This window comes from Euprymna scolopes, chromosome 17, assembly GCF_053919585.1.
Source record: "Euprymna scolopes isolate OS-2025 chromosome 17, ASM5391958v1, whole genome shotgun sequence".
Taxonomy (NCBI): domain Eukaryota; kingdom Metazoa; phylum Mollusca; class Cephalopoda; order Sepiida; family Sepiolidae; genus Euprymna; species Euprymna scolopes.
In genome coordinates this window covers 80,173,542-80,443,562 of record NC_136498.1, presented here as the reverse complement: position 1 = coordinate 80,443,562, position 270,021 = coordinate 80,173,542, and the positions used below count along the sequence as shown (strand labels likewise).

Below are 270,021 nucleotides of genomic sequence, written 5' to 3'. Positions count from 1 at the left end.
GGGATCATACCCCATTAAAACATTGTTTTGATGGGATGTGTCTCCTAGCGGCCTCGGCTGCAGGGAGACAGGGTAGTACAAGTCAAGGATTCGTCACTTGACACTCAGCCCAACAGGTGAGGGGCCGGGAACCGGCCCAGCACCTGTTGGACTGAGGTACACTGCCTGGGTAATACCTAGGAGGTCCACCCTCCCAGGCCTTGCTACCGGGCTTTCCGGTGGGGCAAGTTTATTGCTTGCTGCCTGAGGCGCCCCGACCGGGGAATGCCGATGGGGTTATTCAGGCAATTTTTAAAATTGCAGGAGTGCCCTTCCTTTAGGGGAGCCTGCGGGTATCCCACTTTCCAGGCCTTGTGCCAAATATTGCCGATGTGGGCGGCAATTAAATATATACCCCATTAACATGTCCAAAATATTGCAACATCCTCCCTATTTTTTATAATGGGGAAGTCTCTTGTGTTTGTTCTGCTCAAAAATAAATATATATTTTTATATTTACTTAGACATAACAAAAATTAGAAATCAATTATAGTACTTAATTAGAAAACAATTATAGTACTCAAAAAACTTCAACTTGAATTAGCGCCCATACTTACAAAACTGTTTAAACGTTGTCTTAAGGAGAATAGTTTCCCATCTCCCTGGAAAATCTCATCAGTATGCCCTGTATTTAAGAATTCAGGTGATCGCTCATCCCCCTCTCAGTACAGGCCAATAAGTCTCCTGTGCATCATGAGTAAGTTGCTAGAATCTGTGTTAAATACAGAAGTAATCAAACATCTCAACAAAAATAACCTTCTTAGTGACACTCAATATGGTTTCCGTTCTGCTAGATCTACAGCAGATGTCCTTACAGTTATATCGCATAGGATTAGCAAATCTCTCGACGGTGGCAATCTTTCTAGGGCAATTGCTCTTGACATATCTAAAGCCTTTGATAGGGTATGGCATAAAGGTTTACTTCATAAGATCGCTAGCTATGGTATAGCTGGAAAAGTCTTCTCAATTATTAAATCATTTCTTTCTGATAGGTTCATAAGAGTAGTAGTTGATGGGCAAAAATCAGAAGCTCACAGTATTAATGCCGGTGTCCCTCAGGGATCCATCCTGGGCCCAACTCTTTTCCTGATCTACATTAATGATCTTCCAAATCATATCCTTACATCATTTGTAGACATTTATGCTGACGACACTACCATTTATGGTAGCACATCTAAGACAGTAAACGACCAAGTTCTCTCCAATTCTCTCTCCTCTGATCTTGAGCACGTAGTACAATGGGGAAAGGAGTGGCTGGTTACTTTTAATGCATCTAAAACCAAGCTTCTCTCTTTACATCATCAACATTCTAATTCACATTTGTCATCAATTGAAATGAATGGCTCTCGTCTTCAGGAGGTCTCAAGTTTTGACAAGCTTCTGGGCTTGACCATTACTCCTGATCTTAAATGGAACACGTATATCAAATCTGTTGCCAAGGCCGCTGGAAAAATGGTGGGATCTTTCTATCGATCCAGTAGATATCTCACTGCTGATGCTATTCTCTACCTATATAAGAGCCAGGTACGTCCAAGGATGGAATACTGTTGCCACATCTGGGCAGGAGCTGCTAGAAAGGACTTGTCCTGCCTTGATAGAGTTCAAAATAGACTTCGTAGCCTCGTAGGAGATGTCCTTTTCTCCTCCTTGCAACCTCTATCTCACAGAAGAAATGTTGCGAGTTTGTCTCTGATGTATCGTTATTTTCATGGAAAGTGTTCAACTGAGCTTCATTCTATGGTCCCCCCTCGCCAAACTTTCACAAGAAACACTCGTCTAGCTGTAAACACTATCAATAATTTCCCCCACTCTTTATCTGTGCCTAAACCTAAACGTAGATTCCATGAACAAAGCTTCTTTCTTAGAACTGCACGCCTGTGGAATTGTCTTCCGTTTTCCTGCTTTCCGGCTGACTACAATATGGTTGTGTTCAAGTCTAAAGTAAATAAGTTCTTGATGAGCCGTTCCATATAAGTTATTAAATTTACCAAATTTTCATTACTAATGATTACTATATTGACCAATTTCTACTGTACACTCTTTAACCCTTATCCTTGAGTGGCCTCTGGGCCTTGATAATGTGGTGATGCCTTTGTAAAAAAAAAAAAAAAAAAAAAAAAATCATTTGGATCTTAGAATTTTAGCATTTAAAAAGACGCCATTTTTAATTGTGTTCAAATGTCAAAAAGGAAATTTAAAAAGACGCCATTTTTAATTGTGTTCAAATGTCAAAAAGGAAAATTACAAAGATTTTTTTTTTTTTTTAAGCAAAAGTATTAGTTACGCATTAGTAGGTTAAAGTGTTAATACAAATAAAATGGATACAGTTTAACGTCTTGTCCAGGACCATTTTTTTTTTTTTTTTTTTGATATATAGAAATCTATATACTCTGTGTCCGCCACGCACGTTCAGCAGTCCCGTTTTGGTGTGGCGATCTAGGAGCTGATGTTTCATGCCTGATATGATGGTTAATTAGTAAAAGTTCAAAGGGTTTTCCGCTGATATTCATGCAAAAAAAAAATAAGAGCCTTCTCATAAGTGGAACTTCTGTTCTTTAGTTCCTTTTAAATAACGTAGGACTTGTTTAGCTCTGTTTAAATCCTTCATTGTCGATCGTGATAATTTTTGTGACAGTTTTGTTACTGTATAGCATATGTCGGGCCTGGTTGCAGTCATTAAATATATAAGACTACCTATAATTTTGCGATATTAAATTGGCTGGACTGTTTTTATCGTATCCAAGAAATATACCTCTGTCGGCTTTAATATTCAATTTACTCTTTTTCTCTATATATGCGAAGCAAGTTGAACCAAATATATGCATTCTGCTTAAATTTGTTTTTTTGCCGCAGAAAGATTCATATGGACTTTTAGATAGTGTTTTGTTAAAACACCTGTCGCGTATATAGGCTGCCACCATAAGTGCCTACGTCCAGAGGTTTTTAGGGAGTTTTGATTCAATGAGTAGGCATCTTGCCATTTCAAAAAGTGTCCGCCACGCACGTTCAGCAGTCCCGTTTTGGTGTGGCGATCTAGGAGCTGATGTTTCATGCCTGATATGATGGTTAATTAGTAAAAGTTCAAAGTCTTTATTGGTAAATTCCGTACCGTTGTCAGAGCAAATACACTTGATTTCACCATAGGGGGCCATGTCGGCTAGATATTTCTTAGTTGCTAGCAGGATATCAGATTTGTTCTTTAAAAAGTAAACCATTATTAAACCTGAATGGTCATCTACGAAATTCAACACATATCTATAATGTTCTCTGGCCATCGGTTCTACGGGACCGTTCAAGTCACAATGCACCATTGATAGGATTTTTTTGGCCTTTTTGTCTGGTATCTTATTTTGATAGTTTGTCATTTTCCCTTGCGTACAGACGTCGCAGTTGAAGGTTTTTGATGTTTGTATTCGCATTCCATCAACTACAGTCGGCAACTTTTTGATATCAGGAATATTGCAGTGTCCAAGAATTTTATGCCATGTCTGTAGATCATGGCAGGCGGTTTTTGATGGGACTACGCTATTTAAATAATATAGTCTTCCATTTTCTTTAATGTCGAATACAGTTCCATTCGGGTATACCAGTTTTGATTTATTGGGGCTAAAGTTTATATTTGCACCTTGTTTTGTGGCAGCTTGTACAGAAAATATATTTTGTTTAAATTTTGGGATTAGAAGAGCGTTTTCTAGAATACAGAAACAATTCACCTTTATTGTTCTTTAGCGAGATTTTCGCATTGCCTCTTTTCAAAACGATATCATTGACTCGACTCCCGTCAGCTAGTTCTACAAAATGATTTTGTGGCTTAAAGTTGGGATCAAAATTGATAAAATCAGATTCCTTTGTAATCACATGTGCCATGGCCCCACAATCGACAAGAAAATTATTATTGCTTGTTGACGCATCAAATGTACACGAAAATAAAAATGTATGTTCACTAACAGAGCTCTCTACATTTTTAATGTAGTCGCCATTTTGAGTCCTGTATCTACATTGGAAACTCTTGTGATTAGGTCAGTTCAGTGTATAAAGAAATAATTTTGGGTTTTCCTTTCGATAAATAATGCTCTCTCAATATGTTTAATGCTTTGCAGCCGTCGTCTAGGGCTTCTCTCACTACCAGTGATAGACTTCAGTCATCTAAACACTGTATTAATTCTGCAAAGACAGTTGCGTTCTTTCAATGAAGTCGGGGTCGTTTCTGTTTTCAGGTTGTGTTTCTAGTACTTTGTATAGCTTTTGGATTCGTAGATATCCCAGAAATTTAACTTGCCAAAATTCGAATTTTGATTCGGATCCATCGAAATAAAGACGCACACTGGGCTCATAACCTCTAGAAGTGTAAGCCATTTTGAGTTTCAGAACAGTTTCAGATGGTTCGCTGTTACACACAAGTCCTGGTAGGTGACTTGTTTGTAGTAGACAGTTCCACAGAACAAAATATTCTTACCGTGTTGAAACCCGGGAAAGAACATGTGAAATTGCTCCAGAAAAGGTTTAATATTTATGAAGCAATTCTGGTTTCTGATTGGTTTGTAGCAGAACGTGAATTAATTTTATTCGTCAGTTCTTAGCAGCATCGTTTATAAATAGAATCGTCCGACTGTGTGGGATCATACCCCATTAACATGTCCAAAATATTGCAATATATATATATATATATATATATATATATATATATATATATATATATTAAAGTTCAATTCACAATTTTTGTAAACACATGTTCTTTTAGTTTCTCATAAAAATATATATTACAGATCTCTTTCGTTAGCAGTCTTCAACAAACAGTAAAAATATGTTATCACTGCATTTTTTTAATAGAGCAAACTCTTCAGACAGCTCTATAGAGAAAAAAAAACAACATTTAAACACAATCTTTACATGTCACAAACAGTCAAAATCATACCTCTTATGTCGAGGGTTTAATTTACGTTGTTGGTAAGGTCTCTATCTTTTTATTTATTTATTTATTTTTCCCCTTTAGCCGTACTTTCTTAGTTATAATTATTCCTTTTATTCATTTTATTTAATATAATTTACCCCCTTAAATTTATTTTCTCCATTTCTAGAAGGGTTGGGTTCGAGACTCCTAACAAACGGTTCCCCAATTCGATACAAAACATCTGATGAAGGCCGGAGGGCAAAACAGCCGAAATGTTGTGACTATAACAACCAGGATGAGGAAGTCAGTCCGGCAATCTCAATAAATGAAAACGCTTCATCTGAAAAATACAGACAACAAAACAGAATGTTTACTCGCAGACATAAACAAATACATTCTAAAGATATTTTAGTTTTTAATACAGAGCAATTTAAATTGATAATAATATAAAATAAGAAATACATGGAAAAAAAAAATTAGAGGGGGTAAATTAAATAAAATGAATAAAAGGAATTATTATAAATACAAAACTATGGCTGTTTCAGTACTGACAGACAAACAAGTGGAAAACACATTCTAATGATAGTGAATTATATATTTGGTTTATTTTGTTATTGAAAATGTTATGGCTAGATTTTCTCAAACGTTAAAACAGAAATTACTGAGAACAATTGGACTGCTGCATGACCTTAGACACAATAGGGCCTCCATTTTCTATAGAGAAGAGATAGAGTGTGTAAATAGCTACTACAGATAATTTCTCTGGTTTTTGTCTATGATATTAGTGTCATCGTTGCTGTTAGAATGTGTTTTCCACTTGTTTGTTTGTCAGGAAATACTCATTAGAAAAATGAAACAAAATAAAAATTAAAAAAAAAATTATCCTATTCTCCAAGTATCTTAAGTATCCGTCTCATCGAAAATGCCATAAAAAATATTTTTAAAACAAATCAATTATTATGATGAGATAAGGAATTTGTATTATTTGTTTGATTATTCGACCTACTGTTCTCATCTCGGATGTTGTTTTCACAATATTTTACTGATTTGGACCTCTGACTTTTTTCAGGTTTGTCTTGTTGAACTCGGAATTTTTTCTGTCAAACTCCGGAATTTGTACATAATTTCTAACAGGACCCTTTATTTAATCGATAGGAGTAGTAATGGATAAAAGTGCTAAGCATAATCAATTCTAAGTGAAAATTTTCCGGAGATTGAGGGTTCAATCCTCAGTAGAGGGCAGTACTAAGAATATGATTATGAATTACTTAAGACTTCTACTTGATTATGGCTGATGGAACGAGAAAAAGCTACCTCTGAGAATTACAGAAATGTCAAAGTTCGGCATTAAGATTCCCAAGTTCGACAAGATGCATCTGGAGAAGATCAGAAGTTACATCAGCCGAAACATTGTGAGAAAAACATCCCAAATGAGAACAATAGTCTGAGTAATCTTACAAATAATACAAATCAAGTTAAAATTTTTTTGAGATAATTTGTATTATTTATATGGCTATTAATCACCTGGTCTAAGTGACAATCTTCTGGTGGTTGACTGTTCAATCCTTACTATAGACGATAATAACTAAGAATAAGAAAATAATTAACACTTCTACTTTTGGCTGATAGAACAAGAACAATCTAACTTCATTTATTGAATGAAGGATTCTGTTCAAAATTCTGTTTAGGTTTCTGAATTCAAGATAAAGTTTCTAAAGTTTATGAATATGCACCTGAAGAAATTTGGAAGTAACATCAACTGAAACATAAAAATGACAACCAAGTAGTCCGAATAATAAAAATCAATATTTTATATCATAAAAGAATTCATTTAAATTTCAAACAATAAACTGTTTGCATCACTAGTTTCTTTTCAAGTAATGACATTTATCTTTCATGTGATCGAAGACAAAATGAAAATGTACTGCCCTATACAAGGATTGAACTCACAGTATCCAGAGGATAAAACTTTTCTGTTTGCTACATGTTCATCTATTCCTCTCAGCACTTCTCATCACGTTTATTCTTCATTGTCACCTGTTATCTGATATTCTGATTGGATGAAAAAAAAAAAACAGAAAAAAAGAGACGCACACATACTCATCTCATCATTATGGTTATTGATTTTTTTTTTCTTGTTTTGTTCTTATTTTTTATAGTAAACTGAATGATTGAAATTAAAAATTGTAACAAACGCAGATTGGAATAAAGAGAGGGAATATATATTCATAGTGTGTGTGTGTGTATATATATATATATATATATATATATATATATATATATATATATATATATATATATATATAACTACTTAATTTACTCACATAAAATTAATATACGAAAGTATAGATTTATGTGTAAACTTTAAGTATTTACTTCAAAAGTGCTCAATACGTAGGTAGAGCTAGTTAGTAATTTATGAAATATATATGGCGATTAAGCTACACTGAATATTCCGGATTTCATCCACTAAGGAGTCCTAGAGTGGATGAAATGCGGAATATTCAGTGTAGCTTAATCGCCATATATATTTTATAAATTACTATATATATATATATATATATATATATATATATATATAAATATACTTTATTTCCTTATAATATATACTAATCCTTATTTAAGAAGCTAAATGTACTTAAAGAGCAATATAATGAATGAGAAAAAGCTACAGTGCAGTGTCACACAACAGCAATTAATAAAAAATAGGTGGTATTACTATGTTGAAAATATTATATGTATATAATGAATGAATGACAAAAGTTTATATTCTAAAATTCATAATGTTGATCATCTTATAATTTATTCCTTTAATTCAGTTGATATTTACAATTCTTGACAGTATCTATTTCATAGCACAAAATCAATTACTTAATTATTATATCAATCAGTGAATCTATTTCGCCCTTAACTCATCAAAAGAAATAGCAACAATCAATCCATCGAAAGGAGATAAAGTGCGTTTTGACATGATTAAAAATCCGAAAATTGGAAGAGAAGCTGTAAATACCTTATACTATGTTTACATTATGCCATTTTGATTGATTTTGTGCTACGAAACAGATACTATCAAGAATTGTAAATGTCAACTGAATTAAAGGAATAAATTGTAAGATGGTCAACATCATGAACTTTGGAATATAGACTTTGGCCATTCATTCATTATATACATATATTTTCAACATAGTATTACCACTATTTTTTATTAATTGCTGTTGTGTGACACTGCACTAAAATGTAATCTATCACAAAATGTAAAACTATAACCTTGAACTCATGAAATAATTTGAACTCATTAACTACTTTTTAATCATGCATCTGCAAACATAAGTCAGTTATTTGTTCTATATTTAGGTGAATATGTTGAAACATAACCCAACTTGTCACAGCCAATTTGATTGGTTTTTAATAACAGGTTTTATAAAAGATTGATCATAAAAATGAATTCTGAAATATAAAAGCAATTGCCTCAGATGAAAGCTAAGAAAATACACTAGAACATTCAAGAAGTCTCGCAGTGCTCATTTCCACAAGTACTCTTGATTTGTTCAATGACTCGTATGATTCATGAACTATTGGAACTGATGAGTCATGACATTTTGACTGAGATAGGCTGGAAAATGAAACGGTCAATTACTGAGCTGTATTTGTCATTATTTTCTGGCTTCAGTAAATTGTGTCCAGATTCTGCAATTCTTGAGGGGTTGAAAGATGTTGGAGCAAGTGGCGTCCCACATGAGTAGCTTTCCAAAAGCAAAGAGTGTTGTGGTTGAATCGTGAAGTGATTTCTATGAACGCTAAAAAGCAAATAGCTATAATCGCTACACTCTTTCTTTTTCCATTTTGTTGGAATTTGCTTTCCTCCTTAACCCCCAAAACAAGGAAGTTTTCACAGAAACGTGAACTGAAAACATTTTTCAATCACTGAAAATCGTTTCAAGTTTAAAAATTAACACATACATGTGAAAATAGTAAGCCACGGCGAAGTTAGAAACTCCTATACAGAAAACAACTAAAAATTAGGCATACGAAGATGACATAAGCTGGCTACAGCTGAACGCACTCAAGAACATCACTTGACAACACCCCTTCATGCCCTTTAGGCTGAGGGAAGCAAGTCACAAAGGAAAAGGGCTCTATGACACATGTACCAGCTTTCACCAACTTGCACATATTTGTGCATGCCTTAACAAGAACAAGGCACCCCTCAGGGTCTGCCAGCAGCCACCTGATTGCACCAGGGAATCACCACGCTTTTCAGCACATCCAGGTACACTTTGATTATTCTTCTGATTTCTGTTCTCATCTTGAGTAATTTTCACAACGTTTCAGTCGATGTAACCTCCAACCAGTGCTGTGCGAGTAACAGTCAAATTACAATTGCAAATTGCTTAGGACATTTACCCAGTCATGGCTGGTGAAAAGAAAAAGCATGCTACCCCAGAGGATTAAATAAATGATTTCCATTTGAAATTCTGTGCAGATTCCTGAGTTTGACAGAAAGATTCTCAAATTTGACAAGATACACCTGAAAAAAAGGTCGGATTTTACATCGACCAAAATCAAGATGAGGACAGTAATCTGAAGAATCCAAACAAAAAGAATTTCTTCTGATGTTTATTTTTGAAACTGATGAAAGATAAGTGGGAAAAGAAGCTGTATTGGTTGCAATATCTGACTGGTTTCTGGTTAATGGTTGCAATATCTGACTGGTTTCTGGTTAATGGTTGAGCAGATTTGGCATGGTTATTCACTAGTGAGAAAGCAAGCCATTTTAAGAAGGAAAACACATCTTATCAGAATTATTAAATATATATTTCATATTCTTTCCAAAATTTCAAAAATAAAGTCGCTTTCAACGTAAGAATTGCCTCGTTTTTCTTTTATCCAGGTGCTTTGATAGAAACATGTGGTTGGAGTGTTTAGGAACTAACAATTTGATTTTTAAAATATTAAAAAGCTAAAAATAGCATAGTAAAAAAAAAAGGAAAAAAGATGTTCCATTTTTGCTGCTAATATGCGTTTTCAGAAACGCTTTTTGCCCACCAATTGAGAAAAAACTAAAATTTAAATTGCAGTTGCAGAACATGTCTATATGTACGCTCTTTTCTCTGTAATAATTTAAAAATAAAAATGAATGACAAAATACTTTATTACATTAGAACATTAGAAATTTATTGAAAATAAATAAAAAGGGATTGACAATACATATTTGCCCAAATGTCTTTAGAAAAAGGTAACAGAATACTCACAGTTGAAACTTTACAATTACATAGAATTTTTTAAAAGAAAATTGTCTAATGTGTGTGTGATCTTTTTTTATAAAATTTGTTCAAAAGTTCTTCTTGGTAGACAATAAGTCTTTTTTAAAGGAATTCTTTTGTTGGAAATCTTGCACGACTTAGGACAAATATTCAATGAACAGTTCATTCTTTTTTTTAGTGCCAGTATTGAATTATGACCGCATATCGTTCAAGGGAGATAAATCAGCATGACAGTGTTATTTTCAGTTATCGTCTGCCTCTTCCATTTTTGTGTTTACGTTTTCAGTTTTGTTTGGAATTTCATTGTGTACGCTCGAGAATAAAGTTTCTGCATGCCTTCAAAGGGTTTCATGTGCTATACCATATTTACTGGCATGGTGGCAGCAGTTTATTTACTCTCATTCGTTATTTCGAAGGAGTAAAAAAAAAAAAGAATTTTTTTTCTTTGAATAAGGATTATATTACCCTCTAAGTAATTGGCCGTCCGCCTGAAGGAATTATTGTAACGATTGAAGCGTCTCTTATCCACAAATACCAGGTGTTCAAGTATATCTCAGTCAGTCAGTCAGAGCACGCGCCCCTAAGCAGTGGTATTTGGGAAATAATAAGACTATTTCTTCCTTTGAGGTGGGGAGAAATAACCTTGTATATTATCCGTCTCTAGATAGCAACTATGCCCTATTCCTTGAGATGAACTAGGAAAAGAAGTCTCATGCTCATCCACACTGGGGCTTCACAAATGATGATATGGAAATACCTAATGAATAAAAATCAACCACTATCTTTCATGGATAATCTTATGTTGAATTCTGCCCTCGTGGGGAGACACGCACACTGCAACAAAAGGGGACATATTTTCTGCTCATATCTTTCAGACATACGGCAATTTTCAATTTTGAGTCGGTGTTTTAATTTTTAATGACGAAATCATTCGTTTCACGCCTCAGTGAGATAAGGAAAGTCGATTGCTTTTCTCCCCTCACAAGTGAGAACATTTTAATAGAAATAAAAATTCTCACCTTTATTTTTTACGCTTGTTGGTGGTCGGCCAGAATCTATGCTGTACTGTCCTCTCCTGTTAAAGCTTCTCAAGACTGATTGGAGGGTGTTTCGTTGCCATGCTGAAATTCTAAAAATACCTCAGACTGGCATGCCGCAAGTCTAGACATTGATGATCGTCGCCTGATTGTCGAGTCATATAGTGCGAGAGAAAAACGTCATCATGGTTAAGCACCAAAATCTCATCTAAAGAAAAAAGCCGCTGAAAACTTCCGATTGTTGCTTGCCAGTGTTTACAATTTGAAACTGTCACGTGATTAAATCAACCAATGAAACGATAGCACAAAGGCTATCATTAAAACATGAACAAAAAAAGATCGCCTGGTCATTATTTTCAAATAAAATTCAATAAATCATTAAATCCGTTAAAAAAAATTTTTTCAAACTTTATTTTATACTGAGCTTTTATTTTAAATTATATAAGGCCATTTAAAAATAAATTCTTAATTTCAATTTGGCAAATTAAGAGTAATGGTTTTCAGCAACAAACACACAACAAAACTTATTTAACCTTACCATTAACCCTAAGTTCTGGTGGTGAACTCTCTTTCTCTCTGTTTCTCTCTCTCTCTCTCTCAAAAAGTTCCTCCAATCTGCGACGATGTGTTTAGAGCCCACCCCACATTCTAACATGAGGTTTGGGGTGGGGGTGGGGGTAGCCATCTCGTGAACTCACAGGTGTATTATCTTGAAGATTGTTGCTACCTTCATTCTTGCTTATTTAAAAAAGTGCCAGTTCATAAAGACATCCATGAATTTGTGCACCTCTAGCCACATCCCTCTCTTATGGTGCCTCTTTTTGTAATTATGCATCTAACACCACATGTCATGCAATTCATTTGGTATACGATTAATTTCTTATTTTGACAAAAATTAACTACTACTTCCGGCACCTACAGATGTCTGTCCAGCATTGATAAATTCATAGTATCGTTAGTCTCTATAATTTCCATGTAACAATTAGTTTTTTTTCTGTTCCTATATTTATCCTAAAGTCGTCTGCTCGTTGGTATGTTGTGATTGGCTGATTGGCATCTTATGTCAGATTACAGGGAAACCCGAGCGGTTGATATCATGTTCCGGGCAAAGTCGAGTGGACGCTTAGATACGTCCTGTTCACACTCTACACAAGTACGTTTCCACATCGATTACAAGAGGAAGGAATTTTTCTTTCTGAAAATTCTTTTTAAATGTGTGCAGATATACATGACCATTTTTCCTAGCCTGTATTTTATTTGTAATGTTAAATGGGCTGGTAAACAAAATAAACAACACTGACAAAGGAAGCTATAAACATTGGTGTAAAAAAAGTGAATGCCTTTTCTGTTTGTCCACTTCAGAACAGTCAGAACTAAAAAAAAAAAAAGATATCAATTTTTGTGTCTTTTTCTTTGCTGTTAAATATTTCAGGATAATTCTGTTCCACGATGAACAATTCTGTTTCACGATGAACAATTCTGTTTCACGGAAAAAAAGGGGGGGGGAGACGATTGCTTTGGAGGAAGAAGTATAATTTCTAAGGAAGTACAAATTAAAACTGTAATTACAACGAAATACAACTTTTTTTTTTTAGTGCAAAACTAATGGTCATATGGCCTGAGATTGTTCGGGAAACGGGGTTGGCACAAGGTGCCAGTGTCGATCTCTTCCCCAAACAGAAATTAGACGAGGCGCTTCCAACCATTCAGGTCTATGTCAATGAGACATTGTGCTCAGCAGTCGTTGACTCTGGGTGCTCTCGCACCGTAGTGAGTGCGGGCCTCTGCCGCACTTGGAAGAAGAAGACTTCTAGATTAACCACCCTCAGTGGAGCGACGCGGACATGTTGTGGGGTGGGCACTGTGAACATTCGCACTAAAACTGGAAATTCAGCTAACATCGAAGTGCTGGTGGTATTCGAGAAACCGCTGAGCTTTGACCTGCTCCTAGGCTAGGTGGTGCTCACATAATGCAGAAGGTTCCAGTGTGTGCTGCTTTGAAGATTGATCAGCCAAACTTTATTGTCGAGTTTGACCAGCAGCAGAAGGCTTGGACATCCGCGTGGAAGTGGTCAGAAAATCAGGAACCAGCCAAACTGCAAAATGAGGTAACAGAGTACCATATGCCCGACCAAATGAGGCCTGCATATGAAGAAGATCTTCGTGATTGGATCAAGGATGGCTGGTTGATTCCCTACCCCTATGAGAAACTTGGACCTCCCAAAGGCCTGATTCCACTGATGGGGGTCGCTCAGCACAACAAAGCAAAGGTGAGGCCAGTGATGGACTATCGTGAACTGAACGCGCATGTTGATGCATTCACGGCAGATGCTGACGTTTGTGCCAGCAAGTTATGAGAGTGGCGCCAGCAGGGTTCTAATGTATCCCTGCTAGATCTAAGAAAAGCATATCTGCAGGTCCAAATCAGTGAAACAATGTGGCCATTTCAGACGGTAGTGTTTGCTGGCAGGAGGTACTACCTTACCAGACTAGGCTTTGGGCTGAACGTGGCACCCTAAATAATGAAGACCATTATTAACACTGTATTGTCAGAGGAAGAGACAATAAAAGATGGGATATCGGCGTACCTTGATGACATATATGTGAACGAAGACATTGTGTCATCATCACGTGTGCAGGCGAAACTGGCTGAGTTTGGTTTGACGTGCAAGGATCCAGAACGTTTGGTGAATGGCGTTTGTGTCTTGGGCCTGAACATTCAACAGGAGCGAGGGACTTTGAAATGGAGGCGCGGAACTGTAGTTCCTGAAGTGCCTGATGTCTTTATGAGGTGAGCAGTATTCTCCCTGTGTGGAAAACTTGTGAGGCACCTATCAGTGTGTGGATGGACTCGTGTGGCAATAGGCATCATAAAAAGGAGGGCAAGCGCAGTCACCAAAGGCTGGGATGATGGAACAGCTAACGGTCTGTTGGTTTGCATGGTGAAGGAGACCATCGCAAGGGTAAAGCAGGATGACCCCGCCAAAGGAGACTGGTGCATGCAGGGAGAAAAACTGAATGTGTGGGTGGATGCGAGCTCTCTGGCAATTGGTGTGCTGTTGGAGAAGAATGATGCTGCGATTGAAGACGCTTGCTAGTTGCAACCGGTGAGTGACACTGCTCATATCAACCTGCCAGAGCTTGATGCAGTGATAAAAGGTATCAACCTAGCACTCCAGCAGAAAGTCAGGAAATTATGCATACACACAGATTCACTATGCGTGTACCACTGGATATCAGACACACTGACAGGCAAGACTAGGGTGCACACTAAGGCAGCCAGCAAGATGCGTATCAGACGGAGGTTGGAGACCGTAAAAAAGCTGGTAATGGAGTACAACCTGTCTGTGGATGCGGTACTGGTCACTTCAAATTGCAACCTTGCTGATAGGCTCACTCGGGTGCCACAGAGATGTTATGACACCATGAAAAAGAAAGCCGAGCCAGTACCATTATGTACCGCCTCTATTGAGGTGGCGGATGGAATACAACACCTCAGTGGACACCCCAGAGTGAGATGGACATGTTATTTTGTGCAGTTGCCCAATCCATCGGTGTCCAAAAGTGTAGTGAAAGCGGTAGTCAAGGAATGCCAAACATGTCAGTCAATCGACCCCACCTCAGCCAGATGGCGGAAAGGTCAGCTGAGAGTAAGTGCGACTGAGCCAACTGGGTATGGACATAACCCACTACAGCAGCCAGCACTTCCTCAGCCTGATCGATTGTGGACCGACAAGGTTTGCAATCTGGCGCCCGTTAATAAGACAGGATTCCTCCAGTGTAATCCGTGAATTGGAGTCCATATTTTATGAAAGAGGGCCACCTGAAGAGATCCTCACAGACAATGACATGGCCTTCTGCAGTGGGGAGTTCAGACGTTTCGTAGAAGAGTAGGGGATCCAGCTCAGACACAGATGTGCGTATGTACCAAGTGGCAATGCATAGCAGAGCGGTGCCATCGAAGCGTGAAGAGGATCGCAGCAAGAAAACAATGCATGATCACAGAGGGAGGTGGTCTATAGATATAATGCAACTCCAAAAGATGGCATGACTGCTGCAAGCGCACCCACCAATGTGATCCATTGCTATCGAGTGCGCATCAAGGACATTGACGCCTATCTGCCTGATCGGTAGGAAACCCGAGGGCCATATGAGTTAAGGGACATTGTTTGGGTGAAGCCTCCCAATAATCGATGCACCAGCAGCTTTCAAAGAGGGTGAATCACTGGCATCATCAGTGAGCAAGCCGTGCTAGTCAATGGTACTCCACGCCATGTGAAGGATATCCGGCCTGCCCTGAATACGAACCAGTTGGCGAGTAGCAGTAATGGTGAATCATCCAACGATGACCTATGGATCCGTCCTATTCCCCGCGATGGTACAACTGTGAACCCCAACACTGATGCCGATAGTTCCAGCACTGCTTCTGAGAGCTCCTATGAAGATGAAGAAGTCCTGCCTGATGGTATGACTGTACGCTCTAATGCTAATGCTAATGGTTCCGACACATCTTCTGAGAGCTCCAATGAAGATGAAGTAGTCCAGCCAATCCCTCTTCGTAGGAGTGCCCACAACACACGACCGCGTCCACCATGCCAAATGTGTGGTCTGGAGAGCAGGGGGGAGTGTAGAGTTGAATGTAATAATCAAAGAGAAAAGCGCCCTCGTGTGTGTGTGTGTGTGTGTCATGTGGTCATACAACTTACCTTCGGATGGGATCTGAGAGAAAGAGAAATTAAAGATGGCAGCCATGGATTTATAAGGTGTAGTCTCGTGGAATCTCTCGAGATCTCATCTTCCACTGTACACACATATGCAAATGGAATGGGGTCAGTTTTCTAATAAAATGTCTGTTGGCAGAGGCAGTTGGGGAGACGTGCTGGAAGTTGAGAGAGAAAGTTGTCAGTGACAAATTCTAGCTGGACTTTTGCGTATTATATTTGGTTTATTTTTTGTTATACTTGCAAAAACGCTGTGTTTGAATCTCGTGCTGCATTTGTAATTAGCTTTTTCTTTTCTTGAATACAAAGATGTGATTTCATTATTTTTTTAAGTCGGTGTTTTAGACATTTAATTGGTTTTCTGTGAATTCTCGACTCCTTCTTCGCCAATGTTGTACGAAAACAGGGTTTATTTGAACTTGGGTATCCTTCGTGAGTTCGAATCCACATTCGCCAGTGTTATAACCCTGTTTAAAGCGTTACAAGGAAAACAGAACAGAGTAGCAAAATGTATTAAAAAGAACATACAAAAATGAGTTGCTCCTTTAGCTGACAAACAGCCTTAGTTGTTTCACCAGATATCGACTCCCATCTTATGACTTCTTCTTGTATTTATTGTGTATGGATCAGTTCATTCGTAGGTAGCACGGGTAGTATCACCATAACAATATATATATGTACATGGAAAAAGGAAGAAAAATCTGTAACCTTTTGAGAAAATTTTCAACATTTTGTCCCCATTTTTAAGGGACTTCTTCAGGAAATGATAGAGATGATAGAGGATATATATATATGTGTGTATGTATATGTGTATGTATATATATATATATATATATATATATATATATATATATATATATATATATGTTTATATATGTGTGTATATATATGTGTATATACATATATATGTGTATATGTATATACACTGCTGATTAAAAATTTAAGACCATTTAAAAATCTTTAAAAAAAAAAAAACTTTTTAAGGATAGATTTTAAACTCTTTCGGCTTAAGGTTACCAATACTACAATCAAAAGGTTATGGAAACAAAAAGCTGTATTCCAAAGATTTATTTTTAAAATTTACGTTTTTATTAAATTAGGCTTTTTACACATGATTAGAATTATAAGACCAGAGACAAAAATTCTATTAAATTGTACAAAAAGTGTATGAAAAGTGTATGAAAACATTCAATAACAAAACTTAATAATGAGTTCTACCTTCACTGCTTTTGATGATTTTCCATATTTTTGCTGTGGTTTTGATAGGCATCTGCGTTTACTTTAGCTTTTGCCCTATCAATTTTACATTTATCCATATAGATATTCTTTATATCTATATTAGGGATGAGAAGGCCCATGGCTCTCAAATCTAAGAGCAGGGCATTGCCAAGACTGGCTCCAAGATTAGAGGATATATCACCCCTGACTAATTCAAGAGCAAACCTTAAAATTTTTGTAAGGTTATAGGGCACTTTGAGAGGACTATCTGGCTGTATGTAATCTGCTTCATCACTTAGAGAAGATGAGTGACTTAAAGATATACTTGGAGAAACATGATCTTGAATAGATGATGTTGATGCTATGGGAGATGTTTTTTGTTGGATTACTCTTTCTCCTTTTCTTTTACTTTTTTTTATTGCGGTTTTACCTTTGGACTAAGTTGGAATGTGCCCTTGGGCCCTATTTTACTCCTTTCGTCTTTAAAATATTCTCGGTCTTCCATAGGAACCTGGAATATCAGATTAAAATGAAATTTACTAACATTGAAAATACAGTTTAATATATTAAATTAAAAATATTTTACATGTAAAATAAAATGAAAAAATTGATTTAAATATTTATTTTAACTGTGGAAATGTTTTTTTCTTAAAATTTACATAATTTATACATTAAGTTATCTCTTTCATAATAAATTCAAAAATAAAAATAGAAAATAACTTACTTTCCGCTTCAGAGGACAAGTGCAGATGATGTGCTTGGTCTGGCAATTTTCTTTGTTGCATTTGACATTAATATTGTCACGAACATAATGAAATATCAAACAATGTATCTATTTTTTCCTTCCAGAATTTTGGTTGGGCAGCAGGTAGATGTTTCCTATTTATTTGCTTTGCCTTCTGAAAGCATAGAATATTCACCTTGACGACAACACTATTTTCATTTAACAAAGGCAAACAAGGCTTGACAGCCTTCCAAATATTTATCACGTCATTTGCTATTAATTTCGAAATACCATAACAAGAAAGGTGAGGATAAGTGTTCATTAAAAAATAGCTATATTGAATTATTTGTCTAAAGATTGGTGGCTCTGTTTTATCCAAAGGTGATGGTAAACCTGAAAATTTAATTTAATTGCTCCTTTACTTCGAGTGGAAACTCCAGTGTTTTTTCCAGCCATTTTTTAAAATTAAAATATCTGTAAAAAGAAACACACACACACACACACACACACACACACACACACACACACACACACACACACACACACACACACACACACACACACACACACACACACACACACACACACACACACACACAATATTATCAGATAACACACGAAAATATTTTTTAAAAATTGGAAATAAATTTCAAAATTTATTTTAAAAAAATGTTTTACTTACCAATCAATACAGTTTAGTTCAAAAACTAATACGTAAACCAAAACCAGCCTTTAAAAAACACTGAATTTTTAAATATAAATAAATGGCAATAATTATAAAAAGTTTAAATATTTTAATAGTATGTTAAATTTATTAAATTAAATATTTTTGAAGCAAAATGTAGTAGGCAAAAAAAAAAAAAAAAAAAAAATCAGGAACACAGATAGGAAATAGTTAGTATCGCCCACCTCTAGAAGAGAGGGGGTTCTTGTCTGTAATAATCGTGGAGAAAGAAGCAGACAAAAAAACAGAAAGAAAAAAAACTTGCTTCTCGCAGACACGTGGTTCGTCACAAAGAACAATCCAATCGCCAGAACCACCGACACACAATCTGCAGGACGCCCCTGACTGCTTTCCAGTGACCTGCCTTTATAGCAGCCGGGAATTATGTATTTGCATAATCGCACAAGAGCAGACAGATTCTACGATAATTGCATGGGGTAAACGCTAATAAAAACCCATGGACGCCATCTTGGAACTCTCTCTTCTGCTCAGACCGAAACACAACAGACGTATCCGAGGTAAGCTCTCTATTTCCCCTCATTTCGGTTATTGCTAATTCTGCTACACTCCACCTAATCTCATGATCACAAACGGGGCAGGGGGGTAGTCGTCTTTGTCGGATACTTCTTCGAAGTACTGGAGGCAGCACTTCCTCCTTGCCATCTTCCTCATTACCACCGTTATTGCCACCAGTCTGTTCCATAGGCGATGTTTCACAATCAGGGCAGGAGGGCAGTATCAGTCTTTGTCGGGTACTCCTTCGTAAAGGCAAGACGGCGGTGTTTCACAATCAGGGCAGGAGGGCAGTATCTGTCTTTGTCGGGTACTCCTTCGTAAAGGTAAGACTGGGGGTCCCTCTTCCGCTTCTTCAGTATGTGCATTATATGGCTCAAAATCCTCTCCGTCGTCCTGCATCATACTCTGTCCTTTCAGAAGACATTGTACTGTCTGAGTATTCCTCTTCCTCCGATGTAACAACATAATGGCGAGGGCGTAGATCTTTCATGTGGCGATGCACACCGTCCACCAAAATCGATTGAGGGCTGATTACCTTGGTCACCTCACCCTTGCCGAACCTCGTGGTACATCGATTTTGTGGTCTTTTGACCCACACACGATCTCCAACCCGGTAAGAGCTGTCTTGGGTCCTGGGGACGCAGTTGCGAGATTGGTTTCCTTTACTCGAACTTTGTATCGATAAATCCTGTTGGCAGGCGGAGTGAAAGGAGATATGTCGTTTGTTAATGTGATGTTATACCAGTAAACAGCTTCCTGTATGGGACAGCGCATTCTAGCCGCTATTCATTTCACTATACGGTGACATCGCTCTGCTATACCATTCCCAGCTGGAGTGTATGCACAACAGAATCACAAGTGCACTCCCCATTTATGTGCAAATGCTTGGAACGCATTGCTGCAGAAAGCCGTGTCATTGTCTAAAAGGATTTCATGCGGCGAGCCACGCTCAAGGAACACTGCCTCCAACTGATGAATTACACTTGCTGAGTCCTGCCTTGCCAATTTCCTCCAAATGGAGAAACGTGATGGACCACAGTCTGTTAGAGTTAAAAAGTGGAATGTGCCATAATGCGTGATATCCATTCCAATTCTCTGCCAATTCTCGTTAACTTCCAGCTTTCCCTTTTCCCACCTGACTGGCGCTGGGTCAATGGACTGACATTCCTCACATTTCCGTATGACCGTTTTAACGGTTTCTTTTGTCGTGGTTGGCAACTTCTCCTGACAAAGTAGGTAGTGCGTCACACCCCCGGATGTCCACTACCTTTGTGAATAGCCATGATTTGACTCTCATCCAGCTCGTCTGTGTGAACCGCGCCCATCACCGGGTCAAGCCCGTTTTTCTTTTTCATTGCCTCAAACTACTGCTGTGGTACTCGTGTCAATCGGTCAGCGATGTTTCGTGCTGATGGAACCAGCGTCACGTCCACTGTCAGCCCATACTCTTTCATAAGCTCCTTGAGAGTTCTTAGTCGCCTCCTAATAAGCATCTCGCTTGCTGCTTTGGTGCGTACTTGCGCCTTTCCAGTTAGCATGCCCGAGACCCAATGGTATACGCAGACAGAATCTGTCTTTATGTGTAGCACCTTGCTCTGCCACTGAAGAGCCAAATTTATGCCTTTCAATATGGCATCCAGTTCGGCTAAGTTGATATGTTGAGAATCATCTTCAGGTCGCAGTGAACATGCATCTTCCAACATAGTTTCACGCATCTCTAAGGCTGCACCAATTGCTAGGGAGCTAGCATTGACCTATACATTCAGCTCTTTGCCATCCACACACCAATTTCTGTGGGCCGGATCGTTCTGGTATGGCCACAGTGTCTCATGGACCTGGACTTGTAGATATGCTCTCCTGAGGTCCAGTAGAGACACGTTAGCACCTTTTTGTCTCCATTCACACAGCTTAGCCGCACAAACATCTGCGTTGGCTGTAAACGCGTCTACGTAATGATTTAGCTCCCAGTAGTCCATCACTGGGTGCACTTTGGCTTTGTTCTGCTGTATCACAGCCATCAGGGGAATTAGGCCTTTGGGGGGTCCCAATTTATCCTCTGGGTATGGCACGAGCCAACCATTATCTATCCAGGTGCGGAGCTCCTGCGTGTACTCTTCACAGATTTCTGCCGGCATTGGGTATTCTGACACTCGATTGTGTAGCCTTTCAGGATGGTGGTGCTCAGACCACTTCTACGATGTTGTCCACATTCGGTTTTGATGGTCAAAGGAGGCAGTGAAATCCGGTTCATTAATAGAAATGGCTGCGCATTTAATATTTTTCCTGACGCCCAGCCGCACTGATCCTGTAGGCTTGACAACGACACCTCCCATAGCTTTTATGGCGTCGATCCCTAGAAGTAAGTCCCAGCGGTTTGCCATGCACCACCAATACATTTATTCTGGCAGACACACCTTCATCAGTGGACACAGAGATCGCTCCAACACAACAGCACGCATGAAACATTCCACCAATCATTTTGACATTCACCTTCGTCTTTCTCCAAGACCTACACTGGTCTGCATGTAAAATCGTCCTAGAGCATCCTGTATCAATAAGCGCCAAACATTGCGTCCCGTCAACATGGATGCTTATCACCGGGAGCATCGTGTTCGCATCTTGGTGGGGAAGGAGACTGGTGCTTATGCATCCTCCCCTTGCTTATTTCCCGAGCAGTTCAGAGCCCAGTGTCCAATCTCACCGCAACGGTAACACCATGTGCCACGTTTTTGACAGTCCTTGGCAAGGTGGCTTTTAACATTGCATTTGAAACAGGTCACACTAACAGGAATATTCTTGGCCCTGTTGTTGTTGGGTGAGCGTGTGGCCACAACCACGTCCTGATTTTGTTCCCCAGTCGTCGTCAAAATTCTCGCTCTCGACATTAGCTCCCCCATGGTCAGGGCTTTGATGTTCGGCACTTGTTGAAGAGCAATTGAGATGGCATCAGGGAACCCAGTGACTAAAGTCAATTTTGTGAGTCTCTCTAAGCTATCTCCTGTGAATCTGGCCAATCCAACCAACTGCCTGATTTTGTTGGCGTAAACATCCACATGTTCGCCAGCCCATCTGACCGTAGTTATTTTTCTGTATGCTGCAAACGCATCGTCGGTAAATGCCTCCTTTAATCAGGCCTCGATCTGATCTATCTTCTTTTGATTGTCCTCCTCCATTTCCATGTAGAGGGCCAGGGCATCACCTTCCAGATATAAAGGTAGAAGACTCGCTACATCATCCACCTGCTGAAGTTGTGCGACAAGTCTCACTTTTTTCAGCCACGCTACAACGTCTCCCTCGCCAGAGAACAGCTTGATAATATCACTGCTTATCCGCACCTTTGCCATAGTCGTGCTGAAATAGCTTGAAGCAAAATGTAAAACTAGTAGCGCGAACCATGTCAGTCCCCTTGAGTTCGCTGCTACTACAAATCAAAGCAAGATTAGGGACAACAATTTTACAATTTATAGTAGACACTGGTGCAAGCCTCTCAATAATACCGATGTCCGCGTTAAAAGGTGTGACGTTATACCCAACACCAGTATCACTCACTACTGGCAACGGAGAGAAAATAAAATGCCACGGCCAAGCTAACCTGGAGATTGCAATACCAAACTTAAGAAGGACCTTTTCATGGGCATTCGTGGTCGCTGATATCACCAATCCCCTCCTCGGAATTGACTTTCTAAATAACTTTGACCTCACTATCGACTGCAAAAACAGAAAAATTTATGACCCAACAACAACCACTAAAACGAAGTTGCTATTAAACACTACTGCTCCTGTAAATGTGGTCATAAACGAAGCAAATATACACACATTTATTAAAACAAGCTTAGATAAATACCCATAAATTATCTCTCCTCACACCAACAAAAACAATAACTACTGCGGTATTTATCACAGAATCGACACAGGTAGTCACTCACCAGTTTTTGCTAAATCCAGACAACTGTCTGCTGAAAAGCTGACTGCTACAAAAGAACAATTTAAGAGACTAATAAATGAAGGAATAATAACCCCTTCAGACAGCGAATGGTCAAGCCCACTACATCTAGTACCTAAACAGAGTGGAGGGTATCGCTGCTGTGGAGACTACCGCGCATTAAACAGTGATAGATACCCCATCCCTAATATTAATTCCTTTACTATTAAACTCGCTGATAAACAACGATTTTCAAAAATTGATTTAATTTCAGCCTATCATCAAATTAAAATGCACCCAGATGATATTCCAAAAACTGCAGTTATTTCGCCACTGGGACTATATCAATATGAATTTATGCCGTTTGGATTAAAGAATTCTTTGGCTACCTTTCAGAGATATATGGACAGAATCTTTCGAGATATCGACTTTGTCTTCGTATATATCGATGATATACTCATTTTCAGCCATGATGAACAATCCCATAAAAAAGATATCGACAGAGTTTTCCAAATCCTTCAAGAAAACAATCTCAAAGTATCACTCTCCAAATCGATTTTCAACGTAACTGCCCTTGACTTCTTAGGCTTTAAAATTAACTCAAAGGGAATTACACCAACTGCAAATAAGGTAAAAGAAATAGAATCCTTTCCATGCCCTAAAGATGCTAAAAGCCTACGCAGATTTCTTAGTATGGTAGGATTTTACAGAAAATTGATACCAGGATTTGCAAAGTTAGTTTTTCCTTTATCTGAGAGAATCCGACTGACACTGAAAGGATTAATCAGCTTGAATACATTAGAAAAAGAATCCTTCTCTACCATGACTAAAATATTGGGTAAGCTAACAGAATTACCCCATCCTCAACCAAGCTGCACACAGTATCAACTTGTCATGGACAGCAGCAAATATGCAGTAGGTGCTGCCTTACATCAAGTCGTGAATGGAAGCCCTATACCAATAGGATTTTTCTCAAAGAAACTGACAGCAACACAGACCAGATATTCTACTTTTGACCGTGAACTTTTAGCAGCTTATTTGACTGTATTACATTTTCGCCACCTCATTGAAAGTCACGAAGTACTACTTCTAACAGACCACAAGCCAATATGCGGCGCATTTCACAGCTTAAAACCAGCAAAATCGGCAACAAAGGAAACTATCCATAATCACAGAATTAATCTCAGATATTGCCCATGTGAAGGGTGATCAAAATGTTATAGCAGATTGTCTATCATGCCCAACGCTTGCTGTACAGATCGACATGTATGACCTCCCAGCACTTGCAGACACCTAAACAGCAGATACTGAAATACAGTCCTTCCCAGAATTAAAAAAATATACAATATCAGGAAAAGATCAATTTCTGTTGTGTGATATATCACACTACGGAAATCCATCTTCGATAGTTTGCATTCAGTGTCCCACCCAGGTATAAAATCGTCTATAAAAATGATTAAGGCTAGGTTTTACTGGCCTAACATGGATAAAACCATCAAAGAATTATATGCATTATGCACAGCTTGCCAACAGACAAAAATATATAGACACACAAAATTGCCAGTACAAACGTTGGGAATACCATCGTCAAGATTTCACACTGTACACATCGACATAATTGGACCTCTACCACCAGCAAAATGTTCAAACAGTCCTTACATCAATCCATGTCGATATATTTCAACATGCATAGATCGAACCAGTTGATGGATAGAAGCGCAACCCATATCAGATATTACAGCACAAACTGTTGCAGAAGCTTTTGTAAATATGTGGATTACTCGCTTTGGTGTCCCACTTCATGTCATAACAGACAGAGACACACAATTTGAAAGTGAATTATTCATGGAATTATCAAAAATTATCGGATTCTATAGGCTAAAAACAACATCGTATCACCCACAATGCAACAGACTTATAGAAAGAGCTCACAGAACTATCAAAGCAGCTATAATGGCCCCAAAATAATCTTGGATTTCAGCCCTACCAATTGTTCTTTTGGAAATTCGAAGTATGCCCAACTGCTCTAATTTTTCCCCTTTCTATGCAGTCACAGGTGCAAAAATGTTATTGCCACACCTAATGATAGATTCGGAAAATCCAGAAACACTCACACAAAATTTTACTAAAGAACTACATAAAACCATGGCAAAATTTGACTTGACTGACTTTTCAAACAGAGAAAAATCAACACAAAAATCTTACATACCAAATTAACTGCAAACCTGTAAAAAAGTTTGGATAAGGATTGACCGCGTTCGAAAACCGCTAGAAGCCCCTTATTCAGGTCCTTACACTGTACTCGACCGAACACCGAAATATTTCCTTATAGAAACTAACCCAAACACGCATACACGTTTCAATAGATCGTTTAAAACCTTACATTGAAAACAAGCAAAAATGTACACAAAATACAACTACCAACAAAAATGAAGAGCCCGATATTTTACCGCCTGAAAAAGTACAAGAACATAAAATAAAAACAACAAACTCTGGTAGGAGAGTCAAATGGAAAAAGAGATAATGAATATTTTTATTATTAAAAAACAAAAAAAAACAAAAACACTCCGTTATCTGGTAGGAGAGTATTGTAGGAGTGAACCTAAGTGACCTGAGGCCACATACTACTACCATGAAGAAAAGACATTGTTTCTTTAATCCTCTCTTTCTCTGAAAGAACTCAACTAACCAAGATACCCCAAAATCCATTCTCTTTTCTCTTCTGCTGTTGCTGCTCGCTCACCCCCCCCCACACACTCTCTCTCTCTCTTTGACCGATGATTGACCTAAAAAGGATTGGACAGTCAGTCTCCAGGCTTCTACGTTGTCACATGTGTCCTGCGAAGAGCAGACACAAAATTCTAAAAGTATGTAAAAACTAAGAAAATAAAATATACCTCTCCAGCTAATATTTGTATCCACTTTGTCAGTTATAACAACCAATAAACAAATATTACATATATATATATATATATATATATATATATATATATATATATATATATATATATATATATATGGGATTGGCTGTGGAATTTATTATATATATATATATATATATATATATATATATATCCACTTATCTAGTGTTTCCTTTTCAGATTAAATATGTTTTTAACTCATTTCAAAGTGTTTTTTAACATGTTTTATTAACTGTTTGCTCGTATTATAAGCTCTATCTCCTATTTGGTTTTATCGAGCTTTTACGTCTGGCTGAGATAACTTTATAAATATTAATTCTTTAATGTTTATAATATACTTTAATTTTACCATCTTGGATCATTTTGGTAAATTTAATTGTAATTTTTATTATATATATATATATATATATATATATATATATATATATATATATATATATATATCACTTTTGAAGAACACCGAACGTAGTGTCATAATTAATTGCTGAGGGTTTAGTTGTTGTTTTTTTTTTATCGTTTAAACATAAACCATTAAAAAGAAACTTTCGAAAAGACCAAAATACACTTCTAAAGCATATTTTTCTTTTCTAAAGTATATTTCTCCTAAGCATAAATTACATAAAGAGGATAAATAAGGAGTGGGACAGAAAAAAAAACCTATCAAGACGTCTTTCAGCCAACCCTAAATATACATTGTATATATACATGTATGTATGTATGTATGTATGTATGTATGTATGTATGTATGTATATGCATATACAGTAGCGTCCAAAAGTTAAAGAACGGTCGATCATTTTCTTTTAAATGACTTCTAACTTGATCTATGAAAAAAGGGAAAAAATGTTTGGTGAATTTTCTAATATTTAATAATAGTAGTTAAATAAAAAATATTTATTTTTATTTTTGATTTTGAATATTTATTAGTTTTTTTTACAAATAAATAAATTTAATTAAATTACAGGCGTTCAAAAGTTAAGGAACGAGGGAAATTATTAATAAAAAAACAAAGAATCTTTTCAGTATTTAATGAAAAACCACTTGTTTTCAATCACTCTATGCCATCTTTTGCTGCAAGACAGAACCAATCGTCCACATGTTATAGGTGATATATTATTCCAGGATTTTTTATACATTCCCATGAATCATCAAGATTTTGGGGGTTTTTTTATGTGATCTTATCACCAATAATTTTTCAAACATTTTCAATTGGATTACGGTCGAGTCTGTGAGTTGGCCAATCCATAACGCAAATATTGGATCTATTTAGCTCTTCTAAAACTATTTTTGCTTTATGGCACGGTGCGTTGTCTTGCATAAAGATATCAGAATCAGAAAAATTAGGAACCACATGTTCTCTAATCAATTCTCTGTACATTCGAGCATTAACTTCTCTATGAATTCTCACAAAGGGGCCAGTTCCTTTTGAAGATATCACGCCCCATACCATTATACTGCCCCCTCCAAATTTTACTGTACTTTTAACGTACTAAAGGTACAGTCTTTCTCCATTTTTTTCTTCTAACATTTGATCTTTTGTTTGATCCGAAAAGACTGAATTTAGATTCATCACTAAAATGAACCTTTTCCCATATTTTTTTCCCCCAAAACAAATGTTTTTCGGTGAATGAAAATCTGGCTTTTTATTTTAGTAGAAATTAAAGGCTTTGAGCATGGAGTTTTGGAAAATCCAACTTCGTTTAATTTTCGAGAGATCGTTTGTCAGGAAATCTTTTGTCCAGTTTCGGATGTAAAATCTCGGGATATCAAAGCCACAGTTTTAAAGCGATCAGAACGAGATTGAGTGATTTTTCTATCATCCCTCTTTGTTGTTATTCGGGATCGGCCCGATTTTTTTCTTTTCAGTCGATGGTAAACCTTTTTTTCTATTTTCAATAACTCGAAAAACAACGCTTTTAGACCTTTTCAATATTTTAGCAATCTCCTCAATGGACTTTTTTTTCGTCATAATGATCACAAATAAGCTGTTTTTCTTGTATAGATAGATTTTTTCGAATATTCGGAGTCGACATTTTGTTAAGTTGTTATTAAAATTGCTAAAGTTTCTGTTAATTTTCGGCGTTCCTTAACTTTTGAACGCCTGCAATTTAATTAAAATTATTTATATGTTAAAACTAATAAGTATTCAAAATCAAAAATCAAAAAATTATTTTTTATTTAACTACCATTATTAAACATTGGAAAATTTACCAAAAAAATGTTTCCCTTTTCATAGATAAAGTTAGAAGCCACTCAATAAAAATGATCGACCGTTCCTTAACTTTTGGACGCTACTGTATGTATGTATGTATGTATGTATGTATGTATGTATGTATGTATATAACCCAGTACTACCTGTCTCATGGTCGGGTCACCGGCGACTAAACTGGTTCCCCCACCAAACTTGTTTGGTGAGGAGGGTGGCTAGTCTCCCTGAAGGTTTAAAAACAAGACCTTCCAAAGGGCGAATGAACCCTTTTTCGGGGTCAACAGCCAACTAGCACCGTGTGTGTTTGTGTGTATGTGTGTGTTGGGGTGGATAGGGCTCCCGTAAGCCATGGTGAAGGCAACCTTTCTAGGAGAAGCAAAGCAAATCTCTGATTTAAAAAACCATAAAGCGGGAGACCAGTACCCGCATTAAGCTGATCTGCAGTTTAACTTGTTGCTGGCTATCTTGCTCTTGCTTGTTGCTGGATCTCAACATTTTGAACCGAGAGAAAGACTTAGCTGTCATACAAAGTTCAGACTCTGTAACATCATCTGTGTATAGATACTCCCTCAGCCATTTGTCTATAAAAATGGTCCTGTAGCGATGGAAAAGTTGTGACGTGTAGAGGCTTGAAATGCTGGAAGCATGTAATAATTGATCTCAACGACCATTTTCAGTGTCATGCCTGCTTGAGCGTGTGAATTCACTGGCAGGACTAAAAAAAAAAAAAAACGTCATTTTTGCGCTCATAGATTTTAGTGTCTGAGGGAGTGGCACTCGTCTGACAAGACGTTGCAATCATCATGTATGTATGTATGTATAAATATATATATATATATATATATACACACACACACATATTTAAACGGCTATTTGTCTGTTTGTTTGTTGATCTGTCTGTCTGTCTCCATATTTTCAAACTCTATCTCCTTTGAAACTAAAAGTCGCAGAGAGGTGCTAGGGGCCTCAAATTATTGGATTTATTACAGGCTGTTCTTTTAGGGGTCTTTAGCCAGTTATAATTGTTTTCAAGGGGTTAAAAATGGGTTAAAATTGAAAAAATCGTTAATATTTGTACATCCATCTTAGTTTATTTGTAATTTTTATTTTTTACCTACAAATTGTATGCACTTCTTTGGAGAAATATTCAACCACCACAGCAAAAATAACCTCCTTAGTGATATGCAATACGACTTCCATTTTGCTAGATGTACAGCAGATATGCTAACAAGCATATCACATAGGATTAGCGACTCTCGTGATAGAAGCTCCCTTTCTAGAGCAATTGCTCTTGACTTATCAAAGGCCTTTGATGGGGTATGGCATAAAGGTCTACTCCACAAAATCTCCAGATATGATATAGCTGAAAATGTTTTTTCAATTATTAAATAATTTCTCTCTGATAGGTTCTTTTTTTTTTTTTTACATAAGCGTCACCACTTATCAAGGCCGATCGGCCACTCAAGGATAAGGGTTAAAGAGTGTAGAGTAGTCAAAAGGACAATATAGTAATCAATAGTAATGGAAGTTCGGTAAATTTGTTAACTTAAGTGGAACGGCTCATCAGAAACTTGTTCACGTTGGACTTGAAGACAACCATATTATAGACAGCTGGAAAGCAGGAAAACGGAAGACAATTCCACAGGTGTGCAGTTCTCAGAAAGAAGCTTTGATCATGGAATCTATGTTTAGGTTTAGGCACAGATAAAGAGTGGGGAAAATTATTGATAATGTTTTCAGCTAGTCTAGTGTTTCTTGTGAAAGTTTGGCGAGGGGGGACCATAGATTGAAGCTCAGTCGAACACTTTCCATGAAAATAACGATAAAGCAGAGACAAACTTGCAACATCTCTTCTGTGAGATAGAGGTTGCAGGGAAGAGAAAAGGACATCTCCCACCAGGCCACGAAGTCTATTTTGAACCCTATCAAGGCAGGACAAGTCTTTTCTAGCAGCTCCTGCCCATATGTGGCAACATTATTCCATCCTTGGACGTATCTGGCTCTTATATAGATAGAGGTTCATAAGAGTAGTAGCTGATGGGTAGAAACCAGGAGCTCACAGTATTAATGCTGAAGTCCCTCAGGGGCCCAACTCTCTTCCTGATCTATATCAATGATCTCCCAAATCTTAAGATGTCCTAAGATTATTTATAAACATTTATACTGACGACACTACTATCTATGGCAATACTTCAAAGGCTGTAAACGACCAAGTTTTCTTTGATTCTGTCTCCTCTGATCCTAAGCACATAGTGCAATGGGGAAAATGGTGGCTGATTAATGCATCTAAAACCAAACTTCTATCTTTATGCCATCGACACTCTGATCCCCGTCTGATCCCTATCTAGTGCAAGGCCTTGAACTTACCTTGCTTCTTTGTTCTTGAAGCTCATCGGAAAATTGTCTTCCTTGCAGGAACTGTCTCATTTCGAAATTCTTGCAACAATAATTCAGCTAGATTCTTTCTGTCTGAATGTGAGACGTGTATTTAATGCTTGAATCGGTTCCTGCTTATCCTGCCAGAAATATAAAGTGTGCAGACATATATGAGCCTCATTCGGAACTTTCAGTACTCCTGATGTACGATTTAACCATATTAGGGTCCAAGTCGATGTAGACATGGTTAAATCAAAGTTTTAGACTAACCTTAGCAGGCCAACCAACCTGGCCTTAGATGGAATATATACATCAAATCCGTTGCTGGAAAAATAGCGGGATCGTTCTACTTTTCCAGTAGATATCTCACTGCTGATGCAATTCTCTACCTGTATAAGAGCCAAGTACGTCCGAGGATGGAATACTGTTGCCACATCTGGACAGGAGCTGCTAGAAGCATTCTTATCCTGCCTTGACAGAGTTTAAAATAGACTCTGTAGCCTAGTAAGGGATGCTCTTTTCTTTTCCCTGCAACCTCTTTCTCACAGAAAAGATGTTCCCTGTTTTAATCGTTATTTTCATGGCAAATCACTATCAATAATTTCCCCCATTCTTTATCTGTGCTTAAACCTAAATATAGATTCTATGAACAAAGCTTCTTTCTTAGAACTGCATGCCTGTGGAACTCTGTTCCGTTTTCCTGCTTTCCAACTGACTACAATTTCAAGTCCAATGTGAACAAATTCTTGATGAGCCATCCCCTTATGTAATTCAATTTACCAAATTTCTACTACTTATGATTACTGCGATATTTTTCCATTGACTACCATACACTCATTAACTCTTATCCCTGAGTGGCTTCCAGGCCTTGATAAGTGGTGACTCATGTGTAAAAAAAAAAGTAAGACTTAATTTTTCTTATTCCTTATCTCTGAAAGAAAAACGAAACCGTTTCTTTTTCTCACCAAGGATAACCATCTTTCTTTATCATTTTTCGAAGATAATGTTCTCAAGAATTAACATTATTGTAGAAAATTTTTGGGGGGATATATATTTCTTCTTCTTCTTCTCTTTTTCCTCTTCTTTCTTTTTTCATGATGATGATGTTTCTGTCTGTTGATTGATCTGCACATTCCGCGTTTTGTGATAAAATTCAAGCTGATAAAATTTAAGTTCAGACTTGGCACTTGAAATGTGGACATGCTTTTTTCTCTCCATCTAAACAGGACGTTAAAATCTTGGAGTGAACTCGTCTAAGTTACGTGGCCAAGTTTATAATGTTGAAGTGATTACGGCGGGAGAAGTAGGGTCACCCACCCAGAAAGGTTTTAACTATCAGCTCTCCTGCCTATAGGAAGCCAGGACTCCTAGGGTCAGAACTAAAACAATCAGGGTTGGTGAATCTCTTGATTTTTGGGGCCACCACCCGAGATCAGACACTAAACGCAGGTCCTGGCAACTGGGAATAGGCAATTTTTAATATCAGCACGGATTGGAACCTACAAGAAGACAAAAGGAGCAGCAGAGACAACAGCAATGGTGGTAGGAGTCCCGTGCCACTCCAGCAAGAAGCAGGGGGTTGCTCAACCTGAATAGACTGACTTCAATATTGAGAGCCACAACTTCAGCGCCAAAGTCAGCCGTTTCAACACCAAACACAAAGGTTCACTCGGTCATAAATTAGACAACTACATTCATCAAATTCAAAGCTTGAAAGGACACACCATAGTCTCAGCTCAGGAGATTTGCAAGTGATTTTGAGTGCACTTTGTGGATCACTTCACCCAACTGCCCAAGCTCCACATCCAGGTGTTTGGCAACCATTTGGTCAGTTCACTCTCCCTGAAGGCAGCTTGAGTGGCTAGTTGTGATGGTTAAGTTACAAAGTGTGAGATAATTACTGCATTGAAGTAAATCGGCTGCAACAGATTGCCAGGACTTGATGGTCTGCCCTATGAATTGTTATTGAGGCTGTCACACATATTTGTTCCCATTCTGATGGGTATATGTAACTTCTGCTTTGACATGAGTTCCATCCCGGGTCAGGTTAACAAAGTAGTAGTCACATTACTAAAGAAACAAGAGTATGTTGGGAGACTAGATGGGTTTAGGCCCATAACTTTGTTAAACACAGAGTTAAAACTTTTGGCGAGATTCATCTGTAGGTTGTTATCACTGTGAAAGAGGGATCAATTAAAAACAATTTACATCTGGTTCACCCAATCATAGAGGGTTTAGAAGATGATGCCAAAGCTGCGCTGATCAATTTAGATGAGTCCAAGGCTTTTGACAGGGTCAACCATTGTTTCCTGGGATCTGTTCTAGAATCTACCGGTTTTAATCTGGGCTTTTGCAGGTGGATCTCCATTTTGTATACCCGGCCAATGGCAATGGTACAGGTAAGCAGGTGTGTTCGGAACCTTTTGTCATCTCTGAATTGGTACGTCAGAGTTGTTCGCTGTCTTTCCCATTTTATGTCCTTGTGCTGGAACCCTTTCTGCACAAATTGAAGACTGGGAAGACTGGACTAGCCCTATGAAAAAATTGCATTTCCTGGCTGTGTATACGCCAGGGTTTCTACATATGCTGATGATGAGACAGTGTGCAGAGTTTTTGAGACATTTGTGCAATTGTTAAGGCACTCAAGCAGTATAAAGAGATTACAGGGGTCATAGTTAACCTTAGAAAACAAAATAATCAATGGTTGGCTACCTAAAGGGGCGTGGCTGCGCTGCCAGGCCATTTCAACTAGACTGACAACCTAGTTTGGATCTTTGGTGTGTGGTTCAGACTGGGTCTCCAGTTGGACAAACATTGGTCAAAAGTACAATTAAAGGTCAAAGTGTCTATAAGGATTTGGGTTTGAAGGGGGCTTTCCCATAAAGGTGGAGCAAAGGCATATGCCACATATGTTTTCCTGCTTGTACTATCCCTACCCATGAACCATTTGATGGTACTAACACCTTTTCTTTTCTCATTCTTGTGGGTCGAGGAAAAGCTGCTGGTCCGTAGACAGGTTTGCATTCAACATCTGGTTGATGGGGGCTCGGGAATGCTGAACTTGGTAAGTCACAGACATGGTGAGAGAATGGTGTTCTTGCATAGAACGTTGATAGAAGAATCTGTGTGAATCCCTGCAATTGAGAGCATATTTCTCAATCTCATTCCCGATCACTTGGCTGAATGCCGTCATAGACCAAGGTGTCAATCACTGTTTTTTAATGAATGTCCAGCTGTGCTTAGAGTGCTGCCAGGGTTTAGTGACATTACCCAGTCTAGGAAGGTACTATATCAGGATTTAGCTTTGGATTTATTTGGAGAGTGGTTGAGATTGCTGGAGGAAGAAATCCATTCACAGTGGAATTAGGTGCCAGGCTAGAACTATCTCAACAATTCTGGGTTTTCTCTAACTTGGCGATTGTTTTCTGCATTTTCTTTGACCTGCCACTATGTCTTAATGGCATGCACTTCAAAATTGGTTGTGATGACAACCCTTTTTTTCCATGTTGCAAGGAGGATGAGGTAGAAACAGTTGATCATGCATTCTTCAACTGCTCCAATCTGCGTGAATTCTGGACATATGTCAGTGAGGTAATGGCTTGTATCATCTCCGAGCAGGTGATGTGCCTGGATTTAGCATTCATTGCTTACAATCTGAATCTGTTGTGGTTCAAGGAAGAATGAATAGTGTTCCTAGTGATTTTAGCAGTAGCTAGTGTTGGTTTCACACATAGAGATAGGGTGTATGGGGATGCTGCCTTCTCATTATGATATGCTTTTGTATTTTAAACACCAGCTTAAAATCAAAATCAGATGTTATGAGGAGATTGGCTCTTGCAGTTTTCAAACGTATGTGGATTCACACCACTCTTTTATGCATATTTAGTCAAAGCAAGTTTGAGTACATGTCCTAAGTATGGCACATGCCAACTTTAGGTTCTATAAAAAGCAAAAAAGAAAAAAAGTCCTGCCTCTCAATTTTAACTTAGGTGTTAGAATGACTTCTGATAAAGTTATCTTTTTCTTTGGTTTTTCCTAATGGTACTTATTTTAGAGGTCAGTGGATACTCCCAAGATCCCGTTTTCTTTTACCCATTAAATGTTTCAACCTCCACCCCTCACCCCACCTCCGCTCTGGAAAACAACCAGCATTTCAGGAATTACATAGGTTGGGAAGGATCCCCATTTACACAACGTAGCTAGCATTTTATTTTGTGTGTTTTATGACTGAGTTATTTCCCCTTTTCCATCATTCGACAGCATCATACATATTTCATGTACTCTTTTTATTTTTTGTTCATTTATTTTGCTGTTCCTTTGGATTTTGTTTTTCATGTTTAATAAAAAATAAAAATATAATCAAAAAATTATTGTTGTTCTTTGGTTTGTAAATAAAAGTCATTAAACCGTTTGAGGATATTTTAAATAACTTAAGTCCACAGAGTGAATGTGGTATTATGGTGAATGAATCTAGCATAGGGGTATACAAAATGGATGACTCTCTCCTCTCAATAACTCTTTCCCTCCATACCTTTCTGGCCTTGTGAAATATTGATTTAAAAAGCTCTTGTTCTTATGGAAAAGTTTTTAATCAAATATTGTATAAAAATTATGGGGGAGGGGGGTAGCAATAAATAAAGTTAGCTCAACTAGAGGGGAGAGAGGAGGGAGGCCCTCACTTCTGACTATGTGGTCAGTTGTTGAGTCCAGGAGTGAAAGAAGACACCAGCAATAGCAGAAGCAGCAAACCAAATAACCCTTTTTAGGGCAGCCCTCAAGCGGCTAAAATGTGATTCAATCTTTTACATCTCTTGCTGCCTACTTCATTCACCCGATTCCAGTTCCTACTTTTTCGAGCTCACTCTTGCAGTTCCACCTCACTCCTTGCAGCTCCTCATTCCTGCAGCTTCCAGCTCACCCCTGCACTTCACCGATTCCTGCAACTCCAGCTTCAACTCACTATTGCAGCCCTAGTCCACTCTGTAGAGAATAGAAACGACCATTAAGACAGGACACACAAAAGAGTGACACCGTCGTCTGATTAGTAGTATATATAGAGCACGCACGCACCGGAAAAAGAACGACGACTACGACGATAGTCGACTCGGAAACCTTACATGGCGCTACGAACAGGATTTATTTTTCAACATAATTTCTTTTGCACGATTTTTGGAGTATAATGGCGTCAGGACAACACGAGGACAGCCAATACATGCAGTTGATTCAACAAATAATAAATCTGCAAAGAGAAAACAATGAGCTTCGCGGAGGGAGTGCCTCGAGTCGGTCTAACACCAAGAAACCAGACCGGCCACGTATCGAACATGGATTCACCGACGCGGACTGGGCGCTTTTCATCGACTCGTGGGCCCGATACAAACAAATGTGCGGCCTTACCGACCCCGTGGAAATCCGCAATGAACTAAGGACAGCCTGCTCAAATGAGGTAAATAAACTTTTATTTGACTTAGTTGGGCCTGAAACCCTCAATTCTGTCACAGAGGAACAACTCTTAAGGCATATACAGTTCATTGCGGTGAAAGGTCTACACCCGGAGGTGCATAGACATAAATTTCATAACATCAGACAACAGACGGGGGAGGGACCCGCACAGTTCTTGGCAAAGCTTCGGTCCCAGGCACGGTTTTGCAATTTCACAGTTCTGTGCCCCAACGAGAACTGCCGGCAAGCCGTAAACTATTCGGAGGACATGGTAGCTGGCCAACTCGTAGCCGGTCTGGCAAATGCGGAGTACCAGTGTAAATTGCTGGCCGAAGCAAATATTCTAACCACTGTAGAGCAGAAGCTTCACAGGCTGGTTAGTTTAGAAACTACAGAGACGTCTGCTCCTCAGTTGCAACGAGGCTCAGAGGGACACTCGACTTTTGGCCTACTAACAACCGAGAAAAAACCATCTCGGAAGGAGCAGCCGCTCAAAACCCCTCAGAATAGTCCTTGTGAAGGGTGTGGGAGGACCTCACACCCCAGTGGGTTAAAAGGGCGGAAGAACTGCCCGGCGAGGGGGCTGAAATGTTTTAATTGTGGCGTCACAGGCCACTTACAAAGAGTGTGCCGGAAACAGGAGAGGTCGACGGCGGAGTCAACAAACGATGCCACACGTCAATCGAATATTTTCAGCAGCAGAATGGAGGGGGCACCGGCATGTTACAATCAAAAAGGTAGAATAGCAGCAGTGCCACACCTCGCATGGAGCAGTGGTGGGTTCAGGAGAAGTCCCCCTGAGCCACCACCCTCATTAATGGTCGATGTGTCCCTGATACCAGAGTCCCAGGCTAAATTCGGGTGCGCTTTGGATAAGGGAGTAAGCCGTCGAAAACACCGCATCCAGGCCATTGCAGATACCGGTGCCCAGACGTGTTCGAGTGGCCCAGAAATATTGAAAATATTAGGGTGCACCAGCAGGATCCTGATACCTACCACCCACAGGATACGGGGAATCACAGACGAACCCCTAGATATCAAGGGGGTGGTCCTGACTCAGATTAAGCTCGGTCAGAAGGAAATGCAACAAGTGGTCTACGTTTCAGAAAACACGTCAGGATTCTACTTGTCAGAATCGGCCCTCAAAGACCTAGGAGTAATCAATCACAACTTCCCGTATCGAGTATCAAAGGCCGATTTATCGGCTTCAGAAAGTGGGACAGCACCGTGTGGATGTCCGAAAAGAGAATCCGTCCCGGACAAGCCAGCGAGGATCCCGTTTACCCCCACTGGAGATAATAGGGAACGGTTAGAGAAGTGGTTACGTGAACACTTTAAGTCCAGCGCATTCAACACCTGCCCCCTTCAACCGTTACAAGTCATGTTAGGGAGGCCGCTGGATATAACTTTTACCCCGGGGGCGAAACCATCGGCCATACACACACCCATTCCAATCCCTCATCACTGGAAGAAAAGGGTAAAGGATGATTTGGATCGAGATGTTGCGTTGGGTATTATCGAACCGGTACCAGCAGGCACACCTACGATCTGGTGTTCGAGGATGGTAGTCGCTCCAAAGAAAGACGGGTCACCAAGAAGGATGGTAGACCTACAAAAATTGAATGCAGCAACGATGAGAGAGACTCATCACACACCGTCCCCTTTTAATCAGGTGTCCGTGGTGCCTGCCCAAACCAAAAAGACTGTCTTGGACGCATGGAATGGGTACCATAGTCTGCCACTCTCCCCAAAAGCCCGGGACGCGACCACATTCATAACGGAATGGGGTCGTTATCGGTATCTCAGGGCTCCCCAGGGTTTTCACGCATCCGGGGACGGGTACACGCGCCAGTTCGATGACATCACAGTTGACATGCCTCAAAAGACCCGGTGTATAGACGACACACTCCTATGGGACAGGTCCTTAGAATTGGCTTTCTGGCATACTGTGGACTATATTACCCATTGTGGTAAAAGTGGGATAGTCTTTAACCCTGACAAATTTCAATTTGCTGACGATGAAGTTGAATTTGCCGGCTTTGTGATAACCTCGGACGGCGTGAAGCCAACTAAAAAAATGACGGAGGCTATTCTCAATTTCCCGACCCCAACGAGCATTACTGGTATCAGGTCCTGGTTTGGTTTAGTTAACCAGGTGTCGTATACATTTGCACAGGCCAATATAATGGCCCCTTTTCGAGAGTTGCTGCGGACAAAGAACCGTAAATTTTACTGGGATGACACATTGAATAGAATTTTTGAAGAGTCGAAGAGGAATATCGTTCAGAAAATCGAAGAAGGGATGAAAACCTTCGATATGAACAGAGCGATCTACCTTTCAACCGACTTCAGTAAGGTTGGCATTGGGTATTTTCTGTTCCAGAAGCATTGCCAATGCCCAACGGAATTAGGTCCCAACTGTGGTAAGGACCACTGGAAGATGATTTTGGCCAGGTCTCACTTCACGAAAGATGCAGAATCTCGTTATTACCCTATAGAGGGGGAGGCTCTAGCGCTGATTTATGGCTTGGAGTCTTGTAGGATGTTCATCCTGGGATCCCCAGACCTATTGGTCACCGCGGACCACCAGCCCCTAGTTAAAATTTTCTCGGATCAGATCCTTGAGAATATAAAAAATCCCCGCCTGTTCTCATTCAAGGAGCGGTCGTTGATGTACAGGTTCCAGATTAGGCATGTTCCTGGGAAACTCAACGCAGCACCGGACTGCACATCCCGATACCCGGCGCCGTCAAGACACAGCAGACTAAAGGGCACTGACACTTCCCAGCAAATTGAGGGGAGTATACAAGCATCCATCATAGCTGCATACGCACATGACCCCAAGTTCCGAGCGATCACCTGGGATAGGATAGTCGCAGCTGCAGCCACCGATGAGGAGTGCCGAACGTTGGCGTCATACATTCAAGACGGGTTCCCAAGGTCACGCCACGAACTACCACCAGAAATCCGGCAATTCTGGCTGATGGCAGACCAACTATATTGTCTGGAAGGGGTACCCATAAAAGGGGACAAAATTTTGATACCAAAACGGCTTAGAGCCGACATGCTAGAGGCATTACACTCCGCCCATCAAGGGGCGAATGGTATGTTGGCTAACGCCAGACAACGGTTATTTTGGCCTGGTTTAGACGCCAGCATCCGACAAACAAGGGCGCAATGTCGGAATTGCAATTCGATCGCCCCATCCCAGCCTAGGGAACCACTAATGCCATCCATAAACCCGGAATTCCCATTTCAAAAGACAGTCATTGACTTACTAGATATGCACGGGAAAAGTTACATGGTATACGCGGACCGATATACCGGTTGGATTGAGGTCGCACCACTACCATCAGGAAGGGCTGCAGCGGTGTGTAACGCCCTGAGGGTTTGGTTTTGCACGTATGGTGCACCGGAGGAAATATCATCCGATGGAGGGCCACCATTCGATTCACTAGAATACAAATCGTTCCTAGAAGACTGGGGCGTAAAAAGGCGCATATCATCTGCACATTACCCCCAGAGTAATGGCCGAGCTGAACTGGCCATAAAAACGGCCAAAAGAATGCTGATGGACTGCGTTGATGGCTACGGACACCTACATCATGATCGGGCAGCACGGGCGATGATGACTCATAGGAATACGCCCAGTCAGGACCTTGGATTGTCGCCGGCGGAAATACTATATTGTCGAACAGTAAGGGACCATCTCCCCGCACTTCGCAAAAAATACTGCATCCACAAGTGTTTGACGGAGACCAGAGATTTGAGAGAGAGGGCGATGGCGAAAAGGCACGTACTTAACAAAGAACAGTACGACATACACAGCCGCCCCCTCCAACAGCTCCGAGTGGGCGAGTATGTGCAGGTGCAGAATCAGGAGGGACCAAATCCACGACGATGGGCGAAAACTGGGAGAGTCGTCGAGACAATGGGTAACAGGCAGTACAGGATACGGTTGGATGGTAGCGGCAGGATCACATTACGCAATCGCCGTTTCCTCAGGAAAATCAAACCGGTCATGGATACGCCGGAGTATCCACCCACTCAACAACCCCATCAACCACCTCCCCAAACACCAAGAAGGGAGGACAGCAAACCACCGTGCAACATGCATGAGATGATGGAGGTGGAAGAAGCTGATTGTGACACATCAGAAACAGATATGGAGGTGGACCAAGATCCGATCAACCACAAGCCAATGCAGACGAGTCCGGTCCCACGACGCAGCATGAGGGTAACACGAGCACCAAGGCCACTTTCCCCTCAAATGCAAGGACCAACTCACTACTACACGAAATTCTCCAGTCACATGACTACAAAACGACGGTAGTGTGGTCACATGGTGGGGGGAGGGCATGTAGAGAATAGAAACGACCATTAAGACGGGACACACAAAAGAGTGACACCGTCGTCTGATGAGTAGTATATATAGAGCACGCACGCACGCACCGGAAAAAGAACGACGACTACGACGATAGTCGACTCGGAAACCTTACACACTCCCGCAGCTTTCAGTTCATTCCTGCAGCCTCCAACTCATTCTTGCAGTTTCAGCTCATTTTTGCTGCTCCAGTTCACTCCTGCACTTCCAGAACACTCTTACAGCTTCCTGCTCCAACTCATTTTTTTCGTTAGCTTCTTCCAGTGGTTCCTGCCTATAGCCTCCGGCACCCTGTTCCAGTGACTGTTGATGCCTGGTTCCAGGATTCTGCTTGCTCACTTTTATTCTGGCAACCTTAATTCTTGTCGATCCAGCCCTTGACCATGTTCCCACAGAATGGACTTACCTGAAGCATCTCATCACAACTAAGGAACAACCATACCAAGTTCGGTTAGACATTATCTCATGCTGTCCAGGATCCAGTTTACACATCTCCAACCTTTCCAGTTATCCAATGTTTGCATTCCTGTCCATCCTATGATGCTGGCCAGGTACAATATTTCCTGTTCTCCAATGTTCCTGCTTTCAGAATCTTCATCGATCAACTGTCTCCAGTTTCCTCTACATTTTCCTCATAAATTTATTGCAAAATACATACAACTTTTCCTTACAAATACTCATCTATATTTGTCCTCTCTTTACCATTTGTTGTTCTTGCCTGTGCCTACTTTTTAGCTGTATGGTCGATCGACACCCAGCCAATTCGGTCCGCTGCAACAACACTACCTAGAAGAGTCCAATAATTAATGGATTTTTAACTGTTATATATATATATTTTTTTCAGATCTTGTTCATTTCTGGAACGTTTCTGGAACAAATGAAATTCATTCTTATTTATGAACAAGTTTTCGAGTGATTCTTCTGCCATTGTGATCGCGCCTCTTACCATTACTGCAGAAGAATGCATCTTCCCTAACTGTGACTAAATAATTTTTACTGACTGATAATGGTCTGAGCAGAAGTACCAGCAGTATGTAACGAGTACGGTTACAATAACAAATTTTAGGCCTGATGAAAATTTGTTATTGTAACCGTACTCGTTACATACTGCTGGTACTTCTGCTCAGACCATCACCACCGAGAAAGTAAAATGGCTAACCAAGAGTGCTTCTGGCTCAAGCGAAGATTGGGCCTAGTTTCAATCATACAGATTGGATTATGTAACAGCCACAAAAGTTGTGGGAACATGATGAGAATTGGCAACCGGATGTGAACGCATCCACCATGAGAGACAAAATGAAAAATCGTCTTTTGCACATGGCTCCACGCATCGCTTCCGTTTGGAAAGAAAAAAATAAGATAACCACAAAATAATTATTGACCAATAGCAGAGCTCTGCGCCTAAAATAAACACCTCAAATATCACAGTCGCTGGGAGCCGGTTTGCCACTATAAAATGAGGGGACCAAAAGGAGGGAAGAGGAGATTCGCCCTGCTGCGTCAGTGAACGCACGGACAGATTCTCCCACCCGACCTAAAGAGATGAAGAGAAGAGAACTCGCCCCGCTGTGTCAGTGAACGTATGGACGGAATCTGTCACCAAACCTGAAGAGACATAATGAAGAAAAAAAAGAAATAAGGCACCAGTGAACTGAAGCCGATTACGCTCTCATGTTATGGGCCAAACGCCTTCAATTCTAAACACTGCCTAATTCATACACACCAAAGAAGAGAAGAGGAAAGGGAAGACGAAGACGCCGGGCTGCTAGCTGCTGATGAAAAGTCACTCGCTTTCCAGTTACAAGCCAGGAATGCATCACCGACAGCAGGATGACCGACCCCTACCCTAACCCTCTCCATCGTCCAAAAAGATAAGTTACATTTTACGAACATTCATTCCTTGTCAATTCATACATACCTACAAACAGTTTACGAACATTCATTCCTTGTCAATTCATACATATCTACAAACATTTTACGAACATTCATTCCTTGTCAATTCATACATATCTACAAACATTTTACGAACATTCATCTCCTTTGTTAAATCACATTCCATCCTACGAACACTTTGCCTCTCCTAATACAAATTGTTGGTAGTAAATAAAGTCGGTTCTCAACCTTCAATATTCGTCTGTCTTTAATTATATGGAGTCAGAATCTACACACTTCCAACGTTATTCATTTCATGTATTATTGGTTGTAGCCTCCATGGCATCCTTTTTCCTCCCCCTAATCCCTTTTATAAATACCGAGGCCATAAAGTATTGGGGCATGGCAAATCAACCAACTGCTCAAGTGCTGTGTGCTGTGACGCAGATATATCACCTGCACATCTGGTGGTAACTTAATACACAAAACCAAGTAGCATTACAATCTAACAAGTTGTCAAATAAAATAAATTAATTTTGTACGGATAGACTTTGTTATTCTTTATTTGATAATATCATGTCTTTTTCAGTATAAAGACTCCCGGGCAATGGCGAATCGGCACAGCTAAGTTTTAATGACACCTTAAGAATGCACGAGCCTTTTCTAGTCTCACACAAAAACATGCATTCACATCTCAAGCTATATTACTTGTCATATACATACACGCACACAAACATATGCGCCCAAGTCCACACACGCACATATATTCACGTTCGCGTACATACACTCACATTCACATGTATACACACACACGCTAACGTACGCACATATACACACAGATGGACGACGTCACTTCCCTTTCAAAGGAAATCCACACATGCGCAAAAGACCACTGAAAACAACTATAAAAGCAAGAGACAAGCTGTTTCCAACCCTTTTCAGACCAGCTTCCTAGCTGGGCGGTCTACGGATCGACAGCCACTTTCTACTATGTGGGACAAAAAGCCAACAGACAGTACGTACACTTTATATGCTTTCTCTCTCCATGAACTGGATTGACATTCTCACTCTTTCTCTCTCTATCTACTACTCGTGCCAGAGAACACCACCGCTTAGCTGATGGCTAACATGGCGCACAGTTTAACTGATGTCAACCCTCTATTTTTTTCTTTGTCTACACGCTGGACTATCATTCCCATTTTCCACTACATCACTCACTTCTCTTCTCACGCGCGAACAAACGATAGTGACCCGAACGTGAGATGAACACACATTTCCTTTTTCCTTCTATACTACCAATCCCGCAACAAACGATGGTTACACTCGTGCGGACATGAACACGGTTATATCTAAAACATTCATTCTTTCAACAGTAAATAAACGACACGTTTATCTTTTCCAGTTATTGTTTACTTCATTCCATTCGTTTCATTATTTTTCTTTTGTAACGGGATTAGGATTTATATATACTAGTCCTCTACAAGAATCTGCATTTTAGATGAGAAGGAAGGGGCGCCGCTGTGTATCAGCCATTTCCTTAATATGTAGAGGATAGTGTATTACATAATCATCTTAGATTTATCCAACAGATAGTTGGATTGTTATGTTGTACTTATGTTACCATAATATCATTGTATGTTTCAGACTTCCATCATTTTCGATGAATAAAGTTATTATCTGAAAATAGTATCGGCCTGGCCTACTTATCTAATATGCGCAAATTAAAGATAATACTATGATGTGAATTTTAAAAAATCGCATTAAAACTTGAAAAAACTTGCTTGAACTGTTATTAATTTTTGTTTTGTTTTGTTTTTATTTTGTTGTGAAGTTCCCAGCAGCCTTTGACCCAGAAAAAAATGCACACACACACACACACACACACACACACACACACACACACACACACACCCTCATAATTTATCAGAGATCGTAGAAAGCACACTGCTCTCTCAACCTACGCTTCTGGTGTGATCCTTAAAGAGAAACGAAACCAGTGATTTCATTTTTCAACTTTGGGCAAATAACAACGCGACTACGATGAGTGAGTAACGTGATTTATCTTAAATTCAAGTGAAGTTTTATTTTTAATTTGTGTGTTAGTCGATATATATATATATATATATATATATATATATATATATATATATATATATATATATATATATATATAATTGAAATAAATATCGACAATTATGTAATTTCCGTGTTATATTTTTATGTTATTGCTCTGTTTACCACATTGAGCTCTCATACCCGGATTTCCTCCTGGAATTATTCCATTATAACACTTAACAGACTTAAGTTAACGGAATAATATATATTATTTAAACAGAAACCTGTTGTTTAAGTTAACATTTTGTCGCACATGGACTTTTTTCCCCACAGTATACTTTTCCAGCAAGCATAAGTATCTAATAATAATTCAGAATTATTGTAACACCCTCCCCCTCCGCTAAGTCATAAGATTTTACAGTTTCTATGTGGGGACTCTGATAGTTAATACTTTGAAAAACTTAGTGGAAAGAAAAAAGAAAAAAGAAAAGGAAAAATAAATTAGAATCAATTCTGTATATATATATATATATATATATATATATATATATATATATATATATATATATATATATATATATATATATATATATATATATATATATATATATATATAAACGTAAAAGAATCACATTTTCAGATTATTCTAGCACTTTTAGAGCAGTGAACCTAACCTTTTTCCCCTTTTTCCTATAGGTAATAAATCTTGTGTTTTTTTTTTTGGGGGGGGGGGTCAGGAAATACGTTTTTAGGCGATTACATATCATTTTACGACCTGGCAACCAGGACTTATGGTCTGTAATACAAATTGGTTAACTGCCCTAAAAAGTTAGGATGGACCCCGTTTTACGTTAAATATATGGGCGAAACTGATCCCCCACTTTAAATTCTGAAATAATTTTTTTCTTCTTTCTGCAAAGTTTTTCAATGTATTCATATTTAATCGTCTTTAAAAGGACATATTACGTATTTAAATTTTTTTTTTTTTTACAGTATATTTTTTCGGCTTTTAGACTAAGATCGATGTGCAGTATGAGTTCTTTCCTTTGTCGCCGTTTCAAAAATCACCGTCTCCATTTTTTCTTCTTCTTCTTCTTTCTTTCTTCGTACCCGCTCCTTCTTTTACCGGCTAAACGCGAGTGAAACGTCAGCAGTGTCAGAAATCGTCAGTAAAAATTCGTGGTAAACATTGGAATAGACTTACTGTCTTTCGAACATGGAGCTGTGAAACTGCAGCGCGCAGCCGAATTTAGGAAAACTCGTCTCGGGAAAACTCGTCTTCGGAAAACTCGTTTCCGGAAAACTCGTCTCCGGAAAACTCGACCCCGGAAAAATCGTCCCTTTTCGCTAGGTAGGAAAACTAGTCCCTTATTGAATAAATATCGATTGAAAACACATTTTATGATGGTTCTTGAAGGAGATATTGTTTTTTTAAAATAGACTATAGCCCCCCATAATATTTTTTAAAAATATTTTTACTTGTTTAATGTTTTTTTTTTTTTAAATAAAAAATATATAACAAATAAATGTTATCAAAGGCAAGATAACTTACTTTTTTACGTAACTGGATATATTTTTCGTGTTTTTATTAAATGTAACATGTTTATTCAGCTCGAAAAACATACAATGTTTACCGATGTATTGTAAAATTCAAGATGGCGCCTCACCTCCTCTTTAACACGGTAAGTTATGGAAAAGATGTTATAAATAAAAAACTAGAAAAAATACTATTAAAAACCCGCCGAATATATGTCACGGCACGGTAACATATATTGAGCGAGTTTTTAACAGTATTTTATCCAGTTTTTTTATTTATAACACCTTTTCTCAAACTTACCGTGTTAAAGAGGGAGTCAGACGCCATCTTGAATTTTCCAATACATCGGTAAACACTGTATGGTTTTCGAGCTGAATAAACATGTTACATTGAATAAAAACACGAAAAATATATCCAGTTTGGTAGAAAAGTAACTTATCTTGCCTTTGATAACATTTATTTGTTATATATTTGTTTTTTTGACAACTTTTTCGAATCTATGTGTAGTAATACAAACCCGAAATTAGGGAGATTTGGTTTTAAAAAGAATTAAATTTTAATATTTTTTAAAATATAATTTAGAGAGAGGGGGGGGGGGTAAAAACTATATCTCCCTCCGAAAAACAGCCAACAAAAAATGAAATTAAAAAGATTCTTGATAAACGATAGCGGAGTTTTCAATAGAATTGATTAATAAATAAATTTATTTAGTGATTACTTTTTCTCTTAATGATTGATAGAATTTTGAAGTAAAAATTAAAAATGCGTTAACGAGAGATTGTTAGCACATGGTATCTCTCGCGCCAAAAAAATATTTCGCTTTTAATTTATTAGTTAATTTTTGCAAAATTTGACAGGACGACAATAAATGTTGATAATTGATAAAATTATAATTTTAAATAACGCATGAGTGCATAACAAAAACATAACAACAACAAAAAACTATCATAATTAAAAAACCAAAACAAAAAACGTAACGAAGAATCGAATGACGAATCGCTCCCTGTTTTTTAATTTTTTTATTTTGTTTTTTTTTATTATTGTTTTTATGACTCCAAAAAACATCGTTAAAATAAGAACAAAAAAATTTGTAATTAACTTTGTATGAACATAATAAACGCTTTAAAATAAGTGAAACCACTAAGAACTTAGCCAGTTAGGTAGAAAATGGACACTTAGAAAATCGATTTTATTTAAAAAAAAACAAAAAAACCATTAAACAAGTAAAAATATTTTTTTTTAAATATTATGGGGGCCTATAGTCTATTTTAAAAAACAATATCTCCTTCAAGAACGATCATAAAATGTGTTTTCAATCGATATTTATTCAATACGGGACCAGTTTTCCTACCTAGCGAAAGGGGACGAGTTTTCCGGGGTCGAGTTTTCCGGAGACGGGTTTTCCCGGGACGAGTTTTCTGGGCACCGCTCAGCCATCACCCCCAAGTTATTTCTACACAATTAATGATAAAATTAAAAATAATACGTTTGTTTGTTTTTTTTTTTTTCATTATTATTTTTTTTTTTCTATGTGTACATTATAAAATCATAAAGTTTATCTCCAAATTCATATAAAAATAAAAATAAAACTTGCTTGGAGCTGTGAAATTCACAGTTACACTTTCCTAATGAAATTCTCTTGTGCGCATGCGAGCTTTAAGGCAGCTGTTAAAGGCTGCTGAGGAACTGTCGCTTCTCGCAGCTCCCTGTCTCAGACGCTCGTGAAATTCGGTGTTTGCTTAGAGTGTGCGCCTGTGCTTATAGATATGATAACATTATGTTTTTGAAAAAAAAAAAAAAAAAAGAGGCTTATTTACAATTTTTTAAAAAAATTATTATTATTAAAATGTCAATATAACGTATTCTTGTACATAAAATATTGTGGTTAAAAAAAAATAAAAATAAAAAATTACGCACACTTTTAGCGTTGCGATTTAATTCGGTAGCAGACAGAAATATATAATATGCAGCACCTGTTTTTTATTAAAAGTATTCGGAGATTTAGCAGTGAAGCTAACACGCGACTAAGGGTAAAACTCAAATATACAATAAATAAATCTTACCATAAAAATAAAAGTTACTTTTCCATCTACCTGCCTTTTTGTTTGTTTGTTTTAAGTAGTTTTAAATGCTATTTATTTTGCAACAACTAAACTTTACAAAATAAAATTTAAAAAAAAACTGTTTACATTTTTTCCTAGAAGCAAACAAGCGAAAAAACATTTTATGTCGAAAATACATTTTAGTTAGAAATCTTTTTAACTTGTATTTCTTAGATATAAAAAAAAAAATTAGCATTTATTTGCCTCCAACGAGGACAATGTTAGAAGTTTTACACCTTGAAAAATGTTTTTTTTTACACAAGGTTTTTTAAAAATTAAAATGTGTTTGTAAGTAAAAAAACAAAAAAACAAACAGTTTTTTTATAATTATACATTTTTAAACTTTACATTGAATTTGTTAGTAGATGGAGCAGATAATACGCATTAAAAAAAAGTAATTAGAAATCCTTCTGGACTGAGACAATTTTAATTTTTTGTTTTATTTGGGGAAAAAGCTACATTAAAATTCGATGTTTTATAATGCTTATATATGACATCCTATTTTCTTATAATAAATCTCCACTTTATGTCGATCTTTACCGGCATGGGAAGGTTAGTAAATAGCCAAGTTTGTTTGTTCTTTTTATATAAAAAGCAAGTTGTTAAAAGATTTGTAAATAAAATTTTGTATCCTTGAATATTTTTGTTTGTTTACTCACTATATAAAAATGTAAACTTTTTTTATTTTGTATTTTATTTACAAATGCGTTTTGTTAAAATACATTTTTAAAAAGAAATTTTGTAAATAAAACTGTTATTAAATAAAACGCTATTTTCAAATAGTAAACTCCTAAATTAACCCTCGTGGGGAGACAAGTAAATTTCAAAGCTTTTCTTTTTTGTTTTTATAAAAATAATAAGTTATTAAAAAATTGTAAATAAAATGTATTTTTAAAAATGTTTTTCGTTTGTTTGCAAAAAACAAAAAAAAAAAAAACGCAAACTTTTACTTAATCTGAAAAGTTTAAAAGGAATAAATGTATATATTATTTTTTTTATTCTGTAAAGTGTACACAATTTAAAAAAACATTTTAATAAAAAAGTTTTTGCGTATTATCCATTTCTGATTGATTATTTGTCTTTGTTATATATTTGAATATTTATTTGAATGTTTGTTTATTATTTGATTAAATATTTATTTATATATTCGAATTGCTTTTACAAGATATTAAAACAATACGTAAAATTTTTGAAGCAATACCCCTACTAATGTCAGGCACGAGCCGCCACTGCTTTCATAGCTTATAACTTCTTGAAAAATGTAATTCACACCCTAATTTTTTTTAGTTAAAGAAGCAAAGACCAAAATTTAAAAAAATAACAGATTTAATAGCAAACTATGCAATATTTGTTTTTTAAATCGGTTTTCTTTAAAAAAAGATTTAAAGAAAATCAACGAAATTTTACTTCCTTCGATTATAAAAAATATATATAAATTCCCAAAAAATCACTTACCTATAAAAACTAGTATTCGATGAGTAGTTCAATAGTTCATTGTTAAGAATTTATCCATATTTATACTTATATTCCATGTGCTTTTTAAATAAAATACTTTTTTAAATAAGGATAAAAAAAATGCGAACTCACATTTTTTAACTGTTCAAATAAAGGGAGACAAGTCTGATTTTATCCACCTTTATATTCCGGTGCCTTAAAGGGACATAATTTAAATGTCTTTTTAATGTGTGCTGTAAACCAAAATTAGTATTTTGAAACTCTGTCGCTGAAAACTGAACGCATTCACTTATCTGGTTATGTAAATTATTTACAGTTAAAATGTTATAAAAAACAAAAAATTGAAGTTTTAAATATATTTCAAAGAAATGAATTACGCCCCGTGCTAAAATATTGATAATTCACCAATCGTAAAAAAACACACTGCCATGAAAAATGCTTACTTTAAAATATTTGAAAATACTCAGTTAAAAGTTTTATCTATTATTAAAAGAACGGACTGAAAAATATTATATAAAAATTGGGGTTTGTACACATAGATTCGAAAAAGTTGTCCAAAAACAAATATATAACAAATAAATGTTATCAAAGGCAAGATAAGTTACTTTTCTACCTAACTGGATAGGTTTTCAGTATTTTTATTTAATGTAACATGTTTATTCATCTCGAAAAACATACTGTGTTTACCGATGTATTGGAAAATTCAAAATGGCGCCCGACCCTCTCTTTAACACGGTAATTTTGGGAAAAGGAGCTATAAATATAAAACTAGACAAAATACTGTTAGAAATTCGCTCAATATATATTACCGTGACATAGGTTGACATATATTCGGTGGTTTTTAATAGTATTTTGTTTAGTTTATTATTTATAACACCTTTTCCCGAACTTAGCGTGTTAAAGAGAGAGTTGGGCGCCATTTTGAATTTTCCAATACATCGGTAAACAATGTATGTTTTTCGAGCTGAATAAACATGGAATAAAAACACGAAAAATATATCCAGTTTGGTAGAAAAGTAACTTATCTTGCTTTTGATAACATTTATTTGTTATATATTTGTTTTTGACAACTTTTTCGAATCTATGTGTACAGTAATACAAACCCAAAAATTGTTTGTTTTGCAGTAAAAAAAAAAAATATAAATAAAATGAAATATTCGACTTTCTCCAATAAAAATAAAAGTTCAAACACGAATTCACTTACGATATTTTGATTAAAATTATCCCAAATGTGCAATTATAATAATTATTTTCCGAATGGAGAATTGTTCTTTTTCTTTAGAACATACATGGACAATCAGTAACACATATTGGTAGCCATATTTTTTTATGCCTGTTAGCATAACCACGTGGTTGAATACCGGAAGCTGTCTATACCTACAACTTAATTAGGAAGTGACGTTACACTGTCATATGCTTGGCCTTCTTTCTCGGTAGCCACGTTGCGCGAGCCTTTTCTAGTCTCACACAAAAACACACATTCATATCGCAAGCCGTATTTCTTGTCATATACATACGCGCACACAAACATACGCGCACATGTACACACAAGTAGATATATTCACGTTTGCATACATACACTCACATTCACGTGTATACATACACACGCTAACGTACGCACATGTACGCACACAAGGACAACGTCACTTCCCCTTTCAAAGGAAATCCACATATGCACAAAAGACCACCGGAAACACCTATAAAAGAAAGAGCAATAAGCGGCTTCTTCCTTTTGAGGACCAGCTTTTGAGCTGTACGGTCTACGGACCGACAGCGTGCCTTTTCGGCATGAGCCGGCACGCGGGTGCCTCACACCACTTGCTTCTATGTGGGACAAAAAGCCAACAGAAAATAAACGACATGTATATTTTATCCCAGCATTTGAGTTCTTTGTTTCCTTCATTCAATTCGTTTCATTATTTCTTGTGGCGAATTAGGGTATTTATATCCTAGTCTTCTACAACGTCCAGACCCAGCGAGCAACCCTGAACCATGCTACATCTAGAGTACCTGTTCCAGACCTTAGCCTCTAGTGATATGTGGCCTTCCAGGCGATCAGCATCCAGATCCAACGATTTTTTTTTTGCTTCCTTTAAAAAAATAAAAGGCGAACCAAACAACCCGTGTCTGTCATTCTTCTTTGCCTTTTTTGCTGTTTACCTTTTGCCTGTGTCTACCTTGTTAGTTGTTGGGTTGATTGTCCCCAGACGACTGGCCCCGCAACACCTTTGTCAGAGGAGGAGAAACTATTAGATTCTACCCTTTGTCAAAAAGGAGGAATTTTTTTAGATTATGGCACTTTTATTTTTGTCTCAATTCAGAATAGTTCTTTTTGTTCTGTGATGAAAGAGTTTTTTGCATTTTTTTTTCTTTTTTAATCAAATTGAAGGGTCGGTTTTTTGATGCGAGAAGAACAGCTAATATTCAGTCATATTCTAAAAATTACGTAAACTGATCAAGTTTTTTTAATATATATAAAAACCATTTTTAACGACTTTAAGTGATTACTAGTATATTGTAGCCATTACAAAGTTGATTTTAAATTCTCGCTAGTTCAAATTGAGTTGTCTCCCTTTAATTGTTAAATATGACGGATCAAGACACATCGTTCTCTCTTCCTCATAAAATTTGATTTTCTTAGTTAAAAAAAAGTCAATGTCAAGTTTCTTTCCACCTCCCCCAAAAACTTTAAAATGACGACTTTCGAAGGTTTTCAGGGGTGCTGAAAACGAATATCACATTTAAATTTAGGGCAGATTAGTAGTTTTCATGATATGAAGAAATTACTTTTTCAAAAAGATGGTGATCACTTTGACAATTCTAGTTCTTAGATGTAAAATATTCCTTTTTTTTTAGTAGGGTAGGTACCTGAACTGAAGGTTTACGATAAATTGAAGTGAGGGACTTAAGGAGGGGTTTGTTGCCACATTGATTTAGGGTTTGTGATCGGGCTAATAGAGTTTTTTAAACACCCCCACCACCACCACCACCATCTGCCAAAAAAAAAATCATTTATCTCATTTAGCTAAAAGAAATTTTGGTACGAGTATATACTCTTAAATGCTATTTGGGTAATTAAACAATGGGAATTTGGATCGTGAGAAAGCAACGGTTATAAGCAAGCATACAGGTGCAGAGGCCAAGGGGTCATTTTGACAATCAATCAAACTGGGTGATCGGAAAATTGCACCAGAAGTAGATTAAGCAGGAGCTGGATCTGATGTGTCAAGGGTTTCGTTTTTGAGCAAGTTAGTGAGTTGGGGTCCTAAAAGCCAAGGAAGCAAGACAAGTTAAACAGGTCTCCCTATACGGAAGCAACAGTCTCAAATAGATGCAGAGAAATGCCACAAGTCTTAGATTGTTGATTTCATTCCATGTTGCAGAAGACAAAATGGCTAGGAGTGAAATAAACCAATATAAGGACATACATCGTCTTATATATTATTTCTTAATTGGAATTTATTTTTGAGATGAGCCGTATATATATATTAATTCATTTTTATTTTGGACTATTATTCTCATCTTTATTAGTTGTTGTTTTCATCTTTATTGGTTTGTTCAGACGGCAGTGATGGCTGAGAATGCAGTTAGGAGATTCGAAGTTCCTATCAACCAATAAAGATGAAAACAACATGTGCTTACGGCTAGTAGTCATCGAAATGGAGGAAGCCGATTAAAGGAGAAAGAAAGGGCAAAATCTTAAGTGTGTTCACGTGTTGTCGTGTGTGTGTGTGTATATATTCTTTAGCATGATAAAGAATGTTTGTTTGAGTACCGCGCATGGAAGCAAATGGGTGTTTGAAAAGAGCCATTGTTAACTCATGTTCAGCCTGGGGCTTTCACCCCAGGCTAATGTGTGCTGCCCGGCAGGGTCAGGGTGAAAGAGGAATAAAAGTTCGTGATTTCGACTTTTATATGCTCGATCACGTTATTTAGAGCTGGCTTGTGATTGGACAAGCCAGGAAGAAAATGGATTTCAAATCTCGGGTTGTAAAAAATAGCTCCTGCCTGTGATTGTAGCGAGTTTCGGCTGCTACACATTTTATATCAATCATATTTTGTTATTGTTGTTGTTTATGAATTATCGAGGGTTAATTATTAATAAATACTTATGGAAAAAAATTATTTCTCCTGTCTGTCTGTCTGTCTGTCTGTCTTGTTGCAAATATCGAATTCAAGGTCACTCATGTTAATGATAGGACACATGAAAAAATGCTTACAAAATAATTTATTTTTATTGACAACTGTATAAGACAATAAAAACAAATGAAGGGTTCATAAAGATTGACAGTTCAGAGTGTTCTAAGAATGTCCTAGATGGAAAAAAGTTTTGTATCTAAGAAAGCTTTGTAAAGACATGTTCATTTCAACTCTTGCCATGTATGTTAACATGTTATAGTGTGTGTAAATGGAATAGACACTATAAATGTGTATGTATATTAGTGTGTCTGCTTTTTTAGTGAGATAGCGTATGTACAAACTGTGTATATGAGTTCAATTAGCAGTGTGAATTTTCTGTTGCCATGTTAAGTAGTTTGTATATCTCTCTCATTGTGTCTGTTGAAGGTTTTGTGCCCCAATAAGTATAAGCGGAATATGTCATATGTACGTGTGTTATGCCTGAAAGAAAAAGCAAATAAAAAAAGGGAAAAATGTGTTAGAATCCTATATTATGAGCGAACTATCAAGAGTGAATATTATGATTGGTTGACAGAAACTGCTGATTTAAGCTTTTGTCCATTTGAGAGTCAATATTTAAAAACAACTTTTGCTGCCGCTACTGCTTCGAACATTATAAATAAATGTCACTTGCATTTTTCATGTTGAATTAAAATTAAAGCACATCACACACATCATTATTCAAAACTTGCAACTATCCAGTCATTTATGTCATTTATCAGCCTCTATTGTTTTCTATTGAAAATTGAAATTTCAACCTAATTCAAGGATTACATGCTATATCTGGTTTGATATTTCTTTAAATAACATACAGCTCAATACAAACACCGGTAACTTCCAATCGTTATTATTTATGTATTTTTATTTTTATTTTCTTCTCACCATATTGACATTTACTGCGTTATAACCATAAAACAACAACATTACCAGTTCACCCTAGTTTCAAGAGTTTTGAAACACCTACCATGAATAAAGAGGTTTTACCTAGAAATATATTATGGAACACAGTCACCCACATTTGATCACTGCGTACAAATTATGATTAAACAAGTAAGATTTCTGTAAAATCCCCCCAAAATATCACTTCATTTTTGTTTTCTTTTTCAACATCAACATTTCTTGTATTCCAAAAGCTTTTTTTTGATTCCTATATACATATTTCATGCAATAATTCGAACAAACTACATCTTATTAAGATAAATTACTTTTATTTTTCGTTTGAGTTTTAAATAAATTATTTATTTTGTTGTGGGGCCAAAGAAAAGCAAAGAAAACATTTTATTTTCTTTTATTTATAATTATAAAAAGTAAGAATGAAAATAATAATGTTGGATTTTTAAAAAAAAATTTTTTTTTTACATTTTCACCCCAAACAAGGCAAATTGCCACTTTGGTGTAGGGGGCTACTATCAGGGGCAACAACTACTGGGGTACTATGGGATTTGGGCAGCAAGATGTCGGTTCACGTTACACTTGAACTTCTGCACGTCAGTACTGTTGGGGAAGCAGGGACCTGGAATGGAATTCCAAAGTCTAGCGGTTCTGGGGAAGAAACTGTTGGAGTAGAAAGATCTTTTACATCTAGGGATCTCTACAGTGTGGGGGTGGGATTTAGCAGCCTGTCGGGTTTGTCGAGGGTGCTCACGTCGTGGGGGCACAAGTGATTGTAGTTCGTCAGAGCATTCACCACTAAAATACTTGTAGAACAGGCAGAGGGATGCAACATTTCGTCGATGGGACAGAGGCTGAAGCTTAGATGCCAGTTCAGGGCCTATCAGGTTTGCGACTCTCTTTTGAACCTTATCAAGGAGCGAGAGACTAGTAGCAGATGCACCAGCCCAAATGTGACAGCAATACTCCATACATTGGCGAATGGTGGCCTTATAGAGGTACAGGATACTTTCGGGTGTTAGTAGTTGTCTAGCACGGTAGAGAGAGTCCACCCTTCTTGCAGCGGCCTTGGCAATGCCTTCAATGTAATTGTTCCAACTCATGTTTCCTGTGAACGTTAGGCCAAGGAGCTTGAAAGATGTACTCTCAGATAAAGAGTCGTTGGCCATTGCTATAGGTGGTAGAGAGGGTTTCTTGTAATTATTGAATGAAACTAGTTTAGTCTTGGCAGCATTGAACGCGACCAACCACTTTTGTCCCCATTCCACCACAGGTTGGATGTCTTCCTCTAGTGTTTCTGCCATTTCTTTAGAAATGTGTTCATTCGTCTTCCTGCCATGCCTGCCATAGAGTGTAGTGTCATCAGCATATATACCCATCTCACAGGCAATTTTGTCGAGGAGGTCATTTATGAATATCAGGAACAATAGAGGTCCAAGGATAGAACCCTGGGGCACCCCCGCATTTATATCATATTGTTTAGATGTTCGACCGTCGAGGACAACCTGGATTTTTCTCTTATCTAAGAAGGATTTAATTATGTTAAGTATTCTACCAGTGATACCGTATGATCTAATTTTCCTGAGGAGACCCTCATGCCATACCCTGTCAAAAGCCTTAGATATATCTAGAGCTACCGCTCTGCCCTCCCCCACTTTGTCCAATGAATGGTATATACGTTCAGAGATTACAGTTGGGATGTCTGCTGTGGAACGGGCTTGTCTAAATCCATATTGTTGGTCAGTCAGAAGTTTAGCATATCTAAGGTGATGGACTAGAGCATGGTTAATTAAGGTCTCAAATATTTTGGCAAAAAGTGGGAGGAGACTAATGGGGTGATAATTTGATGGGTCAGTCCTATCGCCAGAATTCTTGAATACTGGTACAACAGAAGCAGTTTTCCAACAGCCCGGAAAGCAAGCTTCATTAAGGCATTTGTTGTAGAGTTTGGAGAGAACTGACCATTTTTTTAATAGCACAGCTGGGATGAGATCGGGTCCACGTGCTTTTGAAGTGTCAAGGTTTTTTATGATGGCATGCACCTTAGCAGGGGTGATTTTCAGATCGTCTAGCGTGGCGTCTGTCCGCATAGGAAAGTCAGGTAGGGGGTGGTTGGAAGGGTCCAGTGTGGAGTTTGAGGCAAACCGACTGGCAAGCATGTTAGCCTTGTCGGTTGCTGAGGAGACAACCTCGTGATTGTTGGTTAGTGGGGGAATTGTTGATTGCCCATTATTTACTACACTGTTGTAGATTTTCCAGAAGTCCTAGTTTTTGTGCTTCGATGCGTTTTTTTAGTGGTTTCCGTAAATTCTCTCTTAGCTGTCGCTATTTCTTTCTTAACATTATTTCTAGCTTCTCTATATACTTCAGTCTGTTTGAACTGGATTTATGTCGGTTAAATCTGTGGTATGCATGCTGCTTTTGAGCAATGGCAGTTGCGCAAGTCGAAGTAAACCATTGGGGAGAGTGGGGCTTACTATAAAATTTCCGCATGGGAACATGCGCTTCGATTGCAGTTTTGAACCAGTCAGTGGTCTCATTTGCACACTGTTCAGCAGGGAGAGAAAAAATATTTCCCCATGGGGCATCTCTGATTAGGTCCCTGACGGCTTCCCAGTCAGCCTTTTTATAATATCTCGTTGTTTTGAGCACTGGCTCTTCAGTTTTGGCTCTAGAGTTTAGAGCGATTTCAACCATTATCACTGTATGATCAGCGTTCGTTATGCAATCATCGGGAACTGTGGTCAAAAACAGATCTAGAAGTGATGCGTGTTGTTCTTAAAATAAATGAATTTAAGGTTACAATTCCAAGATGCGAAGGAATTAAAATGATGAAGTGAACTGCCACCATGACAACGACGGCGATGGCGATGCAACAGCGACGAGAAAGAAAAAAAAAAAACAGAAAAAACACTGGTTAGCTTAAAAATACAGAGAAATTTAATCAGCGTTCCCACCATTAAGAAATGAGATGTAAGTCAGTTGCCGAAGAGATTCCAAGCAGAGAACACGTCTAAGCAACTCTGCTGATAAAAAAAAAAAAAATATGAAGGAAAACATATTTGATGTCAATCAACGTAAAATGAAGGTCGGTTTGTCTTTTGCTCTTTTCATTTGTCAGTTATAAATAAATATATCGGACCACTTTAAGAGAACTATTAAATGTCGAAAACTCAGAAATCTTGCTAGAGTTTGATAAAAAAAAAAAATATCGCCCAAAAGAAAAAAAAAGAAACATAAAAGAGAAAAGGAGAAATAAAACAAGCAACATGAGACAGATAAAATAAACAAAAGGGAAAAGCAACAGAAGTAGTCTTCCTTGTTCTATTATAAAAAAAAGGGAAAGACTAATCTAAGGGGTGCAAATCCGTAAATATTTCTGTTGTAAATTTGTCTTTCTTTTTTTTTTCTTATAGAGAGTTTGGTATGCGAGAAATATATATATATATATATATATATATATATATATATATATATATATATATATATATATATATATATATATACACACACAAAAGAAAGAGAGAAAGGAAAAAGAGAAGAAAGACTTATGAATTTATGCATATATTATCATCTTTTGAAATTTGTATATATTACCTATTCATTCTTTGATTCTGTTCATTATATATAAAATAAAAAGATAAACACAAAAAGAACACACACACACACATATATATATATATATATATATATATATATATATATATATATATATATATATATATACAAATGTTGAATTGGTTGTCTTTTCATGTTAAAATATATACTGAAATTTCTCTGACCTATCATTTCTTACAGCGATAGAACAGCTGTTTGCTCAATACATCCATTCATTCATCTGACATCTATTTTATAAAACCACAAGCCTAGAGTCCGTGTTTCAAGTCGACAAGAGCAGATAATTGTTACTCCCATTTAAAATGCTCTTTTTGGCAGAGGAAGTCAACAAAATATGGGCTGGCGCATAGCTCCTCGCATCCTTCCACGCAATTTGAGGAAATTTTTTTTTAAAATTAATTTATCACGATCGGATAATAAACCTAACCTCAGAAGGGACACGTTGCACTATACTAGTATATAAATGTTACAATGTCCTTTTGTCTTGAACTCAAGTTCATCTTGACATCCCAAACATTTCACACAAATACTGTTTCATTTTTATGTACTAACAGAAAAAACAGTTATGAAATAACTAAAGAGAGAGGAGAGATAACACTTTAAAGGACAGATTATTTGAGAGAGAGAGGGAGGAGTTGTTTCATACTATCTTATGAGGACCAGTTTCTTTTTATTTATCTATTTGTTTGCAGACTATTATTCTCATTACTTTGCTTCATGACATCCTGACAAAGGCCAGAGGAGTAGTTGGCCAAAACGTCATGGAGCAACAACTATAAAGATGAGGATAATAGTCCGCAAATAAATAAATAAAATATACAAATTACTCATCTCAAAACAATTCCAATAATAAAAAAAATAGATCGGTTTCTTATTTTAAATAAAATATATGCCTCTAGACAAGCCGTAGAATGCTATCATAATGCAAGAAATTGAAATATGTTTAATTTTATTTTATTTCATAATTTTAATGCTGTTATTTTGATGTATTTAAAACTGAACTAGAAAGTTGCAGTGATAGGCAGTGATTGCTTGTAAAAAGTCAACATCATCCTTCAAATGAAAGGCAGTAATTAACCCTCTCTACCAAAAAATTAGCAGCAGTCAACAGTTAGAATTGTCTGATCTATAAGTCATCTGCTGATGACATAAACAATAAGAAAACCAGAGAACAAAATTTTATTCACTATTTGCAATAAAAAATAGTCGACATTGGCAGCTTAGGCAACTGGCAATTAACCAATGTCCTCTTCCCTGAATGAAAATAGCCTCTAAGACTAAACCAAACCATAAGACTAAAAGTCAAAATATGTTAAAGTTTACATTCGGTATTAAAATAGAGCTGTAAAATGTATCATTTTTGATGTAGAAATTATTTTATCCACCACGCGGGCAAAATACCAATTTTTTTTTTTTTATTACTTTTTTTTTGGTCTCTTCAATGGTCTCTACAGTTTAATTGATCATGAAAAAGGAACTTTATTAAATTCATATACTTTTTTCTTTTTCTTTTTTTTTTTGCAATATTTAAATATTTAAATTATTTAAAGATTTTTTTCTGAAATAGTCTTGCTTTTTCTTTTTTGTTTTGTCTCAAGCAGCTATCCTTCTTTTCGGGAGAGATGTGTTTATTGCCTGTCACCTCTGGTGTACTCATCTATAAAAAATCCTGACGGTATCGACTAAAATATTTAGCATTTTTTTTTTACTCTTGTAAATTACATATTGCCACTTGAACATAAGGGGCTACTATTTGGGATCACATGTGAGGAGAGAGATGTCTATTCACATTGCATTTAAACTTCTGCATGTTAGTAAAACCGGAGAAGCAGAAAATAAGGAGGGAATTCCAATGCCTGAGGAAAGAAGTTACTAGAATAGAAGCCTTCTGGCATCTACAGATCTCAACAATGAAAGCGTATGATTTTGCTGCTAGATGGGTTTGTTGGGGGTATGTACATTGAGGTAGTACAAGTCCAATGAGTTTGTCAGAGCACGTTCCATTAAAGTACTTGTAAAACATACACAGGGATGCAACATTATGGGCTGATAGTGCAGTACCCGTTAGATTAAAGACTCTTTTATGGATTCTGTCTAAGAGAGAGAGAGAGAGAGAGAGAGAGAGAGAGAGAGAGAGAGAGAGAGAGAGAGAGAGAGAGAGAGAGACTTGTTGTAGATGCACCACCCAGATATGGTAACACTACTTCATGTATGGGCGAATAGTAATTTTGTAGAGATACAGGTGTGAGTAGTTTCTAGCATGGTAGAGGGAATTTGCCTTCTTTTGCAGCAACCTTGGCAATGTCCTCAATGTATTTGTTCCAAGTTATGTTGCCCATGATGTTAAGCAAAGGAATTTGAACAATTAGTCATGGCTATCGGTGGTTGAGTTCAGAGTGGTCTCTTGTAGCAAACTGGATTCTCCACATAAAACTAACCTAAATAAATGCAGACTTTCTTACATACAGTATCGTAAGTAGATGTGAAAGAAATTGCAATTCAGGAAAGCTTTTGCTTTATAGAGCGTAAAAATTTATAACAAGTCAGAGAAAAGTTTTGTATTTTTTTTTTGTAGTTTAAGATAGTTCATGTGAATAGGTATGTTATTAATAAACAATTCTGGCTTTACTTATATTAAAATAAATTGTTCCAAAATCAAATGATGCTATCCCATTGACTAAAGCAGTAAAATTTTAAATATACATTTTAAAATGTGTTTTATTGACGTGAAGATAATTTAGCTGACAATTATTTTAAATTATTTTATGGTAAAAAGACAAAAAATATTTATTGTTTTAAAAAAGAATTATTAAATTGCTACAGTTTTAGATAAATAAAGAAGAAGCATTCGTTTTATTTATTTAACAAATAATTAGTTGACAATAACAATTATTTTTACAGATGAAGAAAGTCATTTTTCTTAATAATTTACTCCAAACAAGTCATATTGCCACTTGGATGTAAGCAGCTACTAATTGGAATCATGCCTATAGGGGCACTATGTAGGGAGTTAAGCAGCAAGAGAAATTTCAAAGCTAGCAGTTTGAAGGAAGAAACTATTAAAGTATAAAGCTCTCTGGCATCTAGGCATCTGTACAGTGAAGGGATTTTTTTTAATTTTTAGGAGTATTTATTTTAATTGTTAGGAGTATTCACATCGAGGGGGCATTAGTGCTACAAGTCTATTAGTGCACATTTCATTAAAGTAAAAAAAATAAAAAAATAAAAAGTACTTGTAAAACCGGCACAGGGATGCAACATTACAGTGATGGGACAGAAGTTAGAGTTTAGTTGACAATGTAGGAAATATTGACCTATTAGATAGCAGACTCTTTTTTGAACTCTTACTTAAAGGAGAAACTAGTGACAGATGCACCAGTCCAGATGTGGCAACAATACTCCATGCATAATAGAATGGTGGCTTTGTAAAGATACAGGATACTGTCAGTTGTAAGTAGTTTTCTAGCACAATAAAGTGACCCTACCTTTCTTGCAGCAGCCTTGACAATATTTTTTTGTTTAAAATAAAGCATATTGTTTTGTAAAGTTTGCATTTTTTTGTGTTTTGTTTTGTTGGTTCAAATACATTGTTAGATCGCAAGCAATTCTGTTGTTTCATGTGTATCAGTTGCCGGATCCTATTTCTGTTAAACCTGTGAGAAATTTAAAATGTGCAAGCGCATATGAGCTCCTCTTGGAATTTCCAATACTCCTGATGTACAATCTAACTATATCCACATTGCCCTAGTTGGATTTTGATTGGTCAGGCAAGACTACTCATACCTGTATATGGCTTCAGGTTGATGAGAAAAACAATCAACCTGTATTGATAGTTTTTCTCATCAACCTGAGCCCATGTGATTAAGTGATATTTCTGCTGAAACTGGTATGTGCCTTTATAGTGGGTTGAATGGTATGATCGGACACTTTCATCATTAATTGAAAACCACTTTACATACAGGTAATGATCCTCAACAAAAGATTAAGTATGTGCCTATTATTGTCTTTGATTGACATGTTGCTATCAAAGAGGATTTCGAATATTTCCCAGTAGAACTGGTTTATGAAATTCCATTGGCAATACCTAAGCAAATTTTCATTCACTCAGATTTTAAATATATAGATAGACTCAGATGCTATTTTAATTTCTGTTGATGAACTAAAGTATTAAATCAGCATTTCCTACAGACCTTGCTTCATGTTTATACAAAAAGACTCGGTGAAAGTCCCACTCACATCACCTTATACTGGCCCTTATCAAGTGCTTGCATAAGTCAGTAAATTTTTTGCTTTTAACGTTGGGATTACAAAAGAGACTGTACTGATAAATGAGTTAAAACAAGCCTTTTTGGACACTGATATTCAGGAACCCCATCACTCCCATCCCAATACACGCACTCAATGTTCTTGAGCCTACTGAGATGGAACCTCCAGACACACTGAAATCATGTCTTTAAACGTATATTGTTGCAATATTTTTGTCTTATGATGAGGTATGATCCTGCACAGTCGGGAGATTCTATTTATAAACAATGCTGCTAGGAACTGACGAATCGAATTAATTCATGTTCTGCTACCAACCAATCAGAAACCAGAATTGCTCCATAAATATTAAACCTTTCTGTAGCAACTTCACATATGTTTTCTTCGTGACAACACGGGAAGAATCTTTTGCGCTGTGGATTCCAACTCGAGAATTGTCTACTGAGAACCAGTCACCTCCAGGACTTGTGTAGAACAACTAACCATCGGAAACTGTTCTGAAACTAAACATGGCTTACACTTCTAGGGGTTATGGACCCAACGTGCGTCTTTATTTTGATGGATCCAAATCAAAATTCGAATTGTGGCAAGTGAAATTTTTAGGATATCTACGAAATCAAAAGCTACACAAAGTACTCCAGGCACAACCTGAAAACAGAAACGACCTCGACTTCATTGAAAAGAACGCAACTGTCTTTGCAGAATTAATACAGTGCTTAGATGACCGAAGTCTATCACTCATAATGAGAGAAGCCCTGGACGATGACAGCAAAGCATTGAACATATTGAGAGAGCATTATTTATCGAAAGGAAAACCTAAAATTATTTCTTTATATATTGAACTGACCTCTCTAAAATGAATAGAAGCCGAAGCCACTGCAAATTCTTTAAAAATGTCTGGTGAAGTTATTAGCAACAGTCTGTTAATTTCCATGGTCCTCAAGGGATTACCGAGTGATTTCAAGCCGTTTTACCACCATGATAACTCAGAAAGAAAAACCCATGACTTTTAATCAATTCAAGGTGGCACTCAGAAGTTATGAGGAAACTGGAAAAATGATCACAGAAAAAACGAATCTACAAATATCATGAAATTTAAAAAAGCAGACATAAAAACACCAAAATTAAATTATACCCATGCTGGGAATAAAAACTGCAACTTTGCCAAAAACAATTTTTCTCCTAAGAAAAGAACAAAAATTATTTGCTATAACTGTGAACGACCTAATCACAAGAGTTTCCAATGTAGATACAGGACTTTCAAAGGAGACTCCATTAAAAATGTGGAGAGTTCCGTTAGTAAACATACATTTTTATTTTCATGTACGTTTGACGCTTCAACAAACTCCTGATCTGAAATGGAACACGTACGTCAAGTCTGTTGCCAAGGTCGCTGGAAAGATGGTGGGATCCTTCTACCGCTCCAGAAGATATCTCACTACTGATGCAATTCTCTATCTACATAAAAGCCAAGTACGTCCAAGGATGGAATACTGTTGCCATATCTGGGCAGGAGCTGCTAAAAACAGCCTATCCTGCCTTGACAGAGTACAAAATAGACTTCGTGGCTTAGTGGGGGATGCCCTTTTCTCTACCCTGCAACCTCTCTCCCACAGAAGAGACGTTGCGAGCCTATCCTTGTTTTATCGTTATTTCCATGGCAGGTGCTCGTTTGAACTCCAATCTCTGGTCCCCCCTCGCCAATCTTTCACAAAAAACACCCGTCTAGCTGAATCCACTGTGAAAAATTTCCCCCACTCTATATCTGTGCCTAAATCAAAACGCGGATTCCATGAACAAAGCTTCTTTCTTAGAACTGCACGCCTGTGGAACTCTGTTCCGTCTGCCTGCTTCCCACCGGACTGCAACTTGGATGTCTTCAAGTCCAATGGTAACAAATTCCTAATGAACCGCCCCCTTAAGTAAACACTTCATCAAATCTCCGCACTAACGTAATGTACTTGCAATAACCCTTATCCCTGAGTGGCTTCTGGGCCTTGATAAGTGGTGATCACTGTGTAAAAAAAAAAAAAGTAATAATTTTCTTGTCAATTGTGGTGCAATGGCACATATGATTACAAAGGAACCTAATTTTATCAATTTTGATCCCAACTTTAAGCCTCAAAATCATTTTGTAGAAGAATTATATCGTTTTAAAAAGAGGTGATGCTAAAATCTCGCTAAGGAACAATAAAGGTGAACTATGTTTCTGTATTCTAGAAAATACTTTTCTAATCCCGAAATTTAAACAAAATATATTTTCTGTACAAGCTGCCATTAAACAAGGTGCAAATATAAACTTTAGCCCCAATATATTAAAACTGGTGTATCCGAATGGAACTGTATTCGACATTAAAAAAAATGGAAGACTATATTATTTAAATAGCGTAGTCCCATCGAAAACTGCCTGCCATGATTTACAGACATGGAAACTAAATATGGCTTACACTTCTAGACATATCACCACTACACATTCTGGTAGACATATCTATTAGTCAAAGAATATTATGCAAGACGGTCTATATCTGAGTTAACACATTTTCTATTTACAGTGGCATTTTTGGAATATGATATTTGGTACTTAATTTAAGGTCACCTACCGTTTTTCTTTTTTCTGCAAAAGAACACGCATTTTATCTCAAACTGAATATTTATTTTTCCCTCTTGTTGTAACTTGTATGTTAGTTTAAATTTATTCTCTTGCACAGCTACTGTCAATAAAGTATATTATGTTTTTATCGGCTATAAGCCTATGTAGGGGGTAACGTAGCAGTTTTATGATTACAATCTATTTTCTTTTGTGCAAATTTATTTTTACACCCAGAATGAATTATACATTATCCAATCAGAACACTTTTGCATGGTAGACACTTCTACTCAACTGTTTCATTGTATTTTCACACATTTTTGGCAGTCAGTGTTTTCATGTCATGGTAGCGAGATGGTTATGATCCGATCTCCTCCCAAAATTAAAACATGGTGAACACAAGATGAGTGACCTAGATTCCACCCACCAACTCAACATATTTAAATATTTCTGTCTGTGTAACTTTCAAGTCTCTACCTGTTTGTTGATGAAACTGTAGAAACTTGTAATGGAGGAGTTTGTTCTTATAATCAGTCTAACCTATTTTTCTATTCAACAAGGTCTACAAAATAGGCATCTATTCAACACCCCTTTCTCATCACAATTGGTTCTCCTGCCTTTTTCTTACAAATGACAAAATTCTCTTCTCTTTATATGTGTTTTTGTAGTGTGTGTTATAGAGAAGTACAATTGAGAAAAAGTTTCAGAGAATTTCAGACTGTAATATCTATATATATATAATTTGACTATCAATTGCCGCCAAAATATTACGAATGGAATGTCCTAGAAAAAAGTAATCAGTAAGAAAAGTAGAAATGACTGAACACCTTGTCGACTAAATTCTCATAAAATATCTTAAAACAGTAAAATAAAAATTATTATGCTAGGTTTCATCATCATCATCATCATCATCATCATCATCATCATCAGTTTAACATCTGTTTTACATGCTAGCATGTGTTGCATGGCTTTTAAGACTAAGCTATATCTGGCCAGGTCTTTATTTGTCCTTCTTTTTCTAAAGTCCACTTTTATCACTTCCTCCCATGTTTTCCTTAGTCTGAATTAAACCTGCTACTTTAACTGCTCTACATCTCCCCAACAACTTTCATTCATTCTTTCAACATGGCCACATCAAGGTTTCTTGCTTTACACATATCTCTCTATACTGTCCAGATTTCATTTTCCTCTGTGATCATCAGATCTCAGACACACATTAAACATATATTGTATCATCCTCATATTAGCTTTTTCCATACAATGCATGTCCTGAACTTTCACTGGCCAGGTTTCACTTCCATACATCACACTTCATACACATACCTGGTAGACTCTTCTATTGGTCAGCAGTAGTAACACCATGCTAATCAGTAATTACAGAAATTTCCTGAACTTATTCCATCTATTCATAACTCTTGGAATCATACTTGCATGTGCACCATTCTTTGCTCCAATTGTATAACTAAGGTATCAAACCTTTGTAGCTTTGCTATACAGATATATATTTCAAACAGAAACAGAAAAGGTTGGCTGTGAAAATTATATAAAAGAGGCCCTGAAACATTTATACTGATGAGACCACCCTCTATTGTGGTATTGCTTCTCACTCATCTTTTTCAGATCGGTTGACATATGCAGTTGATCTAGAAGCTGATTTGGGTCTATTGTGGGTACAAAATAGCTTGTTTCGTTTAACCCTGTAGAGACTCAGCTATTGTCTTTCAATTGTAGGCGTGTCCCTTTTCTTCCTGAGATTCTTATGGATGGCTCTGCTCTCAATGAGAAATCGACTCTAAAACTTCTTGATCTTTCTTTCTCATCAAATCTTTCTTGGAGTTCATATATTAAATCCATTGCTCTTTCTGCTTCTTGTGAAACTGGTTCTCTCTATCGCTCTAAACACTTTCCCATAGATGACGCTATTCTCTATCTCTACAAATCTACTATTAAATCATGTATGGAGTATTATTGTCATATTTGGGCTGGTGAATCTGTGTCCCATTTGAAGATGCTTAATAAATTGCAATTGATTGGCCCCACACTTTCTTCTTCATTGCAACACCTCTCTCACAGATGTGATGTTGCTAGTCTCATTCTTTTCTACAAATACTATTATGTTTTAATACCTCATTGTAATACAGCTTCCTATTCCAGTAACTTCTTTCCAAGGACTGCAAGGTTGTGGAACTCTCTTCCTGCTCATTGTTTTCCTTCTACCTACAGCCTTCGTCTTTTCAAGACTAGGGTCAATAGGCATCTCCTGTCTTTTCAATAATCATCTTTCATTCTTGTTAGCTCCTTACATCAAGTGGCTTCATGCCTGGTCTCAAGAGATTTCCATAAAAAACGTTGAATTAGCTAAGTCTCCTGAGATTGATGGGTTGCCTACAAACTGTATTTAAATCTTGTACCTTTGCTGACTGTTTTATTTAACTTGGTTTAGGAGCAAATCTACTCCTCATCACTTTACCAGGGGAATTATGAAAATACCCTGCAAGAGCAAAGATGGTGGGAATGGTATTGGTAATTTTCAGCCCATAATATGAAACACTGACTGAAAGATTTTGAGTAAGATTTCAGCAAATCATCAGACTTGTGCTGTGAAGGGTAAGATTATCCAAGATATACACGTGATACACTCATCACTGAGAAAGTTAGCACTGAAGCCGTGTTGATCAATTTGGATCAGTCTAAAGCATTTGATAGGGTTGATCATCAATACTTGGAGGCTGTCTTTTCAGCTGTGAACTGAATACCACAGTTTCAATCTTGGATTCGCTTTTTATTTTTGAACTCCAATGCTCTGATGGAAGTGAATAGTGTGAGATTGAAGCTTTTCAATATGCCCAGATTTATTTGTCAGTGATGTCTGCTTTACTGATGCTCTATCTGCTTGTGTCGGAATCCTTCCTTCAAAGGCTTAGAGTGAATTCTGTCCTATGACAGATGCTTGCACCTCATTAAAGTACTCTGCTTATGCCGATGCTATTACAGCATTTAGTGTAGAGATTAAACAGAAATCATATCGTATGAATCATGTGATAGAAAGAGCTCAAATCAACTTTAACGAATCTGTGGACGTGTGCATTAATGCTTAGAAGCATGTTTAGCTGGACGAATAGGCCATGCAAGCTACTCAATGTCTGATCTGCAATTAGAGAAAAATTGTTCAGAGGTATTGAAAGCGATTATGGTCTCTTAGGAATTTTTCATTAAGTGAAGGATAGAAGTGTGCAGTTCGTACATTTAACTGCTCATTCTATATCGTCTATCAGTTCTTTCACTCCTGTCGGATACACTGCTTGAATTACAGCTGGCTATTTATTAAGATTGTCGGACTGACTTCCTCATCTTGGTTGTTAGAGTCACAACGTTTCGGCCGTTTTGCTCTCTGGCCTTCATCAGGTGTTTTGTATCAAACTGTGGAACCGTTTGTTAGGAGTCTCAGACCCAACTCTTTATTATTATTACGGGGGTATCATGTTTGGACTCCAGCTAGGCTTTGGGACATAGTTGCTGATTCTCTGTTTTGAATGTTACTTTTCACTGCCTTCATTCAGGATTGAACTCAGCACCTTTGGGTAACTGTAAACTTTGATACAACGTCTAGGACCACTCTGCCATATGTCACAAGGACCTAGGATTGAAGAGTCACAATTTCCTCCATGGCTCTATTATTATACTGATGTTAATCAGGTTCATCCGCATCTTCATAGTTTGCATACTTAATGTGAGGGTGTTGAACTGGAACATATTCATGGCTGTAGCAATTCGACTTCAACAGTGGATAAAAACGTTATATTATTCTGAGCAAACTCATCGATATGAGAGAGGTGATATTGTTGATGAGTATGAAAGTAGTTTATGGGAGGAAGACCTTTACTTCTCTCACCCTTATTTTCATGTTTTTTACTCCTAGTGTTGTTTTTATAATACTCCCTTTCCGTTCCTCAATTAGGTGAGTGTTATATTACAAAACTGAGCATAGGGAAGCAAGAAAAGGTTGAGTTTAAAGATAAAATGATTGTGAAACGAACTGCTTGGTGAGTCAGGATGTTCTGGCAGTGGCAATGGTGGGAATGCTGGTCGGGTGTTTAATATGACTCGGCGACGATCTGATGTTAGGTCAGGCTGAGGCGGAGGCAGCAATGTCAGGAACGTGGCTTATGTGTTCTGGCATATGGAAAACATGTGCGGTGGCGGCAATGACAGGAATGTGGCTTAGTGTTCTGACGTCTGGGATACAGGTGTGGTGACGGCAAGAGAGGAGTAATCCTAATAGCAGGTGTCACTGTGGAGAGTTGGTGACAGTGGCTCCTGCTATTGGCGGGACAAACCTCGCTGTCTGGTGTGCTGTGGTGATCTGGCTATGGCAGCGGTGGCAGAAGAGAGGTAGTCTTCAAGGCTTGCTGTCCAGTATCACGAGTGAGATGGCGGCGATGTGGCATTGGTGGCGGTGGTGGCGCAGTAATTTTAGTAGCTGTTGTCGCTGGCGAGGGGTTAACGGCTGTTGGCTGGTAAGCTGTGGTGATCTGGTGGTGGTGGCAATGGAAGAAGGGTAGTCTTCAAGGCTTGCTGTCCAGTATCACAATTGAGATGGCGGCGGTGGCGCAGTAATTTTAATAGCTGTTGCCGTTGATGAGGGGTTAACTACTGCTGGCTGGTAATGGAGTGAGATTCATAACTTGACATGCTGGGCCGATCTGCTCACTTGTCGAAAAAGCTGTCATTTTTATACTCGCAATGCGGACATAGTTGTAGACAAAACGCGACTTTTATAGCTGGTCGGCGTTTTCGCTTTTTATTTGTGTTTGTTTTTTGTGTTTTAATGTATTGTAGCAAGTCGTCTGTTTGATGTTTGTATATATGTGTTATATCAATTTAAAGCTAAGAAAGTTGTGAATGTGTTCTAGTAGGTGTTGTACTGTTGCAGTGTTGTCGTGTGTGTTTAGCATGTTCATTTACGTTGTATCGACAAATGGGTTTTGTCTTAGTGTCGCCATTATTGTCACTGTTGCTGCTCCTGCTGGTTTCTCGTTTATTCATGTAAATATGGATATGCGATATAACAACAGACTGCTTGATTTGCCAGAGATGCAGGTCATCCTTTGAAATTTTGAAGTGTGATTGTAAATAAAATGTTGAGGCCTGTATCATCTTTTTGGACTGTAAATCTGCTGCACATCTAAAATATGCTTTTAAGCATTGTAAATATTTCAAAGTTTTTTGTAGATAAAATTTTTCCTTGTCGAAATTCTCCATTGCATATCTTGTATAGATTTGAGGCTATCCATAGTATAAATTATTATGGTGAATGTGAATATGATTGTCAAGTATAAAAAAGGTATTTTGGTGAATGATGGTTATAAATGAAACTAGCTAGATTTGGATAGTCAGTATTAATAGTAATTGACTGAACTTTCCCCTTCCCTCTTTTTGGCCTATGTGGTGCAGTTCTTAGATTATTTTACTTTTGGCATCGGTTACTCGATTAACAAGATTTGTATTTTGGAGAATTATTAATTACAATTCGAGAGTCAGACTTTTTGAGAATTGGCGCTGTTATGTTTTGGAGAATTTGACAGTCAGTTTTTTTGTTTTTTTTGTTTTTCGTTTTTTTTAACTTTTGCTACAATAGGTATTTTCTATTAAAATTTAATTTAAAAAATTTTTTTCTAAATATTTTTTTTTCCAAATCAAACAAGAATAAGGACAGTAAAACAAACGTATGAACAAGCATTTGATATTTTGTAGTAAACCATAGCAAAACAAAATGATATCTTATCAGCTTTAACTTATTTTCTGGGAGCTTTTTAAAATTTTTTTTTTTTTTTACATAGGCGTCCCCACTTATCAAGGCCGATAGGCCACTCAAGGATAAGTGTTAAAAAGTGTACAGCAGTCAAAAGGACAATATAGTAATCGATAGTAATGGAAGTTTGGTAAATTTGTTAACTTAAGCGGACTGGCTCATCAGAAACTTGTTTATGTTGGACTTGAAGACAACCATATTATAGACAGCTGGAAAGCAGGAAAACGGAAGACAATTCCACAGGCGTGCAGTTCTAAGAAAGAAGCTTTGATCATGGAATCTATGTTTAGGTTTAGGCACAGATAAAGAGTGGGGGGAATTATTGATAGTTTTCAGCTAGACGAGTATTTCTTGTGAAAGTTTGGTGAGGGGGGACCATAGATTGAAGCTCAGTTGAACACTTTCCATGAAAATAACGATAAAGCAGAGACAAACTCGCAACATCTCTTCTGTGAGATAGAGGTTGCAGGGAAGAGAAAAGGACATCTCCAACCAGGTCACGAAGTCTGTTTTGAACCCTATCAAGGCAGGACAAGTCTTTTCTAGCAGCTCCTGCCCATATGTGGCTACAGTATTCCATACTTGGACATACCTGGCTCTTATATAGATGGAGAATAGCATCAGCAGTGAGATATCTACTGGATCGATAGAAGGATCCCACCATTTTTCCAGCGGCCTTGGCAACAGATTTGATGTACGTATTCCATTTAAGATCAGGAGTAAAGGTCAAGCCCAAGAAGCCCATCAAAACTTGAGGCCTCCCCAAGACGAGAGCCATTCATTTTAATTGATGCCAGATAGGGATCAGAACGTTGATGATGTAAAGATAGAAGCTTTGTTTTAGATGCATTAAAAGTAACCAGCCACTCCTTTCCCCATTGTACAACATGATCAAGATCAGAGGAGAGAGAATCGGAGAGAACTTGGTCGTTTACTGTCTTAGATGTGCTACCATAGATGGTAGTGTCATCAGCAAAAATGTCTACGAATGATGTAAGGATGTGATTTGGAAGATCATTAATGTAGATCAGGAAAAGAGTTGGGCCCAGGATGGACCCCTGAGGGACTCCAGCATTAATACTGTGAGCTTCTAATTTTTGCCCATCAACTACTACTCTTATGAACCTATCAGAGAGAAATGATTTAATAATTGAGAAGACATTTCCAGCTATACCATAGCTGGAGATCTTGTGAAGTAAACCTTTATGCCATACCCTATCAAAGGCTTTTGATATGCCAAGAGCAATTGCCCTAGAAAGGTTGCCTCCGACGAGAGATTCGCTAATCCTATGAGATATAACTGTAAGCACATCTGCTGTAGATCTAGCAGAACGGAAACCATATTGAGTGTCACTAAGAAGGTTATTTTTGCTGAGATGGTTGATTACTTCTCTATTTAACACAGATTTCAGCAACTTACTCATGACGCACAGGAGACTTATTGACTTGTACTGAGAGGGAGATGAATGATCGCCTGAATTTTATAAATACAGGGCATACTGATGAGATTTTCCAGAGTGATAGGAAGCAATTCTCCTTAAGACAACGTTTAAACAGTTTTGTAAGATTGGGCGCTAGTTCTGATTGAAGTTTTTTGAGTACTATAATTGGAATACCGTCATGTACAGATATTTGTATATCACATAGCGTGTTTTCTGATACAGGAGAAAATATTGGGGGTTGGCGGCCTTGGTCGCAAAGGGTAGAATTAGCTGCAAAGTTTTTGGCAAAGAGTTTTGCTTTGTCTGATGCTGACGAGATTACCTCAGGTCCATTGATGATAGTTGGGATAGAGCACACACTTCTGTTCAGGATTCTGTTTGCCATTTGCCAAAACTGGTGGGAACCAAGCCGCTGCTCAGCTACTTTGGACTTAACAGATTGAGCATACAACTCTCTTGCGTTCTTTATTACTTTCTTACAATAGTTGCTGGCAGTCCTGAAAGCAGCTTTAGTTTCCATACATCTATTACGTTGGAAGCAGTGGAAAAAGTGATTTCTGTGCACAATGGCAGCAGCACATTCTGGAGAGAACTACGGCTGGCTGTTAGGTTTTTGCTGGAACTTTTTCAAGGGTATGAAACGGTCTATACCTACAATTAACTATTCCGTCAGGTCTGATACTATAGAGGACACATCCTTTTTAAACATGGAATGTAGAGGTAGATCCGATATAAATGTACGGAAGCTATCCCAGTCAGCCTTAGTGTATTGATATACTTTACGATGGAGAGGTATGTCTGGGGACATATTACATTTCATTTTTATCTTAATTGATACAACAGAGTGGTCGGAAGATCCAAGAGGAGACAGAACAGAAACTGAACATAGTTCAGGGCAAGTTGTGAGAAAAAGGTCTAGTAGGCTCGCATACTGGCCGTCATTGTCGGGCACACGGGTGGGTTCATGAACAATCTGAGTGAGGTCATAGGCAATGGAGAAATCATGACAGAACCTCCCCTCATCATCGGTCTTGTTTGAGTGGGTCAACCATTCGACGTTGTGAACATTGAAGTCTCCACATACATGAATGTTAACTGAAGGATAAGTAGAAAGGACTTGGTCAATTTTCTCAGATATGCTTTGAAAGATAGTAACTCCGCTGTTGTGGGGGTGATAGAGAGTAAATATAAATGCAGTAGTGTGAGCTAAAGCAACCCAGAAGCACATATGGGGTAAGTTAGGATCTTCCCTGGAGATGTCCCTACCACATGGAAAGCCATCTTTAATATAGGCACATATTCCATGCCCATGGCGATCTTGGGGGTCAGATTTAGAAGTTAAGTTAGAGTATCCTTTAATTGCAAACTCTTCTGGGGAAATAGCCTGTCCAATGCCAGTTTCGCTTAAAAATAAAAGGTCTGGTTTAGTCTCCTGTAATTGGGCTTCAACCTCTGGAACATAGACCCCTGATGTTGGAGAAGGAGGAGACATGGTAGTAGGGGTCTACGTTGGAAGTTGGAGAACCGGGTTTAATTGTGTTAGATATTGTAAAAAGAAATGATTGTTCATTCTTTTAGAAAACTGAATATTAAAAATGTCAGCTAAAGAATGAACAATACAAATTAAAAATATATTGTTAAAAAATAGGTTGGAATTATGTGTTGAGAATTTTTTGTTGTTAGAAGTGTGTTTGGAAAAACATGCATAGCTACATGAATTCGTCACATTTGGGAAACACATTTCTGACGTCATAGACAAAGGGGGATTCTCAATATAGGAGCTAGAGTTAGTCAGATCAGGGGAGTCAGCAGAAGAGTAGAGTCGAGAGCAGTTGAGTTGGAGTCAGTCCTTTGGAAGCAAAGGGAAGAACATTAAACTATGTAGATCCTAAATTTAAATTCCTGACGTCATCATCATTCGACCAGTCCAATGAATAAAGAATCATCATTGTGTTTTCGTAACTGTTGTCATGTGTTATCTTTCAACACTCAAAAGGTAATTTGTTAATCATCTTGTAATGAACATTGTGTAACCCTTACAGGATTGTGTATCTCCCCTCCTCTGTGTTAAGAACTTGTATACAAAACTAGTCAGTATATATATGAAGTCCCAAGCATCCAAGGACTGTAATATGTATAAAGGTCTTCTTTCTCATCACTATCGCTATATCCGTTATATGTATTGTCTCAATATGTTCCCCCCGTCATATCCCTTTAAAATGACCCCCGCACTACTATTCAACATTGGGTACAATATAATAATCAGTACAAATGCATGCAAAATGGTAGGGAAAAAGAAAAACTATAAAAAGGATGATCACGCAAGAGCCGTGGATGTCATCACACCCGTAGTGAGAAGTCACACGAGGTGGAACAATGAGGAAATAAATCTCGTTGTTACAAACGAAAAAGTTTGTTTTTGTCTCCTTTGCAACGTAGACTGCATACAACGTGTGGGTCCTGTACATAAGTGTGTGTATGTCGCAATAGTATTTATAAAAAAAAAAAGCAAAAAACTATTTAATGTTGTCAGTGATTTCTTTATATACATTAGGATAACGGATTTCATTTGAAGCCTTAATAATCTTTACTGACGATTGTATTAGGACTGTCTCTTGAATGTGTTAGCATAGAATTCAGGTTATGCCTCCAATCAATTACTCTTCTTTATACTCTTCAATATACTTACTGCTGAGTAAATTTTATTCATACCAACTAAGGATACATCTTCGACACTCAGTCTAATAGTAGTTTATGTTATTCAGCTAAAATATTACCGTCTCTCTGAGATGAGGTTACTTTATTGCTAATTATTTGAGGTTCCCATACCAGGCAATACCGGTAGAGCTGTCCAGACAATTTCTTGTAGGTCGAAATGCACTTCACTTACTATGCTGGCCTCCCCAAACCTCATCTAACCTTATGTATAACCTCCTACAGAGAAGGTAAATAAACATGTTTATAAGCACACATCATGATTCAACCTTAAGCCTTCAACCTTGATACAATGGTTGATTTTATCTTTGCCGCCATCATACCAAGCGTGATTGTGTAACGCAACTAGAACGCACATTAGCAGGTGATAAAAAGATAGAAAATATTCAAATATTCAATCTGCAATATTTTCACCTGTCTCATATCAATTTAACTGGTCGTATTTTCTGAATTATATTAAAATATCTGTCTTGTTTATCACCACTATTGACTACATAACAAAATATGCCTCATCCCTCTTTCATTTGTTACAACCTGGGAAGATATGATTTTCAATTCAATTTATTTGGCAAAAAATAAAACAAGCATGCTTCGATTGTCATGTAGGAAAAAGGTAATAGATACTTACTCAGAAAAGGAGATAGTAACCCAACACCTGTCCAAATTCACCTTAAATTGTTGTGCTGTTGGCGCATTTATTACCTTTCTTGAGAGTCTATTCCAAAATCTAAGGATCCTAATTAAGAAAATGGCCTTCCTCCGATTCATTTGAAATTAGTAGTGACATAGTTTTTCTTGTGGCATCCGTGTAGATCTGTTTCTGGTGCAGAAACTAGGCTCCAAGGCATACCATAATCACCACTGAGGAGATTGTAGGCCAAGATGATACCACCGCATAATTGTCAATGCTCACGAGAGCTTTCTTTAGTCCTCTCCCACTGCAAGAACTTAGACACCAAGGTCAGAAAGTGATATTGAAAAGTTAGTATCCCTGGGGAGGGACACTAACTGGCAGAAGGTGCCTGGGCAACCCCGTCGCCATTCCTCAGTGAGAGCGCCTCAGGCGATTAGTGATAAACTAACCCCTTCTCAAAGAGAGAAAGCAAAGCCTGGGATGGTGGACCTCCTAGGCCTGCACAGAACTAAACTCCCACCGTAAAATCAACAGGCATTGAATCATTACGGGTATGGTCAGATCTTTGCTGATTTTGGAGGCCCAGGATAAAAATCTCTAGCCGAAAGTTTCTTGAGTTGGTTCTTATGAGGTAGATCCCATAGACACTGCACCATTGGAGAAGCCAGTCTTTGAACTCTCTCCAGATGTTGGGTATCACATATTAGGTATGGAGCAGAGCCTTAACACCATACTTTAACAGTGTTTTTGTTGTTTGTTTTTTTTTTGTTTCTTTTACGAAGGTCTGAGATAAAGTGGGAGAAATATTTCAGGAGTGAGTTTGCAGAAAGAATGCCGAACAAAAAACAAGGTCAGAAGGTGGAAATTGAAAAGCTAGCACACAAGAAGTGTGCTTGAGTAGCCCCGTCTATTTTTTCTCTTAGTGTCTCAGGCCATTAGTAATAATCTAACTCATTCTCAAACAGAGGAGGTAAATCCTGGGAAGGTGTGCCTCCTAGAACTGAATAGGATCATACTTCAGCTTAATAAATGAAAGGTCACCAACTCAAAAATGACTCTGTCAGACTAATATGTAAAGGATGTATCCTCGGCTGATATGAATAATATAAACTCATAAATGACCAAGTTGACCTCACATTGTAAATTAGTGCAATACTAATGCAAAGTGTAATAGTGTCTGATAAAAGTGTCATCACTCTGAGAGAGGCGGTCCTTCTCACCTTGTTAAGATTAAAACATCCCAATATCCAATCAACTGTACAAATAATTTCTTCAATTGCTACATACAATACAAGGCTTGCTGAGAAAAGTATCTTTTCAGTCCTGAAACCATTTTTAGCAAGAAACAATGATGGCTCAATTGAACTTTGGCCAAGTCATCTAATACAACAATTTCCAACTTTTTGTACTTCATAGACCACTAAATGTATAAGTTTAAATTTGGTGGACCACTGATATGAATACAGAAAAAAAAGATAAATATATTTATGTAATAATAATCATAATACTTTTATGTTATTAGTATGAAATGCACCCACTAAAGGTAACAAAGTATATAAAATGATTTCAATTTTTTCCTTGCTGTTACAATTTCAATAGGAAATTAACCAAACATTTTCAAATAAATCTTTCAATCAAAAGTGTGTTTCATGAAATTATACTTGCATTTTATCCCCACTGAAAAATTATGCACTTATTCTGAATAAAATGCCTTTCTCAAATATGTATTTCCACAAAGATGATAGCAAACATTTTTACTTTCTAACCATCAAGTCCTTTCACTTGCCTCACGTCACCACCTGATGATTCATACCAAGTATCATTATTTTTCAAATGTACAGATCTTCAGATTTGCTATACACTAAAGTACCATATTTAAATTTCATTAAACTATTACAGCAGCAGTAGATTTATTGCATGAAACAGACGATTCATATTAATTACATTTCTTTCAACTACTAGGAAACCTTTCATTTATACAAATTTATAAGTAATATACCGAAATATTACTGCACTTAGACTATTTCATACATTCATTCATACTGATAGCATATTCACTTCACTCTTTAACACTCAGAAACTTCAAACACTTCCTAAGTTTTTTATGTGTCCAAGTTTCAGATTATAAAAGAAAACGAAACAAAATGAAACTGCAACTATTTTTTTAGGTACACTTATTCTAACATGGGTTGGTTTTAGTATCTTAAATTCTATTCGGAACAAATTCACAAATCTCTTACTAACCTAACAATTACTTCCCTTGATTTGCATCTTTCCATAAAACATCACCTTATACTAAAAATGTGTCATTAAAACACGTTGAAAGCAAACCAGAAAAACACACAACTCAAACTTTTCACTAATCGGTGTTCGATCAGATTTGGTGCCTGATATTAAAGACTTCCTGTTTTGGTTAAAAGTAAATAATCAAATAGGTGTTGAAAAATTTGCAGATAATTTTTGTTTCATGGAATTTATTTTACATAAATTTTTTCCTGGGCAACACCAATACATTAGCGGCTAGTTATTGAACTAAGACGAATTGAAATTCTTGCATTTTTAGTTTGAGATAGGACTTTTTTTATTTGAAATTCATTTCCAGATATTTTAATCCAATAGCATCACTACAAGATTGTATTTATTTCAAATCAAAACCAGTACACAGTTTTAATTGCTGTGATAAAATAAAAATAGCCATTTGGTGTTGTAAAAATGACATATTGGCATATTTCAGTTACATGCATACAATAATGGTTTAAACTCGTGTTTATTTTTAGATTACATAAGCCTTAAAACATGTATATCATCCATAATACACTCCTTAAAGAAAAAATAAATATTTGTACTAGTGATGGGACAAAAAATTTTCCATAATTCTTTTTTCAACAATTCCAATTCTTTTAAAATTTGTAAATATTTTTTATTAAAGATTTGGGGTTTTTTTTAATTCTCAAATTAATGCAAAACCTCAATTTAATGTATTTTTGCAAAGGTTTAAAAATACACTGGAAAAGGAGCATATCTTTCTAAATATTTTTTCTTTAATGTTTTCCTTGTAATTGATTGAAAATTGTTAGACAACTAAAGATTTATTTTGATTTTAAAACAAAGTTGATTTGTATTAGTTCATTGTTAGTGCACAATGTCATTTGAATTTTTTCATAAACAACGGAAAATATATTACGATTAGATTGCAAAATAAGAAGATAGTGAAGGAATAGATTATTTAACAAAGCCCCTTCTCATGTTAAGAATGAATCTCTAAACGTTCCATATAAGTTAAAAAATTTACTGAATTTACATTACTAATGATTACTATATTGTCCAATTTCTACTGTACACTCTTTAACCTTTATCCTCGAGTGGCCTCTTGGCCTTGATAATGTGGTGATGCCTGTGTAAAAAAAAAAAAAAATAATAATAATATTACTATTTAAAGTCATTCTTAATATGGGAATCGACAAGAGAAAAGCTTTATTAACTATTCTGTGCCTTCCCTCTATGAAAGTTTAGTGAGGTCCGTTCCTCACGGTAAATGCGCAGATAGCATGTGTCTTTTTCCTTTTATGCTCTCTGCTCTTAGTGCGAGTCAATTTATATGTAAATTAGCTTAACTCTCACTCGATCTTGCACGGAGATCTCTTCTCTGCTACAGGGCTCCCCACCAAGAACGGTTGTGGAATCACCACCATTCGACACAGATGCCTCTGTAGCAGAAGGTGATCGTAGAATTTAGATATAGTATACGGTTGTATACTTTCATAAAAGCGAGAAATTTCGGTTGTATACTTTCATAAAAGTGAGAAATGATATTTGTTTTTCCTGGAGGTGGGTTAGTTATATCCCAAACTGTTTTAGGTAATGGTGCCGGCATGCCACAACACAAAATGCGTAGCTGATTATGTAGAGGGACATTGTGAATTTCAAAAAATTCAAATTTCCACTTGTGCAAACCATAATTTCGCATCTTATGCAAATGGCGGTAGAAATCTGAAACTCATTATTCTTTTTTGCAGTGAAAAAAACGACGAACAGACCAAATGAACAAAAAATTTTATGGATCAGCCGTCCAAGAGAAATTTGCACACAAAAATCGTTTTTATTTTCCAAAAATTATATAAAATATCACAATAATACTAAAAGGAAAAATCGTCTTTTTTAGTGTGTCTGTGAGTGTATAAAAATAAAAGGAAGTTTTCAGACATTCTCCAAAATTTTCTTTGACTAAAGTAATAAAAATTCAGCAGCCTAGCACAAGAGGACAAAAGTTCTTTTGTTCATCTGTAGTACTACTTTGTAGCAATTTTTGTGATTGAAGGAAAAAAATGCTATCAAAACAAAAGCAAAATATTCAATGTAGTTTAAATTAAGACTTACAACAACGAATAATCTCTCTCTCTCTCTCTCTCTCTATATATATATATATATATATATATATATATATATATATATATATATATATATATATATATATTAATAGTAATATTACTAATAAAAATTATAGCAAATTTGTAGATTAAATAAAGTAAATCACCCAAACATCCACCCATCCCAAGAATGAGATAGTACTTTTTTAGGTGATTACATGTGAACACTTTAAAAAACTTGGAAGAAACGAAGCAATTATTTTAGAATTTAGAGTGGGAGACAGTGTTGTATATACATTTAAAATTAAATGATCATCATTTTCACGCTATTCTAATTTTTTTTATGGAAATTAACTAGTATTTTACCACTAATTGTCAGTTCGTTTGCCAAGTTGTAAAACCATGTGTAATTGCTTAAAAAATGTAGACCCCCCCCCCAAAAAAAAATAAATAAATAAATGTACAGAATTTATCTCCCATAGAAAAATAAAATTTTTTGGTTAATTGCTCTAAAACTTAAGAATACTTGGAAATAAGGGATGAAATTACTGTTAAATTTTTTTGTGAAAATGATCCCTCACTCTAAATTTGTGATATATATGTGTATCTATACCAGGCACCACTAGCCTCTCCATATGTATATGTAATATATCATTCTCCTAACTGTATTGTTACCGGACCGTATTGTTTAATGTGTGTATACACTCATGTTGTCATTTGCCAATGCAGGAATGTGTGTGTGTGTGTGTGTGTGTGTGTGTGTGTGTGTGTGTGTGTGTGTGTGTGTGTGTGTGTGTGTGTGTGTTAAATACATTCAAATGGATAGTCAAAGTAAATGTATATATAATGCATTTAACAGTTCACGGAAAACCTTCATTTTAAGATAACAAACACAATTCTTTAACAAACAATAACAGATGAACAGGAAAGTTCTTTATAACAGACTGCTAACTTCAATCCCAGTATACAGTTGTAACAGTAATAACTTTTATATGTGCATAGTGCAGAGACAAAAGGGGAACATACCTTCTTTTATAGTTTCTGTTTCCAGCGGTCGGTCTTTGACTTGAAGGTTCTGTAAAGGAAGATATTTCCATCTGGAGAAAACTGTGGAACCGGTTATATTTTACATCACTTTATTTTCATGGGGTTGTGACTTCCCTTGGAGGTTTGCAACATTTCTCTTAGTTTCTAAATTTTCTAGTTGCATCCATTAGAGCTTCTATAGACATGAAAATAACGATGACTTGTTGCTTCTGAACCCCAGTAATTGACTCTAACCAGACTCTAATTCTTTGACTGCTCGACTGCCTGGTGTTTCCCTGAACATATCAAAACCGAAAACCTATTTCTTTTACTTATTAAACACATATTATTACGTAAACAGGTCAATCTTATTGTTTATTATTTTGCTGAACTAAATTCCAGATCCTTTGTTATTGTAAACTCTGTAAATATTTGATTGCGATTTTAAAATATTTGATTTATCAGTAAATTCCAAATTTGTTTATTGTTTCAAATATTTATCTTATAACATTCTTTCTGCTTTATGAAATATTTTATTTTTCAATAACATTGTATATTAGTACAATCGTCCATCGATACCTGCAGTTTCATGGAAATCCAACTTACAGGGTTCTAATATACAACAAATTAAGTAAATCGTTGTATATTTTTTTATAACTACCAATAACATCATCAGTAATATTTTTTTGCCAAAAATGTTTTTATTTCATTTTAAAACATTTTTCCGGTACTTGCTTATGAAATTATTGTGTGCTTGTTTTGTTTGTTTCTATTATTTTTTTTTTTGACAATTCGCAATTATAACTTTTTACTGTAAGATAAAATAAGGTATGTTTATAGCTCTGTACTGTATGCGAATTCACCCAAAAAGAAAAATACCATTCTCCATTTTTTAGGCGATTACTTTAAATAGTCTGAAAAACTTAGTCGTAAAATTGAAATAAAACAAGAAAAAAAAATCAGTTTTGCATATAAATTTAACGTTACATGATCACCCTTTTGAACCAGACATTGTTTTAAGAACATGTAACCAATTTTGTTTGTTTTAAATCTTGACCATGCTAATGTTCCTGGTCAAACTTTAGTATAAGATATGTCATTGTTAAAAGTCATAAAAGAGCCTCCCCCTTCCCACAATTAAGCCTAAGTCGAGGTGGTAATATGAAAAATAAAGCGATTACGTGTTGTTTTATGACTTTGTTAGTCAGATACAAGGTGAGTGGTAAAAATTTAATTAACTGTCCTAAAAAGTTAGAATGGCCCAGAAAAGGGGAAATCATGTTATGTTAAATTTATATACTCAACTAACCCTCACTCTAAATTCTAAAATAATTGATTTTGTGTGTATTCAAACATAATCTCTTATAAAACGTAGAATCTCACTATTTTTTTAAAGAGGGGGTACTTTTAAAGGTAGATATAATTTCTTTTTCAATTCGACAAACTTTTAAATATTTTCCTTTTATTCATCCAAGATTTTGATAAACTCAGTGTGAGATATTCATATATATTTTTACTTGTACCGAAACCAAAAGATGCAATAAAACATTAATTATTCCAGATAATGACCAAGGTCAGAACAGTGCCAGAAAAATTTAAAAAAATTGTCTGTTTTAAATCTTTTTATATTAAACGGTGAACTCTTTGAGAAGTATTATATAGACGTTTAGCAAATAGGTGCAAAAGATTGTGAATATTTCAAAAGCTTTAACAAGGAATAGTTAGAGATATTACTTAGCTTACTATAATTTACGATTTTTGGCCAAGATCAAAGTGCAGTATTTGTTCTTCAGATGCGGCACTTCCATTTCTCATTCTTTTTCAGTGGAGGAGAAATCCCTCACGACTGAGACAATTTTTATTTTTGTACCTTTTCTCAGCGTTAAAAACCGACTCTGGTGTCTAACTCTATCCTGTGGTGAGGCATTGTAAATAGGTACTATAATTTACCATAAAAAAGTTAAATTAAACTCCGAAAGCCAATGTTACATTTTAATTTTATGTTGTAGATAAACAATATTCTAATAAATAAATACATGTTTGTTTCATGTTTTTGTACCAAGAAAAAAATTAAAAGAATCGTTTTGGAATCAGAAATAGGGCTAAAATTGTTTTGATTCTTATACTACTTCCGATACTCATCAAAATTTTGATTTTTCTGATTTCCAATTCGGACTTGATTAACATGCTCTCATTCAATCGGGTAGAAGTCTTAATTAATTTGCAATTGTATTCTTAGTATCGTCTGCACTGGAGATTGAACTTTCACTCCCCAGAAAATTGTTACTTAAAACTGAATCTGTTATGAGGCATGTCTTTGCAGGCATTCAAAACACTCGAGAATCATCCAGATCATCCAAATTATCAATCCTTATCTAAAAAATTAAAATCATCAGTTAAATTAACAGAAAAATTAAGGAAATCAAAATAAAGGCTTCAAATAGTTTACATTTGAATTCTTGCAAAAAGAATTTTGTGTAAAATAAAATATTTTACTTATGTTTTTGTTTATGTTAAAAAATTGCAAAAGAAATCAAGTGTCAAAATTAAAATTTTCAAAATCCATTATTTAATGACAAATGTTTGTATGAATTATTTAATTAAAGTTGCACAACATCTTCTAAAATGTATTAAATGTTATTGATCCGGAATATTATCAATCAAGCAACAAATTATTTGAAAAAACTATGAAGAAATATTTGCAAAAGAATTACTTGTTCAATTTGCAACGAATTAGGTGGGTGTGTCATGTTTTATCAATCAGTAGTCTTAGAGATGTGTTTGCCAATATGTTCATAGTATGAATAATATATATGAGTAAGTAATATGCAGTGTGGCACTGTGTATGTGTGTTGGTTTACCTTGTTCTTGTTCGTGTGTAGCTGTACATGAGGTGATGGCACTGTATGTCTAATTGGTTGAAATGTTCTTTCTTTCACCTCCCCTAGCCAAAGGCACATGGGTGAGGGCACCTTCTTTGAGGTACCTTCTTGGGTCCGGCGTGTGTGTGTGTGTGTGGGGGGGTGACTGGCTGGAGAAATCTGATTTCAATGACAAGGTTACTGCTTTTATAATTATGGTTAATTTGACATAGACTTGTTGCTTTTAGGATTTTAAAAATTTTCATTGGTTAAAAATATTTTTAGTTAACACCTTGTGAAAACTAAATGGGCAAAGAAAGAGGGTGGCTATTCAAGCCAGTTGTTTTTTGTATTATTAGTCTTACTGCATACTTTTATTTCATAATGATAATGTCAAAATAATTTTTTTTTAAATCTATTCACTTTAATTAAAGGTTTATTTTAGACAATGTTTATAACTTTTATGTTATTCTTCGACCCGGGCAATGCTGGTTATCTCCACTGATAAGTTATATTCAACCATTAGATTTAAGTTGACCTCGATGTAAAAAGAGATATTTGACTCCATGACCCACAATTAGTTTTATCTTTAAAGTCTGTTACCAAATAACTTAAGTTTTATCTTGGAATTTTGATAACCATTGAAAGACGGCATGTTTTTGTTTGATAACATTGTAGATTAATATAAGTCCTAGAACTTTGCTTCAACAATTGTTGTCGTTAAAACACCTTAGGCAAAACAATATTCTTAACTAAATTAGAAATGCAAAAATGCAACCGGTGGCATGGAGGGTAATCTGTTTATGCACCATGACTAAAATGCATTCTGTGCATTTGTATATGTTGTTGGGGGGAAAGAGCGTTCTGTTAAAGATACTTCTGTAAAAATAAACAAATTTTAAATAAAGTGGCTCAAAATGCAACCATTTCAAGTACTTTTATTCATTATAATTATTATTTGTACTCACTAGGAGTTCTCACATAGGCCATCAGCAGAGATTGCTCTCTGAGAGCAACAGGTGGCATTCCCTGACAACAGGTTGGGTCAGGGGGATAATAGGTATCCTCAAATAACCAGTATTCTTCACCTGTTTCAATAAACTTTGCAAATAAATCAGTCGTTTGCCATTGACTTCTCACTAGCAATGGCCATTGGTCTTCACTGGAATTTGGGTGACAGTAAGCCTCCCCAATGTCCCAGTCTCCTTTACACCCATCCAGTGGAAGTTTGGTTAGTGCTTCCACTCTTCAATCTTTCCATTCTCATTGATCCATCAACTATTTGGTGTGTTGCCATCCGATACCGACACTACAATCTTTTTTTTTGTGGGGGTGGGGGCTGTAGTCAGCTTTCAATTTTATTATTATTATTATTATTATTATTATTATTATTATTATTATTATTATTATACTTGTGGTAAGTAAACTACACAGAAACAATTATTCCATTCCTGATGAAAATTGTCGGTCTAAAATACATACTTGATATCATAGAATAAGATAGCTTTCTTAAGAAAAGCTTCATAAGAAAATCTGTTTTATTAGTCTAGTATTAGGTCATGTTAGAAACAAAAAAGTTAATTTTGATCAATTTCTTAAATTTTTCATATTTAATCCTGGTCAATATTTTTTGCCACTGCTAATGGAAGTGGGAGAACTCTTTCCTCCCTATTTTATATGTACTGTTATTTTACACATTGATACATGGTAATTCATTTAGTAGGGTACAATTTTGGTAATCACCTACTCCTACCATTATTTTGTATGTCTGCCATCTAGTACTTTTTTACATACAAAGTATTAATAAATATGTTCATATAATAATTTAATGACCTTTTGTATACACACCTCATTTGCACGACGCTTTGTCTTTGATCATATGAGAAGAAAATTTGCTGTTATGAATTATGATATTAAAGCTGATTTTGACTAGTAAGATTGGCATAACCGCACTGTTGAAACGAGAAATAAAAATTTTTTTTGCACCTTACCATTATATCCATACCTCTGAAAACAAGAAACACAAGCCATGAATTACTAATATTATCTGTGATAGAAAGCTGAAAAACACCGCATGGGGGAATTACCAAGTGACGATGTCCAGGCAGATTTTGAAATCTAAAGAAAACTATATAATCATATTCGACATATTTCCAGCACTAATAAACAACATTTGATGCTGGTTTCAAATGGGTGAGTGTTCAAATTATGCCGACTATCATCAGTCATAGTTGAGAAGCTATGTTTATAACATTTGGGGATCATATGCTGATTTAGACGTAATAATAATAATGATAATAATAATAATAATAATAATAATAATAATAATAATAATAATAATAATAAATACAGAAGGGCATCTTTGAAGGAGACTCAGTATCACGACTACTGTTTATCATAGTCATGATGTCACTAAACTACAGGTTTCTCAGGCTGTCGTTCAAAGTAACCCTCAAAACGCCAACACTAAAACTAAGACTAAGGCCTTAAATAAAATTGTAATCCCTCTAAGAGGCGATATAGACAAAGAATCCATCAAATTCATGAACTAGGCATGTTAACAAAGTTACAAAACTCAGGTCGTTCATAAGTTCTAACTCTAAATACAAATGCTTTGGGACTGGTGGCTTCCATTAGTAAGGTTGGGGCTTGTCTCTTCACAGGGTAAATTCAGGAACCTAGAATAGGGTGCAACTTTAGTCAGGAGTTTTTCTCTGACTGAGACTATTGAGGCTATTTTTGTCTTTCATTATATTGAGAATCAGATGGGCTTAACCCCACCTTCAATCCCCAGAATTTTATTTCACATTTCTCAGAAAACTAATCTCATGCAGTTTTTGAAATCCTCAAGCTCTAAAAAACTTTTCTTTTCTTCTTCTTCCTCAAATCTGTATCTCTGACCGCCAATCTTAACAGGAGGATCTATTGCCTTCACTCTCCATTGGGTCTCTACCTTTCACCATCATTCACGTGAGAGCTTCCCTCTCTTCTTGCTTCATTTGCATAACCAAGGGTGTTCCCCAAATGCCATTTCATATGAGTTAAAGAATAAATAATTTGGTTATCTTTAAGGGATGATCAAATTTCTGAATAATTATTAATAGACACTTGAATTTGTATCCACCATCCTTTTTTTCCTTATCCAAAGAAACTCATAATATCTGGCCTATATTTCGGGTGACCCACAAATAACTTTACCACGCAAGAAACAAGGTTAACTACTTTTCTTAACAAGGGTAGTATTTAGATGAAACTTGTCAAATCGCCATTTCTGCCATTTTTCGAGATATCTTTATATTCCAAACGTCAACGTTTTCAGCTAGTGTTGTTTTTAATGGCAGTTTATGCCAACACAAATTATCATGAAAGAAAAACAGATTTCTTCTTTATCAATATCCACAAATAAGTCTATGCGTGTATTAAACCAAAACCACAACAACCTTTCTTAATAATGCTCTCTTTCCATCATCATCATCATCATCATCATCATCATCATCATCATCATCATCATCATCGGTACATCCTACGACACTGTCACAATTGAAATGGAAGAACTATAATAAAAGGAGAAATTGAGAACGAAAACTTATATGAGATTGTGGGAATCAATAAACTTGATGTTGTTGACGAAATATTGAGGGTAGAAGAAACAACTACATCTATAAACGAAAATATTGTAATTTACGACAATCAGATTTTCTCGATGGAAGCAATTGTTAAATGTATAATAGAACATTGGATGACAAAAGAAGATATTGATATTTTCAGATTTTTAGACGAGGAGCTACAATTTCTACAATTACTGCCAACCATACAATTACAAATATCGATAGCGTGTTTTTTTACTTTCTGAACAAAGAATATATTTTAATTACCTATCATTTCATGCACTTCTTTAGATAATTTATTTTTAATTTGGTATCTTCTAAATGCCATTTATCTTTATTTTTATCTACGAAAACTTACAGAAAACTTATTGTTAGTTTTCTAGACATTTTTTCAAGTAATTATTTCACATGGAAAATTAGACTGAATTAGACTATTTTTTTTAAACATTTTCCAGTCAGAATTTTTTTCAAAATGTAAATATGCATTTTTCTTTTTCTTATACACATTAGTTTTTTTTTTTTTCCATCGCTTACATGTAAACAGACACAATACATTTCATCAAACATAGGATTTAACACAGCCATTTGAATATCACTTTCCCGTCACAATTTAACACACAATTCCTGATAAGTCACCGGTAAATCGACATGTATATCCGAATGGTCTCCAAATTTTGAAACAGATTTTTTTTTAATAAGGTTGGGTTGTAAGAAAATAGCAAACACTATTTTCTACGAGATTGATTAGTGATCATTTTCGTAGATTACATGTAAACTGTCTGAAAAGATATCAGCAGGAAATAACACAAAAATTGGAATCTTTTATATCTTACGGTGGGAGATCACTTTACTATAGACATTTAACAAGTACTAAGCAAGTTAACATTTAGTCCATATGCATAACCGATTAGTTTCTCAATTTTGGTACAGGAAAATTGGGATGGGGTTAGGGTGTTTGTTACTCATCCATATTTTTTATTTATCTGTTTTAACTCGAAATAAAGGGATTTTTGCCCTTCTTGACTTTTTGGTGTGGGGAGATAGAATTATGAAAACAGTGACTACTTAAAAGAACATAAAGATAACCATGATAGAAAATACCCGTGTTCGGTTAAGTACAAATGACGATAATGAACTTCACCTAACAATTTATACAATACAAACCAGATTGTTTCTTTTTACCCTACCTTAATCCTAAACTAAGTTTGATTTTAAGTTTGCAGACGAAGGAAGCAAAGCATATATCTTAAAACATTAAATATGTTTTCCGCACTTAATTTTATTGTAGGAAATAAAAAATATTTATCTTAGAAACTTTCTTTTTTGTTGATATTTTGTTTTATTGTTAATGTATTCATTTATATTTTACCCAAGCAACGCTTGGACAAGGATCCTGTTAGTAATTATAATAACAACATAAATAATGATGACAATAAAGTGATAATATAAGTAAATAAATAATAATAATAATATCAGAAGACAAGGAAACTTATGACAATGCACAACGCATTACACCTGAAAGACGATACTGACTCAATGTGAAAAGCAATGAAGAGGGAAGAGGACTGATAAATGTAGATGACTGTAAAAAGTATAAAAAAGACTTGAAAAGTACATGTCAGAACACAGAAAGATTGATTAGCACAGCAAGAGACACCGTCAAGAAGAACAATACAGTAAACAATGAAATCAGAAACAAAAAGATGAGAAAAGAAAAGTGGGAAGAGAAAGATGATTCATCAGAATAATAAACGGAGAGAACCATGAACACATCTTAACATGGCTAAGAAAAGGACACATAACTGATAAGCAGAATCCCTACTGACAGCTGCAAAGAACGACACGATTAGAATAACCATATTAAAGCTAAAATAGATAAAATACAGGGAAACAGTAAATGTAGACTCTGTGGACAAGGAGACGAAACAATAAACCATATAATAAATAAATGCTGCAAACTAGCGCAAAAGGAATTTAAGGACTGGCATGACTGCATAGGAAATGCAGTGCACTAGGATCTCTGCTGATAACTTCACTTTAAACATATGGACAAATGGTCATAAACACAAGCCGGAGACTGTACTGGAAAACAAAAACCACAAAATCCTTTGAAACAGGGAGATACAAACAGATAAACTCATTCAAGCTAGAAGATCAGACGTCATTAAGAAAAAGGGAAAAGACTGCTAAGTTTTAAATTTTGCTGTCCCAGTATACCACAGGATGAAGATCAAAGAGAAAGAAAAATGAAACAAATATGCAGAATTTGCCAGGTGCAGTAGGAACAGTGCCAAAGAACTTGAAAAAAAGATTAGCAGAAAGCAGAATCAAGAGGAACATTCAAATTATGCAATGGGCAGTAATGCTGAAAACAGCTGAAATCTTTAGGAAAACCCTTGAGTGCAGAAACTAATCTACATAAATAAATTTGAAATTTTAGTTAAAATTTTACATTTTTTTTTTCAGTTTGATATGAATATTTTTTATAAAAAACTTTTGTATCATGAATATTTTCACAATAAATTTTCAAACCAATTCACATTGTCTTTTTAGCTTGTCACAATGGTCCTGGGTATGCCTCTCCTCTTGATGCTATGAAAGGAGAAAAAGAAAAATTACTATACGTCACATGTATCATTCCACCGAATAAGCGTAATCGGCCAGATTACTTATCAACGGTCGATGTAGATCCTGCATCCGATACCTACGGAACAGTAAGTGCATTTTGTATTATTCAAAAATATTTTTGTTCAAAAAATGGTTGTAATTCACAGGGTTATGAATCGAGGAAGAGTCAGTGTTAATTCCTTGCTGTTTAAATCTCATTATTAGTGTACAGTGTTGGAAATATTCATAATAAGACTTTTTATGCAATTGCAGTGACTTTATGCAGATTGCCCACTATTAGTTGAGGAAAGGTTATATATAAACACTAAACAAAAAGAACCTTGAATCAAAGGTGCTCAAAAAAGAATTTACTGAAAGGAATGAAAACGCTTCTCCTCACCTCTGTTACCTAATTTCTTCAACAAAAAGAACATCTTCAGAACAAACGTTTTGGAAACTATGAAACTTCAAACCGACATATTACCTTTTATTGTATTTGTAATTATAATTGAATATAATTTGTTTTTGAATGTAATAACTTGTTGGTTTTTAATTGCCTTGGTTAAAAAAAAAACGGAAGGTTGTTCTGCTACAAAAGATTGTTTTTGTTTAAAAAAAAGTGTTAGAAATAACTAACTCAGGAAAATTTCTAACAACAGATAAAAGAAATTTTTACATCTCCTCGTATTTAGAATATTGTAAATATTGTATATAATAAACAATTCTCCTTGTGATTAGGATATTTGCAGTTGTTGTGCATTTGGTCAAATGATTGATGATTGGAAATAAGCAATGTTAAAAAAAACCCAACTTTTTTTCAAAATCATCAAGCTAAAATAGACCTCCTCATTTTGTTTCAGCAATAGACGCTGTTGATTGTCAATTTAGGATCAGCGTAAGACGATTTGAGGCAAGTAAAAAGGGAAAGTGTATAAATTTTATTTTATTAAAGTTGAAAAAAAAAATCCTGAAGTTCAACAGATTGCATAATAATTAAATTTAAATTGAAAATTAACTGAAATATTTATTTCCTCTGAAGTACAAACAAATACTGTAAATTATACCAGGTATACTCATACTAATGTAAACTAAATATATTTTATATAATTTTGCTTGTTATAGAAATTAATATGTTAACAGAACATTCAAATAATTTTCAATAAGTGTTAAATTTTTAACTGAATCTAAAGATACCTCTGAAATTTTCCTTCTGATCCATCAATTAATGAAGCAATTATCGGCCAAGTCCATAAAATAACTGAAATGTATACTGAAAATTTACTACTCTTCTCAGACCATGTTAAACTAGTAACACCTAGACGTAACTATGATTAACTTCAAGATAATCTGAATAAAGTCTGGTCCTGGTCTTCAAGCTGGGATTTACTACTGAATTTCAAATATCTATTTGACAGATTTTTAGCAATTTAGATCTAACATGGAAAAGTATGGTGCAAATCAGGAAGTTCCCCTTACTAAAGGAAATGTTGGACCAGATATAATAAGTAATCGATGAAATAGATTGGATTTTCACATGTTATTTGCAAATGTTACAGATTGATAATTTACATAAATGGCTGATTAGCCATAATCAAATATCGATTTGGCAAATTAATTACATGGAAAATCTGACAAAATGATTTTATATATTAAATATCAAAAATGTTAATATTAGTGAAGAAAATAAGGGATTTGAAATCAACCATATAATTTTAGAGTAAATGTTGTTTATTAAATAATACCCGCATTTTGCAGCAATAAATTCTGTATTATATAAATGAATATCACCAGAGTTGGAACATACATAGAAAATACATAAAAAGTAAAATGTTTTATTTTTCTCTTTGCAGATTCTGTATTCAAACCCTGTAATTATTATTATCTCTTTATACTGAATTTGTCCACGCAAAATGCACGTATACTCTAAAAAGCGTTGCTTACTCTAATATATATATATATATATATATATATATATATATATATATATATATATATATATATATATATATATATATATATTTATTGTTTTCATAATTAAAACTTGTGTTTTTAATAATATTTCATCTGTCTTGTTTATTGCAGGTGATATCTCGACTAAAGATGCCCCATATTGGAGATGAGTTGCATCATTTTGGTTGGAACGCTTGCTCCAGTGCATTCAAGGACTGTTCGAAGAAAAGGAATAAACTTATTTTTCCATGCTTGTTGAGTGATCGCATTTACATTGTTGATGTAGAAGCAAATCCTAAAGAACCCCGCCTATTTAAGGTGAGATTTCAATTCAGCTTTTTGGTAATTATTTCTTCTGTTTAACAATATATATAAAAGTTATGAAAATATATTTACGGCAGTTAAGCTACACAAAAGCTTCCACATTTTAATTGCCATAAATCTATATAAATAAAAATGTAAATGTTTGTATGTTACTAATAAGTAATTGTAGCAAAACTGAACAACACTCCGTTGGTTCTATTGAGGTTACAAAATAGGAAGTGCACAAGAACCACCGTCATTCGAACCCGGAATTCGTCCAGTACAAAGAAAAGAGAAATATGCAAAATGTGGTACTGTTACGATTAAAAGTCTGCATATAAGGACAGGGTTTTTTTTTTGTGAGAGCGATGGGACGCAGTTGTGATTTTGTGAAGAAGAAGAAGAAGAAGAAGAAGAAGAAGAAGAAGAAGAAGAAGAAGAAGAAGAAGGGAAGAGAAAATTGCTTTGCTCACTCAAAGTTATTTTTTTATGCGTCAGTGGAAAGAAAAAGAATGACGGATTTCAAAGAATTCATCAATTTCAACTCTTCAGTAATCTAAAAACTAATTTATTGATTAACTTGAGATTTTACTATAGCATTTTAATTAGATACATGCATGTTTTTATATATCACTTTTTAATGATAACGTTCTATGAAATTTACAGTGGGCAGACCACACAATCTTTTAATACATTTAATGCAAATACAAAATGGAAGTCACCAAGCATGAAATGAAAAACAAAACCATACAAAAACACCCCATTTCAAAAAAACTTCTTGTGTTAATATATTTAATATATTATTTCAAAAAAACTTCTTGTATTAATATATTTAATATATTATTTCAAAAAAACTTCTTGTGTTAATATATTTAATATATTATTTCAAAAAACTTCTTGTATTAATATATTTAATATATTATTTCAAAAAACTTCTTGTATTAATATATTTAATATATTATTTCAAAAAGACTTCATCTATAGAAATGTAAAAAAATAAAAAAATTTTCCTTATTGTTTTGTATTGTTTCACGATGACACAAGTGTCAAAACAAAAAACTTTAACAAATGTAAAAAATAAAGGTTTGTTATTTTTTATTGTTAAAACTAAAAAAATATTTATTTAAAAACTGTAAAAATTAAATTTTATTATTTCTTCATGATAACACAAGAAGTGTGAAAACAAACAATTTCTTGAAACAAAACACACAACATGGTTTTGAACTTCACACACAAAACAATAAAAATAAAGAAAATTTTTACTTTTCACATTTCTATGCATAAAGTCTTTTTGAAATAAAATATTAAATATATTAACACAAGAAATGTTAACACGCAGATAGTTTTATGAAATGGGGTGTTTCTGTATGGTTTTGTGCTTCATTTCATGTTTAGTGGCTTCCATTCCATTTTTTTTTTTTTTTACATTGGGGATCACCACTTATCAAGGCCCGGAAGCCACTCGGGGATAAGGGTTATTGTGTGTACAATAATCAATGGGATAATATCGTAGTAATAGTTGGTATTGGAGATTTGATAAAGTGTTTTACTTAAGGGGGCGATTAATCAGGAATTTTTTTATGTTGGACTTGAAGACATCCAAGTTGTAGTCAGGTGGGAAACAGGCAAACAGAAGAGAATTCCACAGGCGTGTACTTCTCAGAAAGAAGCTTTGTTCATGGAATCTACGTTTTGATTTAGGCACAGATAAAGAGTGGGGGAAATTACTGACAGTGGTTTTAGCTAGACGGGTGTTTATCATGAAGGATTGGCGAGAGGGGACTAGATATTGGAGCTCGGACGAGCACTTGCCATGGAAATAACGATAAAACAAAGACAGGCTTGCAACATCTCTTCTGTGGGAGAGAGGTTGCAGGGAAGAGAAAAGGGCACCCCCACTAAGCCACAAAGTCTATTTTGTACTTTGTCAAGGCAGGATAGGCTGTCTTTAGAAGTTCCAGCCCAGATGTGGCAGCAGTACTCCATCTTTGGACTAACTTGGCTTTTATACAGATAGAGAATTGCATCAGTAGTGAGATATCTTCTGGGGTGGTAGAAGGATCCCACCATTTTCCCAGCAGCCCAGGCAATAGACTTGATATATGTGTTCCATTTCAGATCAGGAGTAAAAGTCAAACCCAGGAGCTTGTCAAAACATGAAGCCTCCCCAAGACGAGAGCCATCCATTTCAATTGATGCTAGATGGGGATCAGAGCATTGATGATGTAAAGATAGAAGCTTGGTTTTAGATGCATCAACTGTATCTGTTTCTGCCATCTTTCTTTTGGGAGCACAATTGTTAGTGATAGGCAAATATTGCGAATCCAAAAGTATTGTTAAATTACGCATAAGAAACATGCACTTTGTCTTTTTTTTGTTTTTCATTTAACCATACTAAACCACTGCAATGTGTGGCCGGATGCAAGTAGTATATAGTGATAATATATTCACATTATATATATATTTTTTTTAAACATTGGCTACGTTGGCCGGGAATGTAATATTAATAGGTTTATATGAAAATAATTCAAAATGTAGTCAATGTTTAAAAATTAAAAATAGGATCATTTTACTTTTCCATTGTTTTATTTTTAATTACTAGCAGATGTACTGTAGAAATGGAACCTGCTTCACTCGTTCCAATGCACTGAGTAGCCGTGTGTCTTGTAACATCACCTGTTTACTGTCTGTACAACGAAAACTCTCCACTCTTCCAAGCGACCTGCTTTATATTACATTCATCCAAGTGAATCTCGCGTGACCTTGCGAGATCACATGAGACCGTTTCTGTTAAATATTGCAGACGCCATCTTGGTTTCTCTTTTTCCTGTCTAATGCGCATGATAGGCAGGCACGTTGGCACTTCACAGGTAGGTCGTTTGTATTTCCATTTCTATTTTCCCTACATCCCCCCCCTGATCTCATGATCACAAAGATGGCAGGGAAGTGGTGCTCTCTTCTGTCGGGTGCTTCTTCGAAGGGGGACTGTGCAGCCTCCTATTCACTTGCGCTCTCATTCGCAGTCTGAGAATCGAAGTACACTGCCTCCCCTGAGAGGCTATTAATATCGGATTTGCTGCTTGATAAGATGAGGATGGTGGAAACCAGAGCGATTGCCCACTGGCCTCAGAATCAGTCACACCCATCATCCAATGGTGGTTGCAACTGTGTCACTGGCTTCAGGTCCTTAACATGACGAGGCACATCGTCAATCATGACTGACTGCTGACTCACCACATCACTCAGCCCCGTTTATATCTGTCAGTGCACCAGCTTCCTGACGGCTTCATCCAGACAGGATCCCCTGGTGTGTATGACCCCCCCCCCGTCCTTCCTCGTTGGTGACTTCTCTGTTGGGGTAGATTCCCTTTTCTTGGACTCGGTATTGGTAGATTACATTTGCAGGCACTGTTCCTGGAGAAACGCCATCCTTCGGCATGATGTTGTACCAATATACGGCTTCTGAGATGGTGCACTGCTTCCTGGCCGCAATTTTTTGGATGCTGTGATGGCTCCTCTCAGCAATACTGTTGCTAGATTGCACATAAGCACATTGCAGTCACAGCCGCACTCCCTACTCCTTCAGATATCTGGGTCATTGTCTGTCAGCACCTTTTCGGGTGCACCTCTTTCAAAGAACACAGATGACAGCTGGCGAATAATGTAGGAGGAGTCCTGGCGCCCGAATGGGCTCCAGACTGCGAAGCGCGTAGGTCCACAATTGATGAGAGTGAGAAAGTGATTGCCGCTGTAATGTGTGATATCCATGCCTACTCTCTGCCACATGCCGCTCACTCCCAATTGCCCTTTTATCCACTGTATCGGAGCCGAGTGGATTGATTGACATGCCTGGCAACTTTCCACTGCTCTCTTGACATCTGCCTTTCTTACTTCTGGGTCAACCATCTTGGCAAAATATAGTGTCCGCTTAACCCCTGGGTGTTCGCATTGCCGATAAATCTCACTGATATGATCCGCATCCATATTACACGCAATGGCTGCAACGGCTGTTGCAACATCTCAGAACCTCCCTGGTATCAGCCAGCAACCACTGTTGTGGTATTTGTGTCAACGCATCTGCTCTGTTTCTTGCAGACCTGATCAACGTTACGCCTATGGTCAGGTTGTACCCTTGGATTGTATCAACCAGGGTGGCAAGCCGCCTTCGGATCAACATCTCACTCGCTGCCCGTGTGGTTAGCCATGCTCTTCCAGTTAATGCATTGATTATCCACCGATGAGTACATGCAGAGTCCGTGATAATATGTAATAACCTGGCTTGCCACTGAAGCCCCAGGGTAACTCCTTTCAATGTTCAGTCAGGTTTATGTGCTTAGGATTATTCTCTGGATGAAGCCAACAGGCTTCTTCGATAATGCCATCATCAATCGCAATGATAACTCCAAGGGCTAATGAACTAGCATCCACCTATACCATGAACTCGTTCCCGTTAACACACCAGTCCTCTCACACAGGGTCGTCATGAATCACCCTGGCCACAGTTTCCATCAGCACTTTATTGTCCCATCCCAATGATACGGATGTGGCACAACGTTTTATGGCTGCCACTGCCACTCTGAGTCAACCACACACAAAGAAGTGGCCCACCAGCTTTCCACAAAAAGAAAAAATGCTCAAACAAGTGATGTTGGATGGGACTTCCGGAACATCACCACCTCTCCTCCAGTAGAGCTTCTCCTTGCTACTGCTCACACGCAGGCCAAGTACTTTTGCCCCGTCTCGGTTCCTTGCGTGTCAGAGACTGTTTCTGTTAAATATTGCAGACGCCATCTTGGCTTCTCTTTTTCCTGTCCAACAAGCATCAGAGGTAGGTTATCTGTATGTCCGTTTCTATTTTCCCCACATGTACCCAGTGTTGCCTGGTATTTAACATAATGTTAAATTCCTTTAAAAAAATGAATTAAAAAAAAACAGAAAGGAACTGAGACATGTGCATGGAAGTATTATGTTTTTTCTAAATAGTTCACATCTTGTAAGTAAAGTAAAATATTTGAGCTGAGAACGAAATAAAAACCTAAAGACAGTGGGTCAAGTACGATAACCATTAGGCTAGCTTACCACGACTTTAAAAAGTATTTTCAAATCTACTTATTCTTAACATAAAGAAGCTATCATGTGAATTAGTCATGCAGGCGCAATCGTGAAACAGTTGACAAACAGATCTGATGACCCCTGCTCCCAGGTACCAATTTTTCCATTTTGACCCCTTAGCAGCTCTTTTTTCTGAATGAAAACCGATGAAAAAGTTTTCCACATTTCTGAATACCCTATATACCAAATTTCATGTCAGTAGATCAAAAATTCATTGAGTATATAGGTTGAGAGTTATCTTCATGTGCGCACACACACACACACGCACACACACACACACACACACACACACACACACACACACATACTTTTATAGATATACTAGCAGGCTGCCAGGCATTGCCCAGTTGTAAAATATGCATAAATATTATATATTAATTAATGCAGAATTCTTATTTATTATAAACAGAAATACCGTAGGTATTAAATGTAATGTAAAATTCCTTTGAAAAAAATGAAGTAAAAAATGAAAAGAAACTGAAACATGTGCATGCGAATATTATGTTTTTTCTAAACATGCATATCAAAGCTTTATGAATTAACCATGAAATGTATATTTGTGCAGACATCGATCATATACATTATGGAAAACTACTCCTGCCAAATTCCAATTTTTCAATTTCAACCACTTTTTCAGATAAAAACCAAATCAAATTTGTTTCATAGATCCAAATGCTCCATATATCAAGTTTCAAGTCTGTAGATAAAAAATTAACAGATCAGTTTGATAGAAGCCATTCTACAACTAGAGATAAAGATTTATTTTAAATGCAGCTTCAAATGCTATGCAATTATGCACAATGTAGAAAATATGCACAAATAGAACTGTGCATAATAGTGAAATGAAATTAATCATTCAATGAGAAAACAGGAAAAATAAATGCCCAATTAATAAGAGTTCATTTTTAAAGGAATATGCAAATTAGTTACCCCCTTTGAAGTCACTTGCATATTTACAGCTATGTAAGGATACTCTATTCAGATTTAAAATAGAAACGTGGGCTTTAACTCAACTTATACATATATATATACAATTATATGACTGGAACTTTGTATGTATGTGTGTGTGAGTTCATTCCTTATAAACTCCGAAACGGCTGAACAGATTTTCTTTAAAATTTACAGAACTTTAGTGTATAAGTCTGGGAATGAGCTTAGTTAAGTTTTGTCTCAGAATACCCCCAATAATTACCAATAATCGATAATTGAAAACATTATTTCAATTTATCTATCATTGGTAAAGCCATTTTTCCATGTCGTCACTTAGCAACAATGATAGAACAATGGGCCGTGAAAATTCTATTGTGGGTAAGTTGATAGCGTGTTATTTTTTTGTTTTTTGTTTTTTTTGCATGACGTGGTTTGTAGGTTCAAACTCTGCACGTAAATTTCTTTATTTTTTTTTCGTTAACTGCAAATGTTATGAAAAGGGACAGACAATAGTAAGTAAGAAAGCAAAACTAGATAAGTTTGAAAATGATATTAGGAAAAGGCTAGAATCGAACCCAGTAGGCAAGAGTAAAAAGATAATAGATATTAAAATCCTAGGAATGCAGAACGATTGTCATTGTTCTCGTAAATAACTAAATATTATTCATTTCTAATATTGAGCGATTGTCCATTCTTTCAGAAAAAAACTGGATATTAAAAATGTCAGTTAAAAGAATGGACAATAACAAAGTTGAAATGTTATGTAACAAATAGGTTAAATGATATAATTTAATTTACGGATTTCTTTTGTTTATGAGAGGTGTGTAAATACATGTGCAAAGGGCACTGGTTAAATGTAAACATGATAAAGTCACGTTAATTGACCATACCTCTGATGTCATAAAGAAAGGAGATTCTCAATATATTGAGACAGGGTTCAAAGTTAGAGACAATCACAGTCATTCGATCATCAGTAATAATTCTCCCCCTCTGATGTAAAAGAACTGTATTGCAATAATGAATTCGCATCTCTCAGCTCTGTTATAAATGTCTCTCTTAGAATATAAATGTCATTATCATCTTTGTTTTGAGTCCTTGTATTATGTGTCTCCGATATGGGGGGTCATCCTTCCATATGACCCCCCCCTCCACTATACAACACAAAGAATTTTATAAAACTTGAAAATGTATGTGTTTTTTTAATGCTTTTTTTTGCATGACCTGGTCTGTAGGTTCAAACCTCACACATAAATTTCTTAATGTTTTGTTTTTTTGTTAACTGGAAAGAAGTTTATATAAAATAATTTTATAACAGAAACAGTAGGTTCTCCAGAGTGCAATGTAGAATATCATATAATTTGGACTAACGTACTGCATGAAGGCATGTGAAGCTTCCTCCTTGGCGATTTCACGGATTTCGATGACAATAAAGCAGGGAGACCCGACGTTGCCTGGGATTGATGATGATCAACGAATATTTCACACTCCTCCTGGGATTAATGATGATCAACGAATATTCGTTGATCATCATCAATCCCAGGCAACGTCAGGTCTCCCTGCTTATATATATATATATATATATATATATATATATATATATATATATATATATATATATATGGTATTTTTCAAAAACTAACTACTGGCATTTTTGAATGTTTAAATATATGTATGTATGTATGTATGTCTGCCTAAAACTTTCAACAGAGGCAACAGATTTTCACAAGATCAGTATCATTTTGGAGCTAGACGTCTCGGACGACAAATACTAAAAAATTGGCCAAAAACATTAATTCCTTCACCCTCACTTGAGCAGTTTTCTACCAGGAGGGGTCGATTTTTTTGCGAGCCATTTTTGCAAATCATTGTATCGGTCGGATTAACTTTGCCTAATTTTAACGTTCTGAACTTGCATTATGGAGTAGTGGTAAGATGTCAGATTTTCTTCACTTGCTTTTCTGACTTTGTGTCACAGGTTCGAGCTTGATGGCCTCCTACCACTATTTTTTTTTTTTTGCCCAACACACACCTCCAAACATCCGGGAAATGCTGGACACTCAGGCTAGTTTAACATAAAGCAAAGTAACATGCTAGTAAAAATAAAGACACATAAAAACCGAACGATTATATTGTATTGGTTTATTTGACCATATTCATTTAATATAAAATAAGCTTCATTAAGCAGAAAATATTTTATACAACAAAACGTGGAAAGTAATCCAAGGAAGAAAATGGATGTAAGAAAGGCAGTGAAAGTTTTGAATCAAACTGATTTGCATACCGTCTTTCTCTCAAGAGAGCTTTGGCATATGATTGAGAACAGAGTTTCTGCGAAAGGGATGGATTATTCCATTACATGTTTGTATGTTAATGTTTTTATTTTTTGTGCGGAGGTTTCACTCTTCTCCTACATACAGCATCAGGTATTCCCAAATGGTCACCCATTTGGTTCTGCCTAGGTTCACTTAACTTCAATGATCTAATGACAACTGGTGTGTCAACATGATTTTCCCATATACATAAACGAAAGAAAAAGAGTAATTTTAACATGCACCTTTGTCACATAAAAGAATTGAAATTCCAATAGAGGTTTTGTGGAAAAACTATCCCAAGAACAAATATGTTACACTGATATGGTCATCTCTTGGATAAACTGTTACAGAAACATATAGAAATCTTAAATTGCAGGAAGTTTGGCTGGCCAAGGAAAACTTGGAAGAAAATAATTAGATAAGATTGCACAAAGTGACATTTGATCCCCGAACAGAGTAAAACTAATATCAAATGAACTAGCGTGACCTGTGGAAATTTCACAGAATGAGAAATATATTTAATCACCAAATATGTTTTGATAAAGCTGATATTTTTATGGATAGCACACAAAAAAGATCTTTTGGTGAAAAAAGCCAATAACATGCAGCAAATATGAGTTTATTAACATTTCTATGAAAATAGTGCCATTGTATTATAAATATAGAACTGGCCAAAATGAGATAAATTAATAAGTACTAATAAATACATGGAGAGTAATATTGTGCTACATAGTTCAATACAAATAATAAAATCACATTGTAAGAGCAATTTTTAATTTGCTGCTTCAGTCCCGCACCTCTTGGCAAGTAATTTTTTTTTTTTTGCCCTGTTTCTTTTGATGTTCCCATTTTTTGCATAATTTTTTGTTGACTTTTTCCCCAGTGAAAAACTGCTGCATATCGAAATTACTACAAGTTCTTTTCTCATACCATTACAACAATGATATTCTAAAACGAAGCTATATCAAAGGGAGGTCACTCTCATATTCTTGTTCAGGGTTGCCAGATTGGCCATTTTAAAGTCAAATTTTGTGAATTTGGCTTTTTTTTAAAGCACTTTCACCTTCAAAAATTGTATTAGACCTTTTTCAAAAACTAAGCCTAAAGAAGAAACAAGCAGAATATTATATAGATAAAAGAAATGTCATGTTTAGTTTGCTAAGCAAGTTTAACATAAAATGGCTCCCTTCCTCTAAAAAGAGAAAAGAGACATTAAATCAATAAATGAAGAGAAAGAAAAAGTTATTTTAGTAAGATGAGATATGTAAATTTATGTGAGGTTCGTCCTTGTTTCTCTATAGGTTAATATTTATTCAATAATTGTAGCATGACAGTCACATATTCATGATGTTCATTTCCAGAACATATTGACTTTTAACATTGATTTCCTGTTATTCCTTGAATGATTAACAAGGTCATAAATATTAAAAAAATATTGGTTTGCACTCTTTTCAAGGTCGAAAATATAATACTTGATTTAAGCTAAGTTTTTATGTTGAATACAAAAATCATGCTCATTTTATTTAAAATTAGAAGAATACCCATCCCCTGGCAGGTAAAATTAATTCCCTGAGTAAAACAATTTTGCACTACTTCTATGTCACCATATGAAGTTTAAAATTAGACGTAATTAATAATAAACCTTGTTTCTTACACTTTTATTCCAATTTTAATCAAAATTCATTACATGATTTTGATTATAGAAAATGTCTAAAAATTAAGGCTTAGGATTAAAGAGTTTTAAGAAGAAATTCAAATTCAAGGAATGCTGCTGTATTGGATTTTAATTTTTATGGGGTAAGCTGATCTACCCATTTTAATAATAATCGACTTACTTGCTTGTTTTTAAGGGTGAACAAGAGTGCTGCAGCATTTTGACCTTTTTTCCATACAAAATTCATTCATAGTGAGATTCAAAACCAGGACCTCAGCGATCCTGCTTGTGTTCTACCAACTGAGCTACTAACCTTCTAGCATCACTTAAAGAAATCCTATCACAATGTAAACGATGCTGTTCATTACTTTATATTTTTTATTTACCATACTGATAACTGAAAATAATCATTTTTACAGAATAGCATATATATATATATATATATATATATATATATATATATATATATATATATATATATATATATATAGCAACCATGTCTTTGTTTGTGGAAACAAATGCCTCTGCGATATCAGTCTTCAGAATTATGACCATGTTATGGACGTGCTTGTTGGTCTTGGCTTCAATCATGCCTCAGAAAAAATAGTTAAGGAGGTTGCAGTCAGAAGAGGAGGCCGGCCAAAAGTCTGGCGACTAGTGTTCAGGAACATTGTTGAGCATCCACACTTGGGTCGTCTTATTCTTAAGTGCAGGTGCGATTTTATCCATCCAGGGCTTCACCATATTCATCAGCACCTCCTGGTAGATCTCAGCAGAGACTCTCAGGCCCTTTGGAAAGAAGGATAAAGGTATGATGTTTCCCTTACTAGAGATGATGCTAAGGATGATGACTGGAAGGGAAATTTTGTATACTTCACAACAGGAACCTCATCCATGTCTTTCCAAATTGTTCTGCTTATTGCTCGTTTGATTCGGGTCAAAATTCCACAGCATCCTAGTGGAGTCATGCTTGAGCTCATTTAGCAAGGCCACCACTTTGACCTTCCCCAACTCCTCGAAGGTATTTGTGATGAACATGTAGTGAGACTTGCAGTAACCAATGTTCTTCTTGATCACTTGGCAGATCATGGACTTGTGACAGTTTCATGTCAGTAGTGATTTTGCTATAGCTTTCGTTTTGGATTTTAATGTAAAACCATATGTATGCGTGTGTTTATGGGAAAAATATGCTTATTCAATTATATTTCATCATTTATTTATACCAATCCTTCAATTTGTGAAGCTTGATGTGTGCTAAATATAACCACAGAGCATATACAAATAAATAATAGAAAGTTCATATTCCAAATTCCAAGATGTTTAACTTACCATTTATTTCTTTCAGCATATTAAAATGTTCAATTCTTGACAGCACCTGTTTCGTAATATAGAAACGATTATTATGTCAATTTTTTCATATTTTCTGTCCTGACTTATCAGAAGAATAAGAACTCATTAACTTTAAAAAGAAAAGAAAAACAGAATTCGGGAATGAAAATACATAAATCCAAGAAAATCCCTAGAGTAGTTGCATTGTGTTTTATGATATTTACGCAATCTTTGATTTTATTACAGAAAGACGACAAATAGACGTACAGACGTCCCTACGCTCGACTCTCATAATGTTTATTGTGTGGACCCTTGATACTTGTATCTTTATCACAGTAAATCTTATTGGTTGATTCATTGTGTGTTTCTCTCAGTCTTTACCACTTGAGACTACCAACTCATTTGTTTGTATCGTATTTTCACAACACAACAATTTCCTTTTACCATTTTATTTTGTTCATGATATATAAAGATCTGCAATGTTGAATGTGTGATATTCTTTTTCAAAGAATATTTTACTTATTAGAAACATTTTCGTTTTATTCTTAGGAAATCAATTCCTTGAATGATTGGGATCTGAGTGCACCCCATACTTCACATTGCCTTGGCAATGGCATGATCATGATCAGTTGCATGGGAGATGCTGAAGGCAATCATAAAGGTAATTAGACATGATTCATTATACCTAATCCGGATGCGTTTCACTAAAGATTGTCATTTGTCATTTATTTTCTATCTCATTTATGCTAGCAGCTGAAATGAATGAATTTAACATGTCACCGTATACCCAAACATAAATAAAATACGTATTCTTGAATTGACTCAAAATAACATGGTTTCTTTCAAAAAAAAAATCTCAACTGCAATTAGAAAAAAAAATATTTATCTTTTTATTTCTTATAAAAAGTAATTCTTGTAACTTTTCCAAATTTTGAATTTAAACTCTCATTGCCAGCCATTGTCTTGTAGGCACAGATCACAATGAACAGTCTTTGACTGTTATGTTTGTTGTATTTTCAGAGTACCAAGCCTCAACTTTCAAGGTCACTAAGATTACGTTTTACATACAGCACCAAACATTCCTAAGTAGTCAACCATGGAAGCAGTCCAGGGGGGAGTCAACAAAAACAGCTGACCATAGTTTTTTCTATTTATCAGTCAAAAGCACATTGTACTTTTACGTAGACTCCTAAAAATGTCTTCTTTTGTATGTAGTTATTATGTAGTTATTATTTAGTTATTACAACAACATGAAAGTAATTACTGCTGCATGACTGAAATGATGTACTGCCATTCGTGTCTTCTGTGATATATAGAATCAAGTCCAAGATTTACTAGACTGTAGTCTGACTGCTGTTTTGTGTGATTTAAAACTGGCTGTTAAAGAAGAAAGCAGTGATGAAGATGTTGCATTGGGCATTAAGTCATGCTCAAAATGTTGATATTCGTCACCATTATGTCAACATCAGGCAAACTGAAGGAAAATCGTCTGTGCTAATATGGACATTTACAGGGCATTAATAACACCATTGTGAAAACAGGAAAAAGGCCAAGAGGATGGGCAAAACAAAGGTGCTTCGATATTCTGCACCAAGATTTGAATTTCACTCTGACCACACCTTTAATTGGGTATAATGAAGGAAGAAATTGAGTGCAGTCCCAACTGTATAGAATGAACGAAAAAAATGAGGATAAAAGTTATCCAGGAAGACTTTCTATTTCCCTAGCCGAGAACAGATCCGACCTGCAATAACAAACATATCTAAAGATCTGTAGAATAGAAAGACAAGAGTTTCATTCTTACATTTAATAACAACTTTATTGAATATCTTTGTTAATATGACTTGTATGAAAAGAGTATTGGAAAGAGTTTTTGTATAGAGACATCGATGAACTCTCTCTTTCAACAGATCTGTCTAATCAGAGAGAGTTCATGGATCCATGTTGGATTTGGTTGTAGAATTTTCATTAATTCATCTTTCAACACATATGTTTCTCTGCTGTGCTATGAAGTGGTCTGTAGTACATGTTAAACCTGTTGCTTTCAACTGCTAGTCAGGGTGACAAAAATATATTTGGTACCTCTCTTCTTTTTTTTTTTCTCAGCTTTTTCTCACTTTTCTTATTTTTAGGTGCTTTTGTCTTATTGGATAAAAACTTTGAAATTAAAAGCCAATGGGAGAAAAAAGCTGCATCATTCGGCTATGATTTTTGGTACCAGCCATATCATAATATTATGATCAGCACAGAATGGGGTTCTCCAAAATGTTGGCGCAAACATTTTAATCCAGCAGAAGTTTCTGGTAAGTAACTTAATGAGTTTTTCATGCATTTCATTCATGGATGACATTCATAAAATATTCAATGGTTCCATCTGTCTCTTCAGTAATCTAATTAAAAATTCAACAAATCTCTTAATAGTATTTTCATATTAATCACACAGTTTATGATTCCAAAGTTATTATCAGTCACGTGTTTTTGCAAGAAAAAAGTCAAAACAATAGGGGGGGGTGCAGTTTGAGTAGGTGTTGTAGCACACATATGGAAGCGCTACCGCCTCTGTAATTTTTTTTATTTTCATCTTTTTTACATTTTTTTCAGCAGATTATTATTGAACAGTCACTGATCTACCAAATTATCAAAAAAAAACCCAAAAATTCAATATTTAACATTTTTTAAGGGGTGCTCAGTTTCTAGTACAACATTCTAGTAAATCGATCCCCCATTTTAAAAGCAACAACGTTTTTCGGCCAAATTTCACAAATTTAGCCATTTTTAGCCTTTTTGACAAGGCCATACTGATAAGAAAATGCTAAGTTCACGAAATTTGGCTGAAATAAGGCGATACTTCCAAAATGGGGTATCAGTTTACTAGACTGTTGTATTGGAAACAACACCCTTTAAAAATGTTAAATATTGAATTCTTTTTCTATTTTTTTATAATCTGGTAGATTAATGACAACTCGATATTAATCTGCAGAAAAAAATGTAAAACAGATGAAAATAAAAAATTACAGAGGGGTGTACCGCTTCCACACGTGTGCCAGTATTTTTTATGTTAGTTGAAGCTTCGTTCTTGACAATTAGCCTTCAGGAGAACAGCCTTGCTATTGTTGAAGTGAGATATGGTTCTATTCAGTCCTAGAAAGTCCACTCATTGATAATGATAATTATTTATTGACTAGTGAGACCTGTGGAAATTCCACAGCGGACTTTTCATATGCAATATATTGATGTTGGTATTCAGTGGATGTTCAGCGTAAATGGAGATGCCCTGATATTATTGTAGCTCTTTTGTTCAAACTGCAAAAGTATTTATCTAAGTTGGCAGCGATGCCTGGCATAGCCTGATCATAAAATATGCTTAAATATATTTTAATTCATGCAGATTTCATATATATTATTATAGAGTAAATTTTTTATCGATTCTTATATATTATAAAGTTTTGATTTCAAAAATAAAATAATATATCCATATGACTTGGGTACATCAGCTTGAATCGAAACTGAAACCAAAATTTATGAAGAAAAAAAATGTATATATATATATATATATATATATATATTTGTCTTTACATAAGCAGCAGTTTGTTGCTACACAGTCATGAGCATGTTTCTGTCTACAAGTATTTACTAACTAGAGACCTGATCAGGCAACAACCCTTATTTTCGAAAACGGAATTAAATACTAGTAGACCGAAACATGCTCATGGCTGTGTAGCAACAAACTACTGCTTATGTAAAGACAAATGTAACCTGCTCTACTTCTGTATTGAGCACTCTTGTATGAACCTCGTTATATTTCACTAGTTACCCTACCTTTGGAAAATAGCAACCTCAAATTATATATATATATATATATGTATATATATATATATATATTTAAATAAGGGAGTAGTCACCAACAATGTGTATTTTTTAACATTATTTTATTATTCCGTGTCTTGGTTTTTCATTGAGAATTATGTTTGGATCATTGTAATAATGTTTTTAAGTCATTGAAATCGTTTACGCGCGTTTCAGACGGTCTGTGATGCGTCCTCGTCAGAAATTATTTTCAAATATATATATATATAACTTGATTTCCTTCAGCTATAATTGAAACTGAAACCAAAACTTGTGCAGAATTCTTGGTAAAATTATTTATTACAAGAAATAGAAGGTCATAACAATTAAACGACAGTCATTCGAAAGAAAAGAGATGTAAGTGTGACACACAAAATAACACGCACGCTATCATAGTAATATATAGATTTATTTATTTATTGTGCTACTGCATCTCTGCATATCAAGGCTCTAAGGCTACTTGAGGATAAAAATGATGAGTTTATCAGGTGAACAGTGAGATAAACACCTTGAAGATTTGAGACAATGGTTGAAACTGAGCAGAATTTGATTCTTTGATAGGACAACTTAAACACTATTTAAACACAATGATGTTGTAGTCATCTGAGAAGCAACCCAGCAGTATTGTATTCTATAAACAAATAATTCCTGGAAAGAGACTCTACTCATGGAAGTTCTGTTCAATGCCAGGTACATAGAGGAAAAAAGAAAAGAAAATTATTTACAGTGGTTGTAGATAAATGAGTTTTTGCTGTGAACCTTTTGCAAAAGAGAACCAGAATGAGAATCAAATGAACATAATAATAAGACTAGTATGTCTCTTCTATGACTGAGGCGCCCCTACTGAGGACAGCTAACAGGATTACTCAAGCATTTTTTGTAAGCCAGAGTACATTTCATCTCCTGTGCTGTTTTCTCAAAACATCACTTGACCTTATGTTGACCCTCTTGTAGAGGGAGTAAATAAACATAGTATATATTTTTAGGTCGAATTCTGAGAAATGAGAAGAAAAGAGAGTGGAGGATTGATTGGTTGTTTTTGTTTTACGATATATCAACCCTTTTCGGGTTATTTAATGCTGAATCCAAAGATTTTGAAGAAAAATTTTTTAATAGAATATATTTGTTGTTTTCAAGTCGGTTTCTATTTAACCCATAGTTGGGACCCTAACAGGTACTACCACTCCGGGTCCAAGCGGACCTGGGAGCAATGGCAATTAAAGGGTGGTTCCACACTCCCCAAAGCCCACAAGCTGGGGCCTCACCACTGGATATAGTTTAAGGTCATATCCAGGACCGAGAGTGGAGGAAGAAAAGGGAAGCATGGTTCTTTTTGTAAGGTTATTGCAAAAGTTTGAATCAACAATTTAAATATGGACATTGCTAAAAATAAACAAGTTTTCAGGGGAAAAAGGATAATTTGGGCTATCCTAACAAAGTTTTCTTGGAGACTGCTTTACTGGTTTAAGGGCACAATATTTATCCTACTGCAGTGCATTAACATTTCTTTTAGGTGAAAATTGTTTTTCATGATGTTTCCAGGACAGTGGGAGATCTTTATTCATATTTGACGATTGTTTTAGTTTGATTGTTGCAGTTTTCACAACGTTTTGGCCGTTGTATTCTTAGACCTTCTTTAGGTGCTTTTTATCATAGTCTCAGTTTCTTGGAAGTTTGTCACCACCACCACCATCATCATCATCATCATCATCATCATCATCATCACGTCCATTCTACATGATGGCATATGTTGGACAACTTTGAGAAATGAGCTTCCAAACTAACCTATCTCTTGGTCAGGTTTTTATTCATCCCTATTTCCATCCTTATCATTTTCTCCAATGTTTTCTTTGGCTTTGTCTTGTGAACTGACCCTGCTACCTTAGCTATTCTACATCTATTAACCGAAGAACTCTCATCCATGCTTTCAGCATAGCCATATCAACAAAGTCTCCTAGTCTCCTCATACTATCTAGATTTAATCTTCCTCTGAAGTCATCAGATTTGAGTCGATCTTCACACATCTATTATATCATTCTCATATCATTATTCTTCATGTAATGTATGTTCTTAAGCTTCACTGCCAAGGTTTCACTTTCAGACATCATCAGACTGTGTATTCTTGCATGATAGACTTTTCCTTTGGTCAATAGTGGTATCGCTTTGTTTGTTAGTAATGGCAGTAGTTCCCTGAACTTACTCCAGCCATTCTTAACTCTTGCAATCACACAAACACCTGATTTCTATTTACAATCACAGCTGATTCAATAAAATGAAATCATGAAAACGACAACTTCAAATCTGTTGCATTCATTTAGTTTTTAATACATTGTGAACAGCATGAAACCACCCACTCCCTCTCCAGCTATGGGTAAAGTATCAGTTTGTGTTCAATAAGCTGATTACAATGAATCATGTCCAATAGACATTATGTTCCAGTATTAAAATAACAGCAAAATAAAACAAAAAAAAAGTGGGACATCATTTTCTGTTAGCTATTTTTTAACAGCAGGACCAAAGGTTTGGTTCATCCACTCAATAAAGAACTGCTGTTACCCAGGTCTTACTATTAGCAGACCACATAACCTGTAGCTTTTCTTTCAACACCTTATGGGCTTTAAAGGCCTTCGAATTCTCAGAGTGGTACACCAACAATGGCTTTACAATCATCGGTAGTGTTAGTGCAAAGGGTGAGAATAAGCCTATCCTTCATAGGCTTATGTCTGGAAAGTTTATTTTCCTCAGTGGTGATATAGTTCCTCCTTGGCATTTTTTTTTTTTTTTAAAAAGCCCTATCTCATCACAATAAAATACTTGTTAGGGTATGTAGGTTTCCTGGGCAACAAGATAATTAAAATGTTGAACAAATTCATCAGCAACCTTCACATCTGCACTTGCTACTTCACCTTGCCTAATGACTAAATCTGAGTCTGATCTATTTTAATTTTAAAACCAGTCATGGCTTTTAACTCATCTCCAGTGCCTTGCAATGATTCTCCTCCCTCCTCAGCTACATCCTGTTTAAGGTTATTGAAGATGGCAACAGCCCTTTCAGAAATTATAGTTTCTGTAATCGAGTCACTAGCCAGTTCCTTTTCCTTTATCCATACCAAAAGTAGGCGTTCCATCTCATTATGCAAATCAGAATGTAACTTTGACATAGTTATTACCTTGTCTCATTTCATTGTGTTAAATTATTTTTTTTTAAATAGGATTCATTAAAACGTTTACTTTATGCTATTGCATTTTTTACATCAATTAATTAGCAAATAATGAATGTGCAAGTTATGTAGTTATGAGAAATACATACACATAGAAAGTGATCACATCCATATGTCTCTATTTATATAAAGTTAGGTGTATGGGTATTTTTTTATATTTGTATCTATAACTAATTAAGTGTTTTTACAAAGGATGGATCACTTCATGAAGATTCAAATACTTCTGTTTTTTTTTTCTAATTTAAATAATAGATATTAGCCATCAATTCATTAAGATTTTCCAAATTTCAGTTTCTTTCGAGTATTGTAAAGGTATTTTAGGGGCTATGATATGGCAAAACCTCCCATTTGAAAATTCAGATATTTCAGATTTTCATAAAATTTGATCCATAGTCATTAGACAGCAATTAAGTGGAATTCCATGAATTAAATTTTTTTTAAGGTAGATATATTAAATATCTCCTCCAAGGAGAGATCTAATGTTTCACAAGTTTCAAATAATTAAGATACATGAATGGTCATAGCATGGTCCCCCCTCGCCAAACTTTCACAACAAACACTCGTCTAGCTGTAAACACTATCAATAATTCCCCCCACTCTTTATCTGTGCCTAAACCTAAACGTAGATTCCATGAACAAAGCTTCTTTCTTAGAACTGCACGCCTGTGGAATTGCCTTCCATTTTCCTGCTTTCCGGCTGACTACAATATGGTTGTATTCAAGTCTAACGTAAATAAGTTCTTGATGAGCCGTTCCATATAAGTTATCAAATTTACCAAATTTTCATTACTAATGATTACTATATTGTCCAATTTCTACTGTACACTCTTTAACCCTTATCCTTGAGTGGCCTCTTGGCCTTGATAATGTGGTGATGCCTATGTAAAAAAAAAAAAAAAACAAACTTGCCGACTTTTTGCTTAGGCATGCATCCCTTATAATGATCTTTTAATCTGAGGGAATGTCACCTGTAAACAAGTTCGTTCATACCTTATAAAAAAGATGAAGACAAGAAAAAGTTTATTCACCTGGAATCATTTTCAATGGAATGCACTCTAATAAACTTGCTGCAGTTGTGCTCCCTAAATATAAATATCATCAACAAGCCCAACATTCTACAAAATTCCACCCCTTTACTGTAGAGATAACCAGATACCCTAAAGTTTTCGATTTTAGGCTTAAAGTTTGGACATTTTCTAGAATCAAAATCATATAATGGATTTTTATCAAAATTAGAATAAGGATTCTAGAGATAAAGTTTGGTAACATTATATCTTGATTTTAATTTTCATAATGGGAATATAAAAATGGTGCAAAACTGTTCTTATTAAGGAATTAATTTCACCTGTCCTAGGGCAGGTATTCTTCTAATAAAAAGATTGTATTGTATAAAGATTGACATTATTTCTCTAGCAAACATTTGCGAATATTGTTTGAACTATATTTTGTTTTTTTTCAGATGAATATGGACATAGTTTGAACATTTATGACTGGGAAACACATGAATTAAAACAAGTTTTGGATCTTGGAGCAGATGGAAAACTTCCCCTGGAGATTCGATTCCTTCATGATCCAAAAGCTGCCGAAGGATATGTTGGTTGTGCTCTAAGTTCAACAATCTTTCGCTTCTATAAAACTGATGATGTAAGTCACAACAGTTTCATCTGTTAATAGAGGTTGTTTTATATGAGGTTTTATTATTCATATATGACAAATTAAAGCATGGCAAATAGTTTCTTCTGATTCTCTATTCATATGATGTTTAAGTACGTCATTCAGGCAACCTTGGATTCTTATGTTAAGCACAACAAAAAGCAACCTATAAAAACAATAATAAGTCTTACTGATGAAAAAGTATATTTTTCATTTGGTGTACATGTTCAGCATAAAGCGTACATTCTTCAATGTGAAAACTAAAATAAATAAATGCACTCATAACACAATAATCATTGGAATTGGATAAATTCAGAGAATTGACATGCTTACCTCCTTTAGCCTCGCCAGTGGCCCCTAAAAATAACATCTGTCTCATATGCTAGTCAGTTCAAAAAGGGCCCAATTTGAAACAGATAGTGTTTCTCTCGCACTTTCCATCCAGAAGAGGACAGTGTGCGGAAGGTGAACGTTCACTCTGAAAAACTATACTGACTAAAATGCAACCACTTACATTTACATAGCTTCACAAAATAAGGAATATTTATTTTCAAAGAAGATAATGCATATTATGACACGTTAATGGAGGCTTTTTGACTTTAAACAACACAACTAGTTTGTGTATAGGGTGTTCCAAAGTTTGTAATGGTTGGTCTCTTTAACCCATTCTGTTCACATTTGCATTACCAACTAAAGCCTCCACCTTACAAACTGAACCATTATGGCTGGAAATTGTTTCATTAGCCAGTCTCAGCTGCCAAGTGTTTCTGGGTGAGTTTTCTTCCTTGATTAGGACAATGTCGTCAATGTAAATGTTTCATTATTGCCCACTCCATTTTCTTCTCTCCTGAAGCATCTGAAGAAATTCCAAAACTCGCTTACTAAATACTGTACCCATCACCACCTAACCCAAACCCACCTCGTCGAACAGTATAAAAAATTTCCTGGTGGTTGTGGACTTCATTATCAACAGATGATTTGGAGTCAGTGGTTCTGCCATGAAAGGATCATTGAAGCCATCCACAGTGATTTCTTAGAGACTAATTGTCCAGTCATTCATAAGAGAGAAGAGTATATTTCGAACCATGTGGATACATCATTCCCAAACACCACTCATATGACTAGTCGAAGGTATGTTGTATTTAAAAGCAATGTAGTCACATCCTAAGTATGAAAAGTGATGTTGAAGCTGGTTGTGATTTATTTCTTCCATAGCCTAGTGGAGTTCATGATTTGAACCAATAAAATTTGTTCATCTGTCCAATCTCAGTTGTCCCACCACACCACGAAGATATGAATCTTCACAATACATTTATAAAGGAACTTGTATTCAATGAGTCAACTGTTTCCAAATGGATCGTGCATGATGACATACAGGTAAAAAGAACACCATATCATTTTGACTTCCTTTGAACCTCTTTGATATAAAATGACAAAAAAAATCACTGTAAGTAAATGTTGAGGTTAGATTTTATATATTGGCAAGACACTCATCTTTTGTTCCTGAGTTTTACCACAGTACTTACTAGGGACGGGCAAAAATTGACGATTAAAGATAGGGGGACCTAGTTTTGAAAGCAGATTTATCGTAATTTTTTTGTAGGTTTCCAACTAATTTTTGATTGTATTTGAAAGATTAGAGACTAAAGTTAATTTCCTAAAGGAAAAAAATATTTGTACACGTGAAAAAAAAAGTTATGAAAAATGTTTTCATGGCGAGCTTGTCGCGGCTTGGCCGCTAATCAACAACAACAACAACGACGGCATTACAAACGACCAGCAATTAATAGACTCTACCAAAATCAGCAGTAGCAAGTAAACAACAACAACAACAACGACGGCATTACAAACGACCAGCAATTAATAGACTCTACCAAAATCAGCAGTAGCAAGTAAACAACAACAACAACAACGACAGCATTACAAACGAACAGCAATTAATAGACTCTACCGAAATCAGCAGTAGCAACAGCGCGACAGACGACAACCAATTGAGGGCCTTTCGCCAAAATCATCAGCAGCAGCAATGTCGGCGGCTGTCACGTGATTTCAGGGCCCCGTTGTAGAAAAGAAATTTAAAAAAAACATCTTTTCTACAACAATAACAAAAACAACAAACTTTAATTTCCTGGAAAAAAACTTTGAAATACAAACAACGAAATCCTTCAGCATCGACTGCTCGTAAAGAACACATCCGGGAATTAATATTAACTGTTGTTTATAAATAGAAACAATTTCCTGCCCGTCCCCGGTATCTAGCAGCCCTCTGAATATTTTCGGCGATATTTTCGCCGCTCGTCGGCTTGGTTCTCATGCAAAGCTCCGCACTTGCTCACGGTTCCCTAACCGTTCGACGCTCGCGCAATCACTGTGACTCCAGTCTCACCACTGTAGCAGTCCAGTCCACTACCACTACAGTGGCTCCGGTCTCCACGCCGTAGAAGTCCACTACCACTACAGTGGCTCCGGTCTCCACGCCGTAGAAGTCCACTACCACTACAGTGGCTCCGGTCTCCACGCCGTAGAAGTCCACTACCACTACAGTGGCTCCGGTCTCCACGCCGTAGAAGTCCACATCATCACCACGGCTCTGGCCTCCATGTCGTCTGTACCTTTCATACACTGACTTCTTCCTACAGTGTCAGTCCGATCCGAGCGTCCGTCCGTACTTGATGAACACTGAACCCTCAGTGTTGCCAATTCGCCGTCTGTACCTTTCATACACTGACTTCTTCCTTCAGTGTCAGTCCGATCCGAGCGTCCGTCCGTACTTGATGAACACTGAACCCTCAGTGTTGCCAATTCGCCGTCCGTACCTCTCATACACTGACTTCTTCCTTCAGTGTCAGTCCGATCCGAGTGTCCGTCCGTACTTGATGAACACTGAACCCTCAGTGTTGCTAATTCGTTCGTCCGTACCTCTCATACACTGATTTCTTCCTTCAGTGTCAGTCCGATCCGAGTGTCCGTCCGTACTTGATGAACACTGAACCCTCAGTGTTGCTAATTCGTTCGTCTGTACCTCTCATATACTGACTTCTTCCTTCAGTGTCAGTCCGATCCGAGCGCCCGTCAGTACCTAGTGGATGCTGAAAAACTCAGTGTTGCCAATTGTCCGTCCGTTCCTCTCATAGCCTGAGGCTAACGTATCAGTAACATCTCAGTCGGACCCAAGTCAAACAATCACCCGCATCAGTTACCACGCCGATTCCTCCGACGTCATTTCCAGCTTACGGCGAACCGACAAGCATCCCCCTTACCGAATACACCGGCGACGGATCCCGGACCAGCATCGCCCAGTGAACAAATTTGCATTTGCCACCCTTTCGTTTGTTTAAATAAAAGGCGAATCTTCGTCTTTAAACTAAACCACCAGAGTTTGTCATTTCTTCTTTGTCCTGTTGTTTCATTCCTTGTCCTTGTGTCTGATATATATTTAGTTGCACGGTCAGTTGGCTAACCACCTTCAGGCCTCCCCGCCACAAGTGGTGACCCCGACGTGATACTACAGACACAGGCTTGGAAAAATAGACAGGCAGAGAAGATGGCAGAAAGCACAGAGCCGGAGATTAACTTTTCTGCCCCGCTGGTCCAGTTACCGCCTTACAATCCAGTGAACCCCAGGAGTTGGTTCATCCAGCTCGAAGCAATTTTTGCAGCCCGGAGGGTCGTTCGCCAGGACTCGAAATACGCCTCAGTGGTGCAGGCACTACCTCCATCTATGGTAGAAGAAGTAGAGGACATCCTCCTCAACACTCCAGAGCAACTCCCATATACCTGCCTTAAGGAAGCAATCCTCAAGCGAACCGGCCGTTCAGACGAGGATCTCATCAGAGACCTATTTTCGAATGTGACTCTCGGGGACAGAACCCCATCCCAGCTCCTGCGACTGATGAAGAGCCGACTCGGCAACAACAGCATGGCAGAGCCCATTCTCCGCGGTCTTTGGTTGGATCGGCTTCCGCAAAACATTACCCAGGTCCTGGCACTAGTACCCGTAGAGACGCCCCTGGAAATAGTGGCAGACTCGGCCGACAAAGTATACTCACAGGCACACCAACGGATACATCATGTCGAGAGTGACCCCGGGCACCGCTCACGACGATTGGAAGACGAACTTACTCGACTGCGAGCAGAGCTGAGAGAGCTCAAACTCTCCCTACGCCAGAGACAACGTAGCCCAATACCCCACACCCGGAACCGAAGCCGTACCCGCTCCCCAAGCCGAGGACAAAGGAACCTCCCAGGCACATGTTGGTACCACCAATCCTTCGGTGACCGGGCCCGAAAATGCCAACCTCCTTGCAATTACAATAAGGCCCAGGGAAACGAATAAACCGACAGACAGCGACGACTACTCCTGTCGGGACACATCCACACAGTCGTCTTTTCTATGTGTGGGACCGTAATAACAGTCTCAAATTCTTAGTGGACACCGGCGCCGCTATCAGTGTTATACCACCCACCAACAGACCCACCCTGAAACCCACCTCCTTTCAACTTCGAGCGGCAAATGGATCAACCATACAAACCTTCGGCAACAAGGAACTAACCCTCAACCTCAACCTCAGGCGGGATTTCAAATGGTCATTTACATTGGCCGATGTGAAAACACCATTACTCGGTGCCGATTTCCTGGCCTATTACAACCTGTCCGTCCACATGAGGACAAGGACCCTGTCTGACGGCGTGACCTCGATAAAAATCATAGGAACCCCTTCAAGCCTCAACACGACGGGAATCAGCGTGGCAACACAACACGATCCACGGTACGCAACCATCCTGCACCGGTACAAGGACCTAACTCAGCCCATTAAATCTACCGATGCAGGGGAACACCAGACGCAACACCACATTAAGACGACCGGACAACCAGCATTTTCCCGACCCAGAAGACTACCTCCACACAAACTAGCTTACGCCAAGAAAGCATTTGAAGAGATGTTGGCGGACAACACCATCCGCCCATCGGACAGCCCATATGCTTCACCACTGCACCTGGTACCCAAACCAAACGGCGAGTTCCGTATATGCGTGGACTATCGGAAACTAAATTCATCCACGGTCCCCGACCGGTACCCCGTTCCTCACATCCATGACTTCGCCGCCGGCCTACAGGGAGCCAGAATTTTTTCGAAAATAGACCTGACTAAGGCCTACTATCAGGTCCCAGTGGCCTCAGAGGACATCCCAAAGACAGCAGTGACAACTCCCTTTGGACTCTTTGAGTTTACCAAAATGCCTTTCGGATTACGCAACGCAGCCCAAACATTTCAGAGACTCATAGACGAAGTCTTGCGTGGACTACCTTACGTCTACGCTTACATTGACGACATCCTGGTGGCTAGCAGAGATGCTGACCTACACGAGAAACATCTGGATGAAGTGCTCCGCCGCCTAGCACATTACGGCCTCCGGATCAACCCAGACAAATGCGAATTCGGAGCACAACACATTGACTTTTTAGGCCATCACACCGACGCTCGTGGAATCACCCCTCTGCCAGAGAAAGTAGAAGCTATCCAGAATTTTCCGGTACCCACATCAATCAAGCAGCTGCGACGTTTCCTGGGAATGATAAATTTTTACCGAAGATTCATCCCAGGATGCTCAAGTCTCCTCACCCCTCTGACGAATATCATACAGGGAAAAAACAAACCCATCTCTCTGGAAGGCGACCAACTGAAGTCCTTCCACACAGCAAAAGCATCACTGGCTAACTTCACGAAATTAGCACACCTTGACCAGGACGTCCGAACGCGGATATTCCTCACGACAGACGCTTCAGACACTGGAGTCGGGGCCGTGGTAGAACAAGAAATCGATAATCAGCGAAGTCCAATCGCATTTTTCTCAGCTAAATTATCGTCGGCACAGTCGAGGTACAGCACCTTCTCAAAAGAACTCCTGGCAATATACCTTGCCATCAAGCACTTCCGGCACCTATTGGAAGGAAGACATTTCACGGTTCTTACAGATCACAAACCGTTAACAACCTCCCTGTCAAACAACTCTGACAAGTATTCGACACGCGAAATCAGGCATTTGGACTACATTTCGCAGTTCACGTCCGACATCCAATACGTGAAAGGAAGAGACAATGCTGTTGCCGACGCCCTGTCCCGCTCTGACGTCAACTCTATCGAAGACGGCCCACTCAGCCAAGAGATGATAGCGACAGCTCAGGAATCCGACACAACCCTCCCTGAGGCCTTAGAAAACACATCTCTGCAACTAAAGGAATTTCCGGCACCGTTCAGCAGTAAGACCTTGTACTGCGACACAAAGTTGAGCAATCCCAGGCCCTACGTACCACCGGCACTAAGGAAACAAATCTTCAACCACTTTCATGGATTATCACACCCCAGCAAACGGGCAACCGTTAAACTTATCGCTGACCGTTTCGTCTGGCCTAACATGAACTTCGATGTCCGGAACTGGGTAGCGACTTGCCTTGAGTGTCAGAAATGCAAAGTCCAACGACACACGAAATCTCCACCAGGCACATTCAACAACCCTGACGCACGATTTAGCCATATTCATGTCGACATCGTCGGACCCCTCCCGATGTGCCAGGACTTTCAATACCTCCTCACCATAGTCGACCGATTCTCCAGGTGGCCAGTAGCAGTACCCATCAGTGACACCTCTGCTAACACTGTAGCAAAGACAGTACTGCGAGAATGGATAGCCATCTTCGGCGTACCCGGTATCATTACCACAGACCGAGGTGCGCAGTTCCAATCCTCACTTTTCCAAGGATTTACGCAGATGCTCGGCGTTAAACATATAAAAACCACCGCCTATCACCCATGCGCCAACGGTCTCGTCGAACGATTTCATCGAACACTCAAAGTTTCTCTATCTACGAAACACCCCACTAACAACTGGGTGGATGAACTCCCCCTAATACTCCTATCTATCCGGAACTCTCTCAAAGAGGATTTGGAATGTTCACCAGCGGAAATAGTATTTGGCACACCACTCTCCTTGCCCGGTCAATTTTTCGATGATACGAAGCTTGACCTCACTGCTACAAACTCTTTCACCCAAGAACTACGCCATAAAATGGCCCAGTTAAAGTACTCACAGCCAAGGCAACCCACACCAAACACCCACGTTCCACAACAGCTCCGGGATTGCGAATTTATTTTCATCCGTAATGACGCGGTCAAGAAGCCCCTGACACCGACATACCAGGGTCCCTTTAGAGTCCAGAAACGCTCGGACAAGCACCTCACCATCGAGCGAGGAAATCGAACAGACACCGTCTCGATCGATAGAGTAAAACCTGCTCGACTAGAGAAATCCATACACGAGCCTGAACGCAGCTCAATCCATAGAGATCCCCCATCTGCACCAGAAAGCATCCGGGTACAACCTGCTCCACCAGAGCCAGCAGCGGATCATGAAGCACACACCATCCCACCAAGAAAAACCCGTGTAGGAAGGAAAGTCACCTTCCCAGAAAAATACAAATCGTACATTTACTTTAATTGATAACGATCAATTATCCAGGGAGGGGGCCTTGTCGCGGCTTGGCCGCTAATCAACAACAACAACAACGACGGCATTACAAACGACCAGCAATTAATAGACTCTACCAAAATCAGCAGTAGCAAGTAAACAACAACAACAACAACGACGGCATTACAAACGACCAGCAATTAATAGACTCTACCAAAATCAGCAGTAGCAAGTAAACAACAACAACAACAACGACAGCATTACAAACGAACAGCAATTAATAGACTCTACCGAAATCAGCAGTAGCAACAGCGCGACAGACGACAACCAATTGAGGGCCTTTCGCCAAAATCATCAGCAGCAGCAATGTCGGCGGCTGTCACGTGATTTCAGGGCCCCGTTGTAGAAAAGAAATTTAAAAAAAACATCTTTTCTACAACAATAACAAAAACAACAAACTTTAATTTCCTGGAAAAAAACTTTGAAATACAAACAACGAAATCCTTCAGCATCGACTGCTCGTAAAGAACACATCCGGGAATTAATATTAACTGTTGTTTATAAATAGAAACAATTTCCTGCCCGTCCCCGGTATCTAGCAGCCCTCTGAATATTTTCGGCGATATTTTCGCCGCTCGTCGGCTTGGTTCTCATGCAAAGCTCCGCACTTGCTCACGGTTCCCTAACCGTTCGACGCTCGCGCAATCACTGTGACTCCAGTCTCACCACTGTAGCAGTCCAGTCCACTACCACTACAGTGGCTCCGGTCTCCACGCCGTAGAAGTCCACTACCACTACAGTGGCTCCGGTCTCCACGCCGTAGAAGTCCACTACCACTACAGTGGCTCCGGTCTCCACGCCGTAGAAGTCCACTACCACTACAGTGGCTCCGGTCTCCACGCCGTAGAAGTCCACATCATCACCACGGCTCTGGCCTCCATGTCGTCTGTACCTTTCATACACTGACTTCTTCCTACAGTGTCAGTCCGATCCGAGCGTCCGTCCGTACTTGATGAACACTGAACCCTCAGTGTTGCCAATTCGCCGTCTGTACCTTTCATACACTGACTTCTTCCTTCAGTGTCAGTCCGATCCGAGCGTCCGTCCGTACTTGATGAACACTGAACCCTCAGTGTTGCCAATTCGCCGTCCGTACCTCTCATACACTGACTTCTTCCTTCAGTGTCAGTCCGATCCGAGTGTCCGTCCGTACTTGATGAACACTGAACCCTCAATGTTGCTAATTCGTTCGTCCGTACCTCTCATACACTGACTTCTTCCTTCAGTGTCAGTCCGATCCGAGTGTCCGTCCGTACTTGATGAACACTGAACCCTCAGTGTTGCTAATTCGTTCGTCTGTACCTCTCATATACTGACTTCTTCCTTCAGTGTCAGTCCGATCCGAGCGCCCGTCAGTACCTAGTGGATGCTGAAAAACTCAGTGTTGCCAATTGTCCGTCCGTTCCTCTCATAGCCTGAGGCTAACGTATCAGTAACATCTCAGTCGGACCCAAGTCAAACAATCACCCGCATCAGTTACCACGCCGATTCCTCCGACGTCATTTCCAGCTTACGGCGAACCGACAAGCATCCCCCTTACCGAATACACCGGCGACGGATCCCGGACCAGCATCGCCCAGTGAACAAATTTGCATTTGCCACCCTTTCGTTTGTTTAAATAAAAGGCGAATCTTCGTCTTTAAACTAAACCACCAGAGTTTGTCATTTCTTCTTTGTCCTGTTGTTTCATTCCTTGTCCTTGTGTCTGATATATATTTAGTTGCACGGTCAGTTGGCTAACCACCTTCAGGCCTCCCCGCAACAAGCTAACTAATTCAGCTAAATTTTGAAGTTAAATAAATTCATTGTAAAAATCCTTTAAAAGATAAATATTAGTTTTCTGGGTCTATTTCAAAGATAATTAGTAAAATAAAGTCCTAAGATATTGAATCAAATTAAAAAAAAAAACGCCTTGTGTGTACAAAAAATAGCTTAATTAGTCCCCAAAAAGCGAGTAATTCTGGTGTTCGCCCAAACTCAACAAACGGGAGTTTTGTCAACACTATGAATATGGAAGCCTAAAATTACAGCCAATCGAAACGCTATTTCAAAATGAAGTCACGATATAAAAAAGAGGTAGGGGTGTCAGTTTTCTCCCCCCCCCACACACACACACGTGCATCCGTACATTGCTATCCTAAACATTTGTATCATTTTTTAATTTAATTATTTTTATGTTCCTGTTTTTAAATCAATGTTTTTTTTTTAATTATTGTTCAATCTATCTATACTCCTATAAATTCGTTTTTCTTTTGTGTGATATTCATATTAAAAAACCTCTTTTCTATTTATTTAAAAAGAAAATACAATTTTCTTATATATGGGTGTGGGATTGCATTCACTAGCAAAAGATCTAGCTAATTTGTATATTCTTTTAAATATTCATTTTAATTAATTCCCTATTAGTTTTTTTGTTGTTGTTTTCTTATGGGATGATCATTTTTAGTTAACTTTTATGTGTAATTATATTCATGCAGATATTCTACATTATTTATACTTGCATAATATTTGCATAAAAAGTTTACAGTAAACACAAAATTGTTTCCAAATATATTTATGTATACGCATATATTTTTGTTTAATCTATCTATCTATCTATCTATCTATCTATCTATAAAAGTGAACGTGTCTGTGTGTCTGTCTGTCTGTTTGTGTCTCTGTACATTTCCCTACGCAATAACTTTGTCAATTTTTAGTCTACAGACTCGAAATTTGATATACAGGGATTTGGAAAAATTGATGTGATCGGTTTTCACCCAGAAATTTGGCTGTTAAGGGGTCAAAGTTCAACGATTTGACCTTTGAGAACTCTACCAAACTCCTCCGACAATTTTGGGTCTAAACACTTGAAATTTTAGATATATGTTCCTTGGACATGGATCTAACATAATAACTTGATTTGAGCCCAAAACAATAAATTTTAAGGGGTAATAATAGGGGTCAAAGTTAAAAAAAATTACCCCTTTTTTTTTTTTTTTTTTGCTCAGCATACACCTCCAAACACCCGAGCAACGCCGGGCTGAAATGCTAGTCTATATATCTATAAAAGTGAACGTGTCTGTCTGTCTGTTTATCTGTCTGTCTGTCTGTGTATATTTCCCTATGCAATAACTGTCAATTTTTAGTCTACAGACTCGAAATTTGATATACATGGTACTGAGATTTGGGAAAATCGGTGTGATCAGTTTTCGGCCAGAAATTTGGCTGTTAAGGGGTCAAAGTTCAATGATTTGACCTTTGAGAACTCTACCAAACTTCTCCGACAATTTTGGGTCTAAACACTTTTAATTTTAGATATAGGTTCCTTGGACATGGATCTAACTTAATAACTTGATTTGAGCCCAAAACAATAAATTTAAGGGGTCATAATAGGGTTCAAGTTTAAAAAAATTGACCGTTTCTTTCTTTTTTTTTTTTTTTTTTTGCTCACATACACCTCCAAACACTCGGGCAACGCCGGGCACCCATGCTAGTATATCTATAAAAGTGAACGTGTCTGTGTGCGTGTCTGTGTGTGTGTGTCTACATTTCCCTATGCAATAACTCTGTCAATATTTAGTCTACAGACTCGAAATTTAATATACAGGGTACTGAGATTTGGGAAAATCGATGTGATAGGTTTCGGCCAGAAATTTGGCTGTTAAGGGGTCAAAGTTCAACAATTTGACCTTGAAGAACTCTACCAAATTCCTCCGACAATTTTGGGTGTAAACATTTGAAATTTTAGATATAGGCTCCTTGGACATGGATCTAACTTAATAACGTGATTTGAGTCCAAAACAATAAATTTTAAGGGGACATAATAGAGTTCAAGTTTAAAAAATTTGACCGTTTCTTTTTTCTTTTTCTGTTTCTGCTCAGCATACACCTCCAAACACCCAGACAACGCCGGGCACCCATGCTAGTATATCTATAAAAGTGAACAAGTGTGTGTGTGTGTGTGTGTGTGTACATTTCCCTATGCAATAACTTTGTCAATTTTCAGTCTACAGATTCGAAATTTGATATACAGGGTACTGAGATTTGGGAAAATCTGTGTAATTCGTTTTCGGCTAGAAATTTAGCTATTAAGGGGTCAAAGTTCAACGATTTAACCTTGGAGAACTCTACCAAACTCCTCCGACAATTTTGGGTCTAAACACTTGAAATTTTAGATATAGGTTCCTTGGACATGGATCTTACTTAATAACTTGATTTGAGTCCAAAACAACAAATGTTAAGGGGTCATAATAGGGGTCAAATTTTTTAAAACTTTGACCTCTGCGGTTTCTACCAAATTTCTCAGACAATTTTTGGTCTAAACATTTGAAATTTTACATAAAGGGTATTCAGAGATAGGGCAAGCTTTTTAATCGGCTTGGGTCGAAAAATTTTAGTTACCAATATATAAATGTATGTATGTTTGCATGTGTGCCTAAAACTTTCGACATTAATATCTTCACATTCAACTGGGCACTTTTCTACAGGGGGGAAGAGGGTCGCTTTTTTCGCTGATATTTTTAAAAGTCATTCTCTCCTTTCTATTGTCTAGCCTTAATTAAAATCTACCTCACTTCCGGTTTGGCGGTGGTCATAACGACAAAGACGTCAGATTTTTTTCCCCGTTCTTTTCGTCCTTTCTACTACCAGTTTTTTTTTTTGTTTCATTTTTGCTCAACACACATATCCAAACACCCGGGCAACGCCAGGCTGAAATGCTAGTATTATATAAAAATTATGTGACGCCAAAAATTTCACATTCATGCGAGCAAGGAAATTATTAAAATCTTGCATATAAAAATCATGCGAAATCTGTAATTTAAAAAAAAAAGTAGAAATATTTTTGCTATCATAATTTTTTTGTGTGTGAAAATATTAAATAAACAATGCTCAATGGTAATATTGGTAGTTCGAGAAATTAATTTTTCTTCAAGTTATATCGAATTCATTAATACGGACTTTAGAGTCTTTTTTCGTAATGTTCCTGTAAAAAATAAATAATTTTTTTAAAATTGTTATAACTTTACGATGCTTTATTTTCCTAAAAAAAGCAAAAATAAATTCCTTTAATATTTTTATTACTGAAAACCATAACTTTTGTAATGGTATTTTTTTGTTTAAACAAAATAATACATTTCCACTAAGATTTAAATCAAAATAATGGATTTATTATATTCCGTGATCATTAGTTTAGAAATACTGAAACTTTTAGTAAAATTGGTCAATTTTCTGATTTTTTGTGAATTTTTAAGTAAAGGGAAAGGTCAAAATGTTTATACATTTTGAGCATTGGCATTCATTTTGCCTGTACCTAGAACTTACCGCATATAACACAGTTTGAAATGAAAGTGTAGACTGCTGAGCTGCAACTTATATATGCAATTTTCTGAGGAGTATGACGGGATGTATTAGATCTTCACAGAAATTTCTATTTATTTAACCGACGAAACAGACCATATTCAACAAGAAAGGATCAAAGTAATAAAGTAAGGATGTGCATTTTAGATGCTTATAACTCAAATGTTACGATCATCTGTGGTTCTGCAAGTGAACTTGCATCTCTTGACTAAAGACTTCTTTCTGTAGTTGTTTTAAAATTTCAACTTTAAATTACTTATCAAAAGGTGTTAGAGACATTCATGATAATCCTAACTACTACTTTATGTGAATTCTATTTGTATTCGAATGAATTATACAGCTTTGATGAATTATACACCTATTTTCACTAAAACTCTCTTATGGCTACAGCAAAGTACCATTCACTAACCATGTTTTATCGAGACACAATCTTCAAGCCAAAGTTGATAGTCTTCACTCAACAGAAAAAGTCACTTAGATTTTCAGGTACCTAACACCTGCCCAAATTCATTTTTTGCAGTGAACATCTGGTGCACGGAGACACATCTGACCAAGACGTCCTAAGTCATCTTCTAGGATGAATTGTCTATTGGTTATTCACAGCTAGTCATCTGGAAGCCGTTCCCTAATTCACTACCAAAGGATTCAGTAGATGAGAGATGTTCGCTCCACACTACTTAAGAAATATATTATTTACATTGTCTGAACTCTAGTCAACACATGTTTTGTTACTATTAGTCTGTCAATGACCAAAACTGGCTGAGGTTATGTAACCAGTAGGATAGGGCATTCTTTTGATGCATACAGGCACATATACAAACCACTTTTATTTCCTGTTAAATAATTATTGCATTATTTATAAGTAAAACCTTTCTTTCTTTATTTTTTTTCAGGATGAATGGGCTGCTGAGAAGGTAATTGAAATTCCGTCGAAGAATGTTGAAAACTGGATTTTGCCATCAATGCCAGGTTTGGATCTTTTCATTCTGTTGACTCTTAATTAACTCATAATCAGCTTTTAGGGAGGCAAGAAATATTCATTATAACATAATTCTATTATTATTATTATTATTATTATTATTATTATTATTATTATTATTATTAGTAGTAGTAGTAGTAGTAGTATAGGATTATACTTGGACATTTGAACATCGTCAATATCAGTGTAGTTAAAAGATAGGCTTAGATGGTTTGATGGTATATCGTTTGGTAGTGTGTAATTCAGATATTCATTTCTTGGTTGAAGTTTGTTAATAAACTTCTTTTTTTTACAGAGAAATCACCGTTTATCAAGGCCCGGAGGTCACTCGAGGAAAAGGGTTAATGGGTATACATTAGTCACTGTGATTATAACGTAGTAAACATAAGTGGTGGAATTTTTGTAAGTTGGATTACTTAACGGGATGGTTCATCAAGAACTTGTTTACGTTGGACTTGAAAACAATCAGATTGTAGTCAGCTGGAATGCAGGCCAATGGACGAGAGTTCCACAGGCATGCAGTTCTAAGAAAGAAGCTTTGTTCATGGAATCTACATTTAGGCTTAGGCACAATTAAAGAGTGTGGGAAACTATTGATAGTGGTTCTGGCTAGATGAGTGTTTTTGTGAAAGTTTGGCGGGGGAGGGGACCATAGATTGAAGCTCACATGAGCACCTGCCATGAAAATAATGATAAAGCAGAGACAGGCTCGCAACATCTCTTTTGTGGGAAAGAGGTTGCAGGGAAGAGAAAACGGCATTCCCCACTAAGCTACAAAATCGATTTGGAACTCTGTTAATGTAGGATAAGTTGCTTCTAGCAGCTCCTGCCCAGATGTGGCAACAGTACTCCATCATTCGACGTACTTGGCTTTTATGTAGGTAGAGAATTGCATCAGGAGTGAGACATCTACTGGAGCGGTAGAAGGATCCTACCATTTTTCCAGCGGCCTTGGCAATAGATTTGATTTACGTGTTCCATTTCAGGTCAGGAGTAAAGGTCAACCCAGGAGCTTGTCAAAACATGAAGCCTCCCCAAGACGGGAGCCATTCATTTCAATTGATGCTAGATGGGCATCAGAGCACTGATGATGTAAAGATAGAAGCTTGGTTTTAGATGCATTAAAAGTAACCAGCCACTTGCTTCCCCACTGCACCACATGCTCAAGATCAGAGAAGAGATAATCAAAAAGTGTGGTTGCAATAATGAAAGTAATTAAAAAGAACAATGAATAACTCCATTATTTTCTCTGGGGTTTAGTTTACGTATCTCATCTATATTAATATGAAACATATGTCTGTTTGTCTGATTGTCAACCTTTTTATGCATCCACTAATTATTGTTAGGCTGTAAGATCTGTGTAATTGGTTACCCTCCCTATGCAGATTGGCTACATTATCGTACTAATGTGGCTTTAGAATTGTGCATGAGGGCTGTTCTGTGATATGCACTCTATATCTTATTGTTGAAATAAAACAGCTGATTTTGTTGATGACATGTTGTTAGTAGACAACTCCATGGATAGTGATGTCTCTCAGCAGTCCTAGAGATATCAATTTCTTCTTCTTTCTCTTTGTGGTTGCAATAATAGAAGCAATTAAAAAGGGAAATAAATAACTCCATTATTTACTCTTAGATTTGGCTTACAGTAATCTTTACAGTAATTTACACCTGGATGAAATGCATCCACCCCTATGAACCCCTTTAAGGTGGTGGAGACCTTGAAAAGAGTCTCTGCTTACTTTGACACCAAACTACCCAGAGGCAAGAACTCTTTCACTTTTCTTCCACACATGTAACTCCTTCCTGTGTCGTAACTTCTGGCACATGTCAGCCAAACTTCTAACTTTACCTCTAATGGAAAATTTCATTTTCTTGTTTAACTAAACTTGCATGGAATTTTCTGTTTGTAATTTTATTTTTCTGTACCTAAAATCTAATCTTGCTACATCAACATCAGAAAATATTCAGAATTTGTTGGCCAATTACTACTGGTATCAAAAAAATGTGACAAAGAACAGCATGGCGACCAATAAAGGAAGAAATCCTACAATGACGTTAGAGATGAATTGACCATGTTCTTATCTAGTACAAGATCTGCCTGAAAGAAAGAAAAGAAAAGGGGCAGATCAAATAAACAGACAAGACTGGTAACACAGCAGTATAAGAATAAGTAAAAGAATCACATAATAAATAAAAATATATGCAGCATGAGTAGACAAGGTTATAAGAAGGAAGAATTTCTGCTGAACTTAGATCATACATAGTAGAGTCTGAACATGATGGCATTCATTGAAGAAATGAATAATTCCTCAAACCAGCTTGAAGTGATTCAGTCCTTAAAGACAGACAAAACACATCACAAAAAACTACATTCTATAAGTGTTAACGTTTCCTCATCTCAGACACCAGAGCGCTGTATGTGATGTTGCCAAGCTAATCAAAAACCTTGATTCCAGTAAGGCAACTGGCCCTGACGGCATACCAATTATAGTGCTCAAAAAGCTTTAACCAGAACTAGCGCCTATACTTATAACGTTATTTAAGCATTATCTTAGGGAGGCTCCATGTTTTGATAAGCTTCTGGGTTGACCTTTACTTCTGACCTGAAATGGAACACGTACATCAAGTCTGTTGCCAAGGTTGCTGGAAAAATGGTAGGATCCTTCTACCGCATCAGAAGATATCTCACTCTTGATGCAATTCTTTATCTATATAAAAGCCAAGTACGTCCAAGAATGGAGTACTGTTGCCACATCTGGGCAGTAGCTGCTAAAAACAGCCTATCCTGCCTTGACAGAGTTCAAAATAGACTTTTTGGCTTAGTGGGGGATGCCCATTTCTTTTCCCTGCAACCTTTCTTCCACAGAAGAGACGTTGCGAGCATGTCTTTGTTTTATCGTTATTACCATGGCAAGTACTCATCCGAACTCCAATCTCTGGTCCCCCATCGTCATCTTTCACGAAAAACACTCGTCTAGCTGAAACCACTGTCAATAATTTTCCCCATTCTTTATCTGTGCCTAAATCAAAATGTAGATTCCATGAAAAAGCTTCTTTCTCAGAAGTGCACGACTGTGGAATTCTCTTCTGTTTGCCTGTTTCCCATCTGGCTACAACTTGGATGTCTTCAAGTCCAACATAAATAAATTCCTGATAAACCGCCCCCTTAAGTAAGACACTTTATTAAATCTCCATAACTAACGATTACTACGATATTATCCCATTGATTACTGTACACGCAATAACCCTTATCCCTGAGTGGCTTCCGAGCCTTGATAAGTGGTGACTACCATGTAAAAAAAAAAAAGAAGAAAATAACAACATCTCTATCTATCTCCACTGATGAGAAAGTATGTGTCCACAAACAATTGTTCCTGTCTATAACAAAATGCTAACCAGTTGTTGACACTAAGGGTCAAAGAACCATCCATGTTACAATGACTAGGGTGTTCTTATCTTTTCTTTTCTGACCGAGAGTTTTTTGTTTAAAATATTTTTTCTGACCAATGGTGCTTTCAAATTTTCACTTTGTATTGAATTTAATTTCTTTATCTTATAATTGCAGGTCTCATTACAGATATCATTCTTTCCTTGGATGATCGATTTCTTTACTTTAGCAATTGGTTGCATGGTGATATCAGACAGTATGACATCACTGATACCAAGAATCCTAAACTTGTTGGACAGGTAATTTGTTTCTTTTCCATTTTAGTAGTCACTACCAAGTATCAAATGCAGAATCATAAACACTTCCCTCCACTTCCTCTCACTTTAGTTTCTTATACTTTGGGTTATAATGATAACCTCCCTTGCTTATCACTCTCCTGATATATCATATAGATATATTACTTGTTCATTAAAGCTTTTAAGTAAATATCCATGTTGTAAGAGTACCCTCTTCTATTCCTTTTTATTTACATCACAACAATGATGAATCAAGAAAGTTGATTTTAATATTAGAAATTGACTTTTTTTTGTCAATTCCCGATTCTGATTAATCGTCCCAACACTAATATATATATATATATATATATATATATATATATATATATATATATATATATTAATGTTTTCACAAGATCAGTATCATTTTGAGGTCCTGGATATGACCTAAAACTATATCCGATGGTGAGGCCCCACCTTGCGGGCCTTAGGTAGTGTGGAGCCACCCTTTAATTGTCATTGCTCCCAGGTCCACTCTGACCCGGAGTGGTAGTACCTGTTAGGGTCCCAACTATGGGTTAAATAGAATATGGCTTAAAAACAAATATACTACATTAAAAAATCGTTCTTCAAAATCACCAGATTCGGCATTAAATAACCCGAAAAGTGTTGATATGCCGTAAAACAAAACAACCAACCAACCAACCAAGTATCATTTTGAAGCTTGACTCTTCAGACGACAAATACCGAAAAATTGGCTAAAAACATTATTTTCTTCACCCTCAGCTGGGCACTTTTCTACAGATGGGGGGGGGTCGCTTTTTTCACTGATATTTTCGAAAGTCATCCCCTCTTTTCGATTGTCTAGCCTTAATTTAAACCTATGTCACTTCCGGTTTGGCGGTGGTTGTAACAGCAAAGACGTCACGTTTTTTCCTGTTCTTTTCCTCCTTTACGATACAGGTTCGGGCCTGCTTTCTTACTACCACATATATTTTTTATTTTGCTCAACACACACCTCCAAACACCCGAGTAATGCCGGGCACCCATACTAGTAAATCATAATTTAGGAATTTAAAATTTGTGATTTGAAAAGGTTAACTTTCAAATATAGAAATTTTATTGTATGCAAGACAAAGAATACAGTATTGTAAAATATATTTCCTTAATCCATGAGTTTTCGATGTTTATACATCTCCTCAGAGAAAAATATTAGCAAATATTATAAAAGATTATATTTGTTGTCTAAAAGGTCAAACTTCAAAACGATACTGATATTGGTAAAATCCGTCGCTTCTGTCGAAAGTTTTAGGCACACATGCAAACATACATGCATATACATTTATATATTGGTAACTAAAAATTTTCGATCCAAACCGATTAAAAAGCTTGCCCTATCTCTGAATACCCTTTATGTCAAATTTCAAATGTTTAGACCAGAAATTGTCTGAGTCATTTGGTGGAGACTGCAGAGGTCAATTTTTTTTTCAACTTTGACCCCTTTATTGTTTTGGGCTCAAATCAAGTTAGATTCATGTCCAAGGAACCTATATCTCAAATTTCAAGTGTTTAGGCCCAAAATTGTCGGAGGAGCTTGTTAGAGTTCTCAAAGGTCAAATCGTTGAACTTTGACCCCTTAACAGACAAATTTCTGGCCGAAAACCGATTACAAAGATTTTCCCAAATCTCAGTACCCTGTATATCAAATTTCAAGTCTGTAGACTTAAAATTGACAGAGTTGTTGCGTAGGGAAATGTACACACACACACACACACACACACACACACACAGACACACACTCAGACACGTTCACTTTTATAGATATGTAGATTTATATATAAATTTATTATTTATAGTCTTAAAACGTTTCGTAATAATAGTAATTTTAAACTCAGAATATATATCATTACTAAACTTATTATACTCAGATGCAGTTATTTGTCACAGCGATAATAATTATTAAAATAGATGGTGATTTGCTACTACTTCTGAGTTATTTGCTACTAATTAGGAACATCTATATTCCGCTTTGGTCCCAAAATTTAACTCTTCAACCTTCATCCTACTTCATCCCCTAACCCCATCATAAAAAATAAATAAATAAATAATTTTTTTAAATAAATAAATAAATCCACACCCAACTAATGTTGTTCTCCACACAACTGAACTTCAATACGTGACCCCTTTTTTTACTAAAGAAACTTCTTTTGCTGAAAGTTGATTTTCATTATACATTAAGAATTCTGCTTTTGTAAGTGTTGTTGCCTGAAGAGGTCTCTAGTTGATAAATACAAGAAGACCGAAACATGCTCATGACTGTGTAGCAAAACATTACTGCTCATGTAAAGACAAATTGAAAGTAATATATATATATATATATATATATTCTATTCGGTGACTCTTGCTGCTAGCCCAGTTTTTTTTTAATTTTAATTTTAATTTTTTGTTTCTATAATTTTCAATTTATAAATTGAATGGATGCCAGGAATTATTGTAATAAATATTAACACTATCTTTGGATTATTCATAAAATTTAATTTTAGAAAATTGCGTTTAATCTTGGTATAGTACTTTCTTTTCAATTGTATTACCAAACAGAGACATGCATACAGAGAGACAAAGAGACCATAATATAGATTTGAAGCATTGCTATTCTTCAGAATTTAAGTTTAAAATGAAAAAGTCAAGTATCATGGTTTAATTGTGTTTTAAACAGAAACATTCATTTTGAACAGGCTCCTGTTTTATGAAAATAGTTTAATTTGACAATGGTCCACACCAAAACCACAATTTATATGATAGATTTCTCAGCTAAAGAAAAGTGGAGCAAAGTGCTACGTGAAATATTTCACTCAAATGGCAACCAAATGTATGAAACTGTTCGTGCGTCATGTCACCAATTATGCACTTCTTCGATGGGGCGAGGTGTCCGATGGTGGAATCTTCTCTGCTGCATCAACCATCAGACCGGATAGTACTGGACTCAGTTACGGGTTCAGTTATTGGTAATCCTGGGGTGCGCCGACGAAACAGTCTCACAATTCAAAAAAAAAAATTAGTAATTCAAGATAGGAATTGAAAAAAAAAAAAATTATAAGTCGAAGTACGAAAGAGAAACAAACGACTCCAGGGAGTAGGTTATATGAAATGTATTAAATAAGCAACAGTTAAGTAATAAAAAGAAAAGGAATACATATCTATCTATATATAATCTATACAGTTCTGGAATACAAGTTTAGTAGATATCAATGATTGTTACATTCAATAGCCGCGTGGAGAAACTCTAAGTTAAAATTTTTCTTGGTTGTGTCCGTGGATTTTTCTTTTTTCTTTTTTTTTTTTTTAACAGATCAAATTAACTATAGTCCTTGGTCAGAGTGAAGAAGAAAGAAAACAAATTTCCGTTGGAATAAGCAAGCAAATACTATACTTCTCTATTGGTTCGTTAATATTTAAGCGTTATAATTCAGTGATAGAATTCTGTAATCTTCTCGTCTTAAATGTACAAGCTGTAACTTCGATTTGAACTCGCAGACAGGACGATAACTTCAATTTATCATGGCAATTGGTGAGGTGGGCAGAGAGGGTGGCAATGTTCGACCCGGCAAGAGCGAATTCCGACTCAGACTGCCCAAATTGGGTCCTGCATGTCGTTATATATCAGAGCATTGGGTGGTGCGGGGAAATCCCCAATTTTTCGTCGACCAATCACAACTCCCGGCATCACCAACCAGACCGCTCCCATTGGACAATTCGAGCGACGGCAGAACATTGGCCACCTCCCACAACATAAAAAAAACAATCGGCCATTCCAGGCACTGGATAACCACGTCAGCACCGCAATCGACCTCGGGTTCAACACTCTGAACTCGGGTTCAATTAATATTTTGGATTCATTTCTCTTATCCTCAGTTTTATCAAAGGAAAGAAATATTTCCCTTTTTGCACTGGATATGACTGTATATGACATTTGTCACCATCGTTCGACTTGAAAACAAAATGTATGTTTTTGAAATTATCATTCTGTCCATTAGTCAGAAGTCCATTCTAACTAGATCATTATTATTGTTTCGGCTTTAAAAAAAAGTAGAAAAGAGATGTTCGACTTGAAAAACAAATGCTTCCCCTTTCGCACTGGGTATGACTGTATCGGAATTTGTCACCATCGTTCGACTTGAAAAACAACCAAATGTTTGCTTTGAAGTTGTCACTCCGTCCACCAGCCAGATGCCTATCAGGTCCATTTTGACTAGATCATTATTATTGTTTCGCTTTAAAGAAAATAGGGGAAAAAAATACTTTGGCAGAATTTAAGCCAGTAAGGTTCTCTGGTAGTGCCCGGCACAAGATATTAACATTTCTCTCTTAATTAAAAATTAATGGTCACTGACTATTTCACGCTGCCTCTCTTTGGTGTTACAAATGTTCCACAAGGCAATTCTCTTTTCCTATGTCTGCTACACAAACTAAAGAATCTTTCAAAGTTTGACTTCATCATCAACAATAAATTACATCACAAAATAAAAGTCATTTTAGTGCAGATTTGCTTCTGTTAAAATGTATCATTCATATACTCCCTCCACAAACACCCACGCAACATTGCAATTTTCCTGTTTTGATACAAAATAAACTGTACTGATATTCAGAATAAACATCTGCCAATTCTGCAAGATCCTCCAAAGTCTCACTAAAAATGAAGGTTAATGAAGGAGGGGGGCAGATTATAACATTAATATTCTTTGATACATTTTCAACACTTCAAAATCTTTATAGAAATTCAAACTAAACCCTTTATTTAATCCTGTTTTCCCACAGTTTTGCTTCGTCGTCAACAACAAATTCCATAAATAATTGAAAGTCATTTCAATGGAGATTTGCAGCTGTTAAAACATAACCCGCCCTCAACCCACTCATCCACCCATACCATGCGTCACAACACTTTTCTTGTTTTAGTCATTTGTAAACTTTGTCCTACTGTTCAGGTTACACCTTCTGCCAATTCTACAAGCTCTCCAAAAGTCTCACCAAAGATGAGGGTTAGGGAGAGAGGGGTGAAGCTTGGCTCTTATCAGACTGCTTTGCTTTAAAAGAAAATACAACAATCCTTTATATGGTACTAGCTGAAAATATCCGGCATTGCCCGGGTGGAGGGCTTATTATATAGCTAAATAAATTAAAAGTAAAGATGTCATTTTTAAGAGAAACCTAATTTTATTTTATGTATCTCAATAGTTAGGAACAATAGTAGGAACAGTGTGTGTGTGTGTGTGTGTGTGTGTGTGTGTGTGTGTGTGTGTGTGTGTGTGTGTGTGTGTGTGTGTGTGTGTGTTCATTCCTTATGGACTCAAAAACGGCTGGGCCAATTTTTAAGAAATTTCACACAAATGTACTTTATGTATTTAGCAGTATTCTTAGATAGGTTTTGTATCGGAATGTCTTCAATACTTATTTATTGATAATCAAAACAATCTAATGAAAGAAAGAACAACCAATTTTGATCAGTTAACACCCTTATACAGTTTAATATCACAAGAGCATTTGAGAAATTTTATTACCACACAAGTAGAAAAGCCGGCTATATAAAATCTACAGTAGGTACTTTGATATGAAAGGAGTGTATTCGAAATGAATGGTTCTGTTTAAAGCATAATTGAACCATGATATTTGACTTTTTCATTTTAAACTTAAATTCAAGCCATTATCACTGCTCAAGCAGAAAGGCCAGGCATATAAAATCAACAGTAAATTCTTTGATATGACAAGGAATGTTTATGCTTAGAGCACAATTGAAGCATGATACAATTGAAGCATGAATTTTAATACTTTAATTCTAACCATTATATATAAAAATGATTTTAATTCTAACCATTATAAATTAAAATGATTTTATAAAATCAACAGTAGGTCCTCTACAGTGCAATGTAGACTAACATGTATTGTGGACTGAGTCATTGCGGGGAGGCATGTGAAGTTTCCTCCAGCTTCACAGCAATGGGTCCCCAATTAGAGCAGGCAATCAATCGATTTGATTGAATTCACAGATTTCGATGACAATAAAAATATGAGAGTGTGAAACATTCGTTGATCATCATTCAATCCCGGACTACATGTTGCATACAAGGAGCGCAGAAGAGATACTAGATGTTACGTGGCAGGAGGAGCATAGGAGAGAGGACCAAGATAATGTATAGGACCAATATGCATGTATATGTTGGATGAAGGCTGTTTGTGTTATTGCATTTTATATATAGGTGTCTATGATGGGGAGCACATATATGAGAGGAAGACAATGTTCTTTATGTTGGTGATGACAAAACAAAATTATGTACTTGGGTTTAAAAGGCAAACATGAAGACTAGGTTTGATAACTAACATACATATTATTCACGGCCAGAATACTTTTTAGAACCACAAATGCCATGTTTCTACATTATGAAGATTTCCCTTAATGCCGCTTCCAGCATCTCAAAGTCAATCCTCTCTCTTTGATCCTCTGATCTCAACTCAAAAAATTAACTCTATATTATATTAACTTAATTCCTATGACGTCACTCATCACGCTCGCAAACATGTGAATATAAATTCACATTGTTGCCAGATGACTTAGTCCAAAGATTTTCAAATTCCTTACGGAATTGTTTTGTTAACCTCAACTCTAACTATGAACAATATCCTGACTTCAACAACCAAGATTTCAACATTCCTAAAATAGCATTTACGAAATACAATTTCTGAATTAATAATAATCATTAATTATCAGGAATTCATAAATTCATAATAATCTTCGATTATTCTTTCCGGTGTTTTCTGCTAATATGTTTTAAACAAAAACAATGCAACAAATATATGGAACGAATGAGTAGAAAAATATCAACTTTTGATTTTATTATTTTTATTATTATTATTTATTATTATTATTTTTTTAATATGAATAAGAAATTGTTAGCTACACATTTTTTAAAATATGAATAAGGAATTGTCAGCTGCAATTTTTTTTTAATAAATAAAATTAATGTCACCTATATTTATCATGTTTTATTTTATTTTGGAATAATTCGTTTAAACATGTCTACATCTTTTAGCGCTCAGCGACACCATACCAGATAGTCTACGTACAATAACTTTTTGGGGTGGCAAATTTGAAGTTTAGATGACAAGTAAATTTTTCAGAAAGGTTATATACAGTAGCTCAAAAATGATATATTTTTTATAAAAAGATCACAGTATGCTGAAAATAATGGAGTTAAAATCAATTAAGTATTATATATATATATGAAATTGGAAAACACACTTATTAAATTAGTAAATTTGCTAGTGTTATTGGCTTATTCCTAAGATGACAAAATGTTTTACCATTCAAAAAAGTTATTTGTCACCTAAACTTCACATTTGCCCATTTTTACATGATCATATTTAGTGAATTGATAATCTTTTTTTTTTTAAATAAGTATAGAAAGTGATAAGCTATGTATAATAGCCAACATGCCTGAGGACAGTCAAAGGCCAATTCAACCGAAATGTTGCACAGTCCGATCAATACAAATAATATAAACAATCAGATCTCATCTAAAAAATTCAGAACTTTAAGCATATTATTATTATTATTATTATTATTATTATTATTATTTAAAAAAAAAAACAAATTTACTTTATTGGTTATTACTATTACCACTAATATTATTACTAGTAGTAGTAGTGGTAGTGGTGGTGGTAGTAGTGGTGGTGGTGGTAGTAGTGGTGGTATGTTTTTATTATTACTGTAGCTGTAATGGTAGGTGTTGTTTTTTGCTGTCATTGCTATTGTTGTTTTTGCTGTTAATATTATTGCTACCGATATTAGTGTTGCCATTATCACTGTAGATTTTATTTCTATTGTTGTTGGTGGTGGTAATGGGAATAGTGGTGGTGATGGAGGAAAAAGGTCGGGAGGGGATCTTTGACCTTGGTGGAGAACCCTTCTAGAGATAATGTCTCGATAAAACTATCGGTGGTGGTGTAACCTTAAATTCACTAACCCCATTTTTGGGATAATGTCAAATCAAAATATTGAAAATAACGACGTGAATGAGGCTAGAACATCTTGTGATGGTCTCACGTCAGGTAGGTGTCCCACTGGTCAGCAGGGTTGGTCCTGTCGTCATCATACAACTGTTCGAAATTCTGAGGATGTGACTGGATATAGGGGGAGTGAGAATTGCCAGAGAGGGTCCCAAGACACAAAGGGAGTTGGAACAGGAAATATAAAAAAAACATGGACGGATGAGGAAAGAAGAGTACTGTGGGAATGCTTTGTAAGAAGTGGAAGTACCAAATCTGGTGGATATATCCGAAAAATGAAGGAAGAATGGGAATCGAGAGGAGGAAGAGCTAGAAGTGTCGCGAGTTTGGTATCCCGGTTAAAATAAATTAAAAATAACAACCTACTTTCACTGATTGCAAGAGAAGAGATTGAATGGATGGTTAGGAATGAAATGAATAACGAAAGTAAAATTGATGAAACTAGCTCTGATGAAAGAACTGAGAGAGTGGAAGTGCAGAAGGGAAATGTAAGCGATGATGAGAGGCGGACAACTGAGGAGGAATGAAATTTTATGGTTAGGGGAAGTTATGAGAAGGAGTTTGAAGGATCTAAGGCAGATGAGATCATTGGCTCTGAGACAATGGAGCCAGTGAAAGGAGCAGATGTATGGAGAGGTGGTGATGAAGTTCAAACTTTGACTTCTGTAGAAAAAGAAGTACTTCAGAAGTTAAGAGAGGTTTTTCTTAGAGACGATATCATAGAGATTCCAAGTATGAAGAGTAGTGATAGGCGGAAGGTGAAAAACGAGGTAAAAATAATTCAAGGAGTAATTCACAACATCATAAGAAAGAACATATCGATTACGGAACTTAACAGGCTTCTATATGCAGCGTCATACATTATTGCGAATATCTTGGCTTATTACAGAAGAAAAAGGGAGAAATGAAGGATAGAAGGCCACATTGGCAGAGGCGGCTTGAAGAAAGTATTAAACGGTGGTGGAAAGACATTGGTAGAATCGAAGAAATAAGAAAAGGAGTTAAACTAGGACAGAAAGCTAAGGACGAGCTTGAAAGGAGGTATAGATTGCTGGAAAAGGGAACGATGAACGTTCTAACAATGTTGAAAGAGAAGGTCCACACTGGTGGTATAAAAATTAGGAACTTGGTTGGAAAAAGTGTTGCATTTCGGCAAAACAACCTTTACCAGAACAATCAGTCTCAGCTGTATAAAGAATTAAATGGTAGTAAACAGGCGGGAAATAACAACACTCCAAATGCAAAAGATGCAAGGAAATTCTGGAGTGGGATTTGGTCCGTCGAAGGGCGATATAATGAGAAGGCTAGCTGGTTAGGAGAGGTCAGAAAAAGGCTATCGGAAACGCAGCAGATGAAGAACATTGAGATAACCATCGATGACGTTAAAGCTGGCATACGAAGGATGACAAACAGGAAGGCATCAGGTCCAGATGGAGTGATGGGCTTCTGGTTTAAACAGTTCCCGTGCCTTTATCCACCTATAGCTGCTGCTTTGCAAAGGGTTGTAGAGTAGGGAGATGTCCCTGATTGGCTTGTGAAAGGAAGAAAAAACTAATTATGAAAGATCCTGCAAAAGGAACAGCTGCCAATAATTATAGACCAATTACATGTCTGCCATTGATGTGGAAACTGTTGACTGGAATATTTGCGGAGAAAATTTATGAACATCTAGAGAGTAATGGTGTTTTTCCTTTCCGAACAAAAGGCTCGAGAGGTACTAAAGAGCAACTACTAATTGATAAAGCAATAATGCAGGATATGAAGAAGAAGAGAAATCTGAGCGTAGCATGGATCGATTACAGAAAGTCAAGTATGGCTCAATGGAAAACGGTGCTGATAGTAAACAGAAAGGAGATGGGGCAGGTTGGCATTAAACGTGGGATATTTCAAGGAGATTCGTTATCGCCACTTCTTTTTGTAATGATAATGATGCCACTGAGCATCCTCTTGAAGAGAGAAAAACTGGGGTATAACTTTGGATCTGGTGACAGACGCCTCAACCATCTACTGTTTATGGATTATTTGAAAATATTCGGTAGAAATGAAAAGGAAATGGAGAGACTGGTAAAACTTGTGGGGACATACTCAGAAGACATTGGGATGGAGTTTGGGATTAGTAAATGTGAGGTGCTGGTGATGAAGAGAGGAGTAAAGGTTCATTCGAATGTAATAGTGCTGCCAAATGGAGAAATCATGAAAGAAATAGAAGATACAGGATATAAGTATTTGGGAGTGCTGGAGGGTGTAGGCATTATGAACAGAGAAATGAAAGAAAAGGTCAGGAAGGAGTATCTTAGAAGAGTGAAACTAATTGCAAAGTCGAAACTGTATGGAGGAAACCTAATGAAAGCAGTAAATGCATGGGCAGTCAGTTTTTTGAGATACAGTGTGGGAATTTTAAAATGGTCTGACAAGGATTTGCATGCCATGGATATCAAAACAAGAAAAGTTTTAGCAATGTTTAGCATATTTCACATTCGAAGTAGCATAGCAAAGCTGTATCAAAAGAGGAAAGATGGTGGGAAAGGATTGAAAAGTGTAAAAGATTGTGTTAGAACTGAGGAGATGTCGTTGAAGGAGCATGTGGTTAGAAGTGGGGAGTGGATGCTTAAGGTTGTGGCCAATGAAGTGGAGGTATGTGAGACCAAAGCTGATTATGTGAAACGTATGGATAGAGAAAGGGCAGAGGAACTGGCTAGGAAGAAAATGTATGGAAGGTTCTTCCAGGATATAGCAGAAGTGGCTGATGAAAGATCATGGCAATGGCTTAGAGCTGGATATCTGGCTAAGAGTACTGAAGCTTTTGTTTGTGCTGCACAAGAGCAGGCATTAGGAACACGATTGTTCAAAAAAGTAGTTCTAGGATAGGAAATTGCTGCAGAATGCCGGATTTGTGGTAAGACCTCAGAGTCAATTGCGCACCTTGCAGCAGGGTGTAGTGGACTGGCCCAGAGAGAGTACCGCAAAAGACACGATCGCATGGGACTGGATATATTGGGAGGTATGTAAGAGGGTTGGGGTGAAGTGTGCTGGAAAATGGTTTGAGGAGGTGCCTGATGAAGTAAGAACAAGTGAGGATGGCAAGGTAGAGGTATGGTGGGACAAAAGTGTCATAACGACCAAGCAATTGGAACATAATCGTCCAAATTTGGTCGTCATTGACAAGGTCTCAAAAAACTGGCAAAGTGTAGACTTCTCAGTACCCTGGGACAGGAATGTGAGAGAGAAGGAGAATGAGAAGTGGAGCGATTATGCTCCATTCGCCTTGGAGATAAGGCATATACACGGGGTTAAAACACAAATAATCCCAGTCGTAGTTGGTACACTAGGAGTAGTATCAAGTCGTCTGCAAGGACAATTGAAAAAACTACAAATCCCCGATGTTTTAGGTGACCTTCTAACCTCTGCAATTATAGGTACCACAAACATCCTTAGGAAAACCCTTGATCTTTGAAGCTCCTGGTTTGAAGCCGGGATTGAGGGAAATCCTCTGGAAATGAATAGAGAGACAGTCATAAGCGAAATCAGAATTCTTCTTCTTCTTCTTCTTCTTCTTCTTCTGCTGCAATTGTATCCTTCATCTGTTGTATATTACTGTCATGCTTAAAAAAAGTTTGTGAAATGCTTCCATTCTATGGACATCAAGTACAAAGGCGGACAACACAATATTGTGTTGTATAACCTTAGTTCATACTCATCTAAATACTCTGATTAATGTATTTTCAGAATAATGTTTCTGATTATGGGGTAGCTATCTCCAAATCGTTTGTACACGTTATTATGACATATTTCCATTTTATGGACGTCTGACACGAACGCCGGCTCCACTTTGCTAACCATGCACATGTGTAACTAATAGGACCCAACTGAATGTGTGTAAGGTGTATATTTGATGAATTTATCTAAACTGTTGGAATATTTTTCTATCATTAAAAGAAATAATGGTAAATATGCACTTCAGATTTGAAGTAATTTGAAAAAAAAATCTCCGCCATTGCATGTAATATTGTTGTCCATTGAGTTTTATAAAAATTTTTTAAATTAATAAAAATGAAGCTCTTTATGGTTTTATCAATGTCTTTGGGTCTAATAATGTGTTTTATCAATATATATATATATATATATATATATATATATATATATATATATATATATATATATGTATGTATATATATATATATGTATATATATATATATATGTATATATATATATATATATATATATATATATATGTATATATATATGTATATATATGTATATATATATATGTATATATATATACATATATATATATATGTATATATATATATGTATATATATATATATATATGTATATATATATATGTATATATATATATATATATATGTATATATATATATGTATATATATATGTATATATATATACATATATATATATATGTATATATATATATGTATATATATATATGTATATATATGTACATATATATATATATGTATATATATATATGTATATATATATATATATATATATATGTATATATATATACATATATATATATATGTATATATATATATGTATATATATATACATATATATATATATATATATATATATATGTATATATATATACATATATATATATACATATATATATATATATATATATATATATATATATATATATATATATATATATATATATATATATATATATATTGGGTAAGATGATTGATAATTTATAATTAAAAATTAAAAGTAAAAATTAAAAATCGGTTTCATAAGGAAGAACAAACAAAATCAATAAATTGTACGATCGTTTCGGAAACGATGTTTTTATTGAGATAGACAATAAGTCTTGGACAATAATTTTATCATATATTTTTTAAACAAAGTCTCCTCATCAGCAAAAATATTGGGTGTTTTTTTTAAAGACATCAAAAATAAAACTAGCATTTTTAAGTAAGGCAGATGTATCTGGAAAATATTTAAAATATAAAATAAAATAGTTACTTTTTTGATGTTGAAAAACAAAGTAGGATAAAATGAAAATAAAATTTTCTCAATCATTAAATCATTTCTCTCCGATAGGCTCATAAGGGTAGTGGTAGATGGACAAAAATCGGAGGCCTGCAATATAAATGCTGGAGTCCCTCAGGGGTCAATCCTGAGCCCAACTCTCTTCCTGATCTACATCAATGACCTCCCTAAACACATACTTAAATCATTCGTTGACATCTATGCTGATGACACCACCATCTACGGCAACACATCAAAGGCTGTAAATGACAAAGTTCTCTCTGATTCTCTCTCCTCTGATCTCGAGCACATGGTTCAGTGGGGGAAGATGTGTCTGGTTACCTTTAATGCATCCAAAACCAAACTCCTATCCTTACATCATCAACGCTCTGATCCCCATCTGGCATCAATTGTGATGGATGGCTCTCGTCTGGGTGAGGCCTCGTGTTTTGACAAGCTTCTGGGTTTGACCTTTACTCCTGATCTGAAATGGAACACATACATCAAGTCTGTTGCTAAGGTCACTGGAAAGATGGTGGGATCCTTCTACCGCTCCAGAAGATATCTCACTACTGATGCAATTCTCTATCTATATAAAAGCCAAGTACATACAAGGATGGAATACTGTTGCCATATCTGGGCAGGAGCTGCTAAAAACAGCCTATCCTGCCTTGACAGAGTACAAAATAGACTTCTTGGCTTAGTGGGGATGCCCTTTTCTCTACCCTGCAACCTCTCTCCCACAGAAGAGACGTTGCGAGCCTATCCTTGTTTTATCGTTATTTCCATGGCAGGTGCTTGTCTGAACTCCAATCTCTGGTCCCCCCTCGCCAATCTTTCACGAAAAACACCCGTCTAGCTGAATCCACTGTGAAAAATTTCCCCCACTCTGTATCTGTGCCTAAATCAAAACGCGGATTCCATGAACAAAGCTTCTTTCTTAGAACTGCACGCCTGTGGAACTCTGTTCCGTCTGCCTGCTTCCCACCGGACTACAACTTGGATGTCTTCAAGTCCAATGTTAACAAATTCCTAATGAACCACCCTCTTAAATAAACACTTCATCAAATCTCCACACTAACGTAATGTACTTGCAATAACCCTTATTCCTGAGTGGCTTCCAGGCCTTGATAAGTGGTGATCACTGTGTAAAAAAAAAATTAAAATTAAAAATAAAATAAAATAAAATGGGGTTGAAGGGTAAGAGATGATATTTTTATAAAGATTTTTAACAAAAATATATAAACCTTTTAATGGTTCGCTTTCTAAAAGTCGTAAGTATCATCGTCAAAGCATTCATTTGGATGGTAAATGTAGTTTATGAATGCTTGAAAATGTTGATATATATAAACTTTCAAAGGAAAACGCCGATGGAATAATATTACCAGTTTGAAATTGTTAGTAACGCTAAATTTGAAATCCATTTAAACATTTGAATTACAAAGGGAGATAATTATATTCAGCTAGAAAAATAAAGAATTTAACTGTCCAAAGGGAGATAACCACTAATTAGTTATAAGTTTTATTTTTTATATAATAAATGAATCTTATTGGTAGTAATTAAATAAAAAATAATATTTTTAATAGTAAATATGATATTTATAGAACTTACATTAATAATAGCATATAAATTTAAAGTGAAATAGATAATAAAATAAAATAAAAAATAATGGTAAAAAATATTAGATAAGATAATAATAATAATAATAATAATGATAAAAAGCTATAATAATAATAATAATAATAATAATAATAATAGCTATTAATTTATAAATTATAGATTTTAAGATTGATTAGTAATAATAAAAAATGGCTTAAATTTGTCGAAACTAAACCAACATTTATGAATGCATCCCGAAAGAATTTCATCTTTTTGAATTAAGAAAATGGTTTTATTTTTATTATATTTTAAAATCTTAAGGGCTATATATAAAGTGCACAGAATCTGTTTCTCGGCATATATGCTTTATATGATCCTTTTATTTCCCATTTTAAATTGAAGGGAGTATTTCTATCATTGAGTCGCCAAATATGTTTAGATAAAACAGTCTGGTTTCTCAAGGAAGGATTTTTAGAGGAGTGCTTATGCGTTGAAATCCTATGTTTAATAAGCCCAGATGTGGAACTGAAGTAGATTAAATTTTGTTTAATATATTTGTTATCTGGTAGATTAGGAGTGGTATTGGTATGTAATAGGTTTGGTTGTATTTGATTGATATATTAGTTCATGGGGGTGCAGTTATTTAATAATTGTGTGGTCACGTCAGAATGTGAGAAGGGATTTGTATGGTTGCTATTAACATAATTTATATTTGGGGTTTGTGATACTGTGCAGCTATAAATCACATTTTTTATCTTGCAGGCACCTTGTCGAGGACATTTATTTTTTCTTCTACAGTTACAGCCTGCTATAGTTTCTATATTTGCATTTTGTATCTTACTAATTCTTATATCCTTACTTTAAATAAGAACACAGCAAGAAACACGGGGTTATGAGTGAAAAACAAAGGGGTTTATTTACAAGGGAATACATGTGAAATAAGAGTTACTCGACCTCTTTCCTTATTCTCTTCCTGTCTTTTTTCTTCTCTCTCGGTCACATGAGAGGGTCAATATATCCATAGTTCATTTCATCTATGAAGGGATGTTAGGTTATTCCATTACATCACCTTCCTTCCAAACTAAATTCTTCCATAGAATTTTCCTTCTACCATTTTTTTCCTTTTTAAACTTTGTCCAAAAAATTCGGTCCTTTTCCTTTCATTTTTCCTCACCATTTGTGTTTGCCGATTTTTTACTTTTGGAAAGTGACTGGATTTCTGAGTTATTGGTACTTCCTTGTTTATAGGTTGTATATGGAAAGTGTGATATAGCACTTCCATTGGTAACTGTTTCTATGTATCGGGGTCTCAGTTGGTTAATATGTTTTTTGTGGAAAAAAAGTCTGCCCTTTTATAATGTAAACCATTCTCCCAATTCTTCTTGAGATTATGCCTTCTTCAAAAAAAACTCTTCCCTGCCCGATAATTTTTGAAGAAAACTTTATCCCGTCATTAATAAGTCTTGTACCTTACATTAGCCTTGATACTTTTTTAAAACTTTTTCTCTTGGGGTTAACCGGTCGAACACCGAATGTACCTTCCTGGCAAACATAATTTCAGCTGGGGATAATTTAGCATTTGTATTTGTATTTGGTGTTATCCTATATATTGCTAAGAATTTTTGAAAGCTTTTTTCTTCCATGTCGATGTTGTTATTCTTTTTTAAAGCTCGTTTAAAAGTATCAAATAATTTTCCACTTGTCTGTTTGATCGAGGGTTAAAAGTTGGTGTTGTAATGTGTTCAATGGCCAGTGCCTCACAGTAGTGCTTGAATTCTTGACCTGTGAACATAGTGCCATTATCAGTAACAATTGTTTTCGGAACTCCGAACCAACTAAATACCTCGTCCAGCGCTTTTATTGTGTTTGCCACTGTAGGGTGTTTGTATTTAAAAATTTCTGGCCATTTTGACAATTACAATTACTAGCTAATAATATCCCTTCTGAGGTCCTGCAAATCGATATGGATGCATGTCCAGGGTACATCTGTTTTAGGCCAAGGTTGCATCCGTATGGGGGAGATCTTGCGGCTAGTTGGCAATCTTTACATAATTTCACCATTTTGTCAATGTCCTGATCCATTCCAGGCCAGTATGTGAATCCTCTCATTAGGGCCTTCATTCTGGAGATTCTAGGATGTCCCATGTGGAATTCCTTTAGGATTTTCTTTTGTAATACTTGCGGTATTACCACTCTGTCTGTGTACATCAGAGTTTCATCACACATAGAAAATGGAAACACTTTTAATTCTTTTTCTATTCTTTTCGTCTTGCCCCACTTGTTTTTTTATCTTGTTAATATATTTATCTGTTTTCGCTGCTTTCTTTATTTCCTCAAGTGTAACAGGAAGTTCCCTAACAGTATTTATTAATATACCTGTTAGTTCATTTTCTTCTTTTAATGCTGCTATTGTAGTTTCTTCAAATTCAGTTTTACTGGGGATCAACCTCGACAAACCATTTGCATGTGCAATTTTACTAGATGCTAGGTGTTTCATTTTGAAATCATAATTGAGCAAAATAATACTCCATCTCTGTAATCTATTTGCAGTATGAGTAGGAATCCCTTTTTTGAACCAAAAATCGATAGTAATGGTTTATGGTCCGTTTTCAAGATGAAAGATCTTCCATGAATGAATCTATGAAACTTTCTCATGGCATACACAATCGCCAGACCCTCTTTTTCGATCTGACTGTACTTTCTTTTAGTGGGTAATAAAACCCTCGAGGTGTGAAAAATTGGTTTAGTAGATTCATCTTCTGTTTTAGTGCAGCAACCCAGACCTTCAGAAAATACATTTTTAAAATCCTTCTTCAAATCCCCAACAAATCTTCCTGGCAGTTTGGGACTTTCAGATCCTGTCACATTTACTCTTTTGTAAAATGAGTTTATTGGTTTCTCTCATAAATTGAAAAGTATCATCAAATCTATACCGAATAGATTAGAATTTTTTTCAGGTATGACATACATTTTAGTTTTTAACGTCTCTTCATTCAGGGTCACATTATTCACTCTTAAATTTTAATCTATTTCCAGGCATTCCTCTGGCAATTTTCTTTGTGTTTTGCAGCTTTGGAGAACCAATTTTCTTCCATGTTGTTTCATCAATTAAGGATATGTCACTTCCAGTATCCAAAAGACAGTTTACTTTCCGGCCATTCAATCTAACTTCAATATATTTCCTTTTTTTACCATACATGGACTCTTTTTTAGAATCAATGGTCTTTATTTCAGACTCACAGTATTCCTCCTTTTTGCTTACTGTTGACTTGTGTCCTTTACGCCCACCCTTATATTTTGCTTTTGAAGTAGCACTTTTTTGTGAAGTGATTCTTTCCTCCACACGCCTTACAGTATTTTTTTACATAGTGGTTACCTTACTTTACCCTTTGTATTTTGTCAACATTTTTCTCTTCGATACTAGTATTATCCTGTTTTAAATTTAACAGTTTCTGGCATTCCTCAGTAACTTTCTGTAAGGTTATTTCTATGTCTTGGTTCATAATGGATAATATCCTAGAACGAATCTCTTTATCCTTCGAGGATATTAACCCTTGCACAAATATCAAGCATTTAAACATTTAGGTCTTTCAACTTAAATAACTCGCATTGAGCATTTACTCTCCCAGTATAGGCGATAAAGTCTTCATCATCTTATTTCAAAATATTTAAACACCTATAACGAGTATAAAATAAACTATCCCGTTCCCCGAAAATGTTCGATAAAATTTCTGTAGTCTCTTTAAAAGAAATATTTTCGGGTTTCCTTGCGAGTATAAAATTGGTATACTTGGTATTTTCATGGGAACCCAGTTTTTGCAACAGTAAAATAATTTTTTCTTCATCCGACCAGGCCTGACATCAGTTGGAAAAAATATTTTCGTATCTACGATAATATGCTGGAAACGTTAAGCCATTAGTTGGTTCATATAAAAATTCTGTCAGCGAATTTGCGATTCCTTCCGTAGTGAACCGACAATCCTTTTTTTCTTTTTGTTTCATTAATATTGTTTTTCATACTTCATTTTGCTTTAACTGTTTTTTTTGTAAACATTCCATCTGGCTTTGTTGAGCTGCCAGTGCTACTTGTATCATTTTTGTAAACTCGGCTAATTGTTCCATGTTGAAGAATTTTTGTTTTTAAAAACAGTAATAAAACAAAAGGTTAACAGTACCTGCACAAAGCATTAAATAAATTCACTGAATAGTTTTTTTTTTTAACACAAAAAAAAACATTCTTTTGGAGACAAGGTTTTTGCAATACACACGAAATTGACACTGAACTAACAGCATGCAAGCACTCTTTTCCGTCATATATTTTTTCTTCTTATAAAACAAAATAAATTTTAAATGGACAACTTTCAAAAATTGTTCTTTTCAATGCTTTGTAAAATGTCAATTTCTCTCTTTTTTTTTCAGTAGGACCGTAACAGACTGAATTAAAAAAAATATATAACTTACTTTTTGTGTGTGTCTTAGCTTTTTTTTTTTTTTTCAGTAGTTGAATTTTTCCATGCAGTATTTTTTCTCTTCGTTTTCCAATATGTTTTTGGCTTAAAGTTTCCTTTTTGTGAATTCGAATCCTGTGGCCATTTGTTATATCCTTACTTTAAATAAGAACACAGCAAGAAACACGGGGTTATGGGTGAAAGACAAAGGGGTTTATTTACAAGGGAATACATGTGAAATAAGAGTTACTCGACCTCTTTCCTTATTCTCTTCCTGTCTTTTTTCCTTCTGCCTCAGTCACTTGAGAGGGTCAATATATCTATAGTTCATTTCATATGAAGGGATGTTAGGTTATTCCATTACATCACTAATTTTTTTTATTGTTAGAACTAATTATTTTTTTATGAAGGTTTGGCATAGTTGAGTAAGACACTTTGACCGTGTTCTTATTAAAGATTTCATTGTATCTATGAGGGGCTTTAAAGATTTTTTCTAATATTTTAAAGAATTCCCTGGCTATGTTTGTCTCAAGATTTTTAGAATATGGAGGGTTACACCATAGGATTTCCCTACATCTGTTTTTACACTTACGGATTTTGGTTTGTTGTTTATTTGTGTTAGTGGATAATGCCTGTGGTTTAATTTAGTTTTGTATTGTATTTCTATTATTTTTTGCCATTCGTATGCAGGATGACATGACCATATTATAGGTTATTATGTTTTTAGTAGGTTTATTATAGTTTTCAATGCGGTTTGTGTTTTTATCATTTTTATTTAGGTATTTGATTTGTGATTAGTGTCCTGAGTTTTTAAGGACCTCATTGTAATATTTTGCGTTTTTATTAAATATAGATTTGTTAGAAGATAGTTTAAAAGTTCTTAAACTGGCCAGGTTGGGAACTATTGATTTCAACATTGACTTAGGGTGGTTTGATTCATTATGGACATATAGTACAGATTGGTTTGGTTTATGATATGGTTCAAAAGTAGAGTTTTCAAGATTTAAGGTTATGTCTAAGAAATTAACTATTTTTTTTTATTAGGGTCGATTTTTATAGTAAGTCCATAATTTTTAAAGAACTTATGCAAGGATTTAATCGCTTTTTCGTAATTTTTATTTGTGGAGTTTGTTGCATCATCTCTGTATAGGCCCCCTTCAAATTTGACTTGTTCATGGTGTATACTATGGATTTCATCTAAAAGGAAAAGGCCAACCAGGTCAGTGACATGAACTGAGTCTGTCAAGCCCATTAAAACGTTAAAATGGTCAGGGGTATTGTTTCTGGTCCAATATTTGTTGTCAAAGGTTATTAAAGATTTTCTTGCTAAGAGTATTATTTTAATTTCGTCTGGTGTTATATCAGTTATTTTTCATGCCATTAAGAGGGATTTATTTAATAGAATTGGTGATATTGATTGGTAATAGGATTCGATGTCAAAAGAAATAAATTGAAGATTATTTTTATTTTGAATGTTCGAAAACCAATCGATTACCTGGATGGAAGATTGCCATAGCGGGTATTTTATTATAGATTTAATTTTAGGAATAATTCTATCTAAGATATTTTTACTAACTAATCCTACATCTGATTTAGAGGGGCAGATGAGTCTAATTGTAGGGTTTATATTAAAGTCCGGTTTGTAATCATTTAAAGAAAATCTCGAGGTGCCCAGTACTGTTATTTCCGTGTATTTATCTATTTTAAGTATAGTTAAAATATTTTTTTGCTTCCTTATTTATTCTATTTTCCCACCGCGATGCTTAAATATCGTCCTGTGCTGTGGCAGACCTATCCTGCGATGATATACTCTCAAATTAGACCCACTACATAACCAAACTGCTCAGAGATGTACCATCAATCTCTTTTTACATTGTGTTCTGCAGTCCTGAACGTGTTGCCTCAGAATTGTGTGAATGAACACTGTCACATTATTTGTATTGTCTAAGTATTGTGATATTCCTAAGTTTTATGCATTCCCTAATTAGCTTAGTTGCCTCTGACTATTGCTACCAGTTTTATGACTATGGCTAAATTAATTAAATTAAACTTTCCTGCTCCTCCTCATCTTCTTCTTCATCTTTGGTATAATATTTATTTTTACAGCATAGCATGTGGCCTGGTCACTACTTATCTCTTTCTCTAAAATCTTACTACTTTCTCTCATCTTTTCTTTAGTCTCCTCTCAACTGACCATGCTACTTCAACTGTTCTGCATCTACTAATTCAAGCACTCTCATCTATTCACAAATCTCCCTATACTTTCCAGATTTAATCTTCCTCTGAGATCATCAGAACTTAGTTTGTCTTTAAAATTCACATTACACATTCATTCCATTAGTTTCATGTCATCTCTCTCCATGTAACGTTTGTCCTCAACTCCGACTGGCCAGGTTTAACTTCCATAGAACACTACACAGCACACACATACCTAATAGATTTTTCCCTTGACATGTTCAATATTTAAACTTTCAAATCAATATTTAATAATCTTCAAGCAATTTACACACCTTAAAGCGAGTGTATTATTTTTATTTAAGTCCTAGCAAACCAGTCGGCATTACCCAGCCATAAAATATGCTTAAATATGATATTTTATTTTATGCAGATTTATTTTTATAGAGTCAATTCTCTATTGATTATTATATTGTACCTAATATATAGTCGTGATTTCAAAAGTAAAGCAAAAAAAAAAAAAAAATGACTTGGGTGCCATCAGTTAAAATCGAAATCAAAACATGTAGCTCTTCAAACTTCTTTGTTACCCTCTGAGCCACGGCCATATGCATACATAAAGTTAAAAAATAATGTTGCTTAACCTATAAATGTATATTTGCGCAGTAGGAGAGCACTTTAAGTTGACTTACACCTGCCAAGTTCTGATTTTTTTCAATTTTGATCCCTTAGCAGCTATTTTTACGAAGTAAAGACCAAATCAAATTTGTTCCACAAATCCAAATTCCCTATATATCAAGTTTCAAGCCTTGTAGGCCAAAAATTGGCAGAGGAGTTTGGTATATATATATATATATATATATACTCGGGTTTTTTTTAGTCAAGTCGCTGCCTGATGATATCTGTTGTTTGATTGAAACAAGTGGCTGTTTGTAGCAGCGGGATGTGAGCATGTTTATATAACAATAAACAAGTATATATATATATATATATATATATATATATAATTTAAAGGAGATTAGAATAATAGTCTAAAGAGCTAAGTGTATTTTAATGTAATAGTGAAATTACTAGTTTAATTAAAATACAGGAAATGCTCGTTGTAATTTAGATATATAATAAGCTCGATAGTTAAATGTCCTAGAGCTAATTCAATATTAAGTAATGTGATTTATAATTTAAAAGTTTTAAAATTTTTAAAATTTAAAAATCAAAATTTAATTAAATTAAAAATCAGTTTCATAAGAAGGAACAACAACAAAGTCAATTATCTGTACGATCGTTTCGGAAATCCGTGCTTTTTATTTGTGGTATACATGAAGTCACGTAGAATAATTATACATAGTTTTTTTGGTAAGCACGGTCTCCTCATCAGCAAATTTAGGAGGATTTCTATTGAATTGAAAAGACACCAAAAATAAACCTAGCATTAAAAGTAAGGCAGATGAATCTGAAAAATTGAAGTAAAAGGTTTGGATATAAAATTTATAAGAAAATTAATAAGGAAATTGGTATAGGTTAGAGATAGAAATGAGTAGAAAAAATATATATATTTTTGAATTTACATAATAAATTTGATTTAAAAATATATATATAATTACCTTTTGGTTTTCCTTTTTTTGAAATCAGGAACTGTATTTAAAGTAGTCATTTAGATGTTTGCTATAGCTTTTTATTTTATTGAATGATGAATTTTAAAAGGGCGACGCTCGTGCAGTAAATTGTTTCCGTTAGCGTATTTGATTTAGAGACGCTACAGTTAATATCTATAGAGAGAGTTTTTTTTTTTTTTTTTTTTTTTTTTTTTTTTTGCAAGTTTTTAAGGGGAGATAATTGTCATGGCTTTATTTATTATTTGATTTACGAGTCTAAGGGCGGTAATTGGTTTAACTTAATTTATTAAAAAAAAAAAAAAAAAAAAAAAAAAAAAAAATCTATTTTTACTAATGAGTAATTTTTAATGATTTAAGGTGGTTTATATTTATTAAATTTAAACCAACGTTTATGATTACACGATAGAAGCTCGTGTCTTGAATTTACTAGTTTGGTTGTGCTTTTTATATCTTCATATTTTAAAATTTTTACGGTTTCTTTTGTACATAATGTACAAAATTTATCTCCTGGTTTATATGATTTGCAAGTCTCAATTATTTGCCATTTTAAGTTGAAAGAAATATTGCTATTTTTTAGTTGCCAAATATAGTTGGATAGAGTAGTTTGGTTTGATAGAGAGTTATTTTTAAAAGAATGTTTGTGCGTTGAAATTCTATGTTTTATTGGGCCAGATGTGGAACCAATATATATTACCTCTTGATTATTATGATTATTTTCCGTTAGGTCTATTGTTGGATTATAATGTGGTGGGTTGGTTAATAATTGATCGGTAGATTGATTTAAGTTGGTGTTATTATTTAATTCGGTAGTTGAGTTATGGCTGTTGATAGGTTCTTGTATATTTGGAGTTTTTGATACTGTGCAGCTATAGATAACATTTTTAATTTTACATGAGCCTTGTAGGGGACATTTATTTTTTCTTCTACAGTTACAGTCCGATGTATTTTGTATAGTTGCATTTTGTAGTTTATTAATTTTATTATTATTAGAGCTAATTATTTTCTGATGAAGGTTAGGCATAGTAGAGTAAGAGACTTTAATTGTGTTCTTATTGAAAATCTTATTATATCTATGGGGGGCTTTAAAGTTCTTATCTAATATTTTAAAAAATTCTCTAGCTATGTTTGTTTCTAGGTTTTTGGAATACGGGGGGTTGAACCATAGGATCTCCTTGTGTCTATTCTTACGTTTGCGGGTTTTAGTTTGTTGTTTATTTATATTATTATCTAATATTTGTAGTTTGGTTTTATCTTTTTTTGTCTCCTGGTTATTTTTCTTAACTCGTATACGGGAAGACATTGCCATATTATATGTTATTACGCTTTTAATAGGTTTATTTTTAATGCAGTTTATGTTTCTATCATTTTCATTTATGAATTTAATTTGTGAATTATATCCAGAGTTTTTAAGGGCTTCATTATAGTATTTTTCATTTTTGGTAAATATTGATTTCCGAAACGATCGTACAGATAATTGACTTTGTTGTTGTTCCTTCTTATGAAACTGATTTTTAATTTAATTAAATTTTGATTTTTAAATTTTAAAAATTTTAAAACTTTTAAATTATAAATCACATTACTTAATATATATATATATATATATATATATATATATATATATATATATATATATAGAGAGAGAGAGAGAGAGAGAGAGAGATATTTAGACAACATTATTTTTCTTAGTTTTCATTTACTCAAAATTTAGTACAGGGGTGGGCAAACTTTTCATTGCAAGAGCAACATTAAAAAAATTTAATTTTATAGTGCCTCAGAGTAGATTAACCCAAAATAATTAAAAATAATCTTTTATATAAGAAATATATATATACAGTGTCCTGCAAAAGTTTACAATACATATTTGAAACTGTCAGTTTTTGTATTTCTAGCTTCCAAATGCTAATGAAACTTTTTATAAACATAGAAAATGTATTGAAATTAAGATAGGAACAGTGGAAAAAATAAAAAATAATAATTTAACACAATGCGATAAGAAAACTCAATAATTAGCACTGCAAAAGTTTACAACACATTTACAAAATAATATCTAGTATTTTATAGCTTATTGTTGATTACAGCATGCAGACGTTTCAATTTGAGCAACTTCACACTTTCTTTAAGGTTTTTCTCCAAGATACTCCTATAAAGTGCTCTATTCATTTTTCCTTTTATTATTTCCACTTTTAGATAAAGAAGTCTGGTTTCTCAAGGAAAGATTTTTAAAGGAGTGTTTATGCATTGGAATCCGATGTTTAATTAGTCCAGATGTGGAACCGAAGTAGATTACATTTTGTTTAATATATTTATATTAATAATCACTAATATATAGATTATAATGGATCCTCCTCCAAATTTTACTGATGGAATCGTGTTTTTTGACTGGTATTCAGTACCTTTTTTTCTCCAAACTGTAGCAGAAACAAATGGAACTTTTTTCTTTTAACGAATCAATGCCTCTCGCCTGTGCTATTTGGCCACATATTGACCAATCAGGGGTATGGCGCATTGATCCTTCCTATCCCCTAAGGAAATCAGCCAGCATCCGGTTTGAAGAAAAACAACTCATTCTTACTGTCGCCAAACAGAACGGACCTCCCTTTTCTTCTCTCTCTCCACCTTGGTGATTTCTAACGGTATCGACGATTCCACAGGGAATAACTACCGCGATAGCACCAGGTAGCCGGAGTCCAGCTTTTGACAAGGAACATATCACATTCTCCTTAATAAACCTTTACTGTGTTACCTTTTATGAAGTTGTTGCGTTCGTCATTTCAGAAGTTTGTATTGAATTATTTATTTTATTAGGTTGTGCCCTAAAAGCATTCTAAACCATAAAACTTTCAGTGTTTTTGGATGCCAAACAAGTCATTTTGGTCTCATCTGACCAAAGCATGTTATGTCAAAACTCTAGAGGCGTGCTTGCATACTCATTTGTAAAATCAAGCCTAGCACGAACATGCTTTTGGCTTAAGAATGGGAGCTTTCCTTGCTGATCTAGAGAAGATGTCTTTAACATGAAGGGTTATAGTGATTGTGTCCTTGCTAACTTTAATTTCACTGTTTTCTAAGTCCTTCCGCAGCTCTCCAAGAGTAATTCTAGGCGAATTCATAACCTTCTTTGTTAATAACCTTTCAGCACATTTGGTTATTTTTTGATGACGACCTGATCTGGCCAAAGGAAGGGTTGATTTGTGAGACTTCCAGTGCCGAATTATTGTTCCAACAAAATTCAATGGAACCATCAACTGTTTGGATATTGTTGTATATCCCAATCCACTTTGATGAGGACTTACAATTCGTTTTCTGAGCTCTTAACCAATCTGCTTATTCCTTCCCATGATTTGGTTGCTTACAATACGGTTATTAGATAAAGAATGACGCAATACTTTTACTAATTGATTACTTCGATGTCTATTTGTTGTGGGGCTCAATTCGGTCCACAAGAACGACACAGGAAAACACGTAGTAGGTGGTTTACAAGTGTATTAAGGAAAGTTACAAGGATATAGAGAAAGATAAAGAGAATAGTAGTAGTTGCAGGTATCAGTAAGATCTTGCTCCCCGAGGTACAATATCCGTTGAGATCTCGCTCCACCGTACCAGCCTTAGGAGCTGATTATATAGGATCTAGACGAGTCCATTATGAGTGAGATTCGGTCTCACAACACTATTGCATATCCTGAACATTCTAAAAGCTTCTAAGCATTTTATCATGATAAACCGTCATAAAATTATTGAGAAATCTAATGAATTTGATATGTGTTGTAAACTTTTGCGTTGAGTTTTCTCTTCGCGTTGTGTTAAATTGTTATTCCCCCCTCCCACTGTTCCTATCTTAGTTTCAATACATTTTCTATGTTTATAAAAAGTTTCATTAGCATTTGGAAGCTAGAAATACAAAAACTGACAGTTTCAAATGTGTATTGTAAACTTTCGCGAGGCACTGTATATATATATATATATATATAAAATATATATATAAAATATATATATTTATGTATTGGCAGCAGTTTGAAAAGCATATCTTATTTTTCTTTTATTAATATTATTGGAATTTTTCCCCTTTTCCCTTGTACATATTTGTGAATTATGCCATGGATTTCGGCCTTTTGGATTATTTTGGACCATCTTCCAATTATGGAATTTCCTTGGATTTTACTTGTGCAAATGGAAATTCAATTAACTTTTTTGAAGTTATGTTTTTAGATTTTACCGTCATTGGATTATTTATCTTTCACCAGACTATCCATTCACGTGTAATCATCTTTTTCTTCACCATATTCCCTCTGCTTCACTTTTTTGTTATCAAGTAAGATCTTTGACTTACTTGTTGTTTCATCAAATACTTTTGTATGCAAAATCTGATCTCGCATTTTGCTAATTCCTACCCTCTGATGAGAAGGAAAGTATTTCTTCGAAACTCCGCGGATTAAGGACTATCCACTTATCAAGTGTTTCCTTTTCAGATTAAATATGTTTTTAACTCTTTTTCAAAGTGTTTTTTTACATGTTTTAATTGTTTGCTCGTGTGTGTGTGTGTGTATATATATATATATATATATATATATATATATATATATATAAAATAGACAACATAAAAGGCTTTTAAAGAAAAAAATAAGATTAATTTTTATTATTTAATGTTTTAAAGTTCTGTAGAATGAAATACATTTATTTGGAAGAAAACGTCACTCAGTTTGAATGTAAAAATGTACCAACATTTGGTGGGATATATGAATTGTTTTGGCACATACAGGCTGTAGTTAATCAGTGCCTGGTTTAGCATAAAATAATAGATGTTTTTTTTTTTATTTCAGATATTTCTTGGTGGAAGTATTCTTGCAGATGGTAAGGTTAAAGTTATTGATGACCCAGAGTTGAAGGTGAGTTTTTACTTTAAAATAATTCTTTGGGTAAATTATTAACATGCACTAGGCGGTATGTTTAATGGATTGCATTTTTATGATGCATGAGACTGGCAGACTTGCTGCAGATGAGAACATATTTGGCTAAAGGTTATACAAAAAATTGGAAATATCTCTGATTTTGGATTTGGCTACTCAGAATTTAATTCCTCTTTGAGAAAAATAAATATCTTTTTAAGCAAAGCTGTGTTTTTTTTTTACATCCGCATCACCACTTATCAAGGCCAAGAGGCCACTCGAGGATAAGGGTTATGACCCACTTGTGTTTTCTATCAAAAATAATGACTAAGACCGCAGAGATGTTTCTGAATTTTTTAGATGAGGATTGGTTATTTGTATTATTTTGATTCATTGGACTACTGTTCTCATCTTGGGTGTTATTTTCACAACGTTTTGGTCGATGTAACTGCCGATCTTCTTCAGGTGTACCATGTTGAACTCGGGAATGTTTTTGTCAAACTCGGGAATTTGAACAGAATTTCGAACAGAACCCTTTATTTACTTCACGGGTAGCATGCTCTTATTCCATCAACTGGAATAACCAGTCTAACCACTGCACCACAGGTCTGCAAGGACTCGTGTCTGCAAGGATCCATGGTGCAGTGGTTAGAGTACTTGGAAAAATCAATTGTAAAAAGTGATATTCTCCTGAAGGTGGAAGGTTCAATCCTCAGTGTGGGCAACTGAAAAAATACAATTGCAAATTACTTAGGACCTTTATCCAGTCATGGCTGATGGAACAAGATCATGCTACCCCTGTTAAGTAAATAAAGGGTTCCGCTTGAAATTTCATCCAAATTCTCAAGTTCAATAAAAACATTCCTGAGTTCAACAAGGTACACCTGAAGAAGGTCAGAAATTACATCGTCTGAAACGTGAAAGTCACACTCAAGATGAGAACAGTAATCTGATTAATCCAAATATTACAAAAAGACCCCCATAGGTATTGGATTCTTTATATCCATAGATAAGAGGCAGATTAACATGCTCGAATGGATATCTGTTCTGTTGGTCCCAGAATATCTGTATATATTCCAAGAGATGGACATAGGAGGGCAAGCAGAGTTAGTTGTATCAGTTTAGTTTTTAGGGGTTTAGCAGGCAGTTGAGTTTATGTCTTTATTGGAGAAAAATGGGCTCTTGGAGCTGTTAGCTAATGGATTGTATTCTGTTGGACTTGTATTTTGATTTGGTTGGGTTAACATTTCTTATTTTGTTCAGTTAAAGAAAATAAGCATCATTATAAGCTCCAAACGAATAAAACTTTATTACATGTTTTAAATGAAATTTGCAATTTTATTTGGAGGTGGGGGGGGGGGGTTCTTCTATTGCAGTGCTAAGTGAAACCACCCAATCGACACTCAATCGGCCTGTACAATAACCACACACAGTAACACTTTCGTTAAATGTCTTTTTTGACATGCTGGCATGTTTCAAAAATTAACTTCCAAACTAAACTGTAAACATTTACAAATTTTCAAATCTTCAATAATTTGGAAAAAAGTTATGATTTTTATAAAGGGTTTAAGAACGTAATCTGCTACACAATTGGATTTATTTTATTTTAAACAGACGTTTTTTTTTGGGGGGGGGTTACAGGAGGGACACCACTTAACCAGGCCTGAAGATCAGTCAAAGACAAGGATTAATGAATGTACACCAGATATGATGGTAATGAATATACCAATAGAGTAATATATTTTTGAAAGGAATTATCTAATTAAAGATAACACCAATCTGGCAGAGGGAACTGATTGAATTCCGAAATAATGTTAAAAGAATGAATAATTACATTTTGGGAATCTATTTGATGAAAAAACTGGATAATTTGATTTGCATATTCCTGTTATATATTCTGTAAGATTGTATGCAAACGTGTCTCAGATTAGGTTAGATCATGAACAGCTGTTATATAGCTAACTGCAGCATTGTGTCCAAGACAATTTAAATATGGAATTCAAAACAATCTTAAAACCTTTCAAATAAATAGAGAAAAATATCGCCCACATGCGGTCACATTATTACGTTGTTGCTCTATAATAAAGGGTTGAGTGTTTGTTGTGTCATCTCTAATAATGGATTAGAAGAGATGACGTATTATATTATATATTTATGTTGTATCATAAAGGGAATCGTGTGTGAGTGACATGTATTTTCAGAACCTACCTCTGCTTCTTCGATGTTGGACCATCTGGAATTTCTCGTCCTGGAGGGAGACTTGATACCTGTTTTTGGATGAAGATTCAATCACTCCAAGACAAGGAATTAGTTCTATAGTTTATTTCACTTTTCCCAGATGTCCTGCAGAAGGTAGAAAGTGAAATCGGCCTGTGTGGGTTCTTCTTCTACACACGTCAGCGTTCGTCCCCCCCCCAGTGAAGAGGAAGAGACAACGGGAAGCCGTCCGTTGTCTTCTGAGTCCAAATCAAATCTCATGATTCAGCTAACCTGATCACATGACTCACACGCAATCAAATCAGCTGATCTTTTACTTCCGGTCAACGTGTCTTCATTATAATTCCACTCTCCCTCTCTCTATTCCTTAACAACATGACCAATGCTCATATGTATTAAAAAAGGGTGCGTTTTAACGTTAGTCGGAGACTGTCGCTGGACACTCTTGCCACCCAGTCAGACTGATTAAAGGGGAAAAAGAAAAATCTCATTCCCTTATAACCTTTCTCTGTTCTTTTGTTATCTTGTTCTATGCATGCTTAGAATAACGCCAACAACATACGTAATAAAATGTTACATTATGGTGACCGAAAGAAAAATTCATATAAACAGTCTGTACACATTAAAATGGAAATAAATGAAATATTAAGAGAGTAGAAGTGTAACCAGTTATCAAGTGCGAGCTATAAACAAGAAAAGTTTCTTTGTTTTTAGTTTTTCAACTTTGCACCAGCATACATTTTGTTAGCTTTAGAAAATTAGTGGGGTTCATTCTTATTAGTCAAAAATTAACGATAACTTGTGAACACACTCTTCTTGTTTTTAGAAGAGAAACAGCAAAAGAGTGGTAATTCAAGTCAATAGGTTTTTTGCGTACACTTTAATTGCATCTCCACCCAACTGCAGTGTTGTCTTCCTTACAACTAAAATTTTATTTCTTTTCTTGTATAATTTTAAAAATGAAATAAGAATATAAATGACTTGATTGTTGCCAGGCTAGGTAATAAGTAGCAAATAGAAAGTAATTTTATTTATGTTGGAAATTCTCTTTTATAACAGAAATTAATCCCACAATTCAATTCAACTTCCTTTCCAAGAGAGTATTAATGTGGGTAAAATCCAGTTTATTCAAAAACTGATGTGCCACCTGGTAAAAAATAGTAATATAAAAACATATTTCAATTATGACCAAAAAGTTACAAATCGGTTTTTAATGTGAGAAAAATCTAGCCCTCTTAAAAAAAAAAAAAAAAACCAACTAAATTGTCTCAGTCTCAAAAGAGTTCTCCTTCACTGACTGATGACAGAAAAGATGAAATATAGTTTCAGAACAGATACTACACTTTGTTCTTAACCAATTACAAAACGAGCAATTTACCCCAGAGGATTACACAGAAGGTTCCATTGGAAATTTTGCACAGATTCCTAAGTTTCCTAAGTTCAACAAAATGTACCTAAAGAAGGTCGGAGGTTACATTGAGTAAAACTTTGTGAGAATAACATCCAAGATGAAAACAGTAGCCCGAATAATTCAAATAGTCCAAAACTACAATACATGTGAATGACAAAATGTTGCATATTGTTTTCTGGTTTGTATTCCAGCGATAAAAAAACTTTTTCTTAAAAATTTTTATCTTGAAAAAAGATCAGACAAAATATAACTCATCTCAATCACGAAATTCATTGATTTACTTTTTTCTTCTCAGAATCAGCCAGAACCAGTTTTCATAAAGAACAAACGCATCGAAGGTAGCCCGCAGATGCTACAAGTCAGTCTCGATGGGAAACGACTTTTTGTTACATTTTCCTTGTACAGCCATTGGGATCAACAGTTCTATCCAAATATGACTGAGTAAGTATTTTCGCCGTCCTCTTTCTCCTTCTCCTCCAATAAGAAACTGAAACAATTGCTTTTTATTTGACCTTGCGGTTAAACTTTGCTATTAAACAAGAATTTAAATTCAAAAGCTTTAAAAAACAGAAATCACTACCATATGCATTTATTTTTGAAAGTTCAACTTTTATAGCTATGAATCATCCAAATTTCTCTCTCTCAGCACTGTACAAGTCTAAAAATAATCAATGCAATCCTTATATTTATAAAAAAATCATTTTATAGTTTTGAAAAGTTCAAATAACTGATCATTTTTCTCCATTTCTCTTGGACTCTATCCCAATCTAATAATGCTAAACTGGCAGTAGCAATACAAGTATAGGCATAGATTATTATTATACCAATTGCCAAGTTAATCAACGTGTTTCCTGAGAGCTTTTTTCCCCTATATATTTTAATCACAAATATGTATTGAAGTATGTTAAAGTTGGGATTGAGTTATGCTTTAAAAAAAAATTAAAAAAAAATTTCATTTTCATTTAATACCTCATCAAGTGACCTATCACTTATTAATTTTCTATTCGTTTTACCCTCTCTCACTGTGGTTTGACTTTCTGCTTTTATTGTATAGATATATTGTCTATCACTCATTTGAATATCTCTCTCAAATGATATATATAAACAGTCAGAAATAAAGAACAAAAAAGAATAAAAAGATTGATTGGAACTGTCTATTATAAACAAAAGGAAATATCACCACAGGCAGTAATATCATTTAATGGTAGTTAAAGAAGAAAAGAGAGAAGGTGAGGTATATAGATGTGAACGTGGACATTTTGGATTTGGTTCTCCTCCCACCCTCTAAAATTTATGCAAATGTGCATGGTAACAAGCAAACAACAGTATCAATGTTTTAGTTGTAGATAGATGACCGACTGCTACAATGAAATAGAAAATCTGTACTGAAATCATCCATTTTTTACCTTTTTAAATGAATTACATTCGAAAATATGAATTTGATACAATTTAATTCTTTGAGAAAAAAAAATAAAAATACAAACAGAAAGGAATCATAATTTTTCTTTTTAACTACAGAAAAACAAAAATGTTTTATTCAAATTATTTGGACCACAGTTCTCATCTTGGACATTATTCTCATGACCTTTTAGCCATAGTGCAATGGATAAAAGTATTTTTATAATAATCAGTTCTAAGCGACAGTCTTCTGGAGGTTAAAGGTTCAATCTTCATTATGGGCAATACTAAGGATTTAACTATGAATTACTGATGTCTTCTACCTGGTCATGACTCCTGGAACGAGAGCAACCTACACTTGTGAATTAAAAGGTTCTGTTCGAAGGTTTTTTTTTTTTTTTTTTTACATAGGCATCACCACATTATCAAGGCCCAGAGGCCACTCAAGGATAAGGGTTAAAGAGTGTACAGTAGAAATTGGACAATATAGTAATCATTAGTAATGAAAATTTGGTAAATTTGATAACTTATATGGAACGGCTCATCAAGAACTTATTTACTTTAGACTTGAACACAACCATATTGTAGTCAGCCGGAAAGCAGGAAAACGGAAGACAATTCCACAGGCGTGCAGTTCTAAGAAAGAAGCTTTGTTCATGGAATCTACGTTTAGGTTTAGGCACAGATAAAGAGTGGGGGGAATTATTGATAGTGTTTACAGCTAGACGAGTGTTTCTTGTGAAAGTTTGGTGAGGGGGGACCATAGATTGAAGCTCAGTCGAACACTTTCCATGAAAATAACGATACATCAGAGACAAACTCGCAACATCTCTTCTGTGAGATAGAGGTTTGAAGGAGGAGAAAAGGACATCTCCTACGAGGCTACGAAGTCTATTTTGAACTCTATCAAGGCAGGACAAGTCCTTTCTAGCAGCTCCTGCCCAGATGTGGCAACAGTATTCCATCCTTGAACGTACCTGGCTCTTATATAGATAGAGAATAGCATCAGCAGTGAGATATTTACCGGATCAATAGAAAGATCCCACCATTTTTCCAGCGGCCTTGGCAACAGATTTGATGTACGTGTTCCATTTAAGATCAGGAGTAATGGTAAAGCTCAGAAGCTTGTCAAAACTTGAGGCCTCCTGAAGACGAGAGCCATTCATTTCAATTGATGCCAGATGTGGATTAGAATGTTGATGATGTAAAGTTCTGTACAGATTCCAGAGTTTAACATAAAGATTCCCAAATTTGATAAGATGCACATGAAGGTTGTCAAAGGTTACATCAGCCAAAAATGTTAGAATAATAACAAGATGAGAATAGTAATTTGAATGCAAATAATAAAATAAACATATATATATATATATATATATATATAAGGATTTTTTAAATAAAAACATTTTTTAAAATGTGAAAATAACTGCACAAATTCAAATGTATTTTTTTTTCTTTCTTTAGGAAAGGTTCTGCCATGCTGCAAATCGATGTTGATACAGAAAAAGGTGGACTAAAATTAAATGAGAAATTCTGTGTGGATTTTGGTGATGAACCTGAAGGCCCCGTGCTGGCACATGAGATGCATTACCCAGGAGGGGACTGTAGCACCGACATTTGGTTAGCACCTCCATCATAATAGACAATCACAAATATGATAACTATCTTGAGATTTATATATATATATATATATATATATATATACACAAAAATTATTGGCTACATATGTGCACACATGTTTCAACTGTGATCTCTTGAAATTCAGTATCATCAGCTTACTAGGTTTCAAATTTGAAACTAGTTGAGACTGATTGCTTGATGATGCTGGATTTTAAAAGAAATTACAGCTGAAACATATGTAACCAATAATTTTTGTATATCTAAAGAAAATTATACAATAATACAGTTAAACTTTTTATTGAGCACTATTTTATAAACATCAGTTTCATTGGATTAACATCTAGAAAACCACAGTAATACAATCATATCTGTACTAGATATAATTTATGAATATAAGTCTGATAGAATCTAAAGATAAAATAAAGTAAAAAAAAAAAAAAAAAAGAAAACGAAGCATAAAATATGAAAAAAAACCACATAAGGAAAACGTAGGTTTTGCTTCTTTATTTTTGTAGAAATAGTAAATTTGGCACGTATATAATACCATTAGAGCAATTTCAGGTGTGTATGTCTGTTATCACCCGCCAGCACTTTTTTAAAAATGAGATTGCCTAAAGAATCATTTAAAAAATATTTAGCTGAAAACTTTTAGGTAAAGAAGGAAGATATTTTGAAAGGATTTAAATTGTAGCAATAAATCAAATTAAAACAATTAAAATTTTTGTTTAAATTATTTAAAAGAAAATATTTAGCTTAGAATTAATTTTACATTAAGAAAAAAAAAAGAGAATACTAATTGTTTGAAAAATATGTAAACGGTTATAATAAAGAAGCATATTTTATTGAAAGAATATTTATAACTGGCAATGACAATTATTTTTATGGAAGAGTCAATTTTTTTTTTTTTTAACTTTGATAGACATTATTTTAAAGAATCATTAATAGTACCTTATGCAGATAAATGAAGACAAATGCGGAATTTCCATGGATCTCACTATTACAAAGATAAATGAGAAGGCGGGTAATTGGAGATGGAGATCCTTATTATATCATCTGTCTAAATAAGTATTAAATTTCCGTTGGTGAGGTCTCCAAATAGTGACGGCTTTCTACTCTAATAACTTTTTTCCTCGAGCTGCTGGTATTTAGACCTCCCCCATTCACTGACTGTATCAATATGCAGAAATTTAAATGTAAACCTCTTGCAGCACAACTTCCCACTTTGATGCCCCTATAAATATGGGCGCTAACATTTTAGTGGCAAATGTGCCTTGTTTGGGGTGAATAAAAAAAAACTAAAAAAAAACAAACTAACATGCAAACAAAGAAGTGAAATATTAGTCTACATGTTTTTGATCATGTCTCTGTATTTTGTGATATATCACTTTTTCATTATATATATGTGTGTGTGTGTGTGTGTGTGTGTGTGCAGATACATTAGTTTATACTTAATTATATATATATATATATATATATATATATATATATTATGACATACTAAATTTTGATAAAATCATACATTAATACTTTTGAATGAATTCCTAGTTTTCAGTCAATTTGAATAAATTTAATTTGTATATCAACTTTATAAAAACTATTTAATTTACCTAAAAGGTACCCTTCTTAAAATTAATATTTACCAAATATGGTACAAGAGTGACCATTGGATAAAAGTAGAGATGGGGATTGGTGGCCAGATTTCTTTTTAGTTGCTTCTCCACTTCTGAGATAGGGAGTCAGAGTTAGCAATTTCTTACGCTGATTCTCCCCTTCTGACATAACATCTCAGCATCTCTATTCACTTGCCTCCCCACAAGGACAGCATCTCTATTTACTTGCCTCCCCACAAGGCCGGTTTTTAATGTGAGGGAAAATCCAACTTGATGAAAAGGAGCATTCTGGATTGAGATAAAAATAAAAATGTCCTCATTCACTGACCGAGGATAGAATTGATGAAATATAATATATATATATAACAATAATATCCTAGCTAAAAGGAGAGTTGGTAATCATTGCAGGAGTCTTGATTTCTGGTCACTTCTGTGTAAACCAGATTTTTCAAGTTTAATCATTTATTATATAAAGGAAATTTGTATTTCTTATAAATATTCACTCGCTTGAGGGCATCAGAATCCAAATTGGTGCATGTGTGGTGGCATGTTAAAAAATTACTTTTATTCTAAGAATGATGTAAATGTTTGAAAAATAACCCTGAAATTAGGTCAAAAAATTAGCTGATGACTTTATTAAAAACTTACTGCTAAAACAAACAGATTGAGCTCTCAACAAACCACTCCAATAGATTTGAGGAATGATTAATTAGGCGTAAGTACAAATTTGTTTTTTGAAGTTTATCGCATCTTTTTGCATATCACATGCATCCATGCATTTTGTAACCAAGAAGTATTTTCCTATTTTGTATCAGAAACTAACAATCTCGATAATAAAATTTTTTATAGATATGCATATTTGTTGGATTTATTTCTTGCTTAACAGACATTATGTCCTTTGTTTTTACTGAGCAAGTGACCAAAATAAGTATACATTCTTCTGTCATTCTTGACAATCAGCCAGAAAGTGACCTGTTAGGTTTATGCTCAGTCCTAGGAGGTCCATCCTCTCAGACTTTACATTCTAAAAGAAGGGATTAATTTATTGCTAGTCACTTGAGACATTCATACTATTGAATGCTGAAGGATTTTTTTTATTAGAGTGAACTTCTTAGTGCAATGACTGTTCAAAACTTCATCTGACCTTGTGTATCCGAAGAAAAAAAAGAAAACATTTTGAAACTCATCTCTTATCTTAGAAAGTTCCACAGTGAAACAGCAGATATTCTATTTTGTCAATATATGTTACAAAATCGACCCCCCCCCCACAAAATTCCACCCATGGAACCATTAAAATTCTCAATGCTTTATGAAGCAAATAAGTAAATCCAAAAATAATTTTTTTATGTTAAAAAAGTATCATTGAGATTCAGACCTCTTTCACTGCCTTGTACATAACAAAAATTATATTCACATAAGCATTTATTTCAAATTGGAGTGAAAATGTGGAAAATTAAAAGAAAACAAAAAGAACATTTTATTAACCTGTCATATGGTAGCATTTCTCTCAATAACCTTTTTTGCTGGTTAAAACTTTGTCAGGTGAAGATTATTCATTGGAGAAAGGTATGTGGTGAAACCTTGATTATCATTGATAAAATATGCATGAAGACATTTGTATGAAAATATTTAGATTTTATTATATTTAAGATTACATTGCTTTTGTTTTTTTTGACCATGATATATATATAGAGAGAGAGAGAGACAGAGAGAGAGAGAGGGGAATATAGCGAGAAAAAAGTGACTGTTCAACTAATCGTTGCCAAGTGTTTCATAATTAAATGATTCAAAAGGTATTGATATTTTTTAAAAGACAAATCTATTAAATATTGCAGCTGGGTCTCATAATTATAGACACAGCATGGTACAATTATTTCAATTAGTTCATTAAGAAATTTTATAAATTGTAATTAAGAGAGCAGTAACATCTAAGTCTGCAGTAACAGTGATTTCATCTCTATCACGGCATTTAGTATAATGAAACTAAAGTCTGTTTTTATCTGTTTAAAAAGAAATGATCGGGATAAAAAGTGTCACTCAAAATCTAATTGTTACAAGATGAATAAAAATAAAATAAAAAATATTTTAGATTCTCCAATGATCTTCATGTGCCTGTCATTCGACCTTTTGTGGTTTACACATGTGTCTATATTGTTACTTTGCCCTGCCATTTGTTTCTTATGTTTCATGAAAACTATTTGTAAATATAAATTACAATCTCCACATATTTCAATTTATAACGTTTTTTTTATCTCTTACACATATCACTTTTGACCTACAACAATAATCTCGGACAACGATCACCTTGTCACCAATTTTTTTTCAGATTTATCTGAAGGTCAACTAACATAACTCAGAAAAAATTGGCAGAAGATAAATTATAGATTACAATTTGAATAAAAAAATTAGCATTAAAATCTATTAAAGAAATTAAATTAAATTATAGAATTTGAAAATCGTTTTTGATCTTAAATTCAATTTGAAAATAATCAATTTTTATTCCATTAAAATATAACCAAAACACAAAAGTGAGACAAGATAAAATTTAATTCATTTTACAAAAAAAATTTTGGTGTATATTTATTCTCTGTGCTTGTTTTTCTTGTGCTTGTGACGGTGACGGCCGGGTGAACGAGAGTCTAACATTAAATTAGGAGATCTGGAACGTGACCTGGATTTTGAAGGCTTCGGTCTTTTGGGGCTAAAATGAAAATAAAAATTTAATTTAATTCATACACAAATTTTAAAGCATTCTTTGTAAAAATATTTCTAAACAGATTCTCGCATATATTTTCACAGTAATTTGTTTGATTAAATATATATATATATATATATATATATATATATATATATATATATATATATATATATATATATATTAAAAAGATTGAAAATGCAGTTTAGTTTTAAATTTATGTTTCACTCCAGTTGAACATTTTGAAACAATTGAAAATGGAAAAGGAATGAATGAAAATGTGGGAAAAATGCTGTCTTGTGGCAACTGAAAAACAGGAAATGAAAAATAAGGCAAAATTGGAATAGCAAAAATGACAATACAGAAAATCATTTCTAAACTTGTGTTTATTGTTGAATGAGTCTTATTTTAGTTAATAATTAGCAAGAAGATCCAGAATTGCTGGGGATTGAGAATCACTACTATGTACATTTTCACCATGCTCATAACACCTTATTTGCTTTTAATGCCCTACTTTGTCTCTAATATAGTCAGAAGAATCTTAAATTTTGTAAAACTCCCTGAATTAGTGTCTTATATACATGGTTTAAATTTCACTAAAATCAGATATTCATATTTGAAGTTGGGGAGGGAGGCTATTCCTAGGAGTCACTTTGGTAGCAGCATGTAGATATTTAGTACAGAGGGTAACAGAGGATCACTTCCAGTGTCTTCTCTGAAAAATTTTAATATATGACAGATTTCATAGAATCAGAATATATTTGAAGTTTGAAAGGAATTATGCTCTCATAGAACCTTTAGAAATTCAGGAACACTTCCATTGTCTTCTTCAGTAAAATTTTACACAATACATTTTAGATTTTATGTAGATTCTCTAATCTTTCACACACAAAGATTATTTTGATAAAGAATTTAGATTATAAAAACACATTTTATTATAATAGGAAAGTTTATAATTTTTTTTCTACTTGTTTTTCATCTTGTCATTCTATACTCCTATAAATTTAAGTTTCGCGCAAATAAGTATTTTTCTGGATATTAAGCAATGTAATTCTGTATGTTATAAGTGGTGCCCATTGTTGTACACGCAAGCATGCACATATTTTTGCTTAATATCCAGAAAAATACTTATTTGCGGTAAATTTAAATGCTATATTCGTTTCCAGTACACCCAAAAACCTTTAGAAAACAAGTTTTTATGGTAGGTTTTGTGTTCATCTACCAGGCCACACAGAACCCCCATCCTAAAAAAAAACAGCCCCCTCCCCAATAACATGGCCATAAAGTGGATACTCACTGTAAGTTAAATTAATATCGAAAAGTGATCCCTATTTTTAAAACAATGTGCGACCTTAAGGGCAAATGTCACATAGCCACTACACAATCCAGGTCATTAGCTTACCAACGAGCCTTCATTTGTTAAATTTTGATCAATAGTCACCAAGATTTTGAACTTATAAAATTACCAAAATAGGTGGTATATTTATATATGAATATATCTGTACTCGTAGCCAAATTGAATATTGAAATGCTCATATCAATATGGAACGAAACTACATGAAAATTTGCAGGCTTTTTGAAGATTATAATACTATTCTATGGTTAAAATTTTACGAGGGGCCTGCAATAAGTAATGCCCCTGACCCACTTCCCATAGATGTAGAGCAACGAAATTTAGCACAGTTATTAGTCTTTCTCTACATAGGAACCACCCAGAGTTATGCATTTCTTCCATCGTTTGATGCAGCTCTGAAGACCGTTTTTGTAGAACACCTCGGTTGGTCCTCCAGCATCATCTGGGAAAACCCTTTCCTTTCAAAAACAACTTCATAGCTGGGAAGAGGTGAAAGTCAGAGGGTGCAAGGTCAGGAGAGTAGGGAGGATGGGAGAGGATTTCATAACCACACGCCCGCGCTTCTGATCTGGCGACATGTGAGTTGTGAACCGGAACGTTGTCCTGCAGGAGGACGGTACTTTTGCTGATCTTGCCCCGCCTCTTGATTTTGATAGCTTCCCTTAATTTCCTCAAAAATGAAGCATGATAGGCTCCTGTAATTGTAGTACCCTTTGCCAGGAAATCTGTCATCACTACACCGTCCTGGTCCCAGAAGACTGTAAGCATGACCTTGCCAGTGGAGGGCTGCACCCTTGCCTTCTTTGAAGGTGGTGAGTCTAAGTGCTTCCACTGCATTGTCTGGGCTTTGGTGTCTGGATCATAGTGATGGATCCAGGTTTCATCCTGTGTAATCAGTCTTTTGAAAAACTTTGACTCATCTTCTTGGCACATCTCCAAATTCATCCTCAAGCACTCAACGCGTTCTCACTTCTGGAATGGTGTGAGCAACCTGGGAATCCATTTGGCAGACACCTTATGCATATGCAAATGGTCATAAATGATAGTTTCCACAGACCCTGTACTTATCTTTACATCTTGGGCTATTTGGCGAATAGTAATGCGCTGATCTTCCAAAATGGCAGCCTCAACTTGATGGACATATGCCTCATCAATGGCAGAAGGGGGGCATCAGGTCTGGGAGCTGTTTCCACAGACGTCCGGCTATGTTTGAATTCACGATGCCAGTGTTTTACAAGGTCATATGATGGGGCATTATCACCATAAGTTTCTTTCATTTCATCAAAAGTCTCCTGTGGTGTGCGTCCTTTAAAATATAAAAACCAGATCACTGCTCGACATTTAACAGGCTCCATTTCACACCTGACTCAGTTCAAACACCTGTAAAACAGAAACCACAATTAGTTCAGAGCTGTAATTTGCCACACAACCCATAGAGATATAAATCATTGCACATTCAAAATTTTAGCTAGATCAGACAGCTGGAAGTGGGTTAGGGGCATTACTTATTGCACGCCCCTCGTATGACAATTGATAAAAAAAACCCCTATATTTTTAAACCAATAAAATATGCCCAAATTTGTCTACATCTGTATATATATATATATATATATATATATATATATATATTATATATATGTGTCCTGGCGAGCAGCTACGGATTTGCTGCTTAGGTTATCTCCCCTGTGGCCTTGACAGGCCACTAATATATACAATCTGCTCAAACTGTCGATAAAAATAAAGACAACTTTTGTTAATTTTACCTTTTTGAACGTTTCGACTTTTTGGGGCTTGATGATCTTGATCTATGAGATGAAGGAGAGAATGGCCTCTTGTTTTTACTGCGAGAAGGACTGGATGTATCTGTCATTCCCTGAAAGATATTTCATTTAATGAAAGCATCTCAAAGCAAACCTAATTTTACAGAGCATAAATTTAAAAATTAATATAGATTTCAAAAAGAAAAAATTACCATTTCTCCAGCAAAGGAAATGTTTAGTAGTTTTTCATTATCTAGTGCGCTTTTACTATTTATGCACAATAAATGGCTTTTGCCGAGTCTCTATTTCTATGATATTTAGCCATGTCATTCAGGCAACCTTAGATTCTTATGTCAACAACAAATAAGAAGCAGCCGATTTTTAATCTAAATTAAAATTGGTTGCTTTTTGCTGTTCTTGACACAAGAATCCCAGGTTGCTTGAATGATATGCCTAAATATCCTATAGAGAATCAGCAGGAAACATTTGTTTTGTTTTTGTTGTCATAAATTAATAATAAAACCCTTACCTGTCACCATTTTTACTTTGCTAAATTGACCAGAGATAAGTTAGTTTTGGAATTCAATTTCTAACAGCTGACATGTAAAACAAACATTAATATGATGAAATACAGATGTGGGTTATGTTATCATTTTTATAAAAACATACTATTTATACATTTGTCCTTCATTAACTGCAATATTAAGTCCAGAGTGTTGTTAAACATATCGAACCCCTAAATTGGGTTTAACCTCATGTAAATATTGCACAGAAGGCAAAAGAAATACGACAGTGAACGCTACACAGATTTATTTGTGAATGTCTGGTAAACTAGACTAAAACTATTAGTTTTGTTTGTTGTTATTTCAATAATAATGTCTTTAAGATATATTCACAACTATTTAAATGCTTACAATAAAATTAGCTAAAATACTGAAGAATTTTTTTTTTAAAAAAAAAAATATTTTTAACTACTGAAACTTTTAGTAAAAAAAAAAAAAATTTTAGAAAAGATTTTGTGGATATACATATTTTTAGTCTTTTAAACATTATTGTCACATTAAACATTTTTCGGATATGTTCTATTTACGAGCTCAAAAGAGGGCGAAACTCGAGTCTAGAACTTTCAGCCTGTGGCTTTCATTGTTTGTTTGAGCTGTGGTTTGATTGTGTAAATATATAACAAATTCTACAAAAGGAGTTGAAACTAAACACCTACAAACAATTTTCCATAATATAAATTATTTTTGTATAATGGATACCTTCATGACTTTGTGAATAAGTTTTTTCCTGTAATATTGCACTTGTTCTGAAAGAGACATTCCTTCCTTTCGAGTTCTTCTCCCAAGTTCAAGGTCATCATGATATTTTATCACTTTCACCTGGTGAAAAAAAAAAAATTTTTATTTACAATAAATGTAAAATGTAAATTAGAAAAAATTCTCTGGCATTAATTTATAAAAGGAATTTGTCTGTCCATTTGCAACTCAAAACTAAATTTAAATGATAAAAATATACATTAATTCAACACAAGGTTTTGTAGAAAAAATTATATCATTAAATTTTATATCTATATAAGCAAAGGTCTTTTCAAATCAAAAAGTATACCACAATGGCATTGGAAATGAACAAATATAAAGTTAGGTAAAAAAGCTAAATATTTTACATGTCATAATTGTGAATTAGTTTATCGTTGAGGTTATTATATCTTGATATTATTAAAACTATCAGACAAGATCTTGTCTACATCTTTCTTGATTGTACGTAACTTTGTCAAATACACATTGAATTATTCTTTTTATCGTTTACAATTAATAAAATATTTATTGAAATAAAAAAAAAAGAAAAGAAAGAAAAACTATAAAATTCTTGGAAATTCTACTTAAGTAAATTGTAAACATTATTTTGAATTACTTTTCTCTAAACCCTACCTGGCAATATTCCTTCACCTAGGTTTTTTTTTTCTTGTTTTAAATAACTCTTGCTTTAAAACTTTAGATTAAAACCGATTTATTTTTTAGGATTTTTATTGCAATCTTTAATACAAAGTTAAATAATTCAAAGATGATGTAAGCGCATTGAAACAAAATCTATTCAATAAAAAAAAAAAAAAAGAAATAAAAATCCAAAGTTAAAAAAAAAATTCTGACCTCTAATTCTCGCAGTTTAGCTCTTCGTTCTTCTGATATTTGCTTATGGAATGTTTCTGCAGCAGTCGTGTTCTCTTCTTGAGCAATGTTCTCGTTCTCAGAGCCAACATCTTGATACATGTCATCCATATCTTCCATAGGTCTGGAAAATTAGGAAACGTCAAATCTTATTTATGATAAAATCAACTGAATAAAAGATAGCTTATATTTAAATGCTAAATTATATTTTTTATCTAAAAAAAAAAAATTAAAAAAAAAAAACCCACTAATTTAAAAATGTATAAATAAATCGTATAATAATATTTGTATACAAATAAAAGTCTCTCTCTTCTCCACTTGTCCATAGATATCAAGGAACTGTAAATATGAGGAGAAATGCTCATGCAACACCAAAAACGACAGAAAAATGGGGTTGTAGTTGGCGAATTCATGATCCCGCCAACAGGGCATAGTGAATAAAGCAGACATTATATGATTACGATTTATCAGTGATCATAAATGAAAGAAAAAGTTTGCTACTCCTACAAAAAGTATGCGATTGAATTCAACAAATTTGTTTCATGTAATAATGCTAGTTTCATCATGTTTGTCTAATATTGGATATCAGGGGAAGAATTATAAATCTATTTTGTGCAGTAAGTATAAATTCAAACAATGGACTCGTCGTGTTCAATGATTTTTTTTTTTTTTTTGAGGATTTCAGTTTTTCTGGAAGCAAAATTGAAAAGAATTTAACTTTTCTCAAAACTTTACAACTACAATAATAATAAAAAAAATAAAAAAAAGATTTTTCTTACTGTCCATCGATGTCATCTTGCTCTTCTTCAGCAGGGCTTTTCTGGTCATCACATTCATCACTCTGCTGATCCAGAAGGTCCCATTTAGATGTTGTCATTGCTGGAAAAAAAAGTTTTGTTGCTTTTAAATAAAAATAGGAAACTTACAATTTAGTTCATTTTCAGTTGATATTGTTTAAATGATCATCTAGTCAGAAGTAAGGTTTAGAAAAAAAAAATTTTTTTGAGATAATTTATTCAAATACATTTTTAACAGACATTAACATTACTTTCTAAGAGATCTCAAATGAGCTATAAACGTTTACTACAAATTGAAGTTCTCAGATCAATTAAAATTGGCATTTTTACATCCATCAATAATGATTATAACTTTTATTTCAAGGGAACAAAAATATTAAAGTATTTAGCACTTAAATAATTACATATAGAATATGTACTGTATCTATTCTCAATTCAGAGGAGGAAAATCCTCAACTGATGCAATTTCTTTTATTTTTGAAAGTATTACTTCCCTGTTATGAAAGGAAAAAAGTGATATTATGTCTAACTTTGGCTTTTTGGAAAAGCAAGTAAATGGAGACCTCATAGAATACTGTTTTTGATTCTGACTAGATGTGAGAATCTTTAAATGGTGTACAGAGAAAAGTGACTGGCCCGATGAGAGGATAGGTGAGAATCTTAGTAGAGTTAAATAAGAGAGTGACTTAATTGAAACTTCTAAGATAGAAATTTTGAATATGCAACACATAATTTTAATGTCTCTTCTCAGATTTGCAAGACAAATTTCCAAATTAAATCATTCAACTTTTTTTTAAATTACATTTTTAGAAAAACTTGTTTAATCAAGTTAAAATTACCTTGAATATAACTGCTTTGAAGAATAAACTGGATAAATTAAGAAATAGTAATAAAAAATAGATTTACTAGATCATTTCAGGATCTATCTGATGAAAAAGGGTTTTATCTGTATGTTCACACACCCACACACACACACACATTCTGGGAGATTTTTTTTTAAGGCAATCAAAATTTTAAATCTAAAAAGCATAAATAAAATATTAATGATTAACTAAAGTGCTGACACAGACAATTCCTGAATAACTTGATTTGAAAAAAAAACCAAAAACCAAAAAAACATTTTAATTCCACCATTTTATGTTTCAAATGATGCTATTGAAAAAGGAAATTATCACTTACCTTGTGCTTCTAACTCTGCTTCATCAACTGTTTCCCATTTGGACCGAGCAAATTTAGCTTGGCTCAAAGCTTGAAGTTCATCATCAAGAGGTTTTCCATCTAAGCTTTCACCTTTATCCACTGGAGGAAAAAAAAAATGTTAATCAAATTTATTTATTAGAATTACAAGTTAATGAAAGAGTTGGACAAATTTAGTGTCAGGATTGTCAAATTTACATATTCACTATTAAGCACTTAATGGAAAAAGAAAAAATTTTATGAAAATTAATACTTGTAGTTAGATCACAAATTAGATTATGTAAAGGTTCCCTTATTTTCCAAGTCTAAAATAAAAAATAAAAAACATGTTGCATTATGAACATCTCAAGCAATATTTCCATAAATTGCTTCATAGAAAAGTGTAAAGATTTACTGTATTATCAAAAAGCCATTTTGATATGGAAATTTGAGGCAGTCTTTCTTCTGTTAAAGATATTTGTCTTACTTTAGGTTGTAGTGTATTTAATCTTTCATCTTCCACATGTACTGACAAATAAGGATTAGTTGCAAATAATGTTTATCTCTTATCACGTGATAATTGTTGTGATTGATGTGCATATAATCTATGTTGAGAAAATAAGACCAAAAATGCAACCATATTAACTTGTACCGTGTGATTTTATATTTCGTCTTTATTACGAAACTAGCTGTACCCGGCCACGTGTTGCTGTGTCTCAGTTTGTTTAAATGGAAAACAATAAAAAAAAAAAAAAGATAAAATGTATGTTTATTATGTTTATGGTCTCAATACTTGTGAATACATAATATTTTGAGACTTGTTAATGGTTATTGCAAATGCCAACAAATTGTGTTGTGCAATATCTTAAATAAAAATAGTGTACCTGTTAAAGTCATTGAATGCACATTTGCTGCTCTTTATTCCTTAGGTTGAGAGAGGGGAACACATGAGGGCTTAATTTTACTATAGACATGTGAACACGCACTGGGTAATGTTGTAAGTTAAAAAATTTAGCCTAATTTCTTTTTATATGAAAGTATAGTGGTTTATCATAAATAAAATGGAAAAATTGAAAAGAAAACTGTTCAGAGATTAAACCAACAAAATAAGTGGGAGACCAATGATAATTCAGACGGAAGAAAGATATAAAAATGTTGTAAGTTTTTAAAAAAGGAATTAGTTTGGCAAACTGTCTTTTTTTATTCATACAAAAATATCCTTATTTTTGCACATATCTTAAGAGAAAATATTTCATTCAAATATAATTAATGAGAATATTCGTAACCATTTTAGTTCCTCTTCATTATTAACTTAATTCAGAAAGCAAAATAATGATGTTCAAGTGTAACCAATAATATCTAATGAATTGCCATGTCATATTAATGTAAATAGCGAAAACTCATGAAAAAATGCTAAAGTATAAATTAATTAATAAAGAAAATAGTTGAAGAAATTCAAAATGATAGCTATTTTCCTTGTGTTTACAGCACGTCATGTGACCAAAACAAACAGAAACAGTCAAAATCATTTTTTCGTTGAATCTTTGAAGATGTAACTAAATATGAAATGACAATTAGCTAGATAATTTTTTTGCAATTTTTTTTTTTCATCAAGGAAAGGCAGTTTTGTTTGGACATAAACAAACAAGGGATTACGCGCAGTGAGGAATATAGAGAGAGGGTGAGGGAAGAATAACCTTTTTACAGAGCGTTGATTACATAGAAGATTAGCGAACAGCAGTCCGATAATGATTTTGTATCATTCACATGCACACATAAACACAACTGTAATGACCTAAGCATTAAATCAACTTGACGACGGGCAAAAGAATATGTCTGTTAGTGACACCATGTTTTCATTTTAGTAACCGTTCATTTATAAAGGTAAGAATTGCATTCCAAAATATGAGAATTTTCAGAGCTCAGCCAATCAGAATGAATGGACTTTGGCAAGGAAGCCTTTATTATTTCTGAATCGGAAATTGGAAAGATTATTTCCAGGTCTATTATTAGGTCTATGTTTTCTTGAGACAGTTACAGTTGGTGTAAAAACAGAATCCGTGGAAAGCGTAGAATTCGTTCCAGTGACAACTGGTAGCAATGGTAGTACTATGATGTTGCTCGTAGGATGAAATGTAGTATTTTAATATCACAACTAAATATGTCTAAAATGGTGTTCGAAAGCTACATAAGATAGTGGCTATTAGCCTAGATGTATTGAATTTGCATGTAGCATCTGTTGTGGCAAACCTACACTACTGTAGTTCAGAGGGGAATTTCTGCAGTCATTTTATAAATTGAGAACTTCAGCAGAAATGATTAATGTTTTTTTTTTTTAGCTTACAAAAATGGCAGTAGACATTTTAATGTAAGAGAAAAAAGGAAGGGGGAGGGAATTAGAATATATCCATATTTTTTTTTTTTTGAGAATTTTTTCTTGCAGGTTTCCTGTTTTTGCTACCAACAAAGCATCTATCATGATATCTTTAAAAAAAGAAAAAAAATATTTTAATTTTCCACTGATATTTGATGAAATCTTAAATTAAAAAAAAGAAAAATTACACTACAAGTGATTATATTTCTGGTTTAATAAACTTATAAGAGGTTCGAGAGAAGAATTAATTTCTTATGACCTTCCCCGACTTTTTTTCATGCAGAATTTGTGTGGTTTCTTCACTTAAATAACAACGGTTTCTTTTATTTTCCTTAAATAGTATCAATTGGTCTATTATATAATAGATGAAGTGATTAAACCATACTTACAAGGTATACCATCAATATCCTCTGCTACAAGCGGATCACCATCCAAGTCAACATCCAGCATCTTTCCATCTATGTCAGCAGGAGGAGGTTCTCTAAAAGGTAAACCATCGATAGGAATGCCATCCAGATCCTCAATTGGAGCTCCGTCTAAATCGGGTTCCTCTTCACTATCCGGTTGTTCAGGAACTTGCTATTCAAAATACAACATTTCCATTAGTTCTTCAATATTTTGAGAAAAGTTCCAGAAAAAATATTACTGTTTAATCAATACAGAGTATAAACAACTTTTCAAAAACATTTCCAATTTTACATAGTAATAAAAAATAAAAATAAAAACAATTTAACTTACTTTTGACATAACAAGTCCAAGGAAAACATTCTGGAGGCCGATTAGAAAATCATTGGGATAAACAGCCCAGTCCTCCCATGCACGGAAACAACACATAACTTTTTGCTGAAAACATTTTAAAATCGAAAATAAAATTTATTGCAAAGATTAAAATTTATAAATATTCTTTACTTCCAAATAAATCTTTACAAAGAAAAATAAGTTTAAACATTTTAAATACATAAGCAAAGATACTTGCAATAACTATTACCTTGGTTGGGTTGATCTGATTTTCTGCAGATCAAGTACAACATCTCCGACCATTACAACCCACTTTCGCTGGTTCTGAGCTAGGTTACACAATATGGCAAACCAATCCAGATTCTTTCATCATCAAAGACCAATTGGAATCAGAATTGGCTAACTATATCACATGACCGACCTCAGGACTAGCAAAAAATGAGCTGCAGTAGTCAGATACAATGTATTTGATTGGGAGAAAGTTGGCTCAACCAAAGAGATTTTCTAGTTTTACAACTTGCTTAAATCTTCAATTATTACAGACAATAACAAATCCTGATCTATTGAACTTGGGATTGATCGTTTGAATCAGTTTGCAAATTTTATCAAATAAAAAGACAAGATCCAAAATTAGTCTCTTTCTGCTTGGTATCTCTCCAGCTACAAGTACTTGTGATATTTCCTTATGCTTATATAAATAATAGACTTTTTCTTCTGAGTCTTTTTTTATGGAAATTGCTCCAGACAAGTTATATAGCTTTTTGATATAAAGAGCTAAATCTAGAGAACAATAAATGTTTGATACATTACAACCAAAAAGACAGTAATTTTCCCCCTTTTATTAGAATCATTGTTCACAAAGTGTGAACACTAAACAAAATAAAAGAAGCAAGAGTTATGAGGCTGCTGAAAGTAAAACCAAGAGAGAGAGAGAGAAAGATAGCGATGGATGTAATAAATATTGTTAAGTGTGACAAATAAGGTATAGAGACGAGTGATAACTAGAAATTTTGTAAGCAATAGGTCACTTGAGGAATTAATCGAAAATTACAGCTAATTAAAAATAAATTTCTTTTTTAAAATCATAACTCAAATCTCAGAACTAATGAATATACATATTTAGTGTTACTAAAATATACAGGAAAAAACCTTTAGAAAAGATTTCGTATGATAGATTAATTTTTTCTTACATTATCTATTTGCACTAAAAGGTGTTTATATCTTTTACAACACTAATAATTAAAACAGAAAATTCTATAAAGTTTTCAAAGTCATGATTAGAAACCAAAGTACAAAGTGAGTAGGTATGGTTTAATTCATTCGTTCATTTATTTTTTAGAGCATATCAAGCAGTTTAAAATTGTTGAACCATTAATATTTAGTGTTAAGGATTCATTGTATTTAATGAACTGAACCGAACTGAATGAAAAGTTTTGAGTTCATAACTTTCTCAATTGTACGATACATAATTTAACACAATCTATCAAATCAGATTTGAACTCAACACTGTTAATTTCATTGTATATGAATTACAATAATCATATCTCATTTCCACCTCTCCAGATTTGAAATTTAATGATTACAATACTTGATACAGAAAGAAATTTAATCTCAAATAAATAAGAATGGAAAAAGCATCTTTCTAAATCTTAAACCTTATACAACACATTTTATAAATGAATCACCAACCTAAACCACCCTGCTACATGATGCTATTTTATCACTCATTAAAGTCCCAGCACCACTGGTATACATTTATATAGTTAGGTAGAGTTCAAATGATCACCCATCTAAATACTGACCAGGTTTAACATTGATGCAATACAGTGATCTAACAAGAACTAGCATGTCAATGTGATTAAATTAGAAAAAATATTGATGTAAAATAATCTCAACTTTTTCAAGTCATTCATATATATATATATATATATATATATATATATACACACACACACACACACTATAAAACTCAGTATGTGTACATGTTTGTGTTTCCTATGGATAAAAAAGTTATAGAATCTATATAAAATCTAAAAATGTACTCTAATGTAAGATTTACTGGAAAGATGATTGAAGTGTTCCTGAATCTCTAAGTGTGTCTATAAGAGGACTACGAGGGCATAAACTCCATAAGACTTCAAATATATCATATTTTAATGAATTTTAAAGCATAGCTATAAAATTATCTGGCAAAAAAAATGGAAGTGATCTCAAATCTCTACATGATCCTCTCTGTGCCAAAATATTGACTCACTTTCACCATAAAGAGAGCCATAAATACAGTACCTCTTTAAAACTTAAAATAGGTACATCCGATTTTAATGAAATTTAAACCATGTGTAGAAGACACAAATTCAGAGTTTTTCCAATTTTTTCTGATGATATTAAGGGTGAAATGGAAGAAGAGCAGCAAAAAAAAAAAAAAAAGAAAAAAAAAAGAAAAAAAAAAGAAAAAAAAAGTAATAGTAATTTTAAAAGTAAATCCTAGTGATCCTATTCGATCCATAGTAATATCAAGTCTTTCTGTATAATATACAAATATTTTCTTGCAATTTAAATCAAATTATTTTCAAATGAATGATTTAAACTATTGAATAAAAAATACAGATTAATTTTTTTTGTTTTAAGAAATTACAAAAACAAAATCAACATCCTTGTTTATAAGAATGAGTAATCATAATGAAACTGAATAATCCAATATGTAAAAGAAATAAAAACACACCTTAAACTGTTCAGCTTTTAGTCTGCTATCAATTTTGATATAAGTTTCATGAATGTCTTTGAAAATATCAGGTAATTTAACTTGAAAACTGAAACAAAAAATAGATTAAAAAGATCAATGCTTTCCAAAAAACATTTAAGAAAAGATCATTTATTGTACAAATGTATGAAGTTTACTGAATTTAAAATATAAAAAACAAACATTTTCCTCATAGTTATTTTTAAAAGACAGTTGATGTTATAGTTTCAGTTTAAAATTAAATATGAATTTGTCTTTATTTGATGTACAGCAATCAGAATTATTGTTGTCAATGAATCCTATTAGAAATACTATTTCTACAGAAAATAATGCATCAGAAAAGATGCCCACCCCCCCCCCACACACAAAAAGGAAAGTTAGATATAAAATCAACATTCCACAACATAAACCAAGTAATAAGAGATTAATCATAGATCACTCCTGATTTTATTGAACCAAATGAATGGTTCTCAAGAGTTCTGCTTTCAATGTAATAGATTTTACTGTTTTAAAGTTTAGTTACATCAACTTAAATTATAAAGGAAATAGATCAAACAAAATCATTGGGAAACTTTGAACAATATCATTGTTAAAGTTGTGCAACTGTTCACAAAAAGTGAATTGAACATTTCATTTAACACGTTTATTCTAACACTTCTGTTATCAACAACTGTTTCTATTGCCAACAATTACATATGCACAATTCATTTCATGATTTATATGAGGCAAACTGTAGCTTGGGGAAAAAAAATGACGAAAATCGTTTCTCATATTCTCAATACTGTGAAATTTATTCAAAAGAAGGAAAAAATTTGAGAGAACAATTGACAAATGTGATGGCAGTTTCAGTCCATGGTTCCTATGACAACTATCCATTTAATTGAACCAACCATTTTTGACGATAAACCAAAAGCCAAAGTGTTGAGAGGATAGCAAGGAAACCACAATTCAATCAGCAGAAGCTGCTTCTTCACTAACACAAGTTGCAAACACAATCAACAAATTGGTCCGTTGTATAGCAGAGAAAAGAGTCTGCCAATTCAATTTTCAAGTTAGATTTCAAGTTCTTTTAGTTAACTTTCAAGAACAAAAAGCAAGTTTCATGAGAATTTAGAAATAAGTGGACATTCTTGGTTTAGATGTATGCACACATCTCTATAAGAGGTTACAACAGTCAGTCGATACGTCACTTCAGGATAGCATTTGCATTTGTAAATGTACAGGTTGAATGGGCACCTTTTAATATTTGCTATTGTTTTTATTTTTTATGGACATCACTTCACCCAAGGCATGAAGCTATATGATGTAAAGAGCTAACAAGAACTAAAGATCATTTTATTGTAAAGACAGGAGACGCCTATTGACCTTAATTTTGAAAAGACCAACACTATAGGTAGGAGGAAAACAAACCTGTATTTCTTGAAAAGCAGATACTGGAATAGTATTATATAGGCATGTATTATAAGAAAGTATTAAAACAGCAAATTGGTGAAGACTACTTAGATTAACAAGTCAAACGACCTGGAACAAAGGAAGCAAGGAACAGACAATTCTGAAGAATATATTCCATAATAGAATTTATAGAAAAGACAGACTAGTAACATCACATCTGCGAGATAAAAGATTTCAAAGTAGAAGAAAGGGTGGAGCCAATCAAATTAAATATGTTTCTGCACCTTATCAAGAACCCTCAAATAGGACAGAGATTACCAATCAAATATGACAACAGTATTCCATACAAGGTTTGATTGTATAGATAGAGTAATGTAAGACATGTAAGAAAGTATTTAGAGCGATAGAGAGAACTAACTTTACAAAATGCAGAAAGATCAATGGATCTAACGTATGTTTCTAAGTTGATTTCTCAAGAAGAGAGTCATTGATAAGCACAAAATGACAAGAGACATGTTTATGATTTATCAATGTTATATGGTCATTCCTACCAAATACAACAGAAATATTTAAAAAGGTAGGTTTACGTTTGTCTTCCTTCTCTATGAAAAAATAAAAATGTCGACTCGAAACTGAATTTACATAAATTATCATCTGTACATTCTGATAGCTATCAAACATTTCTAAGCCTAATTGAAGACCTTAGTTGTATAAAATCTTGGTAAAAATTAATAGCGAGAAATGTTATCTATAATTATCCCAAAGCAAAGTTTTATTTTCATTATAACTAAAAACTGTTAATGTGTGGTCATAATTTTTTGCAAAACAATGAAACAAAATTTATTTTGATAACACTACCATTGAAAAGGTTATTAGAAATTAGAGGATTAGACAACCAAATTTCAAGCTTCAAAAAAGTGAAATTTTTTTTTAAGTCACTTGTGATAAATTAATCATGAAGATTATAATTATTAGGTCAAAGTAGCCTAAACAGTAGGCAAAATGACATTATCCCCCTCTTCAAAAAAAGTGTTCAAAAATAACACAAAAGTGCAACTTTGATGATGTATATAGGATTCATTTACACATCTAATAAATTTAATCTTCTTAATATGATTCATAGCACATTCAAGATAAATTTTCTTGTAATAGTGAATTAGAATACTCCAATTTGGACCATGTAGAAACAAACGGAAACAATTTAATAAACACAAAAATTGCTTCAGTATTTCATTCATTAATTTTCAATTTAGATATTTTTTTTGTGAGGAAGATAATTTAAAATCTTATATTAAGCAGACCAGGCTTTTTTTTTTCATTAAGATTTGAATATCTTTATAATCATATTATGCAGTGAATTTGAAAAACATTTTATTTGTGTAAAAAATAATTGTCAACCTAACTTGAAAAATAAAACTTAATGACAGAAGAAAAAGAATTATAAATTATAAAGAGAAAATAATAAATTTTGTTTATAACTAAATTGTATCAAAATAATTCGTTTTTTCAAAGCGATTTCACTATATTTATCTGTTTTCGGACACTAAACTCTAGGCTGGCTTGTGATACCTACTATAAGCTTCTCAGTTTTTTAGAAAAAATATTTCTGAATATGATTGAAGTGAAAATGTACTGCTAATACAGAAATGGAACTGACAACTTTCAAATTATGAGACTTTTGTATTCAACAAAACTTCTTCATTTCTCATTCCCTTCACCCCCTATTGTCATCTGTTACATTGTGTTTGGCAGTGACTATTTGGACAAAACTAATTATGTTTGATACTAACAGAGCTACCTGGCGTTACTCAGGACAGTATAAATAATGAGAAAATTGAAGTTTATTTTGAATATAATTGTTATTCTTTGCAGAGAGGAATTTTTAATGTCTATGTATTATTTGCTATTTTGAGCAAAAGAATATTTTACTTACCCTAGGACGGCTATTACACATGTATGAAATAATTGTACCTTTCCTAGGACAAGTAATTTACAGAATGCATATGAAATAATTTTATCTTTTTGGGACGGGTAATTACAACACATATTTACCTACTTTCGGATGGATAATTTTATATATATATATATATATATATATATATATATATATATATATATATATATATATATATATATATATATATGAAACAATTTAACATACATTACAAATGCACAAACAATTAACTCACATTTCACGACTTTTCATAATTCTTGGATATGTTACTAATTTTGACAATCATTTTTTATAATTTTATTATTGCCCCCCCCCCCCACCTTACGAAAATAATAACTTTGATATTTCATTACAAACACACCAATCAATTAACTCATTTCATCATTTTTTATTATTCTTGGATATGTTAGTAATTTTGACAATTTTTTAAAATAATTTTAATGCCCTTTTTATGCCCCCACCCTTACGAAAATAATTACTTTGATATACTGTCTGGGTTTATTCTTTCATTACAAACACAAATGAATTAACTCACATTTCATCATTTTTCATAATTCTTGGATATGTTACTAATTTCGACAATCATTTTTTATAATTTTAACTAGCATTATCGCTCCTCCCCTTACGAAAATAATACCTTTGATATATTATCTGGGTTGTTTAATTGATTACCAACATACTAATCAATTTATTCACATTTCATCATTTTTCATAATTCTTGGATATGTTACTAATTTCGAGAATCATTTTTTATAATTGTAACCCACATTATACCCCCCCCCTTACGAAAATAATAACTTTGATATATTGTTTGGGCTGATTATTTCATTACAAACGCACCAATCAATTAAAATTTTATCATGTTATATAATTCCTAAATATGTTACTAATTTCGTCAATCATATTTCATAATTCTAACCCACATTTGATTATTTTGTATTTCTTTTTTTAAGAGGTAATGCCTGGTAGAAAACTATATTATGCTTACTTGGCCTTTTGGCTTAGATCAAAGTGTAATATCTGTTCTGACACAGCATTTCAGCAAAATCATCTACTGGCTCCCTCTCTATAAACAGAAAAAGTGGTGGTAATGCTTGGGAGAATGAACAGGCACTAATTCACCAGACCAATCTCACCCAAAAAAAGAAGCTTTGGTAATCCCTGGTGGCCTCCAGAGTACTTTTTAAGGCAACAAATGCATGTGCATGGGCATAAAAAAAAACAGAATGTCAGCTAATGTTTAATGAACATTTTACATGTAAATTTGCTGATGTCTGTTTGCTATATACATGCATGTATGCAAAGATATTATTTATTATAAACCATCCTTGGTGCATGAATATTATTTCCTGAGAATTTCAGTGCTATGTGACCAGTAGTTTAAGAGTTTGCCTGTTAGATATTTACACACACATACGTCTGTTTTATTTATAGAGAAGAAGACATTCAAACATGTAAAAGATTGGTTAAAGAAAGTGTAAACATTTTAGCAAAACATTTTCTGATTTTTAAATGATAAAACTTTTACAAATGATTAAAGCTAAAAATGATACATACTGTTTATGTGTGTAGATACTTACAATTTTCTGAAAAATGATGCATTTGGGACTTTGGCACTACTATTAAACAAGATATCTGATACCAAAAATAATCTGGCAATCTGAAATAATAATGCAAAGAGAATAAATGAATAAATGCTGGCTCAACTAAAGCAAACATTCACAATAAAATGAAGCTTGTCAGTATCTTTTTGAACTGATAAAAAGAAATTCTCATTTTCATAATATTATTGACAAAAGGATAGTTTTTTTTGTTCTTTAAAAAAAATATTTTTTTATTACTAACTCTGGTCCATAACAGTTTGTGCACAGCACAATCAGAAAAACATTTCGGATTTTAGTGAATTTTATGATAACTCATTTTGCAAATGTGATAAAAAAAAAAATAAGATTACTGTTTTCTACCAGATCATATTCAAGATTTTTATTTCAAACTATTCACAATGACAAAATAAATATAAAGAACTACAAATAAAATCAAAACGAACAAGTCTTGCAAACACTACTAGAGAGATCATAAAATCCCAACTTCCAGCTTAATATCAGAAAAATTACAATACAAGCTACCTTGTATGAAATGAATCCTCACAACATTCGTGATCTTTATTTCTTGGATCTCTTTAACTTCAATTCTTTGTACATTATGCAATACAATCGCACTCATCTAACATTAAAAGTATATGTTCAAGTTTTATTTTTTCACTGCACCTAACCAATGAAAAAAGTTGTATGCACCAACTGTTTCACCACCACAGAGAGCATTTCTGATAGTTCTTTGATAACATAGTTCTTTTGGTTTGAATAATCTTTGTTTTTGTCTTTTTATATTTGTTGTAATATCCATTTTGTTCTTGCATTATTCAGCAAGGAGACAAAAAAATCAGATTGGGATCAACCCTATACATCATTTTGTGCCATACAATGTATTTATAAAAATCATTTCGTTGTTGAAACAAAAAAATCTTATTTATAAACTTTGCCCAATAGCAAACATCAGCTTTTGTTCATATTCACAGCCTGTGAACATCAATGTAGGCAATCATTTCGATAAAATTTTGCAGTGTTTTTATTTAAATTTTCATAATTATACATAAGCTAAAAATTGCTTTATTTTATTTGTCCACAAGAGAAATAAAATCCATAATATATCTAAAAATATATTACAAATGTTTTCCTTTTTATATATAAATTTAAGTACAAATTATCTAAAAAGAAAAAGAAAAAAAATCACATTTTGAATTTTTACATTTTAAATTATTCTATATGTTATGTTTATTAACATTTACTTGCACTTACAATTGCATATTTTAAAAAAATTCTGAATTTCTACGGATTCTAAATGTTTCTGTGCACACTGCAGAACGATTATTTTAGATTTCTATAAATCTAGGATAAACTAGATATGCCCACATGTAGGAATAAATTTGTTAATAGTTATTGAAATAACAAATTAGCATTTTTTTCATGTAAAGAGTTAATAGCTTCGAATTAAAAATAAAAGATAAAATAATTCAAAACCAACTTTAAACCAGTTCTTTTATTTACCTTTTTTGGTATAGGTGTTTCTAAAATTGATAAAGATTCAGTAATACATTCTACAATTTCCTCAGCAGATTCTGCATGATCTAAACACCAGACCATTGCTTCTCCAACTTTTGACCGCTCAGGTGTGAGTTCCCGAAGCATATCTTCCAAACGATCACGTTGGCTATAATTGTGGAAAAATGAAAGTAAGAGAAAGAAATAACAATTACAATTTAAACTGAAATTAATGATTTTATCTTATTACATTCAGATGATCAGATTTTTTTTTATATTAGAAACATTTCGAAAGAGTATAATTTTTATTTTTGCAGCATTGTTAAAACAAGGATTGGAAATTATCCTCTGCAAGCCTCAATCATCAAGAAAGCATTACATGACAACATTGCAATAGACAGTCTGTTGTACAAGATTCATCCTTTAATGAAGATGTAATCCTACCAATACTTAATAAAAAACAAATACAATTGAACAACTACAAAAATCTATGCTGTGATTGGAGTCAAAATAAATCTGGCCACAAAAGAAGAATCTATGTAATATTTAAAATTTTATGGTGTTTTGAGTGTATCTGTATGCAAATAGAAACAATTGATTGACAAAAAATTACAGTTTGAATCTAAAGTTAATTTGTTTAAATTCATAAAACATCTATCCAGGTGAAAAAAAATCCTTTTAGACTTGCTTAACATAAAATTATATAAATATATATTTTGAAACTAAGTAAGCTTTTTTGATAATCCACAAAAATGTAGACATAAACAAAGTTTGGCATTTAAAGTGAATTGTTTTTGCTTTAAAACAATTTCTAATGATTTTTACTACTAAAAGCAATATTCATCTTAGTTACTCTCTCATGTAAATACTAAGTATAATTTCAACAAAATTCCAAATATTTTTCTTCATACAGAACAGTAAAAACTAAGTAAATGTTAAAATTGATATACCCAAGTACTATACGAACACCACTCAAAGAGTAGGTGTCCAACCATCCTTAATTTTCTATGTCAATACTTTGCAATCATATCCTTCACTTTCTTTTCTCCATTCAGAATTTAATCTCTCAACAATCGTTCCAAGCTTCCACAAGTATTGTAATTGTCTATTTTTGAGATGAGGTGTTTTCATTGATTGAGATTGTCGGACTGACTTCCTCATCTTGGTTGTTATCATCACAACGTTTCTAGTGACATATGGCCTAGTGGTCCTAGACGTCGTATCAAAGTTTACAGTTACCCAAAGGTGCCGAGTTCAATCCTGAACGAAGGCAGTAAAAAGTAACATTAAAAATAGAGAATCAGCAACTATGTCCCAGAGCCTAGCTGGAGTCCGAACACGGTACGCCTGTAGTAATAATAAAGGGTTGGGTTCGAGACTCCTAACAAACGGTTCCCAAGTTCGATACAAAACACCTGATAAAGGCCGGAGGGCAAAACGGCCGAAACGTTCCACAAGTATTGTTTCTATTTTTTTTTTAGATTACTTTTCATCCATGTGAACACCTAATAAATGAGATCCTATTATAAAGAGGGGTGGTATTTTATGATTCCTACTAAGAGGAAAGGTGACATAATAAGCATACAAGTAATAGCTCTTCTCCCCTTGAAAAAGAAAAGCTCAAAAATCTCATTTAGTTTGCATAATGTTGTTTTCAAAGTTAAGCCATGTTCAACAGAAAGTTCAGTTACCAGTCAAGCTGTTTTATGAAAAAAAAAAAAATTAAAAAAAAAATACCAAAATAAAGGTTACCACTCTAGTGAAAATGTTTAAATTATATTTTTTTACAAATATTTGTGATTTTATTTGATTAAATAATTTAACAACCAAAGCTAAAAACAATATTTGATTTTAAGGTTGCAGAGTTTATAAACGTATTTTGCATCTCGTGAGAAATAGAATTGAAATGCACTTACCTGTCAGTTAGTTGACCTTTCTTAGTCTGGTTTTCATCTCGCTCAACCAATTCCTCTGGCATTCCTTGTGTATAGAGATTAAGTGGTGGTGGTTTCCAAATGGACCCATTCTTGAACATTCGAAATTCTTCAGTCCTCCATTTATAAGGGGAATCTCCCTAAGAAAAGGAAACAATTGAAAAGTTTTACATTTTACACAATTCTCAGAGTTCATGCAGATTTTCAATGTCCACTTTCAAGGCTTTTTCAACGCCTTCTCCAGACAAAATTAAAGTTTTAAAAACAAAATTTGATATATAAAGAATGATATACTTAACCCAGAAACTAATATTTTAATTAAAATTAAAAAATATTTTATTAGTATTTATTTCGATTTGTAATTTCACTTTAACTTCATCTGTTAAGTATATGGATAACACCAGGCAGTTTTGTGATAACCAGGTGTAACTCTTATATGGACAATAACGGTAATAATATGATGCAATTTCAGAAGAATGTATTTTGATTTTTAAAAATATTTTAATAGTATTTATTTTGATTTTATTTTTAATACTGACAAATTTTTACTAAATATAAAAAATATGATTTTAAAGGTTTTTTCAAGGTAATAGATATATGATTGCAAATGATGTATTTTCAAATAAGTTCTTGTTATAATACCTTTACTTTATATATTATTTTAAAGAGCGTTTTTCACTATCTAACCATTTAAAGTACAATCATTTTAAAAAACTGTCTTTTCAGAACGTTGAATATAAGATGGAAAAAAAGCAAATTCGTACAATTTTCTTAATTTAAGCTAAGCTGAAAAGCTGCTGAAACAGTTTGCGATATCAACGAAGTGTTTGGCCCAGGAACCACTACTGAGCACACAGCACAATGCTGGTTTAAGAAATGTTGTGACTAGAGTCTTGAAGATGAGGAATGTAGTGGTCTGCCATCGGATGTTGACAATAATCAATTAAGAGTCTGAGTTGGAGCCAATCCACGCACAACTGTTTGAGAACTTGCTTCTGAATTAGACATAATGTATACAATGATTTTCAGTCACTTGAGAGAGATTGGAAAAGACAAAAGAAAACAAAAAAAAACTTGATAAATGGGTGCCTCATGAATTCAACGACAACCAAAAAAATGCTGTTATGAAGTGTCATCTTCCCCTCTTTTATGCAACAAGAATGACCCGTTTCTCGAGTGGGTTGTGGTTTGTGATGAAAAGTGGGTTCTTTACGACACTTAGCTCAGTGGGTTAGATGCCGACGAAGCTCCAAAACACTCTCTGAAGTCATAGTTGAACCAAAAGAAGGTCATATTGACTGTTTGATAATCTGCGACCCATCTCATCCATCAGTTTTTTTCTAATGCAAGCAAAACCATTATGGTCAAGTACTGTCAACAAACGGATGAAATTGATCAGAAACTTTGACAACACTACGCATTGGTGAATAGAAAAGGCCCAATTATTCTCCATGACAATGCTTGACCACACGTTGCTAAACCAACCCTGCAGAAGTTGAACGAATTGGGCCACTACAAAACTGCTTTATCCACCATTCTCTCCAGACCTCTCACCTACCACTTTTTCAAGCATTTCAACAACTTTCTGCATGGGAAATGCTTAAAAAATTTAAGCAATATCAAAAATGCTTTTAGCAACTTCACTGCCACCAGAATGTAAGATTCTTCATTGCCAACATTACTGCTATAAATACACTTGTTGTCTGTTGGTAAAAGTGTGTTGATTTTGAGGGTGCTGATTTTGATCAATAAAGTTTTGTTCGAGTTGGAATATGTTCATCTGAATTTACATTTTTTTTGCAATTTACGACTATCATAAATTGCTGTTTCATTTAATGCCTTAACCAGCAAATTTTTACTCTGCTATAATAATTTGCTAATTTCTTTTTTTTCCTCTGCTGAGAAGAATAGCATTCTTTGAAACTCTGCGGAATAGGGATATTTGAAAATTGTTTTGGGAGCATTGTGTCAAACAATAAATTTAATTGTAAATTTTAATTTACAGTTTTAATTTCTTTTCTTTTGCTTATATATATATATATATATATATATATATATATATATATATTTAATAATCATGTGCAAATTATATTTCCTTTATATTGCAAGCTGTTTCAGCAGCTTTTTGGCTTAGCTTGAATTGAAATAAAATTGTGCAAATTTGCTTTTTTCCATCTTGTATTTAGTATTCTGAAAAAAAAAAGGACAATTATTATAAAACAATTGTAATTTAAATGATTAGAGCAAAAACCACTCTTTAAAATAATATAAAATAAAGGTATTATGATGAAAACTTATTTGAAAATACATCATTTGATATCAAAATTAAAAATTCTGCAAGAAGTTTCTTTTCAACCTAATATTTATATAGTAATCCCAACCAAAAAAAGTTCAATACAACCAAAATAGGAAATAGAGCTTGCCATAAAAGAACACAAAAACTATAAATTATAATTTACAAGAATTTGTTTGACAGGATACTCGAGTATTCTTTGTTTCTTATATATTTCAAGGCATTGTCTGCTTATCAAAAGGTGCCTAGTATATTAAGTTGCTTGCTAGTATCATAGAGAATCGAGTTTGGCAGTAAAGGCCAAAAGTTAGAACTATAAGTAGATGGCTTCTTAAATTAATTCTAATTTTATATTCTTTTTAATATATTCAATTTACCACCATTTTCAGTTATAAGTACAATTAATAAACACTAATAGAACTGTCCCAATGCAAATCAACTATATTCCCTAATTTATAGACTGATATGGCATATAGAGAGAAAAGCTATTACTCACCTGTAATATCGTAAACACTTTCCATCTATAGTAAGTATGAGCTGGACTTTGATTTTCAAACAGAAATCTAAAATAAGAATATATTTCATATTAATTTTTTATATGTTGTAAATAAATTTTAAAAATTGAAACCTAGTTTTCATTATTTTGAAAATTTAATTAGATGATTACTGTCTCATTGTATGTAGGTTTTAAGATGATCAGTGATATTCATAAATATTAATATTTTAACTTAATTTTACTTTTAAAATAAAGAGCATTCTGTATTTTAAAAACTAGTTCGAGATAAATATACAAAATGATATATTAAAGTAAATGTAATCTTGAAATATAGTTTAATTTCACAAATTGTACTAAAATAAATTGTACAGAAAATAATGATTACAGTTTTGAATAAATGAAATGGCTATAAATAATCATATTCATAGTTTTATTTATTGTTTAAGACACACACATATATATACTATAGTGTTGCTTACACTTGATTATTTACCCTTGGATTTTTATAATTATGTATTGAAATAATAGATTGCAATCACCATATTTATTTTTTTTTGTCTGTCTATATGCATTTCAGTTAAACCAAAAACATACAGACAAGCAGAAAAAAATGACTCCTTTATGCATTAAATTATTCATACAGTAGAGGGAGTAAGTTCAAGGAAATTCTGTCATTACTAACCAGCAGAGTGTTATGATGGTTGACTAAGGGAAGACCTTATCAGGCATGTGTACGCATTAGTATGTATGGAAATTAAATTTGGCCAGTGAGGACTGCATAGAGAGAAATGATAGAATGATATGATGGATGCATAATGGAAGTCTTCAAAAAAGGCTTAGGTCTGATGACCTTAAAGAAAGATGACATCTAAACAGTATAGGGAGAAGCATGCAAAACACGAGACTTTGATGATATGGCCATATTGAAAAACCAGATGAGAATTCCCAAGTTAGAAGATGCAGAACAGTAGAAGTAGTAGGTCCAGTTCACAGAGTAGGAGTAAGACCAAGGAAAACAGGGGGGGGGGGAGTGATAAGAATAGACTTTAAAGAGGGATAAATGAAGATCTGGTCAGAGATAGCTTAGTTTGAGAGTCAATTTTTAAAAGCTGTTCAATGCATGCCAGAATGTAAAATGGACATTAAACAGTTAAATTATTAGATAGATTATCAAAATAAATCCTGAACAATCCAAAGGCAACTAACCAAGTGTGAACAAAAAAAAATTACCTAGAGCCATGTTAAAAATACCGCCTTATTGGTATTGTTTTTATGGATTTCCATTTTGAAAAAGAAAATGAAATAATCCTAAGCAAATATAGTTCAAAACATTATGGGATGATCATAATAATTCTTGAAAGTATAACTGAAATCACAAGTAACAGAGAATTACAAGATAATTTTTGGAAAGTTACCTGAACATTGGATTATTAATTTCTCTGTTCATTATCATTGCTTCAAACATGGGACCTTCTCTTACAACAAATTCAATCATTCGATGAATTAAACAAAGAAAATCTCTGAAATGGAAAGAATTTAAAACAAAATGTATTAGGGAGTGATGATTACTCCAGAAATACAAGCGATCTGTGCATGTACACGTATATACAATTTAGAGGTAAGTATAGCTGTAAAATTAAAAGGCGGCAGACATTTGATTGTTTTAAATGGAACAAATTGCTTGAATTTAGAACAACAAATTAAAAAATATGTAAACTATACAAAAAAATTAGAAGCATATTGGATTTTAATTAGATTCATACAAAACAAAAACAAAACTGCATTCAAGAAGTTCATAATTATGATACAATTTCAATTTGTAAACATTTAGATCAATTTTTGCACAATTCTACAAAAAAAAAATTATATATATATATATATATATATATATATATATATATGTATATATATTCCCTGATATAAATTTGGAGCCACTTCTTTTATATGAAGTAGTGGTTTATTTTATTGCTCATTTGTGAAAAATTGCATACTTTTTCTGTATTATCTTTTTTAATCATGTGAACATAAAACATTAACTGTTTATCCAAGAAATTAGTACAAGTCAGTTATCTGCTTAATAATACAGTTTATAAAACTAACCAAAATAAATCCCATTAAGAAATTTTATTTTACAATGTTTTTCAGTAAAATTCTTATGCAAAATAATTCAAAAGGTAGCTTAATTTAATATTTTCATCAATTTCACATTTTTTCTTTGAACAATTTAAAGAACATTATTTATTTTATTATAATTAAACATTTTTCCTGAAATAAAAACTTTTCTAAAAAATGTTATTAGTTGTTTCTGACAACCACTTGGCAAAATTAGAAAAGGAAAAATAAACTTTATAATAGTTAACAGATATAAGCACAAATTAGAGGGTACAGTAGTAGAATGGAGATTAATAATTGAATATTTTAACACAGATAAAAAGAATCTAAACCCATTTTTTATTATTTTTAATAAGTTTCATGGAAATAGATAGGTTCAAAAAACAATCACTATATAAAAAGAAACAAGCAATTTAAATGCATGTAATTTATATAACGAAAATCAAACTATTTTACTACCATTATTTAAAAAAATTTTTTTTTTTTGTATTAATTTTGTACTTCGACAGATTCATTAAACATTTTTGAATAATGCGATAGCATAATCTGGTGCATCTTGAAAAAAAGTAATTCTTCAAATTAAACGTTTTTATTCTATATAATTACATAGAAATTTTTCATACCATGTTTTCTGAGATTTTAAAACTTCAAATAGAGAAAACCATTAAGAATGTTGTATTTGACTTGAATTACTTTTTAGAAGTTTCTATACAAACAATTACAAAATAGAGTTTCTAAATGTACAAAATCATAATACTGTAATAAAAAATTCATAATCTTGCTAAAAGTTTGAAATATTTTTACAGAGCCATTTGCATTTAAAACCTTTTTTCCTAAAGGATTAGGTAACCTTTTTTTGCTGAAATAAAGATTCAGGTAGGTTACCATAAAGGTATCACAGGTGTTGCAAGTAAAGTCCTCATCTGCTCTTAAAGAAGAAGAATGTTCTCAGCCTGGAAAAGAGTCGGGGGGGTTTACTCAAATGCAATGCATTCCAAACTCAGCTAATGTCCTCTGCAAAGCTGCTAATTATCAGATCAATATGTAGGTATGAATTAACAGACAATAAATATCTATTATAATTTATTTTGTAAAAAAAAAAAAAAATGGGATCATTTCTAGGGAATGAAACTCAAATTCACACTGAACATTTACATTTATAAAAGCTCTACAAAAATTATTTCTTTGTAGATAGCATCCACACACATTTCATGAATATAACATCCAGACTATTTTCTGTAAACGCTTCCAAAAAATATGAAAACAATGACAATTATTCATGAATATATCACTGTAAAATGGGATTAAATAGACATTTGTTCATATCAAAATTAAAACACATTCTCCCACTACATTTTAGTTTATTTATAGAAAAATTTTCAATTTGCTTGGAAATTGAGATTTTTGGAAAGTCTTTTCAAAGTGACTATACAAACCTTTCCCTTCTACACACAATAGGCCTTATAAGATCATTGATGTTCTTTCAAGTATTTATAACATTAAAAATAAAATGATTAAAAACAAGATAAAATTGGCATTTTGTATTTTACAAATTATGCATTTGAAAAAAATTGGCTTTCTTTTTTTTTTTAACAGAAATTATACAAAATGGCAAAAAATGCTTGAAATTTAGACATTTTTTTTTGTTTTAAATATTTGCAACACATTAGCAGGGATAACTTTAAGCGTAGAGAAAGGCAGACAGAAATTACCTTCATCAACCTAAAATTCCAGGTAGAGTCATTGGAGAGGAGAGGGATTTTAACAATTTTATTTGTACAACTAATATTAATTTTAAATCTTACAAAATTGATAAACAAACAAAAAGATTAAAAAGTAAAATTTTTATTGACTAAGACCCAATAAGAATTTTATTTTTGATAATTTTTATAAACGAATGCATGTTACAATGATGGCATATTGTTTTAAATTAAAAAAAATTTAAAGCAAAAAAAAAAAAGACTGAATTTCCCACTTTTTGTTATGTAATCATGATTTAAAAAAAAACGCCTTTGATATGGCTTGTTTTTTTTTATAAGCACTGTGGTGGTGAACATATGAAGCATTTTGTCTCTGTCAAAATTTATCCATGTCTTAGAGGTAGAGATTTGATTTAATTTTATACTTAAAATTTTATAACATTTATAAAGATGAATGAATTATACAATATTTGTATTTCAATATTTCAAATAAAACAAAATTCATTCCTTGGTAATATTTCACATAAAACCAATCAGATATAAAATAAAAAAGGATAAAACAATATTTGTAAGATAGTTTATAAAAAAACTATTGGGTAAGCTTCTACTGAAGTATAATCAGACTTTGATAGAACTCACCAATAACATTGACAGGTCAAGCAATTGAACAAGAAGAAGGGGCCGGAATCAACTTGGACCAACGAGAAGCCGTGCAGTGGCAGGACTGTAAGGAGCCAACCAATCAGCGTTAAGTTTACAGCAACATCTGCTGCATCCTACACTGAGTGTTTGATTTGCTGCTCCCGTCATCAACTGTTGCGGCGCACATCTTTGCTCCTCTTAGCAGAAAAACTGCAGCTGGACTGATGACAAGTTTAATAGTAATACACAAGATATAGACAGTTGCACACATGCATACATACATACATACACACACACACTCTCTTTCTCCTAAGCGACAATACAGTTATCACATGGTTGTTGTTGTTGCTGCTGATGATGATGCTGCGTACCCCATCTTCTTCCAAAAGCCGATTCTGTAGAGGATTTCCAAGTCGACGGTTGATGCCATCTGCTACCATTTGTCGTCGTATGTTTGAAGACCTAGCACTCAAGTCTTAAAAGTTTAGTTTATTTTTGTTTCATTTTTAATTAACTTTCAAACTACTACAAGAAAAAGACTAAAAAATGTATACCTTTCTATGGGGATAACCACTTTCACAACAGCATTGGCTAAAGTCTGGAGAGATGCATTAGGAGAAATTTTATTAGTTAAATTGCCAACAAAATATACATTTAATAATTTAAAAAAATAAACAAAAAGCTTGACATTAAGAGTATTACACATATTTAATTTAAATTTTCTTTTTAAATCGATTAAAACTTATATTGATAAAATATGTTAAGGCATTTCGTTTTTGTATGTACGTTATCACCTTCCACACACATTAAAATAAATTAATTTAAGAAGACTGGTGGCTGTTCTCTTCATATTTTGTAATGAATTGTTTCCAAATCAAATTACATTGTCCTATCAACTAAATCAGTAAAATTCTAAATAAATACATTTAAAAAAAATGACATTTATTTTATTTATTTTAAGAATGTTTAAGTAATTATTTTTATGAAAGTACTTTTCTTTCTAAAAAAAAATATTAATGCTGATAAGACAATTTATAATTCAAAAGGAATGTTATTAATAGTAAATTATACAGATTGATGTAGAAAACACTAGAATTTCCATAGGGTCCAGCTACTACAGATAAAAGATAGCAATAAACAAAAGTAAATTCAATTAGTCTAATCTCAAAACATACAAAATCAATGAGACTTACTCCAATGTCAAGCTTAAGATACATTCAAATTGAAATTTTAGTGAAATGTGCTCAAAAATTTTGATTTTGTTAAATTTTTAACCTGAAAATTTTATGAAGATATAGAATCAAAATATTTAAAATCAGTTTTATCAAATGCGAAATATAAAACAGAATGAAATCATGTATAATTTGTACTTGTAATAAATTTGATATTGAATTTTTTTTTTTTCGTGGAAATGCTAAAATACTGAACACATTTCACATATGAAAAAGGAAAAGCACATAAAATCTAAAAGACAAAAGAAAAAATATTTATACATTGTCAACAAATTTATTAAGAAAAAATACTGAAGAAACTTGAAGAAAAGCCGTTTTATTCCATAGTTAATGTTTTATTTAATAAGGAAGTTATCAAAACTAAAATATCCTGGATAGTGAGACCCTAATTTGGGAGCTTTGGGGGAGTGTGGAGTCATCTCAGGTTGTAGAATATAAACAAAAATAAAGGAACAAAACATCTTTCTGCAAAACAAGTTTCTTCATTCTTCCCTTTTACGTTGATAAATAACATCCATTTGATCAACATCATTGAACTTATATTTCTAAAATCTTTACTTATATCTGGCTACGTAATTAAAATATTTTAAGTATAAATTACGTTAATGCTTTTCACTTAGGCAATCCACTTAAACTCAGGTTCATAAATTACATGGTCCAACTAAATAACAAATGCATATAAGGATACATGTACATGCTCCTTATTAGTAGTTAAGCTATTCATATGAGATTAGCATGTTTAGATTCTTGAAAACTGCATTAATTTTCCAAATGTAAACCAACTTTTATAACCTATAATCTATAGATCATGTAAGAAACCTTTGAAATATCTAATTTATTTGTGCTTCTATATTATACAAATGAAAAAATATTGAATTTCAAGTAAAAGTAATGGTACATAATTGTCATAATTATTAATGAAAAATTGTTTTCCATAAAGTTGATATGGGGAATAAATTTTGTCTGACATTTCGAATTATGTTCATCTATCTTTTTTTAGTAAGCATAATATAGTGATTTCACTTCCTTTCATAAATTCCTTTTTTCATTAGTCATTTTTCTATCTTATCGTTTTTTGTAATTTTTGGATATGTTACTATTTGAGACCTTACAATTACGTAGATACCATTTATTTCATTTGAACTTAATTTTTTTTTCGTCTGTATAATATAGAAGTGCCAAGTTTTTAGCTTCACTTAATCAAATAAACTTATAAATATTGATAAATTACATTCAAACAAGTCTAATAAACAAAACAGACAAACAATGCCTAGTGATCCTTTTTATTTAATTTTTCAATTCTTTTATGTGATTTAATATCAATTATAATTATTGATTATTTTGTTTAGAAAAAGAAAAAAAATATGCAAGCTTTGTCTATTCTGTTTAATAAGACTTGTTCGAATGAGAAATTGCTGCCTAAATGCACTTAGAATTATTCTTTCTCGTCAGAAAATAGTTATGATTTTTTTTAGATTACCATACACAATTTCTTTTTATAACTGCTATTTATCAATATAGTTATTGGCTCCAAAATGATTTTGTTAACTCGAGAGGATTCTCACTCAGTATCTAGAGCAGGCTTAATGTATGGACTTTATAAACAGTTGACTAACAAACCTAATCTATAAAAGTTATGACTTGTATAATTAAAGAAATACTTACCATATTAAACAATATTCGTTATTGTGAAATGTATATTTCACATTTGTTTTATAATAAACAATATTAACAATTAATTTTTATGATAATGAGTGAACATTTGCCTCCAGACATCTGTGCAACCTCATGGGCACATATACAGATCAAAAGCATTACATAATGTCACCTGAACTCATTTGATGCCACTTTTTTATAAAAAATTGAATCCGAGATCCATCAGAAAAATTTGTATGGTAAGCATGTAGTAGGTAGTCAGTTTGTGATTATCTAATAAATGCATAAGCTGTTTATAGAAATGTGAAAATCGTAGACCACACATGTTAAACTCAGGGTCCTTCGAGGGTCATGCAAGTCAATTTGTGTTATTATGAAGACCACATGTGACTTCATTTAATCAAAATATTTTTGCTACTTCACAGCTTATATCAGCATGGTTCTATTATGTTCTAGAAGGTTTATCCTCCATCTTTAAGAAGAGATTAGCTTATTGCTAATAACCTAAAAGGTGCCCAGACTATAGAATAATGATGGAGCTATTCAGGCTTTTTGTATAAGACCAAGTGAATTGGCTTTTCAAAACCTTGTCTAACTTTATGTCTAACTTCCAGGAGAGGAGGCAAATAATATTTACATGCATGATTTAGATCCATCAATGAATGCAAACTAAAAAAAAATGACAAAGATTTGTAGCAAATAAATTTTAGAAAAAGATAAATTTGACGTATCTTTTTTATGGATAAAGAAAAAGTACACTGCTTATCGATGAATGACAGTTATCCCATTTAAATTATAAAAACTGCAATTTCAGCCATTAAATGAAGAAATGCAGTACTTTTTGTGTGTCCCAAGTATGCTTGCAAAATGTCAAACATGTCTGCTGCAGACTTAGACAGACATATTTTTATTCTTGCAAATGAATGTGTAGTAATCTCTAATGTTCACATTTATTTATTATTTTTATTAAAAATTATATGCATACTTTTTTAAAAATTTATTTATCAAAATTCAATTCCAGAAATAAAAACTGGAAGTATAAATTGAAAGAAAAATGATTTTTCTTTACCTTCTCCATATCCTCTGAATCAGTCGGAATAACACCATCAGGAGGCGGAACATTTCCATACAATTTATCAACTCGGCTCCTTCGTGTTGGCTGGGCATTAAATGGAAGACCAGAAGGTCGTGGGGGTAAAGTCATTTCCATTAGCGCCGGGGGAATGTAAACTGGATAAGGGGGAATTGGTACAGCTTTTCCCCAACCAGGTCTCATTTCAAATCCCATTATTTCCTTTCCTACATTTGAAAAACAATGATATTAGAAAATATATTTTTTTAAGTATCACAGGAAAAAAAGAAACAAAAATCAGCAATAATTTCTCATTTCACATGAAGTTTTCATACAATAATTTGCTTTATAAACAATTTTATGTTCTATAACTACACTCATTTTTGTTTGCTTTAGTATCTAGGGTAAAACAGTAAATAAGGAATGTTAACTCTTAATAAAGAAAATTTATTTCCCCATAGTTGATTTTTGTTTTTAGATGTTTAAGAAAATCTTCATATTAGCAAACTACTGAACAAAGTAATTTTCTTAAAGAAAAGTAGAAAAGTATATTAGTTTATTAGTAATAGCATGATACAACAAAGGAAAATTGGCTAGTTAGAATTTATCAGCTGAAATACTAATTAATACTGTAGAATTTAATTTCAGCTCAAGAAACTTCATCCAAAATGTCAACCACTTTATACTGAAAAGGATTCTTCATGAATTTTAAAGTTTCATGCTTTTCATCTATATCAAAGAAGTATTTGAGAAATTCTTTTTCTCAAAGGGTTGCCCCACTGCTCCCAGATTAAAAACCATTGTCCTAAACAGTTTCATCAAGCTCAATTTTACTCCTAATGTTCATCAAACGCAATAAAACTACAAAGCAAATAGAGAAGAGAACAATAAGTGAAATGAATGCATTTAAATTAAAAATCTGACCAGAAAAGATGTAGTGAAGATCAACTAGAAAACTCAAATAAAAAAATGAGAAAGTAGATGAAAATTTGAACAAATATTGTAGAGAAGAGCTTCTAACCAAAAGTTATACAGCAATAATAGTGACATTTTTGTACTGTTGTAATAACATAACGGGGTATATAAATCGGTGACTTATAACGACATTGATATAACTGTACACGACGATGACTGTGATAACAATTCTTTTAACAAAGACGGAGATTTATTATTTATGATGGGGACAGACAGTTAACACTTTGGAAGGGTTATATATAAAGGTTCTTTTACAAAGACGATAGAAAAAATCACATTACCTTTCAGTGGATGACAACAAAGACAAAGGTTTACAAATACATGATGATATTTATTTTTCAAATTGGATGAGATGATGATCAGGAATTCAATTGCCTTTCAGAGTTACATCTTCTGGTTTCTCTTTCTCGTCGCTTTCAAAAGGGTTTTAGCTAACTCGCCTCTCCTCTCTCAACTGACTCTCTGAATATATTGTAAATCACCTTTCTTTGTGACGTCCAAACGTGCTTCAGCCATGTGAGAGTCCTCATGTGGATACTACATATTACACGTTTCCACATGCTTTAGCAACGCAAAGAAAATTCCTAAATTGAATTGTTCATTCTCCTAACTGACTTAATATATTTAATTATTTCTAAACACAATGGAATGCTCTACATTCCTAAAACCGTATCTAAATAGCAATATGTATTCATTTTTTACTTTTTAATACTCGGTTCGATTCTAACCTTTTCCTTTAATAAATATTATTTCCAATCTTATTTATGTCATTCCTCTAATTACTGGGATCTGTCCCTTCGATATATAACAGTACTACAATCAATCTCCAACCACCAATCTTAAATTCATAACCTGCAGCCTATCAAAAATCATTTGCATCAATTTTTTTTAAGCTTTATAAATATGTCTGTTGCATATACTTTTACATCAGCAATGTTATCCATGTAGAAACAGACATTTAATTAATTTGAAGTTTACCAACATCTATTCTAGTTCCTCTCCAGGAAAGGGAGGAACTACTTTCCTACCACAATAAAAATACCTCAGAATTGTAATTTGATGGAAAGTAATTTTCATGCAAGAAAATGTACTTCTATTAGTGGGCATCCTCTGGATGTTATGTCACTCATTCATCCTCGCGGTTGGAGTCTCTTTTTTGTTGGTTGCTTCTGAGCAGCTGCACCTCTCAAGCATCACGTAATGGCCTCTTCATGTGTCCTTGAAAATAAGACTCCTATCTTAAGAGAGTAACATCATTAACAAAATATAGGTATTCATGAGTAAATTTTAAAACAAATTATTTTACCTTTTAAGGCATTCATTGCTCTTTCACCATCTTTTCGGTTCATGAATGCAACAAAACCACAATTTCGTCCTCTATTCCTTTCTTCATCTGTCCTTGGCCACATAATCTTTACGCTAGCAAGGGAACCATATTTCCCAAATACCTCACATAATTGTTGTTCAGTCATCTAAAAATAAAAAATAAATAAAAGAAAAAAAAGAGTATTGAAAGAGCTTAATTAAAATGATCAAAATCTAGGTGCTGCTATACAATAATCTGAAAGTTTTTTGGGTTTTTTTTTAATTATCCAATATGTTGACGTAGTTAGGTCAATGAAAGTACGACTGCACAAATAATGGTCACCATGTAAGAGCATCATGAAATTTACAACTTGTTTTTATTATTTCTCCAATTTTGGAAACTAATTTATGATCACAAAAACAAGTTTAAAATAATTTTTTTTAAATAAACATTTTTAAATTATTTAAATGTTGCATTTGTTTTTTTGATAAACTATTTTCAAATTTCTCAAATGTTGAGTTAATTTCATAAAAATATGTATTAAGTATTTTCAAATTAGGTAAATCAAAAAGGGCAACAAAAATCAGTTCACAAAGCACCTAAATAGTGACCATGATTTTCTGCATATGTAGTTTATATAGACATCCACACAATAATAGCTGACATCTGAAATATATAAGTAAAAAATAAAAATTACTTGTTTCTTATTGAAATGTGCAAAGATTTTATGAGTTTATGATTACCTACACAAAAATTATTTAAGAAAATGAGACATTTTTAATGTAAGTGTGAAAATTTTATAGGTTGTTCAGTTGCCTTTTATTAAATAAATAAAAAAACAATTTAGTGTTTTTCATTAGGGGGAATTTAAAAAATTCCCCCTAATGAAAAACCAAAATTGAGAAAAATCTGTATGATGACGAAAAAAAATATACAATATATCAAATAGTTGTATTTTTTGAATAAGAAAATCACATTTTATGACTAAACTACAGGCGACAATCTTGCAATGGCATCTTGAAGAAACCTGAGATAACTTCAAATCAATATATTAGAAAGCCATTTTTAACATGGAAAGGAAGGAGCATAGGAAAAATTCAAATCCACTTAAAATTATTTTTTTTTATAAAAATAAAACTACTTGATCAATTTACGTGATTTTTGGTGTACAACATTTTCTTTCTGACACAGATTTTTGTTTGTTTTTGTTTTTCATAGGGAGTGGTGGGGAGGGGGGTTTCTAAACAAGCACTAAAAATTTTACCAAAAGAAAAGCAAATAATTTACATTTTATAGAACTGAAATAATTCATCCTAAGTAATAAAAACTAAAATTAGGCACTATAATAATACTAATTAATACTAATTACTTGCAATTAGAAATAACAAGAGGAAGAATAATTGAAATATAAAACCTTACCTTGGGATTTATATTTCCTACATAAATGTTTGTAGTATTTTCATCTCCAGGGTCATATGAACCTAAACGGTTAAAGTTTTCACCTTAATAAAAAATAAAAAATAAATAATTAAATCATTGCTGCCATTTTTTTTTTTTTATTCAAGACTAACAGGACAGTCCGATATCACTCTGAGCAAAAGTGTAGCATATTTCTATTAAAACTTCTCTCTCTCTTCACCTCTTTTTATACTTCTCGCTAACTGCCTCTTTCTTCTTTGCTCAGCTCATTTCCCTTTAACTGGACATGCACACAGACAACTCTCCTTTATATAATAGGCCTCTCTAGGAAGAAGTCAGCATTTTCTTTTTCTTTTCTTTAGTGGGAACATAACATTGAAAACTGATTTCACCTTACAAAACCTGGCCTAGTTGATCTTCAGCGAATAATTTTTTTTCTAAATTTTAGATGTTAACCAGAGCAACACTGATCAAGAATATACCAACTTTGTAGGTCTTTGGTTTATAGTTTTTGACTTTTAACTGGAGATTCAAACACAGAGACAACTGTCCTTTATATAATAGATGAGTAGAAAAGGGACTTTTTATTACTTGTAAAATAACAAATACATTTAATATTGATAATGTTCAGTTTATATTTTTCCTTTAAATAACTTAGTTTCTAATAATCACTACAACATGGCAATTTAAATGAAGAAACGTTCAATAAATGTAAACAAAATTAATACCATATTTTACTTTTCAAAAACAAATTGAATTTAGAAATACAGGTTCCTGATCTAAAACTAACATGATTTAAGATGTAACTACATGTGTTAGGAAAACAAAATTATGGTTTCATGCTAAACAAGTGCAGTGTTCAACCAGCTTCAGAAATGCTGTGCATCTGTAGTACGAGATCATGTCAAGTTCATAGTTCAGCTTGTGCTTCACAGTCTTCAGGACCTCAGTGATTCTCTACTTGATTTCCTATAGGAAAAGAGTATGATATGATCAGTCCTTTTATATAACCACTATAAAAGAAACTTAAGTACAAAACTGTCTGAAATCAGTTATAAAAGCTTTTTCTGAATTTTTTCTTCAGATAAATAAACCCTGTATTGTTTACCATTTTGTTTTCCTAGGATATGTAGTTACTTGAATATTGATATTACAAATGGTTTTGAATTTTTGGAGATACTTTGTAAGTTGATTCAAATAGCTTTTAAAGAAATGTCAAAGTATCCATTTTAATATTTTAATGATGTGGCAAAATTCATGAGCAAAGTTTCGAAACTTCAAGGAAGAATGAAATGAAATGTATGTGGAGTTGGTCTTAAAAGTAACTGGATCAGGTTCAGATGTGCTGTATGAACGACAATTGAAAGATAAACAGATTGTGTTATAATCTACCATGTATCTTGACATTATAGAACAGTAATCTTAGATTTCTATAACCATTGCATCATTTCAAATTATTCTGCTTACACCCCTTTTTTCAAATTTGAGGAACACATTATCAACATCAAACACTGATTAAAAAGAACATCAACTAACCAAAACTTTTTTTGTTGACCGAATCTTGCATTACGTAACTTTTTTGTTTTTTTATTACTCAAGAGGAATATCAAGTCAATCTAGTTTTGAAAGCATGGATGCTATTAAAGGGGTTGTAATAATAAAGCCAAAGCGAAAACCATCTCATTTGTCGTTTGGAATCAAAATTGTTAATTATATCATTTTTCAGACACTCCATATATTTTAAATCAAAGTTAACAAGCCACGCGTGCGTAATCCTCCTCTAATGCTGCACATGAGATGACACCACAAAAAATAGTGAAGAAATGATGAATTGAGAAATGTGAAGGGACAACATTGCCTTCACATTTTCACCAAGTTTAAGAAAAAGCTAATGGATGGGGCAAAAGTAAGGGGGGGGTCATTTTTTGCAATTTGGGGGCATTTGTGATCCCTTTCAGCTCCTGGAAATGCCAAATCCTAATAAAAATAGACAAACAGTGCAGTTTCACGCCTTAAGACATGTATATTTAAATTCAGCACCATGGAAAACCACTATATAGACATAAATATTAAGTTTTTCAGTAAAAAAGAGCTCCAAAAAGGCATGTTTTAGCTCTAAACGTCCCCGAGCGATATGAACCAAAATTTTTCCAGGGTCACCCATACTGAATTTATATTAAGAACAATAGCCTCCACATTTTGGCCAAGTTTCAGGAAAATCTAATGGATGGATCAAATGCTATGGAGCAAAATATGTTATTTTGGGTCATTTTTTGACCACTTTTGAGCCCCTGGAGATGCCGAATCCCAGTGTAAATGGATAACGATGCAGTTTCAGGCCTTAACACAAGTATATTTGAGTTGACCACCATGTAAAACCACTATATAGTCAGACATATCAAGTTTTTGTTGAAAAATATGAAAAAAGAACCACAAAAAGGGGACGTTTTTAGTGCTGAAACTCCCCGGGGACGCGAACCAGAATTTTGCTAAGGTCACCCATACTGGATTTATATTAAGAACAATTGGTTCCATATTTTGGCCGAGTTTCAGAAAAATCTAATGGATGGATCAAAAGTTATGGTGCAAAACATTTCATTTTTTGGCCATTTTGGGACAATATTGACCACTTTTGAGCCCCTGGGGATGCAACGGAAATTTTCGCAAATAAAAATTTTTACTGTGCACATCTATTTAATGAAATACTATTTGTGGCAAAATTTCAGGAAAAACTAATGGACGGTTATCTGGCAATCGTTCGGAATAACAGATGCATGGACGCCACTGAAAAAATAGGTCCCTCTCCGATAAATCGGGGGGGGGGGGGGGGGGATACCATCAAAATTTGTTTTTCCTTCAAGTTACTTAAATAAAGCAAGTGAGAAATACCATTTTTAGCTGTTCATTATACACAATTGATTGAACATGTCATTATTTTAATCATAGCTGTGGATTGGGGTAAATTGTGGGCTCATACCTTTCCCAATGTTATCAACATGTAATTGAACACAATAGATCTGAGTGGATTTCTACTTGGCATAGTCACTTGAATTTGTATCACCAATAAACATGACATTTTCTTCAAATATAAAACAAATGATTATTAATCTAAAATGAGGTTATAAACAATATAATTGTGCATGTTTACAGCGTTTGCTGTAAACATGCACAAAGTGGTTGCATGTTTAGTGGGCTGCGCATTTGCAGCGCATATGAATATTTGACTTGTAAACGAGTAATATTCAAAAAAGAAAAGAGAGATCACATGGGAAATTGGAAATATGTCTTATTTGGAGTTTGACCACCCAGAATTTCATTTATACACTTAAGGTTTCTTCATATACAAGGTTCACTGCTGCAGTTATAACTCTCAGAGAGTCTTCCAAATTTAATGACTGTCCAGAAATAAAACTTTTGCTAGAGTTGTAAATTTATAAGAAGGGAGAACTGTTTTGTTGCAGCCCTCACTGAGGACCCACAATTAACAATGACCAGTGTTAACATCGAATAACAACTTTGGACCAGCACAGGATGATCATGGCTATGCAGTGAATGCACACAAAACAAGTTCATATACACACATTCACACTTTAGTAGTTAAATTTAACAAATTAGAAAAATTAATTTCGGCAGCAGAAATTTGGGGACAGTTAATAGAGATATTTATATGATGAAGAGTATAATGCATGAATTTTTTTAACAAACAAAAAAAAAATAAATTAAAAAAATAGTATTTTTAAAATAAAATGTTGCTTTTAAGATTATTAAATCTTCAATTTGATTTCTAAACTATTAATTAAAAATTTTACCTGATCCTCTGGGTCCCATAACATTTGGAGGGGTTTCTAAACTTAAATCAAACCTAGGACCCGGATGTTCTTCCACTTCCTCTTCAGTCGTATGTTTAAATTGCTTTTTTAACCGATGTCGTTCTTGTCGTTCTTCTTGAATCCTGAGAAAATAAAACATTATGAGATAAAGTTTTGTTTTACGTGTTAAATAAGGGACTCCTTTTAAAATCTTAACTTATTATACACTGCACTTTTTCTTTTGAAAAATTTTGAAGCCTATTTACATTTTCTGTCAACAAGCATCATTGTGTAAAAAGAAGGAATAAAACAATATTGAATTTACCCTAGTTCAGACTTGGCAGCACTGAGTATAAAGATTACATAGAATGTAAAATTTTGCTTGAATTGTAAAATAAAGATATTTGTTATGATCTTGCAGGCCATTAATAATCAACACAAACAGTGGTATAATTAACAGAAGTATGTGTCATAATGCTGAGGTCATAATGGCCACAACATTTAGATATAACTGTATGTTTTGTGTTTGGATAGCTGTTTATTCTTGAAATAGCTTACAGAATAACAGTATTTTAGGCAACAATTTCCTAACAATGAACCATACTTATTAGCTATTTTAAAATGGTGCATTTATGAACATTTTACTTATAAAATGCTTGAAAATTAAAGCACTTCCTCTGCATCAATATTGTAATATATTTATTGTAGGTCTTGATTAAGAATACATTATAACATCAAAATCATAAACATCAGAAATTAAATACAATTGCATAGAAAATCTTATAACCATAATTTAACCAACAGTTTATAAAATACAAATACAAATTCAAAACTTCAGTATAAATAGATTTTTTCAAAATGAGACTTTGAAAAACTTACTGTTTCAATTCCTCTTTGAAAAGTTCCAGGTTACTCTTTTTATCATCTTTCTTTTTCTTGGAACTGTAATTCTGAAAAGAAAAAAACAGTTTATTTATTGAACAATAAATTTTATCATTAAATTTTACAGTAGTTTTATGAATTAGATAATACAGAGTTTCCATACCAAAACATCTGTTTTTACAGTTCAAAGTTAAAAAAACAATATAGAATTGAGATTTATTGTATGGGGAAAATTTATACACTCAGTGAAAAAAAAGCATTAAGAACTTTTGTGTTTCTTGACTGATAACAAAATGGTAAAACAAATCCTAATTTTATGGTATGCAGATGTTCTGTGTAGACAAGAATCATTCAAAATTTTAGTGAAAACATTTTTTATTATTTAATATTTTATTATCTTTTGGAAAAAGGCAGCCATTACATAAAGTAAAGTCTAATTTGGGGTTTCGACTACCAGCTAAATTCTGAGAGGAAGATAAATTTAAGGTTTCTATCCACATCTTAGCATTCTTGAGTATATTTTCACATTAAGGATTAGTGTTGAGGTTAATAAGAAAATTTGTTTTTGCCCTCCTAGTCATAAAATAAATTCCAAAAACTTTTGAAGCTAAATAGATTTCGGTAAAAGAAAATAATTCTTGATTATTTTTCCTTTAAAAGTTAATAAAAAATGAATCAAGCTTTGAACATTACATCTTAATAAAACATAAAAATTTGATAAAGAAACAAGCAAAACAAAAATTAAAATAAAGAAACTCCTGGGCAATGCTAGGTAGTTAAAGATAGTTGAAAATATTATTATGAATAAATTTTTTGTTGTTTAACACAAGTTTATTAATGTTTTCCAGGGTGTGTAATAATTTTAATAATGGCTGTTTACTTTTAACTTACTGACCAGACAAAATCTAATGTGCTAGATTTGGTCCACTGGACATAATCTTCTAAACCCTGCTCAAGAGTATAAATAAATGAAAGTCTTTATTCATTCATATATAAATAAATATGGATTCAAATTTAAGATTTTTTTTTGTAAAATTGATCAATAGCTTATTAACCCATACCAGCATTTAAAACTGTTCAATTGGATATTATGCTGATGATGAAAAATGAAATTTAGAAAATGGTGACTTACACTTTTACTTTCTTTTTCTGGTTTAGAATTTTCTGGATGGATTTTTATACTTGGTTCAGGTGTTGATAACAATGGCGCAGATGAATGAGAGACAGCAACTGCAGGAGGCTCTTCTTTCTTTTCTTTCTTAATTTCTTTCACAGACTGAAAAGTCGAAGCTAGTTCAGCCAATTTTGAAGTAGGTTTATAAATCTTTGTTTTCTCGTGTTTTGTTTCTGCAAATATATGAGAAATTTTTTAAAAAAAGGTGCAAAATATGTTTCTCAATAAAAACAAGCAGATGTTACAAATAACTGAATATCTAAAAATGTTTCATAAAAACACCTGATAGTTTTTGGCAGTTTAATTTTGTGTAATTTTTCTTGTAACTGTTCAAAATCATATTTAAAAAATGTCCTATCTTTGAATCTATGCTACAAACTTCTGCTTCTGACTCCTGCTTCTAGTCTGTACTTAAATTCTTCAATTGAGATGATTTTGGAATCCTGAGAAAACTTTTGTCACTTTCTTTTGTGAACTTTTCTAAAAGTTTTGCTAAAGATTTCTTGTTGAAATTTTTCTAGATACAAGTTTTAGAATCTTTCATATTGACGTTTTTATTGTCTTTCCATGTTTTGACTATGCCATTTTTCTTATTAGTTTTGAACTTGCAACATAAAAACTAGTAAAGTGCTTTTGATTTCCATGAGTTATCTTCCAAGTGTACTTGATTAAATGAATTCTGACTAAATACAAATACCTACATATATAATAGGAGGTACTACTACAATACTCACTCACAGTCAGGACTGCTGAGAAATGAATGACAAGTGAGATAAGTGGACAGGCAATAAGGAGGTCAATGAAACTATTGAATTTCCTAGATGGGATGGTGCATTGGCTGTTGATGGTCAGTTTTTGAGTGATTAGAGAGTGATGGTCTGAGAGACATGGATATAGTCAGTTCCAAGGACTAGCTAAGAGTGGCTGAAAAAAAAAGACTAAACGACAAGGATTTTCAGTCAAAAGTAGATATACTGAAGAAATGGAGCAGACAAGGGTCAGTCAGAGTTCAATTTGGAGAGATTGCAGTGAAAGTCAAAAAGTCAATGAGCCAATGTTGAACAAATATTATCATTGGGGCTGATATGAGCAGAGATCAACAGAAGTGTTTGAAGTTCCTTTTCCACAACAACAGTATCACACACACACACACACACACACACACAAGCTGTACCAATGACTTGCCTTGTGTTATTTTTTTACTCTAGCATGACCAAAAAGGTAATCATTGGATTACAATAAGATGAATGGCAGGTATTTGTGGTAGTTTAATGCCATTTTAATTTTCCATTTTGTAGTAATTCAATGTCCTTGGAGAAAGTTTAAATCCTATTTAAAATATTGAATGCCGACTAGTTTCAAATAATTTTTTTTCTTTTGTAATGTTGGATATTATTTGAAGGAATTTAAAGAAAAGCCCAAATAATACATGACCATATGAAATTGAAGTATATAGGAAGTCAATGACAGTGATATTCTGCAGGGGGAGAATATGCAACATGAGAAAATTGCAGTTTGATTCAGCATTTTGTGATGACTGAAGTTAGTATATATAATGTATAACAAATGTTTTCCCTTGAAGCTAAATCAAACTGCCAATCTCTCACCACTCTCATCACTTTGTGGCATTATGCTAGTAAAATCTTTTTCAAGGAAAAGAACTCTCAATAGCCAGTTTCTATTGTTTCAAAAACATCCTTTTCAACAAACTTAAAACAAATATCAAATTAAGAAAGAACTTGGAAATTGAGACATAAGGATATATCTTTTATAAAGACATGTTAAATGTGTTCTCGATCCTGATAATATAACAGAAAAAAGAAGGCCATATTAAGAAAAAAAAAAAAAAAAAAAAAAAATTCAATATATGCAAACATTTTTATCATTTACCATCTTTTTTGTCTGGATTGACGGTTCCACCCTTAACCCAAATTTTGTTGTGTTTTGATGTATCTTCGAATGAAGCCACAAATTCTTGATAAACCTGAGCTGTAGCTTCTTCATCTTGCTGAAATAAAAATTAAAAATGCATCATTTATTTTGTCTTTAATACAAGTTATTTAACTTAGAAAAGTTTGCACATTTCTTTTCACATGATAATATTAAAAATATAGTTAAAATATTTTTTCCATATGCAAAGTTATAATTTTTTAGTAAATTTTGCTTAAATGTATAATAGCAAGTGCTGGAATTATATATATGAGTTGGAAAGAAAAAGGAGAAATAATTACTAATTCTTTGATAAATTTTTAGTTTATATAAGATATTTTTTCATTAAAGTAACATAAGATAAATGTTTCTTCCCTTTTTCAAGCATTTAGATATGATTTTAAAAGATTTCAATGAAATTTAAGCAACAACTTTATTGGCAAGAAATATTTCAAAAACTAAATCTTATAAACAAATAGATTTTTATTCTAATATCTTGGAATGTTTAAAATAGATTTCCTAATTAAGTAAAAAAATAATTTTAATATGAAAAGGTTACAGAATAAACTGGATGAATTCAAAAATAATGGTAACAAAATAGATTTACAGACATTTTGGGAATTTATTTGATAAATTTAATCTTCATATTTATATCAATAGCCAGTAAGATTTTTTAAAAGTTGAGACAAAATTGATCAGAAAGACATAATTAAACACTTTCTTTTTTATGAGATAAATGCAAGGGAAAATTAAAGAGCATAATTGAATTTCATATAAAATACCAATACTTACTTTGCGTTTTAATTCTTCTTGTTCTTTCTTTGACAGGCCTTTTTTGCCAATATTCATTGTGCCTATATTAAAGGCTTTTAATTTGCTTTCTGATATGGCCTGCAAAAGAAATTGGAGAAAAAATGTTACTCAAAACTATTTCATCAAAACTAGAAAATAAAATATGCTTAAAAAATCAAAATGAATAATATTGCAAAAAATCACATTTGTTAAATTATAGCAGCCATTTAGAAATTGAATATACATGAAAATTATAAATGGATGTATCGCCCATAAGAAACTTTTGTTTTGGAGTGTAGAGGACTAGTAACAATTCTTGATATATTTGGCAGTGGTTGACAACTTGATCTTAGAGTATACAACCTACTCTGAGCTATGTCGGAAAAATGTGATGGCTAAAAGTATTTGACCAATAGTGTATTGGTTGAATACTGAAAATATGCTGCTTCCACCAATTTGTTTTCAAGCATCTATTGCTTAATCACATATAGCAGTTTGCTGTCCAGACATCAAGGTGGCCATGTTTTACAGTTTCCTACTGAAGAGTTTTTAATTCAATCAGTGGCACCAAGTTCATACCAACTCTCACAAAAAGCAACAAGGGCGCGCAAATCAAAATGCAAGTGAAAACAGTGGATGCCAAATTTTAGGCAATCAGTTGCCTTTAGATCTGGAATCTGAACTGGATGGAGATTGCAAAATTGGATGTCAAAAATACAATCTCGATCAAAGGAGTCAGATCAACTTTTCTTGGATGATAGCTGACCAAATATATGTACTCTTAGCAATCATCTCCAATTTTTGAAGAAACATAAGCTGTAATGGTTTCTTTTCTTTTAATTAAATCAAAAGTTGTCTTTTCATAGTAAAAATAATATAAAAAATAAGTATTTTTATCTTTCCGGCTGACAACAATTAGATAGTCTTCAAGTTCAACATAAACAAGTTCTTGATGAGCCATTCCCCTTAAGTAATCCAATTTACTAAATTTACATTTACACAATATTATCCCATTGACTACTATACACTCATTAACCTTTATCCTCGAGTGGCCTCCGGGCCTAGATAAATGATGACTTCTATATAAAAAAAAATCAAAAAAAAATCAGAGAACATTCATCAAAATATTTTTCCATTTAATAATATCAATTTTGAACACTGAATTTCAAAGCTTTAAATTCTCATAACTTTTGAACCACTAGGGATATTTTTATCATTCAAACAGCTTTGAACTTTGTTTATTGAGTTCTTCATACCAACTTTATAACAATCTATATATCTATAAAAGTGAAAGTGTCTGTGTGTGTGTGTGTGTGTGTGCGTGCCTGTGTACATTTCCCTACACAATAACTGTCAATTTTCAGTCTACAGACTCGAAATTTGATATACAGGGTACGGAGATTTGGGAAAATCTTTGTAATCCATTTTCAGTCAGAAATTTGGCTGTTAAGGGGTCAAAAGTTCAACGATTTGACATTTGAGAACTCTACCAAACTCCTCCGCCAATTTTGAGTATAAACAATTGAAATTTTAGATATAGGTTCCTTGAACATGGATCTAACTTAATAACTTGATTTGAGCCCAAAGCAATAAATGTTTAGGGGTCATAATAAGGGTTAAAGTTTTAAAAAAATTTACCTCTGTGGTCTTTACCAAATTACTCAGACAATTTCTGGTCTAAACATTTAAAATTTTACATAAAGGGTATTCAGAGATAGGACAAGCTCTTTAATCGGTTTGGGTCGAAAATTTGAGCTACCAATTTATAAATGTATGTATCTATGTTTGCATGTCTGTCTAAAACTTTCGACAGAGGCGACAGATTTTCACAAAAAGTATCGTTTTGAAGCTCGATCCTTCAGACGAGAAATACCAAAAAATTGGATAAAAACATTAATTTCTTCACCCTCAACCGGGCACTTTTCTACAGAGAGGGGTCGCTTTTTTCACCAATATTTATAAAAGTCATCCCCTCTTTTCGATTGTCTAGCCTTAATTTAAACCTACATCACTTCCGGTTTGGTGGTGGTTGTAACAGCAAAGACATCACATTTTTTCCCGTTCTTTTACTCCTTCGCGGTACAGGTTCGAGCCTGCCTTCCTACTACCAATTTTTTTTTTTGCTCAACACACACCTCCAAACACCCGGGCAACGCCAGGCACCCATGCTAGTCTAAAATAAAAGTACTTGTATCACAGAACGAATTCACAAGAAATTCATTAATTTCTTCATCAATTTTGGGGGAATTTTGAAAGAACTTGGCATACTTTGTATGTTCTTCCTGACTTTTCACTCAAATTGTATGTATCTCTATGCCATAATTTATTATTTAGAGAATACATACATACACTACGAAAACTCTGTAGACATTGCTTGTTATCTTGCATGTTTATCTGTCTTCATGCACAACAGATAACATCATTATACATAGCTGCAAGAAACCAGGCAAATTCACAAATGGATAACATCATCTACTAAAACAGATTGAATATATCCAAAAGAGATACTTTGGCACATTTTATGATTAGGTATCCAAGAAAAATGCAGTGCTTGCAGCATCGATTAAAAATTAATTTCACAGGAGAATTCCAAGACTGGTGAATGTTAGCAAAGTTTACTGAACAGACTGTACTAATAGCAATTGTTTTTCTTTTTGTTAAGATGTAATTTTACAAAAACTATTTCATCTTACATTTAAGTGTTTTCTGTTCTTTTAGTATTTTGAATATAGTATTTTCTTCTATTTATTTAATGCAAAGTTTTGTTTTAAGTGGGGTTTTCCACAAACTGTATTTTGAACATGTTTTCCTAGCTTTAAAATGATCATGCTGTAGCCTTTATTTCTTATAAGTTCACAGAAATGGTTAAATTTCTATTTTTCCTTGTTTGTTGTATTTTTTTTCAAGTTACTTTATGCAAATTATTATATTTTTTTCTCTGCACAGAATAAGGTAATGCACCATGCCTTTGTAAAAAAATACTTCACTATTTCCATAAGACATTTTCTTTTATTTTTTTCCTTCCTTCTATACCAATTGATATATTATTCTTGTTTTAAACTTTACTAATTTAGACATTATTTATACTGGTGAAGCATAATTTTTGACTAATGTACACTAATAATAGAAGTAAAGAGACTTATTATTATTCTAGTTATGCAAGAAAAATGTCTTAACAAATGTCAATTTATGAATAGGCAAATAAGCTAGAAATAAAACTTGCTTACTTATTTTACTGGATTTTGTTTTCACGATTTTAATTCAAAATTTGCAAAAAAAAAACCTTTCTGGTGGACGAGAGTATTTGTATTGCAAATAAATGATATATACATTTAAATTACCTTAAATTTATGGTAATATGGAATCATTTATAAACTGGACAAAACTGGTGAAGCTAGGGCAGTAGTGCCTGATATGAAATTTATTTGTATGGTATTACTGAATATTTAATATAACCAGATCCTTCTTTAGACAAAAGATTCAGGTTGTCCTCGATGGCCATACATCCAAATAAAATGATATTAATGCAAATGTATTTCAGAGATTAATCCTTGGGACCATTATTGTTCCTGATTTTCATAAACGAAATTGTGTCTGATGACACCATACTATTCTTGCTATGCAGGCAAAAACATACACATATGCAAGGCAATAGCTAAATTCTTAGAAAAGTACGTCCAGTCTGGAGCAGAATGGGGACATGAATAGTAACATTTAATGATATTAAGACACAGTTTCTTTCTTTTAACAATTATAAGAAACTTTTTCAATTACAGATTGCACCTTACATAAGAGTCCATCGTTTAAACTCCTCGGTCTAACATTTACAGATAACATGAATTGAAACAAATACATAGAAGACATTGTCAAAGCAAGAAAGATAGGCATCCTCTAATCAAGCTAGAAAACCTTTCACAACTGTCAATATCCTATATCTCCACAAAGCCACTATTCACGCATGCATGGAGTATTGTTATCAATCACATCTGGGCTGGTGCACCAACTACTAAAGTCTCACTCTCCATAAAGAGTCCATAAAAGAGTGTGTAACCTAATAAGCTCCACATTATCTATCCATCCCATTGCTGCAAAGTTGTATAAGAGTGATTTTTTTTTTTTTTTTTTTTTTTTTTTTTACTATAACACTCATATTTTGACAAAAAATAAAAATGAAATTCTCTGATGACAAACTTTTTTTACACTTCAAAAAACTTTGAAGGTATAGAATAGTTAACAATAGTTACAAATGGATTTCTAAAAATCCAATGAGTATTAATATTTTACGATTGTTTTTTTTTCTAAGTGCAATTTAAAATAATAGAAAATATATCCCTTTTAAAATAGAAATACCAACAATTTTATTAAAATAATTTCAGCTGTAAAATGCTTTGAATGTATATTACAAATTTTGCACATTTAAAATATTCAAAATATAAATTGGTTACACATTTTAAATATTCAAAATATAAATTGGTTACACATTTTAAATATTCAAAATATAAATTAGTTTTTAAACTAACTTAGCTTTCCATATTTATATTTTAATATATACAAGCTTTTTTAAAAGCACAGTTATATAATAAAATATCCAGTACATTTATTTTACTATGTTGAATGTTTATTCAAGATACATTTTTCTAATTAAAAGTTAGACAAAATTCTTTTAAGGTCAAGTTATTGTTTTAATAATTTTATGTTTTTAAATGTTATTTTGACAAACTTTATCATCATCCAGTTTTGGTATTTAAAATGCTCTGAGTGTTCTAGATTTAAGGGTGGGTAACACCAAGTAACGTCTCACAACTGCTTTCCATGCGGTTCAATCCATAGAGTTGATACCAGTTATGTTACAAGCAGTCAAGTCCTTCGTATGCATGTAAATACGGTTTTCTTTGGTCTTCGATGCAACCTCATACCTGGGTATTCATACATGTTATCAAGTTGATGCAGAAGATGGCACACTGTATATAGCTAGACCACCTGAGATACCAAGCACATAAAGCATCCAAAATCATACCAATACAAATTTTCTGATAGAGCACAGTTGAAAGTATTCTCTACTTTAGTTTACTGTCGTACATGCATCTGATCATGACATTGAAGTTTATCCTTAATATTTATGCATAAAGTGTGGAAATGAAAAATCTATTCACAATTGACCACACTCTCACTATAGTCCAGGTGCATGTTGATATTTTTGTCCTACATTACAAAAGAAATTTTAACTTTTTTTTTCAAACTTAAGCCAGCAATTAAAATTTAATATACTATAAATCAAAATAATTCTGAAAATATCTTCTAGTCAATAAGAAATGGCTCTTTTTGATTATCTTATAATTTTTTAAGGAGCTTTCCTTGTGCTTTCGATTCAACTGGTTCGAGAAGAAAAGTACCTCTTCCTGACTGTAGTCTAACGCGTTTCTGATTGCTTGCACAATTTCAAAAATTTTAATAAATGATTGATTGTGAAAAACAAAGTAACATGTAAAATTAAGTCCTGAAAAAAAAAAAAAATAAATAAATAAATACTCATATTTGTATTTTAAACTGTTCAAAATAAATACAGTTGTAACTGCAATAAAATTCAATTGATGAAAGCACTTATAAATTCTATATTTGGAAAAATTATATTATTTTCCAACAATAGATATATTTTTAACATTGGCTCATAAATAATCAAGTTGAATAGATTAAGATGCAGATTTTTCAATGTTGCATAACTGATGGATTGGGAATGCTACATTAACATGAGGAAGTAAAAAAATTAAAAAACACCCAGCAAATGGGCTTCACGTTTAATTATCTCACACAATTCACCCTCCAATCTGCCCCCCTCTAGTCTATACTTTCTAAGAGATAGAAACTCTACTGCTGCTGCTAACAACAGCTTGTAGCTTCTCGTGTTTATATTATAGTAACATGTTTTTGCCATCTGATTGAATCGGACTCATATCTAATTGTATATCAAAAAGAAAAATAAGTCAAGTATTTTTTAATAAAAAATAAGTCAATAAAAATAAAATAAAAAAGTCAAGTATTTTTTAATAAAAAATATTTTTTAATAAAAAAAAAAAAATGACAGTATTAAATCATAATTTAATATCAACCAAAGATTCCTGTCTAATCTTGCTCCAAGCCCAGAACCGCATATTACAATTTCTATAATTTTCAAGTTATAAATCTTATCTTGAATATGAAGTACAGCTAGATATTCCCCTATTTACTTTATTGGAATAAATTTAACATTGGTAGATAAAAATCTATTAAGTCATATTTATATGATCCATGTTCTGAAAAAAAAAAAAAAAAAATTATTTTCAATCAATTTTATCGATTTTCATATTTAATCTGATCAATAGTTTTTATTTTGATTACTAATGTTATAGAGGGTATTGGAGAAGATAACCCTCTCTCAATCATAAGTTTTCTTACTGAAACTCCTTATGCCATTAAAGAAATTTAATGAGAAACAATTCTTTGCATTACAGACTGCAGTCACTAGGTGTGTCAGAATGTTTTGTGAATTTTTGACAATCTTAACACAAAACTGCGAATAAAATATACAAAACTCATAACTTCTTTTTTTAAAGTGGGTTGTTTATTTTCTTTATAGAATATACTTCCAAAATAAACTATTAAAGTTTTTTAAAAAATAATACAAATATTTTTTATTTAAAAAAAAAAAAAAGTGTTTACAAAATGCATGAGCACGCTCATGTAGCCATTTTTTTCTACGTAATGAAATGAATTGAATTTTATGAGTTAAATTTTTTTCAATTTAAAAATCTATCAAAATTTTTCTATTGGTTCAATTTTTAAAATATTTTCAGATTTAATATGAAATTTGATGCTCTTTCCAATAAACCGGATATAATATTCTAGACCAGTGGTTCTCAACCTTTTTTTTTTTCTCCTCGACCCCTTTTCTCTTCTTTTTATCTTGGTGGACCCCTTCATAACTATTGGTCATAAGACAATCTTCTATTTTTCACTAATATAAATTTTGAGGTTTTAATAATCAAAGAAATATTATATAATTAAGTTTTATTTTAAAATGAAAACTAATTTAATGTAAATAAAGTATTCTACAACAACTATAATAATTATGATAATAAGTCATAATAATAATTCTGTGGACCCCCAGAAATATTCTATGGACCCCTGTTCTAGACAAACATTTTTTTTTTTGTAATTCACCCCCTACCCCATTTTGAAATGTCTATTAAAAAGTAAATAATTAATTTTCTCACCTAAGGTTTATATATCACAAATTGATAAAAGATCAATAAATAAAGCAGTCTAATTTAAAACAAAAACAAATGTGCAAATTTAAAGTCAAAAGTTTAAAACTTTTTTTTTTAAACACGTTGATATATAATTTTTTTTTTTTTAAGTTAAACCTCACATTTTGAAAATATCGTCCTGTAAAAATTGGACACCTACATGAATTTTTTCAATGTTTTTTTTTTTTTTTTTTTTTTTAGATTTTTGAAAAAAAAAAAAAATTCACTGCATAAAGAAGAAATAAAATATTTTAAATCAAAAACTCATAATTCTTTAAGAGGATAAAAAAAAAAAATGGAAAATTTGTCATCGGGTTTTTCTTTTAAAAAGTAAAATTTGATGAGTGAAATGTGATCATTTTTCAAATACAGTGACCCATACTTGACTAATTTGATTGTTGACATGTCATGTCAGAAATTCAAAAGAGAAATAAGACATATCAGCACTTCAAATATTTGTTTCTTTATTCTTTACTACCGGGAAATATATTTGGTCTAATGCGTCATTTTTACGTTTTTGAAATAATTATGGCACTTTTCAGCCTCCGTATTTGTCAACTGGAAGAAAGGGAGGCAACTCCGCTCTGTGATCACGTTATTATATTTGAAAATCGCGGTCTTTCTGAATGGTTGCTTAATTCTTTTATTTAAAACGTACATGGAATATAAAATATAAATATGGACAAATTCTTATAAATGAAGAATGGAAAGCACCCATTGATTAGTATTTTTTATAGGTAAGTGATTTTTTGGACTATATATATGTATATATATATATATTTACAATTGGAGTAAGTTATAATTCGTTGAATTTCTTGTAATCATTTTAAAAACAAAAACGATTAAAAAAAAATATTGCATATTTTTCTATTAAACTGTTTATTATCTTAAAATTTGGTCTTTGCTCCTTTTATTGAAAAAAAATTAGGGTTTAAATAGCATTTTTCAAGTAGTTATAAGCTTCGAAAGATAGTGAGTCTAATTATTCAAATTTTTATCACTTATTTTTAATGGCGACATCTGGCACTGCTATGCATTCACTCAATTCATGTGAATTACTATGCTGATTTCTGAATGAACTCGTGAATGTTGTAAATAAAATATATGCTATAAGTAAACATTGTGTGACAAGGTGAGAGGAGTAAATAAAGTCCTCTTGGTAAGAGGTAAAAAAAATTCCTCCTGATTTGTTTTTTTGTTTGTTTCTTTTGTGTGTGTAAAAGGAAAAATGAACAAAATGAGGGAATGTCTTAATGAGACGATTTAAAATTCTTTGTTTCTTTTTCCTACTCTGGAAGGACGAGGTTGATTTTCTATTTCTGCTAAGTAAAACAAGTGCCAATAGGTAAAAGCTTATTCCAAAATAAATTGTATTATTATATGTATTGATTTTTTTAAAAGGTACTCGAATACCTCTTGGCTGGTGAGAAGGTTAAATGCACCCTTGTGATCAGAGACGTGATCGTGTAATCTTCAACTGTATTTCCCTCGATCTGGCATTGCTTAAATTCAGTGGAAAGGAAAAAATCAAGATTGCTCACAAAGAAATTGTGATGTCATTTAGTTGTCTTCCTTTTGACCATTTACTTTGGAATAATCTAACAATTTACATTTAAATGATTCTTTGTTGAATGAATAAAATTTTAAATTAATTTGCATGAATTCATAAGCTAAAACTTATCAGAGTTTCACATTTAAGGTGCTGTGAGTGTCTCAGATGCCAGGATGGACAACACCAGGTAACACCTTTTGCCTGTTCTCCATGCAGCCCAATCTGTCAGGTTGATATCAGACATGTTGTAAATACTTAAATCACTTATCCACTCAAGCTAAGGCCTCCTGTCTATCACACTCTAGTGCCTGAGATATTTGGGCATGTTATGCAGTTAAAAAATGTGTGGCATGCTATGTACCTAAGACACAGACTGAGTAAAGCATCAAAAATGACACTAATACAAAGTTTCTGATGAAGCACAGACGAAAGGCTCCTTTCCTCTAGTTTCATGCTACACATGGCATGGTTGTTATGCTGAAGTTGTTGCAGATGGGAAGCATTTGGGGTCCATATCATACTACCATGCAAGATAACAGAGCAAACAGAGGCTAAAAAGATTTTACCCAGAATCTTGAAAAAAAATTGTGCCTAGATGTATACGAGGGGCATGCAATAAGTAATACCCCAGTTGTCTGATCTTGCTGAAATTTTGAATGTGCAATAATTTATATCTCTATGGGTTATGTGGCAAATTACAGCTCTGAACTAATTGTGGTTTCTGTTTTACAGGTGTTTGAACGGAGTTAAGTGTGAAATGGAGCCTGTTGAATGTCGAACAGTGATCCGGTTTTTGTATTTGAAAGGACGCACACCACAGGAGACTTCTGATGAAATGAAAGAAACTTATGGGGACAATGCCCCATCATATGACCTTGTAAAACGCTAGCATTGTGAATTCAAACATGGCCGGAAGTCTGTGGAAACAGCTCCCAGACCTGGTCGCCCCCCTTCTGCCATTGATGAGGCATCTGTCTGTCAAGTTGAGGCTGCCATTTTGGAAGATCAGCGCATTACTATTCGCCAAATAGCCCAAGATTAGTACAGGGTCTGTGGAAACTATCATTCATGACAATTTGCATATGCATAAGGTGTCTGCCAGATGGATTCCCAGGCTGTTCACACCATTCCAGAAGCAAGAGCGTGTCGAGTGCTCGAGGATGAATTTGGAGATGTGCCAAGATGAGTCAAAGTTTTGCAAAAGACTGATTACACAAGATGAAACCTGGGTCCATCACTATGATTCAGAGACCAAACCCCAGTCAATGCAGTGGAAGCACTTGGACTCACCACCTCCAAAGAAGGCGAGGGTGCAGCCCTCCGCTGGCAAGGTCTTCTGAGACCAGGACGGAGTGATGACAGATTTCCTGGCAAAGGGTACTACAATTACAGGAGCCTATTATGCTTCACTTTTGAGGAAATTAAGGGAAGCTATCAAAATCAAGAGGCGGGGCAAGATCAGCAAAGGTACCGTCCTCCTGCAGGACAACGCTCCGGTCCACAACTCACATGTTGCCAGATCAGAAGCACGGGCGTGTGGTTATGAAATCCTCTCCCATCCTCCCTACTCTCCTGACCTTGCACCCTCTGACTTTCCCTCTTCCCAGCCATGAAGTTGTTTTTGAAAGGAAAGTGTTTCCCAGATGATGCAGCCTTGATTTCTGAAGTCACGTCATGGTTGGAGGACCAACCTGGGGTGTTCTACAGAAACGGTCTCCAGAGCTGCATCAAACGATGGGAGAAATGCATAACTCTGGGTGATTCCTATGTAGAGAAAGACTAATAACTGTGCCAAGTTTCATTGCTCTACTGCTATGGGAAGTGGGGCAGGGGCATTACTTATTGCATGCCCCTCATAGTTTAGCAGCAGCTTCCTGAACCTTTCACAAATAACACAGAAACGTGATAGTACATTCATAACCACGACCAGCATTTACCGTGTTACTCAGATAATAGAAGGTAGCTCCAACATGAAGTAGGGCATCATTTACATCTACATGTGCCACAACTTTACCGTCAATCAACACCCAAACATCTGCAACAAACAGAATTCAAATCAATTACCAGCTTCTCAGTAAGATGACCACATTTCTTGTGCACCCAGTTTGCATTGGGAGCATTCAATGTTTACACCTATGCCTCTATGACAGACAGCATAGAAAACATGCCAGCGTTTTGCAGGACATAGAGACCAACACCAGCACTATGCATGATATATTTTGCTAAGTTTAGTTTTGCAAACATTTTTTTCTTAAAGTCTATTTCTTGATGCAACAATCCTTATAAAAATCATCTAAATGCCATTTGAATTTTATGCTATGCAAACTTGTTATTGTGCAAACTATTATTGTAAATTTTAATGAAAACATGTTTTTTTATTTAATATTTTTAAGATTTTTAATCTTACAGAAACAATTTGTAAAAGACCATTATTTTGATTGTCTTATGACTTGTAAATGATGTGAAACCGATTTTGGATCTACTATGATCCTGGCACTCTCGACCGCTAGCCTAAATTTATAGTTAACCATAGACGGTTAGAGATGGAGCAATTGAATGATTACGATTTACTTTTCTATTAACATGTAATCACTCGCAGTCATTGGTATGCGCTTCAAACGATTAGAACACTTGTGCTTTTTTGACAATTTCTATTCAATTTGAAGCTAATATGAACAGTTCTAGTTTGGAACTTCCAAGTGCTGTATGTGCTCTCCGCTTATCTTGACATTGCTTCCAGTCATCCTGGACTTCCCCCTGTCCACTGGACTCAAGCGGTGCTGATTCAGGAGAGGTGTGGTTGGAGATTGTGCAACCCTTGCCTCACAATTATACATGCAGCTGCCACTACAGGGGGTATCCTTTGTTTTTTGAGACTGAACGGTTCCTATTGTGTTGATGAAACTTAAATAAACTTGAATTAATTGTAGAGACGTTTTTTTTTTAATTGGAACTTGGTGGCCTTCTTTCTTCTTATCAAACAAGGTCAATTAGATGAATAGACACAATGATGCTGCACACAGAAAGCTAATCTCAACATTCATCTTCCCATAAACTTACAGATGTTAATGAAGGACATGTTTTCATTCTCATCATCGTCGATTCCATAGTAATCATAAAAACACGATTACTTGAATCATGTTCTCTTATCACTTAAGTGAGGTTGATCACCATTTTGCTTCAATAAAGCTTTAGTATTTGAAAACATTAAAAAATAAACCGTTTGCTTTCACTCATTCCTTTAGAAGGGATTGATTTATTGCTGGTTGCCTACAACAAACTTTATATTACTCCTAAATCATGCACTACTGTCATATCAAGCAACGTGAACAAATTTAAATAGCATGAAACAGATTTTGCTTTGGGCAAAGATTCTAAATACAGGCCACATCGTTTTGGGGCTATGTTTTATACCCTCCCTCCAAATGCACTGGCAATTATCAAATTAAATAAAAAAACGGGATGCATCGAGAGTTGGTTACTTTTTTTTTTTATCATTTTGACTTTAGTCATCGATTGATTTTTTTATAGCCGGTCTAAATAAACTTCATTTACAATATAAAACAGTTTTTACAAATTGTTAAGGTAGAAAAAGAGGATTTCCTTTAACTATAAAGTCAGTATCTATTTTACAATGAAAATATGACAGCGATCTGAACAGCTATTAATACATGAAAATAATTTATTTTTTATAATCTTAATCTGATGTTAATCTCTATCTACTTATATATAAAAGGCACTTTGTGTGTGTGCACGCAAAAAAATTCATTCCCTATGGACTCCGAAACAGCTAAGCCGATTTTTTTTCAAAATTTCACGCAAACATGCTTTATGTGTCTGGGAGTCTTCTTAAATATGTTTTGTACCAGAATACCTCTGATACGTACTGAAAATCGAAAACATCCGATGAAAGTAGGAACAGTCAGGTTTTGACCAAACACTCATAATACGGCCTAACATCACAGGTGCATTTTAGAAGTTTTATCATCGCACAAGCAGGGGTGCACATGAAATGAATGTTTTTGTTTAGAGCACAAACAGAATTGAACAATGATACTTGACTTTTGCATTTTAAGTCAAGCCATTATAGAAAAATAATTTTGTATTTGTTTTATGCGAGTAGCCAGCATAGTATAAACACCCCCTAACCTCTCCATGTATAGAACGGCTTTCGAAGTAAACACCCCCAACCTCAAAAGCGGTTCTTTACATGAGGTCGCGGGTGCGTTTATTTCCGAAAATCGTTCTAACATAGGGAGGTTGGGGGTGTTTATACTATGCTGGGTACTCTCGTAAAAATTTTTTTTATAAAATCAATAGTAGGTTCTCTACAATGCAATGTAGACTACAATGTATTGTGGACTAAGTTAGGACTAGGTGTGGACTAAGTGGGGAGGCATGTAAAGTTTCTCTTGGCACCGAATTAGAGCAGGCAATCAATCGATTTGATTGAAAAATGGGCAATGTAACTGATTTTTTTTTTTTTTTTTTTTTTTTACACAGTGATCACCACTTATTAAGGCCCGGAAGCCACTGAGGGATAAGGGTTATTGCAAGTACATTACGTTAGTGTGGAGATTTGATGAAGTGTTTAATTGAGGGGGGGGGGCGGTTCATTAGGAATTTGTTAACATTGGACTTGAAGACATCCAAGTTGTAGTCCGGAGGGAAGCAGGCAAACGGAACAAAGTTCCACAGGCGTGCAGTTCTAAGAAAGAAGCTTGTTCATGGAATCCGCGTTTTGATTTAGGCACAGATATAGAGTGGGGGAAATTTTTCACAGTGGATTCAGCTAGACGGGTGTTTTTCGTGAAAGATTGGCGAGGGGGGACCAGGGATTGGAGTTCAGACGAGCACCTGCCATGAAAATAACGATAAAACAAGGATAGGCTCGCAACGTCTCTTCTGTGGGAGAGAGGTTGCAGGGTAGAGAAAAGGGCATCCCCCACTAAGCCACGAAGTCTATTTTGTACTCTGTCAAGGCATGATAGGCTGTTTTTGGCCGCTCCTGCCCAGATATGGCAACAGTATTCCATCCTTGGACGTACTTGGCTTTTATATAGATAGAGAATTGCATCAGTAGTGAGATATCTTCTGGAGCGGTAGAAGGATCCCACCATCTTTCCAGCGACCTTGGCAACAGACTTGATGTACGTGTTCCATTTCAGATCAGGAGTAAAGGTCAAACCCAGAAGCTTGTCAAAACACGGGGCCTCACCCAGACGAGAGCCATCCATCACAATTGATCCCAGCTGAGGATAAGAGCGTTGATGATGTAAGGATAGGAGTTTGGTTTTAGATGCATTAAAGGTAACCAGCCACATCTTCCCCCACTGAACCACGCACTGGATATCAGAGTAGAGAGAATCCGAGAGAACTTTGTCATTTACAGCCTTTGATGTGTTGCCGTAGATGGTCGTGTCATCAGCATAGATGTCAACGAATGATTTAAGTATGTGTTTAGGGAGGTCATTGATGTAGATCAGGAAGAGAGTTGGGCCCAGGATTGACCCCTGAGGGACTCCAGCATTTATATTGCAGGCCTCCGATTTTTGTCCATCTACCACTACTCTTATGAGCCTATCGGAGAGAAATGATTTAATGATTGAGAAAATATTTCCAGTTATACCGTAGCTGGAAATCTTGTGAAGTAGACCCTTATGCCATACCTTGTCGAAGGCCTTTGATATGTCAAGAGCAATTGCCCTAGAAAGGAAGCCTTTGTCAAGAGATTCACTAATCCTGTGGGATATAACCGTCAGCACATCTGCGGTAGATCTTGCAGAGCGGAAACCATATTGTGTGTCACTAAGAAGGTTATTCCTGCTGAGGTGGTTGACTATTTCTCTATTTAATATGGATTCCAGCAACTTACTCATAACACACAGGAGACTTATTGGTCTGTACTGAGAGGGAGATGACTTATCACCTGAATTCTTAAATACAGGGCAAACTGATGAGGTCTTCCAGGGGGTCGGAAAGCACTTCTCCTTAAGGCAGCGCTTAAATAGTTTCGTAAGTATGGGAGCAAGTTCTGGTTGAAGCTTTTTTAACACTATAATTAAGATGCCATCAGGGCCAGTTGCTTTACTGGAATCTAGGTTTTTTATTAGCTTGGCGACCTCATGCACGGATATTTGTATGTTACTTAGCTTGTTCTGTGTTATAGGAGGAAATATGGGGAGTTGATGGCCTTCGTCGCATAGGGTAGAATTAGCTGCAAAGTTCTTTGCAAATAGTTTGGCCTTGTCTGATGCTGACGAGATGACCTCTGGTCCATTGATAATGGTTGGGATAGAACGCACACTTCTGTTCAGGATCCTATTTGTTATTTGCCAAAACTGGTGGGATCCAAGCCGCTGATCAGCTACCTTGGATTTAACAGACTGGGCATATAGCTCTCTTGCATTTTTTATTACTCTTTTATAGTGGTTGCTGGCAGACCTGAAAGCAGCTTTAGTCTCAGTGCATCTATTACGTTGGTAGCTATGGAAAAAGTGATTTCTGTGCGCGATAGCAGCAGCACATTCTGGGGAGAACCATAACAATAAAAGTACTGAAGTGTGAAACAACATTCGTTGATCCTCATTAAACCTTGGGCAATGTCGGGTCTTCTTGCTAGTCCATAATAATTTGCACATATTTTCAGGAAGGGACAGGGTAAATGGTATATAAAAAAATATTGACTTGTTGCATGCACTTCCGTCATTCGGATTATAGTGTAGTTGGTGTTTTCAAAACTTTTCACTGTTTTGTCTACAGAGAAACGATAAGGACAATTTAAATGTTGATCAATGATTTGTTTTTAATAAATTTCCGTACAAAAGAGTTTGAACTCAAATTAGAACGCAACATAGAAAAAAAGAAACGTGCATACTGCATGGGCACCTTCGTCAATGACAAGATGTTACTCTTCTACCTAGCTAAATAAGTGTTTAGTGGTTTTAATCACTTTAAAATGTTTATTCGCTGCGGAAAACAGTGTCGAGTGTTTGTGAGAACAAGAAAAATCGTCGCGAATTGACAGCTAAGTCTTTAAAATGACTATTTTTACGTCATTTTCAAGTTCGCGGCCATTTGTTTTTTTGTTTTCACTTACCGCTCGGGCGCTCGCCTCGACACTATATGCTTTTCGAAGCGAATTACATTTTAAAATGATTAAAACTACTAAACACTTATTTAGCTAGGTAGAAGAGTAACTTATCTTGCCTTCGATAACCTTTATTTGTTATATTTGATTTTTTACCACTTTTTCGAATCTCTGTGGATTGTAAAACATACCTAAATTGTTCTCATTGATTGTTTTCTTTTTATATTATTATTATTAAAGGTATGAATACTTTTATTACATCTTAAATTGCCATAATTATATAGACTAGTTTTTTTCGGAAGAGAATTTGGGATGCTGAAAACATACGCAACGCCGCAACGGTCGTAACGATGGTATTTTATTTGATGATAGATCGAGATGGGATTGATCAATTTGTTTCAAAATATTCCATATCTTTGGGTTTTATTATTGATTTGCTGGTACTCATGCAGAGAGTGATCCGTGCTGAAATAACGTTATTATTTAAAAAGCCATTCTTAACGTGGGAAGGGGAGGGTGTTTTGTACTTATTCTGTACTTTAACCTTACAATTGAATAAAAAAAACATATAAAACTTTAATTAAACGTGGAAATACGATTTAAAAAATAGCGCGGATCACTCTCTGCATTAGCACCGATTTGCTTCCACACAAAAAAAGTTAATACTGATAAAAAAAAAACTGATAAAACGTTAACAAGAAAACAAATAATTTTAAAGAAGGTAAACTATGGAAACGATGTGGCGCAATGTTTATAAGAGCGGATTGTGGGGTCGGCATGCCGAGTTAAGAGTTCGATCACTTCTAACTGCACTGCACAGTGCACAGCACAGTGCACTGCATCATCACCATTATTAATACCCTTGGGAAAGATATTAATTCATATATTCCCCCTCCCGCTATAAATAAAATAGTAAGATAGACTAAACACTTAAGTCTTGATTGTGAAACTTGTTTAAAAGGAAAATCAGTTTTTCTCTTTTAACACCGACATTGTTTTCCAGTTGTCCCGGATTTCACCTTGCCAATGGACTCTAGCCAGCAATGCCGGTGAACGCGGTGGGAAATTGCGCAACTATTGTTTCACTACAGACACTGTTACTAAAACTTACAAGAGGTAACCACTGGATATCACAAAAGAAAATATACCTTCTAAACGATTTCTTTTTAACTTTGTTTTGTTTTTTTGTATAAATGCAAAATAAAAAATGTAATTAAATTTTGAGTACTTCGGTGCTTTTAGTTAGAAATACACAGGTGAAATATGACAGTTCAAAATAAATTCTTAGGAAAACTGATAACTTACGTATCGGGCAAAAGTAGGTATCTATACCAAAAATTACGGAAAATTATCGAGTGGAATTCTAATTAAAAATGTAGTTTTACCATATATTTCCATACTTGTATAAAAAGAAATATTTTTAGCTAAGTTTTATGTTTAGTTGAAATTCTAAAGCACAAAATTTTATATTCGAGCTTAAAAATCGAACACAAAACAATGAAATTCTTTTTTATTATTATAGAAGATTCGTTTTTTTTTTTTAAGTGAAATAAATTATTTTTATTACTTTTGAATGAAGCATTGTTAATCCCCCATTTGCATGTAAGTATGAATTAACAAATAATAAAACGCTATAAAAACTGATATTTTTGCTGACATATTGCCGACCGAAAGATCACGTACGAATCGGAGGAAAAAATGCGTCAGCGTTTCAGTCTTTATAAGACATTTAAGTTGTATTTTTAGGAGAGAGAAGAAAAAAAAACGTTAATTCTTAAGTCAGTTTACTCAAATATATATTTTTTATATATTCATAAATACACATCCTTAAAGTCCATAATTTAGGAATTTTTTTAATATAAAATCTAAACAAAATTAAAAACAATTAAGTGTGAATGGCAAAATTAAGCCGTTTTATAGCATTTATAATAGTCTAAGCATGAAAAGATTTAACCTAAATAAATAACTTTCGATATTAACAATCTATTACAAAAAACTTTTTTTTAATATGAAATAAAGATGTTTATTAAAATAATTTCGAATAAAATCGAAACACACATTACTTAAAAACGAAAATTTAGAGATAAAAATCGATTTACAAAATAAGTAAAACTCCAAACTATATCTCTAGGTGTTACTTAACTAAGTAACTCTTGAGTTAATAAAATCAGAATCTAATATAAAATCATCATTTTAAAAATCTATATATTTCGTATGAGACATAAAGAATATGTTTATTATGACCAAAATACTTTTATTTCTACTTACCTTCATTGATCCTGGAGTTAATCCTTCCGTTTTCAATCCCCACGGTAGCTTCTCCGCCATGTTGATTTCTTAAGTAGAATTTCGCAATATTTGTTGTTGCGGATTCCGTGACTACAACAGTAACACACGATCTTTTCGTACGTTTTCAACTAAACATTCCCCCTTTAACACTAATTAAAACAAAAGAAATGATAATAATAACCTAATAGTTGCTTGTGTACCTTCATTTTGATATAAAACAAAAATACGACTCAAGACACAAACAACTAAGGAAGCATTTTCCTTCCTTCACCCACTTTTTCTTTCTTTCTTTCGTTTTTTCTTCTTTTTTTTTAAGAAAAAACTATATTTTTTATCCCTTGATCTCTTAATAATTAAATGCGTTCTAAAATTGCTAACAAAATAAAATATTTAATATCTTCTAAATAAATGAAACCCCTTTGATGGAATTTCTAAAATAATAAGAAAACTGTTAAAAATTTAAAAAGGAATAGAAAAAGTTAAGCAGCAAGCACTTGCTCCGATAGTAACTCCAAGGGAGATAATCGTGTTTTAACCAGATGTAAATTGAAGACTACTTATTTTATATCTTGGCACGCAAGAATATAACTATCAAAACAAAATTTAACAATTTTCTGCCTGACTTTAAATAATTTTATAATGAATTGGTCGATTAATATATATATATATATATATATATATATATATATATAGAGAGAGAGAGAGAGAGAGACAGTACTGTTTCATTGTATCCACAAGTGCGGCGAGACTAGCACCTTTCCCTAGCCATGGATTGAACCTACAACCATCGCGTTGATAGTCGGCAGTTCTAATTCTAACCACTGGACTATGGATCGGTGCTCATAAACATCTTATCAAATGTTCATTTAATAAACATTCGCCCATCGCTTTACAGTGCTCGAGCTACTAGTTTGTTTGCAAACAAACAGACAGCGAGTCACACTTAATAATTAAATAAGCAGTGGGTGAGATACATTTACGACAGTGCTCAACCTAAAGAGGGTAGCTTAATATAGTTATACAGATACAGTACTGTTCCGTTGTATCACAACTCATCAGTGCAGCTAGACTAGCACCTTTCCCTAACTGTGGATTGAACAACTATTGCATTGATAGTCGGCAGTTCTAACGACTAGATTGGACCATAGATCGGTGCTCATAAACTTCTCATCAAATATTCATATATATATATTTTATTTTTTAGTTTAATATATTTTATTCATTTATATATATATATATATATAAATATATATATATATATATAATTAAATAAATGAATAAAATATATTAAACTAAAAAATTTTTTTTCAAAAGTACTCAATACATACGTAGAGTGAAATCAAGTGAAATTATATAAAGATAAAACTTGAACCCCTGAAGAGATGATTAAAATCGTCGAAACGCAGATTAATCTGCATTGTTTTTTCTGATGTTTATATGATTTCATAAAAGCGGGAGAAATCTTCTAGACAAAGGCAATTTTGTTTTATTTGTATCCAGATCTTGATTTTTTTCCACAATATGAAGGGAGACGAGCAGCAAGATTCACATCGCACTTAAACTTCTGCATGTTAGCACAGTTGTGAAAGCAGAATCGCGGAAAGGAGTTCCAAAGTCTAGCAGTTCTGGGAAAGAAACTATTGGAGTAGAAGGCTTTTTTACATCTAGGGATCTCTACTATGTAAGTGTGGGATTTAGCTGCTTGTCGGGTTTGTCAGAGGTAGTTATGTCGAGGGGGTACCAGTGCTTGTAGTTTGTCAGAGCATTCACCATTAAAATACTTGTAGAACAGGCAGAGGGATGCAACATTTCATCGATAGGACAGAGGCTGAAGCTTAGATGACAGTTCAGGACCTATCAGGTTGGCGATTCTCTTTTGAACCCTATCTAGGAGGGAGAGACAAGTAGCAGATGCAGCAGCCCAAATATGAGAATACTCCATACATGAGCGAATGGTGGCCTTATAGAGGTCCAGGATACTTCCAGGCGTAAGTAGCTTTCTTGCATGGAAGAGAGAACCCACCTTCTTCACAGCGGCCTTAACAATGCTCTCAGTGTATCTGTTCCAACTCATGTCCCCCGTGAATGTTAAGCTGAGGAGTTTAAAAGAAGTATTTTCAGGTAATGTATCTTTAGCCATAGCTATTGGTGGTAGAGAAAGTTTCTTGTAATTATTGAAAGAAACAAGCTTAGTCTTGGCAGCATTGAATGTGGTCATCCATTTTTGTCTCCATTCCACTACAGATTGGAGAGTGTTTCTGCCATTTCTTTAGATATGTGTTCATTTGTTTTCTCCTCATGCCTGTTATAGAGCATGGTGTCATCAGCAAATATACCCATCTCAGAGACAATTTTGACAGACAGGTCATTTATGGATATTAGGAATAATAAAGGTCCAAGAATAGACCCCTGAGGTAGTCTTGCATTTATATCATACTGTTTAGATGTACGACCGTCAAGCACAACCTATATTCTTCTCTTACTTAAGAAAGATTTAATTACGTTATGTATTCTTCCAGTGATACTATATGATCTAATTTTGTTGAGAAGACCATCATGCCATACACTGTCAAAAGCCTTAGATATATCTAGGGCTACTGCCCTAGTCTCTCCTGCTTTACCCAGTGCATGGTATATATAAAGGAAGGAATTATTTTTTTAATTTTTATCAATACATTACAACTAATCAAAGTAAAAGGACACTTTTGTGGTAATTCTGTGAATGGATTGTCAGTTAAATGATGAAGAATATTATGAGAGGATTGAAAATGGAATGAAAAAAATTTGATTACTTATGAGGAGAATTTATAACAAGTATTTGTTGCGATTGGATTTGAAAACTATCATGTTGTAGTCTGCAGGAGAGCAGTCCCATGGTAATTTTCAACAAAAGTTGCAAAATATGTCTCCTGGTTGTTTTGAATAAGGATGTTCAAAGAAATTTCTATAGAAATGCAATCCATGTCCCAGCTATGAACCTGCATGCATCAAGAGCAAAAATCATATTTGCAATGAACACTTTCATTCAACCAAAGCATATCTGCCTACTGAAGATGAAGTCTTTGCTGTCGTCATTGTCCTTGAAAAAGCAAAACATTTTAAACTTGGATGCAACAACTACAAATCACTTTTAAAAGTTGTAGATAACTGCAAGCAAGAGAACACAGAAATAAAAAAATAAAAAAAACCCAAAAAACGCTCATCTGCTTAATCTAAAGAAAAAACTAATTTTGTATCATCTGCATACTTGATAGGAAAAACAAATCACCATACACAATATTCAGACGTTCATCTGACTTAAGACATACCCCACCAAAAAACGCTAGGTAACGGATAAGGAAAGGAACAAAGAAATAAAAAATCATGAAAAGGAACGAATGAAAAATTCTATGATGACTATTATGAGAATGCATACATGTTATTGCCATTACTTGTTTGTTTTATTAAATTTGGCTTTAGTTTAAGGTTTTACATAAAATAAATCCTAAGGTTAAGATAGAAAGATAATAAAGAGAAATGAAATCGAAGGTAAAAGTATGGAAGGGCACGGATAGAATGATGTAATCAGTGGAGGCAAATGGACACTATTGTCATCAGTTATCTTTTTCTTTATTGTTGTTTTTTTCATCCCAAACAAAGTAATTGGATATAAGGGTCTACTATTTGGGACAAAAATTTGCACTTTGTACGAAACACAAATCACCAGACACCATATTCCAGACGTTCATCTGACTTAAGAAATAACCAAAAAACACCACACGATATTCACACAACGGCTACTTGCGATGATCATTTTTCTCTTGGTGAAACAACTTTATGACGTCCATTAATATTGAGAGACTCTATGACACATACAAATGCCTCAGCATCTCAAGTAATAAATAAATTTGACTTCAGATCAGAAGGCTGCATGTTCAAATAACATTGGGGTCACCAATTTGTTAAAAAAAATTGAGGTTTCATCATTTCCATTAATTTGTGATTACAAAAACAGAGACTTTCTTTACATTTTTTAATCAGTTTTACTTCAACAACAACAACAACAACAACAACAGCAGCAGCAGCAGCAGCAACAAAAAGTGATGGTGGCTCAATGGTTAATGACATAGACTGACAATCTGAGTGTACCAAGTTCGCGTCCAGTTCGTTCCACAGAAACACTTTCACTTAGGGAAATTGGTAACTTTCAACATGGTCCCTCTCATAAGTAATTGATATCTTTCTAGAAAAAATTCTTAATAGAACGATATCAGGGAAACAAACGCCAACAAGATCATCATGAATAATGCTCAACAACAAAAATAACAACAACAGCAGCAAGAAGATAACGATGGCTAAGTGGTCAATGACATGAACTGACAACCTGAGTATGGCAGGTTCGAATCCAGTTCGTTTCACAGAAGCACTTTTACTTAGGATGTTGGCAACCTTCATGTGCTGTAAGTACCCAATGTATTTCTAGAAATAATTCTGTTAAGATATTAGAGAAACGAATGCCAACAATTGATTCATTCAAAATGAATGAATAGTGCTCAACAACAAAAGAAAATGTTATGAACATGTTTGAAGATAAAGATTAAGAAAAAAAGGTTCAATGTTGCTTAGGGTTAGGATGAGTGTGCATGGAACATCAACTCTGGTTGATGTTTTGAATCCAAATATTAGGGAGAAAAAATGTTGATGTTTTGAATCCAAATAGTAGGGGAAAAAACTGTAAATAGTTCAGCAGAATTACATCCCATGCGAATTGTTCTGATTGGATAATAGATCAATCACCTGACATGGAAGCATAAGCTTACATGAAAGAAAATAATTCATCAGAATATAACTGCTACATTTTTACCAATTTAGTCACTTCAAACTTTTCACATTTCCTTGAGTCTATCACTTTGTATTGCGTTTGTGAAACTACCAAAAACAATTTTATAATGCAAACATCCCTCAGAACAATTGAAGATGAATTTCTTGATCATAAATAAAATTAATATATTTTCATCTATTTAAAATTCAATATAGATGTAGAGGTTGGTGTAGTTGAGACACTTGTTGAAGATCACCATTCAGTATATCGTATTTGCACAGTGATTAGTATGCATATTCAAACTCATCTAGTGATACATAGTTGATTAGAGCATTACTGTGCATGTGCACGTTTTCTTGTAGCTGTCCAACCCATTTGGTGCTAAAATATAAGCATTTCCTGTCAAAATGTCAACGTAAGAAGACATCATATTTTTTGACTTGTCTCTCATCATGACTTAGACATGGAGTGAGCCTAAAGACCCAAGACCAACAAACCTAAAATCAATTACATTTTTATACTAAATACCAACCGAACCAGCATGTCTTCTATTCTTATGTTCCTGTGTTGACGAAAGTGTTACATAAAATAATATAAATTGAGGGAACATCTTTGTCTTTCTAAATGGAACTCTGGTGACACATTTCTTCTCCATTATCTCAAGTAGAGCCAGTCAAATGAATATAGATTCTCCAACGCAATGACAATCTCCAACAAGTATCCCAACAACACCAATTATTACATATATATTGAATTTGAAAGAAATTAAAATATACTCCTTTAGAATAAACAAGTTTTGTGGCAACAAAAATAAAGTTTGGTAAAGATTTAGAGTTCAAAGCATCCAAAGAACGTTTTTGGTGAAAGAAAGCGTTTAATCTGTAAGGACAAACTGAATACATGTGTTCATTTCGACTGTTACCATGTTCAGTTATGTGTGTGTAAATTGGATAGATATGTACATGTAAGTGCAGATATGTATATGTAAGTGTAGATATGTATATGTAAGTGTAGATATTAACTAGCATGTCTTGGTTTTGATAGCGAGAGAGTGTATATATAGACTTATGCATACACTTTATATTGTGAAATACAAGATTCCATCGAGCCTCTAACAGTTTGTAAACAAAACACAGATCGCATCAGCAGGAATGAACTCACCCAAATATCAGGAGCAGCTACTGATATGACAACGTTGATATGTAAGTGACAATGGCACCGACCTGTGCTTAACTATGATATTCAATTGACTGATAACGATGCATTAACTTGTCAGAAACTATGCTTTTTGTACCCATCCTTCCACTTCGATATAAAGTTTATTATAACAAAGAATTATTGGGCAAAATACATTGCCCAAGGAAATAGCTAGACTAAGAGAATGAAGGTCAGAAAAAATTCAACAGATCAGGGAAATGAACATTCCCTCACAACAAGGATAATTGTGACATTGCAACAGAACAACAACAAAATGTTTCCTCTGATCACAGCACAAACTGCTGCTCTCAACTATGTCTGCTTGTGCAGTATATAAAGGTTTGCATCATCAGCTGTCACCAGCAGTTGGTGGTGGAGATTGTCCAAACAACTCTCATGGATTACTCTCTTTTTCCTAACAGTAGCAACATTAATATGAATGTCTTCGCCCTTTCTTTCTCATAGCAGCATAAGCCGTTTGCTCAACATTGGCAACAAAACATCTTAATGACAAGACTTTGTTATTTCTTCTTCTTGGAAACTTTAAGAAGAAACTTCAAAAAGAGACAATTTTAATTCATTCCACTCTAACTAATCTTGGTGACCAGGACTTTGCTATTTCTTCTTCCAGGAAACTTCTCATCAACAAGAACATATTTCATCTATTGCATTTCTTCAATAAATGTTTAATTTAATATTTTGTCTGAATTTCTTGCTACCATACACTAATTTTGCTATTGTAACGGCCGTTGTCAACAACGAAATTATACTTTCATATTTCTTAATTTAAAAATATCATATCATATCACACGAACAACACTTAGTCGTCAACAACGAAATTATATTTTCATATTGTTTTTCTTAATTAAAAAAAATACTTACATGCTCTCTACCGATCAAAGTTATGACAACAGGACCATTACCAGCACCCTCAAAATGCATCACTGAATTGCTACAAATAATGGGGGCATGCCCAGGGTGATGAAAACAAAGTTTCTGGCCACGGTTATGGTCTTTGGTGTGGTTTCAAGTGAGGGCCACATCATGCCACATCACATCTTTGAAGTCTTGAAAATCAACACCAAAGTGTACCTGGATGTGCTGAAGAAAGTGGTGATCCCCTGGTGCAATAAGGTGGCCGCTGGTAAACTGTGGGTGTGGCAGAAGAACTCGGTGTTGGCCCACAAGTTCAAAGGGACCCAGACTTAACTTCAGAAAGAGTGCTACGACTTTGTATCATTCTCTCACCAGCCCTCCTCCTCCCCGACCTGAACCTGCTGGACTACTTTGTTCATACATTGAGGACATCGACAACATGACCTCCCACAACACAAAGCCAGCCTGATAGCCACCATCCACTGAGTATTCGCCAAGCTCCTGTCAACACTTGTGGAAAAAGGCATGCTCCTAGTTCCGGACCCGTATTGAGGTGGTACTTGAGTCTGAAGGCAGCTACATTGAATATGTGTCAGCTCTACTACATAATCAAGTTACCTGAATTGATTTTTTCAATAAAAGTTTTAGAATAAAGCTGTAGTGTTGTTTTCCTTAGGGCGACAACTTTATCTTTCCACTCTGTAGAGGAATTCGTGTGAGATTGAGATGCTTGTTAGAAATTGGAGATAAACATTTTGTAGTAGCATCTGTATTTATCTGACTGAGCTTGTTTAAAATGAAGAAGAGACAAAAAATGGGTTCAGCAGGTTCCATATAAAAAATGCTAACAGAAGCTTTCATTATAGTTTGATTTTAATCTGTAATGAGGATGTGTAAAACTGTTCTGTTTGTGGAATCAATTTTATTCCATCCTAGAATTGATATTCTTCTGCTGATGAAACCGTGGATGTTGTTTCTTATCTTGCTGTTTTGCTGTAGGGTATCACTCTGGATACTGGGTGATGTCATAAAAAGCAAATAACATAAATAAACGGGAAATGATAAGAGAAATCGTGGAAAGAGGTGAAGAAGGAGAAAAAGAGCAGTCGGGGAAAAGGAATGAGAAGAGGAATATAAGAAATAATGGATCACAGATGTGAATCAAGTCGAGGATACATCCTTGACAATCAGTCCGACAGAGTCTTATCCATCTGAAACAGGTGGCCTTTATTCTGTCGGGCTGAAGTATGGTTTCCTATGCAGTCCTAGGAGGCTCAGCTTCCTAGACTTTACCTCCTCCTTTTAGTTTATTGCTAATTGCCTGAGGTGCCGTTACCGGGAAATGCTGATGGGACTGCTCAAGCATTTTTTTGTAGGCCAGAATGCTTTGCCTCTTGGGTGCTGATTTTTAGTTCCATCTTCCGACCTTATGTCACATCTTTCATACCGGAAACACTTCTTATCTATTATCAACAAAGATTTTCTTGAAAATGGATGGCATCATAAAGCATGATTGTTAATTGCCAAAGGCTGTATAACGTCATAAAGAAAAACTAGTAGTTGCCAAAAGCTGTGTAACATCATAAAAGATAAATAGTAGTTACCCAAAATTGTGTGATGTCATAATAGCTGTCAAAGGTTGTGACCATCTATGTTGAAAGCAGCAACAGCAACTGTAACTGTTGGACTCAGAACACAATGTCGACTCAAGGATAAGGGTCAATGAGTGTACAGTGATGGAAATTGGGTAGAAATTAACTATTTAAGTTGACAGCTCAACAAGAATTTGTTTGTATTGGACTTGAAGATGACCATGTTGTAATCAGTTGGAAGCAGGCTAGTGTAACAGAGTACCACAGGTGGGCAGTTCTAGGAAAGAAGCTCTGTTCATGGAACTTGCATTTAGATTTAGGCACAGATAGGGAGTGTGTGAAATTGTTGATAATGGTTGTAGCTAGACAAGTTCTTTCTTTTTGCAAAAGTTATACAAGAGGAGGCTATAGATTGAAGCTTTGATAAGCACTTGCCATGAATATAGTAATAGTGCAGAGTCAGGCTCACAAGGTCTCTTCTATGGGAAAGAGGAAAGAGATTGTAGGGGAGAGAAAAGGGGTCCACTTATCAAATTCCGAGGGCAATTTCACAGCAGGATAAGATGCTTCAAGCAGCTCCTTCGCAGATGCAGCAGCAATACTCCATTTTAGGACGTATTTAGCTTTTATAGGTAGAGGATTGCATCAGAAGTGAGATATCTTCTGGAGTGGTAGAATGATGCAACAATTTTTCTAGCAACTTTGGCAACAGATTTGATGTAAGTCTTCTATTTCAGGTCAGAAGTGAAGGTCAGACCAAGAAGTTTGTCAAAGCAGGGTGCTTCTTTGAGACTAGAGCCATTATTGGTATTTCCCCAATTATATTTGGTAATTCTTATTTATTTGTGGACTGTTATCCTCATCTTCAGAGTTGTTGTTTCACGATGTTTCAGCTAACTATTCCTCTGGCCTTTGTCAGGTGGTTAACCATGATGGGATAGGAGTGCTACATCCTCATTAATTACTGTCTTTCATAGTTGTTGTCGTCTGTTGGCTAAAACATCATGAAACAACAACTCTGAAGATGAGGATAACAATCTGTATATAAATAAATAAATAAATAAATAAAAATATAAAAATTACTCATCTCAAAGGATTCCATTAATAAAATAATATATTTGGTAAAAATATTGTGATGCTAGCAAGAAGAAAGGAACACAAACAACAATAAACATGTTATAAAAAAAACTTATCATAAAAAGACAGCAAAGAAAGAAAGGAGAGTTTCTTGCAAATAGTCAGAGTTTGCCAGAATTTATCTGAACAATGCATCCATTAAAATGTTTTTGATTACTGATGACCCCAATGATTCCAACAATCTTACTTATAACTTACAGTTAGGACAATCAACCAATCAGAAGCTTCAAATTTATTATAAAAAATATCGAATTTTGGATTCAATTCAGTTCGCTGCCAACCTCTGTCTTGAAACTACTGAATTGTGACTGCATTTATTCTTCGCCACCATCTTTGTTACTAAGAATTACTCAACACTCAAGATCGTGACTGCATTGATGCTTTGCCAATTTGATTTACTACCACCAGCTTTAATGTCTCAACACTTAACAATAAAAATTGCTCATCTCAAAGGATTCCGATAATAAAATAATATATTTAGTAATAAAAATATTGTGACACTAGCAAGAAGAAAGGAACACAAACAACAATAAACATGTTATAAAAAAGACAGCAAAGAAAGAAAGGAGAGTTTCTTGCAAATAGTCAGGGTTTGTCAGAACTTATCTGGACGATGCATCCTTTTAACAGCTTTATGTTTCCCGTACCGGTTTGGCTGAGTTGAAGAAATAGAGTCTTGACTTCTGTGCTTCAGTTGCTTATTTAAATTCTCATATGTGTCTTGTTTAGATGACAGAGAGAGCAGATGCAGAACCTCTTTTCTCTGAGGATCCCAACAAACAAGAGGAAGAGACTTGGTAAAACGTGCTCTTGTGGGAGTTCTGCGAAAATCTAAAAAGGGAGGTCTGTGATTGGCTGTTTTTCATCCAATCACAGTGCACTCAGTTAGTGGCTCCATAATAATTTAAAATATTCTCCCCTAAAACAAATCGCAATATGAAATCATTTTTCACACAGTTGTAGATTGTTTTGTTTTTGAAGATAGAAATAGCCAAAACTGAAAGTTTGTATTAAAGCCAAAGAATAGAATTCACATTGATGTTTTTCTTTAGGTAAAAATAGACAAAAAGTGAAAAAAGTTTGTTTTTTTTCAGGCAAAAATAGCCAAAAATGAAAGTTCACAGAAAAGTTTTTTTTATTATTTTATTTTAAAGGCAAATATAATATAGCCAAAAATAAGAGTTCACAGAAAAGTTGATTGTTTCTAAAGCCAAATGTGAAAGTTCACAGAAAAGTTGATTTTTCTTTCTTTTTTTTTAAGGGCAAATATAGTCAAAGATAAGAGCTCACAGAAAATTTGATTTACTTTTTCACCTTTTTTAAGAACTTAGAATGTAGAAGGGGTGGAGATTTGATTTCACAAAAAACTCTTAAGTTTGAAAAAAGTGAGTGTAACATTTTATTTTGTATATGTGGTAAAAAAGAGAACTTTTCTTTATTTATGCTCTCTGGAAGTGAATTACTTCCCTTGAGCATTCTCTTTCTTTTCTCTTTAAACCATTGTGAGCCTACATAAAGTCCTTGCAATTTTCTAAGTTAAAGCTTCTCAAGTTTAATCTGACTTCGACTTTTTCATTACAGTATGTAAAGAAGTTCTCATTTTAGTGCACTAATAGGACTATAGAAATTTCATCCTTTCAATCATAAAGTACAATATCATTAATGTTGTTTTCCTTTGTTCAGCAACATGTACCCTATAAGCTAAGGTATGTGAAGACCGTAAGTTTGAAATAAAACTGAATTTAATAATATACATAAAGATTACTAAGAGAATTTTTATTATCTTTTCAATGTTTTTTTAGGATGTTGCTTTATAGGAACAGATGCACTTTTACTATCTAGTACATCATTTGAGACTTTTGATTTTGCAACATCAATTTTCCTATCCACAGCTTCCTTCGAGTCTTGAATAATTCTAGAGTGATGAAAATGAGTTAATGATAGTTCTAGAGGATACAGAAGTTTGATGGAATGGACCTGAACAGACATGTCATCTCTCTTGACTTTTACAGAACAAATCTCTTTTTGTCATCACCAACAATTACCCCAAAAACTCTTCCCAGTAGCCAAAATAGTCTAGCCTTGGCAGGATTCTTAACAAGAACCACATCACAACTTTATTCAAATCTTTACACTGTAAAATAAAACAAGTTACAACTTTATTCAAATATTTACACTGTAAAATAAAACAAGTTACAACTTTATTCAAATATTTACACTGTAAAATAAAACAAGTTACAACTTTATTCAAATATTTACACTGTAAAATAAAACAAGTTACAACTTTATTCAAATATTTACACTGTAAAATAAAACAAGTTACAACTTTGTTCAAATATTTACACTGTTCCCTCAACTCAACAGATAATCTTGATACCAAAGCTCACTGAATCTAATTAACATAGAATCACAAGCTTCAATGGATTTTGCTTGAAGGGGATCAGATTTCCAAACATTCTGATCATCCAACTTTAGTACAAGTCCCAAATTAATGTTAAGACAAAGAAAACAATTAGGAGTCATTACTTCGTGGTCTAAATCAAAAGAACATCTATAAGGTAGAGGTCTTTGCTTTATAGTACTCTGAACATCCCAAATTACAGTCAGGAGATCAAAATATTTAATATGATTTAATAGTATTGATCATACGTTCCCATATAGTCCCAACTGAAGCAGCATATAGAGGTATTCTGATATGTTTAATGTTATAGAATTGGAAGTGTTCATTGAATTTAGAGGAGGTAAAATTTCTTTTATAAGATTGCAACCAGCTATAAAGGATCTGGCATTATCGCTGTAAATATGAGATAGGATTCCATGCATTAGTAAATCTAATCAGAGCTAGAATAAGTGCTCATGTCTTTAACCAACTCTATGTGAACAGATCTAATATTGAGGCAAGTAAATATAAGCATATACATTTTACTAACATCTTTGTCGCCCTTTGCCCAAACATGTCCATTATAGTTACTTCCAGTATGTAAAAATTGTTTAATGAGATTCGCTCAGTGTTTCAGACGATTGGTAACCTTAGGATACTTAAATGCAAAGTTATTAAATTTTTGGCACAATATACACTTATAAATTACTTTATTGATGGCTTGTCTTGCCCTGTGTATCCAAAACCCTGAAAGGCAGATTTTGTTTAAGATTGACTCAATTTCCAGATGATTCTGACATCTTTTGTTCAGTCAAAACATAATCTTTAGCCAATAAAACAGGATTGGTAACTTCACAAGCATAGTGATTTAACCTATTCTACCCTTAGTTTTGAGTATTCCCCCTCCCCCTTTTCATCTATGAATAAGTTTAAATTTTTTAATGATTCAAATATTTTTTTACCTTGAGGAGATTGGAAGTAAGCAAGTTCTGTAGGAAAGCTTTACTGTTGCATTATTTGAGCAAAACTACTAGAATCCAGATCCATATGTTTTTAATTTATTTCAGATTTTAAATATATTGGGAGCAACATTAATCAATCTATTAAAATTCGAGTATTTATCAACAACAGGTACGTCCAAGGATGGAATACTGTTGCCACATCTGGGCAGGAGCTGCTAGAAAGGACTTGTCCTGCCTTGATAGAGTTCAAAATAGACTTCGTAGCCTCGTAGGAGATGTCCTTTTCTCCTCCTTGCAACCTCTATCTCACAGAAGAGATGTTGCGAGTTTGTCTCTGATGTATCGTTATTTTCATGGAAAGTGTTCAACTGAGCTTCAATCTTTGGTCCCCCCTCGCCAAACTTTCACAAGAAACACTCGTCTAGCTGTAAACACTATCAATAATTTCCCCCACTCTTTATCTGTGCCTAAACCTAAACGTAGATTCCATGAACAAAGCTTCTTTCTTAGAACTGCACGCCTGTGGAATTGTCTTCCGTTTTCCTGCTTTCCGGCTGACTACAATATGGTTGTGTTCAAGTCTAAAGTAAATAAGTTCTTGATGAGCCGTTCCATATAAGTTATTAAATTTACCAAATTTTCATTACTAATGATTACTATATTGACCAATTTCTACTGTACACTCTTTAACCCTTATCCTTGAGTGGCCTCTGGGCCTTGATAATGTGGTGATGCCTTTGTAAAAAAAAAAAAAAAAAAAAAAAAAAGGATACCACAGGTTGATATTCAACGTTAGCTAAAGAGTAATTTAATGAAGTAGACTGTACAATGGATTTACTTTTTGAACTTAGGCACTGAAGTTCACTTGATGGCCATTCTGTGTGATTCTTACTGAGCCATTCAAGTCCCAAGGTCCAATGGCTTAGACTCTGCTGAAGCTTTTCGTAGGTGGTGAGCAAGCCAGCAGAGTTTTAATCAGTAGGAACATATCTGGATTTTAGAAATACAGATTTCTTTTCTTTCAATTCCTCAATCATTTTTTGGTTGTCTTTTAGTCTGTTTCTTGTGTATATTCTTGGTTTTAATGTTGTCAAACAAAAATCATGACAACACAATCTGTGCATTCACTGATATGACTACATCTGCAATCTTAATTCAGGAGTAAGCTTTCAACAGAGGCAGTAAACACTTGACGGCCAAAAACACAGCCAACAATTCAAGTGTAGATAAGAGTTTAGGCTTCATAAATGCTATCTTAACTTTTGAAAATAACAGGTAAGATTCACTATTTTGTCTACTATAAACTGCAAAACCATAAACTCCTTTAGAGGCATCACAAAATATATAAAAATCGATAGGACCGTCTTCACTAATTACAAATCTAGGGAACTGCAATGAATCCAACTTGACAAGATCCCATGATCAGGCAGGCCTTAAAGTTTGAAATTTTTCTGACACAACATCATTCTAGTCTAATTTTTGAGAACACAAATCTCTCAAGAACATTTTGCTCCTGATAGTAACAGGCAAACATAGAGACAGTGGGTCTAAAACAGTTTGAGCTAACATACCTCTTTTAGTGTTTACAGACTGGTCATTAGGTGACCTTGAAATCTGAAGTGTGTCGGCTTATGTGGAATATTTATATCATAAAAACTTTTCGAGTTGACAACCCTGTTCTATGAATTTCAGATCTTTTATCATTAAAGTTTTAAGTTTCTCACAATTTGTATTCCACGATCTAAGGTTAAAATGACCCTTTTTCATACGATGATTAGCCATTGTGCACAGATCTGATAACATATCAACAGTTACTGGCTTAATTAGGTTATCCACATAGAAATTTTTCTTTAACATGTCAGTGCAGTTATCAGCAGGAAACATACGCACATGGTGTTTTATTATCAAATTAAAAATGAAGGGACTGGCACTAATCCCCCAAATAATTGTGGTATATCTAAAACAAACCAGCCCATTCTCTTCCTTCAATAAAAAAAAAATTTAAAAAAAAAAAACCCTGTTATATCTTCAAGAGATCCGATTCTGATCATAAGGAAAACCTTACGAATATTTGTTAATATCATATATTTATTAAACCTAAATAACAACAACAACTCTAACATATCTCCCATTAAATTTATCTTAAGGTAAGCTACATCATTTAGAGAATATTTCCCATTAGTCTTCAGGGAGAAGTTTGTGGCAGTTTGCTCATCCATCTTGAAAAAAAGTTTATGGAGTATCCAAATATATTTTGAAAAATCCTCAAGTGCCACTTCAAAATGTTCAATGATACCTTCCCGTTCCTACTGATGGAATACCCCAACATAATCGTTGAGTAATTTTTGTTGTTAATTACTCTATTTTTAAAAGAGCAACTTTGTAATTGGAATGTGCAGACATGATTTTGTCTTCATGTCAGACGAGTTTAATGGGGTAAGCCATCGGCTCTCAATGGGGGGGAAATTCACCTCCAGGGGTTAATAAGGGGTTCTCAGGTAGTGGATTTTCAACCCATTTACGGTTTTAACATTTTTTTTTTTTTATAATTTACAAAATTCGAAATCTATCATGAGTATCAAAAAAGACAACACGATCATTCATATATTGAATATGGATTCACATCCATCTTCATAAATGGAGTGGAAAGGTCACAGTATGTTATTTGTAGTAAAGTTTTGATAAATGATTCTATGAAACCGGCAAACAGGAAGCAACATTTGCAGAATGTTCGTCCTCATCACAAAAACAAAAAATTTTTGAACACCATGGGAATGCTCTCAAAAAAATGAAGCTGTTTTCAACAAAATATTTTAAAAAAGAAGACCAAAACATTACTGAAGCTTTGTATCCCGTAGTATATACAGGGTGACCCAAAAAAACGGGCCCCAACTCTAATTAGGCCCCATTTCTTAGTGTTTTGTCCGAATGAAATGAAACGTTGGTCATAACTAGTTTATTATATTCAAAACATCACATCAAAACACTAGGGTCTTTTGCCTTTTTTCTCCGTTCTACACCATATGTTTTAGATCGCCGCCATTTAGCTTTTGTTTTTGTTTTTTTGGTCACCCTGTATAATATATATAATAATAATAATAAAGTAGGAAAAAGCACATACAATTGGGGAAAATTTGATTAAGCCTTGTGCTCTTAAAATGGTTGTAATTATGTTGGGATATGAAATGAAGAAAAAAAATTCCACTGGTTCCATTATCAAACAGAACTGTTCAAGAGAGGATAAGTGATATGGCTACTGACATCAAAGATCAAATTGTACAGGAGATCAAGTCTTTAGCATTTGGCTTATTTTCAATTCAACTTAATGAATCAACTGATGTGGCATCATGTTCCTAGTTGATAATGTTTGCAAGGTATGTTCACTCAGGTTCATTTAAAGAGGAGTTTCTCTTTTCTTCTCCTCTTGAACTAATTACCAAGACCTCAGATATTCTGGGGATTTTAAATCAGAAAATCTTTCTTGGGATAATATCAGTGGGTATTGTGCAGATGGTGCACCAACTATGTTAGGGACAAAATCAGGATTCTAAGTCTTGAATTGGAAGTCATGTTTAATTTTCAGTGGGTAGATATTCTGGACAGGTCCTGGACTTTATAATTTTGCAGGCAAAGAGCAAAAGATATTTCTCATGTTGACACGAAAAAATCATGTGCTAGAATGCTAAAAGATTCAATATTTTTATGGATCAATTCTGGTTTCTGCTTGGTTTCTAGCAGAACGTGGCTCAATTTTATTGGTCAGTTCCTATCATCAATGTCTATAAGTAGGACCTTCCAACTTTCAATTATCATATCCTTCTTATATCAAAAATATTGCACACCTCTATTTTATATATAATGGAAAAGTACTTTCAATCCATATTTAATTCTGTTCAAAAATAAATAAATATATATAAAAATGTCTAAAATTACATGTAAAATAAAGCAGTAAAGTCATTTAGTTCATCTAGATTGTAAGTTTAGAGGCAAAACGTTTTAATTTTATTTTTGTTGCCGGTTTTGTAAATATATCAGCGATATTTTGTTAATGGATTCCTTTTTTACTTCATTTCTTATGAAGTCATATTTAATATCTATATGCTTAGACCTTTAGTGAATTACTGTGTTCTGCATTAAGACTATGCTGGCTTGATTATCACAATTAATAACTAATTCTAGTTTAAAAAAGTCTTTAGAATTTTATAGCGCTTCTGGTGCAAAATGTGAAAGCGCTATAAATTTCACCTCACAAGTAGAGAGAGATACAATCTACTGCTTTTTAGATTTCCATGAAATAATAAGCCTATCTTTTGATAGTCGAAAACAATATCCAGTTATACTTTTTCAATCTTCATCGTTTCCCCAATCTGAATCTGAAACCCCTCTAATTTTAGAGAACTTGTTGATTTTCTCAATACTAAATGTTGTTCTTTAGTTCCTTTTAAATAATGAAGGACTTGTTTAGCTCTGTTTAAATTTTTCATTGTCAGTCTTGATAATTTTTGTGACTATGTAACACATGTTAGGTCTTGTAACAGTCATTAAGTAGATAAGACTTCTTATTATCTCTCGGTATAGTTTATTGTCAATTATTTCAGATTCTGTGTCTGTATTTTTATTTATATCATTTTCAACCGGTGTAGTGTGTTTCTTGCATTCTTGCATTTCAAACTTTAATAGGATTTTATCAATGTACCTCGATTGATTCGTTTTAATAATTCCTTTTTCATGAGTAAGTTATGATATCTTGCCAAGATTGGTCATTTTGAATTTTTTTATTTAATCTGTTCTTAACATCGGTTAGCATGATGTCACAATTTGATGTGATAAAAACGTCATAGATTCATGAAACTAAAATCAGTAATTTATTCTTTTTGTTTTGGGTATACAAAAAGGAGTCCACTGGGCATTGTTTGAATGGTTGTGTAATCATATACTCATGACATACTTGATTTCAAATTCTTACACTTTGTCTCAAGTGATTTGTTAAGCCTCCACACGTAATTTTTATTTTTCATTATGAATCCCTTTGGAGGAGTAATATAAATTTCATGGTCTATAAACATTTTTTACATCCATTTGATGGAGGTTATATTGCAATGCGATTTGCAATAAAATTCTGGTTGTGGTTAGGTTTGGGGTCAGTGAAAACGTAGAAAACTATTCTATGCTGTAAATTTGAGAGAATCCCTTAGCAACAAATCTCACCTTGTACTGTTCAATGCCTGATGCTGTAGTCTTTTTTATAAAGACCCATCAAGAATAAATTACATGATTATTCTTTGAGAGCGGCACTAATGAATAGGTATTTTTTTAATTTTTTTTTTTTTTTTGTTAATGCATTTATCTGATTTTTCATTGCTGACAATGTTCTGAATTAATTGCTTTGTTTTTTTTGAATAGCTATAGTTGATTTGATAGTCTCCAAAATTGTCGACCACAAAAAATTGAGTCGTCTTCTACTTCTTGTTAGGTAACGGTCTGACGAATTTTCAACTTTAACATCAGCATCATTGCTGTCATCATTATTAATATTTTTGTTCTCGTCAGCGTCAACTTTATTGTCGTCACTTGATTTATGAGTTTGGGGAAGTATTAATTTATTCACTTCATATAATGGATTTTTGTCTTTAAAATTAAACATGTCTGCAAATTTTACAGATCGGATTCTTTTTATTTTATTTTTTTCTGGAAAAAATACTAAGTAGGCTGGGCTGTCTTTATCATACCCAAGGAATGTACCTGGACCGGTTTTGATATTTAATTTACTTTTTCTTATCTATAAATGTGAAGCAAGTTGAAACAAATACATGCATTCTGCTTACGTTTGGCTTTTTATTGCAGAAAGCTTCATGTGGGGTGTTGGATAGTTTTTTGATAAAGCATCGGTTGTATATAGATGCAGCAACCATTAGCGCATATGTCCAGAAGTTTTTCAGGAGTTTTGATTCAATGAGTAAACATCTTACCATTTTAAAAAGTGTCAGCCATGATTTTTCAGCAATTTCGTTTTGGTGATCTGAATTAGGGGCCGATTTCATGTTTGATGCAATGGTTAATTAATAAAAATCAAAGTGCCTATTAGTAAATGCTGTATCATTGTTGCAGCGGATACACTTTATTGCAGTGCCCAAAAATTTTATGCCATGTCTGTAAATCATGGTCGGCGGTTTTTGATGGGACTACAGTGTTTAAATAATATAGTCTTCCATTTTCTTTAATATAGGATACGGTTCCATTCGAGTACACCAGTTTTAATTTATTAGGGCTAAAGTTTATATTTGCACCTTGTTTAGTGGTGGCTTGTACAGAAAATATATTTTGCTTAAATTTTGGGATTAGAAGAGTATTTTCCAGAATACAGAAACAAAGTTCAACTTTATTATTCCTTAGTAAGACTTTAGCATCGCCTCTTTTCAAAATGATATCATCTACTCGACTGCTGCCAGCTAGCTCTACAAAGTGACTCTGAGAGTTAAAATTGGGATCAAAATTGATAAAATCCGGTTCCTTCATAATTACATGTGCCGTTACACCATAATCAACAAAAAAGTTGTTACTGTTTATTGAAGTGTCAAATGTACATGAAAATAAACATGTATGTCCACTAACAGAGCTCTCCACATTTTTGATGGAGTCTCCTTTGAAATTTTTGTATCTACAGTGATTGGGTCGACCAAGATTATAGCAAATAGTGTCTGTCCTTTTCTTATGCAAAAAATTGCTTTTTGAAAAGTTGAAGTTTTTATTCAGGGTAAAGGTATAATTTAATTTCGGTGTTTTTAAGTGGGCATTTTTAAATTTCATGATACTCGTAGATTCCTTATTTTTTCTGATCAGTTTTTCAGTTTCCTTGTAACTTTTAAGTGCTACCTTGAATTGACTAGAAGTCATGGGTTTTCTTTCTGAGTTATCATGATGGTAAACGGTTTAAAATCGCTTGGCAACCCTTTAAGGACCATGGTGATTAACAGACTGTCGCTAATAACTTCGCCAGACATTTTTAATGAATTTGCTGTTGTTCTGGCCCTTATAATCTGTAATCGTCTCAGCTTCCATACATTCTAGAAGTGTAAGCCATGTTTAGTTTCAGAACAGTTTCCGATTGTTCGTTGTTCCACACAAGTCTTGAGAGGTGACTGGTTTGCAGTAGACAGTTCCACAGAGCAAAAGATTCTTACCGTGTCGAGACGGAAAAACATGCGAAATTGCTACAGAAAAGGTTTAATATTTATGGAGCAATTCTGGTTTATTATTAGTAGGTAGCAGAACGTGAATTAATTCAATTTGTCAGTTCCTAGTAGAATCGTTTATAAATAGAATCGCCCGACTGTGTTGGATCATACCCCATTATGAATCAAAAATATTGCAACAAGTTCAGTATATAAAGAGATAATTTTGGGTTTTTCTTTTCGATAAATAATGCTCCTTAAATATGTTTAATGCTTTGCAGCCATCGCCCGAGATTTCTTGCATTACCAGAGATAGACTTCTGTTATGTAAGTACTGTATTAATTTTGCAAAGACAGTTGCATTCTTTTCAATAAATTCAGTGTCGTTTCTGTTTTCAGATTGTGCTTGAATTACTTTGTGTAACTTTTGGATTTGTAAATCTTATTTATAGTGTGTGTGTGTGTGTGTGTGTGTGTGTGTGTGTGTGTGTGTGTGTGTGTGTGTGTGTGTGTGTGTGTGTGTGTGCGCGTGCGTGCGTGTGTGTGTGTGTGTGCGTGTGTGTGTGTGTGTGTGTGTGTGTGTGTGTGTGTTTTTTTTGGGGGGGGGGGGGTTAATATGCGGTTTATCTCAGCCACACAGGCAAGTAAGGTACCGAAATGAAGTTTATGGCCCAGCGGATGTTTTAGTGATATTTATATCCATGTTTGGTGTATGGAAATGCAAAAAAAAAAAATGGAAACATGCAAAAAAATAACGATTTACTAAACAACGTTTAATATCCTAAAAATTTCACTTGCCACAGTTCGAATTTTGATTCCAATCCATTATTTCTGACATTTTTGGATAAGAATCGCACATCAGAGGCTAAACTCTTGAACATGAAAAAAATAATGTGCAGGAATGCTAAAAGATTCAATATTTTTATAAAGCAATTCTGGTTTCTGATTGGTTACTAGCAGATCGTGGCTCAATTTTATTTGTCAGTCCCTATTGCTAGTGTCTACAAGTATAACCTTCCAACTTTCAGTGATCATACCTTCCTTATATAAGAAATATTGCAACACCAGGTATGTGTGAAAAGGTGAGCTACAAAACTGAAAGTCATTCATTGCATGATCCATCGTCAGTCATTAGCCTGAAGAATACTTCCAGTTCCGCTAAGCACTCATTCGCGTATTCCAGACTTGGCTGAGAAAAAATAATCACAGGTTTTGTCAATCAATGAGCTGTAATCTTCTAAATAATATAATATAATAATATAATTACAGATTTATAATATTTTGTTGCCCTATTTTTTTGTTACATTAGTTTTAGTTTGGCCTGTTAAGTAGTTTATCATGAAGAAAAAAACTATTTTACTTTATTCAATTTTTATATATCAATCAATATTTTCAATTTGCATAGAATTTGTAAAATTCCATTATAAAAATAATCCATGTAAAGCTGTAAATGTAGAATCTATTTTGGAAAAAAATAAAAAGATTTAAAGTGTATATTTGCATATGCACCTTTTTGAGACAGGCAATCTTGAAAAGAATAGGAAATGGGGGTGATAACATTATTACAAATGCTGAAAGAGGTGCGTAGGCCAAACAAGGTATAGAACCCCTGTGATAAGCATTATCTTTGAATGTAATGAAGTTCCATTTTTTTTTTAATTGTAATTACAAATAGCTTATTCTTCCAGAGATTTACCCATAGAATCTACATCAAACATTTTCTTTAAATTCCTTTCTACTTGAGTTTCATCAAAAATTTTAGCAAATGAGTCAGAGTAATTTTTTTTCGGTTTCATTACAAAATTCTGTCTAGTCCTGAGCCTGTACAACTGTGGGAACATGATGAGAATTAGCAGCGAACCGGATGTTAACGCATCCACCATGAGAAACAAAATGAAAAATCGTCTTTTGCACATGGCTCCACGCATCGTTTCCGCTTGGGAAGAAAAAAATAAGATAACCACATAATAATTATCGACCAATAGCAGAGTTCCGCGCCTAAAATAAACACCTCAAATATCACAGTCGCTGGGAGCCAGTTTGCCACTATAAAATGAAGGAACCAAAAAAGGGGAAGAAGAGATTCGCCCTGCTGCGTCAGTGAACGCACGGATGGATTCTCCCACCCAACCTAAAGAGATGAAGAATAAGGCACCAGTGAACTGAAGCCGACTATGCTATGGGCCAAACGCCTTCAATTCTAAACAATGCCTAATTCACACAAACCAAAGAAGGGAGGAGGAGAAAGAAGACGAAGACGCCAGGCTGCTAGCGCTGATAAAGAAGAGACTCGCTTTCCAGTTACAAGCCAGGACACACATCACTGACAGCAGGATGACCGGCCTACCCTAACCCTCTCCATCGTCCAAAAGATAAGTTACATTTTACGAACATTCATTCCTTGTCAATTCATACATACCTACAAACAGTTTATGAACATTCATTCCTTGTCAATTCATACATACCTACAAACATTTTACGAACATTCATCTCCTTTGTTAAATCGCCTTCCATCCTACGAACACTTTGCCTCTCCTAATACAAATTGTTGGTAGTAAATAACGTCGGTTCTCAACTTTCAATATCCGTCTCGCGAGGCCATACAACATTTAGACATTTGGCATAAAATTGTGTTGGAAATCTTTACTCTGTATCTTTTTAGCAGTGCTTTGATTTTCATATAAAAAATCTTAGCAGTTGCCTAACGGGAAAATGCCAGTAGGAAACTCCCAAGCATAGCCTTTTATGCAGTCCACTATTTTAATGTTCTTCATAAATTGAATTACATCGATTCCTAAAAGACCATGAATATGAATATCATTTGTTCTCTACAGAAAAGCTAGTTTGTAATTTAAGTCAAGTAAATCATTCTTAATAAATTTAAAGTTATTGAATCTAAAGTTCATATCGAATTCATCATCAATGTGGCCTTGGGATTTGCAATTTGCACATTTTCAAGGTACTTTGCCATAGCAGTCTTCAGTTCTATTATAGTTATAACTAGCACTTGTACGAAAAAGGTGCAAGCCCATCTCCCTACATCTAGAACATATCGACTCAAGAGAGGAATGTTTGGAACAATTGTTCATGATGTTGCAAAATCTACAATGTCTGGGAATTTTGCTACTTTTTATTGCAAATTTTTTCAGTATTGAAAAATTTTTCTTTGCATTATCGTTCTTAGTATAATTCCCTTTCTGCAACTTGAAATTGTCTTGGTAAGAATTAGGATTTTTTAAAAAAATCTGTTTTAATTAAGGTTTTTATAACTTCTTTATAACTGTCAACTGAGTAGTTGCTGTCAACTTTCCGGATTCATTTTTTTATTTTTTGAAGATGGTAAGGGTAATTTTGAAAAAGTTATATAACTAAGTAGTTCACAGCCCAGACTGTTTTCTTCAAAAAAATCAAAATTATATGAAGTTTTTAATTCAAATAAGTCAGCTTTAATTTCTGACAAAACTCTTTTTATGTTGACAGACTTTGGATCATATTTAGAGGGATACTGCTTAAAAATTGCTTAAAAATTTCATCAGTAATGAGAGAAATATTGAAAAATTCCTTTCTCAACAAATTGATGGCTACTTCAAAGTTTTCATCTTCTAATGAAAAATAAGACATTAATTGGGACGTTGTTATAACATGAATTACTTTTACTTGGACAGGAGTTGATTACTCTTGAATTAAGTGGGGTTTCATGCTTTTTGGGTGCGTTCCTTGTAAGCTACACATGCGTTTGTGCTGTCTCTCATTACTTTACTAACCCAAACTTTAACATGGCGGCAGCAGTAAAATAGTAATAAATAATAAAAAATGAACATGGAATATTACAGTAAATATTAACAGAAAACAGTCAAGTTGCTCTGAAGTTTGGTAGTATTTAGTGATGCGTTTACACACTTTGTCTGTGACAGCTGACGAGTAAACATCTGGTTGGGAGATTTTTAATTTCTTCATGACTCCCTACAAATCCCTCAAATTTTTCAAACGACAGTGTGAGTTGTACTTCTCTGTGAATTACATCCCTGAAGATAGGTAAGTCGACCATATCCTTTTATTATCCAGAAAGGAGATTTTAAGTTTATATAACTCATGGTTATTTGAAAACAAAGCTGGTAGGTGCAATCCGACAGTAATTTGGGAGAAGTTTCAAGAACAAATACAGCCACAAACGAACTTTCGAATTGCACACTTCTACTTACAAAATTACGCACAGAAAGAAACCGAGAACATTGAAGTTTTCTAGCAAGATACAAGCTACAGATGCAAAAATTCAGGTGCAAAAATTCAGGTGCAAAAATTGTAATACAAACTAGCAAGTTTAGAGACGAATTTGAGATGGAATGATTAACCTACCAGATTATTGCTGCAACAAAACACCCAAAATTACAAAAACAACAACTTAGCAAAACTGAGGCAATGTCTATGCCAGAAGTTCTTAATTTATGTAGGAGTTTCAAGACCTCAGTGAATTATATGAGACAGATGGGCGAACTACAAAGGAAACGTGATAACCAAATAAATGCAATAAAGCACACCCCAACAAATACAGACACATGTAATAAATGTGGACGTATCCACCAAAATAGAAACTGCCAAGCTCAAGGCAGCACATGTTCATGCTATGGTTGGAAGAACCATTGGGCTAAGGTGTGCCACAGTAAAAAAGTAAAAAAAAAAAAACCCTGATAGGCAGCCATAGACAAACAAATCTATGAAAAACAAAGACTTCGTGCCGATACAGCATCTTTTAAAAAATAACAGAACTCTATTAACATTCAGGGCCAGATAAATGACGACTTGAGAAAATGCCTTCTTTTTTTTAAAAACATATTAAAAAGAGCACTAGGCATTCGACATATTGGATGTAATATTACCAAATGGGAAAGGGGTGCATGAATTGAAAATTAAGGTGGACAAAGGTGTGGAATGAAATACACTCCCTTTATGGAGATTCCAGTAAATGTTTCTGGAATGTGTATACCAAAGTGAACAATCACATGCTGATGTGATGCAGAAAGAAACTGCAGTTCTCACAACAGATCCAGTATCCTACAACATAGATCCATACGGGCTCAATGCACATACAAGGGTGAATGGATGTATATTAAGTTCTATGTAGTGTTATATTATGAATAAGCATATGGTGGCAAGAAAGAACCAAACAAACAATATGATTTTAAATTTAAGCGATTAATTGCTCAATCGTTTATTTTAAAAACAAACTTAAGAAAAACAAAATAAAATAAAGTGTTCTTCAGTTCAACAACAGTTTCTTCCTGCTGTTAAGGTTATTCATTTCAGCATAGTTTTTATTGGAGATTCGCATCCTTCTTTCAGGCAAGCTGTCAAGTCTTCTGGCGTACGTAGTAGCAGCATCTGGTAGTAGCACCTTCGATGGATTTGTTGATCCTTAGGCTGGGGATTTGACCAGTGGTCTGGTGTAGAAGTCAGTATTAGCCGGTGGTAGACCAGTGAAGTTGTTGTAGTCGAGACCTGTGGCCAAACTGGCTAGGGTTGGTTGATCTCCTTGGTTTTAGAGTTGGATTCTCAACTGACAGGGATTTGTGTGGCGTGCACTAGGCTCTATCAAGCAATCTCCTCGATCAGCTTTGCTCCTCTCTATTTAAATGTAATTTAGCAGGTGCCCAGGTCCCACAGCAAGTCTTTTCTGATTGGTTAAAGTTGGATTTTGACAGCCAATCAAACTGTTAAAAATTAACCAATCAGTGTTGAGTATTTGGTATTTTGTAAAGATTTGTAAATATTGTTGTTTTAGCTGCTGCTGCTGCTATTATTTGTCATGGTTGGAGCTGTCCCTTCTAATTCCATAATGTATTTGCTGCTAATGCTAATTTGTTGTTTTCTTTGTGAGAAAGCTTCACAAATCGAAATGAGATCTCGCACTCAACTTCGTAGCAGTAGTGACATCACAATGACCTACTATACTAGGACTGCCCTCCCTCTAGGATTAAAACTAATTATTCTACACTGCTCCATCCAATTATGTGCTCCAGTCAATTATGTGCTCCAGTCAATTATGCAGTAGGTGCTCTAGTTACTCTTTCAATCAATACTCCAATCAACTCCACGAAAAACCGAATGAAAGCATATCCAGATCAATTTGATCAGGTTGGTAACTTCACAGAAGAATACCACATTGTGCTGCTATCAAATAACCATGCAATAGTTCATGCGCCCAGGAAATGCTCCATCCATATGAAGGAAAAAATAAAAGCAGTACCAAAGAAAATACTATCCCAGGGAATGATCTGCAAGGTTGATGAGCCAATGGACTAGGTTGACAGTATTGTGCAAGAATAACAAGGACAAATACTGATGAAAAATTAATAAACTTTTATTTATATAAAAATAAATAAAATTTAATTCAAGAAAAGAAAAAATAAATATATAACTAAGTGAAATAGTCTTATGTCATTCAAATTTTACCAAGAGAAAAATATATAACCAACATGTAACAGTCCATATTCATATCAAAGAAAAAGTTTGTCTGCTCTGTTTGAGATGGATCATAAGATATAGGAGAGATGCAAGAGAGATGAAAAGTTTTAGATGGATAAGTTACTGATTTCTTTTTAAAATGTATCCTTTCCTTTGAACTTTTTTATAGTTTGTTTATATATGTTGCGTAACGGCTCTCCGCTGTTTTCAACCGCCTTTCCTCGTTATATACATTTGTTATGCGCACGTTGTTTGCTCCAAATCTTCATGTCTGAAGCTCATATGAAGTCACTGGTCTGTCGTTGGTATTTCGCCATTCTTTCGATTTTTCATCCAGCTATATCGTTTCCACTCCTCCTCACTCATGTTTTCATTAGGCACACATGTGCGGGAGTTAATCATTCCACGTTAGCTATTGTAGCTATCACCGCCACTGCTGACTATAATCAATTTCACAACATTGTCGTCATCTGTCGCTGTCTTCACCACCCCCGACCTTCGCTTCTCAGCACAAAGCTCCGGCAAAAAAAGGGGACTAACTATAAGTAAACTAAGCCTCAATAAGGAAATTTGGCAATGATAACAATCATCTGGACAACTATCAGATGCACCGATTGAAAGTGCTTTAGAATAATTTGACCTAACACAACGACTGGGCGCCATGATATACAACATGCCAGCCGAAATAAAAAAAAAATTGCTTAGTGAAGTAAAAAACGTTATCCAACAAAATCGGAAAAAAAAACAGTCGTAGATATGAATGAAAAAACAAACAAGCAAGAAAAAAACTCACACACGAACACAAAAAGAGCAAGTTCACAAGAGTACATTTGCATATTCATTGATAAATGAATTGTTTTGTTTTGAAAAATACAGACACACACACGAGTAAAGAAATTAGGGTCAGTCATTGTTTGAAAAATTGTTTTGCAAAATTGAAATTGTTGAATTTAAAAGTGTCAATCATAGGGCAGATGTACTTTTAAAACAGCGTGTGTAAATACACTTTTGTTGCAAAAGGCATTTTAGTGGTTATAATTAAACTTTTCAACTTTCTAAATGTTTTTCTTTCGTTTTTGAAAACAAAAAGGGACATTAAAAAAAGAAAAAATAGGGGCCAATAATGAATCACAAATTCCAGTGTCTTTTTAACGGACTTTGTTATTATTGTGCTGTTGTTGTTTGCAGAAAAAAAAAATTTTTTTTGAAAAAAAATGTTATAACTGGAACGTTTTTTGTCTAAATCATAGTTAAATGTAATAATGTATTTTTTGAAAATGTTATATATGTTTGAACAAATATTGTAAAAATTGTTTTTAAATGTATTGTATTTGTCATCAGGAATTCAGGCCATAAACAAGTAGATAAATTAAAGTGAAAAAAAAACAAGTCATTGGAAAATAAAATGAAATGATAATTGAGACAAATGGTTGGCCTAGGAATAAGTTAGAATTTTAGAGAGGGGGCAATAGAAAATTATGTAAACGGGTATTTTGAGAGGTTTTCGGATGTGATAAGCCAAAAGAGAGAATTTTTTTCTTTTTGTTTTATTTTGATGCCCAGAATATTTTCGCAAAAAGAATAGCTTGCCATGACAGCATTAGCCCTTGTTAGGAAAAATATAGATGGAAACCTGTGATATTGTGTGCTTTTAAAGCATGCTGCACATTACGGCACCGAGCAGAATTATAAGTCTTGGTACAATAAATTAAAAAGATAGGTGTGGAAAGGATACAAGAATTCCTTAGGGTACCAAAGGACTATAAGAGTCAGTACCACAGGCAAATCACATATAGCAATAAGAAGGAAGAAAATGTAAAATATACCATAAGTATGTAGGAAGAAAAGATATAACCTTATACTTTTTTTTAAAGATCTATGAATGCGGGACATCCCTGTTTTGGGATCTTGGACGCTCTAATGGATGAAAATAAAAAGAAAAATCACAGAAATCCGGGCCATAGTTAGAATTCAGTGCGCATGTTGGAATTTTTGGCGCAAGGGATGGGGGTTATTTAGTTAAGGGTGATGTTTTCTAAATCTTTGTCGAGTTCCAAGTGTCCAAGCAAGGAAATCCGAGTGAATCAGTGTGACGAAAAGGTATATCTTGATAATTAGAAGCCAACCACAAAGATTTAAGTAAATGAGCTTTGATATATGTCCCAAAAGAAATAAAATAGTTAGAAAAGGAGACAAAGCTCTAATGAGTAGAACAACCATGCGAAAGAAAGAATCAGGACACATTTGGATGAAGAGTCGTCGATTTTGTGAAGAGGTAAAATGGGACTTCAGTTTATGGCATAGGGATGGCTGGATGAAGCAGCTGATATGGTTCATAGGATGTACTATCCTACACCCAAAAGGAAATGCCAGGGAGATCAGAGAGAGATTCTGATCTTAATAAAATAATTATGGAGTTAGTTGGAAAAGGGCTGACTAAAGAAGTTTTTTTTTTTATGGTGTCTGATCTTTTTTAGCTTAGTTGTACAGATATAGAGAACAAATGTACTAGAATTTAAAAATACATTTTTTGAAAAATAGGAAGGATAGGAGTGTTACATTGAAAAGGGTTGTCCCCTTTCAAGGTAAATAAGAAGAATACCAGATGAGTGAAAATGAGATTGGATAACCTAGAATCAAACCCTGTAGGCAAGGTTGAGAAATGGAATGTTAGAAATTAAGTCGATTATCCGATTCTTTTAGAAATCTGAATATTAAAAGTCAGTTAAAAGAATGGACAATGCAAATTAAAAATGTATTGTTTAAAAAATAGGTTAGGTTAAAAAATAGGTTAGGTGAGGATTCTTTTATTTGCCAAAAGTGTGTTTGGACAAACATACGAAAAGCCACGTGAAATTAGTCACGTTTGAAAACACACTTCTAACGTCATAGACAAAGGACATTTCTTCATATAGGATTCAATGGGTTCGGATTTTAGTCAGTCAGCAGAGTCAGTAAGAGTTAGTTGATAAGTCAAGAGTTGACTTAGTTAGTTGGAGAAGAGAGTCCCTTAGAAGATTTAGACCATGTATTCCTTAATTCCTGATTTAGACCATGTATTCCTGAATTCCTGATGTCATCGACTGGCTGATCAGATGAATAAAGAAGTCATCATTTATGTTGTAACTGTTGTCTTGTGTCATCCTTCATCATGAATAAAAGGTAATTGTGTTTATCATCTTATAATGAACATTTTATAACCCTTCGAAGATTATGTATCGCCCGTCCCCTCTATATGTGTTAAGAATTGCATCGTACATCACTCAGTCTGCATTTAATATGAAACTTCCAAGAATTGTAACAATCGTCATCATGATGTAATATATATAAATGTCATTATCATTCTATCTGTATTATAAGAAGTGTTAAATATGAAGCCCAATTTATATATATATATATATATATATATATATATATATATATATATATATTTAATAATGTATATATATCTTTTTTTAATAATGTATATATATATAAGGGGGTGTTTGGTCCTATTTTAAGGGGGACATCTCCAATATTTTCGTCGGATGGCATTCTCCTCACTGATAAGAAAGAAATTACCAAGCGCTGGGCTGAACACTTTACAAATGTTTTAAACAAAGAATCGACAATGGATCAAGGAGTGATTGACAGTATTCCTCAGAGGCCAACCATCGAGGCGCTTGCTGATACTCCATCCATGTCGGAGATTGAATGGGCTGTGAAGCAACTTTCAAATGGTAAGGCTCTAGGTGATGACGGCATACCTGCAGAAATATACAAATGTGGAAGCCAACTGTTAATCAGGAAACTAAGTGCCCTGTTTTCATTAATATGGGAACTTGGTACCGTCCCACAACAGTTCAAAGACGCATCAATTATTCACCTGTTTAAGCACAAAGGAAATAAGTGTGAGTGTGATAACCATAGAGAAATTTCTCTTTTGTCTGTTGCTGGTAAGATTCTAGCACGTGTAATCCTAAACAGACTCAATGGTTCAATCTGTAAAACTGTGCTCCCAGAAACCCAATGTGGTTTGAGGGCAGGAAGAGGTACTGTGGACATGATCTTCAGCCTTCGGCAACTACAGGAGAAAGCGAGGGAGCAGAATAAGGACTTGTTTGTCACATTCGTTGACCTCACAAAGGCATTTGATACCGTCTGTAGGGATGCCCTGTGGACTGTTTTGAGGAGGCTTGGTATTCCGGACAAGATGTTGAATGTGATTGTCTCCTTTCACTGGGGAATGGTGGCGGTAGTACGATCTGGCTGTGAACAAAGTGAACCATTTGAAGTGTCAAATGGAACTAAGCAAGGATTTGTCCTTGCTCCGATCCTATTTGCTCTTTTCTTTTCGGTGATACTTGAGACAGCTTTCAGGAACACCTCAGGAGGCATAGGTGTTGAGTATCGATCAAGTGGAAGATTATTTAACCAGCAACGGTTCAAGGCCAAAACCAAGACTTCTGTGCAGACTGTTCTTGACCTCCTTTATGCTGATGACTGTGCTCTTGTCACCCATAGTCTTGATGACATGCAGAACATCCTCAACAGCTTTTCTGGTGCATGTAAGGCCTTTGGTCTTACAATTAGCATGAAAAAGACTGAACTTATTCACCAGCCAAAACCAAACACTACGTCCTCTTCACAACCAGTGGTATATGTTGATGGTAAAGCTTTGAAAACAGTATCTTCTTTTACATACCTCGACTCTATTGTGTTTGATGATGCTAAATTTGAAAAGGACATCCAATGTAGAATTAATAAAGCTAGTGAGGCATTTGGTAGGTTGCGACACAGACTCTGGAACAGCCACGATGTGTCTCTAAAAGTAAAGGTGGCAGTCTACAAATCTGTTGTTCTGCCTACTCTTCTGTATGGTGCCGAAATGTGGACCTTGTACCGCAAGCATATAAATCAGCTTGACTCCTTCTATATGAGATGTCTGCGTTTTATCTGCAATGTTGGATGGCAGGATTGTGTTCCGAATAGTGAATTATTGGAGAGATGTGAAATCACTGGTATTGAATCATTTTTGATCAGGATACAAATGCGGTGGTCGGGTCATCTTGTAAGAATGGATGACTCAAGAGTTCCTAAGCAACTTTTTTATGGGCAACTGACAAATTCTGTCCGTCCAATAGGGCGTCCCCTGCTTCGTTACAAAAATAAACTAAAAGACAACCTGAAACGTTGTGCAATTTCTCTGAGTTCCTGGGAGAGTGCAGCAGGGGATCGCAGAAAATGGAGGAAGACGTGTTTCCTGGGGACCAAAGAATTTGAACATAACCGTCTTTGTCATAGGGACACCCTACATGCAAATATGAAGGCAAAACACAAGAAACATCCACCTAAAAATGAATATGTATGCCATTGTGGTTTCAGAGCACGCAGCAAAGCAGGGTTATCTGTTCATTCGAGCAGGCATCTTTGACCTACGAGCATATGAAAGTTCACCATCTGCGGAGGAGTGTGCCGGATGTCTACAGGATTGCAATTACACATGTGGTGTCACAGATCTTGGGAGCTGCTGAAGATTGCATACTGAACCCTCATTCATCGTCTTCGATGAGAGAATCCACCATACATATATATATATATATATATATATATATATATATATATATAATTGCTAGTATGTTGTATAAAGTTGCACCAAAAAGTTATTGTTCATCCATATTCTTTTCCAAGCGGTTTTTATCAGTGCATCCAGTTATCATTAGGAGTAATTGTTGTTGGTGTTGTCGTTTTCTTTTTCTTTTGATTCAAAGGAAAAGAAAACGATAAAAACAACAATCGCTTTTGATGATAATTGGATGCACTGATCGAAAGCGCTTGAGAAGAATATGGCTGAACAAAAACTTTTGGGAGCCATTTTCTACAACATGTCAGCCGAAATAAAAAAGACTGCTCGGCGAATGGAAAAGACATCCGGAAAAATCGAAAAAGAGAATAATTCTGTCGTGTTCAATCAGACTTGGTTGAATAATGACTTGCTGCCAATATATATATATATATATATATATATATTTGCATATACATATATGCATACACATATTATATATAGGTATATATGCATATATGTATCGATATACATACGCATATATATAGATATACATGCATATATATATATCGATATACATATGCATATATATATAGATATACATACACATATATTTTTACATATACATACACATATATATATATACATACATACATATATACATACATACACATATACATACATACATACACATATGTAGATACATACCCACATATATATATACATATACATACACATATATAGATACAGATATACATACACATATATATACATATACAAACATATATATAGATACATATGCACATATATAGAGAGATATACATACACATATATATATACATGTACAAACACATATATATATAGAGAGATATACATACACACATATATATACATATACAAACACATATATATAGAGGTGTATACATACACATATATATATACATATATATACATATATATACATACGCATATATATGCATATATATATGCATATACAAACACATATATATAGAGGTGTATACATACACACATATATATATACATATATATATACATATATATACATACACATATATATACATATATATATGCATATACATATATATATACATATACATATATACATATATATACATACACATATATACATATATATACATACACATATATATACATATATATATGCATATACATATATATACATATACATATATATACATACACATATATATACATATATATATGCATATACATATATATACATATACATATATATACATACACATATATATACATATATATATGCATATACATATATATATACATATACATATATATATACATATATATATACATATATACATATATATATACATATATACATATATATATACATATACATATATATATACATATATATATACATATATACATATATATATACATATATATGCATATACATATACATATATATACATATACATATATATAATACATATATATACATATATTTACACATATATATACATATACACGACATGTATATATATATATATATATATATATATATATATATATATATATATATATACTCAATTTTCACCCCACACTTTGAAGTAGGGGGCTACTCTCGTGTACATAATTTGCAGGGGCATTATGAAGGGAGTTGAATAGCAAGATGTTTGTTCACATTACACTTGAACTTCTGCATATCAATACAGTTGGGAAAGCAGAATCTCGGAAGGGAGTTCCAAAGACTTGCAGTTCTGGGGAAGAAACTATTGGAGTAAAAGGCTTTCTTGCACCTAGGGATCTCTACTGTAAAGGGGTGGGACTTAGTTGCTTGTCGGGTTTGTCGAGGGTAGTCAGGTCGAGAAGGTACAAGTGCTTATAGTTCATCAAAGCATTCACCATTAAAGTACTTGTAGAACAGGCAGAGGGATGCTACATTTCGTCGATGGGACAGAGGCTGAAGCCTAGATGACAGTTCAGGACCTATCAGGTTGGCGACTCTCTTTTGAACCCTGTCCAGGAGTGAGAGACAAGTAGCGGATGCACCAACCCAAATGTGACAACAGTACTCCATACATGGGCGAATGGTGGCCTTATAGAGGTACAAGATACTTTCAGGCGTAAATAATTTTCTAGCACGGTAGAGAGAGCCCAACTTCTTTGCAGCAGCCTTGGCAATGGTCTCAATATATCTATTCCAGATCATATTCCCTGTAAACGTTAGGCCGAGGAGTTTAAACAAAGTACTTTCAGGTAATGTGTTTATGGCCATTGCTATTGGTGGTAGAGAAGGTTATTGAAGGAAACAAGCTTAGTCTTGGCAGCATTGAATGTGATCATCCATTTTTGTCCCCATTTCGCTACAGATTCGAGGTCATCCTCTAGTGTTTCTGCCATGTCCTTAGATATGTGTTCATTTGTTTTCCCCTCATGCATGTTATAGAGAGTGGTGTCATCGGCAAATATACCCATTTCCGAAACAATTTTATCAGGGAGGTTATTTATGAATATCAGGAATAATAATAGAGGCACTCCCGCATTTATATCATATTGTTTAGAAGTACGACCGTCGAGGACAACTTGGATTTTTCTCTTACTTAAGAAGGATTTAATTACATTATATATATATATATATATATATATATATATATATATATATATATATATATATATATATATATATATAAAATGTAATTAATTCCTTACTTCTTCTTAAATATCCTCTTACTGAAAGAACTTAAATACCACTTTAAACATATCCAAGGGGGCGGGGCCTTTATAGAGATGATGCCCTTTTTACTACAACAGCCAGACCAATAGAGTACAACAAAACAATTAAAAAATTACATAACTTCTTTAATAACTTTGGCCTTTCTATAATTATCGAACCAAACAAAAAACTTCAAATTTTCTAGATGTTACACTTAATCTTAACACCAAAACTCATAGCACCTATCATAAACTGAACCTTACGCTTTTATACGTCCATAAATCTTCTAACCACCCCAACTCAATTATAAAATCTATAGTACCATCCGTCTCTAGAAGAATTTCTGCTCTTTCTGCTGATAAAAAACTTTTAAGCAAAATGCTACTTTCTTCAATAATGCCTTCGGAAACTCAGGACATAAGGAAAAGATTAAATACAACCATTATGCTCCTCCTGCTGGCCGCCTCAAATCTGTAATCACACACAATATGACTCGTAAGAAACCAGTTCAAATAACAAGATCTGCCGCTATCAATAACAATGAACCAGTCTATATATATAATACAAACCAAACGTAATACCTCTAACCCACCCAGTCGCATCAGGAGAAAGAAAAATATTTGGTTTAATCCTCCATTTAGCGTAAATGTCAAAACTAATATACCTAAGGAATTCTTCAACATTGTACAAAACTCTTTCAAGTACCCACACAGATATAGTTCTATTTTCAATAAAAACTCAATAAGAATTTCTTATTCAACAATGCCTAATTTAGCACAAAGAATCTTAACATCTGATAACAAAAAAATTAAATCAGCCCAAAAAATTCCTTTCCCAATTAAACCCAAAACTAACTGTAATTGTAATAACAAACATCTTTGTCCACTCAATAATGATTGCATCCATAAAGATGTTATATATTCATGCACAATTACTGAGCTCCCACGCAATCCTCCCATAACAGACACTAATATTTCGTCTTCAAGTTATCCTTCTTCCCATCCTCCATCTGATATTGTTACTAATCCAATATACACTTGAGCAGCCCCTCCATCTACAATCATACAACTAGCAATAATAATAATAATAATAATAATAATAATAATAATAATACTTTTAATGAAAATAATAATATTGCTCCTAACAGCCATCCTAAAACTAACAACACTCATTATCCCCTACAAAACAGTCGTCGTACTATCATTGTCCCACCATTTGTTGAACACAATGAACAAAGTTCAAACTATTTAACTAATACAAATCAGCAAATTAATATTAATATCAGACCTTGAGATTTTAATAAAGTACATACATATATCGGCGCAACTTCAACATTAATTAAGAAAAGAATATCAAACCACATTTCTTCTTTTAACAACCATAATTCTAATAATAACCAAGGAACTTCTCTAACCACTTTAATTAAAAAACTTAACTTAAATAATACCTCCTTTTCAATCAAATGGACTATCATAAAAAAAGTTAAGTCTTATACTCCAGGCTCCAAGTCATGTCGCCTCTGCACAATCGAAGCTATAACTATAATTACTTCCCCTCAAAGTAACAATATAATAGATTCTAAAAACGAACTGATCTCTTTCTGTAAACATAAGTCCAAATTTAATTATGGTAATTTTGAAATTACATAGCTATTACTTTAACCTTTCAGATATATATAATTTTTCTTTAACATTATCGTTTTTTCTACATACTTTCTTAATACTTTATAACGTAATAATCCTTTATTTTAATTCTTTATTTCTTCTTTGCTTGGACGGTTTTTTTATCTGAAATTTCCGTTTTAGTCTTTAAATATTCCTATCTATCAATTATATCAATCTACTTACACATTCATATCCTGTATGTATATTTACTTATATTTTACTATATGCATTTACTGACATACTTACTTGCTTTATCCTGAATTTGCAGATACCGGCCATCCTCTCCCCTTAAAATATATTTTTTTATATTTTATATTTATTTTTTATTCTTAATTTTTTATTTTTATTTATGTCTTTATTTATTTATTTATTAATCAGTTTATTTATTTATTCCATTTAGTGTCTTTTAATTACTCTTGCTGACATTTTCTTAAGTAATAACCTGTACATTTCAGTTGACCGCCTTTTTTGCCATATATTATTCGCGCCTTTTAACGTTATCATGTCTGGGTCATTTTGACATTTGCTTTTCTGATTTATATTTAATTCTATCACTACTTAATCTTTTTTTCTCTCTCTCTCTTCTTCTTTACTGATTTTTTTAAATTATACTTTGTTCTCGGCAGCTATGTTAAAAGCATATCTTATTTTTCTTTTATTATTATTGGAATTTTCCCCGTTTTCCTTGTACATATTTGTGAATTATTCCACGGATTTCGGCCTTTTGGATTATTTTGGACCATCTTCCAATTACGCAATTTCCTTAGATTTTACTTGTGTGAACGGAAAATTAAGTTAACTTTCTTGGACTTACATTTTCAGAGTTTACCGTCATTGGATACCTTACCTTTCACCTGACTATCCATTCACATGAAATATCCTTTTTCTTCACCATATTCCCTCTGCTTCATTTTTGTTATAAAGTAAGATCTTTGACTTACTTGCAGTTTCATCAAATACTTTTGTATGTAAAATCCGATCCCCATTTTGCTAATTCCTACCCTCTGATGAAAAGGAAAGTATTTCTCTGAAACTCAGCAGATTAAGGACTATCAACTTATTAAGTGTTTCCTTTTGAGATTGAAAAAGAGTTAAAAACATATTTAAAGTGTTTTTTAACAGGTTTTATTAACTATTAGCTCTTTTATATATATATATATATATATATATATATATATATATATATATATATATATATATATATATATATTTTAAATAAAATACTAGGCGGAAGTTTCTCGAGAGCTCTTTCGGCTATCATCTCTTCAGGAGTAAATCGATAGCAATCTAAATAATATTGTAACGAAAATAAAGAGTTCTATTGGGGAACTTATTTAATGTGCCAACGTACGGGGACATTAATTAAATTTATTTACGTTTAAAAAACGATTAAAAATGTTGGCACAACGAGGGAGGAAAAAAAAAAAAAAAGCGGGGAAAAAAAAAAAAAAAAAGCGGGAGAAAAAATTCAAAGTTCCCCAAAGAGAAACAATGCGTTTGATGTTTCTTTTTGCCGACACAAAGAAGGTTGACGCACCGCGATAGAGACGGCCTCCAAAATCTTTAAATGGTTTTTGGAGTCCGCTCTATGTAGCACCTCGAACCAATCTATTTTATATCTATCGGCACAGCACGGGTTGTCAACCAAATGCTGGCCAATAGCAGAGTCCAAGGCTGCAGAAGGAGGGAGACCACCGAACCCCATCCTCCCTTGTCTGATCTTCGATGGAACATGCTGGTTTATACGAGTCAAAAGGTGCAAGG

General features: G+C 34.2%; 2 protein-coding genes and 1 long non-coding RNA gene across 4 annotated transcripts; 1 reads left to right on the top strand and 2 right to left on the bottom strand.

Annotated features, from left to right (window-relative positions):
- Nucleotides 1–2,163: 2,163 nt before the first annotated feature.
- LOC145296830 (uncharacterized) lies at nucleotides 2,164–18,061 on the bottom strand. The gene is made up of 3 exons (XR_013870029.1): nucleotides 17,895–18,061; nucleotides 17,601–17,681; nucleotides 2,164–5,270 (listed from the first exon to the last, which is right to left on the bottom strand). It is a non-coding gene; the product is annotated as an uncharacterized LOC145296830 (long non-coding RNA).
- A 25,172-nt stretch (nucleotides 18,062–43,233) lies between these two features.
- On the top strand, nucleotides 43,234–164,706 carry LOC145296829 (methanethiol oxidase-like). Of its 2 annotated transcripts, none has more exons than XM_080142940.1 (11): nucleotides 43,234–43,273; nucleotides 89,964–90,124; nucleotides 92,100–92,285; nucleotides 104,157–104,268; nucleotides 105,740–105,910; nucleotides 112,134–112,318; nucleotides 126,085–126,160; nucleotides 129,739–129,860; nucleotides 157,549–157,614; nucleotides 161,538–161,683; nucleotides 164,102–164,706. In XM_080142940.1, the coding sequence occupies exons 1-11, from the start codon at nucleotides 43,249–43,251 to the stop codon at nucleotides 164,274–164,276; spliced, it is 1,425 nt and encodes a 474-aa protein (XP_079999066.1). In that variant the 5' UTR covers nucleotides 43,234–43,248; the 3' UTR covers nucleotides 164,277–164,706. The 2 variants fall into 2 exon arrangements, with proteins under 2 accessions (XP_079999066.1, XP_079999067.1); XM_080142941.1 differs by lacking the exon at nucleotides 43,234–43,273 and adding an exon at nucleotides 44,142–44,302.
- A 3,690-nt stretch (nucleotides 164,707–168,396) lies between these two features.
- Nucleotides 168,397–232,273, bottom strand: LOC145296828 (U2 snRNP-associated SURP motif-containing protein-like). The gene is made up of 24 exons (XM_080142939.1): nucleotides 231,730–232,273; nucleotides 213,537–213,635; nucleotides 212,706–212,823; nucleotides 210,774–210,988; nucleotides 209,639–209,709; nucleotides 208,760–208,902; nucleotides 204,951–205,033; nucleotides 203,532–203,697; nucleotides 201,248–201,477; nucleotides 197,845–197,888; nucleotides 194,252–194,356; nucleotides 192,837–192,903; nucleotides 190,030–190,187; nucleotides 188,120–188,282; nucleotides 186,596–186,675; nucleotides 181,652–181,739; nucleotides 178,930–179,034; nucleotides 178,581–178,770; nucleotides 175,821–175,940; nucleotides 174,624–174,723; nucleotides 173,827–173,968; nucleotides 172,939–173,058; nucleotides 171,680–171,789; nucleotides 168,397–168,568 (listed from the first exon to the last, which is right to left on the bottom strand). Exons 1-24 carry the CDS (start codon nucleotides 231,787–231,789, stop codon nucleotides 168,448–168,450), a joined length of 2,898 nt encoding a protein of 965 aa, XP_079999065.1. The 5' UTR covers nucleotides 231,790–232,273; the 3' UTR covers nucleotides 168,397–168,447.
- Nucleotides 232,274–270,021: the final 37,748 nt, after the last annotated feature.

Coding starts and splice junctions, on each gene's coding strand:
- LOC145296829 (XM_080142940.1), top strand. CDS start 43,249: ATGTGGGACAAAAAGCCAACAGACA. Junction 90,125..92,099: donor CATCCGATACCTACGGAACA/GTAAGTGCATTT, acceptor TGTTTATTGCAG/GTGATATCTCGACTAAAGAT. Junction 129,861..157,548: donor ATCCTAAACTTGTTGGACAG/GTAATTTGTTTC, acceptor TTTTTATTTCAG/ATATTTCTTGGTGGAAGTAT.
- LOC145296828 (XM_080142939.1), bottom strand. CDS start 231,789: ATGGCGGAGAAGCTACCGTGGGGATTGAAAACGGAAGGATTAACTCCA. Junction 205,034..208,759: donor TATGGGACCCAGAGGATCAG/GTAAAATTTTTA, acceptor TTTTTTATTAAG/GTGAAAACTTTAACCGTTTA. Junction 203,698..204,950: donor TAGGAAATATAAATCCCAAG/GTAAGGTTTTAT, acceptor TTTTATTTTTAG/ATGACTGAACAACAATTATG.